The 253,948-nt window shown below is 29.1% G+C and overlaps 11 protein-coding genes and 1 pseudogene across 24 annotated transcripts; 3 read left to right on the top strand and 9 right to left on the bottom strand.

Annotated features, from left to right (window-relative positions):
* Positions 1 to 3,877: 3,877 nt before the first annotated feature.
* LOC107166955 (uncharacterized) lies at positions 3,878 to 6,755 on the bottom strand (annotated as a pseudogene).
* Positions 6,756 to 10,945: 4,190 nt separating this feature from the next.
* On the bottom strand, positions 10,946 to 11,842 carry LOC149056262 (52 kDa repressor of the inhibitor of the protein kinase-like). The gene is made up of 3 exons (XM_089226343.1): positions 11,755 to 11,842; positions 11,414 to 11,685; positions 10,946 to 11,321 (listed from the first exon to the last, which is right to left on the bottom strand). Exons 2-3 carry the CDS (start codon positions 11,537 to 11,539, stop codon positions 10,971 to 10,973), a joined length of 477 nt encoding a protein of 158 aa, XP_089082469.1. The 5' UTR covers positions 11,540 to 11,685; positions 11,755 to 11,842; the 3' UTR covers positions 10,946 to 10,970.
* Positions 11,843 to 36,927: 25,085 nt separating this feature from the next.
* Positions 36,928 to 150,918, top strand: LOC107161476 (ras-related protein Rap-2b-like). The gene is made up of 4 exons (XM_089225179.1): positions 36,928 to 37,636; positions 40,780 to 40,898; positions 77,583 to 78,033; positions 150,545 to 150,918. Exons 2-4 carry the CDS (start codon positions 40,789 to 40,791, stop codon positions 150,878 to 150,880), a joined length of 897 nt encoding a protein of 298 aa, XP_089081305.1. The 5' UTR covers positions 36,928 to 37,636; positions 40,780 to 40,788; the 3' UTR covers positions 150,881 to 150,918.
* Positions 41,208 to 49,057, bottom strand: LOC107161492 (uncharacterized). The gene is made up of 3 exons (XM_015507921.2): positions 48,846 to 49,057; positions 48,521 to 48,632; positions 41,208 to 41,972 (listed from the first exon to the last, which is right to left on the bottom strand). The coding sequence occupies exons 1-3, from the start codon at positions 48,864 to 48,866 to the stop codon at positions 41,503 to 41,505; spliced, it is 603 nt and encodes a 200-aa protein (XP_015363407.2). The 5' UTR covers positions 48,867 to 49,057; the 3' UTR covers positions 41,208 to 41,502.
* On the bottom strand, positions 58,129 to 60,242 carry LOC107161494 (uncharacterized). The gene is made up of 3 exons (XM_015507922.2): positions 60,086 to 60,242; positions 58,652 to 58,775; positions 58,129 to 58,512 (listed from the first exon to the last, which is right to left on the bottom strand). Exons 1-3 carry the CDS (start codon positions 60,104 to 60,106, stop codon positions 58,238 to 58,240), a joined length of 420 nt encoding a protein of 139 aa, XP_015363408.1. The 5' UTR covers positions 60,107 to 60,242; the 3' UTR covers positions 58,129 to 58,237.
* Positions 65,495 to 67,900, bottom strand: LOC107161495 (uncharacterized). 2 transcript variants are annotated; one of them, XM_015507923.2, is made up of 3 exons: positions 67,743 to 67,900; positions 65,959 to 66,079; positions 65,495 to 65,823 (listed from the first exon to the last, which is right to left on the bottom strand). In XM_015507923.2, the coding sequence occupies exons 1-3, from the start codon at positions 67,761 to 67,763 to the stop codon at positions 65,606 to 65,608; spliced, it is 360 nt and encodes a 119-aa protein (XP_015363409.1). In that variant the 5' UTR covers positions 67,764 to 67,900; the 3' UTR covers positions 65,495 to 65,605. The 2 variants fall into 2 exon arrangements, with proteins under 2 accessions (XP_015363409.1, XP_015363410.1); XM_015507924.2 differs by having other exon boundaries at positions 65,495 to 65,820.
* Positions 150,919 to 160,180: 9,262 nt separating the features above from the next.
* Positions 160,181 to 166,608, bottom strand: LOC107161481 (putative protein phosphatase CG10417). Its single transcript, XM_015507902.2, has 9 exons — positions 166,227 to 166,608; positions 165,645 to 165,897; positions 163,859 to 164,053; positions 163,740 to 163,787; positions 163,386 to 163,668; positions 161,868 to 161,952; positions 160,951 to 161,185; positions 160,658 to 160,878; positions 160,181 to 160,592 (listed from the first exon to the last, which is right to left on the bottom strand). The coding sequence occupies exons 1-9, from the start codon at positions 166,335 to 166,337 to the stop codon at positions 160,407 to 160,409; spliced, it is 1,617 nt and encodes a 538-aa protein (XP_015363388.2). The 5' UTR covers positions 166,338 to 166,608; the 3' UTR covers positions 160,181 to 160,406.
* A 3,011-nt stretch (positions 166,609 to 169,619) lies between these two features.
* Positions 169,620 to 173,223, bottom strand: LOC107161483 (syntenin-1-like). The gene is made up of 5 exons (XM_015507904.2): positions 172,827 to 173,223; positions 172,362 to 172,616; positions 172,036 to 172,271; positions 171,307 to 171,570; positions 169,620 to 170,189 (listed from the first exon to the last, which is right to left on the bottom strand). Exons 1-5 carry the CDS (start codon positions 172,878 to 172,880, stop codon positions 170,141 to 170,143), a joined length of 858 nt encoding a protein of 285 aa, XP_015363390.1. The 5' UTR covers positions 172,881 to 173,223; the 3' UTR covers positions 169,620 to 170,140.
* Positions 173,224 to 177,307: 4,084 nt separating this feature from the next.
* Positions 177,308 to 199,274, bottom strand: LOC107161491 (uncharacterized). Of its 3 annotated transcripts, none has more exons than XM_089225256.1 (8): positions 199,132 to 199,266; positions 188,630 to 188,789; positions 183,039 to 183,124; positions 181,221 to 181,421; positions 179,019 to 179,676; positions 178,489 to 178,814; positions 177,815 to 177,966; positions 177,308 to 177,739 (listed from the first exon to the last, which is right to left on the bottom strand). In XM_089225256.1, the coding sequence occupies exons 3-8, from the start codon at positions 183,120 to 183,122 to the stop codon at positions 177,514 to 177,516; spliced, it is 1,647 nt and encodes a 548-aa protein (XP_089081382.1). In that variant the 5' UTR covers positions 183,123 to 183,124; positions 188,630 to 188,789; positions 199,132 to 199,266; the 3' UTR covers positions 177,308 to 177,513. The 3 variants fall into 3 exon arrangements, with proteins under 3 accessions (XP_089081382.1, XP_089081381.1, XP_015363405.2); XM_089225255.1 differs by having other exon boundaries at positions 177,349 to 177,739; positions 178,489 to 178,823; positions 199,132 to 199,256; XM_015507919.2 differs by lacking the exon at positions 188,630 to 188,789 and having other exon boundaries at positions 177,349 to 177,739; positions 178,489 to 178,823; positions 199,132 to 199,274.
* On the top strand, positions 193,261 to 232,186 carry Cen (cerebellar degeneration-related protein 2-like). Of its 4 annotated transcripts, XM_015507915.2 has the most exons (8): positions 219,946 to 220,492; positions 223,706 to 223,905; positions 225,806 to 225,918; positions 227,021 to 227,169; positions 227,291 to 227,537; positions 227,719 to 227,816; positions 228,822 to 228,975; positions 230,262 to 232,186. In XM_015507915.2, exons 2-8 carry the CDS (start codon positions 223,815 to 223,817, stop codon positions 231,519 to 231,521), a joined length of 2,112 nt encoding a protein of 703 aa, XP_015363401.1. In that variant the 5' UTR covers positions 219,946 to 220,492; positions 223,706 to 223,814; the 3' UTR covers positions 231,522 to 232,186. The 4 variants fall into 4 exon arrangements, with proteins under 4 accessions (XP_015363403.1, XP_015363402.1, XP_015363404.1 ...); XM_015507917.2 differs by lacking the exons at positions 219,946 to 220,492; positions 223,706 to 223,905 and adding an exon at positions 193,261 to 193,659; XM_015507916.2 differs by lacking the exons at positions 219,946 to 220,492; positions 223,706 to 223,905 and adding an exon at positions 201,862 to 202,065.
* Positions 232,187 to 238,695: 6,509 nt separating this feature from the next.
* Positions 238,696 to 243,453, bottom strand: LOC107161485 (uncharacterized). Of its 3 annotated transcripts, none has more exons than XM_015507906.2 (8): positions 243,173 to 243,453; positions 242,695 to 243,013; positions 241,266 to 241,503; positions 240,986 to 241,194; positions 240,839 to 240,915; positions 239,987 to 240,128; positions 239,591 to 239,787; positions 238,696 to 239,470 (listed from the first exon to the last, which is right to left on the bottom strand). In XM_015507906.2, exons 1-8 carry the CDS (start codon positions 243,214 to 243,216, stop codon positions 239,368 to 239,370), a joined length of 1,329 nt encoding a protein of 442 aa, XP_015363392.1. In that variant the 5' UTR covers positions 243,217 to 243,453; the 3' UTR covers positions 238,696 to 239,367. The 3 variants fall into 3 exon arrangements, with proteins under 3 accessions (XP_015363392.1, XP_015363394.1, XP_015363393.1); XM_015507908.2 differs by having other exon boundaries at positions 239,635 to 239,787; XM_015507907.2 differs by having other exon boundaries at positions 239,319 to 239,524.
* A 394-nt stretch (positions 243,454 to 243,847) lies between these two features.
* On the top strand, positions 243,848 to 248,849 carry fu (STKc_STK36 domain-containing protein fused). 6 transcript variants are annotated; one of them, XM_089225966.1, is made up of 11 exons: positions 244,352 to 244,399; positions 244,482 to 244,637; positions 244,702 to 244,801; positions 244,875 to 245,020; positions 245,080 to 245,277; positions 245,354 to 245,767; positions 245,846 to 246,008; positions 246,927 to 247,100; positions 247,159 to 247,528; positions 247,611 to 247,801; positions 248,539 to 248,849. In XM_089225966.1, exons 4-11 carry the CDS (start codon positions 244,887 to 244,889, stop codon positions 248,602 to 248,604), a joined length of 1,710 nt encoding a protein of 569 aa, XP_089082092.1. In that variant the 5' UTR covers positions 244,352 to 244,399; positions 244,482 to 244,637; positions 244,702 to 244,801; positions 244,875 to 244,886; the 3' UTR covers positions 248,605 to 248,849. The 6 variants fall into 6 exon arrangements, 5 of the variants coding, with proteins under 5 accessions (XP_089082091.1, XP_089082089.1, XP_089082092.1 ...); XR_016191438.1 differs by lacking the exon at positions 244,702 to 244,801 and having other exon boundaries at positions 243,848 to 244,399; positions 244,482 to 244,583; positions 247,615 to 247,801; XM_089225963.1 differs by lacking the exon at positions 244,702 to 244,801 and having other exon boundaries at positions 243,860 to 244,399; positions 244,482 to 244,583.
* The last annotated feature ends 5,099 nt before the right edge of the window (positions 248,850 to 253,948 follow it).

The raw sequence follows: 253,948 nt of genomic DNA, 5'->3' as shown, positions 1-253,948 counted from the left end.
AAATATTGTAGTGGTAGTTTATATTTTTTAGTATAAAAAAATATGTTGATTTGAACATAAGGTACAAGATAAATTAACGCAAAAAAATTATTTAAAACTAAAATTTTAGATCTCTGTAGATAATATAATTATTGAATGAATATCCTATAATTTATGAATGTACGATACCTACCCAAAATATTTGGGTCGAAGCCGACTGACGTGCGATTCGTCTTTTACAGAAAACAATAAAGTATATATTTGTAATTAAATTCAAATTTTTGACACGATTTGTTAAAATAACGCCACACCCACATGTATTCTCTTTGTCTTCTATATATTATAGTAATTACGCGAAACATAACACATTTTCTGATCACAATAATCTTTTTTACTCTATTATTTCTAAAATTAGATTAAATGTATCCACTATAAAACTTAAAGGTAAAATTATAATATTATCTAAATAAACTTTAGGGCATCATATCTGAGAATTTTATAGATATTTTAATTATTAATAGTGAGTTATGAGTATTTAAAAAAATAAATATTAGAACGTTCACGACTTGATTTAAAATTAACAGTGATTATAGGCACTTAAAACAATTTCAAAATAGTTGTTATAGGTATAATGTGTTATCCACTTTAAAGACGTGTACAAAGCTTTATAAAAGTGGCGCAAACGTATTTTTACTTATCATATATATTACGCGTGAAAACATTTTAAGTGTCTATTTAACGTTGGGTGGTTGGTGTAATACTATTCTAAATAATTCTAAAAAATAAGGGACAAGGCATAAGAATTTATTTTCTTTATTTAATGTTATCTATTCTGAAATCCAAAATCTCGAAGTGTATAATGTCGGTGGCGGGATAATGTAATCCGAAGAACCGACTTAAATATTATGCAGAGCTTGGCTTAAAATGGCTTATTTTATTCATTCAATCACTCGTGACTGTATAAAGTGTCTTAAAATGTTTACATACGCTCAACCAAAATATTTTTCGTAATTATTTTTTAAAAACGTTTATATTTTGTATAGGGGTTTATGTTCATCTGACGTTTAAGATTGATGCCGTTATAAATAATTTGTGTTATGTTATTTGAACTATTTTTCGAAATCATCGACCTTTTACCTTTATTTATGTGTATAAAATGTATTGTTATCGGTCAAAAACCTTGAAAATTCAATACAACGCTCTCACTTTTTTATAATATCGGTATTTAAAAAGCATTAATGTTATTCGAATATAGGTACATACTTTTTTATTACCTTCTCGCATAACCATCTTGTAACACTTACAAAGTTATAAAAATGTTGAAATACGTAGATATTATAATATGTTAGTCTATATACAATATATTGGACATTTATTCAAGTATTATATATGTATTGAAACAATGACATTACCGATAACAATTTGGTAAGTTGATAAGTAATTTTTTTTTGTAGATGTTACTATTACAACATTTTTAAATTTCTCAGCCGTGGTTATTGTCTTTAATGTGCATTAATTCCATATTGATAATAATATAATGTTGTTAAGTTATTGTTTAGAACGCGTATAATCAACAATCTCATACCTACTATTATAATATAATATATTATTCTATGATTTCACACCATGTTTTATTTTATTTTTTTAGTATTTATCAGTGCTCACATCTGCGTGTGCCTTCAATTGTGAATAAGATTACACAAATAACATTCATCAGCTATAATATATTGCAGTAGTGCCACTTGGAAGATTTCATTTCCTACTACGTAGTTTATATACTACCTTTACCCATTCGTTTATCTGTTAGCTTGTTTATATTTACGACAATAATATAACGAAAACCAAATCATTCGCTTGGATAGGTTAGTATAATAAATACGTGTTACGGTGTTATTGGCCGAGCTGCAGCATTATATTATCTCGACGGAAATCGTTTTTATTTTTCGACGTTGTGTCCCTCACGCAGTATTTTACCTCTTCAAATACGCGCAAATAAACTACGGTAGGTAGGCAAATTGTGTCCCATACCAGTGTGCTGGCCTTAAAGGTGTCAGTCGAAAGCTGAATGCATTTAATTATTTTATTTTAGTTAATTTATTTTGCTTATTCTGGGCCATTTAACTCATCGCCGTTTTCACTATGCCTTGTCACGTTTTTCTATCCAACGTTAGCCTTTCTTAATGCCTGCAGATCCCTAGAAGCTTCAGATCTGTCTCTCCATCGTTGCTTTGGTTGTTCTCTTGGTTTTATTCGATCTAGCTTTCACATTGTGACCTGTATAATATTATTCTATTCGTTCTTCACACTGCAGCTTAATTATTACCTATCTTAGTAGGTAATATTTTTTTCTATAGTATAATTTTTCAATAGTTATCTATTCCTAAGATATCGAGCTTAAATCTGCGGATCGCACCAATTTTTAACTATTTAGACGGAGAATTAAAATGCGCTAAGCAAGATCAGATTGAGTTTTTGATTTTTGTATGAATAATATAGCTATGTTGGAAAAAAAACTAAGATGAACGTCAACTATAAGATAATCGTCAATTTAATGAGTTTGACAAAAATTTTAAAAAACCAATTTTAAATTGCAATGAAAATTTCAATAATATGTAGGTATAGACTAGAGCTATACTTTTAAGGATTTCCTGTCATGGGAACGTTCTCATCACAGTCAATATCAGTTTAGATAAATTCGGTCAGTCTTAGATATTTGCTATATAAAATTATAAAACACTTAACACGTCTGTTAATTTTATTCGATTTGTATACGATTATAGTTGTTTCAAAATTTATTTGTTTGATAGGTTTTAAAAGTCAAATCGCAGAACAATTTTTTTAATACATTATTGTCTGTCACGGAGATTCTAAAAGTGATACGATACCTTTGTGACACACTATATTATGTTTATGTTTAAACGACTCAAGTTATAGTTGTATACGTACATTGCTGCATGTCCTACACCCTTCACTGAGCATAGGACTCTGGGTTCATGGTTTTAGTCAACTTCCCCTATTCAACTGTCCCTTTTAAAATAAATGAGTTTCGTTTTCTTGGACCGACGACAATTCTTTGCCCACGCTACAGCTAGTCACAGAGTGTAATTAGTGCCACCCTTATTTCCGGTTTTCGCAAAGCCCGCATTTATACAGTTTATGTAGGTCGGTACACAATAATATTATGTTCGCGCGTTACGTCTATGAGACATACTTAATTTTACATTCGAAGCGTTTCGATTGTATAATATTATTTGATATATTTTTTCTCCAACGATATAATATCTAGGCAAATAAATACGTTAATAAGCAACGGAAATATTGTTGTATCACGATTTTATCGTAAAACAACATTATTGCGGAGAATTTTATCATAAAATATGAAATAACGAAAGCAAACGACAAATTGAAAAAAGTGTTCCATCACAAAATAATTCTGAACAAAATTGAGTCAAGAAGTTAATATTTTGAACAGTTGTAAGGCAAATAAAATTTTTATCTGCCGGAGCATAGATAAATTGTTAATTTTTATACGTGAAACATTTATCAGTTTTTAAAATTCTCAGTTGTTGTAAAGCGTTATCTATAATGATGTTGGAAGTACAGGAAATTTTTTTCTTCGTTGTTCATACATTGCTTTATTAACGGATTTAATGTCCTGGTGTCTAATTGCCGATGATTCTGGAGTTTGGAGTAATTCTGTACGAATGATTTTGATAGGTTTACTAAAAACTGATTCCCTCTGCTCGTCGCTTAAAGTTTTCTCTGAGTACTTGTTTTTCTATTTTATTAGGAGTGTTAGCCGGATGACTATGTATACCTTTTGAGTCGAGAACTAATTTTTTTTCCGAATTTGAAAAAATAAACGTAGTGCAATTTTTGTCAGAAGAGCAGCGCCACTTTAAAAGTTGATCAAATTTGCGAACACCAACAAATCTAAGCTGCGTTACCCCAGCACCCGTACCTTCGAAATCATAAATTATAATCAAACAGTATTATGTACTTTATTTTGTACAATTTTGTACAACAAAAATTAAATTTTGTACAACCCTCAAACCCCTTCAAATTGCAATTTCATCTTACGGGTGCCGCGGTAACGTTACCCCAGCACCCGGATCAGTTATTTTTCACAAATTTCAACTTTAAACCAAACAGTATTATGCACTTTATTTTGTACAATTCTGTACAACCAAAATTAAATTTTGTACAACCTTCAAACCCCTACAAATTTCATCTTAAGCGTGCCGCGGTATTATAGCTGTGCTATCAATAAATATAAAATACGATTTATTTATATTTTTATTCATGACATTAACAATTTTCAGAATATTAAAAATCGTCTCGATAAAAACCTAGAAATGTTGTTAATCAATCTTAATTCATTTTTAAAATTTAAATCCCTCAAACCAAATTACTACAGTGTTGTCTTGATGTTTTGGTCTAAAAGCCACTTTTTTTACACAAACTGCAGCCCTTTATCTAATTATGTTTTAATATTTATTAGTGTATTTATAGCCATGTAGGAAACACAATTTTTATTTTTCACAATATTATACTACAATATAAATTTGAAATATAATATTAAACTTATAAATTAATAATAAATTCGATAATTTTTTTAATCATTAGACAAAGAAATTAAAATAAAAATTTTTTTCCTTGTATTTAAAAATTAAAAAAAAATATATTTAAGCATATTTAAGCGCATATATCAGGATTTTTTAGCGCATACATATTTCGGTAGTTTTTAGTGCATTAACTTCCGAGCCCTTATAATGAGTCTATGGCTCGTAGATAGGGCGAGGGGCAATCGCCCACCCTTCTAAAATTATAATTTATTATTAATTTATAAGTTTAATATTATATTTCAAATTTATATTGTAGTATAATATTGTCAAAAATAAAAATTGTGTTTCCTACATGGCTATAAATACACTAATAAATATTATTAAAACATAATTAGATAAAGGGCTGTAGTTTGTGTAAAAAAAGTGGCTTTTAGACCAAAACATCAAGACAACACTGTAGTAATTTGGTTTGAGGGATTTAAATTTTAAAAATGGATTAAGATTGATTAACAAAATTGCTAGGTTTTTATCGAGACGATTTTTAATATTCTGAAAATTGTTAATGTCATGATTAAAAATATAAATAAATCGTATTTTATATTTATTGATAGCACAGCTATAATACCGCGGCACCCTTAAGATGAAATTTGTAGGGGTTTGAGGGTTGTACAAAATTTAATTTTGGTTGTACAAAATTGTGCAAAATAAAGTACATAATACTGTTTGATTATAATTTATGATTTCGAAAGTACGGGTGCTGGGATAACGCAGCTACAAATCTATGTTTATAACCATTAACAACGGCAAGTTCCTTATTTCTCTCGGACACTATTATATGAATTTCTGAATTTTTTAAATTATTAATTTTAAATTCTAAACCCCCACACGATTTAAAAGTCAACGGATAACAGTAAAACACAATAATGCGATCGCAATATACGTACGAACGGATATCGAACAGGTAATAACTGATGCGTCCAGATAAAATATATATTATGTAATAAACTGTAGACTAATCAGATAAGTTAGTGTTTAAGGAAAAACCAAAATAGTGTTATAGTATGACTTATTTTATGTAGTATTAATACCAACGATTTTTAGGTTTAAAATAATTTTTATAATACAATCGGCAACGTCACAAAATAGTTCCGTGCGGAATCGTGTGAATGAAAAGGTATATGCGGAATAGTATAATGCGGAATCGTGAATTTACCGTCGCACTGCCATCTGTTTTACAGCCGCAGTGAACCTGGAAAAATATCCCATCGAGCCGCCGGGCTCTTGTGGACAGGACGGACACAGAACAGTAGGAAATAACGACAAATCAATGGACGTTAAGCCGTCGTTGTCGTCGACTCTGGTCTGGATGAAAATCAATTTCTTTGACAGTTTGGATAAAGCTGGGTTTATCGTGTTTTTCCAACTGTCTTGGCTGAATATCGAACGACGAACGACCATAAACGTCACGTACACCATTTTCATCGTCTCCAACATATCGTCAAACAGTTTTTGGGACCATGTTTTCACGATCGGCAAAAACCGATCAACCATATGCCTAATCTCTAATATTTTCTCTAAATTGACATCCGGAATTTTGATCGTTTCTGTTTTGATTGCTTCCGCTGCAGGGTTCTGAGATGTAACGTTATCGCTCACATCGGTGTCGTCGTTTTCTGCAACGCTATCTGCAATGATGTCCGTCGAATTTTCCGCAGCGTCTATCGATACGTAGTCGGAAGCTTTCTTCTTCATTAATCGTTTGATTACTCTCTTCATGTCGTTAATATCGCGACTGTCAATTTTGTCTTCCTCCCGAGCCACTGGTTTGTACCGACCACGAGTGACCATAGATTTCTCTAGCCATGAGATCGCGTTACCGAGTTCGACCTGTTCGGCGTGATACGTTTTACATATTTTGAGCCTTAGTTGTTGGATATCCGTCAAACAGTTATGTAAAACGTTTAACGTTCTTTCAGGTGTTGTTATATACGTTTCAATTTTATGAAGTTCGTTGACAAGTTTTTTTAACTTATTCTCAACAGACATATTTTCAAAGTCTATTACTTCCGGTACGCAGGTCTCTTCCAATTCGGCGTTTTTCATCTTTTTCGACGCAATCTTTAATTTTCGTTTCATAACTATGTAAATGATAAAAAAGAGCGGAGCTGAGATGGCGCTATTTTTAAGAAAATCTATTGTAAATAAAAACATTGTAAAAATGTATTTGTTGACTGCAATCAGTCTTAATATTATGTATGGTTTTCTGAATTTTTATTTTTATTTTTATATTATATTGTGATAGTATACACTATACTATTGACAAAATAAATTTGAATTGTTTAATGACACGTAACTATGGCGATAAATGATGTTTGTTAATTCTCAGCTGATTAAATAATATTATAATAAACTCAATTTCCGCCTCAATGGAATTCATCATCGCCACTAATCTACTTAACAAAATATACATAACTCCAGCAAACCGTCAAATATTTAAGTAGAAATTAGTCTTTTTATAATTATTTGTTTATCGTTTTACTTCTTCGTTTCCGATGTGTAATTAAATACTGCCATTATCATCCAACGGCCTCTGTTTTTAGTATGGGAGTTTTTTTTTAAAAATAATTATACATCATCATTTACAAAGAAATAAAAATAAAATATAACGTAATGAATAAATAATTTGAAATATTTTTCTTCAAATGTATAATTAATGCATTTGTCGCGGATACGCCACACAAAGGCTTGGAATATATAATAATTATACTATTTTGGTTTCTGATTCCCAAACCGTCGAATGAGTAAACTAGCGACACCTGCAGTATTACCTTATTTAATTTCTCCTTTTGGTGACCAACCAACTACTGCACAAAAATATAATTAAACAAGGCCTTACTACAGAATTTACACTCTATAACTCTAAATTTACTTTACTCTCGAAAAACTGACCATGGAGAACGAGTAATGCAGGATGTTTGAGAGTGAGATCTCTTTTGCCTGGACAAAGTTTTACTATTTCTCGGCTGGCCACGATAATGAGTACTGGATAAGAAAGTAAGTATAACAGTGTCTTGATTTTATCTTAAAAGTGTTTTCGCCAAAAATGTCTTTATACGCACACGTAAGATAAATTACTCTAAAACAGGAGTTAAGAAAAACAAGCGACACTTTAAAAAATAAACTGAAATATTATAAAAATGGTGTTCCAAAAACAAACGGTTAAAAGTAAAAGACTGGCCAGTGGTCACCCGTATAGTTGCTGTCATTTTATGTAACGATTGTAGCCATTACAATTTTGAATTGACTTTTTACGAAGTCAAGTCTGCTTGGTATGTAATTATAATTTGAGAGCAGTATGATATTATAATATGCGTTTTATTTTAGGTCATATATAAATATATATATATGACCTAAAATATAAAATATAATATAAACAATTGTATTTAGCGTAGCTATGCATGTATTGATTTTACAATGATGCTTATTGTGTCTTATTATTTAGTGTTTGGAGACACGATTACTAATAGAAAAATGGTCTAATTATAAATTTTGATTGAGGTTTCTAGTAAAAAAAATGTTATCATCTAGTTGGTAGGTACTTTTGGGAGATCAACATTGAAGATTCTCAAAAAATAAGTGGTATTCTAATACATAAATATGGCATAAATTATTACTCTAGATTGTCTCCATCTTCCAATTAGAAATTTAGAAACGTAATATTATATAAACCGTTCGCACTAGAGAACATACGAAGCTGCATCGCAGTAGATACTGTTATAATTATTGTTTTAACGACGATAAATGTTTACAAAAGCACACGTACAGAGGTATAATTTATGTCGAGTAATATTTGGGCGTGGCGGCGTCGACACAGCCGATCATTTAACATTAACAGTAATAATATTATAATATAGAACACCGACGATGATGAATATAGTATATCGACAAACATGTATGAACGTATTATTATTATTATCATCACAATACTACTTGCCTACTCGAGACGTAATTAAATGACGAGAAACGCGCGCTTACATATACATTTATATTATATATAATAGGCAATAATAATGTATATTATAATACGTTTCGTAAGAATGAGGAAACGGTATATACCTATCCCCGTGACAAGTGGATGAAAAGGTCATGTGTGGGTTCAAAGGCGAGCAAGAAGGCAGAAATAATAATAATAATTATATTGGAGAGTACACTACACTCAGACTAAAATCAAGGAAACCACCTTGGAAGACAGCCAAAGACCTAATAAGATCAGGATTTGAAACTAATAAGTGCCGACGCGATGAATGGAATAATTTTACTTTACCAATCAAAAACAAAAACATGGTGCTGGACCCAAATCAAGGAGTTTTGGGTATGGAACTGTCTGGACATGATGAGTGGTCTGTACAAAATCATCTTCGAACAGGCCATGGTCGTTGCCCTGATGTGATGTTTAAAGGCGATTCCAAGTCAGCCCAGCATGCGATTGCGGCGGCGATAGACAAACCATAAATCACATTATAAAGGAATGTCAATTAAGGAAATTCAACCAGGGTATCGAAGGAATCCATGCGATAACACCGGAAGCAGTAAAGTGGATAAGGGAACTGGACGTACACCTGTGAACTTTTCACGCTTCATTACAATTTATATTAAATTATATTATATTATATATGTCATAAATCCTTATAACCTTTCAATCTCAATTTAATTTTATTTCTGTTTTAAGTTTTATATTTTATTTCATCTTTTAATTTTTTGTTTCGTTTTTTGTTTTTTCTCATCATTAAAAATAAGAATATTTGCTGTCACGTTGATTTGTTAAGCCATACGAATAAATAAATAAATAAATGATGGGAGAATGGAGACTGAGACTGCAGTACGACGATGGGAACGTGATATAGTCGGAGGAAATTGATTATAAACTACATACATTATTATGATGGTATACCTACACAATATAATTTTGAGAACAATGCAATTATATATAATTTGGCAGATGTTGATGATTTGACGTCATGTGCTCGTGTATATGTCTTATACATGACTACATGTAAACAGACGCATAATAAATTATTAACATATCGAATTACAATAATATGTATTACAGTTTAATACTGTGTGCACTGCCATTTACATTTATAATTAATTGGAAAATTTGTACGAGTCGAACGTAGAGTGTGTTATAATACGTAAGTACCTACTAAAAAATATTATACATTCGTTATGAATTCAATTTTTATATCACATAACCATATTTTATTACAGTGAAACATCATATATTAATGGAGAATTCTCAATATCGGACCCTTCCCAATCGTGTACACGTTTTAAATTCCCCGGCAATAATGTATGCACATAATAGGAGTTATAACCTCAGTAGACGTGGACACTAAAAACTGGTACTAAAATTAAGAGTTTTTTTTTTTTTGAACTTAAAAACGTCAACGGCAAAGGTAAAAGGTTATTAGTTTTTTGTTTAATACATAATGAGTGATTTCTTGAACTAAAATTATACAATTAATATAATAATATGGTGTTAATTTTGTGTGATTTCCACTAACATTCATATTATGGTTAACGTTATCAGAAGGTTTAAATTGAATTGTATAGGTAGGTTTTTTTTTAGTAAAGTTAACATATTTGCGATGTTTTCGATGCCTGGTTCTAATGCTTCATTCATGTTGGTTGGAATATTGAATTTCCTAAGTTCGTCGGAGTATTGGTAGCACTCTGTTATTATAATATGTTTTACTGTTAAATTAATAACTGTCTTTCATAAATGGATATAATATCATTGCAAAGAGCAGAAAAATTTAAAGAAGCATTATACATTTTTATAAACATTTTTATACACACTTTTAAATACATACATATTGTAATAATATGCTGTATACTGTATGTTTATGATATAATAAACAATAAATAAATATGTGTCAACTTTAATGTATGTATATGTAAATATATAACCAATTCTTTATAGTGTCTCTACAAAATGTGGACATTTAGCGATTTTTCGCAAATATTCATTATGTAGAGGTTTTCTCAATAAAGTGGACATCTCCCTAAAATGGATATTTTTCATTCTACACGATTGTTCATTATATAGAGGTTTTACTGTAATATGATGAGATAACTAATAAGTAGGGCCCGGGTTTATATGCATTTGCATGTTTTTTCTAAATAGTCCAAAAAATAGTAAGCCTCAAGTTTTAATCACAGTAATAAGTGAGGTCGCGTTTATGCTGGTTAGGTATTAAATAATGCGACGTAAAACTAGTGGCGCAACTAGGGCTAAAATGTTGGGGGGGCTGTAGCCCCACCTAACATTATATGAAAAGTAACCCGTGGGGGCGATGCCCCCACACCCCCTAAAAATTCATTAAAAAATATAACACAAGTACACAACAAAATCTATTTATTTATTCAAAGTTTCATTTTTCTTTTATTTTTATCAATAAATATTTGTAATATTTGTTCAATTGGAATCTCGATGTCTTTTTCTATATGCAGGATTGATAGATTACTGAACCGATCTTGGTTCATTGTGGACCGTAAATATGTGTTTATCCTCCTCATAGCTGAAAAAGAGCGTTCTGATGTGGCGGATGAAATCGGCAAAGTAATGGCTACTTGTATCATTAAATATAAATTTGGAAACACTTTTTTATTCAAATTTTCTTTTATAAAATTGAAGTCCTTTAAATTATCACCAATAACATTTTTGAACACCAGCATTTCGCTCTTTAAATTATTTTCGTTAATGTTTAATATATCCTGAAAATACATTTTATTTTTATTATGAAATGTTTTACATTGTAAACATTGTAAATAATAAATACTAAAAGGTTTGTATAAATTTAACCTACCTTATAATGTTCAACCAGGAATGAGCTTCCTTCATAATCAAATTGCATTAGTCTATCAGCAGAAGTAGCAAGGCATAAACTTTCTTCAGAAAATCGTATTTTCATGCTGCAAATAATTGAGTCCATGATGACATAGAAGGCGTTTAATTTCCAATATTCTTTTTTATTCGAATCATCATCGCTTAAATAATTGTTGGACTGTTCTGCGGCAGTTGAAAAAGTTACATCATAGTCACTTAAGTAAGTAGGTTCTTTTCTGAGTCTTTTTAATCCTGCTAATATCATTAAACTGTATTTTATACATTTAAACTGATGTATAATATTATAGTGTAAGTTGTTACCTTGTAATGGGATATTAATTGAAATATTATGTTCAAAACAAAATTTTTTGATATCATCCCAAAGTTGAGAAAAATGTTCAGCACTTCGATTATTACATTTTTTCCAGTTTTTCCAAAAAAAAAGAATTTTAGTAAAATATTAAAAAGCTCGTTAATATTTTAGGAAATAACTAAATATTTTTTGGGGGGGCTATTACAAGTTTGGGGGGGGGGGGGGCTAAGCCCCCCCCCCCTAGTTGCGCTTATGCGGTAAAACACAGTTTTAAGTGTCGGATTTTTTCCACAAAAATTAAATTTAGATTTAATAATTTGTGAAAATCATCTCAGTACCTATAATAAATAATACATTTTTATTTTGTGTAAAACCATTATTTAGGACTATTATATTTTGTAGATAAAGTTTGATAACTACAGTAGCTACCTATTCGTTTGATTTAGTTATATATAGATATGTCAACATTTCCAAAAAAATCATATGCTATTAAGGTATTTACAATTTACAGTGCAAAAGTGTGGTTTTCATTTAAATATAAAAAATAAGCCTGTAGAGCCATAAGACACTCCACAAATGGCACATAAAATCCAAATGTTTGTAAATATGAACCTTAAGTATACATGAAAGTTTCAACAGTCAAAATTTGAATAAATGCGCATTAAAGAGGATAAAAGAGGGCTGACATGCTTGGTAATCACCTTACAAAGTCTACGGTTTCAATATTTCATAATACTAAAGAAATACCTAAGGTTGGTCATACCTATAATAAAGTTGTCTCATTGGTTAAACAATTTAAAAATGGATAACGCCATTAAAAGCTACACTCAGAAAAAAATCGTTCAATGTTTTAATGAAATGGGAAAATTATTTTAAAGTACAACGGTTTACCTAGAATCAATATTGAATTATATTGAATTAATCAATTTTTTTTTTTAAATAAATAATAATGAATACAGTTAAATATAGTTAATATAGTTTAAAGATGACTAAATCAAATTAACGAAACATAAATGTCTGAAATAATGAAGTCCATAGATTCGTTCCATACACACATCATACTTAAATGTAAAAAAAATATAATTAATTTAAAGAATGGTTTAGTTTGATAGGTTTAAATACCTCAACGTCCCATGTTTTAATGATAGTAAGACATTATTTATAAAAAGTGTTTTATTCCCGATTAATTCTAAATTGATTTAAAATAATGATTTTTTATTATATATAATACACGAATGAAACGTAGGTGCGCTTCAAAACAAAAGGATGTGTCATAAATTTCAAAAATATACTAAGAAAAATGGAAATTTAATCTAAAACGTATTATAATATGTTAACGAATCTATCCTGCAGAGTTGTGTAACACCTGAAGGATTACAGATGTGGTTTTACGATTTAAATTTTGTACGAATGTAAATTTATTTATAAGTAAGCTTAGCCAACTTAAAATCCCTAATACCAAATTTTTTTTTCCTTACTGATGGAATATAAATACCAAAAATATATACATTTTCTTTATTCTTATAAACAAAAAAGAATCTACTTTATGTTGAATATATATTATATTATTTGTAATATCTTACAATATATACTATCAATTTATTCTTTTAAAATTTAAGTATTATATAAAAAAAAAATTATGTATTCACGTAATTAGTGAGAACTGGTAACGTTTGTATAACTGATAAATTTAAAAATAATAAATCATTTTAACAAGGTGTAAAATATGAATGATAAAAAATCAATGAAATATTTTCATTCTTTCAACTAATAATTCTTTGCTTTACTTATCAAAACGACACTTTTGAATTAGCGGACATCAAACAATTCGGTACGGGTAGTTGCCAGTACGCTAGAATTGCCACTGCTTATTTACCTATTACTATGTTTTGAGTATTTTGCCACTTCAAATATTGTTTTTATATTTTTATGCTTGAGTATAGCGATGTCAAAAATTAAATTATTCAATAAACTCTGATTAATCTGTGTCTATATGTATTTAAATATATAAATACAATTTCAGGATTAAAAAGATTTTTTAACATCCGTAAAAAATATTTGCGTACCTTACATTATCATAATACGATTACAAAAAAAAAAAAGTGCAATAGTCGCCTTTATTTAATTTGAATTAGTGGGCACGTTTAGAATATTGTGATGGATACCTGATAACCTATAAATTATATAATATACGACGTCATGTTGGCGCGTCAACCGATCCGATTAAAAAAATGGCAAAAGAAAAAGAAATCGCTGAGTGTCATTTTTTTTTTGTATTTTTTTATGCCTTAGAGCTGCGTAAATGTATGTAAATTTTTTAAAAGTCTCGTTAAAAAGATAAACTGCTAACAATCTGCAATGTCAATACTTGCGTATACTCTCGATAGTTAAAATCAAGGAGAAGGGAAACGGTTTATTTAAATCTAACAATCTTATCTGTACTGTTTCTTAAAAATTATTTTAATATTAATTTATTATTATTACGCGATGCACACGGAGTTATTGTGTAATTTTGTATTGTCGACTGGATCTTCCAATTAATTTTTTTTTTTTCTAACGAACATGTATTTCGCGTACAAATTAATGATTCAAAAGGTTTTTTTTTTGTTTTTAAATAAGATAAACTTTTTTATTACTTATGCTTAGGGTTCAATCGTAATTCGATCAACACTTACAGCTATTGTTAATCAAAGTTATTCACATTCCGTTTTAAAACGATTCAAAAATGTGTATATTTTAAGCGGATAAAGCTCTTAGGAAAAGTAATACAATCAATTATAATGCAATTGATTTAGAAAAAAAGGTTATGGTTTAATAATATTACTCTGAAAATATATACAATTTTATGACTTGTTCTTGTATTTTTTACACAATTATTTTATGCACTCACGAATTCATATTGAATCAACCTTAACCTCAGAAATTATGATATGAATTTATTATTATCGTTAGTCGTAGATAATTGAACGCCAATATGAAACAAAAACCATATAAGTAATATAACTTCATTGATAATAAATTAATAACAAAACAAATTTCTAAAAGGTCGTTTATGAATATTTCCATGGAATCAATAAAAATAATAATATACAGGGTGATTCACCAAAAAGTAGCTCACCCTCATATTGTTTCCTTCAGTGAAGAATCTATATTCAAATTCTGATGTTTGGAATTTTAAATAAGTATACTTTATAATACCGTAATTTTGAATACTTAGATTTTTTTATACCATTCAATAAATTTCTCGTGGTTATAAAAACTTCAATGTTTCAAATTAACAGTAACTTTTTACTGCAGTAAGTATGAAGTCGATGATTTTTTAAATGTTTTGATTCGATGAATTTTTGAAAAAAAATTATTCCGGCCGTTTCTATCTTGAAGACACATTATTTTAGAAAAGTTTTGCCGTGTTGAATATTAAAACGAGCTCTTATTATATATACACATCTGAAATATAAAATAATGTATAAAAATAATGCAGAGGAGAGGAAATAATTTTATATTATCTGCGTTTTTAAGAGTGTGCTGCACTTCTACTACTTCTATATAAACCAACCAAGTACATATAAGTTGGTATTTTAATTAATGTATAAAATAAATTCAAAAACACAAGAATCGGCCGAATTATTAGAAAGAGTGTTTTTATTTTTTGTGAGTTCAAAACATATTGCTGGTCTTTCCAAACTAAAAAACCTTCGCTGAATGAAATATTTGGACAGTGTGGTGTGTGATTTGCAATTATAAATTTATAACTTCTGATTAATGGTGGTGGCTCAGCTAAAAATTATATACCAACGCGAACGAATCGTAGGTCGGCTGAAGATTTTTATAATTTTTAAGAATCTCAGTAATATGTCTATTATTATTCATAATTAGTAATAATAAATCTATACTGAAAAGTAAAAATGCGAGTATAAAATACTTACACAAATTTTACCCACACAAAATGCACAGTAAAGTGATAAATTATTTACAAATTCGAATCGTGCCAGGAAATAATGTAGTTGAGCCGCTTTCCACTGCCGGTGAATCTATAATAATTTAATTAAAAATATTGCAGTTTATAAAATTGTATAAATATATTGTCACGAATAAAAATGATGACAATAACTCGAATATATTATATTTAAAAAATAAATGACCTAACGTAATATGAATCATTTATAATTCTCCTTTTTGTACTTTGCATATGGAAGAATGCATTTGCGATTTGTCTCATATTCTTTTAGGCAGTCGTCCTTCATTCTCCATTAAACGTCAACATTTAGTTACCTCTCTTAACTCTTTGAATATTTCTTATAATCTATACTCCATTCTAAATTCTAACTCTGAACAGGTTATTATTATTATTTCTTTTACTTAGGAAGCTGGTTTTATCATCCGATTGATTATGTTTATATATTTTAGCTAGGATGTATTAAATATAAATATTTTGTTCGTAATCAAAGTAGATTTAGTAGGCAGAGTTAAATAATTAAATAGCACTATAATATACTATGTACAGTTTATACTTAACAAAGCATTCACTTACAAACTAATGGATATTGGATTATTTGTATTCAATCCAATAAAATTAGCGGCCGTATAAATTCATGTATGGTTTCATTAATAATTAAAAATTCAGTATAGGTAGTAGGAATTCGTTTACACATAATCCCTCCGTGAACAGATCCGGGACCGTCTTTACGTGAAGGACTTATTCATACATTATTTGTGATTTTTTCTGGTTGATTTACTGCGCATGCTAAGAAAAAAACACGATTAAAACGTTTTTGATGAAATTATTGAAAGTTGATGTGCTGTAATTTTGAAATTTTACGCTTTTTAATATTGTATTGAGTCCGTATACTTAAAATCTCATAACTACCTATACCTGCCATTGGCCTTAAACCTTGAAACGTACAGTGCTAAAAATGCAAAGACACCGTGCATAGGTACTTAGAAATTTAAAAAATATAAAAATGTATTTTTTATTTTGAAAATAGAAAACTAATGTGTATCCGTATCAAGTTTATGTTTTTTTGTCAAAGGTATCATTGTTCACTCTATTCAAGTTGGTAAGTTGGTATAGTGTTTTGTTTGTTATAATAAAATAGATGGTGGGTCTGTTTCATTTAAACATGTTAAGCTCCTCCAAGTAAATCGGACTGAAATTGGGCCTATAACCCACTTTTTATAGGAAATAAATTCATTATATAGATGATATAATCATAGATATATACTTCAACTATAGATATCCGTCGTTATACTACAATTGTACTAATTGTAGTCGATATTGAAATCGATCACCATTTATAAGTAGGCAATGTTTATATTTATTCTTATCATTAGAATACTGATAACTACATAATATATAATAATATATATATATATATATATATTATATACATATAAACACCATATGAATATTATATTATTATGAATTGCGTATTTTTCAAAACTTTGCACTTTATGGTAGTTTGTAGTTTTGTACTATTATATAATATACTCAGTCGTTGTTTCTGACTTGACTGAGTAAAGTTAGTAGTTACGTAGTTACGTATACATACTAAATTTTAAAATCTTATTTATTTTTAATTTGTTTTAAAATGTACGATTGTAAATATTATTATCTTCCATCAATATCCATATTAATTCTTCAAACTTCAAACTCTGCTATAAATCAATAAAGTAATTGAATGTTAGTATATTACATTAGTTAGGTATGTAACAACTAATATAATATTACAAATTATTTTGAATTCAAATTTCAGTCTACATAATTTAGTTGATAAATTTACTGCTACTGTGATAAATGACAATATTATCTCGTAAACATTGTCTGCTTTGTAAATGGCGACCGACTTCAATAATAAAAAAGAGACGGCTATCTAGGTGTTATACATCTATGGATGTAATATAGTTCTACTATAGTATTATACTTACGTATCTGTGTATCTACGGATTAGGATTTTGATTTTATTTGACGATATCATTGCAGCATAATATAATATGTTTTTTTTTTATTTAAACTTTTTGGATACAATTAGTTTCAACAATTACAATTACGTATAACAAAATAAAAATACAGTATGTAAATACAGTTACAAATACAATAGAAATAGTACAATATAAAATTAGATTAAAAATCCTGAATGGTTAAAGAAAGATAATATATTTAATATGATGTTAATATAATATGTTATAATATGTTTTTATAATACCAATACTGTTTATCTATACATGTATAGTGCGATAACAATGTAATAGCCTACGCGAATAGCCGAATACGTATTACCATATTGTTCAGTGGAGTGCAATAAAATATGCAACGATCACTGTTGTTATTGTTGTCTTATTATTTTGTACGTGGCACCAATATTAATGTAATTTATCACATGATATATATTATTTATATCGGATGTTTATTTCGTTTAAATTATTTTAGTGAAGAAAAAAGTCGTTTATGAAGTTAATTGTACATGTGTATAATACGTAATATATACGTACAATACGTATATTATGGTACAAATATATAACAACGATGATTTATAGAACTCGAGAGTAAAACACTTAAACGAACTTAAATCGACGATCACTGAACGATTTATCTATCTACTAACTTTAGTGTTGATACACATTATTACCGTTCCTATAGTGAATTATTAAAATCTTATTCAAAATATAAGTAGGTTTATTACTAATTATTTATAAGTTATGAGGAGAAATAATAATAGAGGCACGTTGAATATAAAATAAAACAATAATTTAAATTAAAAATATTAACAAACCGAAATGAAAAAATGCAGTTAAATAATGATAAATAATATTATAATACATTTTATTTAAATGTTATATAATGTAAATATGTTTAGCTAGGTTTCGTCTGGTGACTGAAGGCGCTTATAAAATAATTAACTTACCTACATAACCCTTTATTATAAAAATCGTTATCAATTTTCACATTATATAAAATGTGTATATACAATGTGAACGACTCCGCTTGTGTGCCCCTTATTTCGTCTTGGCTTGCTGTTAATATTGTTATGCATTCAAGTGTGCGGTGTAAATAATAATAATAATAGTAACAATATTATGATCATGCGACGCCTTGGTGGCGATAGAGTTGATATTATTATAATATAATAGCGCAGGTGCACGTACCGAAATTTATAATATTTAACTATAGGGTACTATAGGCGCTAGCTGTGTGCGTGTATATATATATATTGTAATATTATAATCTAAGATCCGCGTAGACCCATAAAAACTATTGTTGCGCGTGAAAAACGAAAATGATTAATGACTCGGCCGCAGAAATCGCAGACATACGTACACACACACACGCCCGCGAACTCAGAGACGACGATCGGTTATCAATCGTTACACTTCTGGGCAAAGTTCACACCTTGTTGTCAATAAAGTATGGCCCGCGGCTGTTTCCTTCACCTTTATGCTTTGGCTTATTTACACACACCGCCGCTTGCGACGTACGCTGCAACGGTGTGCCGCCGCCAACTACAGCAAACCCGCGAGTCTTGCACCACCCCACCCGTTCATGCTGCCCGCGTCTACCCTTACTTTTAGTTTTCCTCTTTTTCTCTCGCGCGGCAACTTTCGCCATCCGTCATCGTTCACTCGAGTCACCGACGCGACGTCGTCCTTCTGTACTCCTGCAGTGACCTACATAATATGTACACATGGAATACGTTTCTACCCGCGCTATATATACAAATTATATACATATATAGCGACAAACCCATAAATTACCTTAGATACTCCACAAGTACGTTGTATGTATATATACAGGGTGGTTCGCCGGACAAGCAAGATCATCCCCATCAGTTCTCCTTAAATAGTGCAGCATTTATGTGGATTTTGATTTTTAGAATTTTTTCGCATCGCTATTAGGTATAGAGAAAGTTTTTTCAAAACCTCAATTTTTTTTTTGTAATATTTAAGGTTAAGGCGTGTCCCGTAGCGATACAAAATTTCATTTTTTAAATGTAAACTCCTTTTTCCAACGGTAAGTTATTGGCGGTTAATTTTTCGGAAAAAATTTAATGGACCTAATCAATAGTGTTCTAACCGTTAGTTTTCGGTCATTCAAATATTGATTTTAAGGATAGGTGCGAGTCAATACAAAAATAATAATATTGGATCTAGGTATTTATTTTGCTTGGTTTATTTTTACAAATTATTTACCATGTGGATAGATTAATAATATTATTTAATAAAATGTTCATTTCACAACTATATAGAGGAGCATCTCTTATCCCATTATCAAGGAATTTTTATCCTTAGTACACAAAGTCTAACAATTCAAAAACTATTGCTATGAATTTTGATTCTGAAACGTCAACTATTTCAAAAAAAAAAAAATATTCACTAAATTTATAGTTTAAAAAGGGAGTTCTCATTTGAAAAACAAAAGTTTTTATTATCACAGGAATTTAAAAATATGGTCTTTAGACTACTTAAAGTATTTTTAAGAATTTTGAAAATCAGATTTTGAGTAACTGCATCATTGAATAAAAAAATAGAGTTGAGTATGCTCGATACCACGATGAATCTGGAATCACCCTGAATGTTGATGGTATACATAATATTATGTATAGCTTCCGAAGATGGTCACGTTTGTTAGTTCCTTTTCCGTAGCCGGTGGTGGAGGCCACTGCAATTCAAATATTATTATAATAACATTTAATATGATTATATAACGTCGTAGGTATACAAATCCCTACCCTCGTCTAAATGAGGCCCACTAACGTGAATAATATTATAATCTATTCTGTACGATGCGATACATTATTATCCTTAAAATTTCGTGCTTATATATTTTATATTTAGAATTTCCGAGCGACCTTAATGAACATAATATATCTTGAAAATAATTGAAATTTTCCAGGAACCCAGGAATAACGTTTGTATATTATACTTATTTTTTTCAATTGTTTCACCAGATTCGTAGAATTGTTCTGAAAAAACGAGACGTGTTTAAATCAAGTGGTCGTGATATTATATTATATTATATTCTGTTGAATATTTTTAAGTATAAAATTTATTTGTTTGGCTTTATATTTTAATGAGTCAAAACTGAATAATCAAGTAAACAGTTAGTAAAAGAGGTAATAGGTGGTAAAAAACAATAGTTTCTGTCGTCGCAGTATATAGGTATACTTCAACGTATACAATTGAAACATAAAAAAATTGGTGTACATAATATATGCCTAGTATATCTGGCAAAACCACAGAGTAACCCATTAATTAATTACCTACAATTATCCGTATTGACGATGTGTAATTACCAAACTATTATGTGCACGCCAACTACATTTATATGTATATTGATGACAGCCATCCTAAAAGTTTCTCGAATGGACATTTATACTTATGAATAGGTCAAACAATTATTAGTTTGAACGATTCGTTTAAAGCCATAATAACGATCTATGTTATACGAAATATTTTGAAATGAATGTAATTATTGTCTCAGTGAAAAAAAATAGAAAAATAAATACTTAAATATAATAAATGTATATTTATAATTAATGTGTAAATCTGTAGGTACTAGTTTTTATCATTATAATTGTTATTAGTCTTTTTGAAACTTCATAAAATAATTACCTAGTATGTTATATGGAGATTTGAAAATAATATAAAATTTGTGCATCGGAGTAGACGTGTAATTCATATTTCAATAATAATTCCGACTGTTTTTGATTGAACTTCAAATACTGAAGGCCAGTTTCTTTTTCTAGATTTTTTTATAAGGTTGGAAATTTAAAATTCTACGTGATAAATACATCAACATAAACCGTTGAATGAAATATTTTTCCCAAGAACTTAAAGCTTGAACTACTGCTGTAAACTTTTTGAATTTTATAACTTTATATCGTTGCCATTTATAATTTATTACAATCTATTATAATGTCGGGAGTAATAATTAATACCTAACTTAATATTTTTCGAAATTCCACACTTATCTGAATATCCGTAAATTATAACATGGCCATTAAAATATGTATTTCAGCACTTTACGATGAACTCTCTTTGAAATTAAATATTATTTATTTACTACTTCATTACCTAGTTGTTATATTTGGTACTAGTAGCAATGTTGTTACATCTAAAAAACCATCAGAACAATACTTATTGAAAAATATGTAATAACTAATAATCTTCAGTATACATTTTTTTAAATAACAATAACACCTAAAATAGTATATAATGATTAAAGGATTATAATATACGTCAAACTAATTACAGTTTATTGAACTAACGTCTAACACAATTTAAAATGAATTAAAAATGAATTTTCCACAATCCGTAGCAAGAGTATAATATTTATCGTACGAATTCTCTCTTCCGCTCTCATACATGCACACGCATAATTTCACTCTCATATTAAAGTTATTTAAAAGTAAATATTATTTTAATATGTTTTCATCGAAATACTGCATAGGATCAGACATCGAAATCGTATACGCGTATTGGAAACGCTTAAGTTTCCAAATTAGTTTCACGTATTTGATGTTCTATTTTTCGCACAGTTAAAATTAATTCAATAATGATAATTGTAGGTAGGTAGTCTTACTTGAATCGAAAAAAAAAATCCAAAAATGTAAAAAAGAATACGCATAAGTATTTGAATATTCAAATGTCTTTAACGATTAGAATATGATTAGAATTGGTACGCATAAATATTGTTTAAAAAGAAGAGCAGGGACTCTGTCCCCTCTCAATTCGAGCAATACTCGAATATTCTATTATATTATGTGAACACGGTATGATAGTTATAATATGCGTATCGTGCATAATATTGTACCTACGAATAATATTTCTCCGGATGGAAAAATTGTCATCAGGTGTTGGGTACTTCGTTTAATCTCCCCCCCCCCCCACAACGGAAATGTGTTGGGTTGAAACTGTAAAACGTTAAGTAAAAAGTGTGTGTTTGCAGCAATTAGGGCTCGTCGTGTATAAATATTTTTATGAACGTAGACGTGTTTGCGAGTACAGCAGGTGGTGTAAATGAGCCATACAATACCGGAACTTTTGCCCCAGGGCCGCCACGGGAGAATACGCACAGCCCACTCACTCGAACGGCGTACTTTTCAGAGACCGACTTTATTTATGGGTCAATGTGTCGTCGACAATATTATTTGAAATAAAAAATATAATTTAAGCATTTGACGTTGTAATAATAATAATAATAATATGTACTATTAATTCTTTGCAGCTCTGATGGCTTATATAGTTGAAAATAGAGTGGAGGAAACTGTATAGAATTTACTGCTACAATGGGGAATATATATAGATAGTCTGTAACCCGAAAAAAATTCTATACCTACATGATCATCGTATTTTAATTTCGAGTACCTACATAATATTTGGTTTGACTTATCGGTGTTCGATTATTTTTTTTTCACTGAAACCAAGTGAACGAAGAGTTTTGTGAAAATGTAACATCTATTCTGTATATACAGCTGCTGGTAGCATCATCGCAAACCGTTATAATATTTTGTCTCTTATTACTTTTATGGCATCGTATTACTCGTATACCTCGAACTATTTGTAGATATACATATATTATTATTATTGTTATAATTTTGCTCGAAGATGTGGCCATGTCTAAAATTGAATCGTCTTAATATTCTCATGTAAAGGGAATTCGCCAAGGAAAACGATCGTGAAGAAATGAAAAACTCGATAACGAGATACATATAACTATAATATGTACAATTTATTATATCGAGTACTGAAAGATAAAATGCGAACGGTAGTAAATTTAAATTCACGACTAAAATTATATTTACTGGAAATATCTTGAAATCGCGGTTATTAGTTCAAGGTCTAATAACTAAATTTCTGGTTACTTTAATATTATTGATATTATCATCGTACCATATAATTCCATTTGACATAATTATCATGCTATATTATATTCTTGTACGTTCTGAGTACGCTTATATAATACGTATGTATAAAATTACGCGAACCGATGTGAAGATCAAAGCTCTTGTGGCCGTTTACCTTGAGAATTTAAAAATGTTCTTGGAAGGCGCCAGAGATTCCGGTACACAAGAACTAACACACAATCGATTTTTAACGCTTTTTTGGTAAAAGTGTCGAGAGAAAAATAAAAATAAAACCCTAGCTGCAGCTAACTGTGACCTATTTTCTACTATTTTGTTGTTGTATGTTTTTTTTGTGTCGAGATTGTTAGAAAGAATTATTTCATCGAAATGATGTATATACATGATGCGAGAGATACATGCGCGACCATTGTATACCTACATACTATACTAAACATAATTATAATATTATTATACTGTCTTACCTAACTGTTAAGGATTGCTTTAATATTATTATTATTATGTATTGTTATTAACAATAATAATTCATGCAGTCCACATGATCTCGGTCGTGGTATACGCCTCTCACGCCCCGCCAATCACGGTGCACCGGTAATCCGCAACCGGTGGAAATCTACTGCTTGCATATTTATGGCCTGCATAATAGCGGTAAGGTAAACGAAACAACCCCCGGAGCTATATATATATTTAGATCTGTGTGAATACTTTTCTATATATATATACTTACGTATATAATAATATGTATGCATTTGATTTCGTTCTCGTTTTCAAAACAATATCGATTGCTGTTCGCTTTGACTTATACGCATAAATATATACCAATGTTATATTCAAATTGTAGGTTCAAAAAATAGATCAACTCTCGTTCTGCTGTTTTTATTGGGGTGCAACGACGATAGTCATCCCTCACAGCCGATGAATAATAAAAACAATAATAAACGCGTGGGTAGTGTCAGCGTATGGTATGCGTTTTAGTTTTTATAGTTTATTTGATAATTATTATTGCAACAAGTCGAGCCTATGAGCGCCTGCACTAGGTGACTTAAACCTTTTTCCCTTGACCTAAATTTGATATTTTTACATCTACAACCCTAAAGTTTTTTCAATGCTCTCAAAATAGTAAATGCATAGGTTGTTAGTGGTTAAATATATTTTTTAAATTGTTCAAACCAATATTTCTCTAATCATTAATGGAACACCTCTCAAATAATATTTTTTTGAACCACGCGATTCAAATTAACCTCATCGTTTTATCAGTCACTGTCTACGTTGGTACCGGACATCGATGTCCAAATAATGTGGCCCGATCAATATTATAAAGTTCGTCATACGTGTGACTACATTTTGGAAGAATCCTGGTTTTCCTGAAATTCTCGGTATTTATATTACTCTCGTCGTCATTTATAATACTGTAGTAGTATTACACTGAAGTTCGTCTTATGAAACTCGTCATTTGGCAAATACAACTACATAATGTGTTTTTAACTTTTATGACGTAATTATATCCGTTGCGCGAGTTAAACAATTCAAACGATTTGTTTATTACGCGAATAAAGTTCGTGATTTGTAACACATACGTTCTATTCTGTTTTATTGGATTTGTTTCATTTGAGTGACACACATTTTTTCACCCCGACACGAAACAATAACATCACTGTACGATAAACCATTATTTATAGGTGAATCGGTTGTATAGGCACCTACCAATACGTATGTATAAAAGTTCGTTACGTTTTTGTTATGTTTTTCCATATATTATTGTCTCGAACTACATTTATAACAATACTGCAGCAGCATTTGTGCGAATTGTATCGTACACGCGTTTCCCGTTTTCGGTATTTACACGCCAAACACGATTGTGGTCTGTGTGTGGGTGTCTATACGAGCTTAACGAGTGAACGGCGTAGCAATCGGTTTGAAAAAACAAATCGCATTACATTACACCATGTACGTATTAAAGGTAACGGATAGGCGTTTAATTGGTGTAGTTTCTAAGATTCGGTAAGAGTGTTCGCCGGAAATTAAACCAGCGATGATCATTATACGTTGAGTGTTCGCACACATCGCACGTATCTATAGTAGTTAAACGGTTTTTGTTTTGCTCGCACTTAAACACAACAGGTGTTTTCGAATCGCCATATATTATTATTATTGTTGTACAGCAATATTGTATATTCGACACGATATTCTAAAGCGCATAGTTTAAACTTTAAAACCACACATTTTGTACAACATTAAAATATTTATAGAAGGCCGGTTGGCCAACATGAATACGTCCACGAGCCACATAAATAAATACAGTAATAAAGTAATAACAAGAGCCAAAGTAATATGTGTAATATGTGTATGTAAATAATGTATATAATTCTTCCTAAACATCTAAACTGTGTCAGTCAATGGCTTCCGCTTATTTGAAATAAAATTTAAAAAAAGAGCCAAAATGCTGGGGTATCCAATATTATATCGGGAGCCCTCCACCCGGACAACATAAGTTGCATGATGTCCTTTTTGATCAAAACCAACCTTATTAATGGTCGTATCCCATTTCGCCGCGGTACCATTTCGCCGCCAAAATTAATCCCATTTTGCCACCGACCCATTTCATCGCATAAAATTATTTTTGTCTTAAAACACGGTTATGAATTTGTGATTTGAAAAGTGATAAATAGACACAGAGAAATATAAATCTAATGTAATGATCTAAGTGAAGTACTATCTCAATTCTGAAGTCATCGATTGATCATTCCCCAATAATTATATAAATAAAATAGAATGAATAGAGTGTGTCGTCGCAGCGATAACTGTAAAGTCAACACAGTCAGTGTCGTATGATTATCATCAGTACGTATTTGCGCATTTACAGTTCACAATTTTTAAATAATAATGTCGAATATTGAATATATTTCTACACAGCGAAAAGGGGAATGCCTTATTTTCAATAACTATTATTTTAGAATTGATAAAAAAATAAAAAATATTGGAAGTGTATTGAATACTGTGGAGCTCGTATAATAATTTCAGATGAATTCACTGTACATTCCGATAAGTTTTGTAATCATAACCACAGTCCTCGTCCAGTTAAAATTTAAGAAAAACGTTTTAAGGCCAAACTTCGTTTGAGAGCAAAAGAAAACCCTCTTGAACCAATTCCGAAGGTAATTATAAATTTTTTAATTTTTTTTTGAAGTTTCGATAAAAAAATTTAACATGACCAAAGAAACTTGAAAATTGAATACAAGGTGCTTTATATGCGTTGTTCTTATTGTAGTTAAAAAAGAGATCAAAGATCGTTAGTCACAATTTTTTTTATAAGCGTTTATATAGTTTTACGAAATATGCCAAAATCGCGAAAATTTGCAAGTAATTTTGTAGTTGAAAAATCATAAAATTCTTTGTGTTTATATCTAAGGTTAAAAATTTCAATAGTAAATTTTCCTTCAAGTAGCTATAGAGAAAACTCAAAGCATCATTATAGGAGAAATTTTAAATGCATTTGAATTTTAAATATTTTAAATATTCTTTTTTTTATTAATATCGAGAAAATTTTTTTGGCCGAGTCAAAATACTTGATAATTTAATACAAAGTTTTTTATTTATTTATTTAAAATACAGAATAATAATAATTTAAAATAATAATTATATTGTATTGTATACGTAATAATTAAAAGGAAAGTTACGTTTTTTAAGATTAAATTATTTAAATATTAAAAATGTTTAATAATATACTACGACCACAGTCCACACTTATAGTTTAATATATTTGTATTTGTATTTGTATTTCTAATTTCTATAGATTTATGAAGAAGTTCGAACTTCTTTTTAAGACAAAAAGGAGATTGTGTAACCCAAAATGAAAGAGAAGAAGCTGTAGCAACATATAAATCAGTAAATTCCAGTATTCATCGAAATAAACGTAAGGAAGTGCCTCCGCAACCTGAAAATAGAAAAGGCCTACATATACCAGGTTTGTGGCGTCAAACATTAGATGGAAGAAATTTTATTTTATGTGACGATGGTTTAGATGATAAAATTTTAATTTTTGGAACGCCAGAAATGTTTAATACAATAAAAAATAAATATCCAGATGCACAAATTCGTGGATGTTTTTTTCATTATACTCGGGCAGTTTATAGGAAAGTTGTTGATGTTGGTCTTCGAAATGATTATGTTTCATCTGAAGGTGATCCAATAATTAAAACTTTAGTTCGTAAAATTTCAGCTTTACCTCTAGTTCCTATAGAACAATTAGATGATTTATGGCTAATAATAGAGATTGATAAACCTGAAAATAATGAAAAAGTGGAAGAATTGTTAAATTATTATATCGAAACATGGTTAGACGATTTAATCCCTAGATTTAGCCGATATATTTGGAACTACTGGACTAATACAGATAGACGGACAACGAATGATTTAGAAGGTTGGCATTATGCATTAAATAAAGCAGCAGGTCGAAATCATCCCAGTATATTTGAATTTAAAGTTATTTTACAAAAAGAACACGCCAAAATTGAGAATGACATGAAACTTCTTCAACGAGAAAAACAAGTAAAAAGAATTTACAACAAATATGTTAAGCTGGAACAAAGGATTTGTAGTCTTAAGGAAAGAGTGACGAGCGATCCTCCGCAAATGAAATGGATTGACTATTTGGACAATATTAGTCATTTAATTAAACATAACGAATAATTTAACTATATTATTATGACCAGTTTAACAAAACCTTTTTTTTATATTATTTTATATTATTTATGATTACTTTTACTATTTTTTCTATTATGAAAATATTGATTTTTTATTTATGACTACCTATATAAAATACCTAATTATTACTATTTTTACATAAATACATATTACATAAATATAACTAATTAGTATGTAATTTTTAATCTTAAGTTTACTTAAAAAAGTTACCTACTTAAAAAATAAACTCGGCAAAATGGAACTGCGAAAAATTAGAGTCGGCGAAATGGTACCGCGGCAAAATGAAACGGCGGCGAAATGGGAGCTGACCTTATTAATAGCTTATAATCTATTATGTTGTAATATGTGTAATATGTGTATGTAAATAATGTATATAATAATTCTTCCTAAACAATGCAAACTATGTCAGCTAATGGCCTCCGCTGCCGAGGCTTATTTCTAATAAAAAAAAAAAAGAGTCAAAATGTTTATAAATACATTTTATTATTTTTATAATTTTATCGTCAATAAGTAAATATTGGTTTTTTTTTTAATAAGGCGTGAGCAGCATACGACTATGACATGAGCCGCAATTTGGTCACCTCTAATATACAGGTATGCTTTATTATGTTTAATACATAGTTTTGATAATTTTCATATGCATCTAATTATCTTGACTTTAGCCTGTAATCCTGTTTTGTTATTATAAATTCATAATCCTTGTTTCTGAAATTATTTTCCCCTTCGACAAAATATGATTTATTCAAGCTTATATAAATATTATTGAATAATAATATGTAAATATTTGCCAGATGAATAATAACCTCTGCCCACACCACGACGGAGGGATGTTGGGTGTAGAGGGGCCCAAGCTCATTTCTGATTTTTAAAACCACCATTTTGAAAAGAAATATAGTTGTGTAATAATAAAAAGGTGTGCCATGATAGCGATATCGGTAAGGTTGAAAATTTTTTTTTCACCCTTTGACTTTGTATTATGCGTGATGCAGAATGAATGCAACAACAAAAATAATACTAATTACACGTTTCAAACAAAATCGAATCCTTTGATAAATCAATTATTAAGATTTAAAATAATCAATTTAGCACATTGTATAATGATAATGTTTCCAAATATTACCATTAATTATTGATCCTCATTATGCCGTGGTTATTGTTTTCTGAATTAATAGTTCTTATGTTCTTAATCAGAGTGAATGGACGAGGAAAATTTTAAAATGTCTAATTCGCAGATTATTACATAATAATCAATTTAATCACGAAAATCATTTTTACCCTGATGCTAATTTCGAAATCAAATGCAGTGGACAGCTGGCCGAGTGCATTTGTGCCTCATGACATTAACCTAAATAAGAGAACTACTCCTTATTTGGAATAACGATTAATCACGACTCATATTTTGCACGTGTGTTTCTGATGATTTATTAGTGATGATAACATTATGATTTGAACAATACGCTGTATAACTAGCTGTTATCCAAATACATATACATATATATACATATATATATATATTTAATTCCTTTGTGTTAGTTAAAAGAAATGTTATTGATTAAATTACAAATGAGTTATATTACACAATAATATAATGATATTATATCTATAATTATATAACATTATAATTTATAGTAAATTATTTTCCTTATATGAGCAAGGAAAGATCTAACAAGATATAAAATTACTATTGTTCTAATTAATATTTATACATCATATATACTATAATTAGGTATAAATTATAATTTACTATTTTTTCTGTACTCCCTGTATACGTCTCATGATCACCGTATTGCACTTGATAAAATTTGTAAAAAATGCTATTTATAATACGAGACTTGATATAGTTTTATGATGACATTAATATAAAAAAAAAGCTTAATTTCACTAGATCCATTACACCTCAGCGTGATAGTGTGCTTGCTTCTCTGGTATACTGATGCGGTAACGTCTAGCTGAAGACCAAAGGTATGGTTACTTATAGGCGTATACTTTGTGTATGACTTCACTGAACATTTTTCACTTTTTGTACCGATTTTTTCATGGTTGCTACATTTTTCTGGATGTTATAAAATAGTATAATTATTATTATGGGCTTATTATTATCTGTTTTGACAATTCCATCACACGGCGTAATGGATAGGCAAATCAGCTACTTTTATGTCACGGGTGTTCAATTTCCTGTATCCTATTATAGACTATAGCAGCGTTATTGATATTGAAGCACTACGTCTTGTACGTTTTACCATTTGATCTCGAATTTTGATACATCCAGAAATGCGCCATACACCTGAATGTGAATCCAAATCTGGGTGCACCTGAGTTGATTTTAATGAAAACGAAGAAATTATATTTATAATTTCACCGATTAAAATGATTTTATGATGTCCCAGAAATCTGCAATTCACGGATTAGTTCGGTGTCAGGGCACTATATTTAGTTCTATTAGGAAAGATTTCATTTAATTATAACACTATACATGTATGGAAGCTAATAATTAGGGAATGGATTTAAATGTTCTAAAAAACAAGAAAAATTCCTTAAAAAAAATATGATTTAATGCGCTCATAACAATGCAATTTAAACAATTAATTTTTGTGCACAAACAAGTACTCTAAAAATTATATTTTTTAATAATTCGTTTTGTTAAAATATAAATTTTTATTCTTATGTATTAGTTATTTGTATGATTTTATTATTTATTATTTTTTTATTAATTTTACTCTGAAAATTGTATCAGTAGAAATGTAAGAAATAATAAAAGTATGAGTACGACGTGGCAAAATAAATAATATTTTATTTTATTTTTATATAAAAATGACATTACACATAAAAATTTAATAAAAATGTCAAATGGTCTTAAAATATAAAATAAAAGTTGAATTTTTCAATTTTTTGATGAACGAAATGAACTTTGTTTTGGAAAGCAATGTTTTTGGACATTTAGAAAAAAATACGAAAAATCCCTTATGGATGAGTATCACTGGATAATAAATATTTTAGTGATCTAACTTCAATATTATAATGAGCTGAAAAAACGTATTTTTTGTCAAACTATCTTCTGCAATCTTATATTCAGTTTGTGTATAAAAATATAATTTATATAATAATCCAGTGTAGTCACAGATTGTATACACACATCTGTACACAAAATATATAATATTACTTATTTTTTTCTATCATTACCTATTTTTTTTATTTGTTTGTGTTCGACCTTGTTCGACCCTTTTCTCTTCCGAATTCAACTCTTTATAAACCATAGTGAACTATTAGTCTTGTCACATATTGCACTCTCTATTGTATCTCTTGCCATTTCTCTTTTGAGTCCATATCATTTCGTTTTTCAGTCCCGTTTTCTAAAAATATTTTTCAACATAGAAATTTTTTTTTTCAATAAACCAAAACCACGCACACTTACTATAGCTGTATACGCAAGTAAAAACTGTCTTATCCGGGTATATAATTTATGATTTGCCAATAAAGTTTCGTGGTATTGATAACAGGTCAACAAGAAAAAATATTATATAAATTATATTATATTTTCTAAAATATTTGTGAGTTCGCGTGTCAAACTATTTCATCCTCTAAATCAACAACACCGCAGCTTGAAATCCAAACTTTGTATAATTTATTCTCATTCCTATTTTTATTTATTTCTCAATAAAACTGTTGAATAGATTATGGTAAAACATTATTACGCAATATTTATACAACCAAAAGGACGACGATTAGAAACAATTTTTAAAAAAAATATTTATTTTTTTTTAACAATTCGTTTGTGGAATTTGTGTTATAATTTATACTGTATATTTCTAATTACCATTTTAAATATAGTTATTATTTACTTCATTACCATCGCGTCAGTTTGATCATATTATAGTTGTTACTTTTATAAATACTGAATATATGCATGTATATAGAAGATGTAAGTGTAATTTATGAGCATCTATTACCAATTTCAAATACTAAAAAGAATTTTTCAATCACCAAAAATAAGATCATAGATAATGTAGCTTTATTATTATTCTTTATATATTTTAATTCTTAAATTTTTAATAAAACGAATTATTGTGGTTTGAATTAATTTGATTCATTTGAGTATCAGCTGTATTTTGGTTTTTATTACATGACATTATAATTTGTTGTAATAACTAAATTTCTGTGCAGTTAGGCGAAAAGCTTGCGTTAAAATTAAACTTAAATATTTGAATAAACTAATCAAGAATTATTATTGTTATAATATAAAACTAATTTAATAATTATGTATGTGGATTGCTAAAAACATTATAGTTTTCTGAAAATAAATATGATTTATTAAAAATATATAGTGTACAGAGTAATCCTAATACAATAGGATATAGTTTAGTCAAAACTTAGAAATTCCTTATAATGTGACTAAAATTAATTGACCTTATTATGTCAAGAAATTAATTTTATAGTTTAGAAATTTTCTTCAGAGGTTCTCAAGTTTCATTATAATTTATGGATGTCTATTGTCCACAAACAGCTCTTATATTATAACTTTATTAAAATCTTTGTAGTTTTATTCTTCCAAGCATAACAATATTATGTTTATATATATTTATATTATATTAATTTATACTTCATATGTTTGAAAATATTCACAAACGTGAATAAAACAAATATTTACAACGTTTGTAGGTAACAATTTTAAGTTCCTTAGATAAATTTCATGCAATGAAAATTAACTGTCATTAGGATATTAGATGTGAATAATATTTATTTTATTAATTAAAATTGCTAATTTACAACTATTAAAGTTAACTATCATAAATAATGTTAAAAAAATATTATTGTTAATTATTTTTTATCATCATTGAGATATTATAATGTTTGGTTAAAATCTCAATAAAATCGTGGATGTCGCTCTGCTGCACAGCAGATTACAAGTGGGTTACTGTAATGGATGGAATTAAATTTGAATCCAATGATATTGTATCATTGTATACGAAAAATGATTCTGAGCGGATATGGTTTATCTGTCTAGGACATATTATAGATTAATAAAAATGTTCAAATCTTAGATTTAAAAAGAAAAATTTTTATGAATATTTAGCTTAAAATAATTTGCGAATTTTTGTGATTTTTTTGAATTGTCAAAATTCAAACTTTGAATGATTGTAAAATAAAATTGCGACTATGTATTTTTTTTATTTTTCAACTGCTATTGTAAAAATATATTAGGAGCCTTGTATTAAATTTTCAAGCTTTGCTCCCCCCATTCTCTACCCCAAAATCGATGTTAATTTTAAAAAAAACTAATAATAGTCGAAAATTGCATATACCTATAAATAGTTCAACTTAAGTCAAAATTTTTTTAAAATTGCATGGTGGATAGAATATACTTATTATTTAAACATTCGGTTAAAATTCCATGTATCTATGGACCTATGGTCATTTGTTTTAAAGGTACATCAAAAACCAAAATCGATTTTGTCGAAAACTGATTGTTGCGTAAAATTTCCCATTTTTAGTTTGTTTATCCCGATTATCTAGAAAAATATTAAGAATTAATAAAGAATTTTGACTTTTGACTTCCCTTAAGTACCAACTAGATTCACTTTCTGATCGAACGAGGTACTGAAGTCAAAAATTGAAGCACTTCTACTGTCCCAAAACGTGATGACAGACACACAAAAAAAAAAAAATAAATAAAAAACAGACATCATGATAAAATCAATACATTCCTCGCTTCGCTTAGAATCTAAAAATATAATTTATTATTTACTACTTTTTAATAGTTATGAGTTATGACACATCTAATATAATAAATTTCGTTATAATATCAAGTTTTATATTTCACAGTAAAATATTTGGTACATTATAATAACATAATATTCATTTGAAAAAATTAATTAAAAGTTGGAATGATTTCGTATGAAGATTTAATCAAAATATTTAAATAACGTAATGTGCTGTACAGGTAAATACTGCAGAAAGATTATTTGGCTTAAATTATATTCGTTATAAACTATAAATTATTTGTTTTTCATTTTGATTCTATTAACACATTTTATGCATAAATTAAATGAAATATGCATTGTTACATAGTCGTGTAAATATGTGTAATAATAATTTTGTCAAATATTTAACCGTTTTAAATGTTTATATTTTTGTTAATGTTTTTTTTTTTTTTTTTTTACGACCTACGTTCATAAATAAATCGAAAGGAATATTTATTTTCCACAAAATACAATAACTATCAAGGAATATTATAATATTATAAATATTTATTTAGATCTGGCAAGTGATCAGCACAATATATTTGGACAATTCTAGTTGATCAAGACAAGATAATATCTATTAATAATACGTACGTATTAAAAAAATAAAAATAAAAATATACAATCATTAATCATATTCGCTTTTTAGTTTTTACGCTATATGAGGCTATTTTTTACGTTGTTAAGTGTTCAGAGTTTAAAAAAGACGTTAAGTCCGTTTTCATACTGCTTAAAAAATGCAGACACGCCTTGATAAATGTGTAGTGACAGACTGGCTTATTTATGCTGTCATTGTGCTTTTTTTTTCAATGCTATGTTGCAGTAGATGAAATTATTTACATAGGCTTATTTAAAGAAACCATTAACTTATTTTTGGTGATTATTAGCTTGAAAACGAGATTAATTCAATTAGAATGGAAAAATATGATCACATTATGAACCGTTAATATGAATAGTGTCGCAAATTTTCGAAATGAAACGTGTACTCATTTTTAATGACGTAAAGTAATACATTATTTACCTCTGTTTAAATAATTGAGTGAAACAATTATCATTTCATCAATATTATTGTTCCGAATATAACTATTAAAGATGAAATAATAATAATGATATTGCATTTGACAATAAAACGATAGTTCATTCGCGAAGTAGGTACTTAATAACGCCGTTTTGTTTGGTAAACACATTAAGCGAAATGGATAGTACCTTGTTATAAAGATATAAATTATAACCATTAAATGCCATGGAACGAAATAAAAATTTAGTTTTAGTGTGCGATGACTGAACTGGATCAATAATATTGTAATAATAGCTTACGGTTTAATAAAATAGTAAAATAGTTTATTTACAGCATTTTATGAGATTGTTGTCGTAATCGCGTGTCGGTCAAAAACTATAGTGTGACAAATTTGAGGGTGCAGGATATCATAAACTTTTGAGCTAAATTTTCAGTGTTTCAAAAGGCTTAATTGACGTCTAAATATTACAACGAGTTATTTGATTCATACTACTGTGAAACAGAATAAATCTTTATATTTCATAATCGAGAATTGTATGATCTTTATGTATGCACTCTGTCTCTGTTACGACAATAATGTAAAAGGTAAGTTGGAGCAGGTGCCAAGGGATGAAAAATGTTTAAACGTTCTACTGAATCAGATGCCATAATATGTAAATAGCACCGTGTTTAAATCGTAGATAGTAACTTTTTTTGAAAAATATCCTTCTATATCGTTTCTGTTCAAAAACAGAGATGAGTCAGTTATAAAGGTATCTAATTATTTATAGAACTGTTTAATTGGGAAATAATTAGTTTTGATTTTGTATGTCTAAATAGAAAAATTTCCTTGTAACATATTGAAATAAAATAAACACGTCTCATCTTCAGAATTCAATTTTTTGATATTTTTATGTTCAAGTGGTTTGATTTGCTATTACATATAATATTTATTTTATGGTTTATTTCCATGGTACATTATATTTTACAAAGACTACGTCATTCATAATTTTATCCATGACAGGATTAACATATATTAATCTACTATAGTAAGTAATAATATTTATTTTTATGAACTGAAAAAAATATTACAAATTTCTCGCTTTCAATAATAAATAATCATCCATTAGCATTTTTAAACACTCATCATGCATTTCCATCATTGATTTTCTACAATTACCTACTATGATTTACAGCTGGCCTAAATTATGTTCACACACATCCCTTTCTTGCAAGAATAACAACTTGTCTGTGAATATATTTTAGTTTTAGTTTTTATCCTCCCTCATCCCTGAATATCGACTAGTGGGCGTCCACGCATGTTTAACGTAAGTTTATTGTTAGGTACCTATATAATTACTATCGACAATAACTGTACACAATATATATATATATATATATATATATACCTATAATAGAGCAAGAGAGTTTTACAGGTAACTACCTATATCTATATGTTTCACTGTTATACACGGCGTGACATAATATTATTATTATTATTATAACACTAACGGTGTATATACTTATACATATATATATATACATATATATTATGTTCATTGTACATGTGTATTGTGTGTATATAGTTTATAACGTTATTCGAGGATCGCCGCAGGACGCGCGACGGCGGCAAGCGGAGGAAACCGACTATTCTATATGCAGCAGCGGTGATGACCGAGAGAGCGGACGAGAGACCGGCGTTGCGAGGGGATGCGCTTCGGCGAACGGAGGGGTTGCGACCTCTCGGGGAGGGCGAAACGGCGAGGGGGTTGTGACCGAGGACGGGACGGGGATTCGCGCTGCGACCGGCATGCGCACCGGCAGACGGGGGTGGGATAAAACACTTTTCCTGCAGATTTCTCCCTAGTCGCCCCGTGCGAACCCTTCTCGCGGCGTACACGCAACGGCATCGCACTCTCTGTCCGCGATCACGGGGACGAGAAGTTTGACCCCGTTAAGTCGGTTTCCCGTCTCTGACACCTGTTGAGTACAGTTGTAATTCAAGACCGCGGCGTGTACCTTATATAGTGAGTAGTCGATTTTATCCACTCATCGGTCGTATTATATTATGATGTACGCATTTGCAGTGTTCGGTATTACGACAAAGGTATAAACAAAAACGGTTCATAATTAAATCGCAGTGTTAATAAAAAGTAACAAAATACAAAATATTATCATTTTACCCTCGCGCGATGAGGATGACGACCGTATCGCGGATGACATGTCGGTCGTAGTCGTGGATCGCGTGTGTTATTGACAATTGTCATATCGCGTTTTTTTTTTTTTTAAACCACTCGTGCGCCACGAGAATTAATTATTGATAATAATATATTGTCCCGTACGATCGGGTATTATCCGATATCGGTCGGTTCGCATCAAAAACGAATTGGTTTGTAGCTCTCCACCATAGAACACATTTTTTTTTTTTTTAACAATAATATTAAATTCTAAAATAAGCGTCGTCGGTCCGGTTCAGTGCGATTCGGTGCGAAATAGTTGAAAACGAGGACAAGTTTTGTGACCACCGCTCATCAATTTTCGGCCGCCTCAACCTCGGTAATAATATTATTATACACGTCGGCCGAGTAAGCAGGTAATTTTAAATTTTAAATTATTGGCGAATAACATTATCCGTGTTTTGTATTTTATTCCCATCGTTGTTTGTGGACGGATATACGAGATTTTCGACGGGTGCATACGAGCACCGGATAAGAGTTCTCTGAAGCGCACACTGGTGTTAAGCATCCCTTAGGTATATATAGTTGGTATAAAAGGTGATTATTAAATATCGGCCTGGTTTTTTCCAGGTAAAAATAATGGGCGTCACCGTTTCCGGCAAAAATTTACTCTCTCCTTTTCGGCCAACTATTTGGACAAAATATACCTTTCCTTTTCCGTCCAGTACCTAATACCATTATGGATAGAACACGATTGAGAACGTTTTTACCTACTAACTTTTATGCAACATTGTCACATTAATTAAAAATACAAACTAAAAATAAAATATACAATATATATATAATAGATATCAATTACTATATTTCATTTAAATTTTTGATTAGAGAATGCTATACCTAATCGTTTCCATCTCATTTAATATATAATAATATATTTGATTAAAGGCATTTTGGAAACACAGGTATTATAAGATTATATTGATCTTTATTCGATTGATGTAATATGTATAGTATTATAACAGTTTATAACAGTTAATTACCAATTATTGTTTTATTTTATAATTTTTTCATACAGTTGTAGGTAAAAAAATATTGGCCGAAAAGGGAAGGGTATATTATGGCCAAAAATGAGGCTTTCCAAAATAATATGCCCCGCTCCCCCAGACACAACGTGCGATGGGGTGATTATCATTGTCCTCCAAAAATCATTCCGTTATATTTTCAATTTCACATAATTGAGAAGAATGCAAATTTGAAATTTGTTATAGAATAATTTAATTTTACATTTTATCAGTGATAATTATCGGACTGAGTATAAAATTGATGTTTTTCATTTATTGAAATTTTCGTGCAGAGTTTAAAACAAATAGGGAATCGCGGACACAGTGTAAATTTGCCCAGATTAAAATTGTAATCAGGTAACGATTATTTATAATTTTTTTGGGAGACGAAAATCATTAACAGTGTTATTTATTTTGATATTATTATCATACAAATTATTTTAAAAGAAAACCGAAAACAAAATTTTTTATGATTTCATTAATAACACTAGTATCACGCATAATACAATTAAATTATGATTTTACGTTTTCATTATTTTTTAAAATTTAATTTATAAGTAATTCATCATTTATTTTGCGTTTCGTATATGTATCTATTAAATATATTTTTATATTATTATATGTTTTATGAACGACTGGCATATCAATTATCTTGTCAAATCAGATTTTTTGGAACATTTTACTATTTATCTAGGCACTTTTTTACTGCATATATTTTACAACGACCGTATTGTTAGTAAACATTATAAAGTCGTGGGCATGCAGGATCTGGGACACGAACGTCATGTGATTTTAAAATCCTCGATAAGGCTGTATTTTTTTTACTATTGAGCCACGACCAAATATCTGGTATATATCAAATATAACCATTTAATGGGCTTAATCCGAGTTCGGTCGATCGTGGTTTGAATAATATTTTTCCAGTGCATTTTTCTACTACGCACATGACGATAACAATTTTATTAATTTAAACATCCAGGACACATTTCTGGGCACTTTATTAGAGTATACTCGCTAAGGACAAATCGATTATCGATTGCACACTTAGGGAGTTGACGTAATGACACATATATCTAATTCACTACACATACGGATATTATATTATGCGTACGCCGAATTAAGATCGGTCATATAGTTATTGTTGTTATCTCTAATATTATTATTATCTATATTGTATGCCGTGGAAACCGAAACAATAGTTTAGGCGCGAACAGCATGAATTTCTTTAATTGTAAGTTTTAAGTGTCTAAAAAGTAGCCACGGGGCGAGCTCCCCGTCGCGTTTTAATAGGATTTTTCCGGACCACCCACAACCCTCTTGCAAGTTTTAGTGCGGATATTACGGCGGCCCGAATCTATTACACGGCCGGAATAAATTAATTTTTTTTTCTTCACAGTTTTTTTTTTTTTTCGTCAACATTTCAATACGTGCATCACGGATTCACATGTGTTCGTGTAGGGAAAATAATTTTTCCCTCATAAATCATAAAATTAATACATAATGAAAATATAGGTCATTCGACACGATCGACGATGAGAATTACACCTGTTATCCGTGAAATTGTGAATTTTTACGTGCGTGATGGTGCGCGCACACACCCTCAGCTTATCTGTCATTCGAGCATAGAATTTACGTTCAGCAGAATACATTTTGTGTATATTGGGTTTAAAACGAGAGGGTGAAAATTTTGACGTATTATCGGCAAATTTAAAAGTAAGAAACCTTTACTGTGAAGCTTGTATAGGGTTTTTAACGATATTTAAATTGTCCAGCGGGTCGTGACTATGAGTTATAATTTATAAGTGTTTTGAGTTTATACCTAAGTACCTAGGTATGTCAAACGTTGCATTTTAAAAACGCTTATAACTCGGTTGAAAATTATTAAAGCCTATCCTACAACCACGGATAATGTTCTTAAATTTAAGTTTGATTACAAGTCAACTAATATTATACACTGTATAGGCAATAACACAAAATTGGTTCTGATGAACGCAAATTCACCATGTGCCACGGTAGAGAACCCAATACTCGTATATACATATGAGTCCTGTAATTATTATCCAATTGTCCAGTGGTGTATTTATAGGGGTGATTGCCCCTTTTATGAATTGATTAAATATTGGTTTTAATACGGGTACAACACTAGGATAGCATAATATTATGATGTTAAAGAAAAACGAATTTCTTTTTAATATTTTCATATGGTTGATGGAGTTTTTAATTTTTTTTTTTCATGACATTTTATACGTACATGTTACGTACAACAAATTTTGTTTTTATTCATATCGGGGTATAATATTTTAACGTTTATAAGTAGAGTTACAATAATGCTTGCTCTGATCGTGTTTAGACTGAGGTATAATCAAATAATATCGTACATGACGTTATGTACAGAGACGATATTTCCGATACGTTCTTATTTTATATCGTAAGCGCTTATACATTATACATATTATCACTGTTATCCTCATAACGTGATGCGATTTTTTTTTCCCCAGCAACGGACAATGCCTCGAGACGGAGCCAAAGGGAAACATCAATTTAAACGGCGGTTCAGCCTACAGCCGTCGTCGTTCTTCCGCGATGATACACTGTCGTCAAGTAACTCAATGACTAGGTAAGAACTCTTTTTTTATAAATGTATATAATATATTATATAGAGCAGCAGTTCTCAAACTTTTTTATTCGTGCAGCCCTTATTATGTCACTTTAAAAAAAATTACGGTGCTCCAAAAATTTAGAAATGTCTTTTTAAGAAAATAATAATAATTTAATTAATGTCTACGGATTCGCTAAGCACAGTTTGAGAACCACTGCTATAGAGAATATCTCGTCGCATCATGACGAAACAACCGTAACCTCGACGCCATCGTCCCTGTGAGCGTTTCGCGTGTCATATAATCACAACAAATTAATAATAACAGTGTAAATGTCTGAAACGTTTATTCGTGTTGAAATCTGACGGCATACATAATCCAAGTTTCGACACAATACGCCATACGCGTAATATTATCATTAAGTACAATATTATTATTATTATTAATTATATAAATAAAATAAACTCTATTTCATTTATAAAGCAAATCGTACAGAGAATAATCATTATAATATAAGAGTAGGTATAATATTATTATGCGCCTTGGTAACAATAGACTGCTGTTTTGTGGAATCGAAGAAAAAAAAAACTGTCGAAACTAAATCGTCCGGATGAAGAGGTCGGTCTAGTAGACGTACGGGTACGAAGTTTGATGGTGGTTGTTGTAGTATTGGATGTTGTACGGATACTGAGCGTACGGATATACGCCGTTGTAACCATAGTTGTATCCGTTGTTGTAACCGTTGTAACCGTTGTAGCCGTTGTAACCGTTGTAACCGTTGTAACCGTTGTAACCGTAGTTGTACCCGTCGTGTCCGGTTGAATAGGGCTTGCTGTACACTGCTGTGGCCACCGTCGCCTTGTCGTACTTGCCAGCGTGGTACTTGCCGTCGTCGTACTTGCCAACGTGATGGTGGTACTTGCCGTCATCGTACTTGGCCGCATGATGGTGGTACTTGCCGTCATCGTACTTTCCCTGGTGCGATCCGTATGGATAACCGTAAGCTTGGCCGTAAGGGCTGCCGTACAATGTGTTATATGGACTGCCGTACAAACTGCCGTAAGGACTGCCGTAGTATCCGTAAGCGGCAGCCACTAAAAATGACGAAACAAATCGTTATTTTAAATTCAGCGTTCAAATATTTCTGGGGCCGTTTACCTAATAATATCTTTGAGCGGTGTAATTTGGAATTATCTTGTGCGAGATATACTATATCTATACTATAAACTAGTTTAGGCTATGCCCCCCACCCCACCCATTGACCATTAAATTTCATAAATCATAGTATTGTATCAATTTGTTATCATAAATTAGATGAGGTAAATGGTATAATAATGGTTTTCAAAGTTATGTTTTAACTATGAGCCTTGTCATATATATTATAATTGTTGAAGTATCATAGTTTTACACTATAGTTTAAAAAAAATCTCATTCATGATTATGTCCATGAGTTCTTATTTCTTATTTTAAAATCTTAAAATTTTTTAAAGCCAAGTGCTTACGGGAATTTAATTATTGTTATAAAAAAAAAAAGTTTCCGGGGGAGGATATATCTCCATATCCCCACCATATGATTATGCCACTGATATCTTTACAGAATATAAGGGCTGAAGAATTAGAAATTTTTATACATTTTTGAAATTTCCATAGGTTTTCATCATCACTACAATTTAATATACAAATTTTTTTCATTTATTTTCATTTTTATGGATTCTATAATTTTTCGGGCGCCGGGTGTTGAGAGCCTTCCTGTTCTTCTTAATAGTACATAAATTTCATAAAATAAAATGTCTCATAAGACTTACTCATTATATAATAATACATATATTGAACCATCATGTTTGTATAGATCGTAAAATGTGAATACTATGATTTGAAATAAAAAAAAACATTTTATAATGCTAATGTCAAATACATTGATTTCTTTAGACAAAATATCATTATTATCAATTATACCGCACACAATATTTATGCGGCAATCATATTATTACATAACACTGTATTTAGGTATAGACTTCAGACTGAACGACGCTGCCTCGGTACACGGCGTCGTTCGTAATGCAGAGAAATAGGTTTGATCGTGAATCATGTCAGCAAAAGCACATAATATGCGATGTATATATAACACTATACACTCACGAGTTTAATTTGATTTTATTTTAATTCTACTAAAATTTGCCGGGAATAACCCCGCCTGCCGCCGTGAATTCAAGTCATATATATATTTTATCCCGTCACTTTCGAAACCCACTCCACCGAATTTCACTATAGACTTTTCGCTAAAAAAAAAAAAATTGGCGGCAAACACTCGAGCGACGTATTTCGCCTTGAGCGGATTAGTGAACCGCACGCACGCGTGATGCTTATATCGTCTTGACTTATTTATCTTCTGGAATAGGTCGAGCAGGTTTTTGGGGGCTGATGCTATTGTATATTATTACGACCGCTGTGGACTGCACCGCATAATAGTCGTTCGGAAAATTGCTCGCCGGCAATAAAAACGGTGACTCCGGGAAATTTGACGTGGGTACAAAATAAATTGGACGTATGAAATACCTAGGTATACTTAATACTTATACATATCTGGAAATTTCGAAATTCCAAAAATACCTAAAATTGATTCCACATTTTTAAATCTAAATCGATAAACATCGCTGGGACGAGTTTCAATGTGCGTACCTTTGATGTGTACACACGGGCCGGTGAAATGGACAGTCATACACGTACACGATCATGTCAAATAATATGTGTATTCTATATCAATGATAATGTATAATATATCAATGTTTTTGAAAAAAAAAAAATTCAGATGGTTCAAGTCGGTTGAAAAGTGAAATTTTTTCAATGTTTTATTCTAAAATTTTTAAATTTTTAAACTTTTGAATGCCAATACACAGTTTTAATTGCATTATTCAAAGAAGAATATTTTACTAAGTGTTTTGATACATACAAATCTAATTTAAGGGTAGCGTAGTTATAATGAGTTTTAAGAATACTGTATGTTTGTATGAGCGGTCCTTAAAAAACGTCATGCGTGGACGTGAAAGAAATAAATCATCCCAGTTTTGATTTTACTACCTACCCCACTATTGGGGCGTATTTTCCAATCACACAATTGATATTTTTTTATCGACGACGTAAAAATACCGATCATGTTAAAATCTCGTGAGTCGTGGATTAATACAATAATATGTGAATTAATTATTATATGGCATCTAGGATTTTCGTATCAGTTGCGTATTATAAACGTCAGTTAGGTTTTAAAATATTATCTTCAGCAGAATGTCATATTGAAAATGAAAAGCGGACGAAAAAAAAAGCACTATAAGTCTATAATAGTATAATTTATGATCGTCGTTGTTTTTAGACGAAGCGATGACGATATTATACTTTTATACATATTTAATTTTATAATATTTTGTATATTTAGATAATCGGTATCCACATCCCTCACACTTATTAATTAGAGAGGATCGTTTTATAAACGTTTTCCGCGTGAAAAAAATTGTAATCGCAGTCATGACGTCATCGTTGCAGTTGAACCTCCCGATCGAAGGCCGAGCGAAACGTCAACCCAAAATCGCGACGATTTTGGACAGAACAATAGTAGTGTCGATGAAATGATGGAAAACGCGTTTTTGGTTTCGTTAATTAGTTTCTGTCATTTCCGTCGTACACTCGTGTGCTCATTTTTCGCTACAACTCGTATTTCCGACACGACGAAACGACGTGATAATACAATAATATTATTATTTCTACGCGATTAAAGTGTGATTCATTTCCTCAAAACCGTCGCAAACGAGGCGCCACGCCACTACTTCAACTCCTCCTGACCGCCAGCATTAACATTTTTATTCACTTTACAACGTTCCCGGGTAGTAAATTAATATTTATATACATATAATATTATAATATATCACTTGATGAGCCATGCCATGCGTTTTTTTTATATTATTATTATTATTATTATTATTACTATTATTATTATTATTATCATCGCTTAAACTAGACGTGCATTTTGATATATTATAATGTCATCTCAAGCGCGAATAGTGTTCTATCACCGTGTATTTACCATGCATATAGTTTATCGTTTTTTTTTTTTTTAGTGAGCGCTAAAATTTTTAATGTTTCTTTAAAGAAAGAAAAAAATTGTTACGTTTTTTTTTTTATTCGTAAAACGAAACACAATACTCGTATATTATTATATATTATATAATTGTATCTTGTCGTACAATTTACATTATGTTTAACAAGAAAAGACAATTTTTATTCTCTTCCGAAGATTTTAGTTTTTTTATTTTTCGTATATATTATTTATGTATAAAACGTTTTACGTGATGATGTCTAAAATAAAAATACATATAATATCACGAATACCAATCGCGTAAATTGAAAACGCGAATGACGTCGAGTGGCTTGTAAGACTATAATAATTGCAAGTTTTAATTTACCTTCAGAACATTTTAAAATTTTATTCTATATTTTCAATACAAAATAGGTATGTGAACGTATAAGAGATTTCATCATGTATAAGCCTATTAGCTATTTATTTCATCTGATCAAAAAGCGTTTTGCTGAAGATAGATTTCAATTGGTGATTTATTAATACATAGACATACATATTAGTATATTACAATCATTATTTTAACTTATGATTACTTTACTGTTTTCATATTTTATAATGAAAAATCGTCTAAAAAACATTTAGTATAGTTTTCATTTATGGCATTCATTTTAGATTCAGAGCGGAGCGATGGATGTATTGATTTTATCATGATGTGTGTGTTTTTTTTTTTTGTGTGTGTGTCTGTCATCAGTCATCACGTTTTGGGTCAGTAAAAGTGCTTCGATTTTTGACTTCAGTACTTCGTTCGATCAGAAAGTGAATCTAGTTGGTAATTTGGGGGGGGGGGGTCAAAAGTGAAAAATTCTTAATTCTTTTCTAAATAATCGAGAAAAACAAACTAAAAATTAACGGAAAAACGGGAAATTGTACGCACACTCATTTTTCGACAAAAGTGATTTTGGCTTTTGATGTAACTCTAAAACAAATGACCATAGATACATGAAATTTTCACCGAATGTTTATATAAGTATATTCTATTTTCACCATGCAATTTTCAAAAATGTTCGACTTAAGTTGAACTATTCATAGGCATTTGAAATTTTCAATCATTATTATTTTTTTTTAAATGAATATCGATAAAAATGTATTTGTTAGCTTGAAAACCTTGAAAATTTAATACAAGGCTACTAACACATTTTAACAATATAAGTTGAAAAATAAAATAAATTCAAAGTCATAATTTTTTTTTTTTACAAGCATTCAAAGTTTGAATTTGACAACATACGTAAAAATCACGAAAATTCATAAATTATTTTATGCTAGAAATTCATAAAACATTTTCCTTTTATATCTAAGATTTGAAAATTTAATACATGGCTCCTATTTTATTTTTACAATAGCAATTGAAAAATAAATGGAATGTGTAGTCTTAATTTTTTTTTACAAGCATTCAAAGTTTGAATTTTGACAACATGTTATGTAAAAATCACGAAAATCACGAAAATTCGCAAATTATATTAAACTAGAAATTCATAAAAAATTTCTTTTTAAATCTAAGATTTGAAAGTTTTTAATAATCTATAATATATCCTAGACAGATAAACCTTCTTCACTCAGAATCGTTTTTCGTATACAATATGATATAATATCATTGGATTCAAATTTAATTCACTCCATTACAGTAACCCACTTGTAACCTACTGTACAGCAGAGCGGCATCCACGACTTATCCGCCTTTTTTTACATTTAATGTCCGTTAAAACTGCGTTTTCAATTATTTTGTTATATTAGTATTAAAGTTATTATTAGCTACGCGAATAAATAATAAAAATGACCATAATACCTATATATGGTATCAATATTTACTAAAAATGTTAACCGGAAAACTACGAAGACTGTGTGCACCGATGAAAATAAATTACATATTTCAACAATCCGACCAGAAATGAGCAAACATACGAGTATAACACGGGAATTATGCACTAAATATATTATATATATATATACAGGGTGATTCTTTTATCAAACAACACTCATTATTTATAAAAGAATTGATTTTTTTCAAAATATTTTTTTACATAGTGTCAAGTTGTTAAAAAATCAACGCTTTTATTAAAAAATTATATTTTTAAATTTTTTACTTTTTTGAACGGCAACATAGTTTTTTAATTTCATATTCCAAAGCAGAATATTTTTCTAAAAATGTTGATACATAAAAATCGAATTCAGGACGAGTAGTTTATGAGTTATAAGTATTTAAAGTTTAGACAAGCGGAGTAGTGGACAAACATTTTGCAGGATAACCCCGTACCACTCCACTCTGCCAATCTAAACTTTAAATACCTATAACTCATAAACTACTAGCGCTAAATTCGAAATTTTAACGTAATAATTAATAAAAAAAAAATAGATTTATTAATTTATGAAAATTTAAGTATAGGTAACCATTTGAAAATCAAAAGTTGATACTGGTTTATTTAATAAATATTAGGGTGAAAAATAAAAAAAATAAACAATTCAATAAGAGTGTAAATCTACAATTTTGAAAAAAAAAATTGAAAAAAGTCAATACTTTTTAAATAATGAGTGTTTTTGAAATAAGAATCACCCTGTATACATATATATATGATATAAATCGTAGTCTGACTACGCATACTGACTTTATTGATTTTGTAGTCCAATACCCGATAAAATGGCTTTGCTTATAATTATTATTATATTAACCAACATAGTGTTCATCTGTTTTCACAGTAGAACGAATTATAAACCGCCGTTATTTGACTTTCAAACATTGCAGGCAAATTATTTGAATCGTGTATTTAATAGTGTAAAGTTTGAGACTTTAATCTGATTTGAAAGGTAGGTAGCAGTCGCCTGTGATTTACTCCTTTAACGCTGAACTGTGGTTGAACTTAATAATCGGGCGCATATAAAATTATTATAATTTACACATATACCTACCAACAGGGAAAGTTGTAATGAGTGAATAAGTTATAGTACCTACCTACCTATAATAATATTATGATGGTTAGGAATTATTAATATACTTATACATTTTTCGTTTATTTATTGTTCTTTCGATCCTACACACTCGTCCGTTTAATTCGATTTTATTATAAAGAACGAGTTTTGGGAAATGAATTCAAAGTCTGAGAGAAAAATAACAATTAAATGCATAATATTTTTACGAAATATACCTATTATTAAGATTTTTTGGGTTCTATAATACTGATACTTATATTATTGCCTATAGGAATTAATAGGAATGCAATTGTACGAAAAAAAATTGTAAATAGTTAATTGGGTGGAGCTGGAGACAAGCACGTAAATTTACTCACTGCTTAAACAATAACTTTTTTTATATAAATTATTGTATTCGTTGTGTAAACCAAAAATCAAATTAATTTCATTAATTCAAAAACATATCTATATAACGTATTTTAAATTAAATACTTTTTTTAAGTTTTATTTCCACGAGTTTTTTTTAAGAATATTTGTTTGGGTCGTAAACATAATCCTAACCATACATCTATAACAGTATAACACTATATATAAGCATATATACAAACGTACCTGAAGCAGGTGGTGGGATTATTACAGCTTTCTTCACCCTCTCGTTTTCGGTGGCCGTTTTCGGTGCATCCTTTTCGGCGAAGACCGACACAATGAGCAAGGCAAAACAAAACTTGGCAAAAAAAATAAATAAATAAAAAATAAAATGAAGTGATTATTCGCGAGTCTGATAGACGTCTATTATTGCAGGGATTATAGAAAAACAGCTTTATGTTCATCTCGAGAATATTATTGTGTATATTATTATATGTTATATTGTTGTTATGAAAAAATATGCTGCCTGCAACAATAGGATTTTTCCGTCACACATTTTGTATTTACTTACCGTTAATTTGCAAAATGCCATTTTGTACGATGTATATAGTTGCCGATGAGTTGTTGTTAAACGAGTCGTTCGTTTGTCTCGTAAATTGGACGCGAATAAAAACGGATATAGGTAATTATTTTACTATCGGTAGGTACTGCTAATAACGAACAAAACTTTTATGGTTTGGACCACTTGGACCGAGGGATGCGAAACGAATGATTTGACATCGGCAAACGGTAGGTCCTTATATATTGCTGGCGTGTCATGTTCTTCTTTTTCCCTAATGACATTCGTTTTTTACGTCTGTTACGCGAAAAGCCGGTGGCAATGCTTCTGAAGTACACTGTATATAGATGCTATTACTATATTATGGACTTATAATCGTTATCGCCGATATCGCTTATCACGGCGCGGAAATTCGGGAGTGCGGCGTCTTATCCTTGGACGTAACGATTATAATTATTTTAATTGCCTCTTTGCGTTTGTACCTATTTGTTTTTGTTTTTTCGTTAATTTTTTTTCAGACTGTGGTTAAGGTCACCGACTGCTGCAGATTATCGTTATTATCATTATTGTCATAATAAGCGATTTATGTGTAGGTACATTAAATATTATTATATTATACACTCAGGGGACTGCATTGCACTCTGAAAACTGCTGGAAATCATAATAATATGATACAACTTCGGTACTTACCTATATCGTATATAATATTAAATCGTATCGACGGATCGCGTATTTTCGAATTGCGCACACTATTAAGGCAGTAAGCTGTAGTTATTACTTCGGAATGACGTGACATTAATCATAATTCATAAGACATTATTTAAGTAGGTATGTAATAATAATAATAATAATAATAATAATAATAATAATAAATTATAAACATCATAATTCGACTATAATAATATTATTGCACCGTCTACTCAGCGCATACAGGTTAGTCAACCGTTTTGCTGCAGGTGAATAGCACAATAGCGAATAGCGATGCACATCACACGCCACTCATAGTTTTTATTAATATTTAAGTATAAAATATGCAAGAGAACCATTATGCAGAGGTTGTTAACGTTAAGTAATTCATGTACGATTCAATTGTTTCTGCGATCGACTAAGAATATTTTTTTAAATAATTCATTAACGATGTGATTTTGTACTAATTAAATTGTTTGTCTTTTACTCTTCTTTCTGGCCCTGTAAAGTGGTCACAGGACCGTAGCAAGTATACTTGAATCGTTTTTGGCAGAAAACTAAATTTGCGCCCCCTCATCCAATTTTTTCCCATTGCTATAAAATGCGCATTGTTTAAAAATAATAAACGCTCTTTCTCTTCATTTTTTTTTTTTTTTTTTTGTTAATTATAATACTTGATTTAAGACTGCCACTCGATGAAATAGCACCCCTGGCAAATGCCCTCTTTCCAGTGCCTAACTACGGCCTTGAGTGGTCATATTATATATTATGCGTCATATAAACCGAGATTGAAGTGCTTAACATACTAATACTATAATAGTTAGTTTAGTAGAATCCACGGCTTGTATGTATCTTCGAGGGACCTAGAGAATCAGTTGGGTATATTTAAACTGCGTTATATTCGAATTACAAAAACGCACTGCATGTGTGACATAAAACATGCAACCGGCAAGTCATATACATAGATGGCTGGGATTCATTCTATCTGATGGAATATCGTAACGTGATCTATTGTATTTTAAATGAATATTTATGTATAACTGTATACGAAAATACCCATCGTCATTATAGTGTATGTGACACAATAAACGTATTTCTTCATGAGGAATTGGGCTTTGTGCACCTATCTTTGTAGACATGACATTGTATAGTTGAGAACATTATTATAGGTACCTATTATATCTTGTTTATACTTTTTGATTAACTGTTATATAATAATATATTAATTATTACACTCTGTGCGGTCTGAACTTTAAATATATTATATACGTATCCTGAGTTATATTTGTTGTAAATTTCGGGTATTGAAAAACACCGCCCAATATTCGAAATGTATTTAAATTTTTTTTCTCAAATAAAATATAATAATTAATGTTCAATTGTAAGTATAGTGGTGTATTGATGAGTATAATATTGATTCCCAAAACAGAATAGTAAAACGAAAATAGATCTTTGATAAAAACGTGTGTGCTGATGAGTTTTCTCTAGAATCGTATTCAAAATTAACTAACTTTTAAACTATCGTTTCGTTCCTATCCGATTTCCAAACGCTAACGCTAAAAAAGTAATGGAAAACTTTTGGAGTTCCCCTACTACGGAAAGACGCGCTGGTAAGTAATGAATAACTCTAAAGTTAGTTTATGAGAAAAATAATTCACGTTGGCACATTTATGTGTATTGTGTATAATATTATTTATCATCCTTCTCGTGCATAGTGCATTTACATTTTAATAATTTCGATTAAGTTTGAATTAATTCGTAATATGAACAAAACAACATATTATTGTTATGTTCTGAGCGAGTTTTAATAATTGTTTCTTTAATTTACTAGCATTTATAATAATTTGTACATTGACACATTTAGTCTCTTTATGGTAGTCTATAAAAAAAAAACAACAAATAAATTGTAAGTTTTTAATTTTCATTCAGAAGGTTTTTTACGGGCAACTCCATATTATATTTAAAAATATTGATTGTACGAGCTAGTCAAAATAATCATTTTGAATACTCACGATGTTATATCGAACTTACTTCTCGTGGAATTATCATTAAAGTTTTTCGAATTTTTAATTATATATTGAAGCTATTGAACGGGTAAATCTATATAGAAAGTTACAAACATTATTTCTATGTCAAAAATATTTATATCGTTATATGATTACCAAAATATTGAATTTTTATAAAATTTTGCTATTGTGGTTTTAGTTTATAACAATCCATGTCCAATATATTTAATTTTAAATTTGGAAACAGAATATAATTTTTTAATTATATTGATTCACAATCGGCTACCTATTGATCAAATATAGTAATTAATATATGTAGTATTTAATGTTTTAAAGTTATAAGTTCAGTGGTTAAGTAGTAATGACCAAAATAATTTTGAAGGGATATCATTACTTATTGTCATATTGTAGTATTTTTACAATTTTACACAGATAATCAATCCTAAAAAACCAAATACACTATATTATAAAAATAATAATTACGATAAATAGTTTTTTTTATGAACATTTCTATCTAGGCTTATGTCCTTCAAAAACTTAACGAACGACGCGCAATCATGCATTAAAAAACCTTGAAATATTCCATTAAATATGATCTACAAATTCTTAGAATATACGAAAAAAAATTAAGTTCATGTAATATTAGCGGTAACACAAGATTTTTTACTAGAGGGCAATATTATTATCCAATGATTATTGAAGAGGGGGCTACGAAATTTCAATATTAAAGATATCTCTTTCATTAATTTGATAAAAATATTTTCTCACACGATAAACATAATAATATTAATTATAGCAGATGGTCAAAAATTAATTTCCTTCTAGATATTTTGATTACTTACTACGAATTAAGGTAATCAAAACAATACCTTAACAATCTTAGCCTGTCGTAAAAAATAATATAGTAATATAGTACAAATGACGTCATGAACGTTTTAATTTAATTTAAATTTGGTAAATTACAGATAGGCTTAGTTGGAAAAGTCAAATTTAGTTCCCACTAAATAAACCTCACCCTTTTGATCCCACATTGATCGGTGCCTCTAAATTATAGTTGCATTCAAATAAACGGTATGTGATATTGTAAATTGTAATCGCATTATATTATATAGAAGATAATAGTAATAAAAATAGTAAGTACTTACTTGCCATTTATCGCAAGCAATGTATTCGTAAATATAGATAGCTCCGTGTACCTATAATAATATCATAATATATATATAACAATGTCAGTGTCACAAGCTTCATTATTATAACAAAAGATGCGTACGTGGTGCGTATAAAATATAAGTAATAACAATGTGTTCCCGTGAAACGGTAAGTATATTATTATATTGTATTTGAGTGCAACAGGTTTAGGCGTTACCTTGGTATAACTTGTGAGGTATCAATATTTTTGTTGAATAAACGCACTATAATATTATTAATATAATCTCTGACGTCGTAAACTCGAAGTAGAATTTTGAATATCATGATGATTTGCGTGCTGCAAAGGTATATTATTCATAAGCTACGACTCAGACTATGATAGGTAATATCGTTGTTATATTATTTTATCATATTATGCGGTGCGAAGTTAATAAAACTCCATGAAGGGATACTAACTCTAATCATATCTTTGGTAGAAATTTTGCGGAACAAAAAATAAGTTTCCATGCCGGTGGCTAATTTGATTTACTGTGACATGTATATTTATGTTATCGTTACAAACATATAATAAACACGCGTAACGCATAGGATGATTCTCTGCAAGCGTGCGGTCACTCTCGTGTTTTCTTTTGATACCTAGTGAATTAATTTAAATTTTGATTTCGGCAAATTTTATGTATAGGTACCTATATAATGATTAATGGCTATAAATGTTTAAAAATTAGACACTATATATTTTAATCGAATACCTACATAGGTTTTCTTGTGTGATATTCGAAGATTTTCCCGCACCGATACAAATAAATTATTATTTTAATTTTCAAACTATCCTTTTTTACAATATTTTTTTATCAGATTTTGTGTTATGTCAGTGTACGTTTATAATGTAAAATTAAACTAGAACGAGTATAGTTTATTAAATTCCTAAATGTTAAAGACCACATGTGCAGATTTGGGGAGTTTAGCTATAATGAGTTTAAAATCAGAATAATTAACATTAGTATAATATTATCACTTTATGTTTCTAAAAATTATTCGAGTACAACAATTTTATTAAAATAAATATTAAATAAATAACATATTTGGAGTACAACTATTGTTAAGGGTTGTTGTCCTTAGTAAGCACCTACATGAAGTTTAATAATTCAAAAATTGTTCGTTAGAATTTTTTTATATTTATAACAACAACGTTTTCAAAAAAAAAAATAACGTAATATTTAATAATTTACAATAAAAATGGGTGGTTCTTATAAATAAAAATTTTGGATTGCCACAAGCCTCTTTTTAAATGGTATAGAAAAAAATCTAAGTACCTATACAAAATTATAGATTTTAAGTATACTTGAAAATACCAAAAATCATAATTTGAATAAAAGCGCATTATTAAAGGATTAAATGATGGTATAAACACGTCTTGTGAATCGCTGATATTACTATTCATACTTTGTTTCAAGCTTGATGGTATAAAAATAGGTTAAGTTAAAATGTATAAAAATTATTTTCTACCCTTTCCTAATAATATTTTTAAATATAATCAATGCCTGGGAAACATAAATTTCTATATTCACTGTACTGGAGCTCTTGAAATCTAGTCATAAACAATATAGCATTGCTGAAAAATGATGGGGGGTTGTAAATCAAAACATAAAATCTGACACACGCACACATTCATAATCCACCCACAAATAATATAATATATGGTGCTTTGTAAATAGAAGTATAAGTGACTGGATCACAAATTACAATCATGCGAGACTGTAGTAATAGAAGGATATAATATTAATAATATATTATAATATAATATGATATGAATTTTAACCTTCAGTAGTCATGGGTATTGTGATGATACTAGATATTCTCCTAACTCTCCGACAACCTGCAAACTATGCCCATAAATATATATTTATTTATTTTCTTAAATAAGTTTTAATAATTTCAGTATATATTACTCGTAAATAATATTATTACAGTAACTAATAATTGTAATTAATTTACGCTTAACAACTTAATGATGTTAAAAATTCTTTATTATATCAATAAGTTCGATGACCTTGTATGTCAGAAACACTTTAATTTAATAAAAAAAAAAAGTAACTAACAATTAATATAATATCTAAAGGCATATAACTCTGTCCTTATAATTATTTTCTTGTACAAACTATTACGCTCGCGAGTCAACGCTATGAAACATCGATTTGTATAAACTTTAAACGGTTCAACACAAACAATGTAACGTTATGTACGGTTATATTAATATCTCTATTATAGAGCATTGTGTAAAAAAAAAATGAATTAAAAACTAATTTTAGGTACGGTACTCTGCAGTCATAAATAATAGCGAGGCGTATAATATATGCATCTATTGTAAATTAAAACGAATAAAAGATATCGATTTAACGCCTTGATATATACAAAATTGATTAATTGATTTGTGCACCATCAACTTTTATGATCTATTCGTAGGTATATATATATATATATAAATATATATTTTATAATTTATTTAAGACCAGACAACTGCAGTAGGTATAGGTGTATAAATAATATAATGATGCGGTGTGGTTAATATTTATACCTTCTTAAAAGTGTATCCACAGGTAGAACGCCAAGATTTAATGGCTTTAATTTAAAGTTGATAAAGAAAAAACAAAGATTTTAAACTTTGAAAACATTAGAAAGATTACCAACAAAGAATCTCTATATATTGGCATAAATATGACGGCGTTTTAAAACTTATTCTTTGGATAACATTTTTAATTAAAAATGAAATTGAATTTACTAAGAAAAAAAAATAAAATTACCTAACCAATTTTATTGAAGACAATGTAAATTTAATGCACAGGTCGCTAGAGGCTGCATTAAGCAACAAAAACTATTAAGGTTTAATTATCAGAGGTGGATACAAAATGAAAGAAATATTTCTAAGGGATAATGATGGCTCCTTGATAACCACAAATGAAGATTTGGTAAAGATATGGGGGTGATTAATTTTAAAAGTTATTGAACTGTGAAGAATCGAATGACATCTTCTATTTTAACCAGGGAATCTGAGAACCACAAGATTGTGAAGAACCGACCTTGAAAGAAATAAAATCTCAGATAAAGATACTAAAAACAATAAATCTCCTGAAGAAGATGATATTCAGTCGGAGCTTCTAAAGAAAGGGGGAGAAGAAATGGTATTTTAGTTATGGAAGGTAATTCATGAGGTCCGAACAACAGAAAAAAGGCATGAAGAGTGGAAGACAGTGGTGATTTAATACATAAAAATACATAAAAATACAAAAAATACATAAAAAGGAAGTAAACAAGACTACAATAATTATTGTAGCATAGCTCCCTTAAATGTGGCTTATAACATTTTTTTAAATTGCATATTATCATTTATCAAGAATAAAAGAAAAATCGGAACAAGTTATTGGCAATTACCATAGGCTATATATTAATTTTAAGACAAATACATTAAAAAACTTAGGATTTCTCTAGTGAAATACGTTATATTCTTTTCATAGATTTTATAAGAAGGCGTATGATAGCATACGGCAGAGAGAATTATCAAGCTGGTGAGATAAGCATTTTGGAAACATTTGTCAAAGAAAGTTGGAAATACTTCTACTGACCCAATATTAGTTAAATTGGTTTTAAGATAGGGGGCCGCTATTTCATCAATCTTATTTAATATAGTAGTAGAGAAAGTGATAAGGGAGCTAAATATTACACTTCAAGGAGTTAAATTCCATGAATCGTCCATAGGACTGCTGGCGTACGTAGATGATTTGGTAATCATGGATGAATCGCAAGACAGACTAAAATCCTTATTAAATCGGTTGGAAAAAGCAGCACTGAAAGTTGGACTTCAGATTAATGATTACAAAACTAAAAATATTATAGTAAGAAGACGATATACCATAAGACTATATCCAACTCTTAACACCAACAATTAACATTTCAAAAGAACAAAACAATTCAAATACCTAGAGTTTATACTTCAGAGTGAAATGAAATTGAAATAGAAATAAATGCCTCTATGGTATTGCAAAATTATTAGGATCAAGATCACTTTCAAAGAATTTAAAAATACAATTATTCACAACATTAATATGACCTGTAATTACTTATGAAGCTGAGACATGGCCATTAAGGAAAATTGATGAAAGAAATAAACTCTTAAATCTGGAAAGAAAAATTCTGCAAAAGATTTTTGGACCAGTAAATGATATGCTAAGTGGTGAATGGATAATAAGAAAAAGCAATGAATTAGAAATGTTCTTCCATAAACCCAGTATACTCGAAACAATACAGAACAAAAGATTGCTATGGGCTAGGTATGCTTGTTGTAGCCAAAAATCACTCATACGCATAGTATTAGAAGAAAACCTTACTGGGGAAAGACCGACGAAATCTGAGATGGGAGAACTTATGAAGAATGATGTGAAAGCGTTAACAGAAGGTGTAGACTAGAGGATACAGGTATCGAATAGAGAAAATTGGAGGCAAGATTGTATGTCGGGATCAGGGCCGTATTTAGGAATTCGACACCAAGGGGCAACAAAAAAATACGCCTCATTATACAAAATACAAATTTAAATTATAAAAAAATTAGCCCCCCCTCTCCTACTCAGCCGCCCGGAGCAACAGTACCCTGTAGCTCCCCCCTAAATACGGCTCTGGTCGGGATGGTCCTAGTGGCCGAGTTTACCAAAGAAGAAGAATATATATTTTTTAGCATGATATATAATAATAACGACCAAGCTGTGCAAATAAATACATGTATATTCACGCCACAATTACGAAAAATTGTTTTATTGGTAATTAATTTTAACTTCAAAAAGCAGTCAAGTATAACAATACTACCATGTACAGTAATACAATTGTATTAAATCCATACATGTTTCGATCTTTTCATATATTATATTAAAACGATGACGATGACTTTGTTGATGCACTTATAATAATATGATTGTTTTTATTTTAATGACAAACATAATTGACGAATACTATAGTAGTATTGCGGAAACTGCTCGGAACGAAATTTTTCTTTTAAAGCCAAAAGCAATTATATTCCTCTTAGATGGCTAAGATGTCTAATTTTATGTTGTATTAATGAAATTTTGTTTTTTGACGAATGAGAAAATATTTTTTTTCCATTAAATTTAAAACATATTTTACATTATTTCTAATATTACTTTTATCATTATATCTTACGGTGTTAGTGTAGGGATAATATAAATTTCAACACTGTATGATCTTTTGTAGTACAACAACTACGTGGTGTTGAACATATTAAATAGACAATATCTATAGCTATAGATAGTCTAACAGTTGTAATGTTTGTCGACACCACTGCATTGGTCTGTAATATATTATATACTACAGCTGAAACTATATATTATTATATGATGTAGGTATACTAAGGAAAAAGATGAAATGTACATAAAATTACTCGTTGTGGATTTTTCGAAAAAAAGATAACAATTTTATTGATAAAATAATCTTATAAAATAATCTTAAAAACTACGTTTGTTGCCGGCCGATTGGATAGTCGATATCAGAAAATCGTGTTCAGTAGTGATAAAATGGGTAGGTATGCTTGTAAGTTGGGTAGTAAGCCTTTGTTGACTCGTATTTGAACGGCCAGTAACTCGAGTAAGCTGTTTGGTATGCTGCAGCCGGGTACGAGTACGGGTAACGGTTGTATGCTGAGTACGAGTACGGGTAAGCCGAGTACGTGCTGTACGGGTAAGCCGAGTACGTGCTGTACGGGTAAGCCGAGTACGTGCTGTACGGGTAAGCCGAGTAAGCGCTGTACGGGTATACTGAAGAGGAATAGGCCAAAGCTAAGAATAACAAAAAAAATTGTTCTTAAAAACGACCGATATATGATTTAAATTCAAATTTTCAACAGATGTCCGACAAACAGCGATAATACAACACTGACGGACTTCTGTAATAATTATGAAATTTTATTATACTTACGCGAACCGCCGATGTAAGCGTATTTCTTTACTCTGGAAGCTTCAGCGACCATTTGTTCTTCGGGTTTTGGCGCTTCTTCGGCGACAGCGGAGTACACGCTGAGGGCGACCATGGCGACGAATATCTGTGTGAAAAAAAAAAATGTTAAAATTAAAACCGATCGATATTGACACGATGATCTAAAAATCATATTATAATATCTTATTATATTATACATTATAATAGTCTTTAACGGTTTTAAATTGACCCATTTGCAGAGTACCCACATAATATGGTATGGCTGCAGCGCAGAATCGCGGCGAAATTTTCGTGGAGATCCATTTTGGGGACGAGCTCTCACGAACGGAAAAATAATGGATTTGGGAAATTAATTCCGAGAGTTTCCTTTGCGACTAGATTTACGAAAACGTGTCTCGCCAGGCACGTATCGTAATACCATATTATGTATTATATATAGGTAACTGCAAACCGCAAAATTCGTCTACTGTCGTTTTAGCTTAACCATATTATACTCGTATGTATACACGTTTGCGGTTCAGAGTTTTATTATATTATTTTAGGTGCCAATAGAAAAGTTTTCTGAATTTTCCATTCAAGGTTTTCGGTATAATATATATATATATTATAATGAGTAGATATAGGTGTTTACGTCCACGATCGTAATAATAATAATTGTATATGATTGCCGAGTGAACTTTATATTCTACATAGTACCCTTAGATAGAATATGTTATTATTATTCCTAATTAACACCATATTAATGAATGGAAATTCTGTTAATAGTTAATACTGTAATTGATTTTCGTCTTTAATAAAATATATATACATATATTCTTACCTATTATTATTATTATTTTATTTAATTTTGCTTCTACATAAAAGTTCAGTGTATAACCGATTTCATATTAATTGTTTTGTAATATTTCTATCTTCTAACTATTGTATGCTAATAATTGTACTTTAAACTTGGACCGTGACCGAAAAAAATAATATTGTTCTCAAATGAACACCTATATGGATGTTATCGCAGTGCGATGATTCGATATATAGGTATTGTCCGTAAAAATCAAACGATAAAAATAAATATAAACTTATCGCCGTAGCACATTACAATATTGTTCCAGCGATACCCACAAATACCATCCGACTCGTCAGCTCCGAAAATCTTAGGAATAATACGCAGATATAATAATATACTATATAGGTAGTATATAAAGTTATCGAATTTGACACGCTATTTTCATTTCGATATAAAATATAGACACCGATCGAAGAATCGTGAGACGACAAACGAGACGCGTGGAACGAATATTTTGTATTTTATACATTTATACGAAAACAACTTGCAGGGCTTACGGATTTGAAGAAACGATTTATACGAAGTTTAATTATGATTTTATTTGAATTCATGAAATAAAAATGTGTTTGACTTACTAAATACTTGAATGAAGCCATTTCTGTTTTCGTGTTTTCTTTTTGCGTCGTCTACGACTGATGTGAAATTTTCAATCCGTGATTGTCGATGTGAACTCGGGATGTGTTGTGATGCCGATGTCGGTCGTTGGGGTCTTTTATACGCTCGAATTTAAAATTAAAATTTAATACATGTGACGTGGGAGGCTGTCTTAGCAACATAAACTATTAAAACTTAACCATACATTTTTTTTTTTGCATAATTTATATTAATATAGTCAAATTACGCAAATACATACAGGTTTATACGCCAAAATTCTGGTAAATTATTTAATTGGTATTTGTTTTAAATAAAAAAAAAAAAAAACAGTCAAGTATAATATTATTATACTGGGTGATTTATTTAATTATGTTCACCCTTAATTTTCTTTCAATAGTATATTTATTCAAATTTTTGATTTTTAAGATTTTTTATCACTCAATATTCAAATTAATTAGTTTAAGATTATATTTTCAAAATGTTGATATTTTTGTTCCATTCAAAGAGTGTTGTGTGGTGATACAAACTTCTATTTTTAAATGAAAACCCACTTTTTACTGAAAATTATTAAGCAGATGATTTTTTTGAAAATTCTAAAGAGTAGTTTCTGAGTTACTATAAAATGTTCATATAGGTACAATAGTTTTATACAACACAAGCTATATGTGTTATAATAGTTGTAGCATTTCATTATGCTTAGATACTTTTATAAATAATTTACATTGATAGATAAATAGTAATTACTAACTTTTTCAAATCCGTCTCACATTATCTACTTAACCATTACCATACATATTTTATTGTTCGAATACCAAGTTATATAATTTAAAATAAACTTTTCGTCTGAATTTTTATTTAGATAAAATAATATCTAATTAATAACTAAAATTAAAAAGGTGGGTTCATTATTTGAAAAACAGAAGTTTGTATTATCATACGATCATCCTTAAGTGGAACGAAAATCTCAAAGATTCGGAAGTCTTCGAATAGATTTAAAAATTTAAAAATCAAAACTTGAATATATGCATAATTTGAACATAACCAACCAATACAGTGAGCAAGTTAAAAATATCACCCTGTATACATTAATAAGATTTTATTATATTAGCACATATTTTGATCTTCTTATATAACGAATATGATGATGTATTTAATAATATAATTATTTTTATTTTAACGACGAACTGCATACGTAATTAACAAATAATATATTGGAAATTGATTGGAGCAAATTTTTTTTTTTTTTTTAAATGGAAAATTATTCCTCTTAAACGGCTAAATTGGCTAATTTTATGCTGTATTAATATTAATATTAATAATATATAGCATACTAATTTTAATTTATACAAACGGATACGTTTTTACGATCCAAATCAACAAGTAAAATAAATAAATGCAAACATTTATTCGATTCGTGTGCTCATGAAGATACTTAACATTTTTTTTTTAAATAAGCAAATATTTTTCACCATGTGTGTCAGTAGTAAACAATAAATTATTTACACCTGATTTAGTTACCCGTTATCTACAGTATATTTTTTCGCAGTAATGTCAACTTCCAGCATTATGGTTTTTGTTAAATAAAATATATGAAACTATTATTAATCTCAAAACTGTATAGAAATCAAAAAATCATTATTAAAATATAAATATTAAAATCTACATATTTATTGTCGTAGTACCTCCGCTGGGAGGCTTCTGCAGTCTGTCCAATATGTCTTTTTTATTTATTTTAGCTTTACCATCAGTTATTCTTATTGTTCTTTTTTTTTTTTTTTGAAACAGATTGAATAAAAAAATGTATTTACAAAAAAAAACAAAGCATATTTATTTAACAATTTAAAAAAGTCAGCTTATGTATTCTACATTCGATTACATAGCATAGGTATCATATTTTTGATCTTAGTATTTTTTCTCAATTATGTACCTACGTATTAAAATAACCTAACCAAATGTCTATCAGTTGTAATCTATACAATTTTCGGAGGAAAAATGTTCGTTATTTTTTAAAATCAAAATATAGAATTTTAAAAACATACTAAAACAGTTATTTGGTTTTCGATGTGTATAATAAGTATTAAGTAATAACTTTTATTGAACATTTTTCTAAAGGAGGGATTTAGTTGGAGGATACTTGCAAAAAGAATATCAGAATATATCAAAATTATACTATACAATGTAATCAATGTTGTGACTGAAGACTTTCTCAGTAAAATATTATAATATATAATATTATTTTGAATATCTTTTGAATTAAAGTTTGATACTTTTTCATTTAAAATAATAACGTCGGAAAGCGATACACTTTGTATGACGAATTTGTATATTCGATGTAAAATTACTTTAAAAAAGTTACAGTATTGTCAGTATTCATGGTTTCTTGTTATAAGTTATAAATTACTTAATATCATAACCTAACCAATGTATATAACCTACAAATCAATTTTGTTACACATCCAGTATTTTGTTGAACATTAGGTGTTTCATATTTTCTTACTTCCTTCGTATAATAATGTTAAGCTATATCCGGATTCTAGTTTAATTTAATTTTAGCTGACAATCAACATTTTAATAGCAGATGTTACAACTAATATTTATTTATTATAATAGTTGTAATGGTATATATGTCTTAGCCACTTCGTGAAATCGATCTTTTTATGAAAAGATGACCATTTCGTGAAACGGAAACACGTTTTTACACTTTGTGAAATTCAAAATTATTTCACGAAATGGTCACTCAAACTTTACATCATGTATTTTTTTCTCACAAAAGTGGTCGTTCACTTTTTGTACTGAAATACAACATTTAACAACTTATTCTACCTTTCTACCCTTATAGAATTAACTTAAATAATTATTTATAGTAATAAAGTGTATTTATATCATATTAATTTATTAACTGTATTGTGAACATTTTTTATTAATTAGAGCAGGAAAATGAATTGTGACAATTGTGACATTTTAGACTATATACCTTTAAAACAAACACATCTTTTGGTTTGACAAACATTTTTACACGAACAACTTAAAAATTCACTTAAAAGTTCACGCAAGGTTAATTCTTTATGATCATCATTATGATTATGACTTTTATCAAAACCAATAAGTATCATCTACACATTTCAGATAGTCTGGAAATTGCAGTATAATAGTCGTATAGAATAATTTAGATATTATTTAAGTAGTTATTGCATTATTTGACGAGGTTAATATGGATATAATCAAACTTGACGTTTCCGTTAAGTTGTTCGTGTAAAAATGCTTGTCAAACCAAAAGATGTGTTTTTTTTAAAGCTAGTTTAAAATTTAACAGTCGTTGTCACAATTCATTTTCCTGCTCTAATAATTGAAAAATGTTCACAATACGGTTAATAAATTAATATTATATAAATAAACTTTATAGTTTATTATTATACATAATTATTTAAGTTAAATTTATAAGGGTAGAATAAATTGTTAAATGTTGTATTTCAGTACACAAAGTGGTCGTTAACTTTGTGAAAAATATTACACGATGTTAAAATTGAGTGACCATTTCATGAAATATTTTTGAATTTCACAAAGTGTAAAAAACGTGTTTCCATTTCACGAAATGGTCATCTAATATCTATTCACGAAAAGATCGATTCCACGAAGTGGTTACGACATTATATAAATATTCAATAACTAGTAGTATAATGTCCATACCGATTTAATCATAATTATAGGTACTATAGTCGAAATATAGTAAATTCTGACTTGTTGAAGTATATAGGAAATCATTTTAAGTTACAAAAAAAAAAGGTTAAACATTAATCAATGAATAAATTCTGCTGATTCTAAAATGTTATACTGATGCTGTTAACACTCAACCCTTAATTTGATTTAAAAAAACTTTAATGTGTAATGTATGTTTTTCGTTAACTTATTTTAAAGTATGGACTCTAAACTTACAAAAGTAATATTAACACGACTTGATTAATCATATTATAAATAAAATTATTTGAACTTGTATTTAAATATTTATTTTTCTAAATTATTTTTCAATACTAAAATTGTTTCACGAGTAATATATTTTTTCGTCTTTATAAATAATTTAGAATCATTTTTGTTATTATAATAGTTATTAATATTATTATTCGTACACTGTGATTAATAACGTGTACCTATCACATTTTATCGATTGTTTGAAATCATTGAAGCTTGTTTTGTTTTTACACTGCATTATACATTTTTCCTTTTTTATATACTTCGACAAACTATATAGAGCTTGGCACGCACTTCATTATAAATAATGGTTATAATTTTTTTTTTCTATAATCTCCTCCAAAACTAAAGTTTCAAAATCTATAACATTTTACAATACACGTTTCACTTCGAGTGAGTTAAGACGTAATTTGGGCGTTTCAACTTCAAATGACTTTCTGTGCACGCCTCGAAAGTTTTAGGTTAACTTAATTTGACACTCTACACAAAGATGGCACGTCATTAACAATACGGTTTAGTGTTCATACCGTTTGTGTACGGACGGTAAGACTACACGTTTAAGCATGAACATCAAACAATAAAGTGCGGCGAGCACAAAGAATCCATCATCCTCAATATATTATTATCTATATACCTATATATTAGGTACGAACGACAACTATCGTAATTATTATTGGCGCGATTAGTCGAACTCGTTATAACGTGGTCTACCGAAACATATTTGTTTCTTCCGAGGGAATCGAAAACACATTAAACATTATCATACTATATAAATATATATATTATTTTATAGTACATAAAATATCTCATTATATCTTGCGATGTATGCGTAGGTACTAACTACTATATTATATAGGTATATAATATTATAACTTTATACTAAAAAAAAAAAAAACAATATTATTGTGTGACTTGTATGAATTGTATTCTTCAGATCATTAACGTGTTCTAACTGTCAGTAGCGACCGGTGTCACTAGTTCCTAGATGGGTGACTACTCGAGTTTTAGAGATAAATCATTGTCACAAGTGTTTGAACCAACCGTATAAATAGTACTAACCGTTTCAACTTCTAACCGTACTAATTAAACCAACATAACAATCGTAACCCGTACAATAGATAATAATGGCCATAGTATATATGTTACATGGATTATTCTAAATATTCTGTATAGTTAAAAATTGTAATTTTTTAAGCTCTATATTACAATAATTACTACCTAATAAGTAATGATGCTTATAAGTTATAGGTGATGTGTAACCACGATTCGATTGAATGTGTTTATTTTTTGTTGGTTAGCTAATAAACGAACAACAATATTGTGGAGGTCATGGCGGTGGTCTGTGGGTAAATTTTCCGCAGTTACGAACGACGTAGGTATAACAAGGAAAACTATGAAAGATGTAAATAATAACGACTCGTCGATTTGTTGAAAAAAAAGATCACATTTTTATTGTTAAAAAAAGTTTTATAAAATTATCTTAAAAACTACGTTTGTTTCCGGAAGATTTGAAAGGCGTTGACGGGAGAGCGTGTTCAGTAGTGGTAAACCGGGTAGATAGACTTGTAGGCTGGGTAGGTTGGGTAGTAGGTCTTTGCTTCGTATTTTCCTGGCCAGTACTTGCCGTCATCGTGAGCGTAGCTCGGGTAAGCGGCGTAAGCAGTTGCAGGGTATGCGGCGGCCGGGTACGAGTACGAGTATGGGTAAGCCGAGTAAGCGTATGGGTAGACCGGAGCGGAGTAGGCCACAGCTGCTATATAAGAATAAAAAAAAATGAAAATTATTTTTAAAAACGATCGATGTGATTTCGTCGGTTCAAATTTTTAACACAGTCCGACGAACAGCGTGTGTTAAAAACATGACACGTGCAATAATAAATTATACTTACGGGCAGCGATGTATGCGTGTTTCTTTACTCTGGAGGATTCAGCGCCGACTTGTTCTTCGGGTTTTGGTGCTTCTTCGGCGACAGCGGAGTACACACTGAGGGCGACCAAGGCGACGAATATCTGCGATGGAACGAAAATAAATATTAGTTTAAAACCCACCGATATTGTCGCGATAGTGTGTATCTAAATACTAAATATCATAGGCACAACACTAGCTGCAGTCGGCAGACTTAAAATTGGCGCGCTTTTCGGTTTTCTAACCCACTTGCAGAGTAGGTACCTACATAATATTACAAAGTCTACGGTGAATCGCAGTGAAATTGTCGAGGGTCCGATCTGGTGGCGACGAGTTCTATAATAAGAACGGAAAATTAATGGATTTGGGCAATTAATTCCGAGAGTTTCATTTATTCCTAGACTTGCGAACACTTGGCTCACCGGACACGTATCGTATAGTAGTAATACGACCGTATAGTTACCGCACTCGTCTACTACCCCTGTGTATATAATTTTCCTACGCTGTGGCACGAACGTTTTATATTATATCATACGAAAGGTTAAATATTTTTCCATTAAATCGTTGGTATATAATATACCTATATATATACCATTAGATGTACCTCCTATTACACGTTTTCTCGACGATCGAAATATTATTGTATCGGGCGCGAACTCTATATCTGTCTCGGATTATAAACGCGATCGGATCGTTTTCGTAATCGTTAGGTAAATATAGTTTTTTATCGAAAATCTATGATGAATAAGTATCACCAATAGATTAATATAGAGAGGTCATAACATGTTATATCACCCGTGTTTCAATTTTTTATTTTCTAATAAAATATAAATAGTGTAAAATAATTTTATCCAGAATCCAACAGCGCTCTCTTTGTTATAATTTATATAAAAGTGACTAGCCTGCCCAGAGGTCATTCACACATCACGTTAAAATTCAACGACCTCTCTATCATATTACTCTATGGTATCATCGCGGTCTGCGATACCCTACATCATATTGTGGTAACTACTAACTGATAACCTACGCGGTTGTTATCGCAGAAGGACGATTTAATATTTTCAGTAAGTTTCGAACGATTATCGTATAGTACGGGGGTGGCCGAGTTGCGGCATACCATAGTATGCGACTCACGTCTTATTCACAAAAACAAAAATTTTAATTTTTTTTCCCGAATACATTCATGAAAGAAAAAATGGTTTCATTAGATACACAAATATAATTCGTAATTTGATATGTTTATCGGCCGTCAACTGTCCTTATTACATCTGTGTTATAAAAGTACAGTTTTAGGTAGATCAAATTATAAAACGTACTAACAAATATTTTGACTCTTATTGATATCATTATATTTATATATGTGGCTCGCGAACATATTCATGGTGACCACTGAACACTGTTGTAGCACATTATCATAACGATCATTCCAACCCATCAAATATGAACAGGTCGGTGGGTCTCGAAAATCTTACGAAGAATTATGCGATTAAATAGTGGTAATTGACACTATATATATATATATATATATATATATATATATATATATATGATATATTATGGTCTTCAGCGTGGAATTTTTGATTGACAAGACCCATGATATAGACGCCGATCAAAGGATCGCGTGAAGAGCAACGAGACACGTACAACGAATGTTTCGTATTATACGACTTGAAAATTGTACTACGGCGTTTCGAAGGAACGGTTCGTTGATGATTTACACAAGAAGTCTGTGTGTTTAAGTGCGAAATTAAAACGTTTGAGACTTACCAGATACTTGAAAGAAGCCATTTCTGTTTTGGTGATTTCTTCTTAGATTGTCAACGACTGATCTGCAAACTTCGACCTGTGGTTGTCGATGTGTAGCACTTAGAATGTGGTGTGATGCCAACGACGGGTGTTGAGGTCCTTATATATGCGCGAGTCTCTCGATATATGATGGACCAAGTGTACCGGCCAATACCCCTACCCAACGGCCGTCGGCGCAAGGGCGTTGCCTGTTATCCTGCTGCTGCTGTTGATCCTAAAGGCCAAGATCCGGATCGAGCAGAAGAGCGACAGAAGTGGTGATGGATGACCTTGGATCTCTGTGTGGTCGGGGGGGGAGGGCAAGGGTGGGTGGGTACGTGTAGCTGTCAACAGCGGACGAAACGATGGAAAAAATAAAAAAAATATATTTATATACAAATGGGAACATTATAATATTATTATTTTATAATATAATAAAGCAATATCGCGTATACAGAGGTAGATAGGTAGGTACATCTAAGACTGTGATGAAGTCTTCCATTAGGCGTTGCCGGACGTGTTATATACGTGGACGGATCGGGACGTGGGCATGGTAACAATAATATAATATTATAGTATTGACGATATGCAATACACGCGGTTCATTGGGCGCAGAATCCTAAATTTAGTCTAACCATATTATAATATTTTAATATATTATTATTGTCATAACACCGAGCGGGATATAACTCAGTAGTTCAAATAGTTGTAACATATTATATGCAGAGCAAACTGTGTACGCCGAGCATGTCGTATACATTATAGGCATGCTTAGACTTAAATTTCCAGTCAAATTTGGAACAATATTTAAAAGTGCACTAATACTTGCGATGGACAGTGCAGTATTTAATTACATTTTTTACATACAATTAAATAGTTATAAAAAAAACAACTGTGTCATCGATGTCGATAAGAATAAAATAAATAATAACAAAGTTTCATATAATATATGTTATTGGCAACAGTGTTGTGCATACAAAATCCAAATGTAACACCAAATACTACAATAAACACTAAATAGTAAACAGAGGTGGCAGCTGGCGGTGGTGGTTTTACATTTGAAAGCTACTCATTATAAAGGTATATATTATGTGATTTTTTGCGGAGCTGTGAATTCACGGCCTGGTGCGGGTCTGATTATCACAGACATGTCACAGATATATTAACTTATTAATAGTTATTTTGCACAATGTTTTTGTTAGATGAATTCAATTATTTGAGGTAAGTGGTACACGCCTATGATGGTTGTATAATATAACACAATTGAGTCACGACTATTCTCGGTGAAACCTAACAACTCGAATTTTATTACTATTCTCCAAGAACCAACTAAATTTAAATAAATTCGAGTAAGATATATCGGATCGAACGAATTTTTATTCTCCTTCGACTATGAGTTATTGCGATTCGACTGTGTATCATTATAATATATTGCACGCGTAATTACAGTACACGATGAATCGAACCTTCCTCCAGACACGATCTTTGGGCGATCGCAAATAGTTTTGCAACACGAGATAATGATATATTATATTCGAGAGGCGTATATAATATAATCGCCATTATCGCGAAGAAATTCGGAAAATGAGTGAACCCGTTTCGCGTGTTTGACTATTTAACGCGGTAAGTCCGATTCTGCGAGGGATGAAACGATACGAAAAAATTCCTATTATTTTATAATATTTCAATATGTGAGCATATTCTTTGTATATATATATATCAGTTTCGACAAAGATAATAGGTATATTATTATTATTATCATGCCGTAGTCGTTGTCGTCGTGGAAAACATTGTGACAGTTGTTTTCCACGATTTTCCGGCAAACGATTTTTGTTTCTAGCATTATAAAATAGTCGAAAATTCCCCGCAAGTACTATACTACATACATATAAAAAATATGATAAGAATCAATTACACTATAATATATTATTATATTGAGTCATAATAATGCAGTTTCTGTACGTGACCGGCACCGCCTGTTTATTGTTTTATAATCATATTATTAATAAGTTATTATTTTTATTTATTTTTCGTTATTATAGAAAAATATATTTTATATACAATGTCGAACGGACACAATTCACCTATATTAGTAATATTACTGATGTAAGAACATAAATGTTTTAAATAATGCGTATTATATTGTGGTTTTTGTTCAGACAATTTTTTTTTTTTTGCTACTCAAATAATTAAAAAAATTGATTTCAGTGAAGAGTGGGAAGGGTACGCAACCGCATCCCGATGTATAGCTCTAAATTTCCCACCTACACAAGTATTAATAATAATTAGGACCCAATAAGGTTATGGTTTTTAAACATAATTAACCGGTAATTTTTCGACTAATTAAAATCATCGTCTATGATGCCCCCCACAAAAAAAAATCAAAATCCGAGCCCAAACTTAAATATCATTCGGTTACATTAAACAAAAAAATCGTAAGTCGACGATGTTAATAATTTTCGTTTATGATCGTATTTTTAAAATAAATTACCTATAGCGTATAGAAATAATAACTTTTTTTCTTTCGGGTTGGCTGTTCGCGAGGGTCTTTTTTTCGCTTGAAATTTGAAATTTTTTTTAAGCTCAAGTCATAGTTTTGGCAGCGGTAGCGGTTGTGTCAAATTCACGTGGTTTGGGCGTAAGAACAACGACAACAACAACGACTCTCGTTCAGGTTCACGAGTCTTATGACAAGCTACAGTAGCTCAACACTGGCAGACGGTCACGGTCACTGACATTAGGTCGTCTCGTTATTGTGCGTACGATTTATCATGTAAAATGCACGCGTATTATATTATATTATGTGATGTGTGTATTGATATTTATAAAAACATATACTCAAATACGACTATACGCTCTAACGTCTCATTTTTTCCCATTTACAAGTGTAATATATTAGGTATAATATATTGTTTTCGAGGTACGAATATTGTTTTTCGCGACACGCGATCGTCTCGATATGAACGCAACGTGACACTGTTTTTATTATTATTATTTTTTTGGTTTGCAACACAGTAAAAGAAAATACCATAATCGAACCTGTTGCGCCTATTTTGCGCTCGGTAATCATACTTTGTAATAATCTAACCTATATCCTATATAATTCCTAATAGGTCACATCGTCGTTTTGTTTTATATATGTATATTAAACTTCTCACACATATACATGTTAAAATTTTCAAAAAAATTTGTGGTTTTGGAACAGTATGGGTTTGGGTAAATGAGTGCGACACGCGATCGTCGCGAAATGAGAAACCTGACATGGGTTTTTTATTATTATTTATTTTTGGTTTCCCGACTGCACATTGATAAAAATATAATAGCATAATCGTACGATTCGTACCTATGATTGTTTATATTTTAAGCGCACTAGAGTCATACATTAAAATAATAATCCATCCTAATATCTATCCCGATCTCATCGTCGTTTTATTTTAGAATAAACTTTGCATATTATGTTATAAACGTTTTATAATTTAAAAAAACATGTGTAAGTATGCTTGTAAAGCAGTATATGGGTAAGTGTAAACTTCAAGTGCCAGTTATATCTAACAGTGTATCGACTGTATCGCCGTTGAAGTGTTATGTACATCTTTAACTATAATAATATATAGAAATTGACGTGAAATATTCAATGTTGTTTTTTTTTATTAAATTGTCACTTAAACATCAGATATTATTAGAGATAATATTATACTTGCTTGTAGCACTGTTTAAACCTTTAAAGGAAAACATTTTGAAAGTTTGTTTGTTCTCTCGAATACAAATATTTTGATTGTACGTTAAATTTGTTTTTAAAAAAAAAAATCATGCAGTAATTGCCATTATGAGAACTTTATAAGCATTTGCAGAAATTTGATGTTCATTTACAATCATTTTAATCAAAAGTATTCTGATAAAAATAATATTTCTCTTTATAACGTGTATATATTGTTTTGTAGACTAGACCATCTGAAATCATATTAATTTTCTAAGAACAATTGAAATTCAACAACTCCATATGTTGTGCCACTTTATGCTCATGTATTGAAAAAAATTCATAGCCTTGTCCTGTAATATATACAATCTAATTTAATAGCCAACAGTCAACTGCAGGTTTCAGGATTGTTTTCATAATACATATGTTTTACATACACAGTTATAATTTTAAAATTATCGGCGGGCATAATGTCTAAAGATGTTTTTAGTTATATTCTCAGTTTCAGATATTTATAATAGTTTCCACTTTTCAAAAAACAAGCTGTTATAAATTCTTCAGTAGAAAAAAATGAAACACCCCATAATTATGATGTTACTCTATATTGTATAGTCTATCTATAGGTATCACATGATTCGTTTGTGTTTTTAGGTTATAAGATACTTACTAAACATGCGAATGTTTTCAGAATTTAATATTAAGTTTTAATCGAAAGTGAAGAAAAAAAAAAACATAAAAGGTGAAAAATTTAAAACATATTACATCCGGCTAGATTAAGAAGTTTTGGAGTATTATATACTCCAGGGTTTAATGTCTATGTCTTTATTTTTTTTTCGTCATAAAGCAGCTGAAATAATCTTATATTATAATATTATATAAAATATTATAATAGGTATATAATATATATATATATACATATATATAGGCAGATCCCACGTTCGTTTCGTGTGACTGGACGACAATAATTGAATATAATATAGGACCATCTGCGAACCGACCTTGAACCAAATGCAAATTCAATAATAAGAGCTTGGACTAGTTTCGTATATACGTATTGTTAGTGCATTTATATGGTGCCACCGACTGTATCGTGTTTCCCGAAACGCTAACTTTCAAGGCATTATCTGTAGTTGGTATGAGTATAATAGATACACCATCAACGTATCATATACGTATGATAATATTATAATATGTGCGCTAACATATAATGTTATTCATATTTTTGAAGTGTTATAATATAGTAGGTATAGCCAATGTCCTATTATAGAGATAAAGAGATAAATTGAAAATAAAATTATGTTTCATATTGTTCTGTCGAAATTTAATAACACTATAGTCCCACGTATACTTCAGTGAAGTTAACGGCGTGTAACGATGATTATACATTGTGTATTTTATAAACAAATAATATAATAACATCATATTTGTTACATATCACCGCGAAAAATCATGATGGCGGGTCCCGTTTCTTCGGTGTCAAAACAAGTGTGCACGTACGCAACGCTGCAGTTATACTGTTTTATTTCGATCATAATAAAGTTTCGCAGAGTCTCGGCGCTTTTTCGTTTGTAAAATATATCGACGGTGATAAAACTCGTCGTATGGCACTTGATGATATAGTAATAATAATATATAATATGATGATGATATCCCGCTCGGTACGCGATAACTTTAAAAATCTTTATTATTAGGTTTGTACATACGAGAGGGGCGATGGAATGAAAACCGACTGCGACAATCGTATCGTAATCGGGATATCGGCCGTCTGGAAAAATGAAAAGCTACGTATACTGTTTTAAAAGACGTCCGTCTTATATATTGACGACGAGTAGATAATATATAATGTATATATTGTATATTGTATACATATATTGCACGGTATCACAATAAGGCTGTATAATTGCAACAGCACAATAACAAATATACCTATCGTTCCGCATTCGCCGTATGCGTACTGATGTGTAAAAATATGATGCATGTGTATGTGTGTGATTTGTCTGGTTATAAATTGTGACTGACGAGTAATTGTAAAATGTTCTCCGGACAAACCCATCACTATATATTATATAAATTGTGGGTGCATTATGCATAATGTTATATCAATATATTGTATTCGTTGCAATTTATATACATTTTCATCGTCGATTTACCCATCAACTCTTTAGTTTCTGCACATATACATTGTGGCAAGAGGTGCGTAGAGGTATTTTGAGAGCACATACAGTTAAAATAGATTAGTGATTACCAACTATTCATTTTTTTTTTTATATTCTTGCTGCATTCCATAATTATATTCATTCATTAATCACTGTAGTTCACGGAAATTAATTTAATATAGATTAAAAAAAAAAAAAGGTATGCTTTATATTATAAATTTATTAACTTTCCTGCAGTGACACCAGTAATTTACACCCACGGAGAGCACATTATGCAGCTGCAGTACTTGCTAACCCGTCTGGGTTCCATACATTGCGACTTACCTAAGTTGAACTTGGTAAGCCGGACTGTATTTTGGTACATTAAGTAAGGTACTTATATTATATATACATACGACCATCAATTTTTATCCATCAACTATACATACAGTTTTTGCACTTCTATACACGTATATAGGGGCGAATGGGGCAAGGATGGCATATATTTAATAGGAGTGTCAAATATTATTACCCTAGGATGTCAATGAAAGTTAGCACGACACTGATACGGTACTATAGTTCTATCGAAATGTATTATCGGTGTGGTGTTGATATATTACGAGCGCACGGTGAATGATGTCCCGTGCAATCCCATCACAGCAGCTCCGAAGACTGTAACACCGCAAAGACTCAAAATCACATTTCTCGCATATACTTCATGTGCGTATTGGTTAATGGTAACGAAATCGGAACACAGGCCATAGTATACATTATCCGCGTGCATGCTACAAAAACAAAATGTCTTCGATGATATAACTGTATATATAAAATCTTGAACCCTTCAGGTGCTATCGGTACTATAATATTATTACCTATACATGTTATATGCTGTTTGTGTACCATAAATAGGTAGGTATATATACCGTGAACTGGAGTCGTATACGGTATACCATGATGTACTATAACATAGTTCATATAATCATTTCCGTAGTTGTGGTACTGCCAGTGTCGGATTATAAACTCCGGAGCAAAAGACAATTTTCTGGTATCTTTCTCTCTCTCTCTCTCTCTCAAAAAGACTATTCAGATATTATATTTACTTATTAAAAACACGAATTTATTATAAGCTACGTGTCTAATTACATATGTACATAAATTATAGTAAATAATGCAAAATATATCTTAATCCGTCTAAATAATCCATATATTATTATTTCTATTATAATTTATATTTAGTCCCAATATATTATATGATTTATCGTCTGTAGTCATCTGCACGCGGTACTTTGTTATTTTGGCAATGTCATTTAAGGTGGGCACTTTGATGCCCATAAGAATATTTGGGTCCTTAGACACTGTTCCAAAGCGACGGGGCCCCAGTGGAATGCACCGCCGTTTGTGCCCGCGGTTTATTCGGCTGTATATATGATGGGTAGCGCAGTACCTTTCAAATGTATACATATTATAATGATGTAGCGCATTGTAGACGCGAACAATTGGGTCTAACAAACGCATATTGTTTTCAAATATGTTTTTTCATCTCGCACTCGACGTGTCGCAATTTATATATTTTTAATTTTCTACCACCCACATAATATTACTGCACTGACGATTTTTTTTTTTATTGAAGTACCTACCATTATTACCGTAGTATAGCATCTGCAATTTATGTACCTACTTTGTATATATATTTTACAAATAGCCTTACATAAATATTATATCATATTAAAATTCTGACTAAGCGACAGTTGTGCACCAAATTACGAATGGATGACTATAATAATATAAATGTAAATGGCGAACAGTTATATTTATGAATAAGTGCACATTTGTTAGTACAAATCATTTTAAATTTTAATAATAGGTGAACGTTGTGAAAATTGTATCTAATTGTTCATAATAAAATAATCATCAGCCGCATTTATTCGAGTATTCAAAACTTAATCCGCAACACGTACGTATTATAATCATCGAATAATATTATGATTTACTCTATTATTGTAGCTGCTTGTGTATCGTTATAATGAGCAGCGTGTTTACGGTTTGTTTATAAAATAAATAATAACCGGTATTGAAATAAAAAAAAAAGTCGGATCAAACTAATTATGCATCGTCGAGTTATAAATAAATTTAAATAAAAAATATATATATACGCGTAATGTATATAAAATAGTTGACAATTTTAGCGATGAAAACGTAAAGAGCATGAAATATATTATATAAAATGATCGTGTGAAACACACAATTGCCGTGTATGTTAGGTTAATGCAAAAACAAATTAATCATGTCACTTCATTATATATATATATATATAATTTTAGTTTTACTGTTAGGTATTAAGTGAAACAACGTTTTCCCGAACAGATGATTATTATATTCTCTCTCTCATATTATATGTATATAATTCACCAATACACACGATATAATAAAAGGAACTAAAGTCTACTAAAACCTGTAACTTTATTATATACAAACGTAAAGTGTTGTAAAGTTCTTAACAAGGCACATTTAGGGATACAAATGCACATCAAACAATATATAAAAAAAAAAATACAATAGATGCATACGTACATATATATATATATATCCAAGTTTTTTCCCTTGAAATGGGACGAACGTAATTTAATTTTTTATTATTATTGTTGTTTTTCCTTTGTTGTGTTTATCGCGTTTCAGTTGAAATGTTCAAGATGTGAATCTGAGGTACAAATCTACTATCCCTCTGAGCAATTAATTTTTTTCAAGTTGATTAGCGTATCATAAGTAGGTACAATCCAGTTTTTGTGTTTTTAAATATATTTTTTTTTATGCAGTATAGCAGGAACAAAAAATTTGGAAGAATTTTCAACTTTTAAGAATACACAAAAAAGTTTCATTGCATATTATACAGCCATATTTTAGGGTTTAGGAAATATTTTAGGTATTTAGCATTTCTTTTCATATTTTTTTTGTTGGATTATTTCATGTTCTTGTCCGCATTCTGTTGTCAAACAATGGCATCAAACAATTTTTTCACATTTTATACATATTAGTATACTTATTATAAACAAGTGAGCAAAATAAATTCAAGACAAGATATTACGTGTGCCTAATATACTGTACAATGCACAACGTACATTATGTATATTTTATTCCATATTATATTTTATGTTTACCTACCTACTCCTTTTATAATTTGAAGGTAGTTATAAATTAATACCTACTTAAATGAGTTGAATATTTATGCTATGTGTTTTTGGCGGACATTTAAATGACTAAACTCGTTTATAGAACCATCGTATTTTTAATACTACGATAGTATTGGGTACTATGCGACCGAAGTTCTATGATTAAGGACTTGACTTTTAAAAGCTCTTAACAATAACTATTTTTTAGCATTTTGCTTATAAAACGAATTCAGTATTAAAACCTGTCGTATTATAGTAGATCTATGTATGAGTAGTATAATGTTGACCAAGTATGGGTACTTACACTTATATTACACTATTGGATAATTATGAAAACCTTTTTCGTCATTTTACTATATATTGAAGTAGTCGGGGAAAATAGATTCTATTTTACAGTTCGTCGTCCAAAGCGTCACAGAATATTTTAAGCGGTCTATGATAAACGTTTTTTGATAGTGTTGACAAAATTTTTTTTTTAAATGATAAAAAAAATTTATAATATTTTTTTAATTCTTAAAGATAACAAAAAAAAAATTCAGAATTTAGATTGTATCTTACGATTTACATTTTTGGTACAAAGTATTACAAACAAAATATAAAAGGATCTCATGATAATATCATTATCATTATTTTTGCTATGGAATAAAATATGTTTTCTATTGCTAAACTATACAAGTTTTGATTTTTTTAAATAAACACACATCTCACTCCGGGTCTCAAAAATAATCACGGGTATTGTTACGCAGTTTGCATTTACCTCCCCCCCCCCAAAAAAAAAAATAAATAAAGAAATTAAATAAAACATTTTTCATTTGCATCACAGTGGCAGCGTTGAGGGCGGTCATCACCATCACGACCAGCTGCAACCACCATCGTCATCGTCCGACCCGGGTGACGTGACGCGGCACAAGATCGTGGTGATGGGCGCTGCACGGGTGGGCAAGTCGTCTTTGATCACGCAGTTCTTGTACCGAAAGTTCTCGTCCAAGTACAAGCGGACCGTAGAGGAAATGCACCACGGCCAGTTCACGGTGGACGGCGTAAAAATCGACCTGGACATATTGGACACTTCCGGCGCGTACGAGTTTCCGGCGATGCGCGCTCTGTCCATATCGTCGGCGGACGCTTTCGTGCTGGTCTACTCCGTCACCGATCCTGATTCGTTCCAGCAGGCTGCCACCATCAGGGACCAGATCATCGATATCAAGCACACGGCAGACGTGCCGATCGTGGTGGTTGGCAACAAGCTGGACTTGGCCAATTCCGACCGGAAGGTAAATACTGCCCTTATTTATATATAATAACAGAACTCACGACTTATCAATTAAATTGTAATTTATCATGCGATGTATGGTAGGTTCTAGGTTTATATTATAAAGCCAAATGGCATATTCACTGGTCGTTTTATTCGAAGACCCCTCATGCGTTCGAGCCCATGACGTAAATTGCGAAAACATCAATCGTGTTGATTTATTTAGAAAACAATATCTGTGACGTGGATAGATCCACATAAAGGTTGTAATTTGGCCGAGTTAGTAGAGCAATTTTAGCACTTGTCATCTCAGCTGTAACTACTGCATTAGCAATATATATTGTATTTTTTTTTTTAAGCCTCCACAACTAAGGTTATTGGCTAAATTGTATTATTATTTAATGTTTAATTATTGCTTATCGACGACACAACTTTTAAGAATGTTCGATATTATACTGTATATCCTCTATCCCGGAGATTCTTTATTGACTTATGGCACCCTTAGTAATTTTCTAAAAATCTTGAGGCACCATAACCTTCTTTGGTTTTATTTAGCAGTGCATTTAGTGTCATATGTATTAACATAAGTAGTAAGACGTAAACATAATATGTTATATATGTATACATTATAAACATGTTATATTTTATAAAACAAATTATTACATTGAACATTAACTATATATTTTTATTTTTAATTATTATTTTTTTTTCTTAAAAAATATATTTCGAATAATTACACGGAACCCTCAATAAAGTTCTCGTGGTGGGGAACTTCTGCTCTATTCGCATAATAGCGGATATCCAAGAGGTATGTTATTATTGTTGAGCAATAATCGCGTTCGTCTTTACAAAAAATGTATTTTACTTAACACCAATTATAATGACTTAATTTTTTTTTTTTCATTAATCGTTATTTTCCTTAAAAATAAATACCTCGTCGATTTTGTTTTATACGTCATGTTCCGATGCAGCCATACAGTATGTACCTATCGAAGGATGTTTAGTCACCTAAACTGCACAGGATGTGCGTATCAGAGATTTTCAATGTTTATAAATTATAACAAACGAAAATATACCTGTGGAATTCTCAGAACATGCAATGACATTATAGAGCTCGAATCGATCGCTTAAAAAAAAAATGCATTATAAACCTTGCGTACGTGCAGCGTTTTGTAGTGCATTTAATATTATTATATATAGAAGTTAAATAATGCAACGACGCGCGTATACGCTTTTGGCTCGTTTGCGATGCATTTCTTGTCCGTAATAACTGCAACCTGCATTTGCTCCACGTACGGAATCTGATCACAGACCACACAGGGCACATTAGACACACGTGCCTTTCAAAGCGATGTATAATTATAGGCTGACTAAGTGGTATAATAATATCATAGGTAGCTTAAAATACACACGATATGGTATTTATTAACAATATTTGCATATTATATCGCTTAACCGATCTCATATCTAACATGATATCAAATATATACCTACGATATGCATATTACTTGTATTATGTTATACGATCGAAGCACTTAATATAAACTTGTGTACGAACGTGTCTCAGTTTGTTCTCGTACTGTAATACCTACCCGTCAACTACATGACGCGTTGTATAGGTATCTGTTTTCCACATCATACCTGTCTAAACTTTATCAAGACTGTTATAATTACTATTTTTGAATATTTAATTTAAATTAACGGTTTGGCTTATGCATATCAATTAATTTTGTTTACATTGACACACTGATTTTGCAGAAACCGGGTTTGTAAACTTCTCTTGCAAATTATTTTTTAAATACCTATTGATGAATGTCTAATGAAAATTAGAAAACATGGTGGTTAGGGTTTGTGGGTGGCAAACTTCACATAAATGCTTTATTAAATATTGAAACGTTTTGAAAATGACGTTGACTATATAATATTATAAAATGTATTGTTTTCGAAATGTGGGATTATTCGATTTCGTCTGTGTGGAATGTGTATATAATATTCAATAAAAATGAACAATGCAATTTAATTTGTAAACATTTCGTAGGATATATTTTTGTCTGTATAAAATAGTTTTACGCCTCCACGTATGGCGAACGAGTGACAACTGAATCAAATATATATTTTTTTTATCAAACACTTGCAAATTGTTAGCTTGAATCAATAAATCCTCGTGAAATCTACCATTAATCAGTTTCAGACGTCTAAGCCTACTCTTGCTATCTCTTGACACGCGAAATTGCGACCACGGATATTCGTCTCTAAACGACACTACACAAAACCAAAGCAACGTTATGTATATTTTTTTTTTATTATTATTTTAAACATAAAACATTCCTAGCCTAAGCTATCTAAATCTACGGATATTTTGCAGTTTACATAGTAGTTTTAACATTATAACATGATAATTAAAATTAAAATATTTTTAAAGTACACTAAGGATAATGTCAACAATGGTGATTTTAAGATTACAATAATATTCTGATATTTAATATATTTATATAAATATTAGCTATTTGCGTATCTAACTATGATATATGTGATTTAATGTATAGGTTTAATCGGGAATTTGAACAAATGTAATTATGGGGAAATATTGTCATTGGCAATGAGAGTATTTAGTACTGTGGAGAGTAGGGAGATAGTTATGTATATAATATACGTGAATCTTGAAGGGATCTATTGTCACACGTAGGTAGTAAAATACTTATACAAACATCCATAAGCAAGAGATTTGAAAATATAAATGAAATTGTGACCTTGAACAATAATTTTGAAAACATAAAAGTGAATGATATAATATCATAACACTTTTAATAGTATATCGTACATATCCATATTGACTTCGTATTAAAAAAAAAAAAATGTCACACAGTAATACCTAAATAGGTACAACGTATAATTATTAAACAATATAATATTATGGTAGTAAATATAATAATGTGTATTGATTATTATATATTCAAGAACCTGTTTTATGACGTTCATTTCTTAGTGAGAGATGTTAATAATGCGATATTGCACAACACATAACATGTTGTATTAATATTTGTTTAAAATTACTGTAAAAAAATGTCCAAGCTCGTGACTAAGCGATTGCGTTGAAAAAATCTCTATATTATTCTTAAATTTCCAAGGTTTATAATATTATTGTTGTGATGGTCGATTCACTGTTAAAATAAAAATTACTAAAAACACCTTTGACATAAATTTATAATTTTATATCTACATGTTTACATATAAAGTAAGTATAAACCAATTAAAGTATTTAATATTTGTATTTAATACTTTAAAGATAATTTAAAATCGTATGTTCATATTGCAGTTATAAATTGTAGGCGAATCTTGTTAATCGTAACAAAAGCCATAATTTATATGTCAGTGATTTTCAACTACTTCATTCATTCTTGATGTATTATTATAATAATACTCGTTAGTATAATTAATAACACTACACTAATTAACAAAGATCTCGCAATGAAGTAATGAAAATGTAAAACCATGACCTTCATTAATTTGTTGAGGTTGGCTTACCTCATTTTAACGAATAAATGATAATATTTACTAATTTATATTTATATACGAAAATAATAATAATACAAATCGGTAAACTTGAGTTTTAGAAGGTCAATAATAAGGTAATAATATATTTCATTATTATTTTAGTTATAGAGCTTCTGAAAATTAAAAATATATTTAGTTGGTTAGCCGCTTTGGGACATATTAATCATGTTGAACAGCAAAATAAGTTTGAGTTTTTCTGAATATAAACTTACATCTTTAGTTATTTTTTATTTGGAAAACAATACTAATAAATCTTTTGTATTATTACTGCTTTATTTATTCTTGCAATGACAAGTTTCTAGTTTATTAGCTATGAAAATGTTTTACAGCAGTTTATTATGCTATTTCAGATTTAAAGAGAGAGCGAGAAAATTATTGTTTTCAAAATAATATATACTGTTGTTTTATTTTACATAGGAAAACACGGCGAAAACGTTCAAAAATTATAAACATAATTTGTATCGATTTTTATTGTTCAACATACAACGTGTTATTCTTGCGTAAAACGATTTTGAATTCAATTACAATTTTTCAAATATTATATAACCGACACATAGTAAAAACATTTTCTACTCGATGTACTCAAATCAATCAAATTATGTACATGCATTTATTTTTAGTTGAAAATAAAATTTGACGAAAAATTTCAGACCTTTTAATTAATCCAATGTCATATTTATTTTATTGTATGGATAATAATTATTGCATATTTTTGTATCATGTTTAATTGTGTGTATCTTCTATTGATGGACGGATAATAATATACAGTATAATAGGTTACATTTTAGACTTTATTTAACAAGTTACCTACCTATTATAAGCATATTAAGAAAATAAATATATTATTTTGTAAAACTCTATTGTTTAATAGATCTATTCCATAGTGGGAAATTGTAAACATTTCGAAATAGGTATTGTATGGTACGTATGGTATGATAAAATATGTACCTAGCAAAATTAATTTCTTGCCATTTGTTTCAAGGGCTTATAAGAAATACCAAAGATAACGCAGCCTTAGCAATTGTGTATAGAACAATTCAAAAAATAAACTTTTAAGTGGGTTTAATCGATTGGGTAAACCGAGATACACAATTGATGGATGAATAACAAATGTAATATTGTGCAACTTTAAACCCACTAAAGACCGCGATAACGACAAAAATTTAGCCTACAAGATTTATTATCTACTACCCTCCCATTTTTAAGCTATCTACAGATAAATTAATTGGTCTAATCTGTCTTGTGACCCGTACCACTCATTTGAGACAATTGTTTTTTCAGTTTCGTTTAAAAGAATCTACTGAAAAATAATGAAAGAAAATAATTGATAATAAAAATAAAAACTAAAATATATCAAGCGATGTCTCTACTGCGTTTACTCCCGTCACTATATTTTGTTTAACTCAAATTTGTACAAACGATTTAAAAGTTAGATTATCATTTATCAACTCCAATTAAGCATTCGTATTATAGAGTTATGAATATCCAATATTAATTACACTATACAATTTTATAATCAATTAAAAATCTAGAGCACTAAGGATTTTGAATGATTAATATCTTAATGTCCGTTTGCTTAAAAAATGTATCAAATATTAATTTAACAGTTCTCTAAAAATTAATGGACCAACCTTTCGGGACACTTAAATCATTTTTTAAGGGACCATTAGATCACTATTAATTCGTTTTGAATGCTTAGCGATTGCTTATGCAACTGGGTATTCATGTAAATGAATAATAAATGATGAAATCAACAAATAAAAAAAATTGAATTTTTTAATGAGATAATAAAAATTGTATTGATGAAGATAAACACAACGATAATGGACCCCTCTCAAGTATAAAAAACATTCTTAATTTTGCACTATAAAAACATTTTGAGATATAATAAATACAATTTGTGGTAGAAAACAACTTCAAATCAAACAATAATTTAATTTAAGTAAATAGGAGTTTAAAATATTGTACATACATTGATAAAAAATATATTTTAAAGTTGTCATTGATAAAATTGAATATTTATAAGCAAATATCTAAAATAGTAAATACGTAAAAAAAACTGTTGTAGTCTTAAAATTATGCCTAAAATTTAATTTTGAATGGTTAATGTAGGTAACCTCTAACATTCATAAAAATCATTCTCGGATGAAATTACTTTAAATATTTTGAGATTATCATTTGTTTAAAATAAAAGCTGGTGAGAATTACAAAATTTCAAATGATTAATAACAATTAAAAATATAAATCTTCAGGAATGGACTGAAGAAGAACATCAAACCAAAAAGGAAAACAAAAATAATATCTTATATTTTTATTGCTTGTTAATGATCAAAATCAAAATAAATAAAATGGATTCACACTAGCCAAAATAATTGCATTTTTTTACAGATAAAACATTTACAATAACAATATATCTACAAATTAAAGGAACTATTGTGTTACAAAAGTACTATAAATCTTTCCCAAGAAAATAACAATAAATTACAAATAAAAAATTATGACTAAAAGAAACAATAGAAATTTGGCTTTAGTGTTTGATATTCTTAAACCAAAATACTAATATATAGTGTACATTATATATTTTTTTAAACATAGATATGTATTTTAGCTGGATACAACTATTTTTTTCTCACCAATTTTCGAAACGCTTTGTTTATTTCCATAGAAAGGCAAATTAAAGATTATAAAAAAAAAACAAAAACATTTAATTAAATCCCAAACGAAATATAGTACGCTATTAGATATTTTTCTACTGCACTAAACCCAAACACATCTATGATTTCTCAATTTCCTTTGAAGAGAAAAAGTATCTAGTATAGCATGCTATCTATAATAAATATGAACAACGAACAATATTTGATATTTCCATTAGTATTAAGAAATATTATTTTTATAGGATATTTATAATAAAATAGGTTTTTAAATATTTGGTAAAAAGTCATATTCTCTATTCACCGTATTGATTTACATAGCTATTATTTAAGTACAGTTAACTAATATGGAAATGGAGGGGAAAAGACATTCAAAACATACTGTCAAATTTCAATCAATCGATCACGGGTCTAATACACGTGCCAGCTGCAGTGATTAGTTAAAACGACAGATTGATACTATCCTAAACTAATTAATTAGAAATTTTAGGCACATCAACGATATAACATAATGATTATTAAATTATGAACGAAAATTACCGTGGAAAAATTTTTCAACGATGTTTTGCAGTATTCATTATTTGTTGAATATTCTTGGTTGTTTTGTACATAATAATAATATCATGATATCCGTTCTGAAATAAATTATTATGCAGCGACGTAGGGTCGAGTAAAAAGACAACAAGATCATCGATAACAATAAAACCTAAAATACTATTGTCGTGTTCCCTTGATAAATTTAAATTATGATCAATGGAAGTGGGTTATACGAACTCTAACGGACTTGTGAGTTTCATATTTTATTGTTTACCAAATAACACCCGATACGCAAGGATAATGTGTATTAATCAGTATAATATAGGACGTGCGCATTAAGCTGACTGCTTTGAATATAGTTTAAGATGATACAATAAACTTTTAAGTAACATAATATTTCAAAAACGAATAAATACCTATTGTGTTCGTCGGACGCTTTAATCTGTTTAATCATTATTCGTTATTAATTAAAAAAATGTCATTTCTAATACAAAACATTACACAAAATGCTTGGCATGTTTTTATGTGATAGATGTATTTTTTCGAAGAAGAATAAGTACGTGATCTATCAAGATTGCAGTGATATCGCATATAAATAAAACAAATAAATATCTCGTAGCTAATATAACATTTAAGTTTAAAATTCATACAATATATACATATACAATATATATATATATATATATATATATATATATATATATAGAGAGAGAGAGAGAGAGAGAGAGAGAGAGATAGAGAGAAGCAAAAAGAAGCGGTTTGTATGTGTTAATCTCTTCATTTTAATTTCACAACTAACAATAATAATATGAATACATACATTCGTGATACTATTTTCGCGTTCTCCTTGAATAATCGTATGATATACATAATATAATAATAATAATAATAATAATAATAATAATAATATACTGCATCTAGAGAACGAATTTATAATAAAAACTAATTTAATGTATTTCATTATTTAAAAACAAATTAAAAGATTTGGAAATATCTGAATATTCTACTTAGGTACTCAACATTTAGTTTAAATACGTAAATTAAAATAAATTATAATTTAACTTGGGTATACCAGAATTGGAATTAAACGAGGTTGTTATGTACCTACGTATGTGTAATTAAATTATATTTTATTAAAAAATATTTGTTTCTGATTTTGCAATAGGACAAGAGGGTGTAATTGATTTCGAAAATTGTATCAATGCAAACCAATGTTGCATCTTCATACTGATTATAAGTTTTATATATATTCGATTTGAATTCAATGACAAATAAATGACCGACGAGCAGGACAACTGAAATGTGACGACTACAATGTCTATCTTATCTAAAAACTGAAACATAAATATGTATATTGTTAATAATTTATTACAGTACATAAATAAAAATAATTTTTAAAATTAAGTAATTAACAGCAAAATGTAGTGAACAATATTAATGTAAAGTAACTAGCTGAAATATTATACATTTTACACTTTACCTAGCTATACCTACCGGCTACCGTTTGATTAATTTTTAAACAAACTTCTTATTTTATAGATAACGCTAAGTAACACTTCAAGTGAAATATATTAGATAGGCATATTAATATTTTAGACATATTGATGTAAGTTTAGGTACCCATATCCCCACGAAAAAATGCATATCTTATAAATTAGTAAATATTTTTTTACTTAATTAAATCTTTCTTTACAGTTAATTTAAAAAAAAAAATGCGAATTAAACGATCTCACTAAAAAATACATTACAGGCGTTGTTTATAATCACCATTAGATTTTAATAACAAGATAACATCGATAATTATGATGATGTAGTCCACGGGATTACAGGTTATTGGTCAAATTTACTCCCTGTAATATATATTATTCTTTGGGGGAGGGGGGGACGAAAGTATGCAGCATTATTGCAGCCAATTGTACATAATATTAAAAAATAAAAATATCATCAAATTTTAACGTATAAAATAATAGTGGCAAAATATATATCTAAAGGATACCTACATAGGTAGTATATGATAAATATTATTTGTTGTTTTCAGCCAGAAGTATAACAAAAATACACCATAGAAAAGGAACCAATTAAATAAGCAGTTAAATTGTGTTTGGTTTAAATGATACCGTTCATATTGAAGTTACTCCGGAAGTCCGGAACTTAATTAATTTTGTAATTGCTATTTTACATATTTGTTTTTATTCGATAGATTTGGTGGATTTGATCTGATATTAACTAAACTCGTGTCGATACGTCGTGGACAAAAAAATAAATAGTTTTACGTATTACACGTCACTCCCGCGGTAGGTACATTGTTTAAATTAAAATTTAGTTTATTTTGTGACAAAAAAAAAAAAACCAAATCATGACGCTCTCCACACTGCAAAATTGTCCAATTACATATTTTTATAACGTTCAAACTACAACTCACAATATGTATATACTTCTATAATATATTATATTACAGAAGTATATAATAATAAAAGAGTCCGTCGTTAAAACCATCCCTTGATAATAACAACAACAACAACAATAATAATATAGAAGTGGAAAATAAACACAGCGGCGTTAACGTCTAATAAATCAGTGGCGATATTTTCAGTGGCTAAAAATTGCGTCGGGAGTGATAAATATTCATTTTTTTCCCCGAGGGACCTGTTCGTCGAATAAAAACGTTTTGTGCGCCAGTCGTCTACGTATGAAATTACTATGTGCTCAATACGCAGTACGCACACACATAATATAATATTATAATAGCGTGGTATAAGGTATGGCGGCGATGGAGCGGAAACATGCGCATACCGCCTTGCACCAGGACTCGTTCGCTTGCCCGGCGTATACCTAAAACCAGGTATACGGTATATAACGACGTGTTGGTGAAACCCAAAAGCGCATATGGTCTATTTAATTCGATGGGCCAAGAGCGCAAAACGAATTTTCGCTTTTGTTCCTTAGAAGTGGGATGAAAGCTCACTATGATATAATACCAATTAATATTTACTACTAAATAGTAAATGTATGTAATTTTAAATTTTCAACTCATTTTACAATAACTAAGCTTAATATTAATAAAACTATATGATTTTGATAAAATACACTTTATTTTTGTAAAATGTATTTAGACTTATCGTTTGTTAAAAAATAATTATTTTTTCACTTATGGTATTTTTATTTTTCAACTTTTTGGTTGCGTTTGGGTCATATTTGAACTTATGGGCTACAGGCGCTACAGTCCGACTTGCTCCATATAATATACGGTCAACCATGAGGAAGGGTGAGGGATTGCGAACTCCGCGATAATCGTATCACAGGTGTGCAGTATTATACATATCGTATAATAATAATAAATTAATAACACTTATTATTATTAAACGATTGTTTGTGCGGCCGACTGCTGCGTGTCGGAGATGCTTACGACAAGTAAAATAAATAAGTTCCCGCTGAATTGTGTTATATAATATAATATATACCTATTATACCTACACCTTAACCACGTGGTCATACCTGTAGATAAATCGTGTATAATATTATATTATATTTTTACCCGTTTAAGACGCGTTCACGGGTACGATGTACCACCGAGTTCAAACGGTTTTTTTCTTATATTTTCATTATTATTATTATTATTTTTTTTTTTTAACGAATCGGGAAAATGAAAAGCGAACGACGAGAAAATTCGTGTGCACGTTTCTGTCGAGCTGTCACACAAAAGAAAATCGCGTATCTCCTTCGCCTTTGTCAAGACTATCAAATGAGATGTATATGTATATTATATATATAATATAAATATATTACGTGTGCGTGCGAGCGTGCACAAGAATTGACAACCTATTTCGTGCAATTATTTTTGTGTCGGTATGTCACCAACGTCGGCTATCTATAAAAAAATATATGTGTGAGGTAAAACATTTTCGAACCCTTTGAAGTTCTTTTTTTTAAATTTTTGTAAATGACACGTTTTATTAGTTATAAAATATATTATATTACCGTATAATGATAATATATACATCCTGCTACCACCACTGTGTGATAATTATTATGCTCGTCTTATTACGCAGCACAAGTGACGAAAAAGTTTCACAAAGTGTATTAAGTTTGGAAGTCAAAATTTTTAATATCTCACTGTACAAAAACTTTGGCTTTTTATTGGCTGCCATTTCGAATTCGTTGTGGGCGAATCGTTCAGACGATCCCAGTGAAACCGTCCTCGACAATATTAATGAATTCGAAATTTCAATATAATTTCCGAACTATATAAACCGTATTTTTAATTACTGCCATACCTAGTTAGATACTTGAATAATTTTGGTTTCATCATTAATTATATTAATTTGTTATGAAATCCATTTATATACTATTATAATGAACCGAGTTTAATCTGAACCAACTCTCTTTTCATTGATCTTTAAGAATTGCATAAATGAATAAATGATAACATAAATAGTTTTCCAAATTGTCGCATGAACATAATATTTTTCTTTTTGTTCATCTGTTTCTATGAACCATTTATGGCAATATTTCCCTAACAACCAAACGCTTTCATCCCCTCCCCCTACCATTCGACGATTGTTCTCCATTCTCTACTCTTATAACAGTGATGAATCGTTCCGGATACATCGTTGTCTGAGATAATGAGGTTTATCTCTTGGTCGTTTTATGTCCGGCTTTTAGTCAGCCCAATGAGATCGCGGCCTGACTTTTAAACATGTCCAACTCAACTTATGTTCTTTTTATTTTAAGGACTCCGACTATATATATACGCGTCTCTGCTAGCATCCTAGCATGCAGTTCTTCTATTCATCGGTTAATTATTATCTCGTGTTCAACTTAACCATTTATTTATCGTACAAATATTCTTTTAAGAAATTCATTCGTTCGAAAGTGTAACTATTAATTTTTATCTTTCTTGTCATCGCCCTGCAGCCGCCAGATGCATAACATCGTATAGGACATAGGCACTTATAGTATAGCATCATTTTGTACTCTGCACGACAGATTTTTGTCTTCCTTCAATAGAAATGTTATTTTCTAATGTAAATAATACCACTGATTATAAATAAGTTAAACAAAATTAAACCATACAATTTATACAAATCGATAAGCAATAAAAAAAAGTGATAGAATTTCTTAAAAACTGTCACAATAATATTTATATTAGTAGATATTATATTATCTTTATGACGCACGTGTACAACTGCAGTAGAATATACGCTATAGTTTTCAGTTAATCTAGAGCAAGCTATTGATTTTGTAAAGACGTGTATCTGTTCCTCTTATAAACGTGACTTTTAAAGTTTTAAGTAAAATTAATGTGTTTTGAATGTTTTTGAACTCTTCGACCGTTGTCAATTGGAAGTTGTATACTTACATATTGGAATGCTTTGAGTTTTATAGTTTTCAAAAAAATTCTTCTTAAATACTACAACATTATTTTATAGTAGCGCGTACTTATTTTATACTTAAATGTTGTTCAATATTATAAAATATTTGTATGTTTTTTTTTTTACAAGATTTAATAATAACTTTTTTTGCGTGTGTTAATTTGATTTGAAATGATGCATTTTTTTAGTCAAAATATTTCAATTAAAACTGAAATTAATGTTTAATTAAATATTATTTAACCAAAATGTTATCAATTTTTTTTCTTTTACTGACGCTACGAGGCTAGGCTAATATATGCCTTGTGGTATACATAATAATTAAATAAATAAAATGCTATTTTTGCTATGGGTTGATATATTCTTTAAAAACAAAAATTACAAAACCAAATTAGATTTTTCTTTTAATTGTTTAAGAATTAAATAATACGAAGCTAAATAGTTGTAACGGCGACAACACGTCAATTATATAATATGTATATATTTTTTAAATACAATTTTTGGCACCATATACAGAAAATTTCTTCAGAACATTGCACTAAAGTACATATTTTATACAATGATTTTTTTCTTTTAATTTCTCCATTTAAAGTACTTTCCGTCGCGTGGATTACGTCTATAAAATGGTAACGTTTACAAAAGTTAAATTGGACTTAAGCAAATATTTTAAGCAGCAACCTATAGTTTGAAATAATGTTATCAGAATCAATAATCTTGCCGAAGCTAAAATGAAATCTGTTAATAATGCTCATGTACCTACTGGGAGTGTATTTAAACTCGACATTATAGGCATCCATATAATAGTTGAGAACAATGAGAACTAATAAGAGTGATTGCCTACATCCACAAGTAAAGAATTTCATATTTTATTTTGGATTTTTGTTGTTCGTTTGGCCCATCACTTTTCGCGTATCTGTATTATGATACACAGAAGACAGAACACTAAAAACTCTAAATAGCTGACACCTCCAAATAGCAAACGACATTTAAGTGACCGACAGTGTCCGGTATTTAGAGGTTTCACTGTATAATTATTGTACGATACGAGCTCCCGTAAAATAATTATTTCGTTCGGAAAAATGCCAAAATTATACGGTTTTATGTCGTTTTCGACACATAATAATTTGTTGTGGCTTATGGAAGTACCTGTATTTAATCGAGCAGTATAAAAAAACATTAATTCCAATCTATACAATATATTATACGCGTACCTACATGATATGATGATATTAATTTTGTGCTCACGGTTTACTACTCTCCCTGATTCTCTCTCTCTCTTTCTCTCCCCTCCAGGTTAGGTATAATTCTCACTACCCATACAATTTATATAATAGCATTTCAATCCCGTCTTACCATATATAGTTTCTCGCCTCACGCACCAGGTTCACGGTTAAGCGGTCGTAAAATCATTATCTCCGACGATTACCTTTGACACAACGCCCTTCGTCCGGTTGCCCAAAATCTGCCGCTATACGATGACATAGCAGGTAGGAACCTCGACGAATATACTATTGTAACGATTTCCGTTCGGCTGTGTAATGGTCTGCCGATAATAGTTTCTGCGCTGACGATAGACCCGCCGGAGACTATATAGTTCGATAATGTTTCAACGCCGGATATAATATAATAATATGTACGATAGCTTATACTACCTGTATTGTGTATACCGTATACCTATGTGAATTTCGACCATTGTACAAATTGGACGAGGGAACTGTACATTTAAATCCCGTCCAAAATGGAGTTTAGTTGAAATGAGTCGATGTGCTTTCAGTAAATTCTGCGTCCACGAATATTATTATAACTAGTTTTAACGTTAGGTAGGTATATATTATACACATTAATCTTCTTGTTTCACACCTACAATTTTTGAGTGAAATTTAGGTTTATGTTAGGGGAGTAAATATTACTCAGTTATCTTCCACAATACTGTAAATAATTGGAGTTAGGTGATATATTCTTAAAGATACCTAACCATTGTTTGAAATTTTTTTTGAAATTTCGCCATATATTTTAACTATTTTAAGACAAATATTATGGCACTGGTGAAAATCTGTTTGATATTTTTTTTTATAAATTTTAAAACACTTATAATTCATAGGAGTAGTTTTTGAGACATTTGAGTTATTATATTTTGTGTTCTAAGGATAAAAGTTTCATGGTAATGGGTTTATAAGATATGAGAGCTATACTGATTTGAAAATTGTTTTCATTTATATAAATCTATCAACATAAATAATTTGTAAAAACAGCCTAGTTAAAATAATAGTTCGTGTTATATTACGTCAACTTTATATTTTTGTAAAACCATTTTTAAGGATTATTAACCTTAGAACAAACATTTTAGTAACTAAGAAACTATTCATTGGAATTTAGAACTATATAGGTGCATCAAATATTTCAAAAAAAATATCTATTAAATAATTTATAGTAGAAAAGAGAGGGGGGTTTCAAATGAAAAACAGAAGTTTGATTCGCCACGGGACACGGGACACTCCTTAAGTAATAAAATAAAAATATATAATTTAAAAAAATTTTCTGTGAGTATCTATATATTTAAAAAAGGCGGGTAAGTCGTGGATGTCGCTCTGCTGTACAGTAGGCTACAAGTGGGTTACTGTAATGGATGGAATTAAATTTGAATTCAATGATATTATATCATTGTATACGAAAAACGATTCTGTGCGAAGACGGTTTATCTGTCTAGGATATATTATAGATTATTAAAAATTTTAAAATCTTAGATTTAAAAAGAAAATTTTTTATGAATTTCTAGTTTGAAATAATTTGCGAATTTTTGTGATTTTTACACATGTTGTCAAAATTCAAACTTTGAATGCTTGTAAAAAAAAATTGTGACTACGCATTTCTTTTATTTTTCAATTGCTATTGTAAAAATATGATAGGAGCCATCTATTAAATTTTCAAATCTTAGATATAAAAGGAACATTTTTTATGAATTTCTAGCATAAAATAATTTATGAATTTTCGTGATTTTTACGCATGCTGTCAAAATTCAAACTTTGAATCCTTGTAAAAGAAAAATGGTGACTATGAATTTATTTTATTTTTCAACTGTTATTGTTAAAATGTGTTAGAAGCCTTGTATTAAATTTTCAAGCTTTTCTACCCAACAGATAATTTTTTATCGATATTTATAAGAAAAAAAACTAAAAAAGTTGAAAAATTAAAATGTCAGTAAACAGCTCAAAACAAATCTAAATATTTTGAAAGTTTTTACAAATATATAAAATGCCTATATAAACATTCAGTCAAAATTTCAAGTATTTGCGATCATTTGTTTTAGAGTTACACCAAAATAAAGAAATCGCTAAAAGTGAAAATCCAATGTTATAAAAATTTAAATTTCAAATGCTCATAAAAATTTAATTTGAATTTTCGGTGGAATTTTTATTTGTGATAAAGATTGAAAAACTTGTATTAAATTTTGAAATCTTAGATTTAAAAAGAAAATTTTTTATGAATTTCTAGCTTAAAATAATTTGTGAATTTTCGTGATTTTTACGTATTTGGTCAAAATTCAAAGTTTGAATCCTTGTAAAAAAAAATTGTGACTATGAATTCATTTTATTTTTCAACTGCTATTGTAACAATATATGTTAAGAGCCTTGTATTAAATTTTCAAGCCTTTTTGTCTAACGAATACATTTTTATCAATATTAATTTTTAAAAAACTAATTACGATCGAAAATTTCAAATGCCTATGAATAGTAAGTTCAACTTTAATCGAAAATTTTTGAAAATTTCATGGTGGATAGAATATACTTATATAAACATTTGGTGAAAATTTCATCTATCTATGGTCATTTGTTTTAAAATTACATCAAAAACCAAAATCGATTTTGTCGAAAAATGAGTGTGCGTAAAATTTCCCGTTTTTCCCTTAAATTTTAGTGTTTTTCTTATTTAGAATAGTATTAAGAATTTTTCACTTTTGACCCCCCAAAAGTGCCAACTAGTTTCACTTTCTAACCGAACGAGGTACTGAAGTCAAAAATCGAAGCACTTTTACTGCCCCAAAACGAGATGACAGACACAAAAAAAAAAAAAAAACAACACACACATCATGGTAAAATCAATACATTCATCGCTCCGCTCAGAATCTAAAATTCCAAAAATTAGAATTTATATAAATTCGTTCTTAAAGGAAAAATTGGAGTGAGCATTCTTGGTGAATTAACCTGCTTATATTTTTATAAATTGGTACTAGCTTCTAGGTATGTAAATGAGTACATTTCATGTAAAGTCACAAAGGATTCGTTTGAATCGTGCATGGCTTCACAAGTGTATTCCAAAAACGACGTAATTGTTGAATTTTCGGGTGTAGATGAGTAGATTCTTGAAACTTATTTTATGTATATTAACTGACTCTTGAGTTAATTTTGGGACGTATGTGTCAATTTCCTGCAGAACACATACATATTACTGTTGATTTCCGAACTTCAGACGTATATTACACTGCCCCTCCTTTTTTTAAAGTTCAATGGGGGGGGGGCAGAGTAATGTACGTTAACTTCAGCCTATTAGCATTATCCAGGTGACATCACGGTGTGAATTTCGACTAACAAGACGTCTCTTAATATGATTTTTCAAAATTATTTTGGTTGATAGTCTAAATCATGGAGTAATCGACTAATTCTTAATGCGCCATATAAGTAATCTAGAAATTTTTCGCGGTCTATCGAAATTATTGACGTCAATAAAAATCAATGAACAGTCATAAATTACAATATTCTTGGACGTACGTATAATAGTATTATTACTTTTATTTATTAATAATATTTTTACTTTTTTTTTCTTTTGTCTGCGATAACTGTGGAGACCACTGGTCTAAATGTTAGCAATGATCGTAATTTTTGGTTTCCTTTCCTATATACTACTAGTGAACTATTGAGGGAAAGATAAGAATTTAATACACATCCTTCGTGATTCTACATGACACATCCACTCATATCCGATCTATTTAGACCGTCTGCAGCAATGAGCATTTTATTAAAATAATAATTGTGCATCATTTCACCGATAAATATACTTATATTTCCTACCTTTCCACTGATGTATATCAAAGAGGAAATCGACTCGGACATGGTACACGTCTCTTGTTATTAATGGCACCGAAATCAATTCACCGGTCGTCGGATTCAGGTAAACATTATAAGCTATCAGTGAATCGATTCGTACGCACCTGGGTTTTAATATTATTATTGTATCTATACACATTTTTCTTGATCGTCGACGGGTTTATGCAATGCACAATACGACGTTCGCCCTTGAATCGGTTGTTTTAAAATTGAAGGGTGCGGTCATCGCGTCAGCTGTCTTCGGCAGTAGCAAAAAAAAAAAAAAAACCAATAGAATTATTACAGTGCTGTATATATTATTTTTTTTTCCTTTTACGCACGCACGCACGCAGATTGATCCAAATAAGCGAAAAAACATAAAAATAAATAACAAGGTTGTTATAAATGTATTTTTTGCGATATATTTATAGTCGTTAATTATAGATAGAAAAAATGGGAATAAAATCGTATTGCGAAGGACTGGTTGTCGACTTGTCGTGTGGTATATAAACACGCATAACAGCTCGAGGCTACAGAACTGGTCCCCGGCGGTATATACCAAACTTCTTAACGTATTATTTTCATCGTGTTGTTGAACTTGCGCTCACTATATATGTAGACGAAGAATGTTACGGTCGGTATTAGGTTAAGTTATATTTATTGTTATTATTTTTTTTTTTCTATCCTCATCGCTTGATTAATTATTACGACGACTATATATAGCTATATATTATGTATAATATAATATTGAACCACTGCAACGTTGTGTCGTATAATGACACTCCAGCAGTGTGATGTATACTTTACACGACTTTGTTTTTTTTTTATTTTCCATCGACTATACGCCATGTATCTGGTATGTTCGATGCCACCGTTGTGTTATTATATTTTTCTTATTATTTCTTTTACTCCGGCGCTCGAGTGTAATGTAAAACATGTAAAACGAGATGGCAAATTGAAAAAAAAAATAATCGTCTTAATTGATCTATTGAAATTTTATATCGGATTTAGATGTCTGCAAATCGCGTGCCAGTGAACATGCGCAGTGCAGGTGTATTAGTAAGTACGCGCACAATGCACTTGTGACGGATCCCATACTGTGAGTTGTCAAAATATTTCAATCAAGTCTGACTCCCTGGGAGACATGTATACAAAAATAAAAACACAATTCTTTGTTACTGTTCTTTTTGTCGTAAACGCATTAGCAAAAAAAAAAAAAAACCAAAAATTACAGTTTCTGACGTACCTAGGTGTTCTTAAACGCGTCGAACTATAGATGAAGTTGTAATTGATTTTTAACATTTTCATCGACCTCGTTTGATACCAATTCGTATATTTTGCCATTATTACAACAATACATTTAATTTACTACTTAATGCTATAACTTATAAACCAAATCATTAATTTAAGTTAGATATTATGATATATTTATAAGACGTATTCCATTTCCAGAATATATAATATGCTTGACGTATGTAAAAAACGATTTACAATAGCTATTATAACAATCTTGAACATTAAATAATCTATATATCCTGTATATGAGAAATCATTTTAGCGCTATATCATATGAAAATAATATAACCAGAAGGTAGGTATATCATACCAAAATAAGGTTACAAGAAGGTATACAAAAAATATAAAAAATATTACTTTCTGATAATATAATATTTCTGTATGCTGGGTGTAAATATTTACATTGTCAGTTTTATATTCAACTATATCCATTTGATTCATTTTTCAATTATTTTGTCTTGTTTTTTAATTCTCTAACAATAATTTGCATCCAAGCAATCAACACAAAGCATAAATTACACATATAAAAATCAAAATAAATACTTTCATGCACTCGATGGATGGATATTTTTTTGCAATTAAATTAATTACATCGACTAAAAAAGTAGAAATCTAAATCATTAATACTTAAAAATATATTATATTCGACGGTGATTAATAATCTTTACATCGAGAAAATATGTACTTACAATATTATAACTTATATAGAATATAAAGGATAAACAATTTAAGTATTTATTGTTTGTTACTCAATTTTATGGTTAGCAGATAATAAATAATAATAATATAATATGTACTGTAATTGATTCTTTATAACCCCTCCCCCTCTAATATGTCTATTATTATTTCTTGATTTATATTTCAAAAAATCTGAAAAGAGCAGTTTTTTTATGATTATTCCATATTTGAATTGCGGCTCCATAACTATTATTCCCGACAAAAGAGTGCCATAATTCAATCTCGTCGAGCATGTTCTTTATATCCCACCGAGAGAAAGCATATGCGACACGACCTAAAATGCTCAAAGAAAAATCCTTTGAGTCAAAAATATACTATACAGTTTATTTTATGGAGCAATATAATATAGTACAATGGTGGTCAAGTTATTGAAATGTTTTCGAACAATAGACCGGAAAAGGTTAACAGCCCTTGCAAGCTTTTCAATATTTTTTTCCACAGTCATGAGAGGGTTTAACGAGATAATTTACAAGGAAGTATAAAACATTGAAATATTGAGAATTTTTAACCACCAATACGTGTACAGGATTAAAAGTAGCTTTAAAGCTTAATATGTATTGTGTGCACGATTACATAAAAAATATATATGTATATATATATATATATATATATATATATATATTATACCGATTTTATCCGTTTTTAGTTAACTTTATGATATATCTTATACTAATAATATATTACTTCTTCCTTCCGGTTTAATTACTTTTTTTGAAGAACTTCGCGTATGTATCTAAATGATTCCAACATTTTGCCTTTATTAAAACAGGTGACTACCACTGTAAGCTGTGATGGTATTTAGTGAAATATCTAATTCAAATAAATAAGTTATGAGAGATAGTTGATACAAAAAGTTAATAAAAAAAATTCATGGGAATCGTCAAAATAAATATTCATCGGAATCGCTAAATTAAATTGACGGCCATCGTATAAAATTTCAAAAATTGACCTTTCCCATAAATGAAAATTTTCTACTAAATGTCCAAATCCGTTGACAGTGACGTTGTGTACAGTTACCTACTCGACTGCCCAGTATATTGAATATTAAATTTAGTCTAAAAATTATTTGCTAATATGTATAGCCTTATTCGCTTCTTCCAACAAATAAATAACACCGGTCTTGGTGGGCTAAAACGGAAACGTGAAAACCGGTTTCGTTATGTTTTTGTTTTTTTATAATATAAAAATATATTAAAACACATTTAACCAAATCTTTGTCTATATAGGTACTGTTATTGAAATTCAAAACATGAATTAAAGTGGCATATTTTTGAGATATATATATATAACAATAATAAACAATACCTACGTGTTCTCGCAGTTTGCCGACCTTAAAAAACTGCACATGATTATAATATTATTTGGTAGGTATAGGTATAGGTACTATAGATTATCTCTGAAGTGCATCAAAATATTCAAGTCGTACGCTGAACCCTCAAAAGAATAATTATTGTAGGTACCTATAATATTATAACTTATAATCTGACAACATGTCGTTCATTATTAAAATTACAGATAATCGTAATTTTTTCAGTACTTGACAAATAATCAATGCTATTGCTATTATCACGGTTGATAGATCATGGATTAAAAAGTGATCGTGTTTCGATAGTACTATATAATACGTTATAATCCTACGTAGTATATATTTGAATCACCAGTCGACATGTTTTTTACTACAAAATAAGCACCCCAATAATAATAACTTTACATGGAATCAATTTTACATTATCATAAATCATAAAAAAAAAATATGTAAAATATTTCATGTTTAATATACGCACAAACATACCTCACTTCGTGACTATATATTCAACTATACGATACACAGTGTAATATTATGTACTACATTAAAATTACATATTTTTCAATGAATATCAAAAAATGATGGTAGGTACACAAACAGGTGCTACATTTATAAACCTATACGAGTAAAATATTTATATTTATACAAAATCGATAAATAAAACGAAAAAGGTTAATAAAATGTAGACGGAGTATTTCACCATTTTCACTATTTTTTTTTGTGCCTAGAATTTATATTTTCACTTCCTTGTGTTCCGTGGAAGTCTTTCGTTTATACACACACACATAATATTTATATATAAAATTCCGATAACTATTTATGACGTTACTATAGAAAATTCTTTTATGATCCCTGAAAAACTGAAAATATAAATAAAACTCAGCCGTATGAAAGGTGGTGGGAGACTTTAGAGCGGACGGGTAGTGAAAAAAGCCCAATGAAATACAGTGAAAAATATCAAAGGACACATCACATACCCATAAACATTATAGACATTGAATCTATGATGTACAAACAATTTCTGGGAGTCAATAAAAGAGATGGCGCTGTGTATAAAAACAAAAACAATTATTTGGCATTTAAAAAAATAATTTTTTACAATAATATTGTATAATATTTCATATTATGAAACGCAGGGATTTGACATTTTTAAAGATATTATATTCGTGTAGAATTGTCGGACCTCTCTGCCGCGATACGATATATCGGAGAGTCTTCCGAATTGCATGTTACATTAATGATGAAGTGGATATGTATTGGTTCATACGTGATCCCCGTCATTTTTAGCACAAATATTGGAAAATCTTATATATTTATCCAATAATTATACCTTTCATAATATTTTATTATGAAAGTTAGAAATTAAAAAAAAAATTCTTTAAGTTTACAGACCTATCAATTGCGCGTTCGATAATTGTTATTTATAATGATCGAACAGCTTTAAATTAAAGTTGTTTTTTTCTCATTCTCTATCACTGTATCTCTGTCTTTCTATTTCATTAGTGAATACAATTATATAAACATTATGCAACATAGTGTTTGTGTCCACTAACATTTTTTTAATTCAATTTTATAAAAGCAATAAGTTAGCTACAATTTGAAAGCCAATAGTTTTTGTATTTTTTTTTTTTTTTTTTTTTGGTAAGTAGTAAAGTTATTTCCATCAAAATTATTCATTGTTATGATTTACGAGTTGACTTCATTTACAAAATAATATATGTATCATGTATATAAACATGTATTATGATACAATTTTTTTTTAAATTGAAAATGTATAACTCTATACATTATGAATAATTAATATTATTCTTAAAGCAACTAAGTTAACAACTATTTTATAAACCGAGTCCTACGATCAATTTGGTTAAGTGGTGGGTAGTGGCTACCTACATAAAATATTTTAATCATACACGATATAAATTAATAACCATTTTAGTAGACAGTGATAAAACAATATCAATGATCTCAAAAAAAGTTAATATTTTTTTTTCTTTTTTCTTATGTTTTATTCAATCTGTTTCAAAGGAGAACAATAAGAATAATTGATGATAGAAGCTAAGATAAAAATAAAAATAAAATAAAAATAATATATACAATGGCAGATTTGGCGGATTGTAGAGGCCTCTCAGTGGAGGTACACGACATGAGTGAGATTTTCTTAGGCTAGGTTATTATTGTACATATATTCACTTAGGCTAGCAGGTCACGACACCACTGCCTTTTTAATCTTTTAGTTGGGTTGCCTGGGATAAAAACAGATGATAGGTCAGAGATTAAGGGATTTGTATGGTGGGCTAGGCGGCTATTGAAACGTTTATAATGTGTTTTCGCTAATTCAGAGACATACGGAATTTTGAGGTCGGAGTGGAGGGTGTGATTAGAAACAAAAAATGGCGCTTTAAGATTTGTACGTAGAGTGTTTGATTGGAATCTTTGGATGCGGTTGATGTTGAAGATTTTGGCAGCGCCCCATAGTTGAATCCCATAAGTCCAAATGGGCCTGAGTAGGAGCTTATTAGAGAGTTTCATATGCTTATATGTTAGAAGTGGACGAAGGAGACGGAAGCGATCGTTAAGTGTACGGGTTTTACTAATTATGTGAGGTTTCCAGGTGAGGCGGCGATCAATAAGGATGCTGAGGTATCGTACACACTGGGCAGGAGGGAGCGGTTGGTTATTGAGGAATAGTGTTGGGCATATGCCGTGGCGAAGTGTGAAGGTTAGGTTAGGTTAGATTTAGCTTCATTCATTTTTACTCCACAAGTTTTGTACCTCGATTCAAGAGCGTTTAGATGATCTTGTATGTAAGAGGAAGCTAGGACAGGGTCTGAGCTGTTTGTTAATATGGCTTTGTCGTCAGCGAAGTCACCGACTAGAGTATGGGGTGAGGTGGGCTGGTCTGAGATGTAAAGATTAAAGAACATTGGGGCAATTACTGCACCTTGTGGTACACCTGCTTTTATTTCGGTAGGAGAAGAAAAAGAAGAACCTACTCGTACGGAAAATAACCTATCTTCGAGGTAGGATTTGAGGATTAAATAGTAGTGGCTAGGAAGTAGAAGTTTTAATTTTTAGAGAAGGTCAGAGTGCCAGACTCTATCAAAAGCTTAAGAGACGTCGAGGAAAGCACCAAAAAAAAAAAGTTGATATGAAAAATATTTTTTATTATACTTTTTTTTTTTTTGTAAATAATTGGTTTTATTCGAAAAATTACAATCTATACAGTATGTACAATAAGTAATATCAATAATTTATAGACAGTTAACAATGTATATGCACATGAAGAGGAAATCACACATTTGAGACACCTCTTATTTTATTATACTTATGACTCATAAAATAGTATAAATTTAAAAAAATTCCAAAAAAAACATCGAAATATGCACTAACAAAGTTTCATTTTTTAAATCGTTATGTCATGAGACAAATGTTATGCTCACTTAGCATATCATACGATCAACCAGAATAAATATGCAAATGCATACAAATCCTCGCTCTACTTATGAGTTATGAGTAAAACACAATGTAAATTTGGAGACAAGCAGGCTAAAAATAGGTTTTCCATAATACTTAAAATACACGTAACCTACGTTTATCGTACGACGCAAAACGATAGTTTTAAAACTCGAGGATTAGAGAAAGATGCATACAGCTGTGATGTATGGATCAACCACCGGGTACCTATACCTGGTATATCTGGTGAAAATAATTCTGGTCGCATAACTTTTATTTAACCTCGTAGGTATATGTAAATAAGTTGGTGAAACTTTTGGGTATAAACTGTACACAGCCGTGTGATTGTATACATTTGCACAGTGTTTCAGGTGGAAATCTAAAACATTCGAAACGTTTGAAGTCGTCTCACGCCAAAACTTAATCAGCAATTTCTGGCACACTGACCTCTTATATATATTTACATACCTAAGTAAATTTACAAGCAAATTACTATTATTCAAAGGCAATTTTTTTCAACTATTTTAGATTTAACTGAGCGGAACGATAAATGCATTTATTTTTATATGGATTAAGTAGGGATGAAGTATCAAGTAATTAATCTTTTCGGAGGCACATAAAATACACATTTTGATTCAGCAGCAATTATATTCATTTCCACTTTTCTTTTATTAAAATATTTATACAATTTCCGACTTTGGTGATTTTAGGACTATGAGGACCATATTATTAAATAATAAAATATTTCTACCATTTGTAATGACTAATCTTGCGCTAAGTACGAATTTATTTTTGTAAGATTAAAATTCTCAACTGTAAATTGTAAGGTAGGTATACGTATTAAATGTTTTTAAATATGTTTATGTATCACCTAGTGTAATTAATAATAGTTTAAAATTAATTGCCAAGGAAGAGCTTCCGTTATGCACATCCTGCGGTGTTCAAGTTACCATCAAACACATTCTCACCGAATTCCGAATATATCACAACATCAGAATAAGTTCCAACTCAAGCCTGCCTGAATAATTAGCTGAAATACTTCACAATCATCCTCAGTTAATTTCTAAAATCATCAAATTCATCCACATCGCTAAACTTCAAACCATTAGAATAATCGGAATAAGTAGACAATATGTGCATTTGGAAACCAATGGCCCATGTCTTCGAGGGTAGAGGGTATTTTACCAATAATATTAATAATAATAATAAAATACCAGGGGTGAAGTGACCGGGTGGATTAAGGCGTCGGTTGCGACGCGCACCGTCGCGGGTTTGAATCCCGGTCATGGGTGCCGGGTGGCATCGCTTTCTGTGCAGTTCATGCTGTCTGGAAAGAGAGGTCGCCGCCCCCCACCTGGGCATGGCAGAAACCTAAGGGTGCCCATTCGAAATTCTGCCAAAAACATTTACGAGTACCAAAACCAACAGTTCCCTCCCCGACTGTCGGGGCCCCCCGACAGTTCCACAATAAGCTAATGGCCCTTGTTGTCGAAGCCTCAACCCCCAATAAAAAAATAAAAAAATAATATTAATAAAAGATTACAAATATGTTATAATTAGTAAAACTGTCGGAATACAAAATTATATTACTACACTCTTAGTTAATTATTATACTATAATATTTGATATTTTTTTAATAAACCAGAACTTACTATTACATTAAGATTTATTAATTTAGAAAGAAGTATGTATTAGCACACATCACCCATTAAATTATAAAAATCGAAATATCCGTTTGAAAATAAGGCCTTTTGGTACTATTAAAATTTCAAAAAACTAATATTCCAAAAAAAAAATTATAAAAATAGATTAGGTATCAAAAGATGGGGTGAAGAAAGGTGGGTGAACAACAAGCTTGCCTAGTGAATCGCTTTGAATTCGACCTGTAGGGGTTGGGAAGTTTTGTACTCTATGGCCGGTAATGTTGCATAAAACAATGATATAAAACAATATAATATTGTTTCGTCAGACATACAATATGCTGTCTAGCCGAACTGTAAAATATTAAATGTGATACGTTTTATTCGAAAATGTTCGACGTTCAACTATACACTTATACGTTTGCATGACTATATCATTTTTGTTATTTATTCGATCTATGCTTCACCATGCAATAATATTACTCGTAAACAACGCATAGCAGAAATTAAAAAATTACCCTTTTTCAATGTGCAGCAATGTGAATTCAATTTTAAACTTAACGGATCAACGATTTTTTTATGATTAAGTAAATAATATTAAAGTGATTAGTGATGTATCGTTATATCTATAGACGTAATACGTGTGTGGTGCTATGTACATTAAAATTACTGATGTAATTGCTCTGAATAAACATGTACTTAGCATAATCATTGCGATTTAATTTTTGGACACGAAAACATAATTAAATTTGTCGTGATTTAATATAACTAATATTATATGGTGTATGCCTAAACAGTAAACATTATTAAACTTAATTTGTTTCACAATATATGCAGCTTCTGTACATATGAAAACGCAAGTAATTAAATTTCTAATAAAATTGAAAATATTTAATGACAATGTATGGCTGTACCAGAAAGACTTGTCAAATGAAATAACTTTTATTCTAATCAATATTAAAACAATTTTTTATATTCATAATTTACGCTACGCGTTACGAGTACGATGTAACATTATTTATTTTTATTTTTTAATACTTAATATTTTAAACTTAATAAAACATTTTTTTTAGAAAAATTTAAATCGTATATTTAAATCAAGTAGTTATTATTTTTTACATTTTTTTAAAATATCAATATTTTATGGAGTAAATTAATGTGAACCGTAATAATTTTTTCAAAACGACATTTTTTTCCTGACATATGCATATATATTATATTATATTGTTTATAAGTATTTAATTTTCATAATTTAAAATTTAACTTGTATGAAATTCTATTTATTTTTCAGGTCTTTCTGTTATATCCTGTAAATGACACAACTGGAAACGAACAATATTATAGATGTCTCTAATATACTATTTTCATTTAATGAGAAAAATGTGGTTTTAAAATTTGTAGATACAGAAATATTTTGCAAATGCTTTTTATTAGAATTTTTGATGAAATAACAAATATGCGTTCCTGCAAGTGACATTAGTATATTACAATACCAAAACAAAAAACCAAATATTTAGATTAGAATTTTGTTCCCATAATATCGCAGCGTTCTTTTTTTTAATAAACCTTATTATTAGAAAAATGTATTGATTATTGAAAACTAGTACCATTTTACTTTTTTTGATCAATAGTATTTGATGTTGACGAAAAGTTGTTTTTTATTTGTTTATTTCATCACAGATGATCGATTTATATTTTGATTTCGTAACACTACACGGCTGTAGTCCTCAAGGTTCTTTTCCGTATCAAACAGTTTAGTGGTGAACATTTTGTGGTTACATAACAATGAAAATTAGATGACTACCTATATTCATTAATTTCTTTTAGAACATATTAAAAAATGTTTTAATTTTCATCATAATATTATAACATATAATGTAATATGTTTTTTGTACCTGCTATGACGGGGGAAACCCCCCCCCACCCCAGCGTTTGCCCCTGACGTATAATAAAATTGGTCATTTCAAAGAGTGTCTGTTGATCAATGATTTATCACAATGGACACAATGTGCAAATATATTATAAATTTAAATTTCAAAATTTGTAATAAAAATAATACATTTCATAATTGTCATCATATACAAATATGATAAATGATAACATGGTATTGGTACCTACTAATAGTACTAATATGGTGATTGTCCACCTACAACAACAAGTCGCGTTATTACTATTATTATTATTCGCAATCGGAAAAATTTCGGTGCGTGCGGTACTCTGTTGCAATTTTTTCTATACTTTTTGACTATTATTCAACCATACTCACTGTGTTTTTTGTCGGTATTATTAATTTTGAACTATGAAGTCAATAGTATATGGCGGATAAAATACCACAGCCTGCAATGGTCGAACGTACCGCGGCCGAAGACACTTGCGAAAACATTCTCGTCGCAGTTTTAAACAAATTGCATTTAAGATTGTGTTTGTTTTTAAGAAATTAGCAAAATACAAAACGGTTTTCGAAATTTTCCCATCACATATGATCCATTAGTGCTACAGCTACTACAAGGAAAACAAAACAAAAGGGAGAAACTTCTTGAAAAACTTGTGGAATCAATTTTTCCATCAGTTCCATTGTTTTCTTTGAGAAAAGTAGTAATTCTAAATGAACCGGAAATCTGGGATTTCAACTCAATGCGAGATTTATATACAAACAAAATGAGTTTCATCCAATCATTCGTTATATAAATATTATGTACATATAAAACGTATATATAAATGTTTATATCTATATAACCTTTTCAACGTTCATATATATATATATATATATATAGGACAAACAATCACACACACACAATTATTATATATTATATTTTATTAGATTTATTTTCTACCGTATTGAATATTATCTAGTACAAATATTGATATTTTTATTTACCCAGATAGTTATGTCAGGTGAACCTGGCCGCTGTATCTTGGAAATGTTTATTATTCATTTTTTAAAAATTTAGCCTCCACCTTTCGTGCTAAGTGTTTTTTTTTTAAATATTTTATTCCACGGCTCAAGTTTATTTAACAGTGCCTATAAGCATTCGTTTTGTATTTACGAATGTTGATTTATAATATGATTATTTTGATATCCATTAAACCAACATAGAGCTATTTGTATATGGGATTAACTTATTAATAATAATTCTATTAATATTTCATTAGAGAAATGGAGTAAGATGTTGTAAATAAAATGGACAAATATCAATATGCCACTCAGCTAAACGTCAATAATTTGTGATAATATTTTGATAAATATAAAACATTTGAATAAATAATGAGCAAATATTTCAAAAAGCTATCTGGGGTCATCGTCTTAAAAATCATTACACTATAGATTTCAATATTGAGTAAATTTGCCGTAATTATAATTATTTTTGTAATTTATTTTATTGTAGGTACTTACCTACTTATAGGGAAACCTCACTACAAAAGTCAAAAACCATCTAAATAACACATACACAAACACAAATTTTTATGTAACTAATGAACCTCGTCATTATTCCATAGGTACATTAGATAGCACATAAAAACATAACCTTAAAGCATAATATTTGGCACATCGCCAATAAAAAAATATAATAATGTAACATTGAGAAGAATATTGTGAACATTTTAAGATCTATACAAGTATATTATATTATAATAATTAAAACAATATACTTACGACATAATTAAAAAACTTTTTATAAAAACTTCTTTTAAATAATTGATACCATATTCCCAAAATGTAGCGTGGCCAACTTTTTAAATAAAATAAAAACATCCAATTTTATAACAACTTATAAATTGGTGATCTAAAATTAACTCAAGTATTTGCGAGTAGATTTAATATAAGTGTATAAACCATGAATCGTACAAGTTGTTATTTAGTCTTTAATATTTAAAACTGCAATAAACGAGCCCGTTTTGGGAAAAAACATATTTATTTTTTTAAACCTCCACCATTTAAGTATAAAATATCTATGCTTTAAATCTATTTATTTAGCGTGATGATTTAATACTGGGAGCTTGGCAAAATATTATGGCCTTTAAATTGACGTATCCATAAACTGATCTAATAGTTATATGTATGTGAAATTTCATAAAAATATCAAATAAACTTTTGAACAGCGAGTGTCTATAATAATTTATTATAAAACAGTAATAAATTCAAGGTAGGTCGTATAGGAATGTTTAATATAACATTGTACAAGAATGTGAGATGTATACAGTACCAGACGTAAATTCGTAATTTGATTACAAAGAAATTATTTAAATATAAAATTTTTCCTCGATTTGTTTAGGCGGCAGAGCACATAAGGTTGGTATTTAATTAAAATTTAATTTATTTATTAATTTTACAAAAGCATAACTATTTATTATTATTATTATATATTACATTCCAGACGTCTTGTATTACTTAAAAGCGAAATATTATTTAAGATTCTCGTATTTCAATGTCACGTGTGCATACAATCCGGTAGTGTTGTTACATATTTTGCTTCTAAATTAAAACATTTGAAACTATATTAACATTTAAATAATTTCCAGTCCAAAGTCGCTGCAGACCTATGTAAATTATTGGATACCAAGTCGTACGTAAAGTGAGCCATTCCTTATTAATTGTATAAATGGTAATAATTTCAAATATATTTTATTAGAATTTGATGTCGGAGCAAAAACTTGGATTATTTGAATTCTATAAAATCAAAATAATATTTGATCAGGCATACAATGGATACCAATTACCAATGTATATTATACAACAGTGGCGGGATATAGAGTAATAGGATAATTGGGTAATGACTAATTACTATAATATAGTTAATTATGTCGTATTAAATTTATAAGTTGGTCATCATAATGGGATTATTATATAGTAGCAACTAGTAATTAACATTCGAGTAATTTAATAATATTTAATAATTAAGAAATAAATATGTTAGAACACGGCGAAACAAGTTGAAACTATCCGCATATGGCTAATAAATGCAGTATTAATTATAAGAAGATGTCAGCACACTATTTGCTTTTTCTAGCTTTCTCACTCTCTCTGACTTACGCGCAACATAGCAGATTTACCTATCCTATACTGTTGTCATTAATTTTAATATAGAGCGTTATCAAACATTAAGATAAAAACATTACCTGTGTCATTACATTAGCTATTTTATGATATTTAAACTTGTTTATATGTTATATGAGCGAATAAATTATTACAGTTTAACAATGCTTATAAATTGTGTACAAATTAAGATATCGTAAAAACCTCAACGTAGAGACACATTAAACGTTTTCTGCTTAAAGTATGGTAATAGGTAAATTCACTCTAATACTAAATATAGCAACACAGGGTTGATTCTCTGCCGAACATAAATTTTTTATGTTACGTGTGGGTCGGAAAAAAAATGGTGCGCTGACATCCTCTTAATTATGTCTTTGTTACTAGATTTTTCGATCAATAAAATAATGTTCCTTGAATTTCCAAAATGTATCATAGTTAAAACATATTTTAATTTTGAAAACTGTTCTCAATTAATTACCTAGTTTTCTGTGTTTACCTAAGTAATAAATATGCGGAAAACTATAACATGTTGATTGTAAAGTAAAATAATGTATGTGTTATACTTATGAATTTTAATCTAACATGAATTGGGATGGGATCGGTGGACAAATGGAAAAATAATCGATGGTGGAGAGGTGGATAATATTCGTAGAAATAATTTAACCAAAGTTCAAAAAGTTTAAAGTTTGAACGCTTCACTACTAAATTACAATATAATACTGACTATAAACGCCCACTAAACGTTACACTACGAGATCTTCCACCATAAAATAATACTCATGATGTAAATGTACTTTAACTATTTAAGTTGCGTAGCTTAACTTTTCAACTTGTTTTCGTTGACAATGCAATACATAGATCTATAAAACGAATAGTCGTCATAAATCGTCCACTAACGACACCAATTATTATCATAATAATTATGTGGGGGCACGTGGCGGTGTTCAATAATAATAATAATATATTATGATGCACTTTTTTTACCGATCCACCGCTAATGAACGAAATTATTTAAAAACATTATATTCAAATACCTAATAATATACATTATATATGAGGTTATAAGTCGATCACAGTCTCTGTCATTGTCGTTATTATTGTTTCCATTGTTGTGCTACAACGACGACGACCGCAAAACTATATAATATATACATAATAATAATAAGCCTCCCAATCACTGTCAGTATAATATTTTTATTATTACCTATGCATTTATCCAGAAGATCATTTATTGTACGTAACATCTAAATCTAAAACGATGTAGGTAATAAACTAATAACATATAATATCGTACAAAATATTCAGTAGTTCGACAAATATGTATGACATATCCGCATGACCTCGAAATACAATAAAATGCACAATAACGATCTCGTAAACCCACCTCATCCCCTCGATATATCCACCGTATTATACGCCCCGTGAACATTAATATAATATATATTGTATTACGTAAAAATTACCAACGATATATATATAATAATAATAGTAACATAAAACGAATTTCGAATTCTGCGTTGTAATTTAGTTTGTGCTCCCGAATTTCGCAACGGGATGTCAATAAAATACGTCGTGTAATATATTATATATATATATTATAGATATAGGTACTATACCTTCGGCTGAAAAAATGTAAAATATTATTATTATTTATTTTTTAAACCAGTAAATAACAACCATAACTTTATAGCTATTATTACACTATAATATATAGTATAGTATACATGTATGTATATAAAGGTATAAAGTATTAACCTACTAGAAAATCAATTTTTTTTTTATTGCGAAAATATCTCGTTTTTTTTATTCATGACGCATATCATTATCATAGATACCTACTGTGTTTTGAGAATCAGAAGTTTCATGCATTAATAAAAAGTTATATTAGTATTAGCATACAAAAACCGAAAAATGCCATTATTTTATCATGACATTCTTTAAAATTATTTTCCTTAAATGGGCAGTTTTGTTTTGATAATTTCCTGATTTATAGGTATGCATGTCCCATAACTTTTTGAACAATGCATCAATGCATATCTCGAATCCAATGGAAAATCAATAATAATTTGAGTTATCAAAACATCTGGGGTACTGCAGGTAAAGAGCATTTACTTTTAATAACCAATTCGTTTTTTTTTTTTTTTTAAATTATTAATATAAAGGTATTCTTTTAAATATTAATAAAAATTTAAACACCCATATCAAAATGTTTTGGAATGTAGCCAGTATATATCTATAATACCTTAGTACAGTATTTTATTATATTGATATTATTTCGTTGATTTAATAAGAAGAATTACGTGAATATAGGTAATGTTTGTTTTGAATATATATTATCATACTTAACTACTTTAAGTATAATATATTATATTTTGAATTTTATATCATCTAAATGTTTACTATATCTGAGTAGGTATATACTTCTAATTCTGCAAATAATCTTATTATGTAAAAGATATTTATTTAGTCAAACAAATACTTATACAATAACCCAACCTAACACGTTCATGTGGGCGCGCATCAAAACAAAACTGCAAAAATAAATAACAAATATTTACGTTACAAAATTAATTCATAACAACAGAGTATAATTTAATATAAATCGTTTTGTGTGCACGTAAATACTTGATACCAAAGAAGTCATTTTATATACGTAAAATATATACTTTTTTTTCATTAGTACGTATTATAATATAATATTATATTTTTTATAGTAATCTAATATTAAATATACTAGATTATAAATAATAAATGCATACTTAAAAATTTAAAAACTTTCCGCGATCTATCAAACATAAAATCGGAACTCACTTTGAGTCGCTATCCACAGTTTGGGAATCTCTGGCCTATGGTATTTTTATGTCTTTCAATACAATTTCTTTTTTTTATTCTGAAATAAAAATATAATAGTGTCTGATACCTCCATTAATAGTTGAAACAAACAGCATTTATATAACTTGAGTAGCACATTTCGTTGGTAACGCAAGTAGAAATATTATTATTATCATTTTTTTTTTTTATTGGTACAGCATCAACATCGTTGTTATTAGCTTACAATTGATTAGGTTACATATATAGCTTTTTTACATGATTGTTAAGAGAAGCAAGAAAGAAATATTATTATACTTAGGAGTTAGGATAATATAATAATATCAAATAAGACAAACTCGAAAAAAATAGTGTGGGTTACAGCAGGGTAGGCAATTCTGTAATTATAATCTGTAGTTCTGCATCAATAACCGGGTCCGAGGGTATTCTGTTAAACAATAATTATTTATGTATTTCAAGATAAATGGCCATAACTCAGATTTAATTTTTAATTTAATATATATAATATAATATATATAATCGTATTATCAATATATAATTTGCTTACTTTTTTTTACTTATGTAAAAGTACAAAAAAAAAAAATTTAATATTTTAAAACCTGCATTGGAAAAATAAGATGCTGAATTGGCCGATTTAAAAATGTGAAGTATAACAAACCGAGCAGATTATTCCCGTTATAAAAACACGCCAAATATAAATTAAAACATTTTTTATTTTATTATTTTAGAGCTTTGTAAGAAAATTAATAAACCGTAAAATTGAACCCACTTTTACCGCCCTGTAAATTACGCTCTACTCTATCAAACTACAACATAAAAATAATATGATCAAACTACAGTTATTAAATAGGCCCAACTTTTAATTTAATTATTTTTTTGGACCTAATATAAAATAAAATGTCCCTTGGGTTCAGTAAACTAGTACACAAACACATATAGAAGAACAAAATACATATTTAGGTATTCATTTATATTCAACCCATATAAATGTAGAGTGATTCACCAAGTGGGTTACTGTAATGAATGGAATTAAATTTTAGTCCATGATATTATATCATTGTATACGAACAGCGGTTCTGAATGGAGACGGTTTATCTGCCTAGGATATATTATAGATAATTCAAAAATTTTCAAATCTTAGATTTAAAAAAAAAAAATTATGAATTTCTAGCTTAAAATAATTTGCGAATTTTTGTGATTTTTACGTATGTTGTCAAAATTAAAATTTGAATGATTGTAAAAAAAAATTATGACTATTTCTTTTATTTTTCAACTGCTATTGTAAAAATATTTTACGAGCCTTGTATTAAATTTTCAAATCTTAGATATAAAAGGAAAATTTTTATGAATTTCTAGCGTAAAATAATTTGAACATTGCCGTAATTTTTACGTGTTTAGTCAAAATTTGAACTTTTAATGCTTATAAAAAAAAAAAATCGTGTCTATGAATTTTTAATATTTTTCAATCGCTATTGTTACAATGTGTTAGAAGCCTTGTATTAAATTTTCAAGCTTTTCTAACCAAGGTTAGGTTTAAATTTGTATCGATATTTATAGAAAAATAAACTAAAAAAGTTGAAAAACTTAAATGTCAGTAAACAGCTCAAATAATCTAAATATTTTGAAAATTGTATCAAATATAGATAATTTCAAGTAATATCTGCGGTCATTTTTTTTAGAGTTACACCAAAATAAGAAAATCGCTAAATGTGAAATCCAGTGAAAATCCAATGTTGTAAAAATTTGAATTCCAAATGCTCATAAAAATTTAATTTGAAATTCCGGTGAACATTTTTTTTTGTGATAAAGATTGACAAACTTATAACGAATCTGGTATTAAATTTTTAAATCTTAGATTTAAAAAAATAAATAAAAAAAATTTTGACTATGAATTTATTTTATTTTTCAACTACTATTGTAACAATATGTTTAAAACCTTGTATTAAATTTTCAAGATCTACTACCCAAAAAATAAATGTTTATCGATATTAATTTTAAAAAAAACTAATAATGATCGAAAATTGCATATGCCTATGAATAGTTCAACTTAAGTAGACATTTTTTGAAAATTGCTTGGTGGATAAAATATACTTATATAAACATTCAACTAGATTCACTTTCTTATCGAACGAGGTACTGAAGTCAAAAATCGAATCACTTTTACTGCCTCAAAACGTGATGATAGACAAAAAAAAAAAATATATTAATAAAATTAAAACACACATCATGGTAAAATCAATACATTCATCACTCCGCTCAGAATCTAAAATATAAGTAATATTTCTAGTATCTATCTGCTAGGTAATTCTTATGGTTTATTAATCTTGATAAATTAATATAGCCGTAGCATAATCTTAGATCTATTATCCTTACTCCTTAGGACACAAAGTCCAATAACTCTAAACTACTTTTGTCACTCTAATTATTCGAATAGTCAGGATTTTCAGAAAAATTTTCCACTGAATAATTTACTATAAAGTTTAGAGCGTAAGGGGTCTCATTTTAAAAACAGATCTTTGGATCTCTATACAAAATAAGTATACTTCGTACAAATAATTCCAACAATTTTAAAATACGGTATTTTTGTTCCTATATTTAAAGTTTTCAAAAATCAGATTTCAAATAATTGCATTATTGAAGAAAAAAAGGTTGAACATGCCCGATGACGAATCACTCATCTTTATTTATTAATCCTATTTTTAAAAATTGAACTGTTTACAAAAGATCTATATCAAATCATTTGAAACAAAATACTAGGCGTTTAAAATGTTAAATTGTGGTTTATTGCGATTATTGATATGTATGTAATGATATATCGTGGCATATTTTTAGTAATTTAGACGTATAAGACATATACGTAGTCCATTAAACTACGAACCAAACGTCGTTTATGTTTTCGACATCTAATCAATACAAGCTTTGTGATTCTGACTGCAGTACTAGCAGTCAGTATTATTCTATATGGCGATTTGAGATCGGCTGTCCGAAACTGGTTTACTGACATCAATGCCAATTTATGTAATCCCACTAAAATATCATTTAAGATAGGTAAATTAATAATAATATTATTAATAGCTTTTGATCAAAACGATCAATAGGCGACGATGTATAATAATAAAATATTATATTGGTGCGAAAAATCATTATCGAATATTGTAAAACCATTGATTATAGAATCTATTCTATTATCAATGGTAAAACGTACGACTCATACGAGCATATATATGTATATATATACTTACATTATTAAATAATGACTCTTTATCTCTTCATCTAATAATGTCAAGTCAATTTATTATTAATGACTTACGTCTGATTTGGGACTAGCAGTTTTAATAAACCTGATGAATGGTGCATAAGACCACTGAACAATATTGAATATTGTTAGTTTTTTTTAAAGTGATTTTATTTAAAATATATTATTGATTGTAGGATCATAACAGTTAATCAATTAAATTAAATTATATATTCATTTAATACAAGAATACTAACATATAGAATGGCGTGATTATATAGGAAATTAAGTAATAATGATACTATTATGTCAAAAGCTGAAAATATGCTAGAAAAAAAAACATAATAATGTACCTAACCAAATGTGGTATGAAATTTGTTGGTGGTATTCACTATTACGGTTTAAAAATTTCAAAACGAGTATATTATTCGAAATAAAAAATGTAATGAATTGGTGGATAGAGGGCTGATGATGTTATTGAAACCCTGAAATAATATATTATTACTATTATTAGCAATGGTTAGACCGAGTTCGACGACGTGAACGGATGAGGTGACCCGCTGTGATTTGATTGCATGATATTATGTTTTGACCGGTATAAAAATATGGTTAATTCACTTTTATTATTATATTATTATAGGCTGCTTGATTGACTGCTTTGTCTACAAGTTTTATATAGTTCGTTCGTCTGCGTCTAGTTCGATATAGCACATAATCGTACACGCGCTGAACATCGCGTTTGCAAGAATACGTGTCAAATAATATTATAATAATAGGTATATAGGTTTAACGACGACGACTGATACGAACATTTGACTTTTTCGTCTTCAATAACGGCAATTTATTTCTCTTGGATATATACATGTATAGCCATATAGGTATAATATTACTATGGGGTAATGGGTAACCTACGAATGTGCTGACCGGACCGCTATTTCTGCACATAGTACGGACGATGTATATAAATAGTGTTTTGTATATGCTGTAATATATTTTATAGTATTTACTATATATGTGTACAGAGTGTTGCACAAGGACATGAAAAATTAAAAAACTTTTGTTATAGCACAATTTTTTTTAGTAAATCATTATATAAATACATACACATACAATTGTGTGCTAGTAGTATAACATTAAAAAAAAAATGTATATCTGATATAATTTGTTTTTGAATGATTCAAAATAGCCATTTTGTAATTGTGGTATTAAGAATAATTTTTTTTGTAAAAATATTTATTTAAGTCATGAAATTTATTATTACAATCATCTGAAATCGCATTATTTTTGTTAAGAAAAGTTGATCCAGTCGTATAAAATATTTTTAATTCAAAAAGTTTAAACTTTTTTAAAAATATTTTATAAGCATTTTTAAATATGCACTAGTTAAATTTTAGTATTTTTTTAAAAGTTATTAGGTAGGTAGTTTTAAATTGTATTAGTCTTAGCTCAAAAAATTTTGAAACTTTAAAAAAAAAATCATAAGAAATAAACCACTGGACTATTAGATAAATGTTTTACGATCAAAAGTTTAATTCAGTTTAAACATTTTTTTTTCCAGTATCAAACCAATAGAAATGTTATGACTTACGTGTAGCATACGAGTCAGTTAATTGTTTAGAAATATCTATATAAATATTTGTATGTATTTATATTTTAGAAAATATTGATCAGAAATTTCGTTTGTCAGGTCTTTTTGTTGCACCCTGTATTCAATGACGTTATGTGCTAAAAAGTGCCGAAGCCTGCGATTCGTCCAATCTGGACAAGCCACCCACGATCAATGTACCAACTATATAATATTATTTTACTGACAATAAATACTAAGGGCGATATCGTCTCGTTTAAGCACGTAAAGTCTGCTGGTCGTAATGATAGGTATAAATAATAATAATAATAATATAAACGTATCAAATATTAAGCTTTGGCCAATATTATTTACTTCCGTACAAGAACCCATATCCGTCACGTGGCACAACACAATAATTGAAATCACGGTGCGTGCAGACTGATGCGTAGGTACTTATATCCTTATAATAATAATAATAATATAATGTATCGTTGACTGCCCGCACTCAAACATTGACACTTGTCTAATTATCCAATATAATACAGGGTCCATCAGAACAAACGCATGTTTTTTCAAAATAATGCCACGCTCAAAGTAATTTCAGTAAAAAATGTTTTATTATATAAAAAAACGCATACACATATGCAGTTTTTTTATATGTAACAACATTTAGCCCATTTAGGTTTTGAAAATAATATCAGGCATGTGGCACTTGAGCCACTAAGTAGGGATGCAGGCACTCGCGAAACGATCCTATCGCGTCGATCTGCATCTGCCCCGAAACTTTTCTCACCACTTGAGTGATCTCGTCTTTCAATTCATCAAGGGTTCGTGGTTTGTATTGGTAGACTTTTGATTTTATGTGACCCCACCAAAAAAATTGTATGTTGTCAAGTCAAGGGAGCAAGGGTGCCACGGAATGTGCCCAAAACGTATGACATTATTTTCAAAACCTAAATTTTGTCACATATAAAAAAACTGCGCAGGCGTCATAGACCTTATACGAGTATGCCCTGGGCCCCGCGATTTTAAAATTATAACCAAGGCCCCACAGTTCTTAAACGATATTTTATACTGTTCAGAGATTAGTTAGCTTGGATAATATGTAATGTGACTGTTATTTATTTTGCCCGGGGCCCCGCAAATCCTAGCGCCGTTTCTGGTTCTGACGGACTTTGTGTAACCAGCTGGACTGTTTTTTCTCTTACTGTGACGATATAATTATTATTATTATCCTCCGTTCAACTAGTTTTATACCAACGCGAGTATAGGCTGCAACTAGAGTCATTATTATTGTTTCTATAAGACGTATTATACTTATAATAAATAACCATTATACGATTTCGTACATTTCGGTATACGAATAATAATAATTTTCCATTTTCCATATTATAAAATATATATTATTTATTCGATACAATTCTATTTATTGCATATCGCGCTGGTCACGTGAAAATCGTGCAAGTGCCTGCCCAAACGACGACGCGTTTCACGTGTAGGTTAGAAATTCAACGTGCAAATAATGGCAGACAATTTTTAACCATTTTAATTTTCGTGTCGAATGTTGAGCCGTTTCAATTCCAGCACACGCCAAGAACGTGTTATTGTCCAGTTGCGTAGGTGCAAAATATTTATTCGATCCGATTCTATAACTGTTATCTCATAATGTATTGCCGATAAATCCATTACAGAACATGTCGCGGTATTGTGGTAAATAAAAGTCGTACACAGAAGAAAAGTCGCAAATCCCGTGAGCTCCACACGAGCTCACACAAACTATAAATTGTTAGGGTGTTATCAGCTTATATTACAATGAAATCAGTTTGTTCAAATTTAAGAGGACGTTACACCCGCATTTGTTGTCTCCGTCTTACAAGACACAAGTGCGTAGCATTGCAAAAACTATTTCACGCGGGAAAGATCCGAGAAAGATACAGTTATAACTAAGAAACAAAATGTTCACCACATAAAAAGGAGAATTTTGTTTGTGCAATATCGTTTTTATTTTTTTGATATCAGAACAAGAAAAAAGTTATTCATGCTTAAAAAACACAAAATTAATATATTATAAAACAATAAGAATTTTTTTTTGTTTAAGTGATATCAAAAAAATAAAATCGATATTGCACAGACAACATTCTCCTTTTTATGTGGTGAAAATTTTGTTTCTTAGTTATAACTGTATCTTTCTCGGATCTTTCCCGCGCGAAACAGTTTTTGCAATGTTACGTACTTGTAAGACGGAGACAACACACGCGGGTGAGACGTCCTTGATTACAAAATTTAAAAAACTCCCAATAATACTTCTCCGCAAGCTATATGAAGGAAGTCATAAATAACTTTATCTTTTCTATTCCTCGTTGATAATAAAAACTTATATTTTCTAATTATTTATTGTTTATATTATGTTTTGTGCATTTTAATGAAGCCGGATTGTAATTTTTCAAAGGCGCTTTGTGCCCCCTTGATATACACATAGGCGCAATTATGTGAGGATTGTGAGGACTAGGTGGACTTAGCCCCCCAAATATTTATCCAGATTCCACATAATAGGTACAATTATAAATTAAAAAGTAAGCCATGACTTACGAATTTTTTTTATTAGCTGGTCCGTATAACTTCTAGTCCCCCCCCCAAAAAAAAAATTGGCCCTAGTTGCGCCTACGGATATAAAATTTCCAATTTGATATTTTGGGGGTAGGCTTATTATGCCCCGGTCCCTTGCTACGGCATATATCTACAATTTACCACAATGTTTAAATACCAATTAAAAACACATACAAACTTGGAGGAAAGTCTACTGATCAATATTTTAGGCATCTCCCTGAGCTGCGTAGGACGATCGGTATACGACTTTGAATCAAAATCAAATGATTTTGAACATTCATCTAATGGTCCATTCAGTTGTTATTCTTTTTAGGTGGATAAAATTCATATTATACCTATATAAAATATAACCAAGACCAAAATAAATACACCACGACGACAAGAAATACCGACATAACATTAAAACCTATTACCCACATGTATAATGTATATACTTACCTTCTGATGATTAACAAGTTATATTAAATTAGTGGGCCCACAGGAATAATTAACCTTCTTCCGAATAAATATTTGGGTTCAACGCTGAATATAAATAAGATCAAATAAGACTAAAAACGATGTTTACCCAAACATCACTTTGAAGAGCTATAAAAATAAAAAATAAATAAATTATAATAATACCATTAAATTACTTACCGCGCACCAAACCATAAACTCGACTTATTTTATATTAAAATAACACTCCGGCAAAAGTTGTTAGGTAGGTAATTCGTTTTATGAAAATATATTCACTCGATTTAATAGATTATTTACACTTAGAATTGTATATTATTATATATAAGCGCGATGGAATTCCAAAATAATGTGTACATTGCAGTGGATAACGAATATTATATCATGTGTTCGGAAAGTTCATATTATTACTTGATCAAAAGCTGAATTCAATTATTATACGCTAAGTGTAAACCCACCTAGTATTTAATTTATCTTTTTTTCACATCGACAATATTTATTAAACGTTAACTATTCTGAAATCGCAGGATAATACACATCAAAAAATGTAGTTATATTAAGTATGGTGCATATTATATTGTAATTATATCTATTTACTGGACCTATACGTATATTCTGAGATAAATTTCAGATGATACGTATCAAAGTTAAAAAATAATGAACATTTTAAATGGTACGTACCTATATTTTATATATATATATATATATTTATTTTTTATTTATTTTTATTTTTTATATTTTATATTGCCTACGTACCTATATTTTATTACATTTGCCCGTCGATGATGAATTGTCGATGCTTGACGGCAAGATTATAATTTTATACTTTCCCCTTTTTGCATGTCAAATTGTCAACTGCAGACTTCAAAAATAGTAAAATATAATATATATGCAGGCAGTGGTAAAAAAACTGACCAAAACTGACTACTATTAGACCCATTATTAGCCTCATATAGCAGTATCTAGAATTTATCCAACACAGATTTGGCAAACACAATTTTCCTTATACAAGCCTATAATAGGCGTCGTAGATAATTTAGTATAATAGTGCACTGAAACCTAAATTCGAAAAACTTGACTCGTCGGCACTACGCTAAAATAAAAATGAGCTTATTTTAACATAATAATTATATTTGTTTGGGAGCCGTTTAAATTGTTTTCAAAATCAGAAGAGGATCAAAAAACATTGAAACCCCCTGCGCTATATTATTTTATTCGGAATAAACACGTCATCGAAAGAATCGGAATCAAACAAATTGTTTTAAATTTATCGATCAGCCTGCTCATGATATGCGGTAATATAAAATATTAATAATATCTAATAGAGAGCGGAATTATATGCATTAAAAACCAACCAAATATGTTCTAAAAATCTTAAATATATGCACTAAAATATTGTAATTTGCATAAAAATTAAAAGATATGCATAAATATATGCACTGAAATATTAAAGTATACATAAAAAAAAATATATACAAGCATAAAAAAAATTAGCAAATTATATATGTTTTTGAGCATTTAATTAAAACAACATATTTAAAATGATTATGGAAATCTTCTTTGAATTCTTTTATTTTTTTATAACATTTTTTTTTCTGAAATAATGTTGATAGTGAATAATCGTAATCGATATTTCCTTATTTTGGTATACGTATTTTATTTCACTGATTATTGATTTAAGATATTTCGGAAAACCATTTATACCTACAAGACTACAAGTGTACCTATTAATTTATTTTTATATCAATGGTAACTATAAAAATTAAAATTTTTTTTCTTATATTACAATAAAAGATACTTATTATAAAATTTAAAAAAAAAAATACTGACATATACGCTAAACAATAAAACATGTAATTAAAATTGTAAATTAAGCACTTAAAATAGAAAAAATGGATGTCATTATTTAAATCGTTATACCATAAAATAAATTTTATGCTCGCTTAACATATCACACAACCGACCAGAATCAGTGGCAGATTTAGGATTATTTATTTATTTATTTATTTTTTTTTTTTTTTTTTTGGGGGGGGGGGGGTAGAGCATATAGTTTCAAATTGGCCGTTCGGTCTCCCCTTAAATCCGCCACTTACAAGAATAAATATTCAAATGCATATTAACTCCGTGATCTGATCTAGATATTATATATTATTTGTTATGTACGCGAGGTAATTGTAAATATATATACCTATACTCTTACGTGACGTATACCATGCGTGGAAATCTTACCTAACGTATATTTTGTTCAATTATATCTGCAGCAATAGCCTATTATTACAATAATAATCAATAATATATTTTTTTTTTATTTATTTAAAATTAAGCCGCAACAACATAGATTATTGGCTGAAGTTAAATTTAACATATGGTGATAAAAGGAGGGATATTTATACAATTCAAGCTTGGGGTATGAAAATGTGTTTAGATTAGGTTATATAATTTAGATAATTTTAAAAAGGTAAATATCTTCTGAGTGTTGTCGGGGTCAGGACCAAGAGCTTCGTAGAGATTGTCAGCTAGTTTGAGGTTGACTCTAACATCGTTGTGTTCACGGCAGAAGCATATGATGTGTTTGACTGAAGGTGTTTCGCCGCATGAGAGACAAGGTTCGGGATCCGTTTTGGACATTAGGTGTTTGTGGGTTAACCATGTGTGACCGATTCTAAGTCTATTAAGAATTACTTCTTGACGCCTGGTAAGTGGAGTGGTTGGCCATGGGAGAATGCTGGGTTTGTTTTCGTTTAGTTTAGTACGTTGGGTTGACCAGGAGTGTTGCCAATTTTTTAGAATGTGATCAGTAATAAAGTGTTTTGAGTCTTGCAGAGTATGTGAGCCGATGATTAGAGAGCGAGGAGATGAGATGGACTGTTTGGCATATGTGTCTGCTATCTCATTTCCAGGTATGCCGATATGACTCAATAATATATTATACACTCGTGTATTATAATATAATATTAACCGCGGCCAAGACAGCCCTGGATAAGAAAACTAATAACACCGAATGCTTGTTTATCCTTTCACACTGCAGTCGGCATAAGGTTTATTCGACTAAGTGGATTTATATGAAATTACACCACGCGCGTACAATATTATGTCTGCACGATCACGACAAAGGTTGTATGCCTATAAATGCATCAGATTGTTTATTATATTATTATGTACACAATAACGATGTATGTACGTCCGGTAAGATCGGAAACCCATTTTGTATAATATTTATTTATATACGTATATTTTATTAGGGTGAACCCGTAGTCCGGTATAACAGAGAGATACCACGGTCGTCGCGTCTGGTTCAACTATATATAGGTACACAATATTTATACACCTGTACTGTATAGATGTACTATAATGTATATTATACACTCGTGACACATAATCAACACATTGTAATAATAATATTATTGTTGATCGTGGGTGGCATTATTCATACTACACGTCCTGCTTAAAATTATTACAACTGTAAATCTCGTGATAAACGAGCACTGCACAATCGGGGACATTCGACTAAAAAGATAATATTATAATTTTATTTATTTACAACGTTCATACAACGAAGTTCGATAGTGGCTTTCGTCTCTCGAACGTATAAAATAAGGCTATCTATGTACGAATACAAAATAATGTGATCTTACACGGAGTTTATTAATCGGATGCAATTCCATTTCGTGTTCGAACCGCCAACCACATTATCGGATTGTATATTATTATTATTATTATTAATGCAATATAAAGGTACGAGAATTATAATATGTCTACCTACCTACCTATACTTATTATAATATATTATATCGCCGGCCTACGCGCAACGAAACAATATTGTAATAATATATATAAAGTATATCATGCCGTGTAAGTTAGCAACTCTATAATGAATTAATAGAACATAATCTACCAATATGTTAATATTGTATACGAGATACAGTCAATGGCGTCATTATTCAGTTTTTTAAAAGGAAGGGCAAAAGTTTTGACCAACCTATATAATACAACTTAACAAAAAAAAAACAGCTCACGAGCTAATCTCCACTTGCATTATTTTTCTCGATATAATTTCGATCAAACACATTAACTTTATTTCTATGTGTGAGGCAAAGAAAACTTCGTTTTGTATCAAAACAAACGTGGATCATCCTAATAAACATGGTACCACGGGCTACCATAGTCCAGTGCTCCCAGACTCCCAGTGGTGTCATCTACTCGTCTTACGATTTTTTTCTAGAAAATCAAATTAAATTACTATAAAACGTAATTTAAAATTCAAAACAATATTTTAAGCATCTCCCATTATAGTTTACTTTTAGACATTTTGGATAAATTTAAAGGCAATGGTTTAATTTTTTAAATGTTTAATGTATCGGAAGACCAACGCGTCCATATATCGAACTAATAACTATAATAAATATTAGTTAATATCGTGATAATCATTGTCTAGTATAGTGGTTCTGAATGTAGCTAGGTGGTACCACCCCCTAAGGAGAATCTTGTTCCTTCAGAGAGTTGATAGGTTTAAAGGGGCGGAAAAAAACACCAGAGTCTAGTGAAATAGACAATAATAGATCCATTTTAATTTTAATCGGTGGAAGATCTTGCACCTTAATCATAATTGGAGTTAATCGATCTGAAACACTTCACGACTGTGAGACAAAAAATTTTTTTAAGTAGGTTGGTCTTGTGCATGCTTAGGTCAAGTTTAAAGACAAGTACCCATCACAAATATTGCAAAAAGTTAAATTGTTACTTCTTTCCTTCCCGTCACTTATCTAGCCAATAAGTGATTTTAATTTTAATTTAGAATACTACTCCATGTTCGTATGGGGGCAGAAGGTTTCATTTATCTCTATGGAGATGCATTGAATTAAAAAAGGTTAAGAACCACTGTCTATTATTTAAATTCTACACAATATTATGTTTACTGAAAATTCAAAATAATTGTTTAGTTTTTCACCAAAAATTTAGCTGTAGTTCTTAGAAACGGGATATATCCACCTTGCCCCCTCAAATGGACTCCACTGAATATAACGTTTCCCAAAAGTCGTGTCAGTGTAACACCATCACAATTCAATATGTCTAAATGCCCAACTTTTAACAATTGTAAAATATATATAAATATAACTTACATAATATTATATGCCATTCAATTGAAATTTTCTTATAAAATGAAAAACTCTGTTATTTATTTTTCATTGTCTATATTATTATTTCCCGAGATTGTAAATAAGATAAATAAGTTTTAGATTGAAAACATTTTTAAACAGAACAGTCGATAGTATAATTAATATGAATGTATAAAGTTACCAGATACAATTATTTATTTTTATGATTAAGTTCACATAATATTATTATATACCTACAAGGCTAACACAAGAATACATTTTGACGAATAATTTTATTTATTCTGTGATTGTATAGGTAAACTCCTATGCTTTAGTACCGTGTAGTATTTTGCTATTGTTATTATATGTACTAGTTAACTTTGTGCTAAATAAATTAAATAAGGTCCCTTGCCCTGTATGGCAGGCGCGCAATATATTGGTGGCAGAGGCAGAGGCGATCGTCTCCTAACAGTCCTAACCGCCTGGACCTGTTAAATGTTTTTTTTCCCAATCGTTATTTTTCTAAACACATCTTTGGACGATTGTTATGCCATTATATTAATATTAGAGATGGGCCACAATTATTATATTATATCGTTCATATAGTGAGTTTTGGCTTACTTAAACTCGTAATTAAAAGAATTAAAATTTATGTACATATTTTAAAAGCTGAATAATTTATAATTACTTCCATAAAGTTTCAATTCAAACAGTTAGTCAAGACGTCTGAAAGTTTATGCAGATGGTAACGGCGGTAGACTCGATATAGAGGAGTATATTATAGTACTTATATTACTATTATTATGGCAGTCGTGCGGGTACAAATACTCTATATGACTATATGTATAGTAGGTACGAGGACAAACACTGTGCGACTCTTATCTATTTTATTATAAATACCGCAAGACACGACTGTTGTAAGTACCGTATGTCCATAAAACAAGGATACATTCTTTAACTCGGTTACCTATATAATATATATATATTTAGGTACTCTGCAGTCTGCAGTACCCTAGACATTGCATTTTTGAATTCTATTTGACAAACACGAAACTAAACTATTGGATCACATAAATTCCTATATGACTTACAATTTTCGAACTTAACTATTTTGTGCAATCTTCTCCGTGCTATGTTTTCGTGGACAGTCACATAATACCTCGCGTTACAGCGGACAGAGATATCAGACATATTGTAAACGTAATCGTTTTTCAAAATCATGGCACAACACTGTATCCTGTAATTCATTATGTATCTTCGATTATTAACAATTTACGTTACCTACATACAATATTACACATAGGTATAGGTACACGACGGCACACTCTGACAGTGCCTATCATCGTTTAATATATTATTATTGTCCTTTTATTCAATTACGAATTTGTATTTAACCTATACATATTATACTCGTACGTATACGGCAGCACGTGTGAGATGATCGTATGATATTAATTCTTTTCAATATACTGCTCGAGAATAAACGCATACTGTTACGTCATGCGGCGGCGTATGAATCGTATGATGGATCAACGGTTCATATTATATTATGATATTATATTGTTTTGTACGGTAGGTAAGCGTAATTCCGAATGTATAACTGCATATAACGTATAAGCATCTCGCCTACGGTACTTACCGCTAACTTGCAGTAGCCGCAACCGCTGTGGGACGAGTACCAAAAACGTTGTACGGATACATATGTGACTTCTGTCGATTTCTCGTGCAGACGTGCAATCCGAAAGAGTTCAACATCAATTATATTACTCAGCAATCTGCAATGTAACATATGCTGCACGTACTCACAAATATATCTAAGAATAAGTGATTAAAAATAAAAGGTTGCCGATAAATAAAGAATATGCGTGCACATGGGTACAACATAAAAACAATATCATGTAATATTAATTGTTAAAAAGTACGCTGTACGCAACAGCTGCAGACTCCACTTGATAAAGACACGGCGCGGTGAGTTAATTAGGTCAACCGCTTAATTGGGACAATAAATCATACAATTACCAATATAAACTTATGTTGTTCCCATACTATATATTCGTCAACAATCGATGAAAAGTAATAAACAAACTTTGTTTCCAAAAATTGAATAGATATGTACTTTTTAAGTAGGTAGTTATTAATATAGATATAATATATAGGTGGTGTAGAAATGTTTTTCCCACCCAAACCGCAGTTTTTTAATATTTGTTGGGCAGGGGGGTTGCACAGGAATTTCGGGAGTGATAGCAAGCATTGGTAAAAATGCCAATGAAGTACGTCTTATTACAGTGAGTAAAAGTTGAAAAAATTAAAAAAGTAGGGGTGAGAAGTGTACGGGCATTTCATTTATTCATCAAAATTTACGCAAACAAACGAAATTTACGTTTATCAATTCACATTTAGCTTCTAGACTAGAAAATAAGCCAATTCACATTGATATTAGAAAAATGTGGCCATGCGGGTGTAGAGACTTCTATAACAGGTGAATGTCGTTGAATGACAAAAAACTTATATCTACGCGAATGTCGTCGCAACAAGTTTTATGATAATTAATTGCATTTGTTATAAAACGTTTACAATTCTAATGAATTGAATATTTGTAAATTTAAAACCTCAAATTTAGCTATTTAGCTTTAATTTAGACTGCAGTTGATGTCTCTTGAGTATTCACTGATTTGTTTAGACGTGATAAGCGATGTTGAGTTCATGCTGCATGTAAGTAGTTACATATAGAAAAAAACTCCATTCACGCAATATTATTTGGTATGCATTATTATTCATTACTACATTTTACACATTTAGTCAATCATTGGCTTGATTTTGGGTTAAACGTTTATTTAATATTTAATAAACAAAACCTGCAACGCCAGCAGTAATCGGTATAATGATATAGTTAGTACCTATATAATATATTATAGTGTATATAACTACTGAAATCTTTAAGACGCGAAGTTAACACCGAAACCAGGTAAAACATAAACATTGCCATTTTTAAGTAGACTAATTATTAGTAAATTATTTGGGTAGCCGTATTCGCTCATTTCACTGTTGATATTAAATATACGAACTTTTAATTCAAACTTTTTTAACCAATGTAATCGGACACCGATCATCCCCACTTAAGCCTCTTGACTATTTTAAATAAACAAGACATAATTGTTTTTATTTTTTACGTTGCCGGAAATGGCATTTACCAAATACATCACTATATAAAATCATAAACTACAATATGCATCATAATATATTTTATAATGACCTGAACAAATTGCAGGTTATCATAAAGACATTTTGATAAACTTTATTTAAAAACTAAAATAATAATATTAATTTAAATGTTTAGAATCGCATAAAAATTAAAAATTGAAAAAATGCCAGCTATTATAATACACGATTGAATATCGCAGTAGATCTAATTCTCAGGCTGAAAATAAAAATGTTATGTGACTAATTTTTTTAAAATCGTTTGTTTGCATAAAATTTTAATCGCACATTTTTCAATTTTTTAACAGTTTTTTACGTGCAATTGATAAATTTATGTATGAAAAGGTTCTATCGTCATTTTATTCAATGTTGGTTATAATAGTAGGTAAGAACGTAAAAAAATGTTATCGATCTAAATTGACATTAATTTATATTTTGTTTAAAAAAAAAGTTCTATGTATATTATACACAAAAGATTAGTTAATCGGATGATCAAAAAGTTTCTATTTAAAAATAACTATTTTCTTCGTATACACTTGTTTTTAACTATAGTATTATTGTTTACTTTTATTTATTTATACATCCATATGTTAGTTATATTCAAAAGATAACCAGAAAAAAGTTATCAAATAGGTAGTTAAAAATTGATCTCAGTAGCATTAGTTTGGATATCGTGAAATAGAACATTTTCAGTCTTAGCCTTTACTATGTTATATATCGTAGTTTCGTGGTGGGTATATCTATACTTTTATCACACAAGCAGTTGAGTTTATTTGCGATTAAAACATTAACCATAAATAATAAAACCATTTTAAAGAATAAAGAAATAACAATTGTTAATGCGATTTCGTTTGGGCTCACGAGGCGTGTGTAATAAATTATACGACATTATGTATGTGTTTTATTGGAACTTTCGGTCTAAGGTATTTGCAACGTAAAGCGAAATTAATTTTTTTTTTAAATAAAAAAAACATTATCGACTGGACAGTAGATATATAATGTTGTTATTACAACGCAGCTGAAATAATAAATTAGATTTTGTGAAGCATATAATAATCCACACAGGAGTCCGCAACCAACCGGATATTTCGGGTTCGGGGTAAATTGTCCCTCGACGAATTTTCTGGTTAAATACGGTATCGTCCTTTATATCGATACGTGAGTATAATGTAATGCGAATTATTAATAACGTCGTTATTATTCGTGCATAAGCGTACGAAATAACATTATGTTTCATTAGTCGAGTAAGAAAGGAGGACGAGGATGAAGTGATAAATATTTTTAATCATTTTCATAAATAGTAGGCAATAGGCATACTTCCCCTAACCTGCGTATCGAACCTATACATCATTAATTGGTTTATGATTATAAAAATTATTATAAGAATTTATTTTGATGCACGGTGTTGTATACCTATTGCTTCAAGATTTGGTTTTATTATTATAATATATGCGTAAGTACTAGTAAGTCGTATATAATCTTCATCGATAATACGATATAAACTTTCAGATTATAAACTTTCCTTGATTCGGAGATCAGATTAATTTAAACTTAATAGTGTAATCATTTAAAAGTTTAAAAATTATTTTATACTGATAATATTATAAAAATATATAATATTCGGTATTTCTGCATATTAAAACTTGGACAACGAGGCCATTAATCGTACAATCCTAATTGTTTTAAAATATTAAATTTAGCGTATCACATATAGATATTTCATAACATTATAACATATTAATAATTATTAAAAGTATACGTCCCCTAATGTAACCAGTGATTAGCGTATATTATTATGATACAGCTACCTACTGTTACAGAGGCGTTTTCTAAGAACAATACATTTTTACTTATATATAACTATTGTAGACGCTTAAGTATAATATATAGTCTTGTCGTGATAACTCAAAGTTTAAGAGGGGGGGTGAAAATTCTAGTTGTTAAGTTTATAGAGTTATCGCGACTCGACTGAAACATATTATTATACGGTATACTTCATTATATTATAAGAAGCATCAGGTACCTGCTATATATTGATGATACGAAGGATCCTTAGAAAATTAGCTACGGAGAGAGAGAGAGAGAGAAAGAGAGAGAAAGGAATGATGGAAAGATTATGGTTGTGTTGTATATAATATCCATTGTTGATAATTTTCAAAGTGTCGTGTATCCCTCCGTCTTCCATACTGAATATTATATATTATAATAATATTATATCCGAAAAGAGTATTAATGACGGTGAGCTTATCTTTACATATAAGTATTTATTGAATCGAAATTATCGATAACCAATAATCGTTTTCCTTTAAAACTGAGTTTTTTAATGGATCTCGTTTTACACTAATATAGAACTATAGTAGATATTTAAACGGAAAATGCACTATTAATGTCATTAAAATGTATAGCCACGTGTTAACTAAATACAAGCGTAATTAAAGTACAAGATTTTTAAGGTCCATGTCTCTAGCACCCCCCCACTTTGAGCTTGTAAAAAACCTGGGCTGATCGTTTGTACTCTGTTTATACCGCAAAAGTCATCGTTTATACCGAAAGCTGTAAAAAGTTATAAAAGTTTTAAGTGAAGCACGACTCCAGCATCCCACTTTGAGGGTTGTTATAAAAAAATCGGGCATAATATGACTCATTTACCACTCAGCCAACGCACTTATCGTAATATTTACCTTGAGATCCTAGTTACTTTTTGATTTTCATAAATTGGAAAAATATTTTTCTAAACACTACAGCTTATGAGTAGAAGGTCCATTGGTCTTGCAACCCCCCCCCCCCACGATTAGGTTAGGTTAATATTTGTTTTTCGTAATTTTTTTAAAAAGGGGCTCTACAATTATAAAAAATGTTAAGTTCATCAACAAGCTATCTTGTTTATTCAGATACGCATATTAAATTAAACATCAATAATAGAAACTATATGCATGTTGAAACAAGTTATAAAGAGGTGATTATTAATGTCGTAAAAATACAACGATTGAACAAAACTATTTCAACATTAAAGTTGCTCAAAAACATTTTTGAACAAAATAAATAAACTTTAATTTGAGTACGTTCATATCATACATTACAACATTGTTTATGTTTACAACATACATTATATGGCAAAATTAAATATTTTGTTTCACTCAATCCTCATTAAAATATAATAAATTTTAAAACCAAGTACATTTGTTTTAATAATTTGGATATTACCTGTTTTGTTTCATATTTTATAAATATATTATAATTGTAGAGCCCCTTTTTAAAAAAATTACGAAAAAAAAATATTAAAATCGTGGGGGGGGGGGGGGTTGCAAGACCAATGGACCTTCTACTCATAAGCTGTGGTGTTTAGAACAATATTTTTCCAATTTATGAAAATCAAAAAGTAACTAGGATCTCATGGTAAATGTTGCGATAAGTGCGTTGGCTGAGTGGTAAACGAGTCATATTATGCCCGATTTTTTTATAACAACCCTCAAAGTGGGGTGTGACACACTGGCATGTCTCCAGCACCCCCAACTTAAAACGTTTGTAACTTTTTACAGCTTTCGGTACAAACGACGATTTTTGTGGTACAAACCGGTACAAACGATCGCCCCGAGTTTTTTTACGAAAGCTCAAAGTGAGGATGCCGGGACATGGAGCTAGATTCTCATCGTTAACTCGTCGAGAGTATAAATTCCTCGTTCAAATTGCTTTACATCTCATAATATATAGTACCAATAAACGTTGTCGTAAAACCGCAGTTAACTTAAAATCTAAACAGGCATATAGTCCTAAAGTTATTTGTGAGTATGCTACATATGTGGCAGCTTTTGTCATCAACCAGGCCCGTAGCCACGGTGGGAAAGGGCGTTGCCACCTTAAAAATATTAGACAGACATTGTTTTATACATAACGCCCCCCCCCCCCTAAAGCTTGCTTTGCCCCACCAGAAAATTTGGTCTGGCTACGGCCTGCATCAACCCCTCCACCTCCACCTCCTTTCAATTATATAAATTAATAACATATAATTAGTTATTATTTTATTAAGTTGATTTTAAATTATAATAACTTTAACAATGTAATTACCTAATATTATTATGAAGTATATTTATTTATCTAATACATAATATAATAATACTTCTGTCGGCTAGTTTAAAAAAATTATTGTGAAGTGGGTATACGCATGTTTTTCAGCGCATACTTCCGGTCACAAGTTTTTTTCTTTAGTATGCTCTCTTTTAAAAATTTGAAAAGTGGGTATGCGCCGCATACTCACGCATACCCTCCACTACATCCCTGCGTCTAAACGTATATTATATTTGACTTATGAGCATATTAAACACATAATAATATTATATTAACAATATATAAGTATACATAAATGTAAAATAGGTGCAATTAATAATTATAACAACACACTAAGTGCTGTATTGTTGTACGTGACGTAGAATATCTAGTCGAATTCACGTCACAATTTTATATACAAAACTCATGTAGTTGATTTGATACGTTGTCGGTCAAACATCGAATTTTGTAATTTCGTTGTAACTAAAAAAAAATTAATTCTTAATACTTGCAATTTGTATCAATTATAAATACATTTTGAAAATTGAAAGTGTAGGTGTCCACTTTCAACAATAAAATTGTAATTCACATTTGTACTTCAAACTTTTGACTTCTGTAAAATAATTTAAAAAACAAACCGTTAAAAAATGTTATTATTTAATAATAATAGCATTCGCTTTAATTGTGGAAAGTATAAAATAGAAATATGAAAATATATTATTTTTATATTTCAGTAAAAAGAAGTAAATAGTTACAGTAATAATGTAGTATTTAAAGTATAAATGGTAACATATTTCAATGATTTAAATTCAAACTCGATCTCTTTAGGGATAAGCAAATAACTCAAAGTGCAAGTCGCACCATAACGTTTCTATGCGGGTTTGTAAGTGCAACTGAAAAAGAAAATCACATAAATAACTTACAGTTGTGTCTGTTTATTTAGTACATGTATACAATATAATCAGAATAATTAAACAGCATCATTTATAATTACATCTATATCTATGTTTTCAATATAAAACAAATGATTAAAAATATATTATAGAAGTATTTGAAAAAAGATCATTCACATTGTGTTTTTAACTTTTAACTTTTAAGTTAACGAACCTGACTAGGTTTTTCATTAACTTTGTTTACGTATAATGCAATTCAGCTCATGTTAAAAGGATTTTTATGTTTTTATTTATACAATTAGTGGTGGTTTACGATTTCATTATTGTGTTATGTATTTGTGTTTGGGTTTTCGAAATTTTTATATTCACAGCACGTCATAAAATCACTAATTTTGACATGGTCGATATAAAGTCCAAAACGAATTAGCTGGTCAACTAAATCTAACTGAATTTAAAACTTTTATTATTTTTATAAATATACAACCATAATTGTATATATATGTTTGTGTATTGCATGCTTTAATTTTAAGGATCGCTAAACAAATATTAACCGACAACCACAAATAAGAAGAGGCAAATGTTAATAGTTTAATACATTACACTTTTAGTAATAGGTACCTTATCAGCTACTTTAAAAATGTATAAAATCAAGTAATTTAATTTTATGGTTCAATTCTCAACAGTTTCTTATGGTTTAGATTAAATGATTAAAATTGTATAAAACAATTAACCCGAGGTTATAAAATATTTGCGGCGGTATTCTTATTTTTATATGCTCTGAACAACTGTCCAATTAGTCGCCATACTATAATCCAGGTCTACTTATGGTTCTAAAAACCTAATATATCCTCTTAATTCACGATCAGTCCTCTAATCATGCCTGATTTAAATTCACGTTAATGCTTCTTTTGATAAGATCAATAGAAAAGAGAGAAAATACCTTTATTTCCAGTTCAACTTCCCGTTGGCCTTCTGATTTTGGTCGGCAATAAAACTTTTCTAACAAACCACAAATTATCCTACCGCTTACATTTCTTTGGTCATTAATCGTTTACTAAAAAAATGCATTAATATAAGTCGATTAATCTAGGCATATTATATTAAATGCATTATTAGAAAATTCACATACGACTTGTAAAACCATGACACAACTTCCACGGAAGATAAGTGGTGTTTTTCAAAAATATTTGTCATTTGAATAAAATATACAAAATATCATAAATATCATATACTTACGTTATCAAAATTAATTTTAATTTAAATTTAATTTTAAATTATTAAATTAATTTAAGTAGAAAATGGAATTTTAATCGATAATGATTATATATGAAATGGTATGTTTTTAAATATTAAATAAATACTCTATTTTTAAAAGTCAATTATTATATGTTTAAAATTTTTATGTAACTTAACCTTAACTGTCCTTAATTGAGAAATTCTTATAGTTGTCCTACCAAAAAAATATAGAATATTATAGTATTTAATAATTATTATAAATAAAATATAAGATTTTCGCTTTTTTAAAAAGTTTTAAAAAGTTAAAATCATAATATTATACTTTGATTTTGTGTTTTAATACAATTTTAAATTAAAATAAAACCGATATCTTTAAAGATATTTATAAATAATGGATTTAAAATAACTTTTTTTACAAGCTCTAGACTCTAAAACTTTGGTGCGCTTGATAAGAGGCTCGAATCTGTGCTGAAAAATATAATATATTCTAATGAATTTTGAAATTCATGCAGTGAAAGTATTTTTGGGAATAATTTAACAACCATCGCGGAAGAGGCTTAAATCATTATTATTTATTGTATTTAACTCTATAGTTAGATAGTCTAGGACCTCGGATAGATACAAAATATTTTTTGGACGATGGACAAAAAGTTAAGTCATTTCTGTAATATGATTAATGCCATAGTATCCCCCCCCCCCCCAAAAAAAAGTTAAAGAAAATTTGACTTATTGTAACTGTTCTTATTATATACATCATACGTGTTTTTTTAAATAAAACAACACTAAATTTTAGTCTATTTTGATAGTGTCTATACGTCAATGAAAGTTTGAAAGAGAGTGAAATCGGGTAATATATTAAGAATTCGTAAAATTCAATCAATTTATTTTCCATGTGAAATGTATTTCAAATAACACTTTAAGAAAAAAAAAATCAGAACAGAATGTTATTAACTGAAATTATATAGAATTTATAATTCAATAAGTTATATCTTATATAATTTATGGCAAGTAATAATAAATTAAACTTATTGTTAAATTCAACATTGTTTAAGCATTGTTTGTTTAGTTTGCTGATTATAGCTAATATAGTAATATGACATAATATATTATATCATATTATTTTGTGAAACAAATCTGTAGTAATCATATTTCACTATACAATAACAATTTATGTATCGAGATAAAATTTAAAAAAAAAAAGTAATTGCTCAATATATATTATTTTTTTTTAAGTGGATACGACATAGGCGATAGTAGACTATTTATGTTTAACACATTTAACATATTCTTATATTTTTCTACTTGAATATTCAATCAACTAAGTACATTTATAATAAAATGTCCTCGTACATGTTGTGTGAAAAATTAGAATATTTTGTCAGAATACAAATCTAGGTCTGTTTGAGTGAAAAATAGACAATGTTAATATTTCGTTATATTATGTTTTTTGGTTACCTATAAATTGTTAACATAATTTTTAGCTGTATACGCGTTTTTTGTTTATAACCGATCTTCTCGTAAGGTTTTTATTGTATTAAAAATTGATAAAAAACATTAGAAACATATTTATGGTTCGTAGATTTTCTATAGTATTTTCTAAGTTATGATCGTATTACTAAAATTGAATGCTAGCGTTATTCAACAGTCGATAACCAGTTAAGTTTGGTTTCATTAATTTAATTCCAATAAAAATAAAAATTGATTTAAGTATTCACTTCTGTCTTGTGCACCCATCCAAACACACGCGTATTACTTTTTAATTAACGGGTATCCAAACCACCCGAACACATCAAGTACAAGTATATATTCTATAAATATACCTTAAGTTTATTATTTCATGTGAAATTTAATATATTAAACAATTGTTTTGATCGCTCTTAACCAGAAACCCATCACCACCGCAACGTCCTTTGACATGCAAAGAACACGATCATGTTTGTTTGTTATTTTTCGTTCGAATTAAGTTCTCTTAAAATATATAACAAAGTACTATATAGCTAAGGAACTACTCGTTTCAAGTACCTGTTATATACCCCAATACGTGTTGCATGCGAACACACCTGTTTGTTTGTATGGCAGACTCTATATAGCTTTTAAGTGTTTAATACGAAAATAATAATAATTTATTAATAACATCCAAAAAGAAAGCAACGAAAATACAAAACTGTTATAAAATATCAATATAAAATGACGCGACATTCTTGCGCAAACCCATTATATAACACTTCAAAGACGATAACAATGGAAATACATGTAAATAAATAAATATAAATAATAATATAAATGTATAGAATTTGAATACCTATAACTATATGAAAATTGTTTTTTATATATATATATATATATATATATATATATATATTGACTTTATCTATTTATTGACTAAACTGAAATAAATAATAATGCTATTATACAGTTTTTTTGAAAAACAGTCTCTTAAAATATGGTACAAGATAAAAAAAATACATGTATGTGTCAGTACACACACAAAAGTAAATCCTTAAATGATTTTTTAACTTTGATTTGAATCTTTAAAATAATAAAATGAAACTTGACTAGATGGTTGTGGACTATTGATCAATGCTAACATGCAATATTAGAGCTATAATTATTTAGGAAAACAATATCTATGTAACCAGTAAACATATAACAAATCTTAAATATTTTTACGTACTTTTATTTTTCGCTCAAACAGACGATTCTAATTTTAATAATATGTCACAAATATTACCTCGATTTCCATTCTGACAGAATATTTTAATTTTTTGCAGCATGGACGAGGGTCGATCGAGGTAAATTTTTATAATTGTATTAAGTTGATTAATTATTTAAATAAAAATACAAAAATGTGTTAAACATAAATCGCTGTAGCAGAGTAATGTATTTACTTGAAAAATGAGTTAAAACCAATTACAGTTTTTACCAGTTTAGTAATATTAAAAAAAAAAAAAATTATATCACGCGCATAAAATTCTTTTTTCATTAAAATATTTATAATCTAATATTCTAGTATATAAAATAAAATGTACAATACGAAAAATGTATTAACGTATTAGTAATAATTATACAATATAAATGAGGAAATACGAAATAAGAATAGAAAATAATAACTATTAATAATATTATGTTAGTCTTCAGCAAAAATTATGTTAAATTTACTATAGAATAATTATTATAACAATAACTACAACAATAAATGAAGTTCTAAAATAAAATATTTCTCGACGTAAAATTCTCAAATTTCTATAAACCTTTATTTGGTGAACAGCTAAATACCTATAAGTAAAATTGATTTTTGGTAATCAAAACGGTACAGCCTTAGATCTAACAGGTTTTGCCCATTTTGATATTTTTTTTTCTTATAATATGGTAAAATTTCAAAATGATAGAGGAGCCACTTCGTAATGAAACTAAAAGACCACTTTTTTTTTTTATAAAAGTAACACTTTTTACGTGACAAATAAAAACAGTTATCATCGTAAAATAAATAACTATTTCTCTCTCCATTATGGAACTGAAAATTTGAATAATTTTCGAATTTAAAACCTTTCAGACATACCCTCTAAATATATGACCAAATCTCACTCTAACCTCTCTCATATTAACCCCGGTTGCTTTAGCTATCCACGTCCGGTTATATTCTTTTAATTTTTTTTTTTTTTATCATCCAAATCTTTAAGCCTTAACATTTTTCTCGTGATACAAGTGTTTGAGAACTGAATAAAAATATGAAAAAATAATAATGCAACAGTTATAGACAATCTGAATGATCAGATTATTTTTTATACTGTGCAATATGTATTTGTGAAAACGATGAAGGATATTTGGATTTTACTTTTAATTCAGCTATATAACGCATAATAATAATTTATAGTTTATATTAAACGTAAACGCCATAATGAGGTCGTCCCATTCCAGTAAAAACTCAAACTCAAAAAAGTTTTATCATCGTTTGGAAAACTATGGGTATCTAAATGGGATTAGGTACATAAAATCGAGCAAAACGCATCTACCGCAAAAGTTCAAAAACTTTTAAACATTCTTTTATAAAAAGTTACATTTTGGTTGTATTATAGATTTTTTAAATTTTTCTTTTCAAATATTTTTTTTTACTGGTCTTAAGCCTCAGAAACTTACAGCATTTTGTGGGTGTGAGGTACAATTTGTTGAGAAATTCGACGTGTATATTGGGGGAGGGGGGCAAGAATCAGTCATGAAAAATCCTGGTGATAATCGCCAATCTGGGAGCTTGCAACGTCGGACGATGCTTGACCAAAACACTCGTTAGAGACTTTGATCAGCTATCACACCATCTCACCAAACCCCTTCATTTTACCAAAAACGTGTAAATAATTTGTATTAACAATAAGTTTAAACGGTAATGCCAGGGAAACTTTCAAAAATAAAAAGCATTAACACGATACTCGATATTTTTCATCTACAAGGAAAATCTATAAATCACAAAAATATGATTTTGTTAATAAGTAACCATGACAACTAAAACCAATCAAAAAATCAACCAAAACCACTTTATCGTGAATCCAGCTCAAAAACACATTTATGTTATATAAATAATTAGGTAACCTAACCTGCAAGGCCCAAGCTTTGTAACTGCACAGTAATGAGATAGGTACTGGGTAAAATGCATTCATCGATTTCATTAGTGTACCTACTATTCAGTACACATCACACATAAATGTTTGTTAAAATGTAGGTACGACCCTGAAATTAATTATCGATTTAAATTTGTGGAAGCGACATTTATGCACAATATAATTAATATTATATATAACGCCTACGCCCTACACCCATACCTCCCATCAAAAACCATAACATAATATTTAATATAGTTATTACGAGCTCCCTTAAAATGTATGTCACACAATCTATATTGCAGCGGCAGCAGCAGCAGCAGCAACGACATACGAGCGTAAAATTCCACAACACCAATTTCTTTTCAAACACCACGTGGGATTTCCCGGAATTGTTAGAGTAGTTAGATTTGATTTAATGTTTATGACTGTTTAGAAATTCACGCAGCAACATTTTTGCCACCGCTATAATAATCATCCGTGGCCAACGAAAGAGCGTATTTTGATGAAAACCGTACACAACACGATACTGATTTCATTCAATCCCATATTGGTATCATCTCTGGTTTAGGTACATACAAATCGTTTTAATCCTGTGCATACGATTTACTGCACAATATACAATATAAACGTGAACTAAGAAGTTTTTTTACACACATATAATATGCTATTTTTACACGAACACGAGCACAGACGAATTTGCCGCAGACCACAGACTCGAATCGAAGACGCGTTTAAATATACATTCGATATGATCTAATTATTATAACCTAGAAATTCATGATTTTTTGGCATTTTCTTTTATTTGAAAAATGATGGAAGACGTTTTCTTAGCTTAAAATGTATGAAAATACGAATCTATAAAACTAATTTCTATTTTGCATATTGTTTTTATATGAGAGAACAATAGATATTACGAGTTGATTATTTGTCATTATAATATTTTTATACTTTTCACCGATCGAACAATTTAATTTTACCTTATTCCTTCTACTAAAAATATTTAAAACAAAGTTTTTAATAGTTTTATAGATTATAACCAGTTTATAAATTCGAATTTAAAACATAAACTCGCGTGCTTATATGAAATCTTCAATTTTAAAATTATAATATTGTAGCACATATTCTTATTATGCCTTAGTGTATAGATTCTAAATTCTCCAAAAACCCTTTAAAAAAAAATGACGATTAATAACATCATGAACTTCAATAATTTTATGAGCGTTGTTTAAGTAATAAGTATTTAGTTGATAGTTCATTAACATAAATTATACAATTTTTAGGGCATTTTTGTGTTTTCTTAATATTATATATTTCATACATTAATTTTTTAAAGCATCTGCAACAATCAAGTATCACTAATTGATATATCTATACACTGACATATAAATACATAATATTATGTGAGAACGCGTAAAAATTTCACTGAAAATCTACAAATGAGATTATAATATTTTAATATCCAAATAAATACTCGGGGCTGTCAGTGGCATAGTAGCTTTTTACACTTTAGTTTCCTCTTATATTAAGCTGAAATTGCGCAAAATAAAATATTGTATACTTTCCCTAGGGATTGGAACGAAATATCGGAAAACTCATAATCCCTAAAAATGTTAATAAATGTTATATACTATTACGAATCTTAATCAGCTGCTTGCTTATACGATTTAAACAAGACGATGTCGCGTAACATATTATTATAATGCCGAGTGATGAAAGTTATTCACGACGTTTTCGTGAAACAAATAGTTTTTGATTAACGTTTGAGAAGTCAAACGTAAGTAAGTTTATTTCCTAGACGTCCGTGTAACACGTATTGCAGTGATGGTGCCTAATGAATAATGATCAAAACGACAAAAGCAATAATAGATTGCACTCAACAATGTTCATTTGTATTTCAGACATATTTAAAATAATATAAATTAAATGCAAAACGCCCCTCCTAGACATTGCCGTTTTAATCACAACTAAATATCACACCCACTTAATGAAATTAATTATTTTAACGATTATTTGCCGTTTAAAATTAAAATTCAAGAGATTAAATTAAGTAAAGATCACCTATTGATTTTACAATGATATGATGTTACACGTGTTGTGTTTTTTTTTTTTTTGGTTTTTTGTATTCATACACGACTTTAGTAAAAAAATGTTCTGAGTTTGAAGATTCAATTTTCTTATTTTTTCGTAAATCAATAACGGAAGATCGTAGATAAATGAAATATTATCATTTTCTATACATGATGGCGGTATAAATATATATAGTATAAAAAATATTTCGGTTCTTTTTGAGATATTTGTAGAAATGTAAAAATAATTATTATTTCATATTTCTATAAATAACCCAAAAAGTTAGTTTAATGTTTCTTATGCCTATAATTGTGGATAATAATTATTCTTATGACATGAATTAATTTAAACTTACACTATTATATCTTACTATAATGTAAACAATAACAATAACATTTTCATAATATTTAGTTATTTTTTAAATTTGTATAGTAGTTCAAGTATATATAAGCTATATAAGCAATATAGTTATTAAAATATGCTTATTCGTTTTGATGGTAAATCTATGTGAGAATTTGTAATTGGTCGCACTTGTATTTATGCGATCTTCCTTAACAATATGATGATGATGCAGATGATGTGACTGATTTGAATAGGTACTGCAAGTCTGCAACTCAAATATATACGAGTAAAAAATAAATATTGACGTAAATAGATTTCATATAGATCTATATATGTACGTTTCTTGTATATATATATATATATATATATATATATATATACATGCCCTGTACAAACCGTTGTATGTAGATTTGAATTATAGTTTCAATTCAAACTTGATCGATAAAATGTACCTAGCGAAAAAAAATTGTAAGGCACGCATACTACATTCTTCCTGTAAAGTGTAGACATAAAACATATGCAATATAAGTATTATTAAATAAAATATATTATATAAACACGCTTTTCGCCGTCTCCGGGAAAATTTGATTGGAATTTACATAAATTGTGGGCAATATAATACGTAGGTACAGCTGACATTCAACCACGCCTTGATTTGCCCAAACACATGCGCGTGGACAATTATGTTAATTCGCAAGATCTGAAAACAAAATTATCTATAACATAATAATATTTCCGGTGGAAATATCATTAAACCTACCCATATACTTACGCCTTAATGTATTCTTCAGTCTGTGAACGGTACAGCACAGACAATATGCCATTTCAATTTACACCGCGGGATTCATGAATATATAGGTATACATCATTATACGTGTAGAGCAGCGGATCTCAAACTTTTTTTTTGCGTACCACTTGAGTATATTATGAATCGGTCACTTACCCCAAATGGTTAATAATAGAACCATATAAACTTTACATAGAGTTAAATACATTTATTTAAAATAAAAAGGCAATAAAATGCAAATAAAATTATTATTTATTTATTAACACAATTGTATTAGTGTTTTTAAACTTGTGCCTTTCACTTACCCTCATGCAGTCTTTCACGTACCACAGTTTGAGAACCACTGGTGTAGAGTATAACACGTGGTTAATCTTGCGACGACTGTACAGGTGAGAATGTATACGGAGAACAATTTATAAAAAAAACGATATTTTCGTAACACGTTCTTGCATTTTAGCATGCGTGGGCTACAGGTGATTTTTTACAAATTATAAAATATGTGCATCGTGGTCTGTGATGACGAAGGGACTATTGTGTATGCCTTTTTTTTTAATTTTTCATGTTTTTTATAGTTCTCACCAGTGAGTAGATAATCCAAATAGATTCATGTTCCTGTTAAGGTTTTTAGAAATCATGAACCATTGGGCATTGAGTGTCTAAGATTGTTCGATGATACAGCTTTTCCGTTGTTTAATAAATATCAAATATGATATTATACACAGTGGACTCCGTTTATAAGACTCACGAGTTTAAGGTTCAGTCGCTATAGGCTCAAAATCTTCTGGAATGGACCGAACGGACGTATCCAAATACATTATGAAAAATTCGGTTATAAGACTCACTCATCGCCTTGTTTTTAAGACTTAAATTCCGTAAAAAAAGTTAGTAGGAAATAAATACGTTTTCAAAAATAACATATAATATATATATATATATATATATATATATGTGTGTATATATGTATATATTATATATGTGTGTATATATATGTGTATGTATGGTATTATTACTATACATTATAATTAAATATTAATCGATTACGCAACACGTGATTTTTTTAGACATCGACAATAAAGCAAACATATTTTATTTGAACCGTCGTGTATAATAATATAATAGTATATGATGATCACTCGCATATTTTATCGTGGCCATATAGAACGATTTCGTTAAAATTGAAAAAATATAAGTATAATATATTGCACTTGTGGGCCCTCATATTATTTTATTGACGTTTATTGTTGACGTTAAGTATATTTTATTGCACTGTGCTCGTCGCTGTTCCACATTTCAATATTAAACCTTTATATCACCTTTATACTTACCTGACCTTTTTTCGTATATTAAATATATATATATATATATATATATATATATGTATATATTATAAATTTTTTTATTATATTTTAGATAAATCAACAATCTGTAACAATAAAAAGATAGGTGGGGGAACATATTAGGTGAAGATAGGCGTGATTCCAGAAGACGTTATTTACTGATAGCGCTTCAGCATGTTAAATTTGATTACAATTTATACTATTTGAGTTGGAAAGTCTCTTGGTCATTGTCGTATAGCCTTCGGGGGGAGGATTGCCTGGAAGTAAGTGAAATGCGAGGTTTGAGATTGGTATGATGAGGTAAGTGGGAGTAAAAATTGTTGTGATGTTGTTTGGCAGGTATATATTTAAAAAACATTTTTTTTTCAGTATACTCATAACAGTCACAACACTAGGTGACCCTCTAATCACTGTATGTAGTGATAACAGATGGTTTGACCACATTTTTTTTCAATAATATCTAAAATGGTAATTTATGATATTAATCATCGTCAGCCACGGCGTTTATAGATGACCCTCTGCAATATTACTATCTAAAATGTCTGAAATAACCTGAATATTATGGGTTTTCATCTAATGCGCCAATTTTTCTAGATTATCTGAGTATCTGAAGACTATACATCTTTTGCACCGGCGGATTTATCACAAGCTAAAAAGGTATACATCATTTCACCTAATAAATGTATTATTAATTAATTAGGTATACATTGATTGCACCAGAGAAATATAAATGTGTTTAGATATTTCATATTAATACATTTTAATAAGATGTGTAGGTATACGTTTACATTATAAGTGACTTTATCAAAAGCCGCAAAAATATTAATCAAATATAGAGAATAATAGCATATAAAATAAATTGTAATTTCAAAAATCGTAAAATATTAAAATTTATATTTCTATAATAATTTGTTAAAAATGTAATTGAAAACGTATATATGCACAAATGTTGTTAAAACGATATCATAATGATTAGTCGTACATATTCACTGATTCACTAGCGCAATTAATTATATATTATACAACCCTTTTTGGACCTTGATATCGTCTGGTGCAGTTGATGTATAACCTTTTTGAATCCCATCATTTTTTTTCCCCTTAATTGTGATTTCTGGCAAAATTGGCATATGTTTACCCAATACCTATTATATAACAATCAGCCATCGATGTTATAAAAAGTTAAAAGAAATTTATGTTACCATTGTTACCTATATAGGTTGTTCCTTTAAAAGGTATATATATTCTATTCTCCGTCGTAGTTGTCAAACTTTTATTCCTAAAAAACGTGTTCTTTGAAATTTAAAAAAAAATCGCAAATTGAATTCATTTTAATCAGACTCGTATTCAATGGTTTTAGATATAGGTATCTATATATTTTTTCTTTACGTCAAAATATAATTCTTATAGCAGAAAAAAATACATCAAGCTTCATTGTTGAACTTCGTTACAAATAGGTAGCAAATTAAATCTAGTTTGTATTCTGTGGTCGTAGGGGGGGGGGGTGTTCAAAAATAAAAATAATACTCTCCAAAATATTCAGGAAAAAAAATGATAACGACAAACCGAATATCTACGAAATATTTGTTTTCGACAAGATAAATATTATTTCTGTTATTTAAAAATGAATAGCCGATCTCAAACATTTATATTAATATTTACTATTTTCTTAGCATCTTAAAATTTCAAAATTTAGCAGCGTATATTGCAGAGATGTTTGTAAACATTTTAAAATGTTCTTTTTAATGTTTCGTTGGTCATTAAGATGTTCGGCACTGTTCGTTCAAGAACCTTCTATACCCCTCACGTCCGTTTCGGCTCTATCGTTGCCGGCTGTGTGGCTGTGTCATCGTCGAGCTTTACACCAGCAATAGTTGCCTCCTTTGCAACGTTGCAGTGCCGCCTTTCCGTCTTGGCAGACGTACATGTGCCAATTTGGAGGTGCAGTTGTGCAACGTAATATATTTTGATTGTCGAAGCGCAGTTGGTGAACGACGTTCCCTTTTACGCTTTGTACAGTGTTCATCCCTTTTGCTGAGTAGGCCTAGTCGAGATCTTGAATGAATGCCACCAGTTCTGTCTCGAACCTTTTGTCCGTAAATGCCAGTCCATACGTGCGAGTGTGCAATTTTGCGAGATTCGACGCTGCAGTTATAGTATGGTTCTGGCGGTTCTGCCATACTGCAGAGCGGCGAGATTGTACATTATTATATATAAGTTTATTATACAATTTGCAATGTCAATATTTGATTTGTATTATATTATATTCTCTATGTAATTTAATCATTTCGTGGGTACCCTTTATTTCACTTTGGTGTAATTTTTGTTACATTTCTTTTAATAGTACGGTGGTGCTCTATAGGCCATCATCGCCACATATGTATAATGCTAACGCCGTATTATCGTTGAAATCAGGAAACAATGATTTATGAATAAAAACACTAGTTTAATCATTACATACACTAATTTATTATATTTTAGTCAAATACGATTTAACTAATAACTAAGATTTTCTGTCTACTGCACTATGGAGGTTCTGCCTAACTTGAGTCCGTATACTCCGACTGCCGACACGGCCCCGTCCGACTCACCCTAGAATTTGCTGACCAACGCATTTCCCACAGTCATGTATAGGCCATTGCATCAACCAGCGATTACATCATAATATATGTATATAAATATCATATACAGGGTACAACAAGGTGTTTTTATTTATATTGTTGATATTAGCGTAATAATATGATATATACGAGTATATGAGATCACCTCACCCCTTGAAACTATGTAGTGGTGTCTATAGTGTCCTATACTGAGACAATCTTGTTACCCTTTTATTTCAGTGTTTCCCATAGTAGGCTGGTGCCTCTGGATCGGCAAATAAGAGCTAGTGTTTACAATATGCAATAGCCTACGCTTGAATATCAGAAAATGTAATACAAGTTTTTTATAAATTGCTTTTTCAACAACCTAAAGCGTTTGCATAATTTATTTATTTTTTCTATCTAGATATAAGTTTTTAAAACATTTTTAGCGCACACTCGCCAAAGGTATTACTGCAGATGGTTACTAAAGGTACTAAAGACTTCAGTGGCGTATTTAGGGGGAGGGTCAACCCTACCCACCCGGAAATTAATTTCTATATACGCCACTGTTAAAGATGGTTACTAAAGGTTACTAGAGGTACTATTAGTATTTTTATATAATTTTCACTTTTGTTTTTGTTTTCAAAAAAAGTTACCTAAAGATAATATTATGTTTAATGGCCTCATAACATTACCATAAGTTTATTATGGTGTCTATTGATAAAGTTAATGCGTTAGATTTGTGAACAATTTTAGGATTTTTGTATATTTTATGTACGCGCTTGCAAGGTTTGATTTTATAACTATCGTTTTTATTTTACACACATGGAGCATAGAAGAGTCGTGCGAAAACGATTATACAAAGGTGCTTATAATAATCATAATAAAACACTTAAATATAGAATATATTTTAATATAGGTGTATATTATTGATTATTATGTATAGGTATCAGGTATCTGGTAGGTAGCTATCAACTGGAAGACTGCAGCGCTGCACAATAATGATACATTTCGAAAATCGAGAAATTTTAATAGCAATAAAACTCATTTTGAAACAACTTTGAAAAATTAATTAATTTCTCAATTTTATATTATATCATATAACATATCTACCTCTACGCATAGAATATAATAATTTAATAGTTTGCAATTTACATTGATGCATATAATTGTGTTTTGAGGTAGGTATGTACTTACCTGCATATGATTAAAATTTAACAACAATGTCGTCGAATTTTTATATTTAAATAATATGATAATGATCGATACAATATTTTATACCAAATCATTTGAAAATTAACAAATCTGTAATAATAATATAGACAGTAATACGCTGTACTATAGGTACATATTATTATATTGTAATAATATCTTTTAATGTCGTATAATATTATACGACCAATACCAATGTCAAACTTGCGGTGAAACTTCCACGGTTGAACATCTAATATATGCCACTGCCGTAAATTCACCGACATCAGAACCAAGCTCAACATAGAAGACGATCTGGAAGAAGCTCTAAGTCCCCAGCCAAGCATCATTGAAAAATTAATCAGTTATTTAAAACAAACTAAACTATATCAAATTATTTAACCTAGATATATCTCAATCCTTTTTTGTTCATACTATTACCTTTGTTTTGTATATATTATTGTTAATGATTCATTCTTATGTAAAAATTATTTAAAAATATTAATGTTAAAGGCCAATAACCTTTGTTGTTGAGGCTCATTTAAAATTAAAAAAATTAAATAAAAATATTATACGATTTAGATAGGTACATTATATTTTGATGTCAGTTTCATAGATGAGATTTTACAAAAAAAAAATGTGCGTCCGTCAGCCAACTATATAAATAATGTAAATATATACACAACGGCCTGCGGGGTAAAACGTTTGTTTGTTATATTATATAAATAGAGGTGGTGGGTACTTAGGTATATATAATATATGTTTTATGCAAATCGTTTCGTTTGCATTCAACTCAGAATTCGCCCAAACACAATTGTAATTTTTCCTTCTTTTCACTGTACGTATATATACTATATAGATACAACCGGTGTATACATTGCATACATTGCTTGACGTGAACGTGACATGTATAAATAATATTCTGGTGATGGTGTGTATAAGTAAGTCGTCGTCATGATTGTTATATTTTCCAGTAAATATTATGAGAAAGAGCATTTTTTTTATAAAGTAAATACAGTCACGCTTTACGATCCGCGACAGTCGTACATATTAGTACGTTTAAACATAATATTTGGTATTGCTCTGCAGTATACCGCGACACCACCCCGCCGATAACTGATGAGCAGGTAACCTGGTAATCTACTATAACCGACCGACTCGACTTGGTTATAATATACGACCGCTATGATAGGTAGTATTATGTGACATGGTGACTTGAGAAGACAATGCAACAAGTTTAAATAAATACATAATTCAACATAGACACAACCTGTTACAGAGTATAGGTACACAGAATATAAAATAAATGACCTAGTAAATCGTATATAATAAAATAGCCATGCATGTATATCTAGTGGCGTGTTCAGCACAAAATTATTGGGTAGGCCCGTTTTTTTTCTGTAATGTATTTATAACTATACTATAGGGAAGATATTTTGTCCTATCACATGACATATCGGTAGTGAATTGTTTAGTTGTAGGGCACTTTGTGCGGTCACCTAGAAAAAATTAAAACCTCGTACAGTTTGTACTATTTCAGGTAAAAAAAAAAAAATTACGAACATCACATAATTTATTGTTACAAAAATTACAAAACACAGTTAGTTGACAGACATAAATAAAAATAATAAAAATATTTATTGTAATAAACTCGTGCTTCGTGAATTTTCTTCATATATCCAGTCCTAACTCAAACAATAGATAGTACAAACTACAAATTGTCCGTTTACCGAATTTTTTGGTTTCCATTTTTGGCTGTTATCCTTTTAGTAACATGGCTATTTTTTTATTTTTTGACAATATTTAAAACGCAAAAAATGTTAACAATATTGATTATAATTATTACTGAGAGCAATATACTAGTATTTATAACTTCAGTCTTAATTATTTATGGACTTCTAAGAGAAAACAACTTAAAAATTAACAAAATTATAAAATATTATATAATATTAATTTTTAGAATAAACGTCATTCGCCTATTTAATATTAGTAATAACATTTTTACTTGTGGCAAAAAAAACCAACCAGTCAAAAAAAAATTGGACAGGCCCGAGCCTATAGTCTATATCTAACCAGTAAACACGCTATATACCGCCGAAAAATATCATAGTTACATTTTATAGCAATATCAGTAGGTACATATGCTAAAGGAAATGGGCACATTAACTTTTATAATTCAATTGTTTATTTCCATAGCTATTTTATACTGTTCACAGTGTACTTAGACTTTTAGGTTATTTGCATAAATTCGTATTCAAATATACATGGGTAGTGAATGATTAAAATATGACACTTGTTGCAGTATATAAACTAAATTTTTATTAGTTGTATTAAAGGGCCTCATCGCTAACACGGCTATCATTTAAGGCGATTTTCTAATCTCGTCTTAGCCATCCTAGATCTATTTGATTGTTGTAAATTATTATAAGTTACTACTCTCGTACGCACATGCACATATTAATTGCTCAATAACAATATAAAATTCACAATACGAATTTCATGACAATTTACCAATTGTTTTAACAAAAATTAAAGTTAGTTAACGCTGTCTGATTTTGATTCTGAAAAATATTTGAATTCAGCAGAAAAATGTTTATATAGGTACGTATAGGACGATAGTACGAAACATTTGCAGCTTTTAATTTTAATTTTAATTATGATTTGAAGAAAATGCACATTTTCAAGTTTTCAATTCACAACAATGTAAAATTTAATTTTAACAATTGAGAAAAAAACTACGTGAAATTATGATCACGTCCCAATAGTCCTGATAAGTGATAACAATAGCTGAATAATAAAAATATTAGTAGAACTTACGTATTGTATGCGATAACAATAATAGTGGTCGAATTTTGATGTATTTGCATCTATTTTTTTTAAATAATACTTGACCATACAAAGCTTTGGCTTTTCAAGAAACAACAAACAAATATGTTTTAAGTACATAATTATCTATATGCTAAAAATTAACTATTCAGAGACCATTTTTGAATATTTAATTTTTTTAACTTTTTAGGGGGTATTTATAATTTTTTTTTTTTAGGTAATTTTACAATTTATTTCTAGTGATATTACGAAAAAAAGTAAAAGCATAATAATATATAAGTTCACGTATTGTAGTAAGACAATAACCATAATATAAGGCGATCTGGATTGTAAATAAAACGATTCTCAAATCATTGATCTTGATTTCTGAAAAAATCCCATATCAATTTAGGAAAATTATTGCTTGCAGTAGCAGATTCAAGGGGGCTGAGTGGTATAGGAACACGTGCCTCCTGTCAATTTTCTATCGAAAACTTTTCTTAAGTAACTTCAAGTGTCATATAAATGAAAAATTTAGTTATTAAGAATAATATAGTACCTATGCCAACTATTAGTTATCAAAATTATTATTTGCATTTAAACTGATAAAAGAGGATTTACAACTTTAGTGCCTTATCGATATCTATTTAAAATTATAATTTATAACCATTAACTAAAATTAAAATTATACAATTTATATCTGTCCCCCTTATCAAAATATTGAAGATCCGCCTCTGATTGCTTTACACGATGCTTGGTAAGATATACTAATTCGTTTCAAGTACACATTATGATGCTATAACAACGAACTTTTTAAGCACATTTTTTCACAAGTCTATAGGTCATCATAAATGCGTTTTTTGTTATTTTTAGGCATTTCAAATCGAAACCACAAAATAAATTGTGCACCTATCGATATTATTATTATTATATGATCACGCTCATTTGCAGTACGATATTATGATATCGATTTATTTGTATATTATAACTGTCACGTTGTTTTGTCCACAGGTGCCATACGAGGAGACTTCGTGTCTGGTGGAAGTGGACTGGGAAAACGGTTTCGTGGAGACGTCTGCAAAGGACAACATAAACGTGGGCGAAGTGTTCAAGGAACTATTGAACCAGGCGAAGATCAAGTACGACCTGGGCCCGTCGTTGCGGCGGAACTCGGCGCGAAGACAGTCGTTGCCGTCCGGCGGCGGTTCGGGCCAGGGGTCGATGGTGCCCACGCCGGCGCAACTTGCTCACCTGCAGAAAAAGGCGAGCGGCAAAGATGACAGCGGTGGAGGCGGCGGTGGAGGTGGCGGCGGGAGATCGAAGCGCAACTCGTGTTCGATATCATAACAAGGAAAAATGTTATTTAAAAAAAAAAAAAAAAACATCTAACGGAAAAAAATTGATAATAACTACCACTACTGATGTACAGGGTGTGTGTAGGAATGTCATAATATTATTATATTCGTGTATGTGCCTAACTACGACTGCATTCTACAATAGATACCACGATTAAATGCATAATTATATATCTCGAATCCAAACGACTATACAATAATTACTAATTACTACTATAGTTACTACTAATACTTCCACTACTACTACTACTTTAGCTACTACTACCATTTTTAACTATAAAACTAGTTCTACTGCTACAACACTGCATATGTTGTGCTGTTGCAATAATTATATTATGGTTATTACCATCAACCACAACACGCCCCCCCCCCACCCCCGTAACGGTGAAATACAAAATAAATAAAAGTATTGTTTTAAAATGAACTTACAAAAAAAAAAAAAATGAACTAACTTCAAATTCGTAGGTGCCTACCAAGACTCGGATAGTTTATCGGAGGTGGCTACTGCATGTAATAATACGTTGATGATTGTTAAATTTTAGTATCCCTAAATTTAAACTATAGCGAGTCTATAATATTTTATTATTATAATAATTATTACCTAGCTGTTATTATTATTATTATTATTATTATTATTATTGGTGTAGATGGATTGTTTTCGTTATTTTATTCGACTATTTTACTTGGCTTGTTTAAATTTAATTATTATAACTATATACACGACTCATTCGGCTCATTATAGTTCATATAAAAATTTTTGAATGTTTATTTATGGTTTATCTGAGAGTAAATCTTTAATGTTAGCCGTGTAACATATTATATATATTAATGTAAAGTATTTTATTTATAATTACCTGTCGTATTCAAGGACGGCAAGGAGTGCGCGTTGAAAGGAGTCGTAAAAAAAAATTATCATTCAAAGATAATCTATAATATATATACATAGTAGATGAAAGAGTGTGTTCAATTTGCATGATATTAACGTTGACAGGAATGTAAAATCATATAATTAATATGCATAGGAACCTACGTGTATTCGATTTTTCAAGACAATAAACCATCGGAGCCTTTTGAATTTTTCGTCTGGATCGAAAGATTACAACGAAAAACATATAATAGGTATACCTTATCAGACCCACTGATTTAAACTATACCGGTAAAATCCCTCACGAAACGACACACCAGCTGCTGCAGGTTATATTATACCTACACAAGTCGTACCTATATTGTGTCCAAACTTCGTTTTCGGCTACTCTACCGCGAGTGTGAGCGCGTATATATAGCTGCAGTGTGCCCGCGATTATATGGCTTCCGGTTTCCCGGTGATGCCTGCAGTGAGCCGAGTGAGAAACGAAAAAAGAAGTTCTCTTTATCTCATCCTCGCAGATGGTTTTTACGCGTACCTACCTCAGGACTTACACGAACAGGATTTCCAGTCTGGAAGTTTTCGGAGTTAACAAAACTTGTAAATTGTAGATTAGTCGCGAAATCAACTGCTTTTGCTTCGCTTCTCTATCGAGTCGAACATTTCTTGCCATTATATAAGTACACCGCTTTTCAACAGGAATTACCTATTCGGCGCGTCCACCGCGTCCGTCCTCGTACGATAACCATTGCGAATTGTTACTACATATATTACACTCTGTATTTCTGTGTCAAAATCACATCAACCTATTTAATTCTCATCATTATTTTAAAATGTACGGTATATATTATATTATGCGGATACGATGTGAATCTTTGCAAGAGGACGTCACACCCGCATGTGTTGCCTGCACCGTCTTACAAACGTACTACGTACAACATAGCAAATTTTACGTTCAATGATGCATTTTATATTCTGTAATTTCTGTACATTTCTTGAACATTTTAATATAATCATAACTTGTTTACAAATAACAATATCAATAAGATGCTCCAATTTAGAGGATGGGTATAAGAACCTTACATTTGAATTTCGTCTTGGGCTAATTCGCTCTAATTTTAAGAATAAGAGAGTAAAATGGATTATTGTTAACGTAAAGTTTGTTTTATCGTACGTTTGTAAGACGGAGACAACACATGCGGGGTGGCGTCTTCTTCGGGTTAAGAAGATTTAAAAGTTCATTTCAATAATATTGCAGGATAACAATTTAGATCTAAAACGAAATTAGTATTGTAAAACTAAAAAAATAAAATGATAACAGGTACATGATCATGATGTATTATTTGGACGTATTTACATTTTATTTTTATGAAAACTGCGAAAGTGGTGCGTTTAATATATCTCACGTTTAGTGGAAACATGTATTGGCCCATATAGGTACATAGTACAGACTTATTTTGAGTAATAATAAATTTAAATGAGTTTTTATGGCACAGTACCAAAAACACAAACAAAGTGATTTATAAGATAATATGGGGGGACATCTTCTAATTTTTCACTTCGGCATGCCACTATACAATATAGGTACCATCGCGCCACGTTTACCATATCTGCAGATATCTATGATAATAATTAATCATAACCAAAAAAAATATACTAATCCGAAGACACTGCAGCTACGGTAAATAGAATTATAGATTATAACAGTTATTAATGACATATTATTATGCTGCTTCTATATTATAGGTAGTCGACCATATCATACGACAATATATTATACGCGTATACCCGAGTCATGTTCTATATTATTATTATTATTATACATATGTATGCTATACTTTTGTTTGAAAACGTTAAACGCATTTTATACGCGCACAAAGTCGCAAAGGTAGGTTATCGTAGGGTACCTATCGTTGTATACCATATGGACGTGCTATTAACCGAACTATACCAAACGGATTTATTAAAAGGTATACCCTATACCGTCCTACCATATAATATGCTAGCGGATTACATTCTGCGAGTCGGATTTAAACGGTTTTTATACGATATAATTATACATCACCTATGTTGAATAAAAATACGGACACGTATTATACACGATGGTGCAGTTGTTTAGAATTTAAGGTAGGTATAGGTATATATTATATGTCCGATGTCCCGGACTGAGTATTATAACGCGACGGTTTTGAAGTCGACTCGAAAGCACGCAATTTTCAGCTGTGACTTTTATTAAATCAACGAATTATACTTTTATCATATTATAATATTGTGCTCGAGCTAACCTCTGCAATATTACGTAATTAACTTAACGAGCTAATTTTTGCAGCGACGTACACATAATATATGACGTGACGTATAGGTGAAACGTAACTAGCATAAGTATAATGAATTGCTTTTTAACGTGACAAACAGTCACGTCGGGAGTATACCTGCCCGCGGCTACCTCCCACTCGAAAGAATTAAATTTTACTTTTTCGCCCTGAGAAATATTATTATGCGCACTTTCCGCCCTATTGTTCGTTAAATATGGCGTGTATCTAATTTTATATACAGTTTGGCCGAGGCAAAAAACACATCGCCGCATGCACCTGAAATTTTCATTAAAAAAAAATAAAAAAATGTTTACCTAATCGTCAAAATAAATTGTACGTTTTACGAATAAATCACTGGATAATAATCTAGCTGCAGTTGAAGTCGATTTTGAAGTAAAAATTCCATAAATCTTAAACTCTCAATTGGAATACTTTTATAAAATATATACCTAATTATTAACAATCAAATAATAATACAGTATACATAAAAAAGTATACCTTTATACTAACTACTATTACTTTATTAAAATTTTTCTCTTATCGCATTTGTATAATATCTTGCGGTGTAAATGACTTCACTACAAAATGTACGATGTGTATACGAAAGCAGTACCTACTTGATTACACTGTGTGGCCATGGCACATCACAGACACGAGTCTGTGACCGTCGAGTTTATTGTTTGCATTCATAACTAAATTACTAAACCAACCTAATTACAAATCAATAAAAGGACACACTTGCCCGACTTGCCTGCCTTTATACGAGTAATTATATTGTTAATTAAGACAAACATTAAACTTTTCGTCACCCATATCCCTTATATAGTGGCGAATGGTGATGATGAGTGATTATTATACCATATCGGGGTAGACTGGTTATAGGTTAGAGGTTAGTACCTATAATTATTAAATAACTTAACGACGGCTTGTACATGCACAATTATTACGTTACCGCCTAAATATATATTATGTTTTCGACTTCGGACAAAATACAAATTACCAAATTTAGTCTCAAGTATGATGACTGTATAGTATAAAAAATAAAGCGCAAGAAAGGATCCGTAAATGATTGTCGACAAATGAATTATGAAGGTTATGGTTGACTTAAAAATACAGCAATGCACCCAGTGTGGATGAATACAGTGTGATCACGATATTAGGTACCGCTAAATATCTCAGTTGGGTAATCTTGTATTGAAATAGAGTTTCCAGGAGGTGATAAGGAGTAGGTAATTAAATACATATTTTCAGACCAATCTCAAATGTTTAGCTCTCTCGGTACGCGCATGTGCAATACAACTTAATTTTTTTTAAATGGCAACCCAAATTTTTTCTGCAGATTCGGGTAGAATATTTTTTTTAAACATTTATTGTATAAAAAGTTTTTTTCAAAACTGACCAAGTTAGAGTAAGTCGAAAATTGGAATTATGTATAATTCGTTTTTAATGATATTTTCATTTTATAACCACTGGAAATAATAAAATAAGTGTGAATTTATTTAGCCCTTATAGGGCCCAAAAATGCAACACCGAGTACACCGTAATGACTAATGACTGATGAGCATAGGTACCATAGACCATATTACTATATCATTCCACTAGCCACTAGGTCAGAGGTATTCAAATGTTTTCATCCCGCGGCTCCTTCCTGTGTTTACAAAATTTTGACGGCTCCCAAATATTATTGTTAAGAATAAATTTAAATTTTAAACAATACAGGTGATTATGACATTATTAATGAGTAATGACAGTTGTATACTGGAAATAAGACTTTAAACGGTCGTTTCTATTTTCTATAATAATTAATCGCTATGATAAATATATTCGACTCCCGCGTCGCACACAATGATGCCCACTGCAGTTTCGAATTTTGAATACCTCTGCATCAAGTGTTTACGAATACATAATTATAAAAATAAATCGATAATATACCTGTAGACAGTAAGAATTCATTGATTAATGTAAACAATTTTACTGCTAGTTCAAAATGTTAAAATAAATAAAAACTAAATCTTATATTTAGTCAATAAGAAAATTATAATAATTATTCTGTTTCTGTTTGAATGCAAAATTTGAATTTACGAGTACCTACACCTACCAAAAATAAAATATGTACCTTCTATCAAAAATCGTTTTTTTTCTCGCTTTGGGGCTGTCCAGGCACCCGAGTACTTTCATGTATGTATTAGAGCATTAAAAGTTTTTATATGATTTATACTTGCATAGTATTATAAATTTATAAATGTAAATATATTTTCAAAAATTATTAATTGTACGTCACATTATGTATTATATTATAAAATAGATAATAGAGTATCTTAATAAATGAAAATACAGCGATTTATATGACTTAGGGGGAAAAAATTAAATACCTTAATTTTAAGTTCTATGTCGACTCAATAACCTTAACGTTAACATACCTAAAACAAACGAATTAGCAAACGACAAAATACGAGGCGACTAGCCTCGCGGACTTTTTACTTTCTCTCTGTAGTTAAAAATACACAAAATAGATACGAGTTTAATCACCTGCTAATATTACTACTATTATAGGTATACATACAGTATTTAGTCATTAGGATTTGAATTGTTTTTGTTTTATAATTATTATACAGATAATCGTATAATGAGCATTACGTTTATGAGGTGGGTATCTATCAAGTACGTTTATCCCGAGGCGGCTCGAGCACAAGTCATAAGTGACATTATAATTTATAATATAATAGGTTATATATAATATGTTATCATCTGCAGCGTCCTTCAAAAATCGAAACATTACGGATCCCCGTTTACTCGAAGATCGGACACGAAAAATTACAATTTGTTTGTTCACTTTTCATACCTATATATTTCAGTTGCATCCAAATACCTATTGGCTATTGCCTAAACCTACGTAACACTGAGTAGTTGAGTAGTTCTGCGTGCAGTTCAACCGTTCAGCCACAACATCCTAATGCGTATGAATAGGTTATAGGTATACCGCAGGCCATAGGGCCGAAGCTTGGTTCTAATTGTGGATGGTGAGGGGGGAGGGAAACTGATTCCTATAGTGATCTTCCCTACTCACCACCAAAAGCCGCCTATGACGCAGACGCTGCTTCGAAATCATATTATTCAAGTTGAATAATTGAATAATTCAACGTACAACAGTTATACCTACAAAAAAAACGTAACATAATTATGTACTATGACCTGGGTAGACACCTACCGTGATTTTAATTCCGTAAACACTCAGCTATGATAGATCTGTTTACGGTATTTTTAAAAGGCCAATATTCAGCAGTATCGATTGGTTGTCGGCAGGACCTATTTTAATGTTTCACCACGACACACAATGTGCACCACGAATGAATGTACAAGTGTGTGCTACGATTTGACGTATGTGCACTAGGTCTACAAACCAAAAATTAAATTTAATGCCAGCTACTAGGATATATGTGTATTTCTTGAATTTCTTGTTTTATTTAATTGCACTGTTAAATTATTATATGTACATAAATAATATGTATTACACATTGCTTTTTCTAAGACAGTAGCAAGAATATACAATTTCCGTTTAAAGCAGTAAAATTAAATGTGCAGTTCGACATTTTACAAATAATAGGGCCTGGTATAGTCGGTACCATACTACCATTAGATATCAGCTACCACCTGGACGTGGTCAGTCACTTGCTGTTTTTCTAAAACAGCTGGTATATAAAACTGTAAGGCGTTCACTGTTCGAGGATAATATCGTATGAAACTATGAAACATAGAGATAGAGCAGTTTACTGCAAATTTCAGATTTATTAGATAGGTACCTATCCTAACCAATCTAACACATTTAGATACCCATTTATTAATATTTGTTTTGTTTTTTTTTTATCGTTTGTTTGATGAGTAATTTTGAGGCCGATGTAAATATAATAATCGGCAGACGATTTTTTAATAATGCAGATTTGTAAGACAGTTGCAATGGCACATAGGTCATCAGAGTAGAAAACTGTAAATTGCGATCGATGCACAGTCCAGTAGACTACAATGTTTACAAGATATTTTTATGAGTCCTCATTAGCACGTACTTCAAATTATTTTAATTTTTGCCATTCAGATAAAATCAGGTTTGTACCATACAAATTCCAATAAATGTAATTCTATATTTCTAGAATTCTTACCATTATACATTTTGTATTCAAATAATAATTCTATACACGTTTAAAAAACTGATGATTATTATAATCTGTTGACATAATCTTAATCATGTAAATAATAAAATAAGGCTATAAATGATATGCGCTAAAAAATTGTATTAACAATAAATTTAAAAGTAATGATCAGACGCCAAATACTTAAGTGGTTCTACTTTAGTATTAACTACTTAGCAATATAGAAACTGTGCTATTAGAAAGTATTATAAAATTATTTTGTTCATTTAAACATTAATACATACATGTTTTAAAATATAAATAATATTAAAAAAATAAATGTAAATATTTTATTTCAATTTTGATGATCATATTATATGAGTAAGACCACTAAGACTATAATATCATTATCCTAATACATAATGCTATCCAAATTCCAAAGAAATACAATGAATTATAACAGAAACATTTTTTAATGGTCTCCTACTGATGATTACCGTTCATAAACGATTTCTATAATTCTCTAATATTTTTATGGAAGAGGAACAATTAACAATTTCTAATTTGGTATTCAACACCCGGGATCTATGTTAGGTTAAGTTATGCTGTGATTGCATGTGAATACCGATCTCCCACGCACATGGACATGGTATTAATAATTCCATAACAATATAAATTACACCATACATACAAATTTATCAGCAACTTACTTGTTTTGGCTAAATAAAGTTAACATTGAGTTAAGTATAATAACAATTATGATTTGATAAAAATATAAAATCAATGTTTCAAGTTTTCAGTTAGAGTTCAAAATTAAATATGATTGCATTATTTCAGTATTCTGAATAATACACCAATACACTGAATGAATTAAACATCTTTTTCAAAATTATTAAAATCATGCAATATAAAATAATTTTTCCAAACTTTAGAATTAAAATTGACAGTAGTAGCAAGGCCTCTTAACAGCGTTTTAGCAGATTAGTTTTGTTAGTTTTAATATTAGAGTGAAATTGAACAATCAGATTTAATGATAACATTATTTACGATCTATTGAGTTTTAGTGTATTATTAAGATCTATTAAGTTATTTACATCTCATTGGATATTATAAATTAAAATAAGTTTTATTAGTATAGATATAAATTTAGAAGCTTGAAATTTAACCACCATAAAAATGTTGGTGATATTTTTGAGTTAACACTGCAGTAAGCAAATATATATTAAATTGATATATTTGAAAATGGACTTATTAAGAGGACACTGCACCCGCATGTGTCGTCTCCGTCTTACATGCGTACTACATAGCATATTTTCATTCGCTAGATTTAATATTGTGCTGTTAGTTTTGATGTTAGAGTGAATTGACTCAATATCTCAATATTTAGGTAGGAACATTATCTGTGTTCTCATGTTGGTTTTTACGATATTTTAATTTTTAAATGAGTTATGTGAATTTTTAAATATTCACACTTAACATGCTCATAACTCGTTTAAAAATTAAAATATCGTAAAAAACCAACATGAGAACAGAGATAATGTTCCTACCTAAAAGTTTGATAATGGGTCAATTCACTCTAATATCAAAACTAACAGCACACTATTGAATCTAGCGAACGAAAATTTGCTATGTAGTACGCATGTAAGACGGAGACAACACATGCGGGTGTAGCGGCTTCTTAAAATTTACTCTAATTAAGACTTCATCTTTGTACTTTTTTTAACAAAAACATTTGTTTATTTTAGTAAGAATTATATTATTAATTTAAATTAGATTAAATAAATACATTTCAACATAATTGTTATTCAATTCATAGTTTATGAATAACCATTAATTATATTACCTAAATTACCTAATTGAAATATTAAAATAAATAATTATGAACAAAAATGTATAACTAATTAATACATATACAGTGTATATATATTTCATATAAGTAATAAAAAAAAATACTTGTGTCAAATTATTAAAATTAACTATGTACAATATTATTAAAATTATAAAATAACTTTATTATCATATGAAATTTTAATTATGAAAAATATAATAAAAGTACACTACAATAATATTATCATATAAATTATAAAATAATGTTTTTTCCTTGTTAAAATTTAAGAAAAGAAATTAATCCATAAATCAGTCGCATGCATCTGTAAAATTCAGAAACAAATACAAACAGCTCGTCAAACCAAATCTTCGATGCCAGGAGGAACATTAATGTACAGATTCAGGTTCTGTTGGATCTGCTTTATACTTTTTACACTCGCCACCTTCTAAATCATCTTCGTCGTCTGAACGACAACGCTTTTGTTTTGGTTTTAACTTGACAATAATACAAGTCATATTGTCACAACCAGTGCCATCACTTAATGTATTAGGTGCCAAGCATTGTTCAAACAGCTAAAATAATGATTTAACATAGTGAAAAAAATCAACTACATGTATATAATAATATATCTACATACTTCTTCACAAATTGATGATAATTTGACATCGGGTTTATTGATACGATCTGAAATGAAATCAACAACTTCTTGGCTGCTTAATGAATTCCAAATACCATCACAAGCTAATACTAGAAAGTTGGTTTTATCTGGTGTTACTTCCAAGACAGTTACGTCAGGTAAAGCTGTTATCATTTGTTCAGTATTTGGAAGATCTTTATTTTTTTTATAATTGTGATCACCTGAAAAATGAATTTAGTTATATAATTCTGTTATTTTTTAGTACATCACAAGACAACTATAGAAATTTTTACCTAGAGCTCTAGAAAGATTTAAGCCTCCATTCACTCGTCCATCGCTAGAAACCCTGCCACCAGCTTTACAAATTCTCTGTAACTCTGGTTCATCTTCAGGTTTATGATCTTTTGACATATCATGAGCTTTGCCATCAATAGAAACAACACACCTTGAATCTCCAGCATTAGCAACGTAAAGTACATCGTTTACTAAAAGAGCCATTACTGCTGTACAACCACTATCTTTTCCAGGCTATGATAGGGAATAATTGATATTTATTATTATTATATATACAAATCAATATTTTAATACTTAATAACACCTTATACATCCTAATTGTTTTTAAAAAATTAAACTGAACATTATTTATAAAATTAAATATTAAACTGTAGCATTATAAGGCATAAATATGTAAGTCAATTTTTAATTTATATTTAATTTACTAAACAATTTTAGTATATATAGGGTATCTGAAGATTTGCCCATTGCGATATCTCACGAAATAATGAATATAAAAATTCTGGTTTTGTTTTAAGACTCACCAGGATAAGAACTACAATTATTTTATTTTGTAATTTATTTTATTATTTGATAAAAAAGTTTAAAAATATTTTTCTTTTTTTTTTTCTTAGATATGACATGAAATAATTGTAGTACTCATCCCAGTGGGTCTTATTACAAAACCAGAATTTCGATATCTCCATTATTTCGGGGATAATATAGCAATGAGAAAATCTTTGAAGGACACTGTATATTATAATAATATATAAACAATAAAAAAAATTGATTGATTCAATCACTTGTTGTTAAGAGAAATGTAAGTCAAAATATTTTGGAACCACTAGTTTAGATAAATAACAGTTTAAAAATAATAAAATGCTTCTTTTAAAACGTTATACACTATCCAATATAAAAATTAATTACTATTTATTACCTTATCCTCTTCATCGTCTTCTTCATATATAAAACTATTGCTCGGAGTTTCATCTTCTTCATCACTGTCTGAATCTGATTCATCACTAAAAATAAATTGTATGTATTAAATGCACTTTATCAATCTGTATTTTGTACAAAGAAGTTGCCAAACATTGTTGCCAGTTTAAATTCAATACTTCCTAGTGCAAAAAGCAAAAAAATACCATCACACTAACATATTGATATTTATTAAGATATAGTTTTAGTATGGTGTTTCATATTATTTTTTATATAGTGTTCTATAAAGAGATTAAGTACTTTTTAATGAATTGTTTAAATATTATATTATTTAATAGTACAAAAACAAGAATTTGTTTTAAATATATTAAAAATTCAGAAGTCATAAATTATTAAGACCTTATTTGGAATTAAGAAAATAAAGCAATGTGTAAAAATACAGGAACTACATCACTTGTAAACTATATAAATATGAAAGTTACATAATTCTAATACACTAAGACTTTTAGTTGTACATAATATGGACGATTCATGGACAGATCCCCTTAACACATGTCCTCGTTAAACATTTTCACATTACTTTTTCTTCGTCCAAATAAGGATATAAGATATAACAGATAACGATAGTATAAAACAATTTATTTTAATTTTATACTGCATAGTAGGTTTATACACTTATATTGCACCCTGTACAAATTAACTTAAATATATATTTATTCGTATAGGTTTTATCAAATATAAATTAACTATAAGGATATGTTATCGAGGTACAATATACATTATCCTAAAACGGATCCGGTATGCATTAATAAAACTAACAAATTAAAATAGTTTAACAGTTTTTCAATAACAGTTGTGTTATTATATTTTTGTTATACGTCTCAACCATCGTAATACGTACATAAGATTTTTTCAATTAATCTATTTTGTTTTTACTATTTTAAAATGACTTACGTAAAAAATAGCAAAGGAAAAAATTTATTAGTATATGCAGAAAATATTTTTGAAAAGGATTATACAAAAAATGAAAAAACCTATTGGAAACACATCAAATATAATATGTACAAGAGTCGTGGACGGGCACATAAGTAAATGATGAAATTGTTCAGCACAAAAACACTCACAACCACACACCTAACATTTTCGTCATTGTTAGGTACATCTCAATCAACTACATGGCGATTAATAGTCATAATAAAAAAAGAACAAGGGTTAACAGAAATGAAAATCAATCAATAATAGCAGAACAAGTTTAGGTAGCTAAAGAGAAAAAATATACGAAAACAACTACACGGATTATAAAAATTGTAAGTTCTCACCATGAACGTAATCTCAATAAATATTTAATTGGAATTGCTCATCATTTACAAATATAAGGTATTAATTATTATTATTATTATTAGACAACATTTTATCATGTGAAATAGTATTGTAGAGTATTGGACGGGGAAGTGACTCGTTACCAAAATAGACATCTAAAAATAGGTATACGTAAAAAATTGATAGTAATAACACTTACTCTAACTTAATTGAGGCTTCAAATATTTCATCATCATCATCATCGTCACTGTCGTCTTCTGAATCCTCAGTAATTAAACACACAGTTCCAGCATTTTTTTCTGTGCCATTTTGCCCATTACTACTGCTGGGACCACATTCAGCTTCACTACTTTCAGTAACAGGTTCTTCAGATTTGTCATTCTCTTCATCATCATTTGTTGAGCCATTGACTTTAGCACTTGATGAACTTCCGGCTGATACGCTTTCATCAATACCATTACCAACACTTGTTTTATTATCATCTATTATACCAGTTTTAACAATTAATTAATATATTTTTAAAAAAATTAGATAAATTCAAATTAATGTGTACCTGTTATTGTTTTGCTGTTACTAGAGCCACAGGCATCATTTGATTCAACTAAATAAAATAAAATAAATATAATAACAAATTTTTTGAATTTTTCTAAAAACAATTTTTATCTAACATACCGCTAGATCCTGGCTTTGAAATAGGAGACTCTTTAGAAGAACTAGGTTCATCTTCACTTTCTTGGCTAATGCAACTTTTTTTGTTCTGATCTATTTCAATTATTTTATTTTTATACTTCAATATTATGTCTTCGATTGGCATTTTAGCTTCTTCATAAAGTTCACTGAGTTCCTCTCTTTCTTCTTCTTCATCAGCTAAAATTTAATTGTTATTGTTTTAATCTTAATATATAAATATTAATTTGAACAAAATATACTTATTAAAGTAAATCGTAGTCATCTAGACATTATTAAAATACTTGGTAAATATTGTGGCAGGTAAAGTAGTGTAGCATTATATAAATCAATGAGACATTGATTAATAGTATACTAACAAATAATTTAAACTACTTATTGCTTGACGATAATGTATTCTATATATATTATTTATTTTGGAACTCATATTCATATACTCAATATGGAAAATTACTTTGATTTAATCATAAATAGTGTAATAGATCACATATGTGAGACCATTACATAAACTGTAAATTAAGAAGTATAAATTTAAGTATTGATAATTAAGAAGAAGCCTTATAAACAGCTATCTAGGTACACGTAAAGATGTTATCATATATAAGGCACATACAGTATTAATTTTATTAGTGCCAGGTTAAGAACCTCCGGATGATCATACTATTCGTAAGTCTTTTGTTGTACTAAATTTAATATATAACTATGATAGTTGAAATTTATTGTGTAATAATTAAACATATAGACTATACCAAACGTATTCAAACTGTGCGTCATGGGTCGTCGCGTCAAAACACCAGAAACCATCATTATACCTATTATCCTTCACAATAATTTTATCATAGGTCTTGTGTATAATAGTAACAAAAATTATTTTTTATCATTATGGGAACAAAAACAAAACATATCACACGACCACTTGGAAGTTTTATTTCTAGTACTAAAGTCACTGTTATCATCACCTATATTGGCCATATATTATCCGTGTTGTTTCGATTTTTACATAATAATTTGGTAGCTGTCAAAATATTGTGTGAACACCCAAAGGAGTTGCTAGATGAAAAAGTTAGAACAACTATGGACTATACTCTGTCCCACGAAGAGGAAAATATGTTGGTTCCGGGCTTCCCCAGCAAAATCTTTACAAATCGACCGTCATCATAGCAGTGTTGGTAGACGTCAACAGCAGCATGGTGACCATAACGCTACTGCTAATCATTGCTGGTAGACCACACACTATATAGCATCCTTTCTTTCAATAAAGTATGAATTTGTATAATTATTAGTGTAGCTATGAAACTTCATAATATTTATGTTATATTATATTAAAAATTTATCTTAAATTGTTTAAACTTTGAATTAATATTCTAATACAAATTAAATAGATTTATCAACTAATATATTTTTTTCCTGGCTTTTAATTTTTTTTTTTATTATTTAGACCTAATAAAAACTAATTTCTGATCCCGGCTATAGTTCAAATTTAAAAAAATGTTAATAGGTAGTCATGACAATTTTTTTAGTTTCTATACTTTATATACAACTTCTTCATTTAATATTCATGAAAACATCACTAAAGGAATAAGTTTATGGTAATATGAAGTATGAAAAAGTAGTAAAAGAGAAAAATTTTAAATTCAATTACATCTTATAAGTGATACTTAAATATTAAATATATTATATATTATATACTCAAGATGCTATCTTATTTACAACGGAAAATTCTACAAAATAAATTTCCTTAGGAACTACCTACTACATATTTTTAACCTACCACACTCTTCATTAATTTCTTCTCGGAGAGTAATTAATTTTTCAACAACGGGTGTCTCGATTAGACTGTCATCAAAGTCCATGAAAGCCTTTACTAAGGCGTTTTTGTAGTCTTGGTTATCATACAAAGTGTTTTTAACTAAGGATGGCAACTTTTCAGCTGCATACTGAGCAACCTCAGCACCACCATGTCCATCATATACAGCAAAGAGCGCAACACTCTTGTCAAAGTCCAACAAACAGTTGTGAGCATCCTATAAAAATAAAAATCTATACAGATACACACATATACAACAATATCAAACAAACACCGAAATTCAAATTCAATGCAAGATGGTTACATTCAGAAACATTTTTATGCCATTCACATCTAGTAGCTAGGGAATTCTATAGCAGGAGTGCGAAGGGGCACGCACACTCCTCCCACCCAACTACATCCCACAAAAATTTACATGCCGCTAAATTCATAAAAGTATTTATCGAATTCCCCACTTCCTATAGGGTTGGATCAGCACTAGGTCCGGACTCCGGAGATGCCAGTCACGGAGTTCTCTAGATAATCGTTAAAATCCCATAGCTTTACCTCTTGAGATTCACGCCAGCCCTGCATGGAACTAGAACCGCAAGACAGCCACTCATTGTCTGTGTCATGAGATTCCTTGTCGGTGATCGGCTTGCTCAGATACGTGCCCATGTTTATATCTTAGCCGTGTATTTTGATGTCGAATATAATTCGTTCGCTGTTTCCGGACCGGATGTCGTCTTGTCTGTCGGCGTAATTCGCGGCTAACCGGTTAACACTTAACAGTGGACTCGGCAACTCTAACGGACGACGTGCTACTCAGCCCCGTGGAAAGTCAGTAATGAACATAAGACATAACATAAACGCCATACCAATTTAACGATGCGAAAAAACCCGAGAGACGCGGATCAGCGTTCGCTATTGGTGGCGGGCGGCGGCGAAAAATGTTTTATGATAAATCGCGCGCGATCGAGCAGTGTTACCAACCGTCGCCACCCGATACGAATTTAAATACAAAGAGATTCGCAGTCTCGCACCGCCGTGCGCCCGGCGCCCGTCACCCGACCATCATCACGGCACGTCCGACTCATCTGAAATCTGAATAGGTATTAGGTAAGGTATCAGAAAATGCAACCGCCGGGGAATGCCGATGACCGGACAGGGTGACGGGTCGTCGTCTAACCCACAGACTAAGATATATGTATATAATATATAGTCCGTGGTCTAACCTAAACGTCCTAAACATACCGGCAGCCATCTCTTTGTTAATTTCCGATTGATATCCTTCCCGCTAGTTTTCCAACGTTCTTGCTCGGTTGCCTCATGTCTGTCATCGTCCTACGTCCATCATGGTCCATGATGTTTCGTGATTACAATAAAATTGTTTGTTCCTACAGATTTCACAATACTATGCATAATATAATATTATAACATTATAAGGTATTCGTTTAGTATGTGACCTGTCGATCACGTGACCTTCTGTATAGGGATTCGTTTTGTATGCGTGACCTACCGGCTACCGGACCGATAATAAATTTATAAACAATCAAATTAATTATATAATTAGGTTATTTTATTATTACAGATTACGGATTATATTCAATATCAGAATAAAAAAAATGTTTATAAAAATTCTATGTTTTTCAGAAGAAATAATCGTATACAATAAAATTCGACTGCCAACATTTTAAAGTTTTTAACACGCGAATACGCGATAACAGAAAACAGAAGAACATGTACTGGTCAGTTGTGGACAGTTGTGGTCGTACTGACGAATGACGATAATATTATCGATAATGTTAGAATGACAAAAACAAAATATCTATTGGTAAAAACCAGTAAATATATAATATAATTATAAAGATAAGCAAACATAGGTTTGTTATTTGTTTCAAGTCGTAGGTCACACACTAAACCCGGTAATAAAAATCCGGTACATATAATTAGGTAAAATCATAGACATATATATATCTATGGGTAAAATCAAAACAATCAAACTTTCAATAATTATTAATATAAATTGTAACTAAATGATTTACCTGACAAAATCTATAAATAATCTTATATACCAATGACTACTTTTTTGGACTTTAAACATGCTTGATTTTTGGCTGCATGTAATAATCAAACACTTACTAATTCTTTTATCTTAATTATATGGTTATAGATACCTATCTCTATCTATAGTGATGCCGGTGATGACTGATGGGTATGTCTACCGTGTATATATCGTACATGGGTAACTGAACAAGCGAACAGCTGAAATTTTTGTCAGTATAATTCGAAATTTTGTTAGTTTAAGTTCGACATTTTGGCATTTTGTTAGTCGTTTACTCTCGATGAAAAATTTCAAAGTTAGTCATAATATCAGAACAAGGACTAGATAAGCATAATTTTTTTTTTTTAAATATATTGTTACTATTTTTATACATATACCTATATAGGAATGTTTTTTAAAAAAATTAATTTTTTTTGACGACAGTTATTAAACTGATAAATCATACTACTATATAGATAAAAATTGTATTTATAATTATTGCATTTTTAATTTTAATCATTATGATAAATATTTATATTTTTTTGTATGAATAGTTTTTATTTTTTTATATATATATATAGATAATAATACAAGTACATAATTACATAATAGTCAAACTTCATAAAATCCCGAATCCGATAGAATGACATAGTTTTACATTTTCCAATATTCAGAGAGAACCCAACAATCTCACACCAAGTCACCAAGAAGAAAACTTATTCAAAATACTATGAAGTATTTTACAGTCTTCTATGGATGACACTGCATGAAATATCTTAGCATCATTAGCAAATAGCAGAACCAGTGCTGGAGAAATAATAACAGAACAGACCGAGTTTCTTTTTGACAGAACAATTCTTTAGATTTTTAGTTAATAGTTACCCTAAGCGAAAATTACGATTCACAATAAGTACGCATTGACATCAATGATAATAACATGCAAAAATGATCTCTGTAAAAATGCAGCTGACTGTTCGACTGTTAAAGTCAATAAATTGAATACTCACTTAATAGTCCCTAAAACATCATTAATTCTTTCATAGTTAGCCCCTTTGAAGTCTCTATAGGAATGTTGTTCATTAAGGACAAGTATGTCAGAGAGACAAATACATATTATAATCATAACAATTGCTGTGTGGTAATCATCACACGGCACAAGAGCTTCGGCTGACTTTTCAATTTTGGTAGATTTACTGTTTGAGAAAACTAAATCAAGGACAGAGTAAAACTCATTAGAGGCATTATTTATTTGTTTGAAGTGAAGAGTACCGTACTGATCACCGATCTGACGAACATTATCTGTAACAGAACCATTGTATTCGAGGCCTGAAACCCTGTTGGTCCAACTAATATTTGATAAATTGAAATCCCCACTTCCCACAAACAATCACAGAATTAAATTGATATGATTCCCAAACATGATTCAGGGATTCGGTATGATGCTCATACCTAGAACCTAAATATATCAGAACTAGAAGGCAAATAAATACCAGTTAGTTGTAGTATACTGTATAGAGGCACCTCCAGGAAAGGTAATATTATGTACAAACACTCGTTCAACACTCCAGTGACAATATTATAACAGGTCTGAACTTGGAATTTACAGCAATTAATATACCGCCTCCACGAAAACTATTACTGGTGTTTCTATTACATCTAAAAATTACATATCCTATTAACCATGTTCATAGTATGCTACTGAGAATCTTACTCCTTTTTCTAACTAATTTTTAAATGGTTATCTAAGCATCTACTAAACACTAGTCATCAACTGCAATTTATATCGGGTTACCCAATTACACAACACCAAAACTCATCCAACAAAATAAAAATTTCTTTACATTGATTTCCTTGTCTATGTAAGACTATATTTTATCAAAGAATATTATTGTAATAGGATTAGTAAATTAAAACCATTATGTTAATTAAAATAGTTTATAATATTAAGCTAGAACAAAGCTTTAACTAAATTGTAGATCATATCTACAAAATATAAATAGTGCTAGTGTAATAAAAAAAATAAATATAAAATAAAACAAAATGTAACTATTAACTATTAATAATAATAAAAGATCTATAGTAAAAACATAGTTTTTCAAATTAACTTTAAATAAAATAAGTTAATATACACCTTAAAAAATGACTCCAAATTCTTTGTGTAACATTTAACACTTCATAATATAATATTCATAAAAAATAATAAATAAAAATAAAGGATAAGTAACATAGGAATCAATGGAATGATAGTGTAATTAATGTAGAAAGTATAATTTGATATATCTTGCCCATTATAATTGTATAAAAAAAAGCTAGATGATTTATGAATAATGGATGACTTTTCCATGCATACTTAAATCACAACTAAAATAAAATTATGTTAAGTAAATAATAAAATTTAAATATGACTTCAACAGATGGATAAGTTTTTTGTTTGTTCTTAAATGGACGAATGATCCATTATATTCTTGATCAATGATGGTGCGATCCTAAAATTAAAATTAAATAATTAATGAACAATTATTTTTAAACATTTTTTTTTTTATATAATAAATAATATACATAATCTATATATGCCTAACACACTATCAAATTAATACATTTTATAGATTTTTAATCTAGCTTGATGGAATAATTTGAGGGGACAAAATAATAAAATGAAAATTACAAGCAATGGACTGCTATGATGTCAGTAAGGATATTTAAAAAATAATGAGTAATCGAAGTAATAGCATTAAGAGTATTGAGGAATATTAAACTAACACAAAAAACTACAATGAAATAAATAGTTTTGACCATAACCTGGTCCATTAAGCATTGGTTGAAAATAAATGGGCATTTAAAAAATGTGTGTGTTTTGTTTATTCTATCATTTATTAATTCTTAATAAATCTTAATTGTACATACCTATTCTGTATATAATAATATAATTAGTTCTAAGTTTATCAAACGTTGTTTAATTTCTATATTATCAATTATTACTATTCCGTAAATATTCTATGTTAACCTTTTTCAAAACATCAAAATATATATTCTTTTAGCCTTAAGTTTAGATGACCAATTGTCAGAAAAACTTTATAAAAAAATTTTTAAAAAAAATGTGTGAGATTTTGAAGGTAGCTGAAGGTTTATAACAAGAACAGAATAGAGGAGCTTAAGTAATATAATTTTTAAATTTAAAAGAATTATTACCCTGATTGATTTAAATTATATTAGTGATCAACAAACACAGAATATTCAAAAATATTAAAAACAAGCTATATAACAGTCCTTATTTAACTAATTATCTGCATACATCTTTTGGTGGTCCTCTCAGTCACTTCAGTGAGTACATTTAATAATAACTTCTAATAAATATTAACTGTTCTCATATTATAGTCATAATTTTGAAAAATGTATATGAGCATGTTTTAAAATATCTATTTATTCACACTAATAAAAATAATATTCAACAATGAATATAAACAATTAATTTCAAACATTTATATGCACGTCAAACGTGTTGCTGAACGATCCTAAGAACACAAATTGGCATTGGCATCCAATCCTTATGTTAAACAATGTTAGGTTTTTTTTCAAGTGACTAATAAAAATTATTTAACATACTTTTTGATCATGTGTTCATAAATTGATACTGGAATGATTGTTATACTAATTGAGTCTGAAGCTTTAGCAATAATATCCACTATTTGTTTGTCTTTCATGCCGATAATATTTTGTCCATTGACTTCCAATAACTGGTGATCTGTGAGAACTCCATTACGAGCTGCTGATGAATCTTTAACAATATTGTTAATCTTACCATTTTTGAACTGAAATCCAATTTGACCAGCACGGTCTTTGTAGAGATTTATTGTACGTTCCAAAGGCCTGAGAATAAAAAAAATATTAATAAATATATTTTAGAAATTACAGCACAATATTGTTTTCTTTATTTAACTCATGCAAAAAATAGCAAATTTACGTTAAACAGAATCCTGTGTTATTACTTTGGTTAAGTGAATTCACTATTAACAAACTTTAATTTAAGTCCTACTTTTGCTATTTTATGATATTTTAATTTTCATATAAGTTATAAGCATGTCAATTATTACAATTTAAAAATACTTATTAACTGTATAAAAATCAAAATATCATAAAAACCCTGACACTATGATATAAGTAATGTAGTAGGCTTAAATGCTCTTAGCTTAGAATTTGATATTAAATTAATTCGCTCTAATATTAAAAATCTAAACACAGGATTGGTTTGTTGTAGCGTTGGGTCAGAGAAAGAAGAAAAATTGTGCACTGACATTTTCTTAACTGAAATTCTTTAAAGTTTTTTTATTTTACCTGTCTCTTACAATAACACTTATGTTATTTATTGAACATTCTCTAAAAATTTTGTTCACTTTATCAACACTCATTCCCGCAACAAAAACTTCATTTATTTGTAATATTTGATCACCAAATCTTAAACCTGCTTTAGCAGCAGGACTGTCTTGTATTACAACGCTAACAAATATGCCATTGTTGAATGAGGACAATTTTAATCCTATTTGTCCTTTTCCATCTTTACATAACACCAACTAAAAAGAACAAAATAAATTTTAGCATTTGAGAATTCTGCAAACATAGAAACAGTAGTAGGTATAAGTAAAATGTAAATCATTATTTACCTTACGAACGCCATTTGTTACATGCGCTGGAATATCCTGGAAAGGAATCGCTACAACATTATTTTTCGATTGAATTTTCTTGGAAGGATTATCTATGTTATTCTGTGCTAGAATACTGAGTTCTAATCCCGAGTAATCATTGAGTATTGGGTACATGGCACCTAGTGATTCTTGTTCCATACCCGAAGGATGTGGTGGACAAATAGCCATAAATGGAGGTGGATTCTCATTTTGTTGAACAATATGATTTTGTGTCTGCAACATGAGTAAACCAAATAAAATAAGGTAAGTATGTGAGAAAAACAAAATGTAATTCAATCTAAAAAATCAATTCTAAAAATGACATTTGGCATTACAGATACTAACTTACTACTAAAAGTAAACTGTTAATTTTATATTGAAACAAAATTCTGAGACATATTATGAATAGTTCACAATTTTATTACTAAGAAACACAGAACATACCTTAATGAACTCGTCCAACTTTAAATCTTCCAAAGAAGGGTACAGCGACGACATGACGTTGGTTTAGCTTTGTAGAGTTAAGTACAAAAGAGTGTAGACGACTGGAAATCGTCAAACGGAAAACAATTCTTGTAAAACAAGATGGGGAATAAAAGAAAAACGTACGACGTTCACCAAGTTCTGACGTTTCAAATGACTGTAGTTTACTGTTTACTGCTTTACTGTAGTTTACTCTGTAAGTTGTAACTGTACTCGGTAATCGGTAGTAAGACTATATAGTAAGTTGGTAGCACAGTAAATAGTACTATACTCCATGTATCAGCTATATGGACTATGAGGAATGAGGATGTTCCATAATGGTATGTCGGTAATCGGTATGACCGTATGACTCATATTATATTGTTATTGTTTTGCACTTTCGCATTATCTTTCTTATACACCCAGCTGATGATAACTGCTTGTATTGATAGGACAGGTCGTCGTGGTGGGGTCACTGGTCTGGAACGACTGGAAAAACGCTACCACGATTCACGAGTGATGAACAAAAAATATGTAGTTGATGATTTACTTTTTTTTATTTATTATTATATTTTAGATTAAACATAAATCATTATATTATTTATTAATACATATATTATATTTATAACATTAATAATTTTAGGATACTGGATAGGATTTATATAGTAAGTTACAATATTGTATAAATATAAAATATCGATTAAATTCGTAGGTAATAATGGTAATATAATATATAAGTATATAAGTATATAATTTAATGTTTGTGTGCTATAGATGATATAAAATATTTAAATTTATTGATCAATGTTGCTATTAAATATAAATTATAATAAAGTAAATACTGAATAATATGTGATGTCTGTATGCAACTATGCAATGCCAAGTAGCAACAACCATTAATTTTTCAATATTTTTTCCAAAAATGCAAGTTATAATTTTGTCATAAATAAAAATTATATCTATAAATGCTCAAAAAGTCATAACTCGTTTTTAAATTTATTTAGATATTTAAAAAGAACTTCTGAAAACAAATACCTAGGAATTTTTTTATTCTTTAGGAAGTCGATTTGACCGAATTTTCAGTTGCGGATGTTCAGGATGACGAATGGCCCACCCCCTCCCCCTTGGACATGTACCTAAATTTGTAAAAAAAATCTTGAAACTTTCTAATAGTCATCAATACTGATCATCATATTCCTGTTTATTAAAACATAAAATATTTATTAATATGTTTATCAAAGAAAAAAAGTGATATATCGTATATTATATTAATATTTAATATCCATGAAAAACATCATCGCCCAACACTCTTGGGTCTTGTCAATGTTAGGTTTATAAATGGGTTCATAACAAAGTTATTAACATAAACATAATAGCCAATAGGTAATTATATGACAATTATAGATACTTTTACTGTTCAGTGTTTACATGGGTTGTACTTACAATAGTTGCATGCTTATGGCATCAGCTTAGATCATATAGAATATTATGATCTAAAGGCAACAGATGAATAGCAGGAATTGTTCACTAAGAGCCTCCTCCATTGTACGTCATACGAAAAAATAAATTGTATGCCTATACATATAAAAATGTTTTTGGAATTTTTGGACACCTTTAAATTGCACGAAATATCAAGATAGTTACAAAAATAATATGATTAGTATATTTCAGAATATTATGTTAATTCTACAGGTATTTTTTTTTCGTATCGAATCAATAATGTTCGATTATAGAAAACGGTAGATCGTGCAAGCGGTAAATGTAAGTTGAGAATTTGCGATCCGTGTTTGAGTGTTTCTGTCATGAATAATTTATTGCGTCAGAGGTCAGACGGAAAATGTAAATAATATTTATATTTTTTTTTTATTGATCAAAAGACATCGGCCATTAGTCGTAAACGTTACATTGATTACATTTTTTTTTTTTAAGTATCTTAAATATGATATTTTAAATTAAATTGTACAATTCATATTTTCTTAAAAAAGTCAAGATTTGGAGTGTGGAGTCTGCATTTGTACCGAGGGTTGCGTCTAAGGTGGTTGGGATGTTCAGCTGAATGACAGAATGAGTATATCTGTGTATTGACGGCATTAATAATAAATTATTAATTAATAATGTAACATAAAGTATGTCGTATACAAATATTTTTTTTATTACCTATATTATTGTTTATTACAAGTTTAAATAAAAAAGTTTAAAAGTATTAATAAAAAAAACCAGTATTTTGAATCATTCCAATATTATAACAATATAACAGTAATAATTGATAATCCTAATTTCCTAAGTCTGATAAAATGTAAAGGAAAATATTGATTTTAAATTGGTTGTATAATATATATATATTTTAATATAAAAATACCCGGCTCGCAATCAGGCAATCTACACCAAAAATGTACACTGGGACGCTACTTATTGTCACCCCGAGCAAGAGATTCCCTCTTAGCCAACCGGAATGGGAACAATAACAATTTCAGTTTTTCTGCAGGGGGTGTGGTACTTGTATAACTGGTACAATAATGAGTGTGGTTTTCTATCGATTATTTTTTAATTTATCACTTAATACTTTTCCGAGCAAACAGCACTGACTTTTATTCTAACTAAAATAATCTTTGAGCATTAGTTGAAGCCGGGTTCCGCCATCTTATTTTTTGGCAAATATAGTATGCTAATGCTATATCATATAAGTATTTATGGTAAATATTAATTAATGTTGATTGTATTTTGTATTTTATTATTTCTAGACTCGTGGGCAATTTTTTGAAAGACGCTCTCCATAATACATTTAATACTTTTTATACTTATGTGTTATGTACCTACATAATACTTATACTTACATTATACTTATGTACCTACAAAATATATTTTGTTTTAAACAAAATTCAACATTTTAAATTCTTATATTTATGAATAGGTAAAGGATTGCAAAACTTATTTGGATACAATTTATAGACGTATCGGCTGTAACACACACCTTTTTGGTTTTCCCGAGTTAATGATTATATATCATTGTGTATTTTTTTTTAAATTATTTGTAATATAATAATAAAAACTGGAAAGTGGAGTAAAATAATCTATAAAAAATATATATATAACAGAATATTGTGTCATAGATAATTTAGTCATTTAGCTATATTATTGTCAATTTGAATAAATATTACGCTAAAATTTATAAAATATTCGTATATTAAAAGCGCCCCTAAAAAAGTAGTACCCCGTGCAACCGCCCAGTTCGCTTGTATTTTGGACCGGCACTGGGCACACAGCACCAATCCCCAAATCATAATTAATTGTTATCTTCGGATTACCGCACTATAATACTCGTAAATTAAATGAAAGTTACTGAAAAATAAATCATCGACGCACCACACATCGTTACTTTAATAATAATTTAGTAGGCTAGCATAAATGTTTCGCGCGCTTACGTCAAATCGTTGATATCAATAATAAAAGATGGCGTTGCCATTACCTTCGGAGCTATTTTTTTTTATAGTTAAACGAATATTTCATATTATTACAGGTAAATAAATACCACACGAGCCGTTTCTTTTTCAAACTATTTCAATACTCATTAATTATTATTTTAGCTGTTTAATTACGAACAATCAATTATACGAAGGACGTCTTAAAATATGTACACAATTAAAAATGTATTAGCGTTATATTAAATAAATTTAAAAAAATGGTTGTAATACGAAAACTGATAATAGGTATATGCCTATATTGTCATTTGTTGCAACTATAAATTATTATTATTGAATTTGGTTTTAAATATATTTGTAATATGAGCCATTTTAATAATAGTATCCTTTCACTGCATATTGTGATACATCAGAGTATTTACTCAGCGTAAAATTCGTCTGCAAATTATTTGGATTAGTTTCTGTTAAGTCTTAGAAATCTATACCTACCTACTGTTTGTATAAAGCATGCTGTGTTTGTAAAGAACGTCATTTATGAACGCAGGTTTTCAGGTTTATATTTTAGATAACGATACCTATATACGTGAACGAGGACGCTTATATTTTTTAATGAATTTGAACGATTTTTAAGACTATTTAGTAAATATAATGTTGTTTAATAATATGATTATGATATTAAATAATAACTTATTTCTATTATAATATTGAAATATTCCTAATATATTTATTGGATTCCGAATTATTCGTGAAATTCTAGTAGGGTGGCTTGACATAAAACAACAAACGTGAACGTGAATATGTTCATTTAAAAAAACCATCACGAACATGCCCTAGTTCCTTTTTTAAACTCTAAACAAGAACGAATTAAAAAAATTTTTAACGTTCCGAACACTGGTTGCATGCAAAATGTGCTTTGTTAAGCTTTTATTTATTGAGACAATTTTGTAATTGGAAATAATTAGAATAATAAATTTAAAATGTCCCTATAATATTCAAAGCTTAAAACTGTTGTTAAAACCATAATTCAGCGTACTAACTGCAGTGTTATAAAACAAAACAATATATAATATATTCTGCACAACAAATTTGTTGGAATCAATGGAATCATATACCTAGATAATATTATATTATATACAACTATACAAATAACAAGAGTATATCTGTTACAATGGAAAGTTCATTAAAAAAATAAAAAATCACAACACGTATACATTTTCTAATGCTTATAAATACGTTATATTATACTACAGTCAATGGAAGTAGTCGGCAGAGTTGATATTTGGCACGTTTTGCCATATTTTGCGATCATGGTGTATCATGGTTATGACCGGTTCTAAGGAATCTTCAAAATTGGTATGATCAGGTAAAAACGAATTTTGTTCTTCGTAATTATTGAATCCCGAATCGTTTGACCATCTCTTATACGTGGGAAACATCATTGAAATTTCTAACGAGTCAGGAGTCATTTGTAACGTTCTAAACATTAAAAAAATAAAAATAATAATTTGACTTTTGGTATGTCTTAGTCTCGAATTGTTCACAATATCTTACTCATAAACCGAAGGCTCCAATGAATCATGGTACGCGACGTTGTCACTGTAATGCTTGACCGGCGAAGACGTGGAAGTTATGGTCAATCGACGAATATGTTCGATAAGTTTTCCATGGGGAATAGGAACGTCGTAGATCACTTCTTTAGAGCCCTAAAACCGATAATTTTTATAAAAAAATCCCACATATTATTTAGAATAATAAATTATTTTATAATAAATAATAATATATGCACAAATATAATAGAATCTAATATTTCCTGTACACATAAATAAATATAATGAACTTTAATTATCAATTATTATGACTAAAATATCATATAAATTTTAAAAAAAAAACGATAGTTTTCATGAGTTACGAGTGCACTGTGTATCTAATTACTACATACATATTATAAATTACCTCGTAACTTTTCATGACCCCCAAATTAATAAATTTTGATATGACCACCTCCATAAAAATGTAATTAAATATATAGCTATAAGTATAAATTTTCTTATGAAACCACTTGTTTGTTTTGCATGCAATTTTTGACGACAAAAAGGTAGACATACAAATCTACGTCTCGTACAATGTAGGTACAAATCTATATATATATTTTACATTTTACAAATATATATAGTTTTACTTTATTTTAATGTGCAGACATAGTTCATGGATATCAGAGCACTTACATTTTTAAAAACGTAAACACCATCTATTATTTTATATTGTGGCTTCTCGTCAAATAAAACATTTTGTTTATGTTTGTTTTTTATAGGCAAAGGTGGTGGCTCGTTTCCCACATCAACTGATTCCTCAGTCCTATTTTCGAGTATGAAATCTGATTCCGATTCACTTGTAAACATTTTCATTTTACGATCGTTATTTACATATATAACGTCCACATTTACTTCTTGATTATGAAATTCTCCGTATGTTGACATCGAAGTGTTTTCGTCGTCTTTTTTAGTCTCATAATGAGGAGGTAACTCTGGATGTAGTTCGGATTTGTCATCTTCTGTAATTGCTTAAAAATAAATATACACGTATTTTAATTAATATGCAGTAAATGCAAATTTTTATAATTATTTTAAAGTGCGAGTAAATTTGTTTGGTATCTTTAAATAATAATTAGTGCGTTGCGATGAATTAAAAAATTAGTTTTATAACAATTATAGGTTCTATATTTAACGATATATAGCTGTACCTAATATAAACTTACGTGCCGAATAGTTTTTAGTAGTGTCGTTTGGTACAATTTCAACATAGTCATAATCGTCGGAATCAGAATCTTCGCGACGCCTTCCGAAAAACGATACCGATCTACTGATCCTTTTTGACACACAGTTATTCGTACATTTATCAGACAACTGTCTTACGATCTTGGGCATAAGTTCTCTACAGCTTTGAGATTTCACAGGTTCAATTGGCGTACACTTTTCCTGTGGCTTAAAATAAATGCTTTCGTATGACAAACTTCTCGAACGACAAGATCCCTTGTCGCTCATCGGATACGATCCAGCTATTGTCTCGGTACGAACGAGGCCGTGAACCTTCCTGTAGAAACTTATCCGGTGGTCAGATTCTGATTTCCGCAGTGCCAACGATTTCCTGTTGATGGCCATAACGTGACGAATGTCATTCTGCTGATTGTGTGTTGCAAACGACTGTCTAACAACTGGTCTGCAATATCGCAAGTGATTTTCGTTTATGACACTGTAGTTATTGGAGTTGGGATCAACTAAAGGTATTCGGTAGGATAACTGGTAGTTCGTTTCCATAATAGACAAATTTCGGTCGCGAATAAAAGCCAAATTATTATTTTTAGCATCTCGCAAAGCAGCAAACCATTCATCTAGGTCAGATTTCGATTTCGTTCTCTAAAAAACAAAATTATAAAAACATTTTAAGGAATTTCGACCACAAAGATAACCCAATTATAATAATTTCTTTAGAGGATATATTATAAATTAATTCATATTTTAACCATCAAGTGCTACTATATATATATTATATATGTATAATAACAATATATTTCTATTATAGCTAACAAGCTCAATATACGTCATTACACGCATGAATCTCCTCGCATTAGTGTAATTTACTTTAACTTGTAATTCACTATGGTATTATGTTTTGTATAAAACTTTTCCATCGTTTCCACTCTGTGTAACACACGTTTAAAGCTATAATATACGATATAGTATTTTATTTTATCGCATAGGAACATTTATATATGTTTCTTTTTATAAATAATCTTGCAATTATTAAATTATCGTATACTACTGTATTTTAATGATGGCATTGGTATTTGGTAGATGCTAGGTATGTTATATTGTTAAATGAGCATAATGATAATCAGTTAAATTGAAAGTAACATCATAATTGTATACATATAACTATATTATGATATATTAACACCATCATAATTAAGCATAAATTATATGCACTTCATCGAAATTTAGAAATACTCACATAAATATTCAGAATTCCAAAATTTATTTAGGTAATTAAATCATTCAACTTTCAACCTTTCATAATGATTAATGATATATAATCGCTGATCAAGCATCTATAACATGCTGTGTGAAACTGCATCATTCAAATCCTCTCTAAATTTAGCCAATACAACTTGAAGATTGTTAGGTATATATACATATAACACTGTAATATAATCAATGGTTCTTTTTTATAATCACTTTTCTGATCTAATTAGATATTATAATATTCTTAATTAAATAATAAGAATTTAATATTTTAAAAGGTCTAGAAAAAAAAAATGAAAAAATTTGTACCTACATAAAAAAATAAAATAATTTCAATATTACAAAAGTTATACATTTTGTTGAGTAAAATTAAATTTGATATTCTGTGTGTGTGTCTTTTTTTGAAAATAAATTGATAACTATGAAATTAAATTAGAATGTTTTTAATATTCTATTTTTAATCCAAACTTAAGTTTTTGATAGCAATAATATTATGTGTACATATTAAGATCTTTCTATAATTTACAATAATTATAATTGATCTAAATAATTTAGCTATCCATCATTTTCTTCAAAATTCCGAGTAATTTTTAATAAGACTACGAAAAAATCTTGAAAGATGACAAAGAAATGCTAATCAGCTCTAGTTTAAAACATTTTCGGACTGAGATAGTTAGAAATTAAATTTAAATAGGTATACTCAGATACTTTATAACATCCACTTAATTCCATCAATAATTATGTATATATTCTACTAAAATGCGAAAAATTTTAAACAAATAGTTCATCAGAAAAATTTGTAATATAGTGTACACTTGTACTTAATATAATAAAAGACTATAAATATTCATTATTTATTAGTTTTATATTAGATTAATGTTATTTAATATCTTAATTTAGATAAGAACTCCGTGACAGTGACTAGTGACTACACTTACGAAGATTATAATTTGAGATCTAGTGACGATTTGCAGTTGACACGGACCCCGTGGTGCTATAGACAATGCAAGTCCCATGTTGACTGAACCTCTGCAAGGTGACAAATGATGAGAGTACTCTAATTGAGTTTTAAAATACAACAACAGTTTGCCTTCAAGTACACACCATCTTTTTTTCCAACGACGTACGCCAACAACTCTCTGTAAAATGAGTTAATGGTATTTATTTTAAAAGTAGCTAAAGTTCTAGGGGTAGTTTTACAAATTTCCTATATTGATAAACCACAATATTAATTACCAACTAATATTTTCAAATGATTTAAGCCCTCAAAATTACTTAACCAATTACTATAGACATATATTATCTTTATTGCACAATGTTATATAACTCATCATAAATTATTCATTCGATCGAATTATGATTTACATCCAAAAATTTTGTTTCATAAATATTGTATCAACAAAATTTTAGATAGGCCATCGATTCCCAGAATTTTTTTGTCGTTTACAATGATTTGTCATTGAATTCGACTTTATAACATATATTGCAGTGACTTTCTCAATAACGAGATACACTCGGTACATAAAATTCTTATGCAAAGCATTACTCCCTTCTTTTTTTAGAGTTAACAACTATGAAAATTCAATGCATGGTTTATAGAACCATAGAATTCATAGGATTTTCAGTTCTATGATAAATTAAGCGTAAATTTAGTATTTTTTATAAGTTGTCCAATTTTCAAAATATTTAGATTAACTCTAAGCTATTTATATAACAAACAATTTTACACCATTCAAGTGTACGTCTATTTCAACTTGTAAAAATAGTTAATAACTCTACAGTATATATTATTATTATCAAAAATTTTTATAATAGGGATACCTATCCGATGTTTTTTTTTTTTTAATTAAATCCAACATAGTGTATCTATTACTAAAAAATAGTTTAGACACTCTTCACTCAGAATCGTTTTATATATAATATGTAATGTTTTATCCTTGAGTTTATAATTAATATTAACATATTCATTACAGACTATAGTGACCTACTCAACCAAAATATCCTATAGGTACACATCAGTAAATACATTCCCCAATAGTTTTCTCATATTTAATTATTTTTCACAAAATTGACGTATTGTTCATGTTAAAAAATCATAATTATAATTATTACGATAAAAAATAATTTCAAACACTTTAAATTTTTTCAGAAAATAATGCTTTTAAATTATTGGTGTTTGGTATTAGAATTAGATTCTTAGTTAACATCAAAAATAATTTCCAGAATTAAACAATGTATCGCATTTATAATTATTTTTTCCATATATGAACAATAAATAATACCTAATAATATGTACGATGTATACATACAGACGGTTAAGCTAAAACAGTTAAAATTTAAATAAATATGCATGTTTTGAGTATTGTATATTTTTTTTTTTTTATAAATTTATTAAGTCTTCGACATCAAAGGTCTTTAGCCTGCATTAATATATATTTTAAAAATATATTTTTATTGTGCAGACAAAGTTATATATATATATATATATATATATATATATATATGTACACTGTAGAGTATACATACACATGTGTGTGGTTAATAATTGATAATATAGTATAAAAAATAAAATAATATTAATAGCTCGTGAATTATATGCAAAATAAGGTTTAATGAATTTCTTATCATGCTGTTATTTGTGAAGCATTACATTTCAATATACTATTATATATTATAATAAAATACAGTTTTAAGATTAATTTGATGACACACATAAAATTAATTCTATAATATAATACCATCTATACTAAACTAACCATTCTACCCTTTTTTTCTAAATAACCAGCCATTTTGACAATCAGTTGTTTATCAGGCTTCTTATCTGCAATGTCCGGTTCCATATCTATAACAAACACAAAAATATAGTAAATAATATGATGATGAATACAGAATAATATACGCATCCCATTATTACTCATTGGAATGAAATAACTGCAGAGCTGTCAATAATGTGTCATAAAGATTATTTTGACATTTTTTGTTCCTCAAAAATATTTACAGCGCCTTTATGTACATATTTTGATCATTTATTTATCTGATACACATCAAATTTGATTTAAATATACTTACAGCTGTCAACTACAAAATACTACACGTTGTTATTGCACTTCAACTCAAAGAAAATACAATAGAACTGGTCAGACTTGGGTAACCCTAATTTGGCGTCTCTTTATTGAAAACTGCACCCGTATTATACAAGTGGGTTATTATTCTTTTCCGAGACACCATCGTCTGCCAAACCATTAATTCACTTTATAGTTTATATATACAAGACGTATACAACATAATATGTGTCGTCTGCAGACTATAATATTTAATGCGTTTTTATCAAACTCTGTGATAGTTATGATAAATTAAGCTACGAAATTAAACTCTTAATTAATCTCATCTTTATCGTATGGCCATACCCATACGACTTTTTAGGTTGTTGATTGTTGATACCAATTACTCTATATCTTGTTTCCTTCGTATAGTTTAGGAAACATTAATTTAAAAGCCACCTACCGTAATTTCCGTCCATATACCATAATAAAGAACTTTTAATCGAATTTTAATGGTTAAAACACTTGGAAATAGATCGGTTATAATAAAATTACATTAAACCCAAATTTATATTACTTTTAAATTTTAATTACATCACAATATTTTGTTACTGTTTATATTAATTTATATTCAATAATTGTAATCAATGAAATTAGGTCGATTAATATTTAAATGAAAATTGAATAAGCTTATAATACCAATATAGTTCAATGATTTATAGCAAAATTACAAAATTTAAAATTTCTCTTTGCAAAAAAAAATATTTTTGTATATAGTCTTGTCCTGGTGCATCATATTTAATGCTATATATATATATATATATATATATATATATATATATATATATATAACATCCGTTTTCTTTTTGAGACTTCAATTAATTACGGTCTGCTTAACACACTTCTTTAATGGGTACCTAGGTAGCCTGCAGGTAGGCAATGTAAAATAATTCCTTACGTTGAGCATCAGGGGTTTTTCGCAGTTCAGCAGTATATTGTTAAGCACATTTTCTTTGAAGAATACACATTTAATTCTTCAACAACAGTTAAGGAAAGTAATACACTAACCTAACTCACAAAGAGTTCCTTATGATTAATATAAAACAATAAATATCGATTTGATTAAATTTCTCAACTACTGTACTATGAAAGCATTGAAAACAACTTTTAAACGAAATTGTATATGCAGATTAACGAGGAAAATTAAATTACGATAGGGGTATCATATATATTCTATCCTATACTAAAAAGTACAATAAATTAATGCATTTTTTATATTGTTATTCTCCCGCATAAATGCATCATATAATTTAAACAATGTCGTTTATGTGAACACCAATTTATACTAACTAGTAGCTATAAATTGATCCTAATAAAGTACCTATGCAGGGAAATCACGATGGTATTCGTGTTAATACACTGTTCGTAACAACAGTTATATGTATTAGCCATAGACATAATTCGTATATTTATAAACATTAAATTCATATTAAATGATTAATAAAATCTAAGCAACCAGATTAAAATAAAAAAGGCAATCGATAGTGTGATCGCGTTAGTCGCTTGCAATATGCTCATATATGTGATTGAAAAATGCCAAATATGTGACTTTCTCAGTATGGGAGTAATAAAAATTATGTTCTATAAATCTCGTACCTACTGCTCATACATTGTGTTACATCAAACACTTTCTAATTAAATTGACCAGTAGATATGTACAAAACGAGAGATAAAGAAATTGCACGCAAGTCCTATTTTGTACAATACCTATACTATAAACTATTAAGTTATGTTCAAACATGGTTAACAACTAAATGTAATGATGTAATGAAATTAATTGTGTCAACGTAAATGCCAGGTTAGTGAGATATGAATTTGTGGTAAAGGGCTAATATATTCATTAAACTAAATTATTAAATATATAGACGATAGACCTATACTTAATTAAGAGGTATCTAAGCTCATACTTAGTTTGAATGTTTCAAATTAAATTAACAAATGTTATAAAAAACTAATAGTCATATTTTTATCTGCTCAATTATATTTTTTTCAGTGTTGATTTCACATACACCCGATATAATTGAATATTAATAATTATGACAGTTATCTAATATCACATAATTTTTTAATACTATCGTTATTATACTAGATATATAGATGGATACAATAACAATTTTAGTAATTTGTGTCTACCAAAAATTGTTATATAATGAACTTTATTACTTTTCATTAGGTTTTTCTGGTTTTAGTATTAACAACATAAAATACGAATATTTTGATTTATTAACTGTGTTTATTTTTACTCTTATTTAACTCAATTATATTATAAAATTATTGTTCTTTTACTTTGTTCTATACTTCGTGGAAATATAGAGTCACGACTATTTGAGGAAGAGAGGAATCCCTCAAGCGAAACTTTTTTTTACTTATATAGTTTATAGTTTATTTTATATACATAGTTATTATATAGTATTCTTAATCACTTTACAATCCAACCACATCTTTCACATGAATCATTTGAGGTGTTCAATACTATACCTATAATACATAACAATTATTATAATGAATAATAATAAAACGATTACAAAGAGTATTGCAAAACTATAGTAACTATACATAATAGAATAAAAAAGATATCACATTAACGGCAAAATTACAAACAACAATGAACAGGAAGAGCTAAACTATTGATTGGCTTTGGACATGGCATGTGATAGTGTGATACCTGCTAATCTAAGCTTGTGAATAATTATAGGCATATCGGTTTATAGGTGTTATAGGTTAGTGAACAAATTTAACCAAATTTCCTGTCGTATATGAAAAATACACGAATGATCCAAAATAAATAAGTACCAATGGAGAATAGAGTTTACCAAGTTATCTCTGATTAAAAAAAAAAATAATAATAAAATTTCATTTTTACACTACAAAAAAGAGAAATAAGTTTCTTGGTATAACTAATTTCAAAATATTTGACGTGAAGCATCTCACAACAATAGTGGTCATATCAAAAACATCAGACATTATTTTTAAATAAAAAGTAAAGAACCCAACTCAAGCTAACCTAATCCAAAAAGGGCCCTTATATATATGATGATTGATGACCAAAGTTTTCATGAAAAATACAATTGTAATATTATAAATGTTTACTTAATTATATTCAATAAAAACTTCAGTTAACCACAAGTAAATTACCTATAATCTATTAAAATGCTATTTAAACAATATATCCATTGTTTCACATCAGTTCCTGTAAAATTTAGGCCTAAATTATAATGTGCAATAATTACTTTAAATATATCATGAATAATAATATTGTAAATAGAAGTCTGAATGTACCTATATATTGTACTTTATTTATTTACATGTAGTTAACACTCAATGATGTACATTTAGTTGCACTGCGTAATTATAATATAATTGACTAATCCAATTCATTAAAAATTAAATGTTCAATTCAGATTTTAAGTAAAAACATAATAATGAAAAATAATATTATTCCTAACTATTTGCTATAGTCATTATTATTTCATGCCATCAAATTTATAATTGATCAGTAAAAATGCTTATAATATAACGATATATCTTATCCTATAATGTAGGAATATGCCAATAATGGCAGAAATTATATAGAGAACAGGGTGAAGTACATAAACATAATACTTGGAATATTATAAATTAATATATATATATTATAATAATAATTATAATATATATTATTTTATAAAAATAAAATTGTTTAGTAAGTAAGTTATTTATCTAAATAATAGGTAAATTCCAGCTAGATAAAAATATCAAATCATAAAACACAGTCAAATCAATAAATTATTTTATAAAAATATAAACTTGCCGGACATAATTATAAGTTATGGCTACCTATTTTATAGTATGCAGCCAAATTAGTTTCAAGTTTAAATGTTTTTAAAATATGTTATGAAAATAGAATTAAATAGATTAGGCCCAAGACATTTGATTTCTTGCAAGTGTGTATACATTGTTAATATATAACCAATGATGATATGTATATTAAAATTATTCAATTTTACTACAAAATCATATTCATATAAAAAACTACAGAAATCTACTAATTCTTAACATTTTAATTTCAGATTAACAATAAACCATAGATTTCTATACTCGTATAGCGAAATAAAAATGCAAATCTTATGATTTCTCTCCACTATAAATGGTTTGTATTTATTTTACCAAATATATTATAAACGAAGCGTAGTATTAATACATTTTGTAATATAAACAGTCGATAAAAATGTTCTATGATCTATAGAGCTATTGAACTTTGATGTTTATTATAATGTTTTAGCATAGTTGGTACCCCCTATCTAAATAAGTATTATTTAAAATAAAAGAATCCCAAGAATAATAAATATTAGTATCAACATATTTTATTTAACTGTTGATGATGCATTTAAATATTATTCTAAAGTATTAAATTACAATATATAATATGCTAATGACGAGGAAGGTAAAATTAAATTAATAAAGACAAATATGTTATTGTTGTTATATTATTTAGTTATATTAAGTACATATGTAAGACAATTGAAAAAAAAGATTATTGCATAAATCCTGACTGCGGAAGGATTATTATTAAGTCATATAATATTTCAATAATAATTTTTCTATTGTCATGGAATATTATAGAATTACATTATTATTTGAATAACTAATGTATAATGCATTCACACTGAAATTTTAATAAAGTATACCTATTTAATTAAAATTCTTAAATTTAAATCATACTTAACTAAATGATATAGTTTAACTTATTTATAATATTTGTCATGGATAACATTATTTAGACTTTAATAGTTTAGTTTTCTGTACTTAAAACATTTTTATACCTACATATTATTATTATTTTATTTTTTACTACCTATTAATAATTTCTACTTCGACATCCGAGGCCACTAGCATTACATTTAATATTATACTAGAAAAAATAAAAACAAATATATATACATAAAAAAGTACATAAAAATCAATAATTACAGACTACAGTTGTTAATTTTAAAATCTTATAATACTCGTAATTAGAGAATTTGTGTGGTGCTTACTATTTTATATTAATATAACATTTATGTTACATATAGAGTATAATGTTTTCTTCAAAATTAATTTTTATCTTAGCACTGTATAAATTTGTTAAAAAATAAATAAAATAGTTTTTATAATGATTCATAATATTTAAGGTATTAACAAACATTAATAAAGTATAGATCTTAGGTAGTAATGTTTTAAAAAAAAAAAAATTTAATTTGTATATATATTAAACCGTGTTTACTTACTGTTTTTAATTGTGGATTGGCACTATACTTGGAAAATACGAAACAGTTACTTCGAGAGTGCAGTAAAACACATGTAGCACGCACTCCCGCTTAGTTCACTATGAAACTCATGCACACATTTGATACTGGTGGCCGGTGCGGATCCGTACAAATCTGCGCTCTACCGGAACATAATAGTGCGCATTTGTAGCATTTTTATAAACATACTCCATAATGATACTAAATTTTTAATTGTTTTAATTTATTTTACGACTTGAGTGTTTTTGAAATTACGGAATTAACAATATATTAGGTATAATGTATAATAATAGTTATAACTCATAACTTATAATAACTAATCATTAAAGAAATTGAGATTTTTATTTATTATTTTCGTCTGAATACACATATATAATTAGGTTAACAATAAATTTAATTTATTAAAACATAACAGTATATGTAATTATACCTAGAAAGGACTATATTATATCAGATATGATAATATTATTTAAATTTAATCATTCTGAATAATTATTATTCAAATTCAACAAGAAAATGAATAGATTTTACATAATCTATTTTAAAACCATAATTTTAAATGAAATACTTAAATACTATACACATTATTATACGTACGTACTTAAACACTATACTTTACATATTATCAATATTTAAAGTAATAAATACATATTTTTTTTATGAAATAATAAGTATTTAAACAACCTCAAAAATAATCTTAATTCGAAAATTGTTACTTAAAATTAATTAAAAATAAGAAAAAATGAATCCGGGTTAAAGTTGCTTTTTTAAAAGAGATATTTTGAAGTATACCTATCCAAATACAAATATATTATTATCACATAATTATTACATCAATATAAGCTATAAAATGTCAATACATATTTCAAGTTTAGAATACATACTGATTTTGCGAACTAAATAGTTTAAGGGTAAATATAGAAAAATATTACTAATTTAATAAAATCCACTGGATATAATACATTAAAGTCGTTGGATTTGAATTACTTATTCATTTGATAAAATGTATAAATGAGTAACTGTTTTTGGAAGCGCATTATAATGTAATTTTATTAGTATCCAATAATGTGTCATAATAAATATCTAAAAAACAAATTTGAAGCAAAACGTAAAAATCCTATTTCATTGACCTCAACGAAGTCTTAAGCTTACCTTCATTAGATCGAAAAATTACAGTGAAAAAATTATGTTGATACACAAAATTATTATGCGTTCCTTCCGAGTGGATTTAACAGTCATATAATAACTAGTTTTATAAATTACTTACATAGCGTAATGTATAATATGCATTACTGATGATTCAACAAAAACGTCTATCGTATTATTATCCATGTTTTTGTACATCAACAGTTTGGTTGGGGTAATTTTATACTATAAAAGTAATGTTGAAAGGCAGATGTGATTTTCATAATTTCACGTTAGCAAATGATGCAATCTAACCTGACAACAACGATCACACAGACACACCACTGTTTTTTTCTTATCTTCATCTAGGGCTAGATATTATATAAGAGTAGTCGTTATTAAATTTCAAATAGAATAAGGATCGAGAAAATTCTTAAATTATTGTCGTTATCTTTTTTCAATTCGATTTATTATTTTATGTACATAATTATTGGTAGAATCCTTAATGAATCTCCTTTAATTTTAAAACCATAGTTATTATTTTTGTGTAAATACAATTTCAATTCATTATTTTTTTACAAAAAAATATTCAATTTTTCGAATAATAACATTGCATTCTCCATAGTATTAAAGATTATTGATAAAAATGCTACTTTCACATGCGACAACACTATCCACGTCATATTATAATAGTATAATGAACATATTGATTATTCACTTTTTATCAACACACTCACATCAACAAAATGTCACAAATCGATATATTATCTCAGTTCATGTGTAATACACTAATACTCTAGTCTCTAATCATAGTCTAATGTTATTTATTATACATTTGTTTTTAATATAGTTAAACCAAGTCTGAGTCCGACCAACCTTATTATATAGCTGTGACACGCTGTTCTCTCGATCAATATCAAAGTTAATTAAACTCTTGTCAAATTGTAAATTGGTTCATTATCCGCGTCGTATATTGCTAAGATTTTTCAAGTTTCTCAATTTCAAAGGGTTATTTACTTGTATAGTTGTATATACTGTTTAATAATATAATATTATTACCTATACAGTAAATACTTTAATGATAAATCGATGTTTTTTTGTACAATATATCATACTTACCTACTTACACCTACTTAAACCCGATAACAATAATATATATAAATAGTATTATTATCATATTAATATGTACTAGATACAAAAAATGTATATATCATAATATGTGTCGAAGTTATGGCAACTCACATGCACGTTTAACCGAGTATGTGATTTTCATTGATTTAAATGACTGTGTAACAACTCTTGTTTATATTTTGTGTGTATACAAATATACAAGTTCAAATGTACACTCGTCTAAATGTCATTCACTTTCAAAATATGAAAAATTATACTCACATTATAGATAAATGTATATTATTAGTTATTCATTTAAGTGTGTATTTCAAATAAATTTCACCAATGGCGTTATTGGGGGGGGGGGGGGGGGGGGGTTGAGAGGTATAGATTTCTCCAAAAACTTTAATTTTATTTCTAAAATTTTATATTTGGTGGGGTAGGTTACAGTATGAGGCTTACAGATTTTGCTAAAAACATATAATCCCCCCTCCCCCCGAACTAAATTCATAATTACGTCACTAAGTTTCACTTAGGTACACTATTAGGTGAGCTTTATACATTTCCATTGTTTTCAAAGAGAATATTTGAAAAGTAATCATTATTGCTAAATTACTTATTAGGTATATTGAGGTAACTTAAATTTAAGTTGATAGTAAATGGACAATTATTTCAACCAAAATGTGCCAATATTTTGACAATCATACCATTGAATCTGATAACGCGATAAGACCTCTGAACACTGATTTGAATTCGTCAATGTCTACTTGAGATCAATCAAGCCACTTTTAAATCATTTTCTTCCAGAACTCATATAAATTAATTTTTTTTGAATATTTAAAATGTACGACATTGTTAATGTTGATGATTTGAAAATTAAATGAGAAATCTTAATAAGTGAATTGTCCGATTTCAAGTACATATTATTATAATTTATAACGAATTCAGATCAGTTTACCGAAATATTATCGTATTATTAGGTCGATCGGTAGGATGGACAAAAAGTACATACAAATGACCATACATCGTTGTTTACCGAGGCGATGACTTGTACATGCGTGTGCGGGAACGTTCCGCTATATTTCTTTCACACACTAATGATCACGTACTATCTACGTACACATTGCACACAATTACAAGACTCGCATACATGTAATTTGAAAATTGCCTATTTTGAACTCCCAATTCCCATCAAACAATATTTTAAGCTCGTTTTATCTTCAGTAGGTAAATATAAGAGTATCTGAGCATCTCAATAATACAGTGTAACGAGCATTTTTAATAATTAAAAAGTTGCATGTCTGAATCTAAAATACATAAACGTAAACTAAATTACTTAGTCATTTTAAATTAGGTACTGAATCATCGAACAATTCAATTCAGTGTAGGACACAAACTGATGAATTGTAATAATATTCTATTTATATCATTTTTACTTATTAGTGCGCAGTTGTTGTAATTTTCTTGATGCATAATAGGTATACTGATTAAATATTACATCAACAACAAATAAATAAATACAAATTTGAAAGCCAACGTGTAGTATCATAAATGAATGGATCTTCTGCTCAAAGTTTGTCCCTTTATTTATATATAAGTATAATAATATTATGTAAGTATATTGTTTATTATTTTTTTATTGTACGCATATTATAATGTACCTTATCACACTATTTAATATACTTAATGTGTCCTCGCTCGGGTATATACTATAGAAGTATTAACCTTTATTATTTTATATTATAATAAAATATTAATTTTTTTGTAAATAGTAAAACATATAGGTATGATACATTTTGTTAACATTTAAAGTTTACTTATCAGTTACCGTGGTGTATCCAGATGTTATTGTTGAAACGACAGTATTATTTTTATGCAAATTATTATTTTTAACATATTATTATAATTTAAGGTTTTTAGTTTGGGTACTTAAGTACCGAAAATACACAGAAATTAAAATTAAAAAATGTCATGTCGAGAAACAACTAAGACGACGGTTAAAATAAATAATTTAAGAACAAAATTGACGATGAACTAACCCTTATGGTGATATTTTTCCTCAATCCGGCCCTGTGTCTGTGCGGTCGTGTGAGATCGCTATACCTACCTATGTATAATGTTTTGATATTATATAATTATAAATAGCATTGTACGCGTGCGATCATTCGCTATATAATTCGCAACGGCGCTTGAGTATACGTGTAAAATCTGCTGACCAAAAAACGAAACAATGTATAGCACGCCAGATTATGATAATAATAATAATATTAATATATGCACCACACGCGGACCATGCATTTGCGCGCCACTTGCAAGCATGAGGTATTGATTTTTTTCCGTCCACGCTCGCGGTAGTCATTCTCCGGGCGTCTAGTCTGCACTACGGTCCCCACCGTCGTGCGCGACACACAATTGCACAACAGCTGCTGTCTGCCTGTCTATAACAACAATTTGTGCCATCCAGTCTAGTCAGATATTATACCTACCGCGATTGTTGTTTATGTTTTCGTTGTAAATACATACATCGTTTTATATACAAATTAGTTTTAATCATTTCTCGTTTGAAAAACCGAACGTATATAGGTACGTGTGGCGGCGGACCTTTTTCGACAATTTAGTCGTCGAGTGTTTTAGGCCGTTCGATTATTGTGTTCTCTTCAAGACTGTTATTTTAAGTTAATCGTCTAAGCTAATAGAACAAAAAACGAAAATGGAACACAACGACTACATCAACGACGGATACACTTGTTTCTACTGCCATACATCCTACGAAAAAGGTGATTACAGATTGAGTTTAAAATTATTTTTATTTTTAAGTCTGAATAATGCGACAATGTATAGTCCAAAATTTTTCGAGTTTAAGTGATAAGAATACGCGCAGAGATAGCACATGACATGAACTGGAATAGGTGAAAGTAACACGCGTTAAAAAACATTCCGGAGGGGAGTATATGATTATACTTACTGATAGTGTTTAGGTACCATATGAATTATGAATGCATATGATGAATACGTAAAATAGTTAGCGTTACATGTTTCTTACGTCATTTCGTCATACCAAACGTGTGTATACTAATTTAATAATTTTACTGCTATATTCAGTAGTATAACGTGTACGTATTCATGAATCAATTAGAATGGTTTCCTGCAACATAATATATACTTGGTGTAGCAGGTACATAAAACTTAACGTACCCTGATGTACAATACTTGTATTTATTATACCAACCAAACAGTAGTAGACATAAAAATATATTTTAAATATAAAAGCAAAATAAACATTTTTAAATAAGTTACACTATTTAACTAATAGACATTTTTTTTTTCAAAACAAACGACTGAAAATAATGAAATAATAATAATTATTGAAAAATAGATGTCTTCATATTCAGTTTATTAAAAGTTTTGATCTTTTTTTTAATATTAATTATTTCAGTGTATATTCTTTGATAATATTTGATTAGAAATATAAAAATCAATAATTATTTTTCCTCGTTACTTTCAGGAATATAACTGGTGTAATTAGGATGGAGCCATAACGCCGGGTTATATATTATATATGTGATGAAATTATTTTTTTTTTAATACCTAGTTAAAGAAAATATGCAACATAATATATTATGAATGAATTTAGGAATTTGTTATACCAAACATATAAAAGGTATATAATTATTATCGTATTAATTTATAAAATTACAATTTCAAATCGTATACATAAGAATTAAGATATTATATTATTTTCCAAAGTTAACTGATTAAAAGTTATACAAATCCAATAGTTACCTACTATTGTTTATCAATTTTAACATTCAATATTATGTTTTTCATGTTCATAGTTGTATAATTATTCAATAGACGTTATATATTTTAGCTAACAAATTAAAGCTATTTATTCTAGATTCTACACAGTGAAGTAATGAATGTAATGATTTTACAATTAAATATTTTTTTTGTGTGCCTGAAAACAATTTTTCTAGTACTATAATAATATTATTCAAATAATTGTTTTGTAATCTTGGTTATAAGAAAGTTTTATAGCATCTTCGCTTAGAATATTTTTTCAATGTCATAATTTTTTTATACTTTTTTCATGTAAAAAAGTTTGGACCCCTCTCTGAAAAATTGAGGCACATCCTTGATTATCATAGCTTCGTTTTCTAACTCCAATAGATTGCCATGGGGTGGCTAACACACACACACAGGAATTTCATTTTGGCTCACGAAACTATTGTTATAAGGTGTAATTAGCCACAAAAATAAAACGAACTTTTATATAATCTATGTATCGTGTACAAGTAAATATAGATATACTTATATTTGTATGACATATTATATTATATTAAAAAACTACTCAACCGATTTTGTCAATTATTTCAAAGATTATTGTTCTTAGAAGAATTAGGAAAAGGTAAAGAGTAGATATGACCACGTCTGAAAGTACAGTAGAATCGCGAGTAAACAACTTAATTGTTTTCCTATTCCTCTTAAAATGTTGACGTAAAGTTAGGAGGGTTAGGTTAAATTCAAGTTAGATATAATATGTATAATTGTGTACAAATTATCTTGAAGTGATTTTTTATCTCCTTTCAACTTTGCCACTTTAATATCCAATCTGCCATATTTGGATTGACTATCTCGGTCAAATTAGTTCACAAAGTGAAGTACACCGAAGTCGATTTTTTCGTGTACCTGCCTTGTATTTTCCCGAGTTTTTCATGAAGTACTTTCACTATATAAAATCGAGAAACACTGATAGGCATAGCGTTGTATTTTATATATTATGTTTATTTACTGGTAAAGTTAGGTTATTCAATTATTATTTATTATCATAATATATGGATGTAGAAAAAAAATATAATACAAAATAAATAATTATAACAGTATTAACCAAGACTAAAATTTTTACCTAGTAACCGAGAGAATGGGTATAAGCCACCAAAATAAAAACAAACACGTTTTTGTAATAAATCAAAGTATTTTTTTTTTAGTTTTACAATCCTGCAATTGGTTGATTGTACCCTATATTGGCTATATGTATATGTGTATTAAAGTTATTGGAGTTAAAACTCAATAAAACATTGCATGTAATAGTTGCCTTCTTGCACATGGGTTGACAGTTCTTTTTCTCAATACAAAGTTCTATATTCAAAATTATTGAAAATATATCCTCCGACCAATGCAAAGCTATTTCATTAACAAATCAAAAATCTTAAGAATTTTTAAGTCGAACAGCTAAGCAGCTTAATTTTTGTTTGTCACTCTAGCCATTTTAATGAAATTTTCAGACAGCGCGTTTACATGATAAGTAAATTACGTGTTGTTGGTCGCAATATAATGCTAACGCTAACGTTAAAATAATGTGATAAATTAAATTTTTCCATTTGATTTGTATGATAATATCAAAATATGAAAAAAATTAACAATTTAATAGCTTAAATATTCACAATAAATAATCTACATACCATACCATAATAAAGTGTTTATTAAGACACATTTATATCGAACTAGATTTTTAATACGGTACACATTTTTTAAAAAATACGAGTAGCATACAATTTTAAATTATAAGTTCTGAAGAGTTACTGTATTGCACACCAATACATCACCATGGTGTACTTAGCTTGGTAAGTTTTGATTATACAAATTAATTTGAATACTATTTTATAATTTTTATTCAATTACAACTTATAAAAGTGACTCGAAAAATATAAATATATTTTAATTAGGATATTTTGACCATTAGATGTGTTTTTCCTTGGATAATTTTATCAAGTATGCCGTTGTTACGGAGTATATTGAATTTTACTTCAAGGGAGGCTAATCAAAAAAAATTATATAAATTTTAAATGCTACGTAGATGTGTAACAAGTAAGCGCTGACAATAAATATAGACCTTATTAGTTATAATATTATTAAGGGCAGTTGGAAATATTTTGTATCGGCTATAAATTGGAAAATCTATACCCACATGTTTGAAATTTAAAATCGATATCTATACCTTGTTGTTGTTATTAATCAAATACCTAACAAGAGACATTAATTAATTATCACTACCTAAGCTTGATAAAAAAAGGCTAAGAATTTTTGTTCGAAAAATCGTTGTGTGTTACTGTTACACCTATTTTCACTTCAAACGACCTTGAAATTTTCTGTGTGTATTCGTATTTCGTGACATCCGAATTTCGCTAAAATAATATATTAAACATATTGGCATATTGCTAAGCACCTAACTAATCGACGTCGAACGCGTAACATTGTAACCTCGTATTAGTTATTAATAGTTTTTCCTCTACAGTCTCTACATACCTTTACTGCTTTCCATCACATCTGTTTCAATTGTTCGAGTGGTTAAACGGTGTTAATTACTATAATATATAAATATATATTATACCTATATAGTTTAGAACTCTTAAATGGCTTAATAACACGGCTACGGAACACAAATTCTCTCACTTAACTTACGTACTTTTAGAAGATTGAATCTCCGACATAATAACACCTTCTCTAGAAAGATTTGGATATCCATATCACCAATATTCTGACTAGATTAAGCCTTGAAGTCATCATGTCAAGAATATTAAAATGTCTTTTTCTCACTTTTTTAAATGCGCTTACTTCAACGGATACAGGACCAATAGCATTAAATTTGACATTTTCAAAAACATAATCTAATCAAAGCCAAAAAGCCATTTAAAACCATACACGGTCTGCCACCGTATCACAATCGTCAAGCTTACAGACACACCCACAATCTTCTGTTGTTTTATTGATCATAGTGCTTTAAAGTATGCATTAAAAGTATCCATCGAATGAGTTAAGATACAAAAGTAGTTCAGTTAAATTCGCGCTCTGTCTCACGGCTTAATTTATAGAGTGTGCCGTTTGTAAGTCTTCTCTAAAAAAAAACTCATTATAAATTTCATCAAAGTTAATATTTATGAGTCACACTCACTATCGAAGCGCCTTCACTTTCTACCATTTCAATTGAATTAACTAATTCAAAGTTTAGTGATTAAAATTTCTCTCCGAAAACTGTATTTAAGAACGCCACAGCAGGTCACCTCTCCTGCGTTATGTTACCGTTGGACCTGTCCCAACTATGATCATCATTCTTTGAACATTCCAAAAACATTGTCAGTACCGTCACAATTCTCACTTATATTTTAAGTAATAGAAATTATCATTAAACGATAAAGTAATTTCATATGATACATACTACATTTTTTAAATGTATTTCTAATCAATAATCTTTATTGAAAACGTATTTAACTACCTGCTATTATTATCGTTTTAATTTCCTTGTGCCTTGCCATTATTATCGTTATGTTTTATTAGTAGTATCTACCTAATAATTCAATTTAATTGTTGTATTATACTGCAATATATATTTTTTTAAACGAATGCTCTTATGAGTTATAAATTTATAATGCATAAAAAAACATAGGTATAGTTTGTCACGCGGTCAACACTTGATTTAAAGCCAAAATACCTTAAAACAAATACCTTTAAAGATTGAATTGACTACTTCACAAACTCGCAAATTCGTTTAGTAATTTATTTAGCACTTACTTAGTTATATTTAGTTTGTATTACACATTTAAAACTAATTTAAATGTACTTAATTCTATTGCTATATATATTTATTCGATATCTCGCATATATATTGCTTAAAGTAAACCACTTTCGTGTGTTTTGAAATAATCGAATTTTTCAATTTAACTCAACTAACAATCGATTTCGTTAAATCTAGAGAAAAAAGAACGTAGTAATAAAACCCAAAAACGTAATATAATATGTACAAACTTTATATATATCCTATATTATTATTATTATTCTCAAATATATTCTTACTACATACATATACAGACATACAAGAATATGTCATATATGAATAGTTTATATAATCTAAATGATGACTAGGTAGCACTTTTTATTTAATTTAATTTTTATTTTTTTTATTTGAATTAAGCCTCGGCAACTATGGCCATTGGCAACACTTATTATTATATATGTTTTTTTAAGAAACAACTATATTTTTAGATCATACATATAAATATTGATCTATAAAATGCACTTATTATTGTACAAAAAAATGCCTATTTCATTAACTAGACATCATTAAATGCTGCTCAATCATCTATAATATTTATGAATTTATAATACTGATTTCTTCATTAACCATCTCATTATAATATAATAACAGCAAATAATAATAATAATAATAATAATAATATAAATATTATATTTACCTATACCATATTGCCATATTGGTTATAAATACTTGTTTATTTATAATCTATGATCGTATTATCGTCGTATCCTATGTATGGCTGACGGCTGTATGCAAGACTCACCTATATGTATATTATTATGTTAGACTGTTTTTGAAACTGCAGGTTTTATCAGCGGTCGCCGTACGGTTACCGATTGCAAGTTGTGGTTAATCCTGCAATTGTAGCTCACAAAGATTAGAATACCAAGAAATTATGAATTTTAATAATGTATATGCTAGCTATATGATAAGATAAAATATAACGAAACACGAAAAAATCAGTAACTTAATATTTTGTCGGTTACGGAAAATAACAACACAGTGTGTGTAGGTATAGCCATTAAGTATACTAGGTATAACCACTAAAATATATAGTAGAATTCTGAATTACATATAACTGGGGTAATCAATATATTTTTTGGTTTTTTATTATAGGTTTGTTATTAACGTAACATAAGTAGTTGATATAAAATTAATTTTATTCAGTTTATTTATTAAGTAAATAGTTATTGCATTTTAGAAACATAATGCGTTTTATAAATGTTCGTCAGTGATATCGGTTCGTAATATATTAAAATAAAAAGTAATCAACACGATTGATTTTTTTATTTGAAAACAACAACAAACATTAAATAATAAGGTATTCAATAAAAAAAAGTATTGAAAATACTTCACGTTGAAAGTATTAAAAAAATTATTTGAATACTTCTACTCAAATATGTTTACTCAAATGATTAATACTTCACAATAGTGGGTGTATCTACATCGAGTACAGAATAAATAAATGGTTTAATTTATGGTGTAATTTTGTACGTGCGTCATATTATCTGGCTAATTTCTGTCTAATAAAAACCATAACATTATATTTTAAACATAAATATAGTATCTGACAGAAATAAGGGAAACCTATATTTTTTTTTTGAGAGAGAGGTACATGCGTTCGCCATGGCACGTGGACACAAATGCGTGATGCTAACCCATTCAAAAAATGGTTATCGATGATACATCGTTCATGAATTAGAGTGGGCAACACTTCATAAGGTGTGCGCAAAAAAAAAAGGCTCCTACCCTAAAACCTGCCTCACTGTGAAAATAAAGTTGTAAGTCACTTGGAAATTACCCGTCAGAGACGCGATAAATTATTATTTATTATAAATATTTATACATGATAGATATTGTGCTTGAGATTCATGATTATGGGTCACGTTTTTAAAGAAAGGGTACAATATCAATTAAATTTCGTATATACTTGTTGCTGATTTATTTTTACTATTTTATTTAAATAACATTAAACGTGTTTATTGATTAATACATTTTTGTATTTAATATTTTTATTGGACGACTATTATATTACTATACTGAATTAATTTATACGGGTTTTGATAAATAATAAATACATTTTTTATGGCAAACTATTACATAATTTACCATTTTTGGGTTAGGGGTTAGGTTAATAAAAACAACAAATTCGTAAGTATGTTACTTGTATATTTGGTAAGAGGCCCCTCTTATGGAATTGCTGACTTTATTTGAACCCTTAAATCCACTACTGGATTTACTATAACAAAGGTACATTATTAATAAAACTACTTATTTTAACAATACATTCAAATTTAGCATAATACAAATGTAACATTTGTAATTTGTATGCATTAAGTTTCCACAATCCATACCATAGTCCGCCGCACCCAAAGGCAAAAGTGAGTAGATACCTAGTAGATACCACATTTCAAATATTTTGTAATCAATTTAATTTACATGAATCGTCATATTTTTGTGGTATTTCCATTATAAACCAAAATAATGACTGCAAGTTTTAAGGTTTTTTCCATGTACAATTTGATTGTTGTTACGCTGCCCATGGCTGTTCCCCTCAACGGAAAATATCGATAGTATTATATGGCGTCGTGTACAATAAATTGCGTATACGTTTATTTAAGGGGTTTACTATATTATATTATTCTTGAAATTGTTACATTAATAATTATTAATCAGATACAGTTACTTGATTGTTATGTGTAAAAATGACTTTTTTCTAACTTATTTGATAAAAGTCAAACGATGTGTCAAAACATTTATGTATGGTTATATAATATTATAAAATAGTAAATAGGTTAAATATTTTATACATTTAAATTTTACACTTCAGAAATTATTATTTTTTTTATTGTTCTTTATTAATATCGGAAACAACATTTTTTCCCCCATTTGATTATTTGATCATTTGATTATTTAATTAGTGTGGAGATAACGGCGTCGGATTCGAGTTAAATGAATAATATTCATTGACTCGACATAATATTGCGTCGAGTATTCAAGTATAATTAAAATTTAATATCTGATATTTTTTTGTTGTTATTTAATTATTTATATAACGGAATTATTATTAAATTAATGAATAATAGATATTCGTGAAAATTGTACACGTTTAGTATCTCGCATAATTTTTAATCTTACACACTACATTGGTAGTTGGAATGTTAATGAAATATAAAAACTAAAGAGTCGCGTTTATTTATAAAAATCATTAAACTTTATACTCAAATGCGAATTGGTTATCATTTGTTATCTTCTGAACAGGTTTTTGTTGATTTTATTGTTTTATTTTTATCATTATACTAACTTTTATCGTATCGGTGATAAATTTTAGAAAATCCAACAGCTTTCGGTTATTTGATTCTAAATTAGTTTTCCGTTGGCAGTCAACGACGAAGATCAAGCTTAATTTTTGTGTAATGAGCATAGAAATGATTGTTTTTTATTGATTCCCACTAACATTTTTTGTTCCTTTAAGTTTAGTGTTTATTGATAAATTTAAATAATTTTCAAATATCCATGGCAACGTTTAAAGAGTTAACAGCGGAGTGGGCTAGCATTACTAATAATGGAAACTCACACTGTAGCTTTGCAGGTTAGAATTTAATTAATATTTTATTGTACTTATAGCAAATTATTTTAGTTAATTATTATTTGAACTGTTATTATAGTATGTGTATTGTGTATGTATGAATTCAGAAATACCTATAAAAATTGATATAAATCTTTTTACAACAGTTTTATATTTCAATAATAATATGGTAGCCATAGAATTACCTATATAGTAATATTATTATTATTATTAATACCTATACGTTTACAGCTTAAACTGATCAAGTTTTAGAATTTAACGTTTTATGATTTTAACCCTTTAATTTATACAACACAAAATTTTAGTAAAAACAAACAATCTGACTTTATTTTATGTACCTACGTATATCTGATATTTAAATATGTAATTTGTTAAATGACCCTATATATATATATATATATATATATATATACTTGGTTGGTTTACATTAAGTCTACGTTCCTACTACACTAAATAAATTATTAAGGTATTAAAAATAAAATAAAATTTTTAAATAGGTTTCTAAAATGGTAGTTATAGTTTTAATTTAAAATAATCTTTCTTTCTCCAAAATTGCATTATGAAATTAAATTCAACTTTGATGTTTTTATACTTTTAAATTTTTTTCAGTAGTAACAAAATAAATAACATAACTTAAGAGAATAGTATCAGTGGATAGTACGTGATTTTCTAAAAACTGCATTGATAAAATTCATTTTAAAATCAAATCGAAATTTCTAATTTGATGAAATTATATTTTTTTTATTGTTAAATACTAAAATATGTTTAACTTATATCATAATTCATAACTAAAAGTATAACATTTTTTGTTTTTAGAAAGTTGAATTTATACGTAATTTTAATTACAACTATTAAACTAGTAGTTATAGCATATAGCATTACAAGCTGTGCCGCGATAAATTAAATAGACACTTAGGGATATTTATTGTCCCAGTTTAGTATAAAATAGCATTTTTTATTTATTTTATTTTTTTTTTTTATGAAAAATATAACAAGTAAAATTGCAACTTGAATATTATCAGGGTTAATACTTATTAGAGGCATGGTAATATATTATTATGTTTACCACAATATCCTTCATTTTCTTCGCTGGTTTTCTCGTTTTAAAATCTACTTATCTCCTTAATCTCTATACAATTTTGTTATTATTGTATTTTTATGATACTGTGTATATATATTATTATTTATTTATTAAACACAAATAATAATGTACGTTACATCATAATATTAATCAAAATAAATTATTCTTGTATATTTTGATTTAGTCCGTTTTAAAAGTTGAAAATACAAATAACGATGGCTTAATACAAATTAAATTATAATTTAAATTACAATTATTATGTATTATATAGGTATAAAAACAATAATATTCTTAATAATACTGATTAATTGTTACAGAAAACAATAGTATAAGTTGATCAGTTATACATAAACAATATATATTAATATTATTGTAAATAGTATTTCAAATACTGGGTATTTATACATGGTAAATAATTTTTTAAGGGTTGATGTGTTAGTACAATACTTATAAAATCATTAATATGTATTATAATTCATAATTTCATACTTGCGGTCAAATTAAATATCTACTTTAATTAATTCACAACATTGTTTCGGCTTATTCAAATAGCAAATTGTGTGCATAGTAATTATTTTACTGAGAAAATATTATTTTTTGACTTCTCTATTTTATCAAATGGTTAATATAATTATACTTCTTTTTTCTCAAATGTATTAAATAAAAATATTTATCCAAAAAATGTGAAAAGATAAAATAATTTCAATACTTAAGTTATTTTAAAAGTGTGGTGTATACTGCATTCAGTTTCTACTTACATTTTGGCGTTTAAAAAGTTTATTTATACTTAGTGATTTAATTTTTATTATTAGACTATAGTATATTTTATTATAGTCTAACATCATACCTTCATTTCAAGTTATTAAAAGTTAAATCAAGAATTTAGCACACCTACCTAATGTCAACAAAAAAAAGTATTAAATTTAGAGTTAAAATTATCTTCAATGATTGCCAATAGATTATTTAGTGTTTAAAGACTTTTAAACACAAAACTAGTTTTAAGTTTGGAATTCTTATTGAAAAACAAAGGTATATTCATGTTAACATTTAACTTTACTATAATATCTAATACCTGTTATACTAAACTCGATGGTTTACATTCATACCTATATAATTTTATAATACCTACTCTTGATATTATAGAAGTCATACTCCAATAATCAGTTCCATAATCCATCTTATATGAGATTAAAATCTGGTCATTATTTTTAATTGTGATACATATAGATATTGCGTTATTATTTATTACGTATTATGCTAGTCGCTAGAATATGTATGCTAAATACTTTGAAGAGGTATGTATGTTAAAAAATAAAAAGACAATAGGCCTGATTATACCAAGTTCGTAGAAAGTATGACCCTATGTCGGAGAAAGGCATAAGTTACCGGCCATTTCAAACTGCCGTCTGATCTATATCAAATTGCTATAGGTTTTTATTCAAATCGCCGTGAAAGCAAAATCAAACGGAACAAACTGAACGAAATTTACTTTTGCGTTAGGTAATCGTTGCGAATTAAAAGCAACGACGTTTCCTACATATTTCCACGTATTTGAGATAGATTTTTATCAAGTTGCTAGTTGTTTTTCTACAAATTATAGGTATCTACGTTTTTTATTCTAACCCCGGTAGACACGCATTTTCAATTGTAGCTTCATTGCAGGTATGTCTCGACACATCGTGTTCACTTTGTTTACGATTGATATATATATATTTGTCGAATGTTCGATGTTGTATACTGTATATTCATAGAACAGACACTGCAAGGCATATAATATAACGGTCTGAAGATGATAATACAATTAATTAATATCATAAATTATTATATGTGTATTAATGGGAGCAAATATAACCTCGGGTAAAATGTGTGAAAAATATTAAAAGTCAAAATCGCCAAACTATCTAACATCCATTGTTATCATCTTTGGTAAAACATAATATATTTTGAGGTCGTCTTTCGAGACTTGCGATTTATATTTTCGCCTCGGAACAGTCGGAATACAAAATGTGTGTACACGGGCGTTAAAAAGTATTTATTAATTACATACCTATATAACATTACCTATATATATATATTTATATTAAGTGATGAGAAACTTATTTACTTCTATCAACACACCACACTTAAACGATAAGTGTTTTATAAGGTAGCGTGGGATATACATTTCTTAAATTTCTCCTCGAGTAAACAAAGAAATATTAATACACATTTGAACCCTTAAGTATTAATGTGGGCGTTCATAAATCATTAATTACTCAGAATAATTAAAAATATTAAGTCTGGATTGAAAAGTAAAATTATATTTTTTGTTGTTTGCATAACTATGCAATAAACGTCAAACATTCTGTAGTAATAATAATTATAATATGCAAGTTTAAAATTATCCCCATACTACTAGACTTCACTATTTACATTTAAAATAACATTAAAAGTATTTAGCATTTTTTCCCAGATAAAATACATTTTATGAAACACTTCACTATTACCATACATGCATTACGTATTTTATTACATATATTATTGTTTATGTTTTTGATGAAATGTTACTTATTAAAAATTAAATTATAAGACATTTTTATAACTGGTAAAAATGTTTCTAATGAATATTATAATTATTAGTGAATACTTATAACGACGTACCTATAAAGGTACGCAATATCGTAAATTACGTATTTTATAACAATGCATATTATAACTATATTATTGCTTTCCATTATTCACGTAACTTAACTACTTAAAAGGTTTCAATGTTGTTCCGCCTTCGCAATCAATTGGATTTTTACAAGTTTTTATAACTTATATTTTGACAAACTTAGTACCGCAGTACAGAAATAGTACACACTCGTAGCATTTATAACAGTGGGGGTGGTGGAATTAAGAATCAATTAATCTTATAGCATAACTTTTTATTCCGAAAATATTTAATGATGTTTTCGAATATAAAAAATCATCGGCGAATTCAATTTCGAAAAAGATTTATTTTTCTATTGTTATTATATATTATACGAATTTTCCGCGTTTTCATTTTCAATGTCAAAATAGAATAAAAAAATAAAAATATAAACGAAATTGTACGCACTTAAGTAATATTTAACGAGGCAATTTGTGACGATTGGCTACTGCTTATAATATAATAATACACAGTATTATTATTGCTTGGTCAGGTCTAAAAACGAGTTGAGTTGTATATACGAAATATTATACGTTTGCCTTGAACATAATCGCGTGCGTATGGGCTCGCATATGACCAGGTTATCAATACTATTATAATGGTTGAAATTCAGTCTTGATCGCGATGCAGCGTGGCAAGGGTCGGCACAAAGCGGTAGACGTTTTATAATATAATATTTAATGCAATATCAATATATCGACGACGACGACGTGATTTTTTGATTATTTTACAAGTATATTCTCGTCGAATTCTATTCGTTGATCGACCGAATTTCGTCCGTGTTTGATTATTTAGTAGTACTTAGCATATTATAACAGTAGACGGCACGTAATATTGTTCTACAAGTAATAATAATATATCATGCAACGAGTTCGGCACCGGTGTCTCAGCATGGAATTTGAAGATTCGTTTGGGGTTCTAAACGGTAAGCCGAATCAATGAAAAGTTTACTATAAAATAAAAGTATATATATATATTTATGAATACGGTCGTGACTACTTTTACTTTTGATCCAACTAATGCACCTATAGGTTAATAAAAATATAATAATGCATAAATATTGTTTGAGGCTAAACACGATTTGGAAGTTTCTAACTGGTTCGTTTGTCTTATGTCAAAGTTTTTTGCGTGGTTTCCTTTACCGTTATTATTTGGGAATACATTAAATATATATATATATATTATGTATATATAATATTTCCCTTCCGTTAAAACTCGATCAATATATTAAACATTCATAAAGTATTAGATCGTTTATTTATTATCGACCCAGGGAAATGGAAAGCATTATCCATCCATCCATTTATAATGTACTCACATCTATAAAACTAGTATACGACAGACTATTATGTCATAAACGGAAGACGATAATTAGTTCGAAAAAATATAATTATCGCTCACGATCAATCATATATAATATATAATTATATCTTTTAATACAATATGTCCAATCATTTATTTTTTAAGTGCCTATTGAAAATAAATTATAATTATTTTAATTTTTCTTATTTTCTGTGTAATTCTCATTTAATTTGTGAAAACTCACAAGATTAGCAAGTAAAATTCAGAAGACTGTATTTTTTATACTACTTGGAAAAAACATCAACTAATATCTATATCGAAACAACTACAAAATAATTGATAACATTTACAACATAATAATATGTGATATATTATTTATTTAACTTGAGCATTAAAAACGATTTAAATCATAAATGCGCATTGTGTACTCGTACACATTAGTTCAACAATTTTTTTTTTATCTAATTCGAACATTTAGATAAAATAAAATAACTCATGAAAATGTGATCGTTTTAAGCTTTTAAATTTAAACTCATGGTTAAATCATTTTATTTTGAATATCGCATAAAATACTACAGATAATAATTGTTGTTCCTGACAAACAACTTTAATGTAATATTTAATTAGTCAAAAATAATACCATTTGATTTTTGATTTAGTAATTTAGTATAATCGTAATTTTCGCCCAATCTTAGGTACTCTAAGTAATCATAATATTCAAAAAATCGTACAATGTTTGGTATAATTAATGATAGGTATAGTTATTAGCTGGTATTAAAAAACGACGCATATAAATTAATTATATTGCAATATTGTTTATTTTTAGAATTTTATATTTTTCATTGATCATTTTTTCCACACAGTATTAAACTTGAATGAGGCTAATTTAAAAGTGCCGTAAGATTTAATTTTTACAGTTACTTACAATGTGAATTTGTGCCAAACTTAATAACTTGCCTCATTCAAAGGTGAAATATGTCAAGTTTAATAATAAGTTATTGTCTCATTATTAATGTTATTATTGAAAGGTGAAGATCCTGCGTAACCCATTGTGCATCATTAATTCTTTAATAATGTGAATGTTAAAATCTCAACTCTCAATTCTTCCATATGTAAGCTAAAATGTTATTCACTCGGGTTAACTAGCGTGCATGTTTGTGTGCTATTTCACATCACTTTTAATGTAATAGTTACCTACCTTTAGTAATTCTGTCCAATTTGTTGGTAAACAAAACCTCATGTATGCACAGTTCTGCAGATAAAACCTATTAAATCTAAATATTTTATAATAAATCTGATTGGCTGATGAATATCTTGTATGGCTGTGTATCATAATGGACTCATCGATATTTTGAATAATTTTAAGAATATGTCTTTATTGTAATATTATGGATTCTAAAACATTGAATTGTAAGTAGCCAAATAGGTATTAGTTATTAATTTCCCAATAATGTTTTCATTTCATTTTATTATATCTATTTTGATTTTCTGTAAACAACATTTTTCGGGTATGGAGTCCAATACAGTTTCATAAAGTCCTTGAACAGGATGGTACTTGGAATTTTTTTGATTTGGTTGCACAAATATAAGCTATAGTCTGGTTTAAAATAACTCATTGATGATTATCCATGCTTTAAAAAAATATATAGAATCCTATCATAATATTATGTTCTTAAATTTTAAGACGACATAAATTGGCCTATTAAAAAAAACGACGTACTTAAATTTAACGCTTATGTAGCTCGATAGTTTTAAGTACACTAGATTTGTAGCTGCTTAATAAGTTAGACTTGAGATTTATAAATATATAAACTGAAAACTTATGTTTATAATAATATGATACTTTCTTTAATTCGTATTGTATAATGATGCATGACAATAATGAATGCTGTGATGATCGTCTTCCTATCTTATTTCAAGGTTTCGTCTTCCATATACAGGCTCTTTAGAGTAGTATTTCAAACTGTGTCATGGATATTGAATTCTAGTTGGTTTTGTTCTTTTGAATTGTATATTTCATACACGCGTTAATGTGCACGACAACATTTGTTTTACGTCAATTGTTTTTTGGAAATTAGGATTCGATCAATTGCATCATATAGTAATGTGTAGGTATACCTGCGGCTTATAAGCCTATATGGTACTTTAAGTGATTCACATGGGTTTCGAGTTCGTTGATCGAAACCAGTTGTTTTTTTTTTTTTTACTTTCAAACAACGGCGCGGCGTACGTATACCTTAGCTTCCTTGACAAGTGAACCGGTTCCACGTTATTAACATTGCAAATGCAATATTGTTAGTTTTATGTTACAACAAAGGGGATAACATACTCGTATAGTACATGGGTATATAAATATAACGTATATATAAAAAAAAATAAGCCAAGTAATAAATCTATGACATAACTTGATCAAAACTAACGACGATAAAAAATCAGTAACCACCATTCAGATTTTAAAGCGTACTTAAATGCACTAAGAACAAGTAACCTGAAGAACCTATAACCTATGTATCTCCGACATGAAATATAAAATATAATTGGTTCACAATTTGAATAAAATTAAAATATTGTGCGTTCAGAGAGTTCTTGAATAGATAAAAGTTAAAACATAATTCAACATATTCTACATTAAGTTTTTGTAATTTTAATTCTTATATTAATTTCCTACATATTATTTTATTCTTTATAAAACATTCACGTCCTTGCAGGAAGCCTACATAGTGTCATAGTGATAGTATATACGATATTAGACAGGTTAAAAACAGATATCTCACGTTTAATTAAATGAAAATTAAACTTGTAATATATTTTACAGCCATGAAGATAATATCTTTATTTAAAGAAACATTTAAATATCCCCTGAACCTATCAATTTGTTTATATTTTATATAATTAATAAGCTTATGTATTTGGTTAATAAACGTAAGCAGGTAAAAAATTATTTATATATAAATCATTTCATTACTTTTTAGTGCAGCTTAAAAGACCTATTGGTTTTACAATTATGTGTCTATTTAGGAATTTTAGGAAATTTCCACTCTACATGCAGATTAGAAATTTTAAGATGCAGCGATTGAGGAATATTGAAATAGGAAAAATAATAATATATAATATTCAAGTACAAAGTTCCCTAAAGTCAAAACGTTCAACGTTCAAAAAGATTTTAAAAATTAAATTAAATATTCATGTAAAATGAATACAGTTAATTTTAAACACATAATTGTAGTAGGCTTTGAAGATCAAGTAATTGACTATGAAGAAGATGAGTAAGGGTAAAATATCAATACGAAAAGATAGTTTATTTTTTCAATAAAATAAACTTAAAAATGTATAATTTAACAATTTAGTTATAATTAAGATGTCTCGATCAAAAAATAGTACATTTTTATTTTAATAAACTAGGTATATTTATATGAGCGTGTGCATTAAGTTTTTTATTTTTTAAACACATGAAGATGAATTAAAATACTTGTGAGAGAAAATAATGGAATAACGTTGCATTGTATTGTACCTATATATATATTTCTATATAGTATATTCAATCGTCAATGTGTCTCCAAATTCTTTAAATTGATCCGTCGGTCTATGTCATATCCTGTGTGGTAAAAGTGAACAAAAAAGTCAATCTATAACCTTGAACGAAGGTTAAGCATGTTTCCTACTTCCATCGCTTCTATCTCTACTTACACTTTCTATACCTCGTGAAGAATTCTAATAGTCAATGCAACTAAACATTATACACTATACCTTATTTTACAAAATAATATAGTATAATATACAAATTACCCACATCTAATAAAACAATATTATGTACAAAACCCATAATATTTAATGTTAATAAATCGCTTATTCGCAATAATAAATTATAATATCTAATAATGAATTTCAATATTTTTTAATTATATCTTTAAATGTTCTCAAAAACTCAGATATAACTATATTATATAAAACTGAATGTTAATCAATATTAATGAATGTAGTAACACACAATCAAACAGCTGGAGTTTATACAAAACTTCATTTAAAAAATTAAAAAATTATAAATTATATTTTATCAGTTTAAATACCTAGTAACATAAATGAAACAGTATTATATTTTGTGCTATTATACATTTATACAAATATACCTATACTATTAAAAGTTAATATAGCTTTTTTTAGTATCAAATTACATTAATTAAAAATAAATAATTATAGATGATTCAATATTTCTATAGTTTACTTTTTTTTTATTATTTCTCTATTAATTATAGTACTTGATTTTGATAAAGCTCAATATGCATGTATAAATTAAGTAAGATGTTTTGAAAACAATCATGTTATTATTAATCATCAAATGACCCACGACCCATGACCAATATATCTTATATTTACCATGCAATGAGTACCTAACAATTAGGTAGTTGTGTGTTAGAAAAATAAAACGGAATGAATGTAATACACTATAGGTATTATTTCAAAATTAACAATAAGCGTACAACCTAATTCATTGCATAATGTAGGCATTTTAAAAACAACATTGAATAATTTTATTGTACCTAAAACTAGGCAATATGTGTTAATGATTTTAATAAAACCTTCGATATCCACTTAATATTTTCTATTTAAATTTTGCAATCACGTTTTTTTCAGTTAAAAAATTATAGGTTATTAACATTAAAAATACTTATAGTTTTAGCATTCATACAGCTAGAAGAAAACAAATATAATTTATCTCAAAACTGTGACATATTTTTAATAATAAATTATGTTTATGTACCAGATATATTTTTATTCAAGTCCAGATAAAACTTGCTAAACATGGATGCTAAACACAAGTTAAAAATAATGATTTAACCAAAAATTAAATGTATATGCATAAAGCCGTTAAAAAGATTAAGAGTTTGAATTCATAATCTGTATTTCACATTTTATTCAGGTCTAAGGTTCATAAAATGTGGCATTCCATAAACAGTAATTTACAAATATATCTACCTATTTATATTTGTATAATATATTTACTTAGTTGTACATTATTATTTAGATGTGATCAATATAACTAATTTTAATTTTAATTTCTAATTACTAAATAATAGTTTAAAAATACAAGTAAAATTAGTGTTTGATAATAGATACCGTTTAAATTTAATTTACTTGCATTTACATGAAAATCCACTTTTCAAATACCTAAGTAAAGGCGAGCAAAGTTTTCGAGAGCTTAATTTCCTGGTTTCTATTTTCTTTATACAATATTACTATCAATAGAATTTGAATACCATGAACGTATTTTGTCTATTCAATTTATAAACATGAATTCTATTTTAGTTCCATCATATTTTAAATAACTAATATAATTTTCTTAATACGCATTATGTGTGTTAAGAACCGATCTAGCTTATATTAACATCAAACATTGTTCGACATATTCGTCAATTTGCCGAATTCGTTTTCTGATTTGAAATTGGAAAACAACTATGTTTCTTCAAATTTTTGAAAATACAAATGATACGGTTCCATTATAGATCTATACAAATTCTCATATCTATATTCTATTCTATACTTTGTGTATACATGATGAGCTTCGTTATTGGTATCTAAAAATTGTATAATGAGCATAGTTAACGGTTAGACATTAATTATTTTGTGTTGTATGCTTGTGTGTATATCAACAATCAGTGATTGAAATAGTAGAGCAAAAATAATCGCCAATAGTGTCTGTACTCTGTATGGTTGCTCAACCGTCAAATAATAATTAAGTAATATGTATTGTCGATTTAATCGTGGTGCTTCCTTAGACTGTATTTAAGATAATACACAAGTATAATAAGACGATAATAAATATTTTATATTAAATTTAAATTGTGAACACTACAAAGTTCTTATGTGTTAATTCTACGTCTACTATAGTTGTTCCGCTAGGCGTTGTCCGTATAAAAGATCAGTTATTTTATAATTATATATGACAAAATGTACATCCCATATTATGTCTACTAATTATAATAGTAATAATGGTTAACAACTAACTATTTATGTAACCAATTACCAATGGCAACCATTTAGTGAGCTGAAAAAAAATCTATGTGTGAACTACTCTTCAGCTACCTATGAAAGTTGATAAAAAAGCTATAAGCACCCTTCAAGTCTCATCTATTGATATAACTTTTATTGAAAACGTTTTTGAGTCTAGTGACTGGTTAAACAAACATTCATTTATATACATAATATACAGAATGTCCCGCGAGGATTTAAAAAATTGCGATATCTCCCGAAAAAATGGAAATATCAAAACTCTGGTTTTAATAAGACTCTCGCAGGGATAAGAACTACATTTATTTCATATCTTAATGTTTTGGTAAAAAAGTTAAAAATATATTTTTTATTTAATTATTTCAAAAGAAATTAAAGATAGCCATTTTGTAGAGTTTATTTTTCTGAAAATATTGACGTTTCAAAGTATTATTTTGGTTAATTTCCTGATTTTTAATTTTGTTTTTTAGTTCGAGAAAAATTTCGAATTATTTAACACCGTAGTGTTATATAACATGTGAAACGTGCTTGCTTTTACGTGCGGCCGAATGATTTCAGGATGCCTAGTTAAAATAATATTTTATTTTTTCAAAACTAGAAAAAATATTAAAAATCAGAAAATTAATGAAAATACAATTTTAAAAAAACAATAAAAAATATATTTAGAATATAGATAGAGGAATACATTCATTTTCACTCTAGGTACCTTATGTATTATAAATTTACTTCACAAATCAAATGTTCTGTTATTTATAAATTATATCATATATGCATCTTATTACGTAACTATAAAATAGTTACCTATCTCCAAATTCGGATTTCCTGTTTAGTTGGGGTTAGGCTAATAGACTATGTCTCAATAATTATTTTCTTGTTACACTTAACATGCATATATAAAATATATTTTGCACGAATACCTTCACTTATCAAATATATCACTTTTTGATTTTAAAACAATAGCTTAAAATTTCCCAGTCGTGAGCCACCTTAACCACCTGCAAGCATTCAATACAACATTTTTTTTTTTTTTTTTATAATAATTATTAGAGTATTGCCTCATGGGTGAGATTTTTCTTCGTGCATCATAATAACCAAGTGGTTATGATTGTTACTTCAGTATATATAATATTGACTATACAACAATCAACAAGTAAAAGAAATAATACTTTCCATACGCGAATTGCTCAAGGGGGAATCTCGATAGTTCGATGCACTTGGCAAACAAGACTTGTTATAAAATAATGGACTGTGTCTTCGAGTCTTCCACACTCTGCAGATAATTTTTAAGTTGTATTTACATACTTAGGATTCGTTATGAAACGACGACCATGTAGCGTGGCTTTGGCGTTTACTGTTGTACCTAATGCGTGTTGTCAATTATAATGAGTATACTTATTTGTTTTTCGACGGCATATATGTAGTGCATTAGCGTAATATTTTAAACATATAGCTATTGTTGACTTGAATATACTTAATATCGACGATATTGTGTGAATGGAATGTATGGCAACTTGTTATTCTTTTCAAATATATGATAGGTAGGTATTTGCTGGAAATTATTTTCCATTCGAAAAATACGACGGTGAACGTTCGAAAATTAAAAGCTCGAGCTATTGCATTACAATTATATATAGGTAAAACAGTGAGAAAGATTTTAGAAAACTTGAATAGTTATATACCTACCGCTATATAATGCTGATAATAAACAAAAAAAAAACCATGCATAAACTAAACATTTTTAAAAATCATCACTAATTTATACGTATAGTTGTATAGATGATAGATTACTATGCTTATGATTATAGTAGGTATTTGTGTACACTGGTCACACACACACATTTTTTACACTTTAAAAACTGAAAGATATTTATTAGTTTATTACACACGAGTTTATATAATCTTACTCGTTAATTTCATAGTTATTATTGGTTTTCGAAAATGCATTCAGGAATAAAACAAACAATAATCATTGTAATTAACATGAATAATAACATAGCTATTATAGCTACTAATTTTTGAGAATTTAAAATACCAACTGTCCATTTGTTTTTAAGTTAATATGAATTCCATCGTAACAATCTTTAATACGTGTTTAGACGTAATAAAATTATACAAAAATTTGCATTTATCGGGTTACTTTTTTACCTGTTTCATTGTTTGGAAATAGGAAGTGAAAAATATGAATTAGGAAGGTACATTTCCGGATTAATATTACGATTAAAAAAACATATAATCATAATTTTATTATGTGAAATTAATTTCTTAATGTCGTTTTTTGTTTAAGATTTAATAATACACTAGCTAATATTACACATTTAGCCAAATAGAAATAACCATCACGCAGGTCCACCAGGATAGATTTAATTTTACCTTTTTTATAAATGAAAGATAATTATTGAAAAATGTTATAACCATGTCTGTGGCTTATTAGTATAACATTTTGAAAATCTGTTGCTTGTTTAATTTATACGTGGTTACGTTTATTTTATATTTAGTCTTAATAGTCTTAATAGTATATTTAGTATATTTATTTTATAAGTCTGTTATTTATCTATTATCTTTGATACTTTATGCAAATTTTCATCTCTTCTATAAGTTATTAACTTCTAACAAGTACGTAGTGTTGATATACCAAGAAATCCAATCTCTAGTATTAATTTCTTATTGCTAGATAACACTATAAATATATGCCTTATGGCTTATACTAACACCAAAATATAATTCGTAAAGAGTATTACTTTATGCTTATTTACTTACTACATTTATAAATATACGATTGTTAAAAAAAATGTCAACTATCTCACTAAGCATTAAAAGCCCTACTCTGCACGCCAAATTAATAAATTCCTAGAAAGTATAACATATAGTTGGGTAGGTGCTACTTATTAGTTTAGTACAAGAACTATAATATACGTATGATATAGTTCTACTTTATACTTTGTTCCTTCATACATAGGTAATACATTTATATTTTATAATCTTTAGATTAATAAGTACTTACTTCATCATATATATTATTTCTTTCGATACATCAATAATCAATCATTGTTCTTCATATTTTTATACCATAAAAACACGTCAATACGTCATATTATCATATGAGGATGTCTAATAATTAGTAATACCAACTATATAATAAATAATAACTAATAAGATTATGATTTTTTGTATACATAAGCGTGTTTTGGTTAGTTCTTTGCAACAGCCAGATCTGAAAATTTAAATGTACTCAAATCATTAACTGCATTATATACCTATCTGGGATATGTATAAACTTATTCTATATTGTTTATACGCGTATTTACTTGACTACGTATTATCTATATTATAAACTGCAGTTCGTTTACCTATATCGTTAATGACATAATATATGGCGGGTATGAGTTTGTACTTCTTTGGCATATTATAGTGTTGAAATTTCACTAGATATATCTATCTCATATATTATAAGCCATAACTATATAGAAAAATATGTACTAACCACACCTATGTATGCTCTATTTCTAAAACATAATAATCTCTATGGAACCATATGGTGTTAAACATTTTACATTTCATTCAACTGCACCCTTTAATTTGTGTCCATACTTATTTAAGTATTATTCAGGCTTACTATTTGAATATTCATGACATTATATATATGTAATGTACCTAAGTACTATCTCACGGCCTATATTAAACAAAACGTCTAATTGTAAGTTGGAATGATTCTCAGAATGCACTACACATGGGTATGTGTGTATATTTGTAACAATATAAAATTATAAGTTTAGAAAATAGTTTGTATTTTACGTTTTAAATTTGTAATATTTAATGATATCAAATTCTTAAGTCTAAATCCGTTATAGTTACGTCTAATCACGATTGATATAAATTTTTATTTTTATCAGCTTATAACGGTTAATAATTATTCGAATATTGTAACTGCGAAACGTTAAATGTTAAACTGATAAGTATAAAATTAACATACGTGTGAATCACTGTATACCCGATATTTCATGTTACAACAATACAACTGGATAGGTTTCAATAATGGCTAGAGAACTTGTTGTGATTCTTGCTTATATAGCAATGGATATTTTCAGTGTGGTTTTCAATGATTTTTAATGGTTCCACCTTCCAAAATGTTTGAAATAAACATTTACAAATACCTCAACTGAAATACTAAACTAACGTGGTATTCTAAGAAAAATCGTAATATTTTATTATGCCGTTCCATCTGCTTGTATTTTTACAGACTGTCAATACGACATATTATTTTTTTTAGTTGTTTACTCATCTAATATTATCTGGCTTCGAATGATTGAAAAAAAATACAAAATGGTTGACACTTGACAATGTCAAACAGTTTCGTGACGATGTATAAATTAATAAATTATACAAGTATACCTATATATTGTAATATAAAAAATCTATCACTAAAATAAAATTAAAAACTTATATATTATTTAATAATAATAATTATTATTTCATATTTCCATGTTCGCAAATATATAATTTAAGAATTGAAACCCACGTGTATGTTTTATACGTTTATAATATTCAGAAAATTACATAGGTATTGGTTTTATATTCTCAATTTAAAAGCTTTTTTTTAAATTAAATATTATTTCATAAGTTTAAATGTTTAAAATCTGGTGGTTGATGAGGCGGAAAATCCCATAATATAATACGTCATCTTCTATAGAGTATAGAGTGCTTAATATATAAAAATAAATATTCTTCATGCTGTGGCTGGCCTGTAATTCTGCTAAACGGTATGATTTAGCGATGTCGTCCCGAGCGGTGTTTTTGGGTTTCATAAACGAAAAAAGCTGTAAAAACTAATAAATGAAAAATGACTTAATTATAATAATAATGGTATATATTTTCGACGATCATACAGGTAATATATGCAGCCTTTAATATGTGCTTATAGGTATCTATAAAGATAATACATGTATCTAGTTATAAGTTATAGCTCATATTATCATCAAAAAGAAAACGTGCGAATTCGATACCTCCTGCAGTATCGTATCTGCGCTGCACGATATTAAGCAGCTACATGTGTGCCTACAACGGAAATATATTTTTATTTTTTATTATAATGTTAACAATGCCTTTATATACCTTCAACTCTATACGTGTGAACGTGTCGAAGCATCGGTTGTGCGTATACACTGCAGTATAGTAACTAAACGAGAGTCCATATAGCACTTTAAGTGTATAATTATTTACAATATTATTATTATTATTATATTATTTCATAGGTATCGCTTTCTTGAGACACACGCCGCCGCTGCCGGTAAAATAATATATGTACCTACAATTTTATTATATTTACGTCTACAGACGATTTCGTAACGTCCGAGGACCCAAGTGCGGCAAGGCGGCAGGTCGCCCCTTCCCCGCGGCCCAGTTATAGTGCATATTATTATTATTATTATTATATAGTTAATTAACGGCGAACACGACCGCGAGATATTATTACGATGAATGGACCTCGGAAGCGGCGTATATATATATAATATATATACAGTGTGATTAAATATTATTTATTCGCGCTCGATTCTCTCAGACGGGTTTAATGCGTCGGCAATTTCGTGTAATATAATTATTATTATCATCTCTGATGACGGTGCTTTGAACTTACTTGATGAAATGTAAAAGTTTTTTTTATATTTCTTGTAAATACACACGCGATGGTATTTTGTTCATATATACTCATGAATGGTATATAATAATAATATGATAAATAAAATTGTGAAGATAAATAAAAAATATTTTAGTCAAAATAATATTAAAACAGATTACCACAACATATTCGGAATACACTCGTAGGTTTAATTTTTTTACAACGATACACAGGAAATTATGCACAAAAAAGACATGTACTTTTACAAATCAACTTTTAAAAATTAATTGATTTGTGTTGTAATTTTGTGCATACATATTTTAATATCAATGTATTAGTTGTATGTGTATGTACATTTTTGTGGCCTCGACTTCTAAAGATTAAAAAACAATGCAATTTTCACTCAGAAACTTACAAAAATTTAAGTCATTTAATTTTTTGAGAGGGACTTTTTTTTAAATACCTAGAATTTTCCTATACTTATAATAATTATGATTATCTCTATAAATTATATCTACCCGCGAGTAAGCCTAGGACTATAAGACTTGACGCACTGAACGACTGAACACAATATACTAAAACAATTTTCGATTGTAGTACTAAAATGATAATATTGTATTATATATTTTAAATTTTTTTTCGGACACAACATAGGTACCATATTTTGCTATTATGGCGTTGTATATTATAATAGTCATTTAACGTTATTGTTTAAACTATTTTCCCAGATGGCAGGTTTATGATAAGGAGGTTAACATAATATAATGATATGTACTTTTATGAATGCAATTTGAAAAACTTGAAACTTCCATTTGATTTATATGTTTTTTTTTTTTCTAATATACTTTCTATTAATTGTAATCTATAATCTATATGTACATAGATATACCTACTCAAGTACAAAACACACCTACAGTACGCATTGCATTATTATTTATTATATTACATTTTTGTCAATTTTGAAACGTGTTGAAATGCACGCGGCGCGTATATTATAATAATATATACTACAGAGCGCGACACGATGTAAAGTAACATTCTTATCATTATTATGGTTATTACTGCATCACGACGACAATGCCGCCGCCGCCGCGAAATGCGATCGACGAAAAATTCCAGTCGCGCCGAGACCGTGTGCCGCGGTGACGATCGGTGTGGGTAACCGGTTTGTGTGTCGTCCGAGCGCAGTTTGTACTCCAGCGCTCCGGTCCCGTCGCCCGCCTGGTATACCTATGCAACGCACACACCTGGTGCCTAGAACTACCGACGATCCAGCTATTCGGTCGGGTCGGGCTCTCTCGCGGAGCAGTCTCTTGGCGCGTGCACGCCGGCTCGCTCGTGCGATCGTCACTGACCGACACCGAGACGGTTTAGTAATAATATTCGCCGCGGTCGACGCGACAACCGCAATACACGATCCGTGTGACAATTGTCATTAAACGCGTAAATAATAGGTACACGCGCGATCGTCGGAATTTTTTTTTGTTTTCCGAACTCTTGAGCTTTCGTCGGACGCTCGCGGTGGTATCGTTCCGGTGCGCGCGCTTCAACGATCTGTGGTGTGCGCCGTGCTCCGCGAAGTCTCGCCACTGCGCGCGGCGTACAAAAGCTTCGGCCGCCGTCCAGTATACGCTAATTTTCGGTTTTCGGCCTTAACCTCCACCGGTGCAGGCTCTTAAGGCGCATTCAGGTGTACTATAAAATATTATTTTTTAGGATGAATGTGTCTTGTTCGCTGGGACGAAATGCGGAAAGGGTATGACGTTTTTCGATAAATAGTAGAAAATCTCAAGTTTTTCCGGCCACGATTGCACGATGCACGATATATATCACGACAAACATTATACGACATCCAAACTTTGAGGTTTTTTTCCCCAACGAGATTAACATACCACGCAGCATTCTCATCTGAGCCACGCTCTTTTGAATTATCTTGGAAAAGTAAATGATAATATATTGATAAACAAAAAGGCCACCCTCGTTGACGTGGGTAAAAACGAGAGGAAAATTATACCTAATTACTATTACGAAGATTCGCATCAGTTCCCGTCGAAATACCACTTATCTTCAATACGAAATCGCTAAAAAAAAAAAAAAAAAAAAACTATAGTCTATCCGATTAAATATCTATATATACTATTTCATAATGTTTCAAGTGTCTGTGGTTGAGTAGGTATACTATTATAGTATGCCTATCACTGCAACGTTTAGGGCACATATCTTTATATGATTTGTCGACGGTGATACACGTCAATAGCCGAATATATTATCATTATTTGTTCATATAATAGTATATAATAGTATATACAATGTGAGCATACAAACATGGTACAAGGTACACGATTTATTACTCGGTTACTAGTATATTGCTCATCAGTACCTATACATATTTTTTTTCTTTTGTTCGTGGGACATGAGACTATAAGCTATTGGATCATCAACTCTCTTGACTTAAAATTTTTTAACTCTTGTATTTAGCACGTGCGCAACAACTTCACTTTTTCTGAGTACCCCCTGTTTTCGTGGACACTGTATATAAAGCATAATTATTATATTATTATACATGTATGTACAGTTACACGGTCTGTATTCACATGTGAAGTATCACGAAGGTTTGACACATTTTAATGTACAAGTGTCATTCATTCATGATATCATATAGGTACCTCATGTTTGAACAATAATATTATACAAGGGGTCGGTCATAATATAATAATAATTACTTGTAATACATCGTTGAGAATTAAATTAAATCAATCGACTATTGTTAATTTTCTTTTTTTAATTAATATTCGTAATTCGCATGCTTTTATAGGCATTGTGTAGTAGCTATAGTATGTATATTATTATTCACATTATACACAATAAATTATTATCTATGCATAATGCATATGAATGCTAAGTAAATAATTTTGCATCAAAATTTAAAATATCTTTTCTAAACTTAATTTTAATATGCGTTTACATTATTTTATAATACACAACATAATATATATATTAAACACCTGCTGAAACTGTACAAACTCACACATAAATCGAAACAATAAATGTGCTTCAATTTTGTCGAATCATTTTTAAAAAATGTTATAGCATATATATACTAACAGCATATGTTGTTTTTTTTTATTGGTCTTGAAATTTACAAAGAATTTCCGCTTCGACAACTATGGACCATTAGCGTTGGATTAATTTATATAATTAGAAAGAAAGAAAAAAAAATTGTTAATTTTAATATACAAAATAAATATGTAAATTTTTGGACATTTTGTGTCTTATAATTATGTACATGTCAAAATTGTTGTTGCATATGTTGTATCAAATTCAAAAGGAAGCAATTTTTTAATGAATTTATACTGAAGTAGATTTTTTTTGTCTTCTTACAAAGTGTCTCAGAAAGTTCCGAAAAAAAATTTATGCTAATTAAACGTATGACAAAAAATTGTTAATGTTATATGATAAGTAAATAATTTAAGAAATATACTCATATTAGTAAATTCTCAAAAATTATACTTTTAAAAAAATTATTACATTCCAAATTAATTTAACCAAAAACATTTAAAAAAATTGACAACATAATTTAGATAAATCTAAATTTATATATTATTTATTTGTTTTCAGTATTAAAAATAAAAAGTGTAGCGCAGGTGTCTATCAATTAAATGGAAAAAAATTTTATATATTGAATACAACAAAAGTTATTGCATAATTATGTCAGATCATCGTGAGACACTCTGTATATGTATATATTTCCTACGTTATAAATTGTACATTAATATAATTTATGGGGAAAAAAGTATATTATGAATTATAAAATTCGCATTAAACTAAATATTAACTCGATCAAATTATAAAATTAAAATTAAACATATATTTTGTGTGTAACTGTACAAGATAATCAATTTTTATTATGATTAGTATGAGTTGAAAAAAAAAACACACATTTTTATTCATAAACCAGTTATTATGTCATTTACGTGAATTATACGTACCCCGTAGGTATATTTTATTACATCAAGTTTTCTGTGCACAATATACACATATATTATTACGTATATATTAAGACTGTTATTTTTTTGTTTTCTTTTAAACATTTGCCGTATAGACGTTAGTCTGTTGATAATCTACATATTTCAATAGTTATAACCACCGCCTAATACTGTAAAACAAAAGTAAACAACAATTAAAATGCATTTTATGTCTTTATGAATAATTTAATACAAATTATTTTTGTTTACTATGAGAATTGTTGACTTTGTCTATAAATTCTTAAGAAATTATGTATGTTAACGTTCTTAAAATGGTTTACGTTTTACTTCCATACGATTAAAACAAATGCTGTTAAATTTTATAGAGCAACTGTTACATTGATTACAGAAATGAAAAATTGTACATTGTTGGATAATTATGTAAACAAAAATAGTTAGTTTATAATTGTTGTGTATAAAACTGTAAGCTGATGAGTAAAGATTCAAAATTACATAATAATTTTTTTTTTTTGTTTTTATAAATAAGAGAGCATTGAATATAGTTTAATAAAATAAAAAAATAAATGTTCAAAATCGTGTATTTGTCAAAAAAATTCTCACATTAATTATTGTAGTATTCATGGCTGAAAACGAGTGTCCGTGACTTAAATTTTCTTATATTATTTTACGTTTTTACTCAGCATTAATTATAGTTCAAATATAACAGGTCAAACAAATCAAACAATTCATTAAAGTCATTTCAATATATTATTTGTACCGACCTCAGTATATATTGGATGCCTGCCTCATGCAATACTGTCGATATGACAATTATTATTAGTTATTCTTTGAACGACTTTTGGATGTCTATTGTTCGTTGTGTAACAATATTATTTGCTCATTAGTATGCATAACGTGACGTGGAAATAAAAACCTAAGATTTTTTGCTTAATATACTTAATACTGTACATTTATATATTATCATATACCTATACATTTCTCAGGCCACGCATTTATAATTTATAATTTCACGACTATGCACTATTCAAAATAAAGAAGATAAATATACTTGTACGGTTTTTTCCCGAAAAAATATGAATTAAAGTCACGAATATGGATAAAAATGTTACGTCTACGCCAGATTTAGCGTCTCTGGACTGCTGGGATTATACGATCGAGTTGGAATGTCTTCGCGGTCCACAAGGTATAAACAACACTATATTATACCTACTAAACAATAAACATAATTGACAAATATTGAATCTCAGTATTATAAAATATTTATACAACATACACATTACCTTTTTAAACAAAAGGTAAAAAAAAAACATACATTATACAGTTTTCTCATTACTTATTACTCACACAAATATCACGAATTCACGAATGATTTTAAAGAGAAAATTTCGGATGTTAAATAACTGTTCAGTACACTAACTCACCTAATTATATATTATATGTTATCAATTTCTTATGAATCAATCAAAAACTTGTCTTCACTAAAATAAGAAATAATACTCTTCAAAAAATTAAATATACCGTCTAAAAGAAATTCTAATGAATTTAATGTCCATGGAATCATTCCAATATTATGTAGTAAATTATAATTACATTGGTTTGAGCTGATATAAGAAATTAAAATTTATTTAGAAAGTTACGTCGATTCTAATTTGTTTAGTAAATAATCAATTTTTAATGATAAGTGCCTAGTAGAAAATTTCAATCAAATAGTGTCTTGAAATAAGTACGATTCACGTCAGTCACTATATCTAATTTTAAATTAAATTAATAAGTATTAGGTACCTATCATTTATTGATATATACTTACAATAAAATATGTATATAGTATGGAATGTATAATTTTAATTGAAAGTTTAATGATATAATATTTTGTATTATTATGAATTTAAATAATTAGTTTTAATTAAACCATGCAATCCAGGTGAAATTATAAGTGATTAAATAATTATTAAATGTATTCCAAATCATTAATTTCAATAGCCAAATTATATGTCTTATCATAATTAATTGAGAATTAAGTACCTAGTATTTGAACTCAAATATTGATATAATAATATGGTGGAGTAGTCTATATAATAATAATATATCAACTATGAAGTGTGTACCTATGCATTTATATTATAATACATATATAAATATATAGCAATACAGGTACTTATTAGGTAAGTAAGCAGGCGGGTACCTAAATATCATTTCATTTCCATCTTTAATGCCTACCTCCATAATATGTCTTTCTAACTTTCAACTGAACTAATTGCGAATGTAGTTGTGTAGTGTACGTTTTATGTGCCTTTATAAAATATAAAAATATATTTTTGTCATAAATTGGTGGAAAGTGTATACCTAGCTACGTGTGTGCATATATAATTCGCGTTTTTGTCTGGTTTTGATGATTATCAAAAAGCCACAAAACAAAAATAAAGTAACGTTTTATGCAATACGAATTACTGCCAAGACCAACCCAGCTGAGTGCGCAACATCGTTCGTTATAATTTATTATATAGCTTTAACGAAAACCAATTCGTGTGTTCAGTTGTTGTATTACAATCGAGGTTAACCTGATAGGCTAACCCAGTTAGTAGATATAAGCTTTCAATGAAAAAAACAAATCGGTACGAAAATCAAAAAATAAAATAAAATAGTTTTCTCCGTTTGATCACGAAGTCTCGCCGAAGAACCTTCCTAACTTCCTTCTATGGAATTGCGACGACGCTTTCGAAATACCATGTTTATGTTTAACTACCTTCTTATGTAGACATTACTTACTACACTATTACGAACACCGGACGAGACGATTACTCCCGAAGATCACGACCGATCGATATAATTAGAATAAATCTCGGTCTTTGACAAATCATTTAAGTTAATAAAGAAGCGTTATAGTGGATACACACGACGTGATAATATAATTATTATTCGATTTCTAAGTGGAAATCTCGAATTCAATCATGAAATCGTTGTTATTGTTCGTTAAAAATTATTTATGAAAAGTATTACTATTTATTATTGTACGTAACATACTAGGAGTGTAAATTGATTGCTTTCATAACTTATTTATAATCGATTACGTCGTCGTGTTGCAGACTTACAGCTAGCTGCTGAACTAGGCAAAACTCTGCTGGAGAGAAATAAAGAATTGGAAAACAACTTGAGGCAACAGCAAAATGTCGTGGAAGATCGCAATCAAGAGATCGAGGTAATAGATAATAATGTGATTTAAATGTTGAACCGTAATATTATTATAATACCCTAACCTGTGTGAAAAAATTGTCAAACTTCATAACACGTGTTCTTTACTGCAGTAACCTAAAAAAAGACAATTCACGAGTTATTTCGTATTCACTGCACATGTATACGCAAGGAATGCATTTTGTCTCGAAGTTCAAATTGTGACCACGTCTGGCCATAATACAATATGCGTAACTCGTTACTTGATAATAAAAATAAATTGTAATGACTCGTCATCCTGTACGCCACTCATTTAGTTCATGACATGTAACAATAATATTTCATTTCTGTTAATTATATACAGTTTAACATTAATTTTTTGTTGCAGCACTTAGGAATTTAACTTTTAAGTATTTGATGCATATTAGGTGTGTATATGTATAGCATTAGAAAAAGAGCCGTATAAATCAATCATTTGCTGCTGCAGTTCTCTCTATATTTTGTAATAATCGTATAAACACGATGAATGCCTACACGTGGGTGCTCGAACTAGATTTTTTTCCACTGACATTTACTAATTGATTAAACGTGACTTTGAATTGTGCTGTTCTGCAGCTGGCGCGCAATCGTAGGTAAATAGATAGTAACGCGGTGACGTGGTGTACAAATAAAACGACGAGATGGTAAAAATATAAAAAAATAAATAACAGCTCAGACCTTCTGGTTAATATTTGAAATCATCATCAACGACGATAATCGTCATCGTGTTCATCTGGTTTGTAAGACGCCGCCGTAGGCATTATTTTAATATAGCTGTGGCAATGTTCCAAAGATGCAACGGACTCTCAGCCAGAGACCTTTCGGCATGAGGTCGGGCACAGTATAGTCAATGAGTGCATTTTTTCAGTCTTGATCCTTGCGCGCGTTCGAAACGATTTCCGTTGTTCCTACATGAGGTTTAATATAGTTGCATCGATTGCTTGACATAATAATAATATATAGTCTATACGTTTAAAATGAATTCAATTGAAAATCTGACCGAATGGCCGGTTTTTCAAAAGGCCAACGAACAAGCCATCGGTTTGAATTTATACGAACTGGTCGTAACCGACTCTTTGATATGTTGGCAGTATCTTACCAAACAGACGGCCGCTCTGAGAGAAGTGAACGATTCCAGGCTGCGCATTTACGAGCAATTGGAAATCAGTATTCAGGATCTAGAGAGAAACAATCAGAGGCTCGTCCAAGAAAACATTAACGACAAAAAGCATATAAAAAGGTAATGTATATTTGCATGGTGTTAATACAATGTAGTTTTTATATTTTCTTATGGGGAATCGATCGTTATATTCGACTCAATTGTATTACTTATACCGATAATTACATTATCATATATTTAGCTTATACGATACAATCGAAAGTTTGGAAAGTCGTTGCGAAGATTTACAGCACCTGGTCGACGACATGGGTCATTTAAAGAGAGACGACAGCGTGGCCAGCGAAGGCAGCGGCAGCGGAGGAGCTGTGATCGAAGATCAAGATGAATATGCTAAACTTGCTTCACAATTGGAGCATGCAAAAAATCTTAGAGTCAAGGAACAGAGAAAAGTGTCTGAACTAGAACAAAACGTGTCCTTACTTATACAGGTAAAAACTTACTATGAGTCGTGATCGGGATTGGGCAATAACAATACCTAATAAATTGTTCGATAATCGTTTATGACTACGATAAACGCGGTAATGCAATAAATGATGTGCGTAATTATCGTAATTTCGATGCGCTGCATACACACACTACCTACATAATTTTAATTTTTAATTTTTAAAGGAGAACACTAGTCTAGAAGAAAAAGTGAGTGTAATGCAACAAAAAGATGAAGAACTGAAAACGCTCCAAGATCAGATCGTCTATTTAGAAGAAATTAGGTGGGTCAAAGGATTGTATTAAACAAATAAATTATATCAGACAACAGTGCGTTATGTGTATATATATATATATATTATATACAATAATATAAAATTATACGTCAACGAAAACTATAAATACATCAAAAGTTAGATCGTATAACAAAATATTTTAAGACTATAACACTACATAGTTCCGTACAAATTTCATAGACAAATATTAACTATTTCAATTGATATAATGAGTTAGTACTATTAAAAAACTTATAATACCTAATGCATTTATATATAAAAAATAATAAAAACACGATTTCAACAGTAATATAGGTACAGACGATACAGTATACACCTACCGGTTCCATCTTAATGATTATCCTTGAAAAAGGATTTATCAACCTATATTTCTGGGTTCAACACGGAAATAATAAATAAACAATCATAATATACGGTAACTTTTGGTTCAAAAAAGAAATTTAATTATTAATTATAAACTAGTTGTGTGTTATTATTTATTAAATACTAGTTACTAAAACAATAATTCGATTATAAATCTTTAACCGTATAATAGGTATAGATTCAAATTTAACTTTAAAGATAAAATTTTAAAATTTTAAAATTATAAAAAAAAATTCACAAAATTAATAACCATTAATAGTTTATCAACTTATAACACTGCGTTTGGAACAAACCAAAAATATTATGTTTTATTTTTTTTAATTGTTTCAACTTTTGTCAACCGTTTTGAACGAACTGCCGTACTAAAATGTACATTATAGATTTAATACATTCAAAGTTTTTTTTTTTTTTTTATAATGATAGAGTGATAGAGTAGGCATAGCTTAGTCATAGTATTTTAAATGTGATAAGAATGTCATTATTCAATAATCATTAGTATCACAATGTCATATGTGATGTATTTATTATTTTATATTTTTATGTTTACCTACCCACATTCTAGTAATTGGTATAATATAGAAATAACAATTAGTTAGATTCCCAAATTCTCATAAAGTCCCTTTTTTTTAGACAAGGAAATCTATGCCGGCGTTGTCAGCGCAGTACCGATCCAAACCTATTCGACGAGTATTCAGTGTACGACGACGATGATGACACTGATGATATTAGCGCTATAGGATCATATGTTGAAACTCACAAACACGAAGTCTTGCAACAATTACAAGTATGTTTTTATTCTTTAACTGCAAAGAATTAAACGTGATACGACGATACGGGTGCATTGTTATAAGACATCATGTTCATCATGTGGAACTCAAACGTTTTAAATTACGAGTACCTTGACAATAACTACCTATAGTACCTACATCTCAACTTTAAATGTTTCTACGTTTTACTTTAAGATATTTAATATGATCAGCTAATGTGGTCGCGTTTGAGTTTTGAATGCGATTCTTTTAATCTAAACTGCATTTGTTATTTTGTTGATATAATACAAATAATCGCAGAGTAGAATTTAAAATAAAAATTGAGCCTTAGACGTTTTTAAAAGTCGTATCAACGATTACATGAGTCATTTCAATTTCCAAACGTGAGCGATTCGAAAAACCTAAACAGGATATTTGGCATTTCGCCTGAACTAAAACGCTTATAACGACGATAATTGTGTTATTTCGAGGTCCGGAGATCCAGACTCTTTGACATTTTAAAGCGGGTCACGAGTCTCGACGCGTATAGATTTAAGCTAATTATCATAGACGCAGTTTTTATAACACAATAGGTACCTATAGATGTAAGCTCGCGCTTACATGCCAAGTGAAAACTAAAATCGGTCATACTCATACAGTCATACCCAAATCACCCATTCACCCATAGTCAATCGATTAAGACTTTTCGTCGGAAAATCGATTGACGTAATGTATTAATGAAGACGTCGAAATAAATTTTAAAAAGATGGAAAGTTTCAACTATAATAGACCGAACAAACATAATGACTTGTTTAAGATTTTTACCGGAAAATTAATTGTATTATATAGTTAGAAGTATAATACAATTAATTTTTTATAGTAAAAAGTCAAAAGTGCAGTCAATTCGTCTCATACGTTTAACAGTAATAATTGTGATATTTACTTTCGGTAGGTACTGAGGTATTCTAGTATTCTATTTTATGTATACCCAACCCACCCCAAAGGCACAAATAAGTGGAATTTTTTAGGTATTAGCACCCTCAAATAATGTTCGTGTTTATGTATCAAAAACTTCTTACGAAAAAAAAACTACAATGGGAAAATATATATCTTAAGCAACTTAAGCTTTTTTTTTTAATAAAATGGCACCTATGTCCAACCTATCATATATGCGCTCGCCGCTCATACTTATAACCCAAAAAACCCTATATAGGTGATTTCTTTAACACCTTAAGTGAATATAAGCTAGTAAGCTATACTATAACTCAGCACCACCGATTATGTACCTATTTTCACTATTCATTTTTGTTTCTATATTGCGAAGGAGACGTTGGGGGAGAACTATTCGGAGGACAACCCGTACCGGATATTGGTAGACAAATACGAGGCGCTGTTGAAGATCCAACAAAAGCACAACGCGTTCTCGCCAATGGTACCGTCGGTCAACAACAACAACAACAACAACAACAACAGCGCCAACAAAGACGGCCAGAACCAGGGCATATCGCTGCACGAGGAGCTGCAGATGTCTGGGCAGTTCTCGTCGTTTAACGGCAACGCGTCGGACAGCGACGACAGCAGCGACGACGAAGGCCTGCAGACGAAAGGACGGGCCGCACAGAGCGGTGGCGCCATGTGCAAGTATTCCGAGACAGAAACGACGTCGTCGTCTGGCTTTTCGGACGAGACGAGCAACAAGTGCACGCAGACCGAGACGTTCTTCACCGGTTCGTTTCTGTGCACGATATCGGACGGTGACGACTGCCGGTTCAGCATCTACGACGATGCCAGCCCCGTGGAGAGCCGGTTCCGGAAGACGCCCGAGTACCGCCAGCTGTTCCGGGAGATATTCGCCGTGCTCAAGCGGGCGGCCGAGGCCAAGGACGAGGGCGAGAGGCTGCCACTGCTCCAGGACGATGACGGCTACGAGGGCGAAGACGGCGACGGCGCGAACGACTCTCCGTTCGCCGGCCGTTCGACCACGTCAGCGTGCGGTACGCCACGAGTGCCACCGGCCACGCCCGCCTGCGAGCACAACCCGTTGATGTCGTCTGTAGAGCAGTCGGCGACGGACGAACGGCGTCCATCCACGCCGCCACCACAGACACTAGCAGACCAACAACAGACGGCCGAACACCAACAACAACGATCGGAACAACAGCAGCAAGAGCCGCGCCCGGAAGCCCACCGTCGTCCCCGGGACATCATCGAGGAGCTGGCGTCCGCGGCCAAGCACAAGAAACCCGCCCGGCACCGCAAGTCGTCCGCGGCCAATCATCAGTCCAAGGACATCAGTCACCTGCTGGATTTCAAGTGGACCGACCAGGTGACGCGCCGGCAGCCCAGGAGCGGCAGCGGCGAAAGGCCGCCGTCGTCGCACAGGTCTACGTGGTGCGCCGCGCCGGACAGTGCGAAAGCGTCGCCCGCCGTCGTCGCCCAACCGTTTGCCAGCGCCGCTTCCCAGGAAGTGGCCAAACTCAAGCTGTTGGATAGGTCGTACGCTGAGGCGTTGAGACGGAAGAAACCACTGCCGACGTCGTCCAACAGGCCGCAATCGCAGTACAACACCAGAAACGCGCATTGATGATTGTTCGCCAAAGTGGGTCATCAACTTTTGTGTGATTGTCGACTTTACGTATTTAAATTTGTTTTTTTCAAATCCTTTATTCCTATAATATTATTATATAAACCCGCCCCGGGTGGAACAAAAAAAAAAAAAAAAAAAAAACAAAAAAAAATATGCAAGACAATAAACTCATCTCCCGATAATTTGTGATGTTGCGGAGTTTTGATTACTCCATTTAATATTATTACTTAAAAACTTTTTTTTTTTATTATTAATGTTGATAATTCGCTATCAAAATTCATCGTGTCTTAATTTTGTATTTATTATATTATGTACCTTTATAAAGTATTAGCGTACCTCTAAATACTAATAAGTTTGTGGCCACCGATGGTTTTTTGTAACCGTAATATCAACAACGATATTTCTTATTAAGTTTTTTTTTATTCTTTGAGACAAAAATTAAGTCATATAATTATTACGTGTGATGCATGCATCATATAATTAAAGAGATTTGTTGTTTTTCTTTTTAATATTTATTTACTTAAGAGAACTTTGATAAAAGATAATGTTTATTTTGTTTTTGAATGATCTTTAAAACGATAACTATTATATTATATTGTGTGTACATATACAAGTTTGAAAAGATAACTGAAACGTATATTATATATCTTTTTAAATCCTTATTGAAATTATTATTTAACATACCTTTTTTACTCATCAACCGTGCAACATAATCCCAAGAAAATATAAAAATATAATGTGTTATAATATTATGGTATATAATTTACTCTCCGTATGTGTTAATAGTTTAAATTTGTTCCGACACTAACATTTGATACAAGACGTTTCCCACATGGCACGTTTCAAACAATATTGAAGTGCTAATAAAAAAAAATGAAAATGAAAATTTACATACATTAAAATAAGTACCTATGTGAAAAACTATAAGTAGAGAGTGAAGGCGTTAAGTGAAATAAAAAGTAAAAATAATATTATAACGATAATTATAATTTCAGAGAGTTGCAGATTTGATTTGACGTTCATCTGTTTAATTACATTTACAAGGTAATGTAGTCGTATACTATATAGATATTATAATATATATAGTATGCATACGTATCACGTTATAGTAATATAATGGTATTGAAGACTTACCCATGCATCATCTATATGAAGGTTTTAATTTATACACAATTTAATACCTATTTATAATTTTAACTAACCAGTTAGTAATGTAAATACAAAGTGGAGTAGGTATTTTGGCATAGGTGAGGTGAGTGGCACATTTTCATAATTGATATATTTTTATTTTTATACACAGGGTGATTCACCAAGCATAGTCATCTTATTTTTATCAACGCAATTATTCAAAATCTGATTTTAGATATAAATTTAAATATATTTAATGACCTTATTTTCAAATTCTTAAAATTGTTGAGTGTCTCCTGTGGAGATAAGTTTGTGTTTTTTAAATTACATCCCTTTCCTCTCCCCTCCCGGGACTTCTATAAAGTAGATTATTTAGAAAATATTTTTCTCGAAATTTCGACGTATTAAAATCAATATTCAATGAGTAGTTCTTGAGTTATTTGACTTTGAAGTTTTAAAGATAATACGTCCGTTATGAAAGGGCCCGGTAATCTGATTAATTGTAATAATTTATAGTTTATAAAAATTGTCCAAGTACCTCCATAGGTAATAATAACACTAGATCATATAGTCATATAGATATGATATTGCATCTATTTAATACTTTTGTGAAACAATTATAAGGATTATTATTCTTAATATGAATGTATTTTATTAGCTAGATCATTTTGATTAACTTTTTTAAATTTTGAAAAAGATGGATGAAAATGTTTTAAAAAAAATGATTTGAAGTAAAAATGCAGGATTGCTATTTGAAAAACAGTAGTTTGTATCACTATGGGATACTCTTTATCTAAGTAGAAGACAAAATTACAATCGTTTCAAGAAGTGGTCATTTTAAAGATTCTAAAAATCAGAACTTGATTAATTTTCATTATTGAAGAACAAAATGGTGTGATCATGTTTGGTGAATCACCCTGTATATTATATAATTTAATTATAAATCTTAATTATTTTTTTTTTAATTTAAAAAAACTTTAACTAAGGAGAAATTACTAAAAAATTAAAACCCTAATTTCTTGTCAGGTGGCACTGCTGGGAGCCTTCTTTTTCTGTATTTAATGTTATTTTGTAATTTTGTCATCACACTTACATATTATACCATTGTATAGATTGTAAATTTACTATTTTTAATAAAAAAAAAATTTAAAAAGAATTATTTTTTAATAATTATAATGATACAGGCTTATTTTTAAACCAAAAAATAACTTTTTTCTCTTTACCTGTTGATTGGACATTTTTATTTATAACCTATTTTATGATTATTATTTTTTTAATAGTTTCTATGACATTTAGGTAATGGTAATACTTATTTTGGCATTTATAAAGAAGGGGGAGGGGTGACAAATAAATTAGTTCCGTGGCGCCCAGTTTGGCAGTTTCTAATAACAGGTGGGTACGTTTTTGAGTAATTAGCGTTCTATATTTTAGATTTAGAATGTTTAGATACGCCACGTCGTAAATATAATAATTTAAAGATACCTATATACTTATTCAGTTATTTGGCGTTGGTAGTAACTGGTAACACAAGTGGTTTTTCGTCTAATTTAAAATCAGATACAAAATGATCACATATTATTACTGCAGTAATATATAGTACCTTTAGTATTACATACCATAAACGATACCGACAGCTGTTGATCTAAGCGATTGATATTTAATGGGTAACACTGAAGCACTGATTTCACCGATAAAATGCACGTACATGCCAATAGTTGTACGGTAACTATATAGCCCAGATACTAATAAGCTATTATAGGTAACCAACATAGAACACGGTAGTAAACTACAGTCAGGTACGCATGCTAAATTGAAATTGTTTAATTATTATTAATTCAAAGGATGTTTAAACAATATCATTCACCATGCAGACCGGATAGCTAAAAGATAAACTGTACTTGCCCGCGATAAAAAAAAATTGTAAAAATTGACAGACGATGATGCATAACGCGATAATTTCTACAAGGTTTAGCTTGGATTCTACAAATTCTAAAATTAAATACTTACCTACGTTCTATTATTCGTAAATACAACGAACGACGTGACGAAATAATCTACACAGGCCCGGATTAAGGCGTAAGCAGTGTAGGCTTCAGCCTACACAACCACGGATTTAGGGGCACGGGAACCGCATATACTATCCTGATGTTATTTTAAATTTTTATTTAAATATATCGGAAATTTGAAATAGTAATAATCAATTATAGATAATATTGTTTTAATATTAATATTATTAATATTTATTATCTATGTAATCAATAATGAAAAAAAGAAAAGTATAAATTAATGGTTCGTTATTTTTTATAATATGATTATTTTATATTTTTATAAATCTAAAATATATTTTATTTTATTTTAATTTTATGTTTTTACTTATTTTCACATATTATATACATATACATATTGTGGCTAATAAACCTAAAATAATATTTTATTATTTAATCAAATATCGAGTAATGTGTACAATATTTTTTTTAAATAGGGCACCAAATTTTTTACAACCTATGGGCACTGTAGATCTTAATCCGGGCCTGAAACTACAGCAATAATAATACAAATACTACGCATATAACACATTAATTTACTTATAGCTATATTCAGTGGCGCCTACAGGTTTTTCATGAACCAGAACAGTTTTAATTGCAAGGCCCCTAAATTTATAATTTATACATTTATTTAACTTTATAGTTATATTAGTTATTATATTTGATTACATGTTTGGTACTCTTAACACCTAACGTTTCATTCAAAGATCTAAAGATCCAGATGATAAATACTAAATGTAGTATAGTATAGTATACGTAATACGGGCGTGTGTAAATTCTGCCCGAAAAATAAAAATATACTAGTAAAAATGGTAATATTTATAATAATAAAAAAGAGTCAAAATATAATCATAATCAATAATTGTTAATTAGCATATTATCAAATTCCTTTCATATTATTATTTTTATTTGTCGAAATCCCCAAAATAATGAGCCACATTTTCTACATATTGGTCTATAAATATTTCATTATTTTTCAATTTTTCAATCACCTATATTTTGCATGTGTATATATTTTTTACTAAAAACACAATTATTATTTCAGATTTAAAAAAACTAATTATTTTTAATTTTAAATATATATATCCTATGGTACTTACTAACAATTTATTTCCACGTTCCGATTCATCAATAAATTGAGCTGCCATTATAGGTACGTGCGTTTAAGACTAAACGAAACTTAAGTGTTAAGTGATCAAATAATTTATATTTTATAATACTTCTATCTGATATTTCCAATTGTTATATCTTATATTATCCACAATATTGTAGTCAAAGCTGATGAGATATGACATGATTGACGATTGTTCAGTGTATGCACATTTGGAACTTACTAAGATAACACGCTACGTAGCGAACAGTACCTACGGTCGTGTCAACGCGTCGTAGGTACAGTCACGGAACGCTTAGCTTAAAAATATTTAATTTCCGGACGGAATTTACATGTAGGTACCTTTTTTTTGTTTGGATATTTTCCCGGGCGGAATTCACCATACCTATATCTAATTTTTACCTGTTCATTTCGAGCGGAATTTACAATCCCCCCGTAATATTGTGGGCTGCGTGTCCCGAGACCCGTGTGGAATCAGTGCAATTTCACTACTATTGGGTACCTACGACCCTACGTGTGCGCCTCTATCTATATTCAACTGCAGCCGTTGAATTGACGGGTGTGTGGGTGGACGGAGTCCGCGTATTATTTAAAAAATACATATATATATCATAAATAATTATTGTAACTTTATACATCATACCGGCTACCGTATAATAGTATTCAGACTGTTATACCCAAAAACAAAAATTGTATGAAACACGATTCGAAAGGAAAAAACCTGAAAATTCAAAATATTTATGCTCAAACGTTATCACAAAATTGAAAATACAGATCTTTAATTGTCACTTAGAATAAATAGATAAAAGTATAAAACACACTCCGTTAAAATTAGTTGTTCGAAATCATAAAATAGAGTAAGCAAGCGCTCTCGCAGGATAAAATATACCACCCAGCAGAGCGTAATAGAAATTACTCATAATCTAATATTAGTTATAGACTTATAGTGATGTTGATATTTAAGTACATGCAGTTAAAAATTCCCAGTGCGGGCGAAGCTTCTACAGACTATAGTATATTTTATAGTATGTGGAACTCCTTTTCTTCAGAAACGCAGGATACCTTCAACACCATAAATTCAGTTCGTTATCGACTAGGTATTGTAAATTTATTGAATCGCTCGAAATATTTAGTTTTTGATGCATTAAAAACCTATTATTATTATGACGTTTTGCACGAATCTCGCTAGACATTACAGACCACAGTGCAGTATTTTACGTTCGACATTGTCAAAATGTGAATTTTAACTAATTCGAATCGATTACAGTCGTTCTTGAATTTCGAATTCAGGAGACTCGATGTTGTAAAATTGCCAATTGATACTAATTAACATACGTATGCCATATGACAATAAAATAACCACCAAGGCCATATTAAACTTTTTATTGTTCATTATACGCATTATACATGTTACACTAATACAGCTAAAATCATAATTCATAAATAATTGGAAAGGACAGTTATTAGAAAGTGCATTTGGTCAGAATAAGTTTTTAACATCATTCAATTTATAAAAAGGTAATTTACAATAAATTGTGGACTTGAAAATGAATGAAGCAAGGAATCTTATAGGGTGATTTTTAATTGTTATACACTCCATGCTCACATACCATTTAAAACCACATTAAAAAAAAATTATTAATAAAGATTGAATTTCTTAGCCCTTGCAAGTTGCAATGCTTGCATAGCTGCATTATATCAACCATGAACATTGTTCATTGTTGTGCATTCGCATTATTTTCAAGTGTTTTCTTATTATTCAAATCTTTGTCACGTGGCTCTTCAATTACTTCATACTGTGATCAACATTTTATTATTATAACTTAATACTATATTTAATATTAATTATACACTGTACTTATCCTTATACCACATAGTCTCATCTTCTCACATTGCAGTTTTAACTAACATGGTTCTAAACCTATAATGGTTTATAGTGTTTATGCTAAGTAGATATCGGTAATACCTATCCAAGGGTAACATTTGGTGAAATGTTTTGTATCTGTAACAAGCTTAAAATGTTGGTTTTTAACTTTTAAATTACCTAGAAATTATCAATCTAAAAAACCGAAAATCTCTAAGTAGTATTAAATTTGTTCACTAAGAACTTTATCTTTTTATCAAGATTACAACAATTCTTTAAAATATAAATAATTAAATTAATTTAAAGTCAAGAATAGAATTCCTGGATTTGACTAACAAGCCACCAATGAACTATAAAAGTCGTGTGTGTCGCATCATGTTGTAAAAGTGTATTAAATAACTTTCCCTAAACAGAATATGCTTAGAACAATAAGATGTATTGTAGGCAATGAACTCTATGAATTCATTTAGCCGATTGTAACGGTAACGAGTAATAGAACATGTTGCTATTTAGTATTTACTATATACTAATTAATCCTACAAATTAGTACAATGAATAAAGAATACATTGCATATGAAGAACACCTCAAACAACTCATAAATTAAAATCATATATATTTGTATACAAGAAACTGTTAACCAGGTCACGAATTAGCTTAATATCAATTAAATATTAGTATTCATAAGAAAATCCACGGCACACACCTGTTCAAATCAGAGGATTTGACATGATTTATAAGGAAGATCAGAAGACAACAGAAGGAGTAGTACCATATCCATTAACACCCGAGTACTTTCATGCCACATCCATCAATATTATAATTTGTTCACAGTTGAAAACTGTTTATTAACCATTATTTAAAAACCACTTTCATCTGGATCGCTGGCAGCTGGCATACAACAGATGTGACTAGACAACAAAATGAAACAATTCCAAACTGCGCAAGTTCAGGACGACTATATTTTATCTTAAAATATATTAACTATATCAATATGAATAAGTTTCAATAAACAAAAAATGCAATTTACCTAATAAAAGTATTTTATTACTCAATCATTAAATTAATCGTAAAACATACTTATCTGTATAAAATACATAAGAAACATTTATTTTACAAACAAGAAAATTATATTATTACACTTTAAATGTTAATTAAACACGATAACTCATTTCTGTATATTCTAAATTCTAAGACTTTTAAAAACCAAACTCTAATTTTTCAGATTGTAGTTCGTCGTTAGAAACTTAATAAAAAAATTAAATAAATATTCCAACTTAACTAATAATCCATATGCTCAATATTTGTTTATGTATACACATTTTACAATGCAACATTGGCTAACATTTACCCTAAGGTGTTACAATCATAATTAAAAACCAATTAGTGTACAATTGTCATTGTATAATGAACAAAAATAATAAATTTATTTATTTACTAAATCTTTAGTAACTTAAGTTAATAATTGAATAATCATGAATTACAGTTTACTTAAATAACTAATAAGATTAAGCATTTATTACCCCAAAACATAATATATTTATAAATTTTAATTTTATTGAATTTTGGAGAAAAAAAATATAATTTTAAAATACACATCTGCATTTTTGTGAAATGTGAGTTATAAATTGTTACAAAAAAAAATGTGATATATGAATTTAGTAAAATTGCATACATTGATGGTTTAGACAAATATTTTATTTATTAAATAATGCAGAATGTACTGCATCTAAATCATAACCGACATACGCTGATGGTTTATACATATCAGCACCACGTGAAGGCATTCTACGACTTGTTCTAAAAAAAAATATAATTTAAAGTCAATGTTCTCTTTTTCTTTCAAATAATGACCTATAGTGACATAAACCCTTCAATGAAACAGTTAAATAAATTATTTTCTTAGTATTAATTATTTACCCAGATACAGATATTGGCCCAGTGTTAGAACCAGCATTCCTCACCATGTCACATTTCATAGGCCTGCCATCCAGCTGTCGGTTGTGATATACATCTACTGCTTGAATAGCATCAGCACGGCGATTATAAATCACTTCAGCAACACCCGGTCGAATCACTTTAGAATCTAATAAATCCCCTATATCCGCAAAAAGTTCCTAAATAAAATATAAATAGACAAATGATTAATCAAATGATATTTGGGCAAATCACAGGTTGATATCAAAATAGCAAAGATATGATTAAATACATGCCTATTAAAAATATATAAAAAAATTCTAATTGGCTTTGTATATAATATTTTGTTAAATACAATGATTACAGCATGATGAAATGTGATTTTAAATATATACATACTCTTATATCTTCACATGTCACTGATGGTTCTAAGTTGGATATAATAATTTTATGGCCTATAGGTGGTCGTGAACGTTTAGCTAAGGCTACTTGATGAGAGTCCAATCTTGAACGTAACGTTTCACTCAATCCTCTATGATTTCTGCAAAAAAAAAAATCAATTATCAAAAGATAATGTTATCTTTTAAAAACCAAAATACCTAATTGGAGATTTTATTATATTTCAAATTTGTTATAACTAATTGAGGCTTCAACATTTAATTAAAATAATTGAAATGTAAAAAAAAAATGAATTTGTTTATTGTTAACCGGTTAATATATCAATAAAAGTTTAAAGTAGTGAGTAGTGGATTAGGGTAGCAAATCATAAAGAAATCAATTTTTCTGTTTTCTTGAATTTTAATTTAACACATAAAGAAAAATTAATAGCGACGAAGTAGTAACCACTTTAATTTACAAAACACCAGCTTTTCATAAAAACTATTTTGATACTTAGTCATAACTTTAAAACTAGGATAGTTAATGGATACTCTTACAGATTATAATAGCCAATAAATACAAATATAAATATATTTAGAGTATTTTTACAGTTTTCAGAAATGATGGACCCTACCAAACATAATATTAAATGATTGAAAATCTGTTCAATTAGTTTCACGAAACCTAATAGTAGCTTTTCAAATAGTAGAATAGTCAGATAAAATACAAAATAGTTTTAGGGTATACCATTAGTTATAAAAATATATCCATAATTGTTTTGAATTTTTAACTAAGAATAATTTTATCTATTTTTAAATTGATTACATTTTAGAAGAATAAAAAGTATATAAATTATAAAATAATTTAATTTACCTTGAATTTCTATCTGATAAATCATCTTGATATCCATCATGATTGAACATTGTGTTTCCTACATTCCGTCTCATTACCTTCAGTAAATTTAAAAATACATTAAACTGTATTTTAATATTTAATTTAATATTGCTAATTTTTATTTACTGGTGCTGGAGAATATCTATTTGTATCTTCCCATTCCATTGAATCCTCATAATCCATTGCCATAGGTCTATTATATGGTTTATCATTAATTCTCATTGGTCTTGTAGGACGCTCTGGCGGTCGTCTCATAGACTGTGTATTTGGAATTGGACGTCTTGATATTCTCATATCCCGTCTCACCGGTCTAATTTCTTCAATAGGTCTGTCACCTTACAAAAATTAAACACATACTCATTACTCAGTAAAAACGCAAAGAAATATAAATCTATAAAATTGTTACTTCTAAATGTATTCAGCTCTGAATTGAAAGTATTGCTGCTGCGTCTTTTTTCTACAGTATCAAAACGTCCTTGATTTACAGAAGGCAGTCTGTCTGGTCGTCTTTCTCTATAACTAGAATGATGTGAAGATGCTCTTTCATCCAAAATAGACTTGACAGTAAGAATACCACGACGGTCAATTTTTACTCGACCTAAGTTATTGGAATGGCCTCTTGATGTGCCTATATCTTGTAGTGTCTAAACATAAACAATTAAAATTTTAATCACAGATTAAATGCAGAACTATAATTTTGGACATAAAATATAAACTCTACCAGTTTTGCATCAAGCATCAATTTTTTGGTACCTTACAGTTATCAAATCATAAAATATATAATAAATTTGAGCACCCCATGGAGACTTATTTTTGTACCCACAAATATACCAGGTAAGTAGTATAGTATAGTATAGTAGTGAAATTATTCCACTGAAATAGCACATGTTGAGTACCAATGGTTACAACATTGAGTATGCAAAATGGACATCTTATTTTTAGTATCCATAACTATAGATAACTTATCTTACTTAATTATCTCTTAGTACATACTACATAGTATAAATTAAACAGTGTCAATCTATCAACTGTTTGTCATTAGTTCAAAAAAAAATATTTAAAAGTTTAATTTTAAAGGTTTGTTTTAAGCCATAAATTTTAATGATAGTGTAAAAATGAACAGATTATCACTTACATACATTCACAGGTAGGTACATATACATAACTTAAAAATAACATTTCATTTCATATAGCACTTAATCAATATTTTATTATATTTTAACTCAATCCTCTACTTAAGCCCATACATGGTCCAAGACAAAAATGTATACCTACGGTTAATCAGACTGAAAAATATTCAAGTTTGAAGTTCAACTAAACGATCAGTTATATTGTTAGATGGGTAAATATAATATGATTATTATAATGTAATATTGTATATTCAAATATACCAGGTATGCAATCTGTGTGGTGTATCATTAATATAAGATATTCACAAACAACATTTTAACTGTAAAAAGATAACAGTTACTCGAGGAGTCTTAAAAAAATATAATCAAGAATACACTATCCAAAAACACAAAATGTTAAGGAGCTTAAAACGAACTGATGAACCTAACAAATAACAAATATTGAAACAAATTACAAGTGTTAGCAAATGATAACTTCTAGGGGCTACTAAATGATTAGATTTTTTAAATGTATAAACAAATATCTAGTTTCTATTTCTATTAAGTATTGTATAAAGATAATGATATTGATAGTTTTCAATACATAACACCTTATATTTGATAAACTATTTTTCTGAAAATCTTTAAGAATTTTAATATTTAAATTATATTACAACTTATTTTAAATAATGGTAATTGGTGGTTATTAACAAACAAGATACTTACATCATATGATGTCGAATGTAAACGACGTTCCTGGATCTTTTCACGAGCATCTTTTTGATTTGTTAACTTTTGTCTAGCGTCTACTATCACTGTTGGTTTTTCTAAAGCTTTTTGCAAAAGTTTAACACGAGCATCAACCACATTAATTGCTACTCTAGCATTATTCTTAGACATCCTATTTTTATTGTTAAGTTTGCCATTTGTAGAGTGTTTTTGAACGGCTTTTAAACGTTTCATCTTGGCTGCTTTATTAGCTGCTGCTACACGTAAACGATTACGAGTACCCCCTTGCAGAAGAGATTGAAAAGCTTTAGTACGTCTATAACACAATTATGAAAATAAATCAATAATTTAGAACTTCAGGCATTTTTGTTTTAAATAAATTTCTTTGGACCATTAAGCATCAATTATCATATAATATATTCTGAAAAATCTACTACAGACAAGATATAGTATACACAAAATGGTTTAAATTTACCCTGATTGGCCATTTTGTGGTCTCTTTCCTTTTATGAACTTCATATTATTTTCTCCTCGTTGTTGAAACCGAATACAAACGTCTTATTATTTTGGAATATTAAATTAAGACTCCACAAATCTAAAATCATCAAACCTAAGGACAAAAACGAAAAACGACAATGCGGGAGTCGCAAAAAAAAAATTGTGAAGTTCTATATCAAATATCAATACATCGGTTTAGAAACAAAAATACTAATTTAGAAAAATATTTGCTAAAATGGTTATTAGTTATTACTTGAACTTGTGTTTTGATAGATCCAAATTAATAAATTTCATAAACATGAATGGTGAACAGTGTGGCCAACAAAACTGAAAATGTATTTATTTTCTCAGTAATATAATATACCAGTGATTTCATCTATTCTGTGCCAGTGTCCAGTAATTAAAGGACAAAGTAAATAAAAATAAAACTATTGGGTGCATGCCGCATGGTATGATTGTTCAAGTTGTATATTCGTCCGATCTTCAAAACTATAAACTATTGCACACTGATGATGGATTTACCCCAACCTTATAATCTCGAAAATCTGAATAAAATGTAATACATTTTCTACGCTCTTAACGACCAACCTGGACGTCTTAAACCGCCTGCATTGCAGTAACAAAACAAAGTGTAAACCGTCAGTGATAATTGAATGATAAGTGATACTGATAACTGGGAATATTCAATATTCATATTTCATAACAAACAAGAATTATTTATAATTTTTAAATTTTTTCCTCTAAATTACTTTTTTACATTAATATTTATTATCTTTCAATCTTTTTTTGCGTTTCATTTAAAGTTATTATATATATTCATATAAACATAATGTATAATAATTTATATAGCATTTACTCAAAAATGTAAAAGGCCATGATGAAAATAATGGAGTGGGTCTCTGTTACTTTTTACAGTGCCATTCTAAAGTAAACCCCAAAATTTTAAACCTAATAACTTATGATTGAATTAAACTCTTGACTGGCAATGAATATGAATGGTAATTTTTGGCGACGGGAGTCTTCTTTTTGTATGACAGATGAAGTACAATATCCAAGGATGGTAGCCGACGAACGACTCGCTTATTGGGCTCATTGCCATAACTATCAATTATTGAACAAGATAGGTGAAGGTTCATTTGGTAAAGTTTTTAAAGCCTTACACACAACAACCAATTCAATAGTTGCCTTTAAATTTATTTTCAAGGTATAGTCAGGTTCACCAGTCTAATGCGCCTTTGCATGTTACTTTGTTTTTAATTTTAAATAAAATATGTCTTTTAATTTAGCTCGACAAATTAAAAACATTACAACAGGAAGTTGACATTCAACAAAAATTACACCATCCAAATATTGTCAAAATGATCGAGTCATTTGGAAATGAGAATGGGGTACGATATTAACTCTATTTGTTTATTTAACTCTCTTCTAACCAAAATAAACAAGTAATTAAAAAATGTTGGATGATTTTTGACATAATAACATATATAACAATGTATCTTACTTCAGCTGTCACACTAATGTTGATTTAAGGCAAGATCCTTATTGATTTCACATCAATATCACTCAGTACTATTTAATGGCCACCAGTTAAATTTTGATTGATGGAGTGAGATCATTGTCAGCAATTGAATATCTAACTGGTATAATATTTGTATTGATATTTTTTTTTATTATGGTAGATTGCTTTGGTCATGGAGTTTGTGCCTCGATCACTCAAAGAAATCATAGAAACTGAAGGTATACTAAGTGAAGAAAGAACACAAGTGATTATATGTCACCTTGTATCAGCTTTACACTATTTACACCAGAAAAATATTTTACACAGGTACCTAATTTTTTTGTTTTTTCACACAATACTCTTTACTAAATAATATTAATATTTAGGGATTTAAAACCACCAAATATTTTATTGGACAACAATGATGTTGCAAAATTATGTGATTTTGGTTTAGCAAGGTTTATGTTAACTGGTACTCAAGTATTAACTCAAGCATCTCTCAAAGGAACTCCTCTTTATATGGCTCCTGAAGTGATAAATTCTCCTGTTATACCTCCAATATACAATCACAATGCGGATTTATGGTATAAAATAAATATTAATGATTTATCAAAAATTAAATACTGTTCATACATTTGTATCAATTATTAATTAATTTAGGTCATTGGGATGTATAGCTTATCATTTACTTTGTGGAAAACCTCCATTTGATACAAAATGTTTGATGCATTTAGTTCAAATGATGAAAGACCAACCAATAGTTTGGCCAGATACTGTTTCAGCTGTTTGTCAGAACTTTTTAGAACAGCTATTGCAAAAAAATCCATTACAAAGGTTAACGTGGCCTGGCCTATTAGAACATGAATTTGTAAAAAACAAAGTATACATAATAGATATGGATCAAAATGAGGAAATAGATTTCTCAACAGAATTTGATGATATTGTGTCACCTTTAAACTCAATGAAAATAAATGAAGAAGAAGAACTAGGAGAAGAAGAAGAAGAAGAAGGGGAAGGAGACAAAGAACCCTCGGATTCTTCTACTGGTCATGATTTTACATCTATAGAAGACACGTATAACATTTTCCTGATTTTATGTAGAAGAAAAATATTTTCAACATTTTAGGACTAATAGTATTGCATTTTTTATAGAACTGAAGAAGATTTGCGTTCAAGTCAGTCTGGTTGGTGTTCTGAAACTTGCCAAGAGTTAGATGTGGGTTGTGATAAAACTAATTCTACGTCTGATAATACAAATTCTAATGATTTTATGAGTGAAGAATGGATTGTATTTCTACGACAAAGTGCTTCTGAAGTAATATTTTAATTACTTTCTATATCTATACTATTTATAAACTAGAGAGAAGCTTTTTGTGTTGTAATTCTTCTTCAAAACTTCTAAATTGATCCAAATGGGTTTTTCTCAATTGGATTGTTTAGTCCACTGATAAAGTATTTAACAAAGTTTCATAGATCTAACATCTGCCCTCAGAAAATTGAAATGAAAATAGGCTCATGGTGGTTTTAGGGAAGAATTTCTTTCTAAAATATATTTATGAATATCATTAACAGTAAAAATTATAATAGTTTTAAAATGTAAAAATTTAAGTACACTGGGGCTTTGAAATGTCTTTGAACAAGAGGAAGAAAACCTTTGTTTTGTTCCATGATTCTACATTTATCCGGGGTGTATTTATGGAGGTGGCTGAGGAGCTTCAGCCCTCTCCGAAATTCATGAATTGTTTATGAAATCTGCTTATTATGTCCTATCAGATGTAAATTTTCTAACTCATATATGCTGAATTGGGAATTTCAGTTGGAGAAAATACCACAGCCCCCCCCCCCCCCCAAAAAAAAAAAAAAATATCTAAATACTCCCCAGACATTTATCCCCTGTCCCCTCTCACAAGATCAAATAAATTTTAGTTCAATCAATTTGTGTTATGTTTTGTAAGGTTAATACTATTAATTTTATCTATATTGTGAGAGTAAACTTTTATTAATTATTTAATGGCGAATAAAATAATTTATAAATTAAAGTAATTTTTCAAAATATATTTAAAATTTAAATATATTATAAACCAAGTAAAAGATTGGACCATAATCCTAATTATATATATATATATTATATTACAATATAATATATATTATTAATATTTTAAATAATATATATGTATGTATTTTACATTGTAATATTACATACCTAGTTAATGCAATGTAATTTTATTTTAAGGTTGTTTCTGGGAATATAACATCTATGACTCAAAAAAGTTTCATTTTAGTAGTTCTATCTCCTTTAAAGAGTGGTAACATGTCTTCCAAATTATTGCACTATGTTGTTACTGTTTTAGCAATACCTTTTGTTACTCCAAATATTCAACAAACTGAAAAAGACTCAATAACTCAAGTATTTATAATTATTTTATTTAATTTATTTTTATATCATTATTTTGTGTTTGTTGTAGATTTATATTGAAACTAAAGTCATTCCATGTTTAATGCAAGCATTTTCTAATGCTATCAAATCTCCTGCTCGTAACTGTGTATCACCTGCACCTCCTGATAGTATTGGCATTCAAGAATTAGGCAGTCTAGAATCGGTGCTTCTTTTAGTAGAAGGATTATGCTTAGATAAACCTATTGAATGTCTTAAACAATTTACTGAGAGTATTTATTTTTTGAAAATTCTACCATTATTACAAAAATGTTTATCGTTGAGTCATGGTAATACACATTTGGTTACTAATACACTTGCCGTATTAATATTAACATTAATATATTTGCCATGCAACATTAATTTAGTGCAAGATATAGTTCTTGGGAAACATTTGGAAGGTACTGTAATCGTTTTTATTTTTTTTTCATTTAAAATTATGTTATTATTTTTTGATATAATACCAAAATATTTACTTTTCAGGTAGAATTTCAAATGTTGAACTTCATAAATTGCTTAGAAACAATGAAGACCCTTCCATAAGAGAAAGAACATGTGTTCTTTTATTACATATGACTAGACTAAATCCTAATTGTCTTTTAGAAATTTGGCATCAAACTCTTACCAATGATATTGAATTTTTAAAAAATGATCCATGTCCAAATGTTGTCCAGGTACATACAAATCACGATTTTTATTTATTCCTATTTAAAGATTATTTTAAATTTGTATGTATTTTTAAATTAAAAATATAGACATTTATTAACTTATTTAAATTAATGTAGCCAATGGCCCTAGTCACTGAGCCAGTTATTTATCAATTATAATAATAAAAAAACTTATTTAAGATTATTAAAAGTAAAGGTCTACACCAGTAGTTCTCAACCGGGGTGACATGTCACCTAAGGGTGACATGGACCTAGCTTAGGGGTGACGCAGAATTTTAACAAGAAAAGAAAAAAAATTAAAAAAATTAATTTTTCTGAAAACAGTCATATCATTTCTTATAATAAATATATTATACACCTATACCACCACTGTCATGTACATAACATACCTCAAAGTTCGTATCTTTATAATAGTTTGTATTATTTATATTAAATCTTTTGGTCCGATAAACACGTGTACCTAGTAATAAATATACAGCTAAGATTGTTTATTATTTTGATGTTAGTGTGACACAGTGTTTGATTCTAGTGGCTAAAGGTGACATGAATTAAAAAAGGTTGAGAACTACTGGTCTACACAATGTATTAAAGAAAACATTAAAAACTAAAAACAAATTAAAATCAAATAGATTTTCTATTTTTAAATTTTAAATTATTTATTTTTCCTATATTGTTCACTATTAGTCAATCCTGAGCAGAGTATTCTAAATGAGTCTTTAATACCAATATTATTATTGTTTTAGGCTGCTATTTATACATCTGAGCTATTGAAAAAAACACAATTCTACCAAGTGGAAACAGAACAATGAGAGTGTAATATAATCATAGTTAAATCATTACATTATGGTTGTTTTTATTTAAAATATTAATAGTATTATAATACTTTATTTTATATTATATATAAAATGAAAAAGTTAAATTTAAATAAGGATTGAGCCTTATGAACAGTGATGATTAATAAGTAACTATAATACTTATTTAAATATAAATATTTTTTATTTAATGCTAAGATTTATGACGAAAATAAATTATGCTGAATAGCATAATAATTAAATCATTTGTTTTTTATATAATCGTAAGCAAGATAATAGATGTAACAAAACAAATTATGATGTAAATCATATAATAATAGTAACATCCATATAGTTTTGTCCACCAAAAATAAAAGGTATATGAAGCAAAAACTTATTACAGATAAGATAAACTATTTTTCAATATTATGCAAACTACTTGAAAGAAAATATGGGACAGAAATATAAGATAATATTTACATATTTTTGAAAGACAAGTGTTTATTCTAACAGGACTATTATTGGTGCCTAAATTAAATATTCCACAGCATGGCATTATAATTTCCCCTCCAAATATATTTTCAAGTACATACTAATAATTATTTATTTAGTTTCATAAATATGATTATAAAAATTGTATGTTTCTTATGAAATAGTTTATTCTCTTATGGTAATTTGTCATCTTCACATCAAACATACAACTGTTTATAAACGTAATTGTTATTATACCAAAAGATACTAAGTGTGTTACTTTTAATACTGTTTCTTTACTCTAGAACATGTATTTATTATGTATAGGTATATGATTAATTGGGCCATCTTCTACCTCATAAAGTCATAACTATTATATTTAATTAATTCAACATATTACATTTACTTTTTATTTTCCTTAAGTTTAATAGTATATCAGTATATGAGTTTTTTTTATTATTCCTTTTCACGTTTTACACTTTTAAGTTTTTACTTTTTTACTTTTTCATCATACACTATACATCTGATCTGTGATTATATTCCTTACCACCCTATCATACCCTGTAACAGCAGTTTATTTCAGAATAATATTTTATTTAGTTTAACTTTTTATTAATTTTTAACCCATAGAAGTTATTGATGTATGCATATAAGGCAAACTTGAAAATAATCTTTTATTAATCCAGGGTATGCCCTATAATTATCTTGACCGCTTTATTCGCGACATGGTTGGATTAATATTATGTAACAATTTTATTGCTTTTCAATCTTCAAAAACGCTTATAAATTAATGAGCTTATCACAAGTACCTATATTTTTTGAGAATACGTCAGTTAGTGATCTGACCATTATTATTGTTATCTTTTTAAGTGTTCCAGCTTAGACTATTAACAGTATAAACACTTCAAATAAAATATTAAAATATGAAATTACACTTGGAAAGTAAAAAATCCGATTACTTTATAATTCACAGATAGGAATACGTGGCAATATGTGTACATAAAAAGAATTATAAAAATTATCTGGTTGTTATGAAAAGAATAATAGATAAAGGAAGCTAACAATTTTGCAAAAAATAATTAACTAAAATTAATTTTTTTATTATTTACTTGTCATAAGGATATATATTTTATGTATAGCTTTCTAAAAAATCACATACAATTTTGATTAAATCTTGTTTATGATGTTACATATAATTATTTGGCATGTGTTTAGTAGGTATCTGTTTTGTTATTATACATATAATATGCTTAACTATAGTCAGAAGTGTGTTTTATGATCTCAGAAATAATTGATCAAAACTGTATTTTGACTTTAGCCATTTTTCCATTTGTTGTTTATTTAGTAATCATTCCAAGTCAATTAATACATTTTCATGAATCTTATCCAATACATATTCAAAACTTAACAGTTCAAAAAATATTTCTTAATGACATTACCTATAACAATATAAATATAAATTTAAAATACCTACATTCTATCAATGGCAGGATTAAAACAGTAATACCACTAATACATATAAGTGAAAATAAATCACCTACATTTTTATAATTTTATTTTTATAAAATGTCTTATGATAATAACAATTTTAAAGCATTTGTTTGATCTAACAATTTTAGATTGAATAAAACTTTTTGGATTTATTACCTATTTATTATTTTGTTTTGCTTCAATAGACACATTTTAATATTTTCAACTAAGATAGCTTGGATAGTACCTGCTGTAATAGTACCATATAATACTATTGCCTATTGGTACTTACACTTGAATGTTAGACACTTGACTATGATAATTCATAAGTCATAAATACTATAATATAATATTATGGTATGATAATCACACGTATGTAATGATATATATTTATATAACTACCTAGGTATAATACACTATTACACTAATAGTGGCAATATTAGTAGAACTAACCTACCAAAGTGCTTATAAATTGATGTATCAGATAGATTGATATTAAATATTGAACAGAAAATTTGATGAATTCATATACCAATTGGATTCTAAATGCTTTATTTTTAAAAGTATAAATATATTTAGATTTTTAGGTACCTGTTACGAAGACCTGGAAATGACTTTTGAAGGTTTCTATTCAAGTATAGATTATAAGCCAAAGTTACCTAATAATGTGTAACTAGAATGCTTAACTGAGTAAAATTTTATTTACTTAACGAAATGTTTCTAAAAAAAATTTAACAGACTTAGCATGTTATGTTTTACATAGTTATTAATTTGGAATTTCAATAGGTGATTATTAAGCATTTAAATCTAAAAACTACCTATTTTCTAAGTACTAAGATAATGAATTATTATTCATCTATTCATGCCTATTTAAAATCATCGGATATTACTGTATAAATATAAATATATATTATATAAAATAATTATTCCCAAATAGTAGTATTCTATTCGGTCAATGCAGCCGTTTTGAATTATCTTAATGAACGCTTTCTTAACTTCATCGCGGTTTATACTGACGGATCAGTCTCCCCTCTCTCCGCTGGATATGCGTTTTATATTCCTGATCTACAACTCTCTTTTAGCAATAACCTTCCCCCTACGTCTTCTTCCTTTACAGCTGAGTGCTATGCCATCACCGAAGCCTTAAAACTTATCCAAAATTTCCCCCCCAATAATTACTTAATTGTATCAGATTCCATGTCGTGCCTCCAAGCCTTAAATTCAAACCCATTTAACTCTCATCTGTCTCCACTTATTCTTCGCATCAAGTCTCTTATTTTTACATTAAATCAAATTAACTATACCATCCACTTTCTTTGGGTTCCTAGTCATACAGGCATATATGGTAATGAAGTTGCAGACCACCTGGCTAAATCTTCATCCAATCTCATCTTTCCTTCCATTTATCAACTCCCCCATTCTGACTTCACACCTCTTATAAAACTATACTCTACTAATATTTGGTTCTCTCTCTGGAACAATCTACCTGCTGAATTCGCCTCAAGTTACAGAAATATTACACCAAATATCCTTAAAAAAACCTGGTTCAATAACCTACACTTACATAGACCATATATAGTACAATTTAATAGGCTACGCATAGGGCATCACCTTCTACCCAGCCACTCCTTTAAACTTGGCCTTAATGATTCTCCATTCTGTACTCTTCATCTGAATGAATGCATTTGTGACTTATCCCATATTCTACTTGACTGCCCTGCCCTACAACTCAAACGCATTATTTTAGTTAATGAACTTAAGACTCTTGATATCCCCTTAAATATCCACTCCATACTTAATACAAAATCTACTACCGCCATTAAATTAATAATTACCTTTATATTGGATGCTGGCTTTATTATTTAATATGTATTATAATGTTTAATGTATAATGTGTTTTATGTATCATCTCTGAAAAAAAAAAAATAGTATTCTATAATATTTATATGAGCTTTTTAAAAATAAAATACCTTTTAAATTAAATAAACAAAACAACAGAACTACTGAATAGTAAATTATTAGATGATAAAATGATGTGATGTGGGAGCGGATAACCTATCGGATTTTTTTGCGTGTTATAGCATTTAATGATGTGAAAACGTATTATTGATTGAATTCTGTCGATAAATCTTACAATGTAATATTGTAAATTATTTAAATTTATCGACACACTTTCTGGTTATCTCAAAATTATTATTTTATAATCACTGTTCGAATTAAGAGGGGGTGAAGGGGCACGGAGCTCCCCAAATATTTTTTTTTTTTTGAGTACCTCAACTATATTTGTTCACCGAAACGGAAAGACGATAACGATAAAGAATTTTACAACTTTATGAACTTTTACCTAATACCAAAATTATTTTTGATATTACTTAGCTTTTTAATTTATTATCATTTCTATAATCCTATATTTTTATTTTTTAACTTGGCTTATTATTCAGCTATTATATCAAACTGTTCTTTTCGTATAATATAATATTGTACATATCATTCTGTGAACAGTGAACTAGTTTCTATTATGCGTAGGTCATATACTATGATCTAAGCTAGTATGTGATTAAAATATATTAGAATTAGAATTTAATTATCCGTGTTGCTAAAAGATGGTATTCAAAACATAAGTAAGGTTGTCGAAGGGTTGGTGGTGTAGGGGCTAAAGCCCCTCCATGGGTCTGTGTTATGTTATTGTGCATTTGGAACGCAGTTTTTAAATCGTTGGATTGAGCTCCTCTACTTAATTTTTTCCAATTCGAGCACTGCTTGTCTGCTTATAATTATTATAAAAAACATTGGGATACTTTTTTTTCCTGTTAAAAACCAGGAACGGGTGGGAACTGTTCATCATAATACTGCCACCCGTCCCTGTATCGTTTATTCACCAAATAAGACAATCAATCTATACAAAATTGGAGCCTAACCATCCAAAAACAAACAAAAAAGTTGGACTTCGGTCCATAGAAAACAACATTTCTTATACTGCCCGTCTGCCTGACGCGCTCTGCAGCCTCCTTCTGCCCAAGACAAGTGTCGTCTCCACCATTCTGTCAAATGAAAGCCTCCGCTTCTCTGCCGATGCCATAATCCGCCGTCTCCTTGTTATATCATCTGGGAGGAGCTCCTGCTCCAGCCCCAGAATGATATCAGTGACATCCTCGGGCCACAGACGCCGACCAATGCACTGCTCTATCTCATGTCTACCTTTCTCCCAGTACGGACAATGGAACAACGTGTGCTCCACTGAGTCTTCCAGCTCCTCGCAGTGGAAGCAGTGAGAATCAGGCGCCCTCCTCCTTGTCCATAGGTAATAGCTGGAAGCATCCATCATGTCCCGACAGTGCTTGAGCCATATGGAATGATATATTGACTATCCTTGTCTGGTTCACCCACCTCCGGATGTCCGGGATCAACTTTCGCGTCCACG

The sequence above is a fragment of the Diuraphis noxia genome, unplaced genomic scaffold, assembly GCF_037042655.1.
Source record: "Diuraphis noxia isolate RWA-SAM2 unplaced genomic scaffold, SU_Dnox_SAM2 contig0004, whole genome shotgun sequence".
In the NCBI taxonomy this organism is placed as follows: Eukaryota; Metazoa; Arthropoda; class Insecta; order Hemiptera; family Aphididae; genus Diuraphis; species Diuraphis noxia.
The sequence above is the reverse complement of the archived record's forward strand: the minus strand, read 5'-3'. Positions and strand labels throughout refer to the sequence as shown.

Excerpts from the sequence above, each read along its gene's own strand:
- LOC107161494 (XM_015507922.2), bottom strand. The coding sequence starts at position 60,106 with ATGGCTTCATTCAAGTATTTA. Across the intron at positions 58,776-60,085 it reads TGGCTTCATTCAAGTATTTA|ATATTCGTCGCCATGGTCGC; the intron begins GTAAGTCAAACA and ends TTTTTCACACAG. Across the intron at positions 58,513-58,651 it reads CGCTTACATCGGCGGTTCGC|CTTTGGCCTATTCCTCTTCA; the intron begins GTAAGTATAATA and ends TGTTATTCTTAG.
- Cen (XM_015507915.2), top strand. The coding sequence starts at position 223,815 with ATGGATAAAAATGTTACGTCTACGCCAGATTTAGCGTCTCTGGACTGC. Across the intron at positions 227,817-228,821 it reads GTCTATTTAGAAGAAATTAG|ACAAGGAAATCTATGCCGGC; the intron begins GTGGGTCAAAGG and ends CCTTTTTTTTAG. Across the intron at positions 228,976-230,261 it reads AAGTCTTGCAACAATTACAA|GAGACGTTGGGGGAGAACTA; the intron begins GTATGTTTTTAT and ends TATATTGCGAAG.
- LOC107161485 (XM_015507906.2), bottom strand. The coding sequence starts at position 243,216 with ATGAAGTTCATAAAAGGAAAGAGACCACAAAATGGCCAATCAGG. Across the intron at positions 240,916-240,985 it reads ATAGATATTCTCCAGCACCA|GTAATGAGACGGAATGTAGG; the intron begins GTAAATAAAAAT and ends AATTTACTGAAG. Across the intron at positions 240,129-240,838 it reads TTATCAGATAGAAATTCAAG|AAATCATAGAGGATTGAGTG; the intron begins GTAAATTAAATT and ends TTTTTTTTGCAG.
- LOC107161491 (XM_015507919.2), bottom strand. The coding sequence starts at position 183,122 with ATGGAACCGGACATTGCAGATAAGAAGCCTGATAAACAACTGATTGTC. Across the intron at positions 178,824-179,018 it reads TACTAAAAACTATTCGGCAC|CAATTACAGAAGATGACAAA; the intron begins GTAAGTTTATAT and ends TTTATTTTTAAG. Across the intron at positions 177,967-178,488 it reads GTGTTTACGTTTTTAAAAAT|GGCTCTAAAGAAGTGATCTA; the intron begins GTAAGTGCTCTG and ends TATCGGTTTTAG.
- LOC107161495 (XM_015507923.2), bottom strand. The coding sequence starts at position 67,763 with ATGGCTTCTTTCAAGTATCTG. Across the intron at positions 66,080-67,742 it reads TGGCTTCTTTCAAGTATCTG|ATATTCGTCGCCTTGGTCGC; the intron begins GTAAGTCTCAAA and ends GTTCCATCGCAG. Across the intron at positions 65,824-65,958 it reads ACACGCATACATCGCTGCCC|CAGCTGTGGCCTACTCCGCT; the intron begins GTAAGTATAATT and ends ATTCTTATATAG.
- fu (XM_089225963.1), top strand. The coding sequence starts at position 244,181 with ATGAATATGAATGGTAATTTTTGGCGACGGGAGTCTTCTTTTTGTATG. Across the intron at positions 245,278-245,353 it reads AATCACAATGCGGATTTATG|GTCATTGGGATGTATAGCTT; the intron begins GTATAAAATAAA and ends TAATTAATTTAG. Across the intron at positions 247,802-248,538 it reads CATGTCCAAATGTTGTCCAG|GCTGCTATTTATACATCTGA; the intron begins GTACATACAAAT and ends TTATTGTTTTAG.
- LOC107161492 (XM_015507921.2), bottom strand. The coding sequence starts at position 48,866 with ATGGCATTTTGCAAATTAACG. Across the intron at positions 48,633-48,845 it reads TGGCATTTTGCAAATTAACG|TTTTGTTTTGCCTTGCTCAT; the intron begins GTAAGTAAATAC and ends TTTTTTGCCAAG. Across the intron at positions 41,973-48,520 it reads AATCCCACCACCTGCTTCAG|TGGCTGCCGCTTACGGATAC; the intron begins GTACGTTTGTAT and ends CGTCATTTTTAG.
- LOC107161481 (XM_015507902.2), bottom strand. The coding sequence starts at position 166,337 with ATGGGCACGTATCTGAGCAAGCCGATCACCGACAAGGAATCTCATGAC. Across the intron at positions 165,898-166,226 it reads GCTGGCGTGAATCTCAAGAG|GATGCTCACAACTGTTTGTT; the intron begins GTAAAGCTATGG and ends TTATTTTTATAG. Across the intron at positions 163,788-163,858 it reads TTCAAAGCCAGGATCTAGCG|TTGAATCAAATGATGCCTGT; the intron begins GTATGTTAGATA and ends TATTTTATTTAG.
- LOC149056262 (XM_089226343.1), bottom strand. The coding sequence starts at position 11,539 with ATGGACTCAATTATTTGCAGCATGAAAATACGATTTTCTGAAGAAAGT. Across the intron at positions 11,322-11,413 it reads TCCTGGTTGAACATTATAAG|GATATATTAAACATTAACGA; the intron begins GTAGGTTAAATT and ends ATGTATTTTCAG.
- LOC107161476 (XM_089225179.1), top strand. The coding sequence starts at position 40,789 with ATGCCTCGAGACGGAGCCAAAGGGAAACATCAATTTAAACGGCGGTTC. Across the intron at positions 40,899-77,582 it reads TCAAGTAACTCAATGACTAG|TGGCAGCGTTGAGGGCGGTC; the intron begins GTAAGAACTCTT and ends TTTGCATCACAG. Across the intron at positions 78,034-150,544 it reads TGGCCAATTCCGACCGGAAG|GTGCCATACGAGGAGACTTC; the intron begins GTAAATACTGCC and ends TTTTGTCCACAG.
- LOC107161483 (XM_015507904.2), bottom strand. The coding sequence starts at position 172,880 with ATGTCGTCGCTGTACCCTTCTTTGGAAGATTTAAAGTTGGACGAGTTC. Across the intron at positions 172,617-172,826 it reads AGTTGGACGAGTTCATTAAG|ACACAAAATCATATTGTTCA; the intron begins GTATGTTCTGTG and ends CTCATGTTGCAG. Across the intron at positions 170,190-171,306 it reads TATGAACACATGATCAAAAA|GATCGCACCATCATTGATCA; the intron begins GTATGTTAAATA and ends TTTTAATTTTAG.